This window comes from Fistularia commersonii, chromosome 24 (assembly GCF_037954325.1).
Source record: "Fistularia commersonii isolate RoL2024-O1a breed Wild chromosome 24, RoL_Fcom_v1.0, whole genome shotgun sequence".
Lineage (NCBI taxonomy): Eukaryota > Metazoa > Chordata > Actinopteri > Syngnathiformes > Fistulariidae > Fistularia > Fistularia commersonii.
The window spans coordinates 9,928,898-10,173,098 of NC_141307.1; the positions used below are offsets into that span (position 1 = coordinate 9,928,898).

Below are 244,201 nucleotides of genomic sequence, written 5' to 3' on the forward strand. Positions count from 1 at the left end.
CCAAATTTTCATTGGAAGTTGGGGTAGTTTCAGTATTGTTGCATAGTGTTACTTCTCAGTTGTCTATGTGTGATATCTCCACCCAAGGTTAGGATAATGCAGCCACCTGTTTCTCATTGATTATTTAGATTCTTAAGTAAAATGATAAAAAGGTCTCAGATCTTAAAATATGACATTTTCATGTTTCAGTGAGACCTAACAGTATTTCCAAGAGTCCTTAAACATTTTAAGCTGGCACAGAGAGCGTTAATGATCAACAACAAAGTTCTTAAAAATATTTCAAATTTTTATTGTGATGTTTAAATAGTGATGCCACACAAGTTGCAAAATTCTTTGACAGCAAAATTGCACAGAGTACCAAAGTGCTGTTGGTATTCAGAGTTCTGAGATGATTAGGAGTGAATGATTTTACTGCTGAGATATTCTCAGAATTAGACAGAGCCTTCTGTTCACCAAGACACAGTATTCACTACCGCTGATGCTTCATCATAAAATAGCACAATCAATATATAAAATATAAAGAAAATATAATAAAGTCACAATAAATAATAGTGTTTCTGGCCAAAAGTGAAAATAGCAGCTATTGCTGCAAACACCACTGCGACTAAAATAGAAATGAGAAACATGGGATGTAAGTAGTATGTTTCAATTCTTACTTCTGTCTTTGTGCAAATATGTGTGTCGCCAAGAGTGTTTTAATCAGTGTTTTTTTCAGCTCAGTGTGACTGAATGAAACAAGAATCAGCATGCAGTCACATTTAGGTTGTTGAGGTCACATGTTAAAGTTGTAGATCATATGGTTCCCAGTTACTTTCAGTAGAGTTAAATTATATTCATTGTAATTCTAGTTGACTTGTTATTATACTTGAAATCTTTGTAACACACAACTAATTTAGAGCATACTAAACCTACAATAACACGCTCAATTTTCAGTAGCCTAGAGCAAATCTACAGTAATTCTTCACATAAAACAATAAGAAAAAATGCCATTGATCAGTTCACAAAAATGAAAATGCAAATTATGACTTAAATGACAGCAAATAAAAACATTTCATTAAGCAAAACCAAGTTTTGCCAGACTACAAAAATAAACACACAACTGACTTAATGTCTTTAAATCCCAAGACAGTACAGATGAGGTCAGTTGACAGTGTTGTTGAAGGAAAATAAGAGCTCAAGTTGAACACTGGAGGGCAGACATACACATTTGTGAACTGAGCCTTGCAGAATGCCCTTTACTTTAAATGCAATGTTTTGTTACAAACACAGAGTTCTATTAGAGGAAAGGCAGATAGAGATAGGACGACAAGCACATGGTCATGCACACACGCATGTACACACCCACACACACACTCACTCACACACACACACAGACATGCAACTGCTGGTACACAAAACGGTCTCAATATGTAAAAGAAGACATTACTCCTTCTCTTACTTTCTCCACTTGACTTCCTTATGATTTAAGTCTGCCTAGCAGCGCCATGTGTCACAGAGAGGCATTCTGGGAACATGGATGTTCATCTCCACTGGTTGGTCAGGCGGATTGTCCCTCCTATAAGTGACCGTCTTCTCATTCGTTGTCGGGATGTATGACAGATCCTGATGAAATATACAATAAATCTCAGCCATACTAGTATGATTATAATAATAATAATGTAACAATATCACTGGTCACATACAGTATAATTTTTTTACTATTGGTCATAGTGCTTTGATCCATCCAGGTCATTTTTTCATGAGCTGCTAAATCATGGAGATATCAGTCATAGAAATTTCTGTCCTTCCGAGAATATAATGGGAGTGACTTTCAAGAATATAACGGGAGTGAGTGAAGTTTTTCCTGAGGATATTAAAAATCCAAAAATTAATTACCATTAATTACTATTTCTGTGAAACCCTTTTTTTGTTTGTTTTGGCACTGTGATCACTGCCATTCGGTTTGTTTTTTGTTTGTGTTTTGTTTTATTTCAAGGACTGAAAACTTATCTGCAAACCCAAGAAATGATAAAATATTGATATGCAAAATCATTACAAAATCCACCGATTTCTTAGGATTCCATACAAATCATGTGTCTATTTGTGCAAAATACACTTAACATGACGCCAGGATAGAAAATCTATAGATTTTTACGACGCTATGCTTAAAATGAAAGTTCTTACCCCCCCAAAAAAAGAAAAAAATGAGGTCACTACTTGTTATTAGAAATCATGTGACAGGGTCAAGAGGATTCCAGTTGTGCATCTTCCGCGATTTGTAACTCATACGAGTATACGTCTTCCACGGGTAGACCTGTTACAAATCTACATAATTAAATGGCAACTTTCAATGTAATCTTCGACGGGCCTGCTGTGTTCTTTTGGTGAAGAGCGCTCGGTAAGTTAATTAATCTCTGTTTCTCCAGTCGTACTGTCCCCCTTTATTAAAACCCTGCTGTGCTGATGACCACAGTGTGGCGGGGGAGCAGACCTTCCCAGTGCAGTGATAGTGCCCATCCTCAGTGGTTCCTTGCAACAGCCAGCTTCTCTTCTGAAGCAGCAGTCTGGACATAGCCACCACCACCAATCCACAAAGGACTGTAAGTGCACACACACTCAGGAAGGTGCCCACTAGTCTGCTGTTGCTGGCACACTCTGTGGATAGATACAGGCACAGACACCCCCCCCCCAACACACACACACACACTAGTTAGCGATCTGTGCATCTTTCGGGGAGCATGTGCAGATGACATTGCTCAAAACAAAGAAGACAAAGAGGGCTCATTTTGTAACAGGGTTACCATGGAGATCTGGCTCCGACTGCACTAGAGAAATAAGCGTCAGCAAGAATAGAAGGTCCCATTGGGCGGTTAGGGTGATGGGATAGTGGGCGATTAGGAGCATGCACAATGAACGTAACTGTTCCAAAAAATGGGGAAGGTGGAGTCGAACTGTAACACTTGGATCTGCAAAATTAGTCTATATAGCATGGGGAATGAATTTAATTGTGCATTTAGCTTTGCCTTTGTGTGTATTTTCTTGAAACTCAAGAAAAACAGCTGGGAATAGACAGGAATTGTAAAAATGTAAATATAGCAGGCCTGATGACTCAAATACACCAGGGTGCAGCCCTGCTATGGTAAAAGTTGACCAGTAGTAGTGTGCTGTGAGTGAGTGATTGTGTATGTGTGTGTGTGTGTGTGTGTGTGTGTAGTGGGAGTAAGGAAAAGCAGACTAACGTGTGTGTATTTTTATGATATACCTGGTCTTGTGCTTATGTGAAGCTGCCTCTGTCCAGCTTCTGAACTTGTTTGAAATCGATAACGACAGTTGTCATTACTGATATACATACAGTGGGACCCCAGCTCACCAATTTTACCTGTAGACAGAGAGAGAAAAAGCGAAAAAAGAGAAATAAAGAAGCAAATTTTTACAAGTAAAATATCAATTAAATGTTTCTTAAAGTGCCTAAAAGTTTTGTAACTTTAAAGTGATATTTGGTTCATTGTATGTTTCTGTATGTTGCCTCATGATTGGCCAGTCGGGGGTACTTCCTTTACATTACATTACATTACATTACATGGCAGACGCTTTTATCCAAAGGGACTTACAATAGAGGGCATAAGGACAGCAAATAACACTTGCAAATACAAGATGCACAGGAAATATACAGAACAGTAAGCTTGGGTTAGTGTTTTTTTTTTTTTTGTTTTCCTTCCTGCTTCTTGCCCAAAGGAAGCTGGGATTAGCTTCATACCAGCTGCTAGCCCGAATTCAGGATAGAGGGTACGGGATATGAATGAAGAACTCCAAGAAACCAATATAGCAGTAATGTATATGCAAACTTTGTCCTGCATGGACTCTAATTCAAAGTGTATATCATAGATGGGCCACATAGATGTTTTAACTTTGTAGGTTCTTCTCCCTTGTGGGGAGGATTGAAGAACTTGATGCCCATAACCATAAGATGGGACTAATGGGACCAGTGGTGGCTGAGTTGTTTGAAACCACATAATTGTCAATTGCTATTCAGTTCTATGAGGGCATTTCCTGCTGCAAAGATGGATGCGGCTAATGAATAAAAATGTCAAAAACCGAAAGAAATACTAGATGTTCTCCCCAGTAGATAAGCTAACCCAGCTTTACCTGATATATCATCCGTGTAGCCCACCAGTGAGGTACAAGTGCTGTTGCACACTCCAGTTTCTGTTTGTGTGAGACCATGAGACAGGTGGCAGTCCACACAATTCCTGAGGGACAATCATAGCACCAGTTTTAGTAGTAAAAATATTTTTAACTATAATGGGCGGCAGACTTAAGCGACACGTACCAGTATGACTGGCAGGTGCTCTGACACGCAGGACATCTTTCACATAATTTTCCATAGTATTGGGGGCTGTCACACACACACTCACCACACACACACCTCCCATGCCCGCTGCATAACAAGCCATTTGGTGACTGACAGGTTGCTGTGGAGACAGGACAACTACAGCTATCGCCGCTCCAGTTGTTATCACACACACACTCACCTGACACACACATTCCATGGCCTGAGAGAAACAGAGATAGGAGGAAAAATGTTAGCGATCATGATGTCTGGTGCAAATGCTTAGAAATCATTCTCATTATACCTCTTTAATGTATATTTCTTGCAAAAACTTCTTCTTACCTCCACACAACAGTCCATCATTGTAAGGACAGGAGTAGTCATCTATTTCACAGTATTTCCCATATATTGTCCCAAGCCTATTCTGCTCACATACACACTGACCACATTCACACACACCCCGACCGCTACAGTCTACATCTGAGGCATCAGATCTGCAATTCCAGTTGGTATCTCTGTTTGAGTCATTGAAAAATTCCTTCTCCGGACTCTGTTCCAAGCTCACAACATCTTCAGTCTCTGTGCATGGCGACTGGTTGCGCTTATGACAACGCCTTATCGTCCCACAGCCGCAGCAACACTTGGAATGAATCCGAACAGTGCTGGATTCGTTGTAACCCACAGGGCGTACAATCATTGTTGTCTCTTTATCTTCACACTCATCAGGACAAGAGTGCAGGCCGATGGTGATATTGAAATAGACCTGTTTGGAGAAAGAGCACCATACTCAGAAAATATTATAATTCTCACTCAATTGAATGTTTAACTGGGTCCCATGCGACTTTCCATTATTCCACCAACCTGCTGAAACTCCCTTTAACCCAACACTTAGTGTTTGCAGTCTGTGGATGTATCTTGAAAAAAATGCATCCTCCCGTTTCCCACTTTATTTTAACCCTGTTTTTCATCATCTGCTTTGTAAAAAAAATGTTTTAAATATATACATATATATATATATGTACCTCCAAGTCAATCACACTTCTGTGAAATCATAGTGTCCACTCAGGAAGCAACACAGATTCATTTTGACTTGTTTTAAGGACATTAAATCAAAGTTGGATCAGCCTGGAGTTTGTTTTTACACTTTAATTTTAAGTGTGATTCCTAATCCAGACCTCCATGGGTTAATACATTTGATTTCCATTGATCATTTTTGTGTGATTTTGTTGTCAGCACATTCAACTGTGTAAAGAACAAAGTATTTCATTAGAATATTTCATTCATTTAGATCTAGGATGTGTTTTTTTAAGTGTTCCCTTTATTTTTTGAGCAGTGTATATATATATATATATATGCACACACACACACACACACACACACACACACACACACACACACTCACGTATATGTATATGTATATGTATATGAGAGATGAGATGAGATGAGATAAGAACAACTTTATTTATCCCGTATGAAATTGTTGTGCCAGAGTTTCAGGCAAAAACATAACAGTAATAGATAATAGTAGGAAGGAGGGCGAATAAGAAATACAATAAAATATAATTTGTCAAGGTTAAGGCTATCAAGTGTTTTAAGGTCTTAAGTACAAAGATATGTATATGTATATGTATATGTATATGTATATGTATATGTATATGTGTATATTGCAGCATAAGGTCCCTGGTTTGATCCAGACAGAGCCTTTCTGTGTGGAGTTTCTCCCCATATCTGCATAAGTTTCCTCTGGGTTCTCCCGTCTCCTCCCGCATTCCAAAAACATGCAGTACATGAACTGAAGATCCTAAATTGCTCAGACGTGTGAATGAGAGACTGACTCTATACGTGGCCTTGTGAACCACTTGCAAACCATGAAAAGCCTACCTCCCCATTTCCCGACAGAAGAACAAGTGGTATAGATAATGAATGAATTGTTGAGGTGAACCCAAGACCCAAGTAAAAGTACAATTCGATTGATCAGTAGAGTCTTAGTTACTTGCTGCTAAATTCATATCCTATCATGGCACCTGGACGTATTTCTTCTTGAAAATGATTCACTTCGAATCTGTGAGGCAGTTCTACCAGCTGAGAGGAGTTTACAGTAAATGCTGAGGTTGCGGTTCAGCAGTTGCCTAAGTAAGTGAAAGGGTTCGTTATGTTGTCCTCAAGGACATGTAAGGCAAATGGCAAGTTCATTTGCCAAGATAACAGATGACCAGTTGACGACGAATACCTCACCCTCAAATATTCCAGGAGAAATTAATTTTGGTTGTCACATTGAAACAGATGTATTGGGGTCTGACGGGCTATTCTTTCATCCATTGTTATTGTCTACACAGAGGTTCGGGGGTGGTGGGTGCTTGAGCCATTCCCAGGAGACAGTGGGCGATAGCATGGATGCTCTCTGGACCGAATTCATGTTCACCACATTGCTGACATGAAGACATGGACAAGCTTTTTCTTAAATTCTCAGCCCTGGACAATTTTGAGTCTTCCATTAACCTACAGCTGATCTGTGGGAGGAATCATTCCAAGAGAACTCATGCAGGGAGCTCAGACAATTACAAAAAATATTTTATCAACGTGCTTCCCGTCCCAGTGCATATGCTCATCAGACCATCAACTTCTACACAGATTCATGGTATTTTGAGTATTTTTGATTAGAGAAGCCAGGCAACTTTGTGGGGGTAATCAAAAATAATGAAACATCTTAATCATCTGAATCTGAAATGACCTGGCCTATTAGTGGAGAAATGCCGCGGTGAGTTTTCCTCAGCATTGGTTTGAAAGCCATTTGTAGTCTGATGATGTTTCAAAAATCCTTTGCATTGGTTTTCATAGATTCGGAGTTCTGCAGCAATCTCCAAAAGAAGCTGTGACGATGAAATTACTAAATCCAATTGGAATTGAAATAAATGTCTATGCTGTTATTGCACAACTACTCAAATGCTGCTAAAGGTAAACTCCTTATATGACCTGCATTTACATTTAGCATTTAATCTGAAAGATAAGGCATGTTATTGTACGCATAGTTTATGTGAGAAAATGCTTACAGTCAAGTATTTCCTATTTTTATATCTTCATCTGGTAATGAGCTATTCATTAACTACATCTATGGATTAAAGGATTATCCCCTTGCAAGTATTTGCAGAGTATGTCATACAAATGACTAATAAAAGCCTTCTTTTCAGGTCAAAATGTTGTCAAGGACAAGGTTACGCTTTTCACCCAGAGGAGGTGTGTGCTTGAGCCATTCCAAGGAGACGTGGGTGATAGGATGGATGCTCTCTGGGCCGAATTCATGCACACAAAATGTTTTCAGGGAATATGCCTTTCACTGCTGAGGCGATGCGGGACAGGCAGTGAAATATTGAGTAGCGTGGCCCAGTTCCAAAACATTTCAACTTAAGTTTATAGTTTATTATTTTGTAAAAGCAAGGATTTAAGCTGAGGAACACAATGAAATCACATGCAAGTATTTCTGCTGATTACAGCCCGTAATCCGCTCAAGCCGGATTACGTACTAAATCTCTCCTATCACGACAAGATTTCGGTGGTGTTTGGGTTAGTGTGTTTGGTGGTATCGAAATGAAATGCAACCAACAAAATCTAACCACCTCCCAAGCAAAACTAGTCACATTGGAAAATATATTTTCACTCTCTGATTAGGACCACTGAATATTTGAAAATTGTGTTTACCGTTTGGCCAGGTTGTACTCCTGAGCAGCTCTGGCCTTGAGCTGTTGAACCTTCAGGACAGAGAGGAGACACAGATGACCAGTATCTGCTGACTGCTCTGTCGTCCACTGACACTGACAACGCCACTTCCGACAGCAACCTCTGTTTGTAGAGAGAGTAAAAATAAATACTCTACTAGGGAAGAGTACCGTATTTTCCGGACTATAAGCCGCTACTTTTTTCCCTCACGCTTTGAAAACCCGCAGCTTATACAAGCGATGCGGCTAATCTAATCAAACGGCCGTTAGGGGGTGCTGGTACAAAAACGAGACGGATGCAAGAGCTCAATGCAAAGAAGAAGAGGCGCGTTTTTTTGGCGCGCTTAACGCAGCACGACACGCAAAATATTTTTCAACAACTGTGTTATTGCAGCCACTCGGCGAGAAATCATTCACAAAAAATGGCCACGTGTGAGGAGCATCCTTTTCCTAGGTCTGCCAGCGGAAGATTTCAATGGTTTCAGTGTTTGATCCGCCATGTTGGAAACAATTAAGGTATGTAGATAAACATTTATAAAATCTTTCTGTGTAAATATCTCATTTCACATCGTCGATATCTGCAGGTTATAATGCGGTGCGGCTAAAATATGTAAAAATATTTTTTTCTTTTAAAATTTAGTGGGTAAGGCTCATATCCCAATGCGCCCTATAGTCCGGAAAATACGGCATATCATTGAACTATTGGAACGGTCACATACCATAAATTTCAAGGAATTGTGGGAAGGACATCTGACAATTTTTAAATTCTATTAAGTATAATTTTTCAAGAATTAATCACATTTTTACCCCAAACTGTAACCCCCAGAGAACCCCTTTTGTTGTATTACCTTCTAAAATCAAAGGAAATTGTGGGGGAAAAGAAAAATGAGGCCAACAAAAGCAACTTTGTATTTGATCCTGATTAGGAGACATGGTTTCCGGTGGGGATTTGATTGGTATTTCAATGCAAAGTTCGGTTCAGGCACCGCTACTTGTGGTGAATCTGTGGATTAAAATTTTCTTGTAGCAAACAATGCAGTACTGTGCTCAGGCAAGATTGAAGCCTAATCCGCAGCCAGCCAAGCAACCTCCCCCTCCAAAAAACAACAAAAAAAAAGACAAAGAGTAAAAATATATGCTCAGGGGGGGCCTCACCCTTCCTCAATGATGTGTTCTCAGTGGTCCTTCAGTCCATTACCATGCAAAAAAATCCTTTTCGAATAACAAATTCCTCATATTAATTTTGTGTGATTTTCATTTACTTTTAGCAACCGCTATAAATCTCTAGCACACACAAGAATTGAATGATTTTATCACCATTATATTCTGATATGTAGGCTGCGAAAAGGAATATTGTATTAATAAGTGCCAAAAAGTAACCATAATGAACTGGTCAACCGACATTAACCTTGTTTTTTCACAACTAAAGAGGGTGAATAATATACACTATAGAATGAGGGCAGATTAATCTAAAAATGATGCTAAAAATTAATTAATGCCAAAGTGGCAGGTTCGCAAACAGCCCACATTTCAAAGACCCTTGTTTTACATAAAATACCTTTGGTTTGTGGTTCATGGGGTTGTGCTGCATTATAAAAACAACACTGCCATACAACAGACGGGTGCTATTTGCGTCCAATTTATGATGTCTTTGCAAATACCTGAGTGTGTTTGTTCAACAAAAAACTGCTACTCCATATTTATAAGCAAAACAACCATTCAGATCATTGGGAATAGAACTACAGCCCTGAAAATGTTTTCAACAACCTAAGACAGAGGTGCAGAAGAGGTTCAGAACTCTGTACCTTGTATGCATCCACAACCAGCTCTATGAGGTTTTGGGCCTGGAAGAAGCCTATCTTCCCCAGGTAGGAGCCTGGTAGGAAGCTAACTAACTCCTAAAATAAAAAGGCACATGGGTCAACACATGCAACTTTGTTTTGTTAACTTTGTATTGGCGTAACAGAAATTCAATATGTGGCAATTCTTTTTAACATTGTACCCAACGGATAGGAGCGGCATACCTTACCTCATACCACTGATACTGTTGTTTCTCTACAGCAAAAATTGAGTAGATGTGGTTTTCCAGCAACTTGTCAGATAACTGGCCCACACTAGGATGGTCCTTAGAGAAAATAACAAATAAGCAATGTCAAAGTTCAGAATTTTACCAGACAATTGCGTGCTCAGTTATATCTGTGTCAGCCGGAATTAGCTGTTACCATCCTGGTGCTTCCTGTGTAGACGTTGTTCTCCAAATGGCAACGACCATCATGCGGCATGACAATTCCTGCAAGTCTGCTGTCCAGAGCAAGGTGGGACGGCTGATCGGTCATCAGGAGCAGAAGACGTTTAGCGTCCGGCCGCCAACCCACTGCTTTCTGAAAGACAGACAGAGTTCAATCTAGATGTCATCAGAGCACTGTTGTTTTAAATTAAATGCATTGATCTATTTTTTAACCTTATATGTCCTTTAAAAGTGTCTTTTGGCCGAGACTAGGATATTGCTGGGCCAAATAATATGTGTCAGATAAGGAAGGCACTAGTTTAATAATCAATTAAAATCAAAAAAGCCTATTTAAAGACTAGAGCAGGTCTTACATTTGATTAAATAACTCATTGTCTATACTACTTATTCTTCACGCAAGATCGCGGATATGTTGAAATCAATCCCAACTGACATTCTGCAAGAAGCCGATCACAAGCTCAGTTAGCTTTACTGTCAGACACACACTCGTACGCACACACACACAAACACAAACACACATGCATGCACAAATAAAGAAAGCTATTGATAATTCCTCCCTTTGTTGAATTTTTTTACAATTGCTGTGAGTAAATCAAGACATCAGACGCATGGTTACTTGATAAAGCAGCAGAAATTATTTACCTCATCACAAAGGCCCCCCACGATGTCTATAAATTTCTAGTGTGTGAAAAAAGGTCTATATTTGGATCTGTGTGTGCTTTTTACAGAAACCCAGTCAGCTTATGAGGAACTCTGGCATAATGGAGAGTCTATATAGAGCTGTGACCGCTTTAACGTTTCCCTGCAGTCGAGTTAATCAGGGACTCATGTGGGTCATGAATCACTACCATCCTGCATTCACAGTGTTAGAAAGTGTGACTATGTGTCTGTGTGTATGTGTTTGTCATAACACAGGAGTTGTGTCTTTGCAACCTTTGGAATTCCAGTGGTACTATCCAAACGTTTGTCAGAATTCCGCCATTGTCCCACCACAATAGCCTCTTTGATCGACGTCAGACTTTTCTGAAAAGGCAGATATTTGAAATGCAAAGTATATAGTAGAGCTTATAGCGCATACACACACCTGACAGACGGCAGCCTGTAGCATAGCATCAAGACCTCCCTCAGGGGTATCCATGTTGCCCGAAATACGCTGGTGTTTGATCACACGTGTGAACTCGCTTATATTCCCTGTCATACTAAGTACATGATGGAAGCCGTGGGCTGGCCGACAGTGGATCTCATAATCACTGGCGAAAGGCAGAATCCAACCAAAATTAGGACATGTTTTTCATTGATGCCGGTGGTATGTTACAGCATTTGGACAAAACTAACAAACAATGTTAGAAGCATGAATTACAGTGAGCACATAGTCATCATAAAATTGTTACCCCAAACAAAATCATTCTTTCAAAGTCATAAAATGACTGGGCATTATACTGTCTAACTATAGCCAAGAGGCTTCTGATCAAAAAACCATCAATTCTCCAGACAGGAATATTGCAAAATATCGATAGAATAGAATAGAATGCAATGCACCTTTAATAGTCCCACAATGGGGAAATTTCAATGTGCAATAAGTGCAAGAAAATATCATTCTCTAATTTTTCTACAGAAACATTTTGGTTTTTTGATGTAATTTAGGAACATTTTGGTGTATAATCTCTTCAGTGAGGAAAATAACCACATATTCTACTGGAGTTACAGATTGTGGAAAATTTGAATTTTCATAATATTTCTAGAGTGAGTTCAAGTCAGGATAACATTGTATACCTATAATTTAAACTTTTCAGAGAATTTTCAGTGAGAATTTTCCACTTGATCCACACAAAACTATAATTGCTCAAAATAAGTATTTCAAAATCAAATACCAAGATATGCATGTATATATTCCACCTAAACACATCAAGGCCGGAAATCTTTTTATCATTGTATTTTACAAAAATGTATTAAATCGGTTATGAAATAATAGAATAAAATAAGATGCATTGTTTCAAAATCCAGTTTGTAAAATAAAAGCACAAACATTCTGACAGAGGTCAAAGGGCAAATTGGCTTCCTCATTGGTTGGATTAGTTTAGAAATCAAACTGACTAGTTACTGTCTTACCTGCATGGGTTGTTGATTTTTGACGGATGGACATTAATGTAGGGTGAGACCGGTTTGTCGACAAATGAACCAAAACCGAGCCAAAGGTCTGAGGAATGCTCCGTCATTCGGAGTGACAGAGCTACACCTACTGTCTTCAGCTGAAGAGCAGACAGTTGTTTAACGCAGGATGGGAAACAGAAGAAGAACCATGTATCAAATATTTACCTTGAAATAATTCAAATTGGTCTTTAAAATTATTCAAATACATTGATCTCAGTGGTGGTGATAGCGCAATACAAATTCATGTAGGGGCACCTACATGATCAAGGTTCTCCTGCATGGATGCTGATACATCCACAAGGTAGTACAGATCCACAGGGTAACGATCCAGCTGCTTAACGGACATGATGAAACTGGTTTCTGAACCTAGTTACCCAGGTGATATAAAATTACTTACTTCCAACGATAACATTTTAAACAGTAAGCGTCTGTTTGAAGTATATGCATGCTCGAAGAGAGAGGCACACACACAACGTACCTGGTGTGAGGCTAACCCTGATGTCTGGAGGTGATACTTGTTGGTTACCAATGGTGTAGTTAACTTCCATATCGGTGTCTGAATGCTCCATGAACTCTGGCTCACAGCCTCTCCTGAGCAATCGTGCTGGCAGGTCGCAGCGGTAGCTTGGACCTCCTCCATCTAGATAGTCCTGGAGGGTATCCGCAAGGAGGGCAAATAGCTCATTTAGATACTACAGCAGCAGGGTTACGAAATATATATATGTTATATATACACTGCTCAAAAAAATAAAGGGAACACTTAAAAAAACACATCCTAGATCTAAATGAATGAAATATTCTTATGAAATACTTTGCTCTTTACACAGTTGAATGTGCTGACATGGAAGCTCAATGATGCTTCCTGAGTGGACACTATGATTTCACAGAAGTGTGACTGACTTGGAGTTACATTGTGTTGTTCAAGTGTTCCCTTTATTTTTTTGAGCAGTACATTTACCTCATATACAGCAGAAATAAAAGCAATGTGCAATATGGCAATGTGCAATGCAGTTGTGTCATTAATCAATAATGTGAGTTATTGTACAGGGTTATGGCATTTATTGGGAAGGATCCTTGTATGTGTGAGCTGGACAGCAGAGCTGTTACAGGCTGCTGGAGATGCTGCTCCACTGTCTGTCCATGATAGTAACACCTTACCACCTGTGCACTGTTATGCATATTTCTTAGCTCTGTTTGTTCCTGCAAAACATCCAACCACAATAACTGAACAGCTTCAAGAAACTGTAGACTCTTACAGACAGTCAGGTCAACTGTTTATGTCTTATGTGTCATTTTTGCACTTTGCAAATTTGTACCAAGGGCCAGGTTGGACCCTGTGGTCGGCTAGTTTTGGCTCCGTGGCCATGTGTTTGACATCTCTGTCGCAGAGCCTTCCAGCATGCCTCCCAATTCGGTTTCTAATCACACTGATCCGTCAACAAGTGTGTTTACAATTCTAAATTTGTTTACCACTGCGAATGGAATGGGTTGAGTGGTGTGTAAGTGATGTGGGGAAACACTTTGTCTCACCCCATACAAACACTCTCACACTCTCTCTTCTCACATACACACATACAGAGAGAGGGGGGGAGTGAGCAAGAGAGAGACAGAGTAGAAAAAGCATCCAAAATTAAAAATTTACAGCAGATATGTACATTAATTGTGTTTAACAGAATAGAACATACATTTTATTGTTACTGTACAGGCATACAATGAACTTTGAGTGCAACTGTGTTTGAAAATAAAAAAAGAACAAAGAGAGCCCGTCATCTATAACCCATAAGAATACTACACATTCTCAGTGTACTTCACACAACACTCATACTACATCTGTGCATATATGTATATTTGCACACACATACCCGCCAGACGAGACATAACTTAACAAATAAATATATTAAGTAAGAAAAATAGACTAATGCAGTATAATCATATAGTGAAGTAAGGCACAGTTTTATAAATACAGTGTCAATTATTGTACATGTTTGTATGAGTCATTGCACATATAGTTTCAGTCACTGCACATCTTTGTATGGCTTTATGCACATATAGTTCTGGTATTGCACATTTTGGTGTGAGTTATTGCACATATAGTTCTGGTATTGCCCATACTGGTATGGGTTATTGCATATGGTTTCAGTTTTTTTTCACCTGTATTAAGAGTTATTGTACATGTAGCTTCAGTTATGTTCACCTGAGTTATCTCACCTGCGTGTTTTATGTTCTCACAACCCAGGTGATAGCCAACAGAAGGAAATACAATAAAGCAATGTAAACTTTGATTTCAAAGGTTTTGTCCTGTAAAGAGAAGCACCTTTTTTATTCATTTTTTAAAGGATGCCACAGAATAAAAGCAGTCGGCTTAACAAACTCCTCTCTTGGATGCTTGTGTGTGTAGCTGAATGACCGAATGAAGAAGTTGAGCAGGCTATCATTAGTGCCTCACAAAGATCCAACCCCAACTCATGTTCCCTGTTAGAGTTTGGACAAACCATCGCTTTGTGAATTCTGCTGCAGAATGATAGGAAGGGCCAACATCCAAGGATAGGATTCATAGGCCAATGTTGCTTCAAGCACTCTGCCACCACAAGCCAGTTATAGCTGCAGTTGCTATTCCGACACCGAAAAGCATGAAAATGAAAAAGTCAGAGGAATTGCAGATACTCAAATTAACACAAATTAATGAACTATCAGCCAAGCCTCATTGATTGCCTGCAAGCAAATTTTGATCTCACATTTCATGACCTGTATATGTCAAGACACTTTCTATTCTTTTATACAGTGTTTTTCTAGGCCATTTCATGCAGCCTCAGGTACCGGTAATTTTTTGATTTTAAAGCAATTTCATGCTGTTTTATCAAAGTCAGTCATATTGGATAAACAGTTATATATACTGCTCAAAAAAATAAAGGGAACACTTGAACAACACAATGTAACTCCAAGTCAGTCACACTTGTGTGAAATCATAGTGTCCACTCAGGAAGCAACACAGATTCATTTTGACTTGTTTTAAGGACATTACATCAAAGTTGGATCAGCCTGGAGTTTGTTTTTACACTTTAATTTTGAGTCTGATTCCTAATCCAGACCTCCATGGTTTGATACAATTGATTTCCATTGATCATTTTGGTGTGATTTTGTTGTCAGCACATTCAACTGTGTAAAGAGCAAAGTATTTCATAAGAATATTTCATTCATTTAGATCTAGGATGTGTTTTTCAAGTGTTCCCTTTATTTTTTTTGAGCAGTGTATATATAGACATTTTTAGATAATACTTTCATATTTTTTTATACTTGCAGATTTTATTTTATTCTATTCTAAGCTTGTCGCTGTCTGTTTTTTGTATGCTATGCTGCTGCCCAAATATGTATAGACATTTTTAGATTTTATACTTTTTACTCTTGCAGATATAGTGACGTGTTAAAGACTTCAATCTGTCGGTGTGTGCTATTTAAGAACACCTTGTGTCTGTTATGTTGCACAAATATACACTTTTAAACATATTCCTACCTCCATGAAACACCAGGCGCACTGCGGTCCCCGTCGGAGACACTCTGTGCAAGAGGTGACACCAGGAGACCAACACTTGCTGTCAGCTGTCATCAAGAGAATCAGGAGAAACACCAAGAATGTGTGTTACCGGTCATTATGAGCTGTGCAGCAGAGCCTCTTTGGAATTTTGCAAAGCTTTCATGCACTTCTGTTTATTGAGGCACGAGGCCTATTTACTCATAGCAGCCTGGTCGCTATGCGCTGGCAAGTTGAAAAGAGAGGATACTCATATTGCGAGTCAGAGCAGGTGCCTGGGTTGTCCGAGCGGAGCAAATGTCAACCCCTCCGTGCACATTTCATCAAAAGTCATTTGCTTTTAAGATATATGGATCCAATGTACATGGAGAATAAGTCCTTTCCGGTTTCACCAGGAAATACAATATGATAGTAGATTATGGATTCCAAGGTGTTTAACGTGGCAGGATGATAGAAAACTATCTTCTTTATCAGTTTTGCTTGACTGAGGAGGTGAAAAAAATGCTCACAAGCCAATGTGATCCAGTTTACACCGCTGGCTGTGTTAATCATATCAATAAGCGGAATTATTTATAATATAGATTTATTCCAGCGGATGAGACTGCAACTCTGGATCTCACTAGCCTGATCACACACACTCCCATCATCATTTTTTTTTTTTTTTTTCTTTCTGATGGAACTATGTCAGACATAACCTTGTATACCTGCCGATGGCAAATAAATCCTCTAAAAACAATCCTGGTTGCGTTGGAAACTTGACCGCATCTGTAACGCAAATGGATGGACATCACGCAAGAAAAAAAAAAAGTGCTCATCCACTCACCAAGAGGAGAATCGTCAGAGAAAAGGGCTTCCATTGAGAAGCAAAGCTGGATGCACAGATGGACGATGCTGTAGTACGTCAAGGACCAAGAAGTCATATTATTATTTCCGGGAGGGAGAGCGTGGAGGAAGAGGAGCCGGCTGTCGTGCACAGGATCGCGGGGGGCGCAGCGGGGCGAGACCGGGCACCGCGCGTTTGAACAATAGTCGACTGTCCCAGACCGCGCCGCGGGGCATTGTTTTTCTTCCCGCAACCCTTCTAATTCCGTGGAGGTTATCACATTTACTGGTCAAATCAGCTTACATAATGCGGTTCCCCACCCCTCCACTACCAACTATCTTTTCTTCTTACCGAGCCGCGAACACGTACGGTGACGAAGCGTTGCGCACTGCCATGCTGACCGAAGGGCAAAAAAGAGTGATCGGGTGTTTTGGTTTTTTTTTATATCCGAAAAACTGACTGGAGGGGCCGATGCCATGGCAACGACGCGACGTCTTTGCGGTGTGTGTGTGTGTGTGCGTGTGTGTGCGGGAAAGAGAGAGAGAGAGAGAGAGAGAGAGAGAGGGAGGGAGGGAGAGAGAGAGAGAGAGCGAAAGTGGAAAAAGACATATGAGGACCCTGCCAGTTGAGGTGCTTGACATGAACTGTAGTCTTGCAGGGAGCTTTTTTTTTTTCTTCCAAATGTCACAAAAAAAAAAAAAAAAAAAAAAAGATTTTTTTTTTTTTGCTTGAGGGTCTGTGACAAAAAAAAAAAAAAAAAGATTTTTTTTTTTTTTTTTTTTTTTTTTTTTGCTTGAGGGTCTGTGACATTTGGAAGAAAAAAAAAAGCTCCCTGCAAGACTTGTTCATGTCAAGCAAAAAAAAAAAAAAAAAAAAAAACTTTTTGTTTTTTTTTTGCAATAGTGGAGTGTGGTCTGCAAAACTAGGGCGGCTCACGTTGTGTACAGATTACTGTGGAAATGGAAGGCAAAAAGACATAAAATTCACTGCGGTCCAAACCATCTTGTCGTCTTCAGTTCGGGCCTTGTGGATAAAACAATACAAGCTAAGCTTGGCGGTTATTGTTCGTGCGGCTCAACTCATACACACACACACACACACACTCACAAAAGTCCCTTATCTCCTTTGTTTGCCCCTATCTGTTGCTCAGAAGCCCGGAGCCAAGCCAGCTACGCTTCTTTTCACTCATTTGCATAATTTATAAGCAGGAATTTTGCACAGAGGAAGTCCCAACAATACCCACTCTGTGTCCAAAGCAGCTGCTCACAAATAAACTAAGTCCAGGTTCTGATTCCCTCCACCTTCAGAAATTGTTCTTTTGGCTGATATCTACTATCAGAGTTTGGGTGACAGGGAAAGCATGGCCAAAAGACAAAATATCAATAAAATAATAATCACTGTTTAAACGCTGCTTTAGCCTTGGAAAGGTAACTGTGGGACTCATTCTGACTTCCCCACCTTTTTTTTTTACCTCCAGATCTTCCTCCCCCCTTGTTTCTCTTACCCCACCCCAAACCCCTGGTGTGTTTGTGTTAGCGGTCGGCCAGGCTTTTCCTCACGGTAGTCTGGTCTAATCACACTCCACCGATGTCAAAAACATGAACTGCACTAGTTGTCATTGCATCTTGATCAAGATGGTCGATCCTCGCTAGAAGAACGTTCAGCCTTTCTTTTCAAAACTCTTTGCAAAGTTGATTATTCGTCATGAATTTCCTTTCTTTTTTTTGAACCGGTGTTTTCTTAACTTAAGAAAATGACATGGCAGGAGGTCAAAGTGGGGGGTGAGAGAGAGATAAGGACCAACTGGGTCGTTTCGTGGACAGATTTGAATCAACCATCTCCAGTGCCAACGTGAAAGTGGTAGAGGTAATGCATTTAGGGAACCTAAATAAGCATGAATATGCTTTACTGTGTGTCTCATACTAGATGCTGTCTTGAAAAACGCTAGGAGAATTGTTATCTCTTTAAAATTGTATTTTAAAACAGGAGTTCCACCGTTGATGACGTTTCAGGTTCCTCGTCTTGACTTGGCTTTCCACTACTGTTCACTTAACTAACCGCTAACTACGGTCTTCTTCTTCTTCTTCTTTCGGTTTTTCCCTTCAGGGGTCGCCACAGCGAATCAACTTTCTCCATCTAACCCTATTCTCTGTATCCTCCTTTTTCACACCAACTACCTTCATATCCTCTCTCACTACGTCCAAAAATCTTCTCTTTGGTCTTCCTCGAGACCTCTTGCCTGGCAGCTCCAATTCCACCATCTGTCTACCAGTACATACACTATCCCTCCTCTGTACTCTGACCTTCTCTCCAAAACATCGAACATGTGCTGTTCCTCTGATAGACTCATTCCTGATCCTATCCATCCTGGTCACTCCCAAAGAGAACCGCAACATCTTCATCTCTGCAACCTCTAGTTCTGCATTCTGTCTTTTCATCACCGGAATTGTTTCAAGTCCATACAGCATTGCTGGTCTCACCACTGTCTTGTACACCTTTCCTTTTATTCTGGCTTATAGTCTTCTATCACATAGTAGCCCTGACACTTTTCTCCACCCATTCCAACCTACTTGAACCCGTCTCTTCACCTCTTTTCTCACTCTCTGTTCCTCTTGACCGTTGACCCCAAGTACCCGAAATCTTCCAACTTCTTGATCTCCAATCCCTATAGCCTCACCGTTCCACTCGAGTTCCTCTCATTCACACACATATATTCTGTCTCGCTGCAACTAACTTTCATTCCTCTCCTTTCCAGAGCATACCTCCACCTCTCTAGATTTTCCTCTACCTGTTTTCTGGTCTCACGATAGATCACAATGTCATCTGCAAACATCATGGTCCATGTAGATTCCTGTCTAGCCTCATCTGTCAGCCTATCCATCACCATTGCTAACAAGAAGAGGCTCAGAGCTGATCCCTGATGGAGTCCCGACTCCACCTTGAACTTCTCTGTTACCCCTACAGCACACCGTACCACTGTCTCACAGCCAGCATACATGTCCTGCACCAGTCTAACATACTTCTCTGCCACCCCAGATTTCCTCATACAATACCAGAGCTCCTCTCTTGGCACCCTGTCATATGCTTTTTCAAGGTCTATAAAAACACAATGCAGCTCCCTCTGGCCTTCTCTGTACTTCTCTATCAGCATTCTCAAAGCAAATACTGCATCTGTAGTACTCTTTCTAGGCATGAAGCCACACTGCTGTTCACAAATGCTGACTTCTGCTCTCCACTACTCTTTCCCATTACTTCATTGTATGGCTCATCAACTTTATCCTGTCTGTTCTCTTCAGTCCTCTCAGAATCCCACTTCTTCTCTACTAACCGTTTTCTCTGTATACACTCCTGCACTTCCTCATTCCACCACCAAGTCTCCTTATCTACTTTCCTTCCAGATGACTCACCAAGTACTCTCCTACCTGTCTCCCTGATAACACTAGCTGTTGTTGTCCAATCGCTGGAAGCTCTCCATGACCACCTCATCCTAAGCTGTCTGGCCACACTCTCACCTACAGTTTTTTTGCAGTCACTGATCTCTTCCAGGTTACCTCGTCTATACAAGATATAGTCTACCTGCTTGCTCTTACCTCTGCTCTTGTAAGTTACCCTATGTTCTTGTCTTTTCTGGAAAAAAGTGTTCACTCCAGCCATTTCCATCCTTTTTGCAAAATCTACCACCATCTGTCCCTCTCCGTTCCTATCCTGGATACCAAATCTGCCCATCACTTCTTCATCCCCTCTATTGCCTTCACCAACATGTCCATTGAAGTCTGCACCAATTACCACTCTCTCATCTCTAAGGATATTCAGCATCACGTCATATCTAACTCATTTTAGATCTTCTCCTTCTCCTCAAACTCACATTCCACCTGTGGGGCATAGTCACTAACCACATTGAGCATCTCACCTTCAATTTCCAGTTTCAGACTCATAAGTCTATCTGACATCCTTTTAAACTCCAGAACGTTCCTAACAAACTCCTCCTTCAAGATAACTCCTACTCCATTTCTCTTCCTGTTAGTACCATGATAGAACAACTTAAAGCCTGCTCCTAAGCTTCTAGCCTTACTACCTTTCCACCTGGTCTCCAGGACACACAGTATATCTACTTTCCTTCTCTGCATCATGTCGACCAACTCTCTACCTTTTCCTGTCATTGTCCCAATATTCCAAGTCCCAGTCCCAGACTCTTGCCTTTCCTCTTCTCTCTCTGCTTACGAACACGCCTTCCTCCTCTCCTTCTTTGATCTACAGTAGCCCAGTTTCCATTCCCTTCAAGTCATCGGTACCAATGGCAGTCATTGTTTAACCCAGGCCTCGACCAATTTTTTGCATGCTTGGTTTTGGCAAAAGTTTAATGCCGGATGCCCATCCTGAACCCTCTGCATTTATCTGGGCTTGGGGCCGGCTCAGGGAGACACTGCTCCGCATCCCCCCGAGGCTGGCTCGGGGGTATACCAGTGCCAGTGCCGCCTTACCATATTTATAGATTTATAAATTTGTGCAAATAATTGGTAATAAAATTTTCAGTTTTGTTAGAATTTAAAGAGTTATCAACAAATGTGATTTTGGTCATAATAAATTATAATTGTAATGTGAATTTAGATCATTTAAATGCACTTAAATGTTTTCCTAAACTATTCTTTTGGGCGGGGGGGGGGGCTCCATTAGGGATTTGCACATTTTCTAAATGATGTTTTCTTGATGATGTTATTATGAACATCAGTGTAATAACTGATCATGATCAGGTTGATGATGTTTAATGAAAAAGAATATTTCAGATGAAAAAGATGAAGGAGAAAGGTGTAAAAAATATTGGATAGTGCTTCTCTTTTGGAAAAGTGTTATGGATGGTTTTCGTCATTACACACAGAACAAAACTGTGTATATTTTAGTTCATTCTGTCCTTTTATTTTTCACCTGACATCATAATTGCAAATTCTGAATGTGTGATAATTAGATTATATCTTTAGTATTGATTTCATTGTCATGTCTAAACACCGAAAATATTTACATTTAGAATCAAATGAGGGCATTATTTAATATATTATTGGTCTTCAGGTGGACAAACAGCAGCGTGTATTTACAGCAGCATCTGCTTCAAATATCTTTTTTAGATCATTATCGAAAAACATCAGCACTGTGAAAGTTTGGCAGGTAACAGTGAAAATTCTTCTTCAAGTTTAAGACAACAATGCACATAAACCCATTTGCAACAGTTAAGTTACACAACTTCTTTCCCCCTCAAATGTCAACATTCTGAGATTGTTAATTTAATAAAAAAAATTTTTAAATGTAAAATTAATCTATATTAGACATGCTAATTTACATTCAACAATTTTCATTTAGTAATTTTCCCTGGAACAGGAGAATTATCCGGAAATGTTTTAGTATTGAAATAATAGCTAGCATTTACGTGTGCTGAAATAAAAAATAAAAAATAAACATCTGGCTGGTTTTTCACACACACAACCAAGGAAAACCCATGGTTACTACCATACCATCACTGACATTTATGCTAACCTCTGGGAACCTTGTGGTTACATGGCATGCAGAAAACAGGCAGATATGTTTATTCTATTCAACCGCCAGCATGACTCTTGAGCCCACAGTGATCCATTTTTTGTTAACCTCAAATCTTCCATGTAAGTGACATCCTTACTGTCTGACAAATAGACCCTTGGATCTCGGCATGGACTTTTGTACGTCAAACATTGGGTGATTAAAAACAGCCATTGCGGTAATGTGAAATTTAAAAGAATGTCTGTCATTTTCATGTCAGTCATTATCAGGCACAGAAGTTTCCTCATGCGTCATGGAAATGGCTCGGTTGTAAGCATTGATTACCGTGGTTGGATAATCTCTACAAATGTAAAACGATCAAGATTCAAGTAGAGCTGCCGTACCTTAATTCTTCTTCTTTCGGCTTTTCCCTTCAAGGGTCGCCACAGCGAATTAACTTTCTCCATCTAACCCAATTCTCCATATCCTCCTTTCTCACACCACACCCTTCATATCTTCTCTCACTACGTCTATAAATCTTCTCTTTGGTCTTCCTCGAGACCTCTTGCCTGTTAGCTCCAATTCCAGCATCCGTCGACCAATATATTTTCTATCCCTTCTGTACATGACCGAACCATCTCAGTCTGGCTTCTCTGACCTTCTCTCCAAAACATCTAACATGTGTTGTTCCTCTGATAGACTCATTTCTGATCCTATCCATCCTGGTCACTCCAAAAGAGAACCTCAACATCTTCATCTCTGCAACCTCTTGTTCTGCCTGCTGTCTTTTGGTCATTGTAACGGTTTCTTATCCATATATCATCGCTGGTCTCACCACCGTCTTGTATACCTTTCCTATCCTATCAGACTTTTTAATTCCTCTTCCCTCAGCCGCAGGGAATCTTCAATCTTTGTAGTTACTGCTAACAGTTAGACAATTCGTATTTCATTATATTTCTTATTCTTCCTCCTTTCTACTATTATCTATTACTGTTATGTTTTTGTACTTGAAACTCTGGCACAACACTTTCCTTCGGGATTAATAAAGTTGTTCTCATCATCTCATCATCTCATTATTCTGGATGATAGTTTTCTATCACATAGTACCCCTGACACAGCTGCCATACCTTAATGATCCTTTGTAAGGAACTGCAATATGTCTTATGTTAACGCTCATATTATGTTAAGGGTCAATTTGACCCATTGGGTCAATGGGTCAAATGGGTCAAATTGACCCTTAACATAATAAGAGGGTTAAATGCATCATAAGATATATATTTTGCTACAGGAGAGAGTACAAAGGCAAGCATTCAATACAGATTCTGCATTTCTGAACACAGAATGTGAAAATGAAATCTGATCTCATGCAAAAAGATTTATAAAAAAAAAGTCATATTTCTGACAAAGAAGGAACAAAAGGTAAATAAATGCACATTTTGAAAAATATCTTTAACCTGAGAGACCGGTCCAGGGTTCAAAATTAACATTAAGTTTCTTATATATAACCAGGTCCTAGAGACATACTTGGACTTGCTCAATCTCTGTTTGGTATTAAGGTCTTCTACTGAAAATGTCAAACTTGTTTGACACTTTCATGAGTTCAGGAAAGTCACACATCTGAAAACAGGAAAAGTGGTGAGCTAAGGCTTGTGTTATAAGCAATCATTTTAGATTTTTTTAAAAATGTGTATTTTTCTCGGCCCTTGCCATTGTTGTCAGCCAAATATTGTGAAAGATTTAGAATTTCAATGCATTATCAGACAAACAAATGGATGGACTTGAATACACATCGGTCTCTTAAGAGAATTCAATTTACAGATTTTTGTAAGTCTCTCGTGACATTCAGCTCTTTACATTTTTTAAATAATTTTTATTCTTTCATTATTTGAAGCCACTCGAAGTTTGACATTCTCCTAAATAATCACATGTGAGCAAAATACTAAAGAGACACATTTTGTAAGATTGGGGACCCGTGCCTCCTCTGGCATTTTTTGAGAAATGTTCAATTTTGGAAAATGAAAGTCATTGTGGAGAGCCCCATCGAAGTAAGTAATTTGTTTCTTTCCCTTATCAAATCCTTTTCTACAAACCAGAGTCTTGGAGATTCCCTCGGCACACTGATATTCTGTCAAGGTCAACAGAGTTTGTGTGGCTCCATGCCAGACTCAGTCTGGGAACGAGGAGCGGCGGCCTGTAAAATCACAGTCCTGCAGCCGCAAGATGTATATTAAGGGGAATTACGCGTTTGTCATGCCATGCAACAGCAGTTTGGTATTGCAATGACACCATCCTGTGGTCTGTCATAGTGACTAAGCACTCCCCAATACACACATACACACACACAAAAATATTTTATCATCAGCTCTGGGTTATATTTCCGTGACACAACAGCCAAGGACATAAGCTCTGACTTCCAGGTAATCCAGGTCATTTTCACTTCTTTCTTCAGTTTTAGATCATTTAAATTGGAATTATTCTAATAGTAAAATCAGCAATGACAGTAATTATTTGGATTTCTTGTACATAATCAATGAGCAAAAGATTTAAATCTGATTTTTATGATTACAGAATAAAATATCTCTAAGGATGCAACTTGACCTACAGCAGAAAAAAAAATGGAAGTAAGATTTGATGATTTGAAAATCAATGAAAATCAATCTGTTGCATAGCATTTTTTTTCCAAAAAGAATGATATGGTGAACATCTATGTAGCCTGAAGATCTGACAACTGACTCATTACTGTAGACCAAGTTGCGTGAACAGCAATTACTTGCTGTTACCTATTTAAATTGAATTAATGAGTAGATTTAACAGTTTTCAAAACTGTTGCATAACCTGTTTGCCCTCCCAAACATGTTTACACACATTTCTGTCATTTTGTTTATGTCTATTCATCTTATTCTGAACATCATTCTGGGGCTGGAGCCAGTATTGTGGGTGAGAGTCTACACTCTGTCCTTCACCAGTTAAACATAGTGCTACAGAAATAGCTATGAACATTCAGCCTCTCGGTCAAACATCTGTGTAATTTAGAATCTTCAGTTTACCCACTGCATGATTTTGGATAGTGGTGGGAAAACGGCAAACCCGGAGAAAACCCATGTAGACATGGGGGGAATATGAAAGGCCTAGTTGCAATATAGCCAGGTATCTTCTTTTTGCACAGTGGCTGCTACTGCCTCAGTTTGCAGTAACCTGATCTGAACTCGATACTTCTATGCTGCTTTAAATCCCTGGCTCTCTTCACTCACCTGATGTCGATTACAAGGCAAGGCAAGATACCGGATCGGTGGGGTAGTTGGGATAGCGAGTGTCTCCCCAATTTGAAAGTTGATGGTTCCCTTTCCAGAGCCAGCCCCACCAAATGTGGTGGGGATACCAAGTCATCTTTACATACGCTTACAAAAGAAATAGAGTTGCTTTGTCGTCTACCATTGTCCTTGATTTATAAGATAAGATAAGATAAGAACAACTTTATTAATCCCGAAGGAAATTGTTGTGCCAGAGTTACAGAAAATATAACAGTGATAAATAATAAAAAGAAAAAAGGCAGAATTAGAAATAAAATAAACTATAAGCTATAAGGTGTCTCAGTGAAACTATAAAGTGTCTTAGTAAAACTATAAGTGTCTTCGTAACAAGTGAGGCAAGGAGTGCACAATAGTATGATAAAAGGAAAAATTGTAGTGTATCTGTTATGAAATGAAATATTGCACAGTTCTGAATATTGCACAGTGAAATGAAATATTGCACTTTTTTTTTTTTTTTTTTTTTTCAAGGTTAATGATAGGTTTTTATGGTTGCCGGCGGCTGAATGGAGAGGAATGGAGAGGAAAACAAGGAAAACAAAACACATTTATTTTTATAAGATAACATGTCACCAATGGCACATGTATGTTGGGGGTATATGTGCATTTTCCCTTCCAGCCCTTTGGTGCTAGATTGTTGGTTGTTCCTGGCATGTTCCTTGTCCCTGAATTCTATGTCTCACCTTTCCTCACTAGTTCCTTGGGCCAGAACTCAACGCCTCTCCTCTCCAGCTCCTAGTTCCTAAAACCCAGCACACAACTCCTTTTCTTTCCCTTGCCAAATTAACCCCTTAAGACGCCTTACCTTCTGAGTGTCCTTGCGTTTGGGTCAGGCACACTCTCAGTAATCATGACAATGTATGTCCTTACTACAAAATCAGAATCCTCCAAATTAGCGAATTAAAAAAAAAGGTCATTCTAAATACAGGAAGGGATCATGATATTCACCCCTCTTGCCATAATTTGCCGGTACTTTTAAATCAATGTGAGCTTTTTTGCCATCATCATGGGTGGGTGAATGTTGTCCCGATAAAGTCCCGATTTGCAGATGCTGTGCGCAGAAGCTCAGGGGCATAAGTCCCATAAACCAGGTAAAATAAATATTTATGAAGATATTTTGTAAATATTTATTTTTTATTGTTTACTGACACGGTGATTTTTTTCACGATTTATTTTTAAAATTCAGGTCAAGGCTCCGCTACACGCTCTGAAAGCGCAAAGCTCAAAATGAGTCCATTACATAAATAAGATTTAATTTGCTCCGTAATACTTTGTGAATTTCAGAAGCAACACACCACACACTTGTTTATACAAAGTGTAAAGGTAGTAAAAAGCAATATATACAGCGGTACCTTTTGCTGACCCCTGTCCTAGGTGGTTTTAGAGAGACTGGTTGCTTTTACACTGTAAAATTCTGTGGTTCATTGGGCCACATTTGAGTCCTAAAATCATATCTGTCTCAATTACACATGAATCTGACTTTGGAAATTAAGTTTATTGATCTGATTTACTGTATCTTAAAACTTCAATTTTCAAAAATGAAAATAACATCTAATAAACCATGTTGTAATTTTTCTTCAGATCATTCCACCATGGGAAAAATGTATTGTTATAGTAATGAAACTAGTTGCCATCTCTCTTTTTTACCTGCAACATGCAGGCAAAGCACAAAAATATAACCCCAACTATTGAAATGCACCTTTTAAAAATGTTGCTGTGTGGACGGGTGCTGATGGATATTATTTGAGAACATGTGGTTAAGAGATGCTTATGGAAAAATGTGCTTAGATCACACCATAAGGGCTTCTTGAGACTGATATTTATACCAATCAGGATTTTAGAGTAATGTTAACCCATTGTCTGAATAGCATAGGCTTGTATGTGGCTTATAACATGGCTAAAATGCAGCCTCAGGGCGGCATTGACCGGTGTCTCCCCAAGTTTTGCAAAAGTTTTGCCAAAACCAAACATGCAAATCACTCATAATAACCAGATCATACCGTATCGGTCGAGGCCCAGGTTTAAATCGACTGCCATAAGTAACGATGACCTGCAGGGAACCAATGGAAACTGGGCTACTGTAGGTCAAAGAAGGAGAGGAGGAAGGTGTGTTTGGACTCGGAGAGAGAAGAGGAAAGGAAAGATACCACCGTGCAACTGGGGTAACAAGTTCTGACCATTTTTTAATGTATTATTTGAAAAGCCTCAGGTGTAAAGCGAATGCCATCTAACTGGGTGAAAAGGCAATGAGGCTGAAAGACGATCAGGTCATTATAAATTTCAATGACAAAGGGAATACAATAAAATAATTTTTGATCATGGGTAGAAAATTCACTCACCAATTTTGCACGTGTTTCCTCATTCATTCATGGACTGTTTTTCATAGCAAACCAGGGATTCACTGGAGAAAACGAAACAATCCGTGAGGAAGGTGTTATCATTTGAAAAATGTTAATGACATTGATTATTTTTACAGTTTAGGATGATGAATTTGAAACCGAAAAATTATTCTGAAGTGTGGTTTTGTCTTTTAATACAGTGAATAAAAAGCCTAACAAGTCCAAATCCAATGCAGAAACGCTGCACATTGTTTGTTCATAACAAAAATATGTACATGTGGTATATTTATTTATTTCAGTTTAATTCGGGTGACTAGGTTTGACATCACTAGGGGGCCATCAATCACACACATCATCAAGAAAAAAAAAAGAGTAAAGGAAAGAGTCTGGGACTGAGAGTAGGGACTTGGAATATTGGGACTTTGACAAGAAAAGGTAGAGAGTTGGTCGACATGATGCAGAGAAGGAAGGTGGATATACTGTGTGTCCAGGAGACCAGGTGGAAAGGTTGTAAGGCTAGAAGCTTAGCAGCAGGCTTTAAGTTGTACTATTATGGTACTGACAAGAAGAGAAATGGAGTAGGAGTTATCTTGAAGGAGGAGTTTGTTGGGAACGTCCTGGAGGTGAAAAGAATGTCAGATAGAATTATGAGTCTGAAACTGGAAATTGAAGGTGTGATCCTCACTGTTATTAGTGGCTCTGCCGCACAGTTGAGATGTGAGTTTGAGGAGACATTTTGGAATAAGTTAGATGAAGTGATACAGAAAATCCCTAGAGATGAGAGAGTGATAATTGGTGCAGACTTCAATGGGCATGTTGGTGACGGCAATAGAGGGACTGAAGAAGTGATGGGCAGATTTGGTAACCAGGATAGGAACGCAGAGGGACAGATGGTGGTAGATTTTGCAAAAAGGATGGAAATGGCTGGAGTGAACACTGTTCTCCAGAGAAGACAAGAACATAGGGTAACTTATAAGAGTGGAGGTGGGAGCGTGCAGGTAGACTACATCTTGTATAGACGAGGTAACCTGGAAGAGATCAGTGACTGCAAGGTAGTTGTAGGTGAGAGAGTAGCCAGACAACATAGGATGGTGGGTTGTAGGGTGACTCAGGTGACAAGGAAGATGAAGAGGACAAAGGCAGAGCAGAGGACAAAGTGGTAGAAGCTGAAAAGGGAGGAGTGTTGCATGGTTTTCAGGGAGGAGATAAGAAAGGCTTTGAATGGTCAGGGAGAGCTTCTAGATAATTGGACAACAGCTAGTGTTATCAGGGAGACAGGTAGGAGAGTACTTGGTGTGTCATCTGGAAGGAAAGCAAATGAGAGACTTGCTGATGGGGTGAGGAAGTGCAGGAGTGTATACAGAGAAAGTGGATCGGCTCTGAGCCCCTTGTTGTTTGCAGTGATGGACAGGCTGACAGATGAGGTTCGACAGGAATCTCCATGGACCATGATGTTTGCGGATGACATTGTGATCTGTCGTGAGAGCAGGGAACAGGTTGAGGAAAATCTAGAGAGGTGAATGTATGCTCTGGAAAGGAGAGGAATGAAAGTTAGTTGCAGCAAGACAGAGTATATGTGTGTGAATGAGAGAAGCTCAGGTGAAACGGTGAGACTACAGGGAGTAGCGATCAAGAAGTTGAAGGATTTCAGGTACTTGGGGTCAACGGTTCAGAGAGTGTGGAAAAGAGGTGAAAAGATGGATTCAAGCAGGCTGGAACGGGTGGAGAAAAGTGTCAGCGGTACTATGTGATAGAGGACTATCGACCAGAATGAAAGGAAAAGTGTACAAGACAGTGGTAAGACCAGAGATGCTGTATGGCCTAGAAACTGTTACAATGATGAAAAGACAGGAGCTAGAGGTTGCAGAGATGAAGATGCTAAGGTTCTCTTTGTGAGTGACCAGAATGGATAGGATCAGGAATGAGTCTATCAGAGGAACAGCACATGTTAGAACTTTTTGGAGAGAAGGTCAGAGAAGCCAGACTGAGAAGGTTCGGTCATGTACGGAGGAGGGATAGAGAATATATCAGTAGACGGATGCTAGAATTGGAGCGGCCAGCCAGTAGGTCTCAAGAAAGACCAAAAAGAAGATTTATGGACGTAGTGAGAGAGGATATGAAGGTAGTTGGTGTGAGAGAGGAGGATTAAGGGAATAGGGTTAGATGGAGAAGAAGAAGATATGTGAAGATGGCTAAGATTAGCTTCAGAGGCCAATACTGGCCAATATGAGGTTATTAGAGGCATTATAGACCTACAAAGACCACAAATAGTTTTCCATAGGACATTACTAAGAAAGGATTCTTTTACTTTGTGACTGCTGCTTTGCTCCGAGGAGATGGTGTTTCTACTGAAACAGGCATTTTCTTTTCTTTTCTCCCTTTGACTCATAAGCACACACATGCAAAACACACATCTGCTTTGGTGGACTTTGGCTATAATTTGGGAGCCAGGGAGTTTCCTCCCTCAGAGACCTGATGTGTGTGTGTGTGTGTGTGTGTGTGTGTGTGTGTGTGTGTGTGTGTGTGTGTGTGTGTGTGTGCCTTTTGTTTGTAGTTTTTTTTACTGTACTTGTGGGTGTAAAATTCCGGGAAATTCTTGTTGTGTTCAACTTACCACTAGCTTGACATTGTTTAACCCACACAATGTGCCGAACTCAAGGCTCTTGTGGAGCTGCTCACCTGTGGCAACTTTCAACTACCCAAAAATGGCTAAACAAAAGGGTGCACTATGAAAATATGTGTAGTTCGGGATGTCAATGACAAATTTTACTGTCTTCTGTGCAAAGACGGTGTGGCTGTAATGAAAGATCAGTGATTAATTCAGACCTGTGAGCAACACAAAGCTGTAAACCAAGTTTTAATGCATTTTCACTTCTTAATGCAGCTTAATTTTTTGCATTTTTTCTTTTGCTGCTAAAGGACATTTGATTTGCTTTGAAGGAAATCATTTTTGGTCGGACGAGATTTACTTTATTGATCCCAGGAGGATGAAATTATTGGCCAGTAGTTGCATGACATTCAAAGAACAACCAGTGACAACCTTAAAATAAAATAAAATACAATAAAATCTGCAAGTACTAAAAGTATAAAAGTATTATCTAGAAATGTCTATACTTATTTATCTCATATACAGCAGGGAAAAAGCAATGTGAAAAAGTTGCAATGCGGCAATGTAAAAAGTGTGGTTAATGAAGTTATTGTTCAGTATTGTACCAGGTTATGGCATGTGGTGGGAAAAAATTTCCTGTATCTGTCAGTTGGACAGACACATAATCTGAACTTCACCAGATAAAAAGAAATTAGATATTGTCCTCAATGACACAAGACAACCAGGAGCAGATGAGGCTTAAATTTTGTAAAGTTTATTTCCAACTTGTCAGAAAGTTTTACAATATTAACAGACCAATTGGTCGAGAGCCAGATGAGTCAAAGGCATAAGTGATTTACAGGAGTGGTATGCAGAGAATGAAAAGAGTTGTTCTTCATACTCTATGAATTTGAGGATTGTATCATTGCATTTAGTGAGAGATACATAGTTGAGAGGGATCCAAGCTTAAAAAAAAACATGAGAGGAATGAGAGGAAAAAGTTGGAGGAAGTTACTTCAGATGCACGTATATGACATTATATTCATTTACCAACTGGAAAAAATGGAGATGAGCTAAGTTGAGAACACAAAGAAGATCAACTGTAGGAAGACTTGGGGATAAAGGCATTGGTAAAAACAATGCTAATCAGTTTCTTTTGTAAGAAAAAAAAAACAAGAGTGTAAATACATGTGTATAACACATGTATTTGCCACATGGCAGATACAACAAAGACAAACTAAAACCAGTTACAAACGTGACACTGATCACAACAGTATCTGTGATATTTTTGAGAAATGAGCTTAGATACGTTGCAATAGTTTCAGTTGAAGCCCTTGAAAAATAATTATGCACAGAAAATTAATCTCCAATATGTTGTTAAGATTCTGTTTTCCTATAGTTTGAGGAAAATAAGAGATTTTCACATATTGTTCAATCTATCAATGATCTATTTTGTAGATCTACAAAATCTTTAATGTGTAGATTTTGTAGAAATATTTACAGTATATTCATGACTTTTAATCATATTGCATTTTGTCTGTATATCCCAATATCACATCCCGTACTTGGTCACTGTGAATTTGTTCATCGTGTACACCAACACTGTGTAATGTATATAAGTTTACTTGTGTATACCTATCTGTTAAGTAGGTTCATGGTCTTATATATAATTGATCCTGAATATACTGAATATTCTGTACTGTAGATGCTGGTCCTACATCTGTAAAGGGATCTTGATTAGCGGCATCTGCTGCAGCTGGCGCCGATTACAATGGGGATCAGCTGTGAACCCTGACATACTCATCTGCCGTAATTTTAAATTTAAGTCTATAGTGTCCGCCAACATTGTACACTGTATATAAATGTACTTTTGTATACCCGTCTGTCAAGTAGGTTCATGTTTATACATAATTTATCCTCCACATACTTAGTAGACACTGGTCCTACAAGTGAAATAACAATAAAGTTGACTTTCATCTCATTTCATACTTGTCCACTTTTTAAATATGAGTAAATATTCAGTTATCTATTTTAATCCTTGTTGTTGACTTCATCCTTTCAATTGGAAAAGGAAATCATAAAGAGTTTCCCCACACGGAGAATAATAAAAGATAAATTATATCGCTGTGATAAACAAATTTCCCCACAGGGAATCAATAAAGTCTTATCTTATCTTATCTTATCTTATCTTATCTTATCTTATCTTATCTTATCTTATCTTATCTTATCTTATCTTATCTTATCTTTAAGTTTATAGTTTCCACCAACATTGTATGTTGGTAAATATGTACTGCACAGTATGTACTGTAGATATTATATGCTGCATGTGTACACATATTGACAATAAAGTTGAATTTAATCTCTTCTCGTATCATCTCATTTCATTCCCTCTCTTCTAGTCTTGCCCTTGCACTAAAGTTACCAATGAATTTCCTCTTTAAGAAGCATAAAAGTATCGATATCGATGGAAAACGACCTTAAAATAATGATATAGCATCAAAAAGTAAGATGTTGGTTCCGCCCAGCCCTGCTCCAGAACCCCAGCCCGTCCCCTCCTGTCAGAGCGTCTGTCGGGCGTCGGAGCGCACAGACCCGCCTGTCCCCTGTCGGGGTCGAAGACATGCCCGGAGCAGGATGTGCTCCAGCCGGAAGATTCTGTTAAGCCTGGTCCTGCTGTCCGTGGTGGAAGTGGGTTTGGGAATAGCGAGCATCGCGCTGGGAGTCGTGGGAATGAGCGCGGTGCGTGGAGAACACAAGCCGCGTCAGGGTGACGCTTCTCCGGTTTGGAGCGGACTCTGCGTACGTCCGGGGAACACCTCTCCCCATAATTCCCCCTCTGGGGTTACTTCCACAAGATAAGTTTTTCATGCACAGTTTAAAAGGTCTTGTGACTTATTTTATGAGAATTGTTTAGATAATTTTGAGCTTTTCTTTCTATAAGAGAATAATGTGCATTATTGTAAATTGTATGAAATGCGTTTTGGTCAACGAGAAGGGGCTTCGCTGGTGTAGATTATTGCAAAATGAAAAGCTTTATTTAAAGAATTTATTGAAATATGTAGTTTTTAATAAATGTGAAATTAGATAACAGTGTTGAATCAAAAATAAGTAAATTAAATAAACCGTCATAAACGGTTTATGCCACAGTTTATTCTACCGTGAGGTAATGCTACCTCAACAAAGCAGAAATTATAACATGTAAAGGGATGGGATTTGAAAAAGCGGATATTGGGCTTTTAAAAAAGGAGAGCTGTGTGAGACAAAGTGAAGCAAAGTAACAAGGGAGAAGCCTTTCACATTTCCATTGCAAAACAAACAAAAAAATAGCTGAATGCAAAGAAATTAGAAACCGATGTTCAAACTTACCGTTTACCTTTAAAAACTTCACAGAATGCAGACAAAATGTAAAAATAAAATTCACTTAAAGGGCAAATTGTACAAACATCGTCTAAACACAACTTTTGTTTTTCCTCTGCTAATTGGGATTCATGAAGCCTAAATAATCAATACTCAACAAAATCTTTAATGTGGAATACATTTTTTTTTTAAAAATCCTCACAAGGGGATAATATGTTATTTATAACTGTATAATACCTCCATTGTAATATGAACGTGTTTAATTTTGCTCCCATCACCCCTCCTTTCGTCTTCATTGCATCATACTGTCTGTTTGATGGTCAAGGTCGCATCCTTTGTTCCTCAGGTGGGAAATACTCATTGGAGCCTCACAAATTTACATGTATACTAAACTATCACTTTGAAAATCCATGAAAAAACAAGTTAGAATCATACAAATGTTGGCTTTTCAATGCAATGGTTTTAACATTGAGATTTTTTACACAGTGATTCGATATTGCTCCTATGATATATGTTGTAATTTGCTAATGGGGTAAAAATCACGGTTAAGTGTAATGAGGTGTAGGCTATGAAAACTTTAAATATTATGTTTTTATATCAAGACTCTACATTAGGATGGAGTATAGAGTGGAAGAATGACTCATAACATAAATGACTCATAAATGGATCTCCATATAAAGCAATCTGTTCTTGAAAGGTAATTAACCAACTTGGGTTGGAAACAATGTTCCCTCTAAGCTCTGCAAGTGCACAATTGCGCACTGCTCGCACACTCAGCGCACAAGAAAACCTATCCAGCGCAATTAGCGCACTGAAAATGAATTAGATATATAACATTTTTTTCTGTATCATTTCGCTGTGTAACTCTGTGCAGCCAATCACGGCTAACAGTTTTGCAGAGTTGAGTGTTGCTAATGCTAACATGCTAACCCCTTATCTAAAGTAGTAAGCGAGTTTTCTGGTGGAAAAATATGGACTAAATGGAAGCCATAATCCCAGGTGTGATACTGGTGTGTGGCCACAGTGTGCACATCTGATGTTGCTCACAGTGCTCCTCAGTGTGTTCAGGGAGGTTGTCTGTATGCACAGATATATGACAAATTAGAGGGAATATTGGTTGGACAGAGAAATTCTCAAGTTACCTTGTGCCAGAATCTAAGACTCCACATCTGTTTCAGCTGCACTTCTTTTCAGAGGCTCATTACTTAAACGATCAGTCTGGTCATACAAAGTAATAAGCCTGATTGATTGATAACGGTAACGCCTGAAAATTCATCCGTAATTGTAATATGTTACTTTATAATCTGCGTATTTCAGACGATTAATTAAGCTGGGTTTGATTGACGATGCTATTTACATTTTTATCTTATTATGATATTAATTTACTTTTGACATGACACATAAAACGTATGGCATGGGTAGCAACAATACAATTCTAATGGCATGGCCTCAATTTGCAAAAAAATGACCTAAAATATTCCCTGTTCTCTGAATCTCCATCCGTCACACCTACTCACTACATGTCTTCTTTTACCACAGCCACAAATCTCCTCTTTAGTCTTCCCCTTTTGCCCTATAAGAACATTCTCTCCTCTTCACTTGTCCAAACCTTCTCAATTGTGCCTCTTTGACATTGTCTCCAAGACCTCGGCCACCCTCCCTCCCCCCCCGAAATGCTTGTTTCCGATCCCGTCCATCTTCATCTCTCCCAAAACAAGCTTCAGCTTTGCCTCCTGTCTTTTCATCCTGCAGGCCGTGCAGGAAGGCTGGTCTTTTTTCCGCGGCCTTGTAAACGTCCCCCTTCACGCTTCCCGCCAATCATCTGTCACAGACAACTCCTGACAATCTTCTCCACCCATTTCACCCCTGTCTGCACTCGTTTCTTCACCTCTTTCTCACAGTAACTGATGCTGATCCTAAACTTTCAAACTCCTGCACCTTCCTCACCACCTCTCCCTGTATTCCTGTTGTTCCACCTGGTTCCTTTTCATTTTCACACCTGACGCTGATTCCTCGTCTCTCCAAAACATATTTCTACCTCTCTCGGCTCTCCTTCACGTGCTTCCTGGAGAACACATGGAAACTCCTGTCAAGCCAACCCTTTTCCTGCACACATCACCTCTGCCAAGCGACCCACATACAAATCTTGGATTTGACAGTTCCGTTTCCATTCTTCGTTCTCAAACTTTTAGCAAAGAGGGCTATATTTGGTGAGGTGAAAATGTGCGAGGGTCAACCATTCTGCTTGACATTCTTTGAACATTAAATGTAAATTAACTATTTCATGACTTTTTTTTTTTAATTGCAAAGGGCATATTTTGTTTTAACACAAATACGGGTCCTTCTCAAAAAATTAGTATATTGTGATAAAGTTCATTATTTCCATAATTTAATGATAAAAATTAAACTGTCATTTATTTTAGATTCAGTACACACAACTGAAGCAGTTCAAGCCTTTTATTGTTTTAATATTGATGATTTTGGCAAAAAAAGGAAAGAAAAAACAAAAATCCTATCTCAAAAAAATTAGCACAAGTCATCCGACCAATAAAAAAAAGAAAGTGTTTTTAATACCAAAAAGTCAACCTTCAAATAATTATGGTCAGTTATGCTCTCAATATTTGGTCGGAAATCCTTTTGCAGAAATGACTGCTTCAATGCGGCCTGAAATGGTTACGCTTTAGAATTGTTATTACATAATGAACCATGTTATTACATTTCCTAGAGAATAAAAAAGTTGCAAGTGCATTTTGTAATAACCTTCTCAAAATGTAATAACTTATTACATAATGTGGCAAAATTTATTACAAAATGCGTTGGGGCAGTTTATTACAAAATGCGGCAGTTTATTACAAAATGCGGCTTTATTACAAAATGAAATGAAAAAGTTATTACATTTTGGACGTTTATTACAAAATGCACCGTTATTACAAAATGCGGCTCAACAGGTGCCAGGTCGTGATGAAAAATGACATCTTCATCTCCATAAAGCTTTTCAGCAGATGGAAGCATGAAGTGCTCCAACATCTGATAACTATCTGCATTGACCCTGTCCTTGAGAAAACACAGTGGACCAACACCAGCAGCTGACATGGCACCCCAGAGCATCACTGGGTACATTTTGGCATTTCCATCTCACCAGTTCCTCAAGACTCTGGAACCTTGATTTCATCCGAGAAAAATACTTTGGATCGCTGAGCAAGAGTCCAGTGGTGCTTCTCTGTAGCCCAGGTCAGGCGCTACTGCCGCTGTTTCTGGATCAAAAGTGGCTTGACCCGGGGACTGCCGCACCTGTAGCCCATTTCCTGCTCACGCCTGTGCACGATGGCTTTGGATGTTTTTAGACTCAGTCCACTGCTTCCACAGCTCCCCCAAGGTCTGGAATCGGGCCTTCTCCACAATCTTCCTCAGGGTTCGGTCACCTCTTCTGGTTTCGCAGCGTTTTGTGCCACACTTTTTCCTTCCCATGGAGGTGCCTTGATACAGCGCTCTGGGAAAAAGCTTCTTCCATCAGAGATTTCTTTCTGTGTCTTACCCTCTTGCTTGAGGGTGTCAATGACGGCCTTCTGGACAGCAGTCAGGTCAGCGGTCTTACCCATGATTGCGCTTTTGAGTAATGAACCAGGCTAGGAGCTTTTAAAAGCCTCAGGAATCTTTTTCAGGTGTTTAGAGTTAATTTGTTGATTCAGATGATCAGGTTCACAGCTTGCTTAGAGTACCTTTTCATGTTATGCTAATTTTCGAGATGGGAATTTTGGGTTTTTATGAGCTGTATGCCAAGTCGTCAGTATTAAAACAATAAAAGACCTGAAATATTTCAGTTGGTGTGCAATGAATCTAAATTATATGAAAGTTTAATTTTTATCATGACATTATGGAAAATAATGAACTTTATCACAGTATGCTAATTTTTTGAGAAGGACCTGTATAAAGTTTTTACCAAATTCACTGACTTTCATATTTTAATACCACATGAAATGAGGAAAAGTCACTATGAATTATGGACTAACAAACTCACTAACTCACTATGAACTTCTAATTTCAAAACATGCTAACAGGAAAATAATACTAACAGTGATATTATTCAGAAGTACAAAACATTTAGGGCCATATGAATCCTTGTATTACGCGCTATCAAAAAGACGAAATGCATTGTTTTTCATGATTTCAATTTTAGACTCAGATCTAAAATACGAAATAGAAAAACAGGCTGTCGGACCAAATTAGATTTTATTATTGATTTTATGACAGAGGCTGTGGGCTGGTGTAAATCTGAAAACGGGCCACGTTTCGCCCGCAGGACGGACTTCGGACATGTCTGGTCCAACCTTTGCTTCCTCTGATTTTCTTCATTCATCATTTCTTCAAAGATCTTCATCGTACCTCATTTGCAAGCACATTTCCATCTCTATCTCTGCCCCACCAATCGGTGCAGGTCGCAGTTTCCTTCCAGTTTCTCATTCAACACTTTGACACCTTCCTCTCTATCTTACTAAGGAACTTTTTGCATTCTTTCCAACTTTCTTCAACTCTTTCTGTCCCACTACAGAAAAGCTCACCCAAAATTAAGAATCTGACATTGAGCAACCATGCCATGCCTTGTCAAATAAATGATTCATGGTGACTTTTAGAGAGTTAAGTCAGTTTTATTTGAAATTTGTCTTGGTCTCCATCATATTCATCCAGTGTAGTAGTCCCGCTATGCTACTGCTAGAACCTGGAGGCTATGCTAGTCATGCAAATGTTGTTGGTTGGGTAGCGGTACCTAATTTGCAGGAATTTGTCGTAAATGAATCAGCATGTTGACATGCCGTCTACAGCCCTCTCCATCTATGCCATTTTTGGGTCTTAACCCTTTGAAGCCATAATAGGTTTGACGAACAAATTGCATACTCTACTTATATTCTGTCGATCAAACACCCTCAGGCACTTAGATTTACTTGGCTGTTATCAACAAAACAATGCGGCGTAACTAGTGAGTTCACTTTGTATAGAAATCCTAGAAAACATAGTTTCCTACTAGAAACCTATCATGTCTATTTCTGGGGGGAAAGAGGTATAAAGTACAACATTTCATGTTGTCATATCCAATAACTTCTAATTGGCTCATGAACTAATAACTTCTGGCACAGATCTTTGACCCATGCATTGCTCTTTCTCTCTCTTTTTAGTTTCTGGTGTGTGGCATATGTGGAGTGTTGTGTGCTCGAAAGAAGACAGGTCTTATTGTAAGTACTTGTTTGTTTATTTCGTATAATGCCTTACAAATTAAAACCTGCATCAAATAGTTGTCAAAAATTACCCGGATGTGTGAATAAGACAGTGAATGGTTGTTTGCCTGTATGTGGGTGTATTGACTGGAAACAGGGTGAACCCTGTCTCTCGCCCAATGACAGCTGGGATAGGATCCAACATCCAGGATAAGCGGTAGATAATGAATTAGAATCTTTAAGGTTGTTCATCTCTTTCAGATTTTCTAAATGTTATTAAGCATATTCAGCAGTGGGGAAAAAAAGATAAAGGTTACACAAATATCTGTGAGGCAGGAGACCTTTTTAAAGATGCTGAAGAAGTTACATCCATGTCTTTATGTATCGATGATTCTGTCTCTATGTATGGAAAATACACATTTTTATTATTTTTTTATTTGATACTCTTGAATATGATATGTTTTAATCACCCAAGGATGGAAAAAATTATAACGATTCTTAGAGTAAGTACAGTCTGATAAATACAAGAATTAGATATTGACTCTGTATGTGACAACACGCACACCCGTAAAGAAACAATTATTTTCCCAGGACCTGAATGCAGTGTTTCTGTCAGAGAATTTCAGGAAACCCCATTCGACAAGCAGTCCCCTCTTCTTGTCTTTTACAAACACTCTTTCTGCCTTTTTAAATCAGAGATCACGTCACTGCTTCCCTCCTCTTTCCTGTTTCTTTCTGTCTTTGTCAGTTCACCTGTCTTTCTACTGTTCAGAGGCTTCTATTAATGGATCAGTGTCAGCACAATCGGCTGAAATAGAAACATGCCTCAACCTTGTCAATTTGTCTCCCCTTATCCATCCGCCTTTGTCTTCTTTTTGTCCTTCCTTTTCTTCATCGCCTCATCCGTGTCCAAGCCGTCATCATTTCAAACGTCCATTTTTACTCATCTTAGTACCAACGTCTCGTTCCCACCAAACCCACCCCTCACTGACTGCTTTGAGGGGAGATGATGCATCGGGTTAGTATGGTTTTGAACTCCTGCCAGCCTCTTTCCTGGGGTAGTGATTGTAATTGGAGATGTTTTTTTTTTTTTTTCCCCATGCAGTCACAAGCCACTAAAGATACCTTTATTGAGCATAATGAAAAATAAGCCAGCAGGGAGATTAAATCATTCCATTTGATTTTTTTTTTTAATGGTGAAGTTCAAGATCACCAATCATTTCAGGTTGGACGAAGTGATTTGTCTCATCGGGATCGGATGTCCTAGCTGCTGATCTGATTTCACTCATTTGAAATCAGCAGTTATAAAGTCTAATACAATATTATTGCTTCATACATTTACTCCTTGATGAAAGGATATCTAAATGCTATGCAATGTTTCTGGATGAGTCGATTTACAGCTCTGTAAACTGTATATAAACTACAACGAGTGTCTGAACATTTTTCCCACTTTTTGTCACAGATGATATTATTCTCTGCATGTTGTATTTGCGGCCTCATCGGTGGGATCCTCAACTTCCAGTTTGTTCGTGCACTAAGCAAACGACCAGACTCCACACACTCCAGTCATCTTGCTGCCATGACTCTGGCCTGTCTGGGTAATGAAATACTAATCCATCACAATTGAACACTGTAGTAAATGATCAGTCCATATGACATGTATGTCTTACTTTGACAAGATATTGTTTCTTCAATGGCTTCGATATGCTGTAGAAAATCAGGATTGCATCCTACTACAATGGGATTACAATAGGCCAGAAGTGAAATAATATTAATACCGAGGGATGCTGTGATAGGCATTATGATAAACATTAAAAGTGTCAAAAATCTAAATATTTACAATACAGTCTAATAAATAGCTTGAATACACACCAAAGCAATGTTTTTTCTACATTTTGTAATTGATTATGTAATATTGCTTTTGTTAACTTTTAAAAAGGTATATGTATTATCAGGAATATTTTATGATCACAATATGCAGAGCGGCTTTGGGATTAGCACTGTCAACTCATAGCAAGAAGATTCCTGCTTTGATTACAACTGAAGCCTTTCTATGTGGACTTTTGCATGGTCTCTCAATGTTTGCATAGGCTTTCTTGGGCTTACCAAAACCTAAAAACACATCAGTATGAATGTACTCAGGACACAGCAATGCAGATAGATAAACTCTTATAAACTCTTAAAATATTGGTAACCAAGCATCTGAGGAAGCACATTTTTTTCATTCAGATGACAAATGACAATGAGCCGAGCATCCTGAACCTATTGTATATTTTCAGACTGATAAGTATAAATGAGTTAACACATCCAAAAATATTTAGTATCTTTATGTACTAGCTGTAAACTACAATGCAGCCTCAGGGCAGCACAGTCCAGTGTCTCCCATAGCCGGTCTCAAGCCCGGATAAATCCCGAGGGTTGTGTCAGAAAGGGCAGCTGGCAGAAAATTTTATCAAAACAAAATATGCAAATCCTAACAATCCCATACCAAATCAGTCGAGGCGCGGGTCAACAATGACTGCCAATGGTACCAATGACCTATAGGGTCAGTTGTAATTGGGCTACCGTGGGTCAAAGAGGAGAGAAGGAAGGTGTGTTTGGAAGCAAAAAGAGAAGAGGAAAGGCAAGAGCCTGGGACTGAGAGTAGGGACTTTGAATATTGAGACGATGACAGAAAAAGCTAGAGAGTCTGTTGACATGATGTAGAGAAGGAAGGTGAATATACTGTGTTCAGGAGACCAGGTGGAAAGGTTGTAAGGCTAAGAACTTAATGAGGAAAATTAAAGAGGGAAGGGTAGAAGAGGTGACTATTGTAGACCACAAAGTAGCAGAGATTAGCTAAAATGAAGTGAGGAAGGCATTGAAGAGGATGACGAGTGGAAAGGCAATTTGTCTTGATGATATACCTGTGGAGGTCTCTAGGAGAGGCAGCGGTAGAATTTCTTGCTTGATTATTCAACAGGATCTGAGAGAGTGAGAAGATGCCTGAAGAATGGAGACGAAGTGTGATGGTGCCCATTTTTAAGAATAAGGAGGATGTGCAGAATTGTGGTAACTGCAGAGGGATTAAGTTGATGAGCCATACAATGAAGTGATGGGAAAGAGTAGAAGAAACTAGACTGAGAGCAGCATTTGTGAACAGCAGTGTGGCTTCATGCCTAGAAATAGTACTATAGATGCAGTATTTGCTTTGAGAATGCTAATAAAGAAGTATAGCGGGAGCTGTATTTCGCTTTTGTAGACCAAGAAAAAGCATATGACAGGGTGCCAAGAGAGGAGCTCTGGTATTGTATGACGAAGTCTTGATTGGCCGAGAAGTATGCTAAACTGGTGCAGGACATGTATGCTAGCTGTGAGACAGTGGTGCGGTGTGCTGTGGGTTTAACGGAGAAGTTCAAGATGGGGATGGGGCTTCATCAGGGATCAGCTCTGAGCCCCTTCTCTTGTGTAGTGGTGATGGACTGGCTGGGTTAGCGTTAGAGTTCAGAATGAGATTAGTAGAGAAGATCATCAGACCAGTTATTTTTCTCTTTACCGTAACCACATAGTTTGTGCTATTTTGTTTTTTTAAAGGTTAGTATTAGCATAACAGAAGTTCAAGGTGGAGGTGGGACTCCATCAGGGATCAGCTCTGAGCCCCTTCTTGTTTGCAGTGGTGATGGACAGGCTGACAGATGAGCTTAGACAGGAATCTCCATTGACCATAATGTCTGCCGATAAAGTTTTGATCTATAGTGATAGCAGAGAACAGGTTGAAGAAAATCAAGAGAGGTGGAGGTATGCTCTGGAAAGGAGAGGAATGAAAGTTAGTTGCAGCAAGACAGAATATATTTGAGTGAATGAGAGGAACCCAGGTGGAACGACGAGGCTACAGGGAGTGGTGATCAAGAAGTTGGAGGATTTCAAGTATTTAGGGTCAACAGTTCAGAGCAATGGAGAGTGTGGAAAGAGGTAAAGAAACGGGTCCGAGCAGGTTGGAATGGGTGGAGAAAAGTGTCAGGGGTACCTTGCGATACTATCAGCAAGAATGAAAGGAAAGGTGTACAAGACAGTGATGAGAGCAACAATGCTTTATGGCCTAGAAAAAGTAATAATGACTAAAAGACTGGAGGCAGAGCTGGAGGTCGCAGATATGAAGATGCTGAGGTTTTCTTGGGGAGTGACAAGGATGGACAGGATCAGGAATGAGTCTATCAGAGGAACAGCGCATGTCTTATCTTCCGGAGAGAAGGTCAGAGAAACAATACTGAGATGGTTCAGTCATGTACAGAGGAAGGATAGTGAATATACTGAATAGACTGATGCTGAAATTGGAGAATTGGAGCTAGAGGAAGACCAAAGAGAAGATTTATAGACGTAGTAAGAGAGGATATGAAGTCAGTGTGAGAGAGGAGGATACAGGGAATAGGGTCAAAAGGTGGATTCACTGTGGCGACTCCTGAAGGGAAACGCCGAAAGGAGAAGAAGAAAAATGTACTGGCTGAAAACAACAAATGATTTATTCTGCTTGGTTTCCAGGAATCTTTTCCTGTACCTTATCCACATGGCTGACCTGTCGTCTTGCTAATTCTGAGCAACAGAGGATGCTCCTTGAGCGGGAACACTCACTGCACCATTCACATGAGATGACCGAGAAGGTATAACCCAGCTGCAAAAACAGAACTTATTTGTCAACCTATCAGCGACACAAGTCATTGAAAGACCAAAAGAGGCTGAAAAGTTCAAACTAAGCTGTTTATTTGTATCCTCAACAGGAGACCCTGGATAACTCTAGTAATGGCGTCCCTCATATTTCTTACAATGGACTTACGGCTTAATTCCCATGATGGCACTCCTTGAGGTGATGTGAAATACTGCAACAGATACAGCTTGCCGTCAACAGCAGCAGACAGAAGAACATGCTACTGTATGTTTGCATGTATGTCTGTTTGCATTTTATTTTTTCCTTAATGCAGGGAGTGAAGTTGTTGTCGGAGCGAGACAAAAAGGGAAAGGGAGGAGTTATCAGTTTTGTATATTTATGCAAACATTGTTCATCATCCCTTTATTCACCCCAAAGCCAGTGTGTTTAGCTGGTGTTTCAAAGGGGCAAAAATCTCAGACATCATTTGACCTTAAAACTATGGTTTTAAAGAATGGGTATAATTGATCAAATATGATTCCTAAATGTGAGAAGTATAAAGATTCCTGCTACTTCATATGCTTTCATGAGCTAATGCTATTTTTGTGTCAATGCCATTATTCGTTTACTGGCTCTATCACATGCAATGCGGGAGAAACTGTAAATAGTATGTACTGACTGTGATACACTATGAACTGCATATTGGAAGCTGGAAACTGTACCGACAAACCTTTTTTCTAAATATGCTTGGGAAAAATGACTTAAATTAGAATATGTACACCGAATAATTATTAGTGTTCAATTGATTATTCCAGAGTGTTTATGAGATCTTTGTATTGTAGTTGGTTCCATGCTTGTTTATTTTGCAACAAATCCTAAGGAAAAACCTACATCAAAAAATATACTTCATAATACCAATAGCATCACTTAGAGTTGAAATGTAATTATATGATGCGTTGGAAAAATACCGGAGGGAAAGTTCAACACATATTTCTAATCTTCTCATTTGCAATGCATTTTTCTTTTTTTAGTTTGTGTCTAAATTATTCATTCCAGATCCCTTTCAAAGAGGCTGTTCATTCTATTCCTTTGGTACACTGATATCTAATTGTGTGGAGTTGCATGTTCTCCCCACATTTGCCTAGGTTTCCTCTAATTTATCAATTTTCCCCCAGAGTTCAACAATATGTAAGACTATAGATGGTTGTGTACTGCTTTATGTGGCCCTGTGATGTACTGGCAACCATTCGAGGGTGTACCCTAACCAATGATAGTTTACCTTGAATTTGGCATCACCCAGACCTTGCTTGTAGGCCAAGTGATATAGATAGCAAACAAAATGACTGCTCAACAGTGATGTGCAATCAGGGGAGGCAGGAGAGGCTGTGCCTCACTTGCTAATCTTGGAGAGAAAAAAATGTCAAATGAAGAAAAGGATTAAATCGTTATATTTATCAGTGATTTTGCACAATAAAGGTATTTTTCATTTAACATCACCAGTTTTAGATTGTTTTTTATTCAAAAGCTCTGGACTTTCACATTTACATTGGAACTGTTTCTAGGCCATAGAGCGTTGCTCATCTCACCACTGTCTTGTTCACCTTTCCTTTCATTCTGGCTAATAGTCTTCTATCACATAGTACCCCTTTCTCCAACCTCCATTCCTTTTTCCTCAACCCGTTCCCTGCTCTCACTACAGATCAGAGTGTCATCTGCAAACATCATGGTCCATGGAGATTCCCATCTAACTTCATCTGTCAGCTTGTCCATCACCACTGCAAACAAGAAGGGGCTCAGAGCTGATCCCTGATGGAGTCCCACCTCTACCTTGAACTTCTCTGTTACTCCTACAGCATACCTCACCACTATCTCACAGCTAGCATACATGTCCTGCACCAGTCTAACATACTTCTCTGCTGCTCCAGATTTCCTCATACAATACCAGAGCTCCTCTCTTGGCACCCTGTCATATGCTTCTTCTAGGTCTACAAAAACACAATGCAGCTCCCCCTGGCCTTCTCTGTACTTCTCTATCAGCATTCTCAAAGCAAATACGGCATCTGCAGTACTCTTTCTAGGCATGAAGTCATACTGTTGATCACAAATGCTGACTTCCACTCTCAGTCTAGTTTCCACTACTCTATCCCATATCTTCACTCTTTCTATCTTTCCATCACTCTTCTAGCAACTGTCAGTATGTTTCTCTCCTTATCTTGAATCGCCCGGACCTGTTGTACATTCATTCCATCATCATCTCTTTGTTTCGCCAAACTGTATAGATCATTCTCTCCCTCCTTACTGTCCAGCCGAGCATACAAGTCATTGTACACCCTTTGCTTTACCTATGCTACCTCTATCTTGACCTTAAGTTGTATCTCCCTGTACTCCTGTCTGTTCTCTTACTTCTTCTTTGCGAACCGCTTTCTCTAAATATACTCCTGCACTTCCCCCTTCTACCACCAAGTCTGCTTATCTACTTTCCTTCCAGATGACACACCAAGTACTTTCCTACCTGTCTCCCTGATAACACTAGCTGTTGTCCAATTATCTGGAAGCTCTCCCTGACCATCAAGAGCCTTTCTCAATTCCTCCCTGAAAACCATTCAACACTCCTCCCTATTCAGCTTCCACCGCTTTGTCATCTGCTCTGCCTTTGACCTCTTGATCTTCCTTGTCACCAGAGTCATCCTAAAAAACACCGTCCCATGATGTCTGGCTACACTCTCACCTACTATTACTCTGCAGTCACCAATCTCTTTTAGGTTACCTCGTCTATACAAGATGAAGTCTACCTGCATGCTCCTACCTCTGCTCTTATAAGTTACCCTATGTTCCTGTCTTTTCTGGAAAAAAAATTGAATGTAGCAATTTCCATCCTTTTTGCAAAATCTATCCACCATCTGTCCCTCTGTGTTCCTATTCTGTATACCAAATCTGCCCATCACTTCTTCATCCCCTCTATTGCCTGCACCAACATGCCCATTGAAGTCTGCACCAATTACCACTCTCTCATCTCTGGGAATATTCTGCACCACTTCACCGAGCTCTTTCCAGAACTTCACTTTCTCCCCTAACTCACATCCCACCTGCAGGGCATAGCCACTAATAACATCGAGCATCACAACTTCAATTTCCGGTTTCAGACTCATCAGTCTACCTGATATTCTTTTCACCTCCAGAACGTTCCTCACAAACTCCTCCTTCAAGATAACTCCTACTCCATTTCTCTTCTCGTCAATACCATCATAATATAACTTAAAGCCTGCTCCTAAGCTTCTAGCCTTACTACCTTTCCCCCTGGTCTCCTGGACACACAGTATATCCACCTTCCATCTCGGAATCTGTCGGCCAACTCCAGTTTCCATTGGTTCCCTATAGGTGATCTCCTTCAGCCCCTCCAAGTCTCTTCTTTTAGTCTTTATTACAGTCATGCTTGAAAAGCCCAGCTAACAAAAATATGTTGTGGTGAAATGGAGCTGAGCTGAAATAGCTCTATTTGCCAGAATGGGGAACTCCTTAACAACAGTTAGCCAAAAACTGTCCAAAGGTAGACCAGCAAGATTTTGTCTCAGTGTCTCAGTTCTTACTCGTCGTGGTGATTTTCTTCAACAACGGTGCCTGTTTCTCAGTCTGTTTACGCAGATGAACAAAATAATCTGTGTTCTTATCTTGAAGTGAAGGGTGTTTAGTTTGGAGATGGCGTTTAAGTTTGGTTGGAACCATGACACTGTTTAGACAGCTTTTCCCTTAACACCAGGCATAACGGAGTCGGCTCAGTAAGTTCACCAGTAAAAGTGAATCCATCACCTTCATTATATTGTCTTCAGCTCACCTTTTTGACTTTCTTCTGACCACTACTCACACACTACCCTCATCTTGGTCAGAATGTTCCTCTCGGATCAGGAGGTCCTGATTGAGTAGTTTTTTTTAAAATACTTATTCATCACGAATCACTGCTGTTGACTCACTCAATAAATACACGGGTTGATTCACCACCTGTTGCCATCTAGTGGAAGAGTATTTAATTGTTCTGCCTGTCGCTGCAGGCTCCACACATAGATGTACAAAAACACATTATTTGCGTTGAATAAATAATTTTTGAACCAATAAGGTGAAAGTGGGCATTTTTCTACCGTGGCACAGTGCTTGGGAAACGCCGCTTTAAGGTGTAGCGGTGTAGCCGGATGAGATCTCCAACATATACCTGAATTCCTGTACTTCATCATCTGCATACAAAACCTCATCACTACATTATAAAATATTGTAATGAAATTTAGTGTTCCTGGTATGTACAGAAACTATAGCGCTAGTTGGTTACAGTTATATTTGGCATCTCTTTGTTCTGTGTAAAATTAACGTCAGGTAAATTGTTTTAATCAGTGGACACTGAATTCTTTTTGGTTGAAGTTGCTCAGGTTGGGATCTATTTGTGGACTCATATTTGACTTATTTTTAATATGAAAGCTGCTTTTTACATGTGGAGCTGCAAAGGGTTAGTTGGACAGGATTGAGGAACAACACTGACGGCTAGAAGTTTTAAAAAGTGTTGTTTTTTTTTTTTTGCCAAATGATTCTTCAAGGGAAATTTCACATCATTTTTTTAGCTCACACTTATGTGATGGCTAGGTATGGACCCACTTGCAACACCAATGACTCTGCACCAACAAAGAAAGAGGTCAAAGACTTTACTGAGGCTCTGGCAGCAGGTGAACAGTTCGTAATAGTAGAATGCAGATGAAGCAGAGGAATCTGAGACAGGCAAGGTCAGTACCGGGAAGACAGGCAAGATAGCCTTACCTGTCTTCCTGGGGGGTTCCTGAAGTCTGGAGAGAGAGCGTGGAGACAGACGGGGTTGGTTCAGGGAAGTCAGGGATGGCAAATTGTCCAGTGAGATGGGAAATAAAAAAAAAACAAAAAAAAAACTATCTGCACTGATTGCCTGCCATCAAGGCAGACCAAATCAGCTGACACGGTGGAAGAAGCAATGAGAACTATGACAACGAATACCTCCACCCTGGGCTCGTCAACCAAGGATATGCAAACTCCACACAGAAAGTCCTCCTTGCCAGAATTGAACCGGAGTCCTCCGTGCTATGAGGCCAAAGTGCTAAGCACTGCATCATCGTGCCCCCCACAACATTTACCTGCCAAACTTTAATTAAATGCCACCCTACAAATAACTCAAGTGTAATTCATATGACATTTCAAATAGCTGATATCATGCAAAAAAATTGATTGTGCAAATGAACAATACTTAATTTGACATAAAAAAAATCAAGAGCAGCTATATTTAGAAATATGCCCTTTGTTATCAGTCCGTCTTTAGTTCCATAAACTATGGAACTAGGCCAAGGCTGCAAAGCTCTTTGTCAAGAGCATTAATTGATTATGTATCCTATTCTTACCCCACAAGTGCATTTAAGTCATCGAGGTGACCTAAGGTGTCAGTTTATGCAAGCAGTACACTCAGGATACACACACACACGCACACACACAACTGTATGTACTCGACAACTGTTGTAGGGAGGTATTAAGTAGAGAAGATGTTTCATAGCAGTATTTTCATGATATTTCACAGCTGTGTTTGACCCTGCAAACTCAGCTGCCTGATGTGTGTGTTCTCAGTCATCTGGGACTTAGTGTCTTTCCTCAAAGACAGGGAATTGCTGTACTCCATAACGTGTATTGCTCACTAAATGGTTGCCTAATTAGCAATGAATTTGGTAGCGAAAACAGTATTTTGGGGCGTATAAATGGCAATTATTGATATTAAAGCACCACACGGGGAATTCTGGTCGGTTCTATTGATGTTAAAAGAAGGCATGCTGATATCTCCACATTAAGCAGCGGTGAGGTTCAAGGCTGCTGAGGTACGTCTACCATGAAGCAGGAGATCTGCGAACCTCACTTAGTGGCTCTTCGCACCTGTTGTATAATCGCTCAGCGCAAGAAACTAGTAACACACATACAGTTGTTGACAAAAAAAAAAAACACTCAAGAGTCACATACAGAGAGATAGCAACACAGCCTGAGTGCAGAGCATGCCAGCAGTCAGCCGTCATTGTGCAATATACGTTGAGGCTCAACAGTCCGCAGCCTCTCCCCATGTCACTTTTCAGTATTTGAAAGGTAAATGTGAAAATGCAGCAATTTAGAATAAAAAAACAGTCTAAAGCTGGTGCGGTTAAAGAAAAATACATTTGTAGTGCAAATCACCGAGACAAAATCTTGCTGATCTACCTTTGGACAGTTTTTGGCTGACTGTTGTTAAGGAGTTCCCCGTTCTGGGTTAAGGTTAGAGAGCTCTGCTCTCTTTCTCCACAACCTACCTATGTGAGCTGGGCTTTTCAAGCATGACTATAATAAAGCTTTTAAAGAAGAGAGACTCAGAGCAGTTGGAGGAGATCTTCATGTGTGTCCTCCTCAGTTCCTGCAAGAATATCATCTCTGTGTTCAACCAAACACGGCCATGTTTCACACAGAGTAAGAAAATGAGGCTATAGCTTCATTCTATTTCATTAAGAATGTTTATTCAGTGGTGTGCCATGTCATTTTTCTAATGTAAAATATGTACCGTGGCTCAAAAAAGTTGGAAAACACCACCTTAAAGGCCAATGCATGGCAAAAACTGAAATTAAATAAAATACTTCTAGAACCAAAACAAATTAGTTTGACTAATTCCTGACAGTACAACCGTATGGAAGGCACCAAAATATTAAAAAAAAGTAACACCCGAAAAACCTATTAAGTCAATTATCTGCCATTTATCCTGCATTCGGGGTCGTGGTGATGACAGAGGGTATCCTGGCCGAAAGGCATGGTACACCCTGGATCGGTTGACAGTCGATTTCAGGACCACAAATAATAAGTCACAAATAATAAACACAACTGTTGGCATGACATTTAACATGTTGGTGTTTAAAATTATTGACACAAACCCAACATTTCCCCATGATCAAGCACTTGCCAAAAGGGGCCTGAGCTCAATGTGGGTGGTCGTCAGTCTGGACTGATAAATATAACCAGTCCATTTTTTTTTTGTCATTTTACTTTTTGTCTTTCCAAGAGTGGCAAATGAGGCACGGCCTTTCCTGCCTCCCCTGACTGCACGTCACGGGCCAAAACACGTGCCTCAACTCCCCACCACCAAAAACACACTGACCTGCCTCCAACCTGCACTGTGCATTTTCATAGACAAAGTTCTATCATGTATATACAGTGCTATCTGTTTCCCTTTCAAGTTTTGTTTAGTTAGTTATGGTTGTGTGTCTATTATGGAGTTGTGTCTGCCATGCCTTATTTATTCTGAGCTATCTGCCCTCTGAAGTTGAAAAACCACCAGACACATTTTTGTTAAATGTATGCATTGTTCCCTCTAAGCTGCGCAAGTGCACAATTGCGCACTGCTCGCACACCCTCAGCGCACAAGAAAACCTATCCAACGCAGTTAGCGCACTGCAAATTAATTCAATATATAACATTTTTTTCTGTATGATTTTGCTGTGTAACTCTGTGCAGCCTATTGCAGCATTGACAGTACTTGCGCACATGCTCTGCTCATACACGCTATATAACAATAATAACAGTTTTGCGGAGTTAAGTGACATTAATGCTAACATGCTAACCCCTTATCATGGGGAAACAAGCGGGCACTGACAAATGCGGTTCTTTCAACTTGGAATGACTTTTGGAGTATGTGCAAATTGAGGAACAAATGGTGAAATCGGGTGAGATTTTTTTCTGTTTCGAGTGAGAAAGGTCTGCTCTGCAAAACATGCAGCGAAGCTAAAATAGTAAGCGAGTTTTCCGATGGATAAATATGGACTAAATGGAAGCTGTGATCCCAGGTATGATACTGGTGTAGCCACAGCGTGCACATCTAATGTCGCTCACAGTAGTTCCCCGGTGTCTGTATGCACAGACAACCAATCCCCGTGTAGAGGGAACATTCTACGTATGCATGACGTAAGATAAGCTTGATTGATTCTTTCAGCTTACCCACAATTATTTTTTTATTTTTTATTTTTTATTGAACATAAACAGTATAAACAAATATACATATGTACAAATAAACATGGCAAGGTTGAATCGAATGTCAATGAAACAACCGGGGATGAGCGAGCCAAAGGACATGAGGACATTCGCTCTGTATGTAATCAGAAGTTAACAGTGTTAAAGGTTTGTGAGAAATGTTTAATGGTAGACAAAAAAAGAAATTAAAAGAAAATAATTGAATAAATAGATAGATGAATAAAATAAAATATTAATGAATAAATTAAAAAAAAAAACTTGCAAGGGGAATATAAGATATATTTAACTTGGTGGTCCAAGTGTGTCACGTTATTTTGCTAATCTTATTACCATGCATATTCATATTCCTATGTTTAAGTTTATTTGACATCAATGTCTATTGTGCATATCACAGTTAGCTAGAGTTATAGTGTGCTTATGGGATTCAGGCGTATCCTTTCGCTAAAAATATTGCGCTTTAACTCTACCTAGCAGTGGTCATCATCTGGGCCTCTGTAGGACACCCATGAACACCTGAGCTTTCAGATGTTAAACGGCAGGAGGCCACCAAAGTTCTAACTGCAGTCAGTCTCCCTATGACAAGTCACAATATTCTATACATACTGTAGCGAGCCATGAATGTTGGGGTTTATGTTGATGCTTGTTTTCTGTATGATTTTGGGGGTTACAGGGAATTTTGCGGGTGTGGTTTGACATGCAATGAATTCTGTTTTTTGTTTTTTTACCCGGAATTGAGCTGGAATAGTTGTGGCCAACAACAGCTAATGCTCATTAAACAGATGTTTTAACATCACACGGGTGTCTCCCTGACTTAAATGCTACAATACCATTGCTTGACTTTTATCTTATTGAGCTGCTAACGGTTATTCAATGGAAAAAAAAATGAGTTCTCCTCAGAGAGGAATGACAATTAAAAAAAAGTTCCCTAGGTTGGAGCGTCAATGTTTCTAAGCTGTCGTGAGACCTCCGCGCCAGCAGGGGGCGCTGTTTCACCCATTTTACATTGTCAGACGATGAATCCTTGTCAACTCTACTGAATTGCCTTTGCTCTTCCGGTCTTCCGACTAGCATGGCGAACCCGAAACAAACTGATGAAAGTCCAAACAAATCACTGGTTTCTGGTAAATACACCACCGTGGACAAACCGACGAAGCAGCCGTGCGCACCGGGCGGTGATGTGACCGTGAACCAGTGTTCGGTCCCATCTTTCGACGTCGCCGAGAAGCTCCTTTCCACGCCGGACTCGTGTCTCGTCAAAAACACGCACCGGAGACACATCGCCCTGCCGCCCGTCTACCTGAACAAGAAGAGGACGGGTTTGCGAGAGGAGCTGGAGGCGGAGCTGCTCATGTACTCCCAGAGGTAAATAAAGTAAAATAAAAACATGAAATACAGCAAATTCAATTTTGATTATATTGATAATTATTTTATATTAATGTGCGATAAGCGCATCAGCTAGAATGAACGGAGACGTTTAGATGACGGGTGGGACCTGCGATGCTATATGATTTGAGGACAGTTAAAAAGCATTAAAACATCATTTCATAGACTTTGAAAGAGAATATACGGCTTGATTAGCATTAGCAGTGGCGCCATGTCCATATTGTTCCTTATGGCTATTTACTGGGCCTCTTGAAACTTAATTTCACCCTGTCTCTGAGTGGAATGACAGTGAAAACCCTTGAATCCTGAAATTAAAAATGTTAATACACTGGATGGCAAAACACATTGTTATTCGCAACTTATTTTGATGAGGTTATATAACACTTTATAATTATGATCTGAATTGTGTGGTGATCGGTGATGACGGACAAGCGCAACCCTTGTGTGGAATTGGCTATTATTTATGCCCGGTGTTCTGACGGTGCACAAAATTACAACACCAGAGATGGAGCAAAAAGGAAATAAACTAAGAAATATGCATGTGAAAAATCCATGTGATGCTTCAGTTCCATATTTCCTGTTTTGGGGATTAGCAAAGTCAACCTATCTGCTTCCTGTTCACATTTGTTGTTGCACTCTTCTTCCCCTCTTCCACACTCTTCAACACTCCAGACTGTGGACCGCAGGTTCTCAATTATCTAAAATAATATAAATATCCATCTTCTTTTCCCTTCAGCTACTCCCCTCAGGGGTCTCCACAGCAAATCAACTACCTCCATCTAACCCTATTCTCTGTATCCTCTTCTCTCACACCAGCTAACTTCATCTCCTCTTTCACTCCATCCATGTCTTCTTTTTGGTCTTCAAGTGTGATGGGAAAGGAGACCAGCAATGTTCTGAGTCTTTGAGGAAAAAAACAGTAAGCAGAGGTCAAGATGGTCATGGAGTTTCTTTGGGAGTGCGGAGGGTGGATTAGGAATGAGTCCATTGTTTTGATGCATGTGGTTGGGGGGGTGAAGATTTGGGTAGAAGGATGCTGAGGTTGGGATCTCGAGACAGGAGGACCAGAGAGGAGATTAATGAAGGGGAAAAAAGAGGGCTTGTTGAAGGGAAAAAAGGGAAAAAATCTGAGAAGACATATCAATGAAAGATGCAGCCAGATTAACTCTTAAATTTGTTGTTAGAATGTTATTTGACAGGTGACAATAAAAGCCAAGAACCAGATGTAATGACTCTGCACCGATCCAGCTGGAATTTAACACACACACGAGGTTTTGAGCTTGCACAAATCAGGAGAAATTCATCAAAACTCTCCCATAATATTTGATCCCTTAATTCCTTAACATAAGTCAAACACCTTCATGCTCTTATTTTATCAACCAGTGTATGATTCTCTCCATTACTGCGTATGTCTTGAAACTTCCTAAAGCCTTGCCGCATTGGACATCCTCCAACACGTCCTTTTTCAAAGCTTCTACTCCTATTGAAACATCATAATACATTGTTGTCATACCTTTAGAATAGAACTGCTTCCTGTAGTGTCCATGGCAAGATGCCTACTTTTAAAAAAACGTACATGAAAACGCAGAAGCAGGAATGAGAACCACTATTTTGGTGAGTAAGGACAGCATTTCCCAATGTCAGGACATTCTGAATAGTCATTTTCCAAATGATCGGAGTGGTTTTTTTTATTGTTTTGTCCAAACTGAATATACTTAATTGACAATTACATAAAGAGCAAAGTAGCGTTCCCTTATATCGGAGACATTTCAACGTGAACCATATTCAGATTTCCCTCAAATTTATGGATCAATCAAGCACCCCCTATTTTATTGTATTCAGTGTGTCATTTTGATTTATTATGAACAGCTGATCATTGTTGATTTTTTTATATATACGTGCATCGTTTTATTTGTTTTTTGTCGATTAAAGGACAGATGACATGAGGCCACATCTCAATATATAATTTCCACCAAGCTAACTGTGCTCCTGTCTCTTTCAGCCTAAAGGGGGTACCTCTCGCTTACGACGATATCAAGATCGTGGCCAAGCACGGAGACATAATTGACGACAGTGGCTACATCCACATGGACGTAGAGGCCAACTTTATCGTGTTTCAGCCGCAAATCGGGCAAAAGCTATTGGTGAGATTGGACACACACACACACAATTAAATACAATTCATTTTGGAGAAAGACGGGTTTGACCAGATAGCCCGACATAGATAAGGTTTTTGGTAAATGTTGAAACTTGAAGAGAACTGTTTGTCCCTTAATATGGATACACGGGAGGGATTGTGAGTAGTCGCTACCTGGCAGGAGGCCTAGAGGAATACGAGAGCGGGGAATTATGGATGTGGTTCAAGAGGACATGAAGCTAGTTGGCGGGAGAGAAGAGGATACAGAGGAGAGGGTAGATAATGTGCTGCTGCAACCCCTGAAGAGCTGGAAGGGAGGAGGAAGATTTATCCCCCCAGTGAATCCCTCATAATGAATATGTTATAAGAACAGAAGAAGAAATGCCTTTTTGTCAGTTTCAGTTATGCATACAGCACAACATCAGCGAAACTTGACCAACGGATGAACCATGAACAGAATACAGCTAAGGGACATGCCAGGGGAGCAGTTGGGGGTTCATTGTCTTGCTCAACAACACTTCGATAGGCTAGCAGGAACCGGGAATCAAACCAGGACTGTTCAGTTCCAAGGACGACGGCTCTAACACCCCGAGACACACCGCCCCCAATAATATAAAATATAACCAATAGGAGGAAGGAGTTTTTCAAAGCAGAGAGAGGAGAGTAAAGGCAGGAGTCTGGAACTTAGAGTAGGGACTTTCAAAATCGGAACTATGACGGCAAAAGGTATAGAGTTAGTCAACATGATGGAGTGATGGAAGATGGATGTACTGTGTGTCCAGGGGACCAAGTGGAAAGGTAGTAAAGCTAGAAGTGAAGGAGCAGGCTTTAAGTTGTGCTATCATGGTACTGACAAGAAGAGAAATTGAGTACGAGTTATCTTGAAGGAGGAGTTTGTTAGTAATATTCTGGAGGTGGAAAGAATGTCGGACTTATGAGTCTGAAACTGGAAATTGAAGGTGTGATGCCCAATATTATTAGTGATAATGCCCTGCATGTGGGATGTGAGTTCGAGGAGAAGGAGAAGTTCTGGAATGAGTTTGACAAAGTGATACAGAATGTCCCCAGTGATGAGACACTGGTAATTGGTGCAGACTTCAATGGGCATGTTGGTGCAGGCAATAGAGGGGATGAAGAAGTGATGGGCAGATTTGGTATACAGAATAGGAACGCATAGGGACAGCTGGTGGATAGATTTTGCAAAAAGGATGGAAATTGCTGTCGTGAACCCTTTTTTCCAGAAAAGACAGGAACATAGGGTAACTTATAAGAGCGGAGGTAGGAGCACACAGGTAGACAACATCTTGTATAGACGAGGTAACCTGAAAGAGATCGGTGACTGCAAAGTAGTTGTGAGAGTGTCGCTAGACATCATAGGATGGTGGTTTGTAGGACAACACTGGTAACAAGGAAGTTCAAGAGGACAAAGGCAGAGCACAAAGAGGTGGATGCTGAAAAGGGAGGAGTTGAGTAAGGTTCTGGATGGTCAGGGAGAGCTTCCAGATGATTGGACAACAACAGCTAGTGTTATCAGGGAGTCAGGTAGGCGAGTACTTGGTGTATCATCTGGAAGGAAAGTAGATAAGGAAAGTTGGTGGTGGAACTAGAAAATGCAGGAGTAAATACAGAGAAAGTGGTTAGCAAAGCAGAAGTGGGACACTGAGAGGACTGAAGAGAACAGACAGGAGTTCAGGGAGATACAACATAAGGTAAAGACAGAGGTAGCAAAGGCAAAAGAAAGGTTGCGCAATGACTTGTATGCTCGGTTGGACACTAAGGAGGGAGAGAATGATATTTAAAGGTCGGCAAAAGTGAGAGAGAGAGATGGAAAGGATATGCAACAGGTCCGATTGATTAAGGATAGAGGGAGAAATGTATTGACAGATGCTAGAATAGTGATGGTATGATCGAGCTGATGAATGTGGAAAATGAAAGAGGAGGGCAAGGGTAGATGAAGTGACTATTGTAGACCACAAATTAGCAGAGATTAGTAAACGTGACGTGAGGAAGGCATTGAAGAGGAGTGGAAATGCAGTAGGTCCTGATGATACACCTGTGGAGGTGTGGAAGTGTCTGGGAGAGGCAGTGCTAGAGTATCTGACTAGATTATTCAACAGCATCTTAGAGAGTGAGAAGATGCCTGAAGAATGGAGACAAAGTGTGATGGTGTCCATTTTCAAGAATAAGGGGGATGTGCAGAATTGCGGCAACTATAGATGGATAAAGTTGATGAGCCATACAATGAAGTTATAGGAAAGAGTAGTAGAAACTAGACTGAGAGCAGAAGTCAGCATTTGTGAACAGCAGTATGGCTTCATGCCTAGAAAGAGTACTACAGATGCAGTATTTGCTTTGAGAATGCTAATGCTAATAGAGAAGTACAGAGAAGGCCAGAGGGAGCTACATTGTGTTTTTGTTGACCTAGAAAAATCATATGACAGGGTGCACAGAGAGGAGCTCTAGTATTGTATGAGGAAATCTGGAGTGGCAGAGAAGTATGTTAGACTGGTGCAGGACATGTATGCTAGTTGTGAGACAGTGGTGAGGTATGCTGTAGGGGTAACAGAGAAGTTCATGTAGGGAGTGGGACTCCATCAGCGATCAGCTCTGAGCCCCTTCTTGTTCGTAGTGGTGATGAACAGGCTGACAGATGAGGTTGGACAGGATTCTCCATGGACCATGATGTCTGTCAGGTGGAGGTATGCTCTGGAGAGGAGAGGAATGAAAGTTAGTCATAGCAAGACGGAATATATGTGTGTGAATGAGAAGAACTCGGGTGGAACGGTGAGGCTCCAGGAAGTGGAGATCAGGAAGTTGGAGGATGTCAGGTACTTGGGATCAACAGTCTCGAGCAGCGGAGAGTGGAAAAGAAGTAAAGAGACAGGTTCAGTCAGGTTCAAATGGGTGGAGAAAAGTGTCAGGGGTACTATGTGATAATCAGAATGAAAGGAAAGGTGTACAAGACAGTGGTGAGACCGGCGATTTTGTTTTAATCCCTTTTAATGTTATTTAAATTATAAACTGGCAAATTCTGTTTTTATGTACCGTATTTTCCGCACCATAAGGTGCACCGGATTATAAGGCGTACCTTCCATGAAGCGCCTATTTTCAAAAGAAGATCATATATGAGGCGCACCGCATTATAAGACGCGTTATGTATCCACTAAATGGAGCTGCGGAAAAGGGAATGTCAACAAAACAATCAGATATGTCAGTCAATTTTAGTAATAGATCACCTTTGTTGAAAACAATGTATTTCCAATGTCACAGTTTAAAGCATTTCATAAAACGAAAGCACCAAGAACGACCGCCTCTAAATTCATTGATGTTCATGTCGCTAGCTAGTGCTGTTACCTTAATTTGAATAGTAACTGTAGAGACGCTTCTACCTGCTGCTCTCTGTTCAACAACCCGCTGTTCAAGTTTGTTCTCCAACTATAACCATCTCGCTTTGTTCCTTCGGAAACTGTTTGGTCTTCTTTACTTGGCGCAGGTCATCTTGTCAGTTCTTCAGTTTAAACTCTGCATCGTAAGCGTGTCTCTTGAAAGGTGCCATTTTGGGGTCTTGATACACACACAAGTGGTGTGGGACTGGAATTCCCCTTTACGGTTTTTACCAATGCTACTTTGGCAATGCGCACACACACACACACACACACACAAATGGAAATGAAAATACACGCTTTGCACATTCATATATTCCAGCATGAACCGTGCGCTACTTCTTCTACGGGAGAAAATGGAGTCGGTGGCTGCTTCCCGTAGTTGTGAGACCTCTTATAGAGACCTCAATATTGATCCACATATAAGGCGCACCAGATTACAAGGCGCACTGTCGGTTTCTGAGAAGATTTAAGGCTTTTAGGTGCGCCTTATAGTCCAGAAAATACGGCAAATAAAAGAAATGATCAGTAAACTCACTCGTTTCAGCAAATTTGAGGTATTTGTTAGTTTTTTTTTGGAATGATAAAAGCTTTATTTTGATGACGTTTCGCCACGATAGAAACAGAGATGGTGCACATAGTGAGTTGTCAGGTCTGGGTGGAATCTTCGCCTTGGGTCACGCGGTCCTAATCCCACTGTTTTTGCATTTGCAGGGCAAGGTGAATAAATTGGGCTCGACTCACGTAGGCTGCCTTGTTCACGGCTGCTTCAATGCCAGCATCCCCAAGCCCAACCTGCTCCCGGCGGACATCTGGAGGGAAGCCGGGCCCGGCCTCAACACCGAGCTGGAGTTTGAGGTGACCGCGTTGGACACCGACACTGCAGGTGTCCTGCTGATCCGAGGGAGGTTGTACAGAACCAGGCAGGTGTGCCGTGGCGTGTGTGCGTTTTTGTGGGATGAAGCGGTCAACTGCATATTGTCAGTCGGTAATCACCCACTGTCTCGTTAACCCGTCCATCACACGTTTGGGGTTGAATTTGTTCTTGCTTTTATCTTGTTTTATGAAAAATATTGTTTTGTATTGTATTGACAGATGCAGACTATAGTGGACCATTATACACTGCTCAAAAAAATAAAGGGAACACTTAAAAAACACATCCTCGATCTAAATGAATGAAATATTCTTATGAAATACTTTGCTCTTTACACAGTTGAATGTGCTGACAACAAAATCACACCAAAATGATCAATGGAAATCAATTGTATCAACCCATGGAGGTCTGGATTAGGAATCACACTCCAAATTAAAGTGTAAAAACAAACTCCAGGCTGATCCAACTTTGATGTAATGTCCTTAAAACAAGTCAAAATGAATCTGTGTTGCTTCCTGAGTGGACACTATGATTTCACACAAGTGTGATTGACTTGGAGTTACATTGTGTTGTTCAAGTGTTCCCTTAATTTTTTTGAGCAGTATAGATACCTGTCATGTTTATAACACGCAACTTCATGTCTCGAATAAGTAGGCCTTTAAGTTGTGACTTGCATTCTGCATGAGTACAACTAGTAGACATTCTCCAATACAATCGGTGAAAATTCTATAAAACCATCTATACCATGTGTATAACTCAGGTTGACAAATGCAAACTATCTGCAACACAGCATATTGTATTCTAAAAGCTATCGCTTGGAGGGGAGCCACATTTAAATTTTTTTCAGAGGGCACATTCTTTGCTCAGATCGCGTGTCGTTTGAAGTGTGACCGAATACCGCTTCATACCCGCGCTCCCATTCTGTGTCTCAGGGTCCAGGAGTTGCTCGCTATGGCGGATAGCGCAGAGACCGGCAACTCAACAAACCAGCAAGAGCCACTGGGTGAAGAACAGACGCTAGAATCGTCACGTGACAACGTCAAGAAAGACAGAGTCAAAGAAAAAGAGACTTCCTGCCAACAGGAAGGGGTCAAAACAGGCGATATTGACCACAATGAAATAAGCATAACAAAGAAGAAGAAAAAGAGAAAGGAAAAAGTGCTAAAAGAAGTGCCTGAGGAGGTTGAGCTCTCTTCTCTAGAGACTCAAAATAGTGACTATAGCAGTAACTGTAGCGACCGGCACTGCAAGAAACGGAAACACGCCGCAGAGAGCAATGAAGCGCTGACACACAATGCCAATCCAGAATCACCCGTGTCCAAGAAGAAGAAGAAAAGGAATATTGTCTAAAAAAATTTAAATAAACATCCCGTCAGGAAGGCCAAGTTGATCCTGGAAGAACATTATGTCACGCCCTAGTGATTTAACACCGTTTGGTCCGAGGGGATCTGAGGCATTTGGGATGTAATTGCATTCTTTTGTCTAATGAGGGAGCAAAACAGCTTTCACACTGAAAACAGGCCATTGGAATGAGTTCAAATCCCCAGAACAATCTCATCTGATTTAAGAACCATATTAAAACCTTTAGGACCCATTGCAATATAAAAAAAAAAAAAAAGATTTCAATAAATTGTCTGTATCAAGGAATGAGAAAGCGAATGGTTGTACTTTTCCATTGTTTGCCCTGTGGTCGATTGGTGAGATTTCCAGGATGTACCCTGTCCCTGCACAAATGTCAGCAGGATAACCTCCCTCATATGAAGAATAAGCAATATAGAAAGTTAGTCTCATGTACTACATTGTAATTACACCAATATCTTTAATTATGAGACAAGAATGTACATTTTCAAATATAGAGTATCTTAGAAGGCGATTATTTACGTATTATAACCTTCATGGATCATTATTTTTTATGTGTTAACAGTTTGCATTGGAGGTGCTCCCTTTTACTAAGTATATTTCACATGCTAATAAATATTTTTGCATTTGATTTACCTTTTTTTTTTTTTCTTTTTGCAACATTCCTGTTTTTTTAATCAAACATATTCCTTGAAAGACAACATATAGAACATATATTCTCTTAACAACCAGCTTCTATCACCGGGCCAAACATTCCTATGTTTTCTCTACCCCCTCTTTGCCCCCCCATACACACACACACACACACACACACACACACACACACACATCCTGTCTTGCAATGGGGAGTCAAATTTGTTGTAAGGTGCTAAGTGTCTGAGAGCTTAAAGAGGACAGATAAGCTCTAGTTAATGTGATTTACTTCTCCCGCACTCAAACTCTTTTCTTTTAGCACAGCAAATTGTTTTGATCACTATAATACTAAATCTTTTTTTTATACAGATGCATTCATGTACTCAGACACACAGATATTTGTGGAGATGCATCAAATAGCTCTCAGTGAAGAGGGGGGGCGGGTTTAAATGATGAAAAAGACTTGCATGTTCATTCTTATTGCTAATTTTTGCATAAATGAATAGGATTTAAACTGGTTTAAGGTTAGAATTACATCTAACTGATAGTTTTTTGTAACTTTTAAACCAGTCAAGCGCAGTTAAAGTTAAGGCATACAATAAAAATGTACTTGGTAACCAATGCAATAAAATAGAAATAGATAAAACAATATAAAAGTAATTGAGAGCCATAAAGTGTACATCTTTTAAGTGAAACCTCTGGAGGCAGAAGAGGAATAAACATGGACGCAATCCACCTTCTTACCGCTAAGTCAGGGGTCGCAAGAGCAGCGGCCCAAGCAGAGAGACCCAGACTTCCAGCGTCTTCACATTCACCTGCAAACCAATCTATTGAGAGCTGCAAAAAAGTAACCACAGAATCCACAGGACCATTAAACCAGGTCCCCTTAATTTCCTTGCGTGTAGAAATTCTGTCCGTATAGGCGATGAACTGAATCAGTCCAACCCTTTTGCTGGAAACATCCGTTTGTACAAAGGCTGAAGGGCCCGTATGCCATCGCAGAGGAACTCCCCCCAACGTCCATGCGATGTTGCAGAGGCATGTCAACCATTTTCATTGAAATTTAAAAGTCCTGTATCAAAAAAACATCCAAAAATTTAACATCTTCACGCAAAAAAAGATGTAATTTTAAAATGGTGAGTTTTAAAACATTGAAATTCAGTATTGCTGAAAAAGTGACAGGTTTATGATCATCGACAATAACCCTGACTCATTCAGTATACTACAAATATCTTTAAATAAAAATATATTCAAAGCTTTTTTGCTTTAAACTGAAAAATTGGAATCTTTTAACTATACCTTTCAGACAAATGTGGTTGAGCCAAATGCACATTTTATTTTTAAAACAGTTGGGTTTTAAAATGTGGCATAAAATTTCATTGTCAAGCACTAGCGGTTTTTGAGTTTTATTTGTAAAAAGGGAAAACTGAAATATTTAATTGCTGATTTTAAAATTGTTACAAGACTTTAATAGCATATAAAGACCTAATTTATAATGGTTGTCTGATTTGAGTTAACTGGATTTTTTTTCTTCTTTTTTTTTATTTTTTGTTTTAGTAAAATATTGTTATTGTTATGTGCTTTTTTAAATCCAATACTTTTTTGGCACTACTACAACAATTCTATGTTGTAATTCTTTCACCATTAATTATTTTGTGATAATTTAATCATATATTTTACCTGAATCTTTTTACTGTTACACTTCTCATAATATCTGCATTTTTTTATTGTTGACAAGATTTACAGCAAGTAATATTTGAACTATTCAACAGTGTCCCTTGAGAAATTATAGCTGTTTTTGGAGATCTTATATAAATAACTTATGTCAAAAATACCCAGGGCTGTTTAGAATAAAGATCATCTAAACATTGGCACTGATAGTTTCACAGTTGCATATTAATGATATGAACACTTATGAGTTTGTATGATAAAATTAAAAAATAATAATTTTACCACCTTGCAATATCTTCCCCAGTCAACACTGGGAACTTTCAACCAATGTGAATTACTTCTTGCACACTCTGCATGACCTCTGATTGTGTAACCTGTACTGCTTTAAATTGACAAAAAAAAATGGTTAGCTCTTCCATGACCTAACCTTTTCCTGCATTGCTGATTTCAACACCAACTCACGTGCACCTACATCTCACCACCCCTGTCACACCCGTTAATTTATCCACAACCTCGTCCTGTTCTGTCCTTATGATTACACCCCTGTCTCTCCCATCCTCCTTTTCCCTTCCTCCTCCTCCCCCAACTATTTTTTCCTCTGATTTATCGGAGGCACTGTGCAGTTCACACACATTCCGCTTCAGACACCTGCCCCCCCCCCCCCACCCCACCCTTCCACCGCCTCTCATATCCAGGCGCTCTCGAAGACTCCAATATTTTCTTTACACCTCAGTCTACCTCTGCATATTCTATTGTGTATGAAAGTTGGCTATGTCTCTCTCCGCTATGCCAAAGATTTCATGATGGGCGGCTGATAAATAAGAGAGTGTGTAAATTCTACTTTCAGCTTCAGGGCGCCGAGTGAAGCAACCCGTGACAGATCATTAATAGCTTACCCACTTGCCACATGTCTAAATCCACAAATCCCGATCCTTGCACACACACCATTGGCTTTGCCCGATTAGCTATTTGACACTCAGCTCTGTTCCAAAAGGCCCAAATGGCAACAGGTCATAAAACTTAAACATTCCTCCAGGCAAGGCTGTCCAATTGTAGCCATTTATCCTCCTAATTGATCCAACCAGGACAGAACCATGGATATCATGCCCACCGATAATCAGGAACTCATTTTATGACATTTTCAATGCATTTTTGCGAGTGTTGTTTTCTATTTATTATGTGTTCAGCTCATAATAAAATCTGCCAGTAAGCACATTGTCAAGTACGGCAAGTTTACACAAACTAACTAAATCATTAAAACAATTCCCAAGGCATCTATGGTTATAAATTAGTACACATGCATGCTCACACATACGTGGGTATACATTATTCACCCCTTGTAAAACGTTGCTTTTGGTCACCAAGTTGGATTTCATAGGAATTTTTCTGACAAGACATTTTAAACAGCTAAGTTTTTTAGGGCTAATGCACTGATATGTTATCTACATACATATAATATACATATATATGACATATACATGTATACATGTATACAAAATATACACACACACACATCTATATATATATAGAGAGAGAGAGAGATGTAGATATGTGTAAATTGATCTAAAATATGATCATATAATACAGACATACTGTATGTTCAGAGATCATGGAAAGTTTTTTGAGTTTTAAATTCTGTATCTAGACTGTTTTAAAGTGAAAAAAATCATATTATAAAAAATTGGATTACCTACAACACTATCAAAATGTCTTTCATACATGTATTTGCTGTGACTCATATATGGTTAAGCAGTAGTAAACTCTCTGATGGGGCTCAATGGCTTCACCTGGTTTGGTATGGTAACATCTAGTAACTTGGTGTACTGGGACAATGTTGATAGTAAAGGGTTCCTCATAAAATAAGTCTGTGAATTTTTTACCATGCATGTGAAGATGGAGCTGTTGAGCACTCAGAATGCAAGTTTTTAGCCACTTTATCGACCACAAGAGAACCGTTTCGTTTAGGTAGAGGCTGATATATCGAAAATTATGCAACAGCACAGTTGAGATGATTAAAGAATTCTGCAGATAAGCGGAAACATATTTCAACATATTTCTGGGTGAACGTTCCTTTCTGTGAATTAAAGTTGCCCCTCAATTTCAGTCACTTTTATTGTCAGCAAGATAACAAGACCCTTCCCTACAAGACTTGGGATAGTAGTGGATACAGCTTTTTACATGGGTATACTTTTTGTGTTTTTGCATGTTTTGCGCTACATATTTAATATGTGTAACATTAAAATACCTGTTATTTGATCATGTAACTATGAGACAATTGTTAATACAAAACTGAAATTGTTAATATCTTGTTTATTTATTTGACTTTATCAAATGTGGAGCTTGAGGTATGTAAGTGACTAAGGGCTATACAAGAAAAAAGAAAAACTTCAGTGACCGCATGGTATAAAGATTTTTTATGCCTCTTTTATTTTTAATTTATTTATTTCAACTTCGGAGGAAACTGTTAAACTGAGTTGAGACTAGGATATACAGTGATGGTCAAGAGAGCAATTTCGTTTTAATGGTGGGATAGGGTTTAGGGTTAGACCTTACACATAAACATTATTATTTTAAAGATAGAATTTTCCAGCGACTGTTTTTCTCTCCATTTTTTGGACGGACTTAAATAGGTTGTCTATTCCACCTTTTTCCAATCAAAGCTAACGGTTTCAAACCTCTATTGTTTTTTTTTGTATTTGAAGGGAGGGGAGGGGGGGCTGCTTAAATCCCTCTTAAATAAAACAAAATAGCAAACTTCTAATGCAGCAATGTTTGTAACCATCCTCCAGCAAATAAACATTTTTCAGGCACCAAGGGAGGTTGGTGAGCACAGAAAATGTGCTGCCATAGGTGAGGTTGGGCGGTGCAATGCACCAATAAGATTTAAGTTTGCATGCAGTATATAGAGGGCAAGGATTAACGGGGGTCTTAGATCTGCAAGGAGGGGCTGTGACGATTAGGTGGCTGGGAAGCATATGTTTGAAGGAAGAGGGAGGCCCAGATGTGGTATTGGGTTTTATCCGACATTCACTAAAATGCATGCATATGTTCCCCCATGCACACACGCCTGAGCCCTGTGTTTCAGTGGCCACCCAGCTGTGTAAACATGCTGTGAATGGTGGTTTTCCAGAGACCTTAACCAATCAGAGGGCATGTGAGTTGGAAGGTGGGACCAGAGAACCAATGAGTCAGTTTCTGGGTGTGGAAGGTAAAGTAAAGAAAGACTGGAAAGAGATACATTCGGGGTGACATGATGCAGAACTTGGGCAGATCAGCAGTTAAATTCATCTCCCTCATTCACATTGTCTTTCCATGAGCCTGCCACGCTCTCAAATTTCCAATCTTGAAACCCTTTCTTTCTTTCTTTTTTGCCTTTGGAGCAACAAGTAGGATGCTGAAGTAAGATAGACTCTGGGCCAGAGAGAGTAATAAAGTCGGAAACAGTGGGAGGTGTCACATTTCAGATTTTCAGCGGTAGGGGGAGAGATTTGGCTTTCTCTTATACACTGATGAGTGAGCCAAAAAGGGGAGCAGGAAAAGAGATTGGGTGAAAGCTCTTCCTGCCCTGGAGCAGCACACTGGGCATGAACCATTCTCCATTGAAAGCCATTCAATGAAAGAGTCTCTGAAGAAATACATAAAGATTATGCAACGCTGTTGCTATAGATCCTAATTTTGTTCTTCCCTGTGCTCTTTACTACCAAACAGTATGATCATGATTATGTTATAAAGTAAAACCCGCTTAGGTAGCATTGTCGCCATTGTAGATGTAAAGAGTATTCTCTTATGTCATAAAATAACACAAAAGTGAAAGTACCATGAGCGCAAATGTAGAATTCTCTGTAGTTGATGTTTGTATCCAGCCTAGTTTAGCAAAGGGTTAGATCAGTTTCACATAAAAACACGTTAAAAGAATATTGCCTTAAAGCAGGTCCCAAGCAGCAGGTTGCGTCAGGAAGGACATCCGGCGTAAAACTTTTGCCAAAACCAAACATGCTAATTAACCATACTAACCAGATCATACCGGCTTGGTCGAGGACCTGGTTAACAACGACCGGCATTGGTACCAATGACCTACAGGGTACCAGTGGAAATTAGGCAACTGTAGGTCAAAGAAGGAGAGGAGGAAGGCGTGTTTGGAAGCAGAGAGAGAAGAGGAAAGGCAAGAGTCTAGGACTGAGAGTAGGGACTTTGAATATTGGGACTATGACAGGAAAAGGTAGAGTTGGTCGACATAATGCAGAGAAAGAAGGTGGATATACTGTGTGTTCAGGAGACCAGGTGGAAAGGTAGTAAGGCTAGAAGCTTAGGAGCAGGCTTTAAGTTGTACTATCATGGTATTGGCAAGAAGAGATTTTGAGTAGGAGTTATCTTGAAGGAGGAGTATGTTAGGAATGTTCTGGAGGTGAAAAGAATGTCAGATAGACTTGAGTCTGAAACTGGAAATTGAAGGTGTGATGCTCAATATTATAAGGGACTATGCCCCGCAGGTGGGATGTGAGTTTGAAGAGAAGGGGAAGTTCTGGAGTGATTTAGATGAAGTGATGCAGAATATCCCCAGAAATGAGAGAGGGGTAATTGGTGCAGACTTCAATGGACATGTTGGTAGACAGAGGGGAAGAAGAAGTGATTGGCAGATTTGGTATACAGGATAGGAATGCAGAGGGACAGATGGTGGCAGATTTTGCAAAAAGGATGGAAATGGCTGCATTCAATTTTTTTTCCAGAAAATACAGGAACATAGGGTAACTTATAAGAATGGAGGTAGGAGCACACAGGTAGACTACATCTTGCATTGGAAAGATAACCTGAAAGAGATCGGTGACTGCAAAGTAGTTGTAGGTGAGAGTGTAGCTAGACAGCATAGGATGATGGTTTGTAGGATGACTCTGGTGACAAGGAAGATCAGGAGGATAAAGGCAGAGCAGAGTACAAATTGTGGAAATTGAAAAGGGAGGAGTTTGGAAAGGCTCTGGGTGGTCAGGGAGAGCTTCCAGATGAATAGACAACTACAGCTAGTGTTATCAGGGAGACAGGTAGAAGAGTACTTGGTGTGTCATCTGTAAGGAAAGTAGATATGGAGACTTGGTGGTGGAATGAGGAAGTGCAGGAGTGTATACAGAGAAAGTAGTTAGCAAAGAAGAAGTGGGATACTGAGAGGACTGAGGAGAACAGATAGGAGTACAGGGAGATACAACATAATGTGAAGACAGAGGTAGTAAAGGCAAAACAAAGGGCGTACAATGACTTGTATACTCGGTTGAACAGTAAGGAGGGTGAGAATGATATGTATAGGGTTGGCAAAAGTGAGAGAGGGAGATGGAAAGGATGTACAACAGGTTCGGGTGATTACGGATAGAGAGGGAAATGTATTGAAAGATGCTAGAAGAGTGATGAGAGGATGAAAGAGTACTTTGAAGAGCTGATGAATGAGGAAAATGAGAGAGTCAAGGGTAGAAGAGGTGACTATTGTAGACCACAAAGTAGCACAAATCGGTAAAAGTGAAGTGAGGAAGGCATTGAAGAGGATTAAGAGTGGAAAAGCAGTTGGTCCTGATGATATACCCGTGGAGGTGTGGAAGTGTTTAGGAGAGGCAGCCATAGAGTTTCTGACTGGATTATTCAACAGGATTTTAGAGAGTGAGAAGATGCCTGAAGAATGGAGACGAAGTGTGAAGGTGTCCATTTTTAAGAATAATGAGTATGTGCAGAATTGCGGCAACGATAGAGGGATAAAGTTGATTAGCCATACAGTGAGGTTATGGGAGAGAGTAGTGGAAACCAGACTGAGAGCAGAAGTCAGCATTTGTGAACAGCAGTATGGCTTCATGCCTAGAAAGAGTACTAAAAGTGCAGTATTTGCTTTGAAAATGCTAATAGAGAAGTACAGAGAAGGCCAGAGGGAGCTGCATTGTGTTTTTGTAGACCTAGAAAAAGCATATGACAGGGTGCCAAGAGAGGAGCTCTGGTATTGTATGAGGAAGTCTGGAGTGGCAGAGAAGTATGTTAGACTGGCGCAGGACATGTATGCTAGATGTGAGACAGTGGTACAGTGTGCTGTAGGGGTAACAGAGAAGTTCAAGTTGGAGGTGGGACTCCATCAGGGATCAGCCCTGAGCCCCGGACAGGCTGACAAATGAGGTTAGACAGGAATCTCCATGGACCATGATGTTTCCGGATGACATTGTGATCTGTAGTGAGAGAAGGGAACAGGTTGAGGAAAATCGAGAGAGGTGGAGGTATGCTCTAGAAAAGAGAGGGATGAAAGTTTGTCACAGCAAGACAGAATATATGTGTGTGAATAAGAGGAACTCAGGTGGAATGGTGAGGCTACAGGGAGGAGAAATCAAAAAATTGGAAGGTTTCAGGTACTTGGGGTCAACAGTCCAGAGCAACAGAGTGTGGAAAGGAGGTGAAAAGACAGGTCCAAGCAGGTTGGAATGGGTGGAGAAAAGTGTCAAGGGTACTATGTGATAGAAGACTATAAGTTAGAATAAAAGGAAAGGTGTACAAGACAGTGGTGAGACCAGCAATGCTGTATGGCCTAGAAACAGTTACAATGACCAAAAGATAGGAGGCAGAACTAGAGGTTGCAGAGATAAAGGTGTTGAGTTTCTCTTTGGGAGTGACCAGGATGGATAGGATCGGAAATGAGTCCATCAGAGGAACAGCACATGTTAGATATTTTGGAGAGAAGGTCAGAGAAGCCAGACTGAGATGGTTGGGTCATGTACAGAGGAGGGATCGTGAATATATTGGTAGACGGATGCTGGAATTGGAGCTGCCGGGCAAGAGGTCTCGAGGAAGACCAAAGAGAAGATTTATGGACGTAGTGAGAGAGGATATGAAGGTAGTTGGTGTGAGAGAGGAGGATACAGAGAATAGAGTTAGATGGAGAAAGTTGACTCGCTGTGGCGACCCCTGACGGGAAAAGCCTAAAGAAGAAGAAAGAGAAGACTAAGGCTGTATTTCTTCCACCACCACCATCATTCATTTCAATAACCGTTATCATGCACATGGTGGCACAGTGGGGCTAGAGGCGATCCCAACTGTCATTAGTGGAGAGATACACCCTGGACTAGTCACTAGTCACTAGTCACTAGTCACTCACTTGCCACATATGGAGAAATACATCCATTCTCTCTCCTATTCACATTTCCGGCCAGTTATGAATTTTCAGATTGCATGAGAACCCAGAGAGACATGAGGAGAACATGCAAACAGATGAGACCCCGGTCAGAATCGAACCAGGAACCCTCTTTCTGCCAGACAGCAGTGCTGATAACTTTGCAAAAATTTAGTCAAAAGTTTCATACTGTGTAACCGACAACAATAGAGTGGAGTAGGATACAGCCCATTATAATTGTCTGTGTGAAGGTTTGCTGAGTGTGTTTCCTTCCAGACAAAATCTGTAGGTGTATGTTTGTGTGTGTGTGTGTGTGTGTGTGTGTGTGTGTGCGGGCGCGCGCACACACACACACTCCTCTTTGGGGGTTTTACTCCTTATTTAAGACCAATATTTACCCAGCAGCCCCAGGGTAAGATTACCTCATATTCTCCCACCCAGCTGTGCTTTCTCACAGTTTCCAGGACAACCAGTGGAATGTCCTATCATGTTTATCTGTCTACCAGGAAAGTCAGACTGAGAGTCAGAGAAAGAAGAAGTGGCAGGAGAGGAGGAAGATACCCTTAAGATGTTGTTTAGAAACAGGGTACAAACACATATTTTTAAAATAACTCACATGCACAAAAATGAAAAAATACAACAAAATCTGAAGTGACTGATGGTTTGGTATGTTCTTATAGCACAATGAACAAACTTCTTGAAATCCTATTAAAACTGCCAATATGCAAATGCAAAGCGTACCAGCCTTTTTTCCCTCATGACATGGTTGACAAGTTCCTCTCTAATTGTCACTTAATTTGTGTTTGACATCAGGATCAGGTGCAAAGCTATTCAGGCTGTTGGCAGAGGTGGACACCAAACCAAGCCTCCCCGTTGCAAACGAGTTCCGAGAACGTGAGATGTTACCTCTTTGGAATGGAAGGTGCCAGATCTGTTGCGGCGCTTGTTGTTATATCATTAAAAAAAGTTGGGGTTCTCCGCAATGCATGTGTTGGTAATCAAACTCAGCTTCTAGAGAGGCACCCTCTTCTTATCCTCAATCTCGTAGGGTAACATCTGTTGGGATACCCTAGAGCCCCTAGAGTGAATTTTGGTGTTTTCCTCTGTTTCCCAAAAGGGTTGACTCTTTGCGATAATGTTGGTAAGGTAGAGGATTTCTAACAGTTGCTTCAATGGTATGCCTTTGTTGAGTGTCCAGTCTTTTGGGAGTTGCTGGCAGATGTCCTGGATTGGGCACTACAACGTGACACCATGTTCAATACTAATAGACTTCAACACTCTCATGGGCAACAAAAAGACAAACTTGGACAGGGCTGACCAGGAGGAGAGACCTTTCCAGTCCGAGCCCAAATGATATTTGATGTTGAAGTAGAAATATTTGGTGCAGGACCCTTACAGCGGGTAAGCTGTGCTCACAATATCATTGGTGCTTTCCTTGCCGGCAACCTGGCGACCAATCGTCGGACACAGGGACTGTGACACCATTAAACAGAAGCAGGAGACTTTTCGGGCATGGCCGGCCCATGGTTCCCCAGGAACTGGAGGGCCAGGAGTGCTGGAGCTAAGCAAAACCCCAAGTGAAGGACTCTCAGTTGGCCTTAAGGACTTGCTAGAAAATGGCCAGACGACTCAACCCAAACAGGCTAAGCTGTTTACAGCATGGGGGAAACCGATTTACCTAAACTGGGGATAAATTGAGCAGTGGAGAAAGTACTTTGAGGAACTCCTGATCCCCGTTGACACGTAGGGTGCCTCCTGTTAAACTTCGACTGAGACTTAATCTATAGCATCGTTGGTTAGACGATGTTTCTACTCACAAGAGCAGAGATCCAATCATGTATCATAACTGATTATCAGTTGCATTTCACAGCCATGATACCACCAGTACCACTCGGGCTTATTTTGAAAACAGCATCCCATCAACTTCATCAGCTGGTTTTCAATAAATCCCTGGACCTCTGAAAATTTTGGAGACTCTTTGTGCACAGTTGACTTGTATATCAATTCTCCTCACTGCATTCATTGAAAAGTTTGTGTTTCGTTTTTCTGCCTGATTACTTAAGCACATTGTCTTATTCTTTTTTGTCTTATTTTCTGTTTTTTCATCAATGTCACCGTTTCTAAACGACACAGCATCGCTGGTCTCACCACTGTCTTGTACACCTTTCCTTTCGTTCTGGCTGATAGTCTTCTATCACATAGTACCCCTGACACTTTTCTCCTCCCATTCCAACCTGCTCAAACCCGTTTCTTTACCTCAAGCACATTGTGATGAATTAAAATAGACGTGTTACAAGGGTATATCGAGGGAGATTCAATTTGGTAACTTTGCGATGGAATCCCCGAATTGTTCACCTTGAGATCTTCTCCTAACAAGATGAATTCTGCAGTTTTTCTTCATTTCCTGTCAAAAAAAAAAATCGGAACGACGCCATATGACAAATCACTGTCTCTGAATGATTAAAATTGCATTCATATTAGTGACCCTCCCAGCAGCTTCTGCAATTTAAACAGCGTCCTGTCATGGGAACGCAGTTATTTACTTAAATTTGCAATTGAAAGCTTGTGGTGTGTATAGTGACTGTTAGACAATGTTCTATTTGGTCCTACCCTGGCATGTTTAACTGGTAAAAATTGTCATTATTTGGGTTCTAAAGCGGAGAGGAATGAGCAAATAAGTCTGACCCCTTTCTTTTCAGAGGGTCCCTTCTTTCTCCGGGGAGGAAAAACGCATCAGTTACCGAGGGCCCGTTTATTCTTCTCAGCATTACGGGCCACTTTGCGGTCAAGTACCGCAAAAATGGACTTAATTTAGAGTACTTGGACCCAGGCCAAATTAAATGTCACCTTGATGCGCTGCGTCGGGATGGATTTATGTGGAATAGATGCCCTCCCGCTTTAGTCGCATTGTCCGGTTTTTAGTGCGCCATTTTTTGGTCTTCCTCACTGACCAGTTTGGAGCGATGGATACGCAGGGCCAGATACTGGGCCCCGGGCTGTTGCAGCTTGTGAAAGACATCAACCTGGCGGAATTTCCGAGAAACGGTGTGTTGGGATCCAAACAGCAGGTGGATAGTTGGCCATCGGGTGACGGCGCGTCCTGGCGCGGCGGGTCGGACGCGGGGCCCGGAGCGCCGGCCGCGCAGCTGCGCTCCGAGCGCTTCGGGCCAGGCGCGCCGGACCACTGCAGCCGCGGGGCGCACAAGACTAAACGGAGGAGGACCATCACGCAAGTTCAACGAAAGGCGGCCAATGTTCGCGAAAGGAAACGGATGTTCAGCTTGAATGAGGCGTTCGATGAGCTGAGGAGGAAAGTGCCGACGTTCGCGTACGAGAAGAGATTGTCCCGCATCGAGACGCTCCGCCTGGCAATTGTTTATATTTCCTTCATGAAGGACCTGCTGGAGAATACCTGTGCCACATTTAAAACCAGACTGCTTTGAGGATAATTTATCCCTTTGTACAAAAATACTGAATGCCAGTTCCGAGAGAGATTTGAGAGAACGTTCATAACCTTTTAGAAAATTAAAATAAAATAAAATAGAATAAAAGTAGTAGTCACAATATTTGAAAGTCTTTAAGCTACTGGATATATTTATTATTACATTTCATAATGCGCCTGAATGTTAAGTTTTATTAGGGTCCAAATTAATTGGTTTGTGCTCGAATTTTATTTTATTTTTTTTTTGGGGGGGGGATATAGATTTTTTTTTCCACAAAAAATGGAGGCCTGTTTTTTTTTTTTTTTAATTTTTTTTTTTTATTTATAATACATGCGGAAAATTGTTCAACGCATTTCCCGCATCATGGATGAAGTGGGCATCCGCGTCTGGGGGTGGAGTAGTTTGGGGCACCGTGGCACATCGACGGGAATCTACCCATACGAGTGCTCCTACCACCTGAATTACAAATCTGACTCCTCATTTGTGCTGATGCTACCAAGCGAGTCACTGGATCTTTCTTTTCATCACCTCCAGTGTTTGCTTTGCGCTCCGGCCTATCACCTTGTCAGCGACCCCGCTGCGAGCGCGGATCCGTCAAGAGAGCACCCTGGGCCACACCGTCTTTAAACCTGAGCATGGAAGATCCCACATGGAAGCACGACTCATTTAGTTGCATACCTCAGAGCGAAAAAATAAACACACCGGTCTGGTTACCGCCGAGGCCTCCCGCTGTGGCGTCCTCCTGTTTTCAGCAGGTCTGTTTTTCAACGCCACAATTCCATCATCGGACGCAGTAGAAACGGGAGCGTGAGGGAGGAGGGGCGGACGACCCCAAAAAGAAATATACTTTAAAGTTGTGTCCTGCAAAAGTTTGCCTCTCAACTTAGTTTCAACTTAAGATGAGATAAGAAAACGGTAACTTGACGTGCAGGTGCGTTAGGATAAGAAAATACAACATACATGTCATTATATGAATTAAACGCCGAAAAACAACATGTGGAATAATCGAACCCATTTAATTACAATGCAATATGCAGGTAGCTTTCTTAAAAGTGTGTAAATGTCCAGAACACTGTCCCTGTTGTTATATAGGTAGTTGTCGCTTTCTCTTTCGGTATTATATTACATCTCTCCTCGCCCAATCACAGCACTCCCCAAAATTCGTCTGTCCGATATAAGAGCCGAGGTCGTCCCGCTCCGGCAGGGCCCTTCTCCTTTCTTGAACCACTATATTCAGGTCTCGATCCGAATCGCAAAGGCGCATTATTAAAGTTAATACTATAACCCAAAAATTGCGAGAGCGCGGGATCAGGTGCTGCGGGGATGGGTGGGGAAGGTTTGAAAAAAATGCGTGAAGAGAACTCCACGATGGACAGCGCGGGGAACAGCGAGGAGGAGACTGAGCGTCATTTGCCGCGGAGAGGCGCCAGGAAACGACGGGCGACGCGGATAATCGCCGACGGTTACGACGAGAGCTCTTCTGTCGGGGGGAAGAAGAAGACAAAGAAACGCACGAAAAGCTGCGAAAGTGCGGGAAGCGACGGCAGCGAGGCGAGCAGCAGCCCGGCGCAATCCGTGGACGAAGCGCAAACGCAACGCGCGATGGCCAACGTTCGCGAACGGCAACGGACGCAATCCCTCAACGAGGCTTTCACTTCCCTGCGTAAAATTATCCCCACCCTGCCTTCGGACAAGCTGAGTAAGATTCAGACGTTGAAGTTGGCGGCCCGTTATATCGACTTCCTGTGCCAAGTTCTGCAGAGCGACGAGCTGGACGCGCGGGGAAGCGGCTGCAGCTACGTGGCGCATGAACGCCTGAGCTACGCCTTCTCCGTGTGGAGGATGGGGGGCGCCTGGTCCGCGGCCGCCACATCTCACTAGCCTCGCTAGGTGAGGTCCTGGGGGTTCGCTCGGGTCGTGGGAAATGTCCTGCGTGGCCTGGATGAGTCTTTTCTCGCAGGCGTTTTCATTTGGGAGGCTTTAGCTGTGTGTGTGTGTGTGCGTAAAAAAAAGTCTGGAATAACTAACATTGAGCGAGTGGGAAAAAGTCTTGCGTGGCCTAGATGGATCTTTTCTAGTAGCCGTTTTCATTTGGGATGCTTTAGTTGTGTGTGTGCATGTGCGTGTGTGTGTGTGTGTGTGTGTGTGTGTGTGTGTGTAAAAAGTCAGGAATTACTAACACTGAGCGAGTGGGAAATGTCTTGCGTGGCCTGGATGAATCTTTTCTCGATAGCGTTTTCATTTGGGATGCTTTAGCTGTGTGCGTGCGTGTGTGTGTGTGTGTGTGTAAAAAAGTCAGGATTAACTAACACTGAGCGAGTGGGAAATGTCTTGCGTGGCCTGGATGAATCTTTTCTCGAAAGCGTTTTCATTTGGGATGCTTTAGCTGTGTGCGTGTGTGTGTGTGTGTGTGTGTGTGTGTGTGTGTGTGTGTGTGTGTGCGTGTGTGTGTGTGTGTGTGTGTGTGTGTGTGTGTGTGTGTGTGTGTGTGTGTGTACAAAAAAGTCAGGATTAACTAACACTTAGCGAGTGGGAAAAGTCTTGCGTGGCCTAAATGGATCTTTTCTCGCAGCCGTTTTCATTTGGGATGCTTTAGCTGTGTGTGTGTGTGTGTGCGTGTGTGTGTGTGTGTGTGTGTGTATAAAAAGTCAGGATTAACTACCATTGAGCGAGCTCAGGCACTTTATATAGTAAAAAGATAGAAATAAGATGAGATGCACTGCATTTAAGAAATAAAGATGAAAAGTGGTGTGACTGAACAGTATGAAATGCGTGTCTGTATTCACATACACACTCACTCAAACACACATATATATGTATTATACATACACACACACACACACACACACACCCTCGCACACTTCATACTGTGCACTGACACCACTTGTGTTTTTTCATCTTTATTCATTCATTGCAGTTCATATCATCTTATATTTTATTTCTTTACTTTATTGAGCAACTTAGCAAGTTAGTTTCTGATTTCTTTTTATTTTAAGTTACCCTACTATCTCTACCTATATATATGATCATTTAATTTATTGTTTTTGTCTGTCTCTGTAGTCACGAGGGCACGTGATGTTAGAGTTAGGAGGAAACGGATAAAACACGTTCGCTTTTCTTGCAACGTTGTTTCAAAGGAATAAAGAAACAGTATATAAATGTAAAAAAAAAAAAAAAAGTCCAGTGATACTTGTTAATCGAAACAACGTTTGTTTCACAGAGCATCCAGACTAAGGAACCGGTGGATCGATCTTGACTCTTCAGAGAGACTGAGACTTGAGACGTACAAGATTCAACTGGCCCTGCTGCTTAACTTCTTCTTATTTTTCTCCGAGGAGAGCAGGCTTTTCATATTTCCCTTTGCAGGGACTGTTATGTTTGCAAGGGAGCACTTATAAGACAGGACGGATATGAAGAAAGACCACTGCGACTATGAATGTTGTATAACCAAAACAAGCTCTGAGGACTGCTCTGCTTTGAAACACGAGAGAAAAATAACAATTGATTTTACATTCCACATGACAACGTTTCACAGCAAACAAAGTATTTCTATTTATTTTTTCTACTCATTAAATTCCCCTCATCAAATAAAAGCTATTTATTTTGGATATCACAGAATGCTGAATGGATTTGAGTCTGCACATTTTGAGTATTGTAAATATTTGGTAATAAAGAGTGAAAGTATCTTTTTTCAGAATGTTTTTGTTGTAGAGCTTCAGTTATTTTTTCCAAAATGTAAATTGGTAAAGTGTTTCGTTTCAAGAGTTCTAACTGGCTGGTATACTTATTCTGAGAGTCAGATTTTAAAAGGTGTCAGTATTTGAAAAAAAAAAACACATTTCTTTCTTTTTTTTTTTTTAACTCATATTGGCCCAATACCAGTTTATCTTCTTTTATTGTTGCTTTATCCCGTGTTTACCGAACCAAACGGGAGGGGAATCAAATGAAAACATCTCATACCTTTTCTGACCTGATGTCTTGAGATCGGGGATCGGGAAAGTCATAATTATTCTTTGAATAGGGCGAATGTAAATCTGAGCTAGGCATGCAAAATGCTCCCAAATGCATGCGACGCCACATTCCAGCGTGAGAAGGCCTCAGCGGGAAGCCTAATGCACATGCTATTGCAACAGCTTTTGCAAATATAGTAGGAGGAATGTGTCAGGATATAGACAAGAAATTGAGATGCATACAAATAGGATGATCTAATGTGGAACAAAACAATGCGAGTATGTATAATATCAAAATCTCATTTTTCTGGTTTATATGCAAATGTTCAGATCACATATCTTGTTGAGTTATAAGCCTGATCTTTTACTTGAGTATTTTCATTCTCTGTGACTTGAAATCCTCTCAGATGTTGAAGTTTATGATACCTTCAGCAAGCAGATGTTATTGGATGGCGACATAGGATTACACAATAACTCAAATAAAATTAGCTTGCTGTAACCTAAGTAAGGATCAGAAAAAAATGGAACAATATTGAACCACGAATATAATGGTAATGGAAACATTCTGCATCATTTGTAGATATAGTCTTTCCTAAATTACATTTTGCTTATAATACACTTGGAGTATAATCACATTTTTTTTACATAATAATATGTAATGTAGGATTTGTATTTTTTTGTATTTTTTTTTCCGTTGCAGCAGCGCAACAGAAAAAAAAATCACGCTATTTGTTTAGTTTGCCGCTTGATGTCGCCAGCTTAAAAATGGCAATAAATGTTAGAAAACTGCCACTAAATCTCACAAAAAAAAAAAAAAAAACATTGAAAAAGAACCACGGTGATATCACAGTATTTACGAACGGGGTTTCATGTTTGTGTAAAAGACAGGCTTGTTGAGGAATGGTTGCAGGACCAATGGGTGTGTTCTTGCATCATGAGCTTCATGTGGAAGGTAAACCCATCAGCTCTGACCTGAGGCCCTTGCCAGAAACTGGGGAAATGCAATTCCTAGCCTTAGATTACCACGGCTGTGTTGTCTTAAACTTTGGACTGTTGGTCTGAAATGAAGGAATGTTACCTTTGAGGCTTCCAGACAGAAAATAAGAAAATAGAAGAAAATAAAATATCTCATTCCCTAACAGAGGAAAATACATTCTACAGAGAGAGTACAGGAAGATTAGCGCTCCTGGATTTCAACTCCTGACCCTTTTGACATTTGAGGGGAACGAGAAGAGTGCTTGTTATCAGTTTGAAGGCATTTGGGTCTCGGGATTTGAGAACGCTATGATTTATAGACACTTTGATGGCTGAAACACACTCTTTCCTACTCATTAATCACAGGTCCAATCACCCTTTTAGAAAAGTTTAAAGACTGGCAGTCTTTAAACTGATCCTAATGTCAAAGTTGTAGTAGTTCTGCATGCTTTAACAATGTCGAGACCTATAAATCCTTCAAAAAATGGATTTTTTTTCTCCTTCCAGAGTTGCTTTTTGTTGAGTTGTTTATCTCTCACTGTTGCCGATGTTCTCTCTGTTTCTTTCACTTCCTCTTGTTTTATGTCTCCTTCACTAAACCCTTCTATCAGAAGCTTCCCATAAAAGGGTCAAGCCCTGTTTTGTATCAACACCACCAAACAGATAACACAAAAAACGCACACACAAACAGCCACACACACACACACACACACACACAGACACACACGCACTTGATTTGTAAGCCTGGTTTCCATTAGACCTAATTATCTGTGTCTCATCTTAACCCTAAGCCGTGTGTGTGTGTGTGTGTGTGTGTGTGTGTTCCTGATGAACATACATAGATATGGTAGATATTTGTTATTTAGATGTTTGTTGCTCACATATATTATCTCTCATATAAAGACACTTGAAGGGTGTTTTTTTTTTTTTTTTTGCTTCAGTATAAACCCTTGACTTTAAAACCGGGAGAACCTTACTGCTTTGTTGCTTTACTGACCAATTTGTAGTTAAAAATTGAGCACAAGGTATAATTTTATAGATTTAGAATGAAACATTCCACCATTCTAGCTTTCACTTTTACACTGGCATTAATTTGGTGAGGTGACTAAATATTACTGCTTCAGCTCAAGAATTATCTGTCCCACATTTTTTCCCCATTGCACAGGTAAAAATGTAGTAACACCTTTTCCTCTATGAATTTTCGTAATTGAGATGAATTTGTAAACTGATTCCTTGTGGGTTATTTACTTATTCAGCTGCATCTCTTAAACCAATACAGGGCAGATTCTAATCATAAAATGGTAATTTATTACTATGGAAAAAGAGGAAATACTGATTATCTTTGGATTTGGTAGAAAATGGGATCTGTCAATTTACATGCTGATTTTCAACTATGCTGAGAAATGTTTGGTTTGTGGCCGTAGTAATTCAATGTTTTTTAACTTAGAAGGTAAAAAGATGATCATGAAGAGTTCCATCCATCCACCTTCTACGCAGACTTGCGTCTCTCCGGACACTTTATGCAGTTCTTAGGGGGGAATTCTGAGGCCTTGGCGAGGCAGAAAGTCCCCTCCGTTTGGCCTTCTCCTAGCGGGAGAACACCCTGGGAGGCCATGCCACCTTTTTTTTCCTGACTGCGGAGCACGGCCTCCAATTTAGGCCAGAACTACAACATGCTAAAAGCAGACCACCAATTCTGATCCCATCAAACCAGATCCTTTCCACGCCTTGACTGCACCTTGAAATCCTATCCATAAAGGTTATAAACAGAATCGGACGCATGGGGGTTTCACAGTTGTGATGATGCTTTAGACTATTAATCACCTGGACATGTTTGACATGACTTTTCTCACAGGAAGACTGATCACATAAAGCACAGAAAAGTGATGCGGAAACAGGAACAGTGGTGTTGCTGCTACTGACAATCTTCCCTTTTCAAACGCGACAATGGTAGGATCAGAGAAAGGTGGAAGGAACTAAATAGTTTCAGACTTGTAGATGACCTGTACAATGTTGTCGGTGTTGCTTGTTGAGTGAATAAACAATTGCGCCCCCATACAGACTGGACATCTAATGCCGGAAAGAAGATGAGGGAAGGACACAGTACTATTAAAACAGATTTCCATCCTGAAGGCTGCACAAACCAACCCTTTTTCGATACAATATGCATGTCTGGTCAGCAATGTCTTATAAAACACATTAGATTTAAGATGAACAAGACAACGTCCGAATAAGTAAAGCGGGAAATGAACCAAAGAAATCTGTAAAAAGAGAAGTGAATGGATTTTTAGATGCATCCTCTCAGTACTCCTGCCTGGGGCTATTCATCTTGCAGATTAGGTTAAGCAAAAGCCTCTTATTACTCTCCACATTCCAGACAATATCATGTTGTCTCACTTTAATATTATAAACATAATGTTTTATCAGAGGCAGTTATGGCTCATTCATATGTATAGTATAGTTGCTCTCTCATAATTTAATTTACTGTGCTTTAGACAAAGTTCCCTTATTGGATTTAAGCTGTTTAAACATGGAATTCAGGCTCAAAAGGAGGAACTTTAGGCTGTACAATTATGGATGTAAAAGGTCTTTAGTCCATGTTTACCCATTTAATGGCCTCTTATTATATACCGATCTCTAAACTTTATTTATGGAAAAGCCCCTTGTTCAGAGATATTCCAGAGTTGTGTTTTCCAAAGAGAGGGGGAATTGTCTGATTTCACATAAATCCATTCATGATGACATTGGTATGGCCTGTAATGAGAAAATGTATGTTTCCTTGTGCCTTTATGTTTATAACAGAGAAGATTCTGCACACACACACACACACACACACACACACTGTGCTAAGAAATGACTAGTGGGGGAAAAATAGACCTTCACTGTGGTGAGGTCTTTCTCTTTTATTCCCCACCTTCTTTATTTCTCCGTTCATTATCATCATTACTTTGAACGTTCACCTTGTTGTCGAACAATTTAGGGTCTTCATCTAATGCATGGTTGTAGATTGTGGAAGAAAACGCATGTAGACACAGGGCCAAAAATACAGATTGTGTACAGAAAGGCATTGGAAACAGAACCAGGGACCTTCTTGCTATGAAGCGGAAAATCATTTGTCCACTTCCTCACCTCTAAACCAGCCGCCTCACATATGAATGCAAAAACATAACCTTCGTAATGTTTTTCTACCAATGCCATCTACTAAAAGTGTTCTGCCGGAGTGCATGAAGGTACTTTGAGAAATTAAGATAACTAGACTGAAAAAAAAAGAAATTTCCAAGACCTTAAGAAAATAAAGTCTAGTTGATGGAGTGATAAAATCCAGCCGTAACCAGTGGTGCTCTGAATCTGTGTGTGCATGAATGAGTGGTTAGTTTTAGTTTGGTATTAGAACATTATTTCAGACGGCTATCACTTTCCTTGTCTACTTTTTTATTCTAGTTGGTCATGTAAATTTTTAAGGTGAGCTATGCAGTGTCACATGAGCCACGGTTACACAGTAGGTGCCAACTTATCATCAAAAAAAGGGAATCCTCCTTCTACCCAAAAGATGAATTTCTGTTGTTTGACAGCAAAGTTGAAGTTCCCAATAAGACCTGATCCAAAGATTGGTATTTCACCCGCTGCCAAGGAATAATGCCAGTGTTTGCATTGAGTGTCTCTCAGGACTTTATTTTCATCCAGACGCTCGGTGAAAAGAGAGTGCATTTAATGCAAACAGTCTTCTAGACCTTGCTAGACGTTTCTCCTCTCATCCTAGAGGCTTCGTCCGTTCCAGACTTTTTCTTCAAGAGAAGAAAATCAAGTCCAGGTGCCATGAGAAGAGGATTTTGACAAGAACTAATGTTGAACATAATACTCCAATTTTATTGACCTAATTTTGTGTGAGAGCAGATTCAGGGTGTTGCTCCTAACCTGTGAAATAGTCGATGGTATTGCAACATCTTATTTTTCTGACTTCAGAAGCCATATATGCCTGGATTATATTGTCCTCCCAGGTCTCTAGCCTTTGTTTGGTGGGTCCCCATGTTACGAAAGACTGCTGCTGAAAGAGTCCCTATCTTTTTGTGCACAAACTCGGTGGAAAGGTGTGCCTCTTGACATCTGCAAGCCTGCTTTGTTGATGTCTTGAACGCAGATCTGAAAACCCTCTTGTTTGCTGTTGCTTATGGGTTATGATGTTCTGTTGAGTTTAAACTATGTTATGGTAACCCTACCTACCCCACACCCAAACCCTGTGCCCCTGCCCCATGGTGGGAGAGTTCCTGATCAATCCCAACAGAAGGCCTTTCTGTGTGGAGTTAGCATGTTTTCTTTCTCTGTGTAGGTATAATCCCACTGTCCAAAAACATACAGTAGGTTAATTAGAAACCTCTAACCCCACTGCGGCCCTGACTAAATGACAGGCTAAATAGACAATATTTTTATTATCATTTTCAATTGTGAATTATCAATGTATTATCTTTTTTTTTTAATATTATATAGTATTTGATTTTATTTTGTTCTAGTCTTACATCTTTTTTTCACAATACCCTGATTAAAATGCAAATAATCGTAATAATAACAACAATAATAATAATTTGCGTTATTATTGGTATACAATAATAAAAATGATAATTATAATAATCAGTCGTAGTAGTAGTAGCAGTATTTTTTACATTTAAAATCAGTACTAGGGCTTTATCAAACAAGATTACTCAGAATAGGCTTGACCACCAAGGACACCATTGAGAACACACATATTAACGGCACCGTTTATCTATCTATCCACTGCAAAAATCAGGCGACTGTCCGACATCCATTTAAATGTGTAGAAAAGCTATTGTTCTGTTATAATAGAGTGCATCCTAATAAGGTCGCATGTACTGTACTTACCATAACTACATATTGTTTTGGTCTGTTTAGGAGCATTTGTTTGGCTTGCATTTTCTTTTCAACCTTGCTTCAAATCCAAAACCCCCGAAATCAAAAGCTGAAGCACTATTTGAGTTCTCCCCCTGACGCACACTCACACACACTGAAATCTGAGCTACAGGAAATGGTTGTGTGCATCATCACTTTTAGAGCAGTCAGGCAATTTGCAAATTGATAAAGCTAACCTCTTTTTATTTTTTTAATAGTTTTTCTTTCCTTAGCACTCCATCTAATTGTCTTCCCCTGCATGTTTTGTTCTACTTTCAAGTCTGCCAAATAGGGGACGAGAGGCAAAGCGTCTTTAAGGGTCTAAACAAATACATTTGTTGGGTCAAAATTATAGAAGCACCATGACCTGGATAAGTGATAACCTTTACTGATACCTCTACTCTCTTCGCATCACATTTTTGTGGAATTTTCTACATAGACAAATGGAAATTTAACCTTTGTAGTTTGAAAAATAAGATGTAGATTTCTCTCATCGCTGTTTTATTTAATATAATAACTCAAATGTAAAAAAACGTATCAAAGTACTAAAATTCTGCTTGTTTTGTGAACAAACGACTGATAAAATAGCTAAACCACCAATTACGATTGTATAACCTCCTTATAGGGACCTCAACACCAACTTTCTGCAAGAAAAGAAGGTTTATTTAGGGGTACATTACAGAATTTTCTATGCAAATCTGCAGCTCTGATTCATTAATTAATAAGAAATGGATTAAGTAACCTTTAAAAGCACCGGTTTATTTTAATTGCACTTGATTAATATTTCATATTCATGTTATGTGGATTTTTTTGAGTTATCTTAATTTAGATGTTTCTACTTGTACATTGAGTTAACCATCTCACGTAAATGTGATATCTTGTTATCATTTCTAAAAACTTGCCATTTTTTAATGTTTAGTGCTTTACTGAGTTGAATGGAGACTGTATTTATATGAACATATAAGAGAAGAGTAAGTTTGAAAAAAAAAACTGCCTGGTAAACATTAACTATCAACCTTATATAGCGCGTGGGTGACAGTAGGTCATTTTGTGCTACAAGATACTATTGTGCTACAAGAATGTCCACAAACAAGTAGAATGACGCATTTCTTGTTCACCAGGAAGTGCTGGCTGCAGCGCTAACTAGACAAGTTACCATGCTGATTGTGCCAACGTGGTGAAAGCAGTTTGAAGTTGTGTTTGGATGGGTTGCAGCCAAAATCATTTACTCCGTAGACAAATAGTAAAGGGACACAATTGCAGATGCACTTAGCTATCATTGGTATATTCTGATGTTAACATCTTGCCCTACTCATACCACACTGCCTTGGGCAAGTTAGCCCAACAGCCCACCCTGGTGACCCTTGCCATTATGGTGATTAGACTTGGCAACCCCTCATCTGCAAACATTTAGTCAATGTCACCCCTAATCTCCAAGTGTCTCCCTGTCACCGCACTCTGCATCAACATCCTCAAGCATGCAACTGCGCATGCGCACAAGAAATTATGAAAAATTGTGTTATGGCCGACATGTAAAGAACAGGGTCTGAATATAAAATACAAACTGAAATATCATGCATGCTGTTGATTGGAAAAAAAACTAAAACAAACACGGGCCGTCATTAATAGAAATTCATATTGCTCTCAATGTGCTCCTACCATGCCTTTGAATCTGTATATGAATCTGTAATTATATTGAATATTGAATAAATGAATATATATGAATATTGAATAAAATATTGAATCTGTAATACAAACTGATTAAGTATTGATTATCAATTGTTTCAGAATCTGGATCAGAATCTGCTTTATTGGCCAAGTGTTTTAATGCATACACTCAGGTCTCTCTATATATGTATAATCTATCTATCTATCTATCTATCTATCTATCTATCTATCTATCTATCTATCTATCTATCTATCTATCTATCTATCTATCTATCTATCTATCTATCTATCTATCTATCTATCTATCTATCTATCTATCTATCTATCTATCTATCTATCTAAACTGCCGAGAGCAAATATGAACCCGAGATAAAATACTGTGTAAAATGTTGAATTATAACTTGAATATTCCCCTATATGTGAAGGAAGTAGAGGTAAAAATTGGCAAATTCTATATTATCCTCACAGGAAGAAGGCTGTGCCCTTTTGGCTTGGAGTCTCCCTTTCCCCTCAGGCATTCTCTACTGGTTCGACAGCTTCCTCTCAATACTTGCAGGAAGGATAATTAAAGATCTTTAGGGGTTAATGTGAGGTTAAAAGGTTTTATTGCTATATATTTGGGCCCTGTGATTGACTGGAGCCTATGTCAGCTACACCAGTTTGATGGACGAGCAGTATAGAATGAAGGAAAAAACAGAGTTCTCTTTAGATCAGGGGTCCCCAAACTTTTTCCAGCGAGGGCCAAATAACTTCCCTTCTCTGACAGGGGGCCGGGCCAGTTTGTAACAAAAAGTGTGACGATCGCAGAGGCGTCTAAACGTAAAAATTTATTGATTTCCAGAAAGCCACATTTAACCAAAAATTAACCCTTTCTGGGATTTTGACAGGAAAAAAAAATGACAGAAAATAAGTAATAACTTTAGTGAAATAAATAATAACCAAATTATCCTTTTCAAGTTTTTCACCAAAAAAAAAAGACCAGATAAGGCACAGAAGGGTGGAACAGAACGTTACGTTCTATGCATGTACAAGTCACGATTATAGGGCCAGAATGGAAAAAAAAATCATAATGCATCTTTGGCATTGTTCAGGGGCCGGGCAAAATATGAAGGCGGGCCGGATCTGGCCCCGGGGCCATAGTTTGGGGACCAGTTTGGGGACCCTGATCCTATCCACCCTCCTCCCAAAGAAAACTTCAACATCTTCATGTCTGCTACCTCCAGTTCAGCTTCCTGTCTTTCCCTCAATGCCACTGTCTCTTAACCAAATAGCATTAATTGTCTCGACACGTTTCCTTTCTTTCTTGCTTATACTCTTTTACTGTGTATCACACCTGATACTTTTCTGCAGCCATTTCATTCTGCTTGCACATGTTTCTTCACCTTCAGCACTCTCCATTGCTCTTAACTGTTAACCGTGGGTACATAAAATCCTTGACTTTCTGTACCTCTGTTCCCCTTTAGTCCCACAGTTCGAGTTGGATCCCACACATGTATTGTGTCTTGCTGTGGCTAACCTTCGTTCCTCTCCTTTCCAGGGCATACTTCCACCTTGCTAGATTTTCCTCCACCTGCTCCATGCTCACACAACAGATCACAATGTCATCTGCGAACATGATTGTTTTTCTCCGACCCCATCTGTCAGGCTAACCATTACCAAAGTCAACAAGAAGGGCCTCAGAGCTGATCCCTGTTGCAGCCCCACCTCCACCTTGAACTCCTGTCACACCTACCACACACCTCACCACTGTGTTACCACCCTCATTCATTTCCTAGAGACCTTTGACATTCTTCTCTTGGCCCTGGGTGTGCTATCTGCAGGTCCTTTCTCTGATGTACTGAGATGAATATTAATTTTGGCATTGATTTTAAGGCACAAGGAGGACACAGGCTTATGGGGTTGCATTGTAAGGGACAATTACAGCATTTCTGTCATTTGAATTAAACCTTTTTCATTCATATTTTGCCTTATAATCCATAATGAAACTGCGCTGTTTTGAAATTAAATTGAAATTCAAGGCATCTGTCTTTCTCCTTGAGATGTGCAGTATAGCAAAGATGTATACCGTCATGCTCTCTTTATCAAGAAGAAAGCATGACCATCAGGAACCACCAAGTTCTACTTGATGTACCGCTAAATAAATAAGCTAAATTTTTCTTCCACGTTAAATTATGACGACCATACTTTAGGTCTCTCACTGGCTTACAAAGTATGCTTGAGAATCTTCTTCTTCTCCTTTCGATTTTCCCTTCAAGGGTCACCACAGCGAATCAACTTTCAACCATCTAACCCTATTCTTGGTATCCTCCTCTCTTACACCAACTACCTTCATATCTTCTCTCGGCACATAAAAACAGAATTTGCCAGTTTACAATTTAAATAACATTAAAAGGGATTAAAACAAAATCGCTGGTCTCACCACTGTCTTGTACACCTTTCCTTTCATTCTGACTATCAGATAGTACCCCTGACACTTTTCTCCACCCATTCCTGACTGAACCTGTTACCTCTTTTCCACACTCTCAGTTGCTCTGGACTGTTGACCACAAGTACCTGAAATCCTCTGACTTCCTGATCACCACTCCTCGAAGCTTCACCGTTTCACTTGAGTTCCTCTCATTCACACACATATACTTTATCTTGCTGCGACTAATTTTCATTCCTCTCCTTTCAGGGGCATACCTCCACCTCTAGATTTTCCTCAACACATTCTCTGCTCTCATTATAGATCGCAATGTCATCTGCAAACATCTTGGTCCATGGAGATTCCTGTCTAACCTCATCTGTCAGCCTGTCCATCACCATTGCAAACAAGAAGGGGCTCAGAACTGATCCCTGATGGAGTCCCGACTCCAAATTGAACTTCTTTGCTACCCCTACAGCACACCACGCCACTGTCTCACAGCTAGCATACATGTCCTGCACCAGTCTAACATACTTCTCTGCCACTCCAGACTTCCTCATACAATACCAGAGCTCCTCTCTTGGTACCCTGTCACATGCTTTTTCTAGGTCTACAAAAACACAGTGCAGCTCCCTCTGGCCGTCTCTGTACTGCTCTATTAGCATTCTCAAAGCAAATACTGCATCTGTAGTACTCTTTCTAGGCATGAAGCCATACTGCTGTTCACAAATTGTAATGAGTTTTGGGGGGCTTTTCACAAGTTACTGGAAGTAACAATTCTCCTGTGCAAATACGTATTTTACCACCAGAGATCCCTGCCACTCCACCATAACTCTGAGAGGTCTCTAAGATCAATACTAATAGAGTATCTGGAATAAAACATGTATGCCTGCCATGGTGCAACAACAGCAAATAATCCCAAGTATGAGAAGTTGAGGAGAGTTGATCAATTGAAGAAATACAGTCTCTGTCATGGAAAATTAATCTGAAGTCAAGAATGATAACATATTTGTTATACATTTGTGCCGCTACTGGCATTCATATGACAGCTTGGAATCATACGCCACAATTACTCCAAGGATTCAAATTAACGGCCACTTGGGAACTATCGTCTGAAAAATCATATCTTTTATTACTGTTCGGTGCAAGAAAGAGCTAAACCACTTCATTCTTGATATTTGACCACTTTGCTTGTCTGAAAAATTTCCAGTGTATTCTCAGGTATACAGTAAACCCTCGCTATAATGCGATTCACCTTTTGCGGCTTCACTGTTTCGCTGATTTTTTTAGTGCACTTGTTTTAATGCTTATTTTTTACAGTATGTTGTGTTCTGCATCCTAATTGGCTAAAGAACGATAGACCAGTGTCAACAATCTCTGCGCCTTGTCTCTGCACAGCTTGTCAAATTTAAGTTTGCAAATTTTCTCCATGACAAAACCCACAATGTCAACGAAACGTTCTGCACCGGCAAAGGCACCTGACGACGCGCCCAAAAGGAAGAGGAAGATGTTAACCATTGCAGAAAAAATTAAACTTCTGGACATACTGAATGAAGGTGGAGGCTATGCGACTGTAGGGCATCATTATGGAAAAACTATGTTCTTCTCTTGGAAAAAGACTCCTGCACCACATCCTTCAGTAGAAGAAGACGGTACAGCAGAGCGGAGTCAGGAGGAAGAGGCAAATTGAGAGGAACTGTGAAATATGCGTGAGTCACAATGTGTCCAACCTTGTATTGACTATTAAAATTATTATTTTACTGTACAGTATTTCTAAAAACAATCATAGTTATTTAGGAAAAAAAACATTTATATTTTTATTTTTTTAAACGCTTGGGCCTGCAAACAGGTTTTGATCTTTGGTTTCATTCTATAGTACAGGCGGATTTCACCTATTGCAGGTTATTTTTAGTACGTAACCCCCGCAATAAACAAGGGTTTACTGTACTTTGTAAAGCAGCCTCAGGGCCGCACTGGCCGGTGTCTCCCTGAGCCAGCCTCTGGGGGCATTGGGCCAGTTTCTCCATGAGCCGGTCCCAAGCTCGGATAAATGCAGAGGTTTGCGTCAGGAAGGGTATCCAGCGTAAAACTTTTGCCAGAACTAAACATGCAAATCAACAATAATAACCAGATCATACCAGATCAGTCGAGATCTCCGTTAATAACACCCGCCATTGGTACCGATGACCTACAGGGAACCAATGAAAACTGGGCTATTGTAGGTCAAAGAAGGAGAGGAGGAAGGCATGTTTGGAAGCAGAGAGAGAAGAGGAAAGGCAAGAGTCTGGGACTGAGAGTAAGGACTTTGAATATTGGGACTATGACAGGAAAAGGTAGAGTTTGTCAACATGATGTAGAGAAGGAAAGTGGATATACTGTGTGTCCAGGAGACCAGGTGGAAAGGTAGTAAAGCTAGAAGCTTAGGAGCAGGCTTTAAGTTGTACTATCATGGTGCTGACAAGAATGGAAATGGAGTAGGAGATGTCTTGAAGAAGGAGTTTGTTAGGAATGTTCAGGAGGTAAAATGAATGTCAGATAGACTTCTAAATTTGAAATTGGAAATTGAAGGTGTGATGCTCAATGTTGTTAGTGGCTATGTCCTGCAGGTGGGATGTGAATTTGAGGAGAAGGAGAAGTTCTGTAATGAGCAAGATGAGTGATGCAGAATATCTCCAGAAATGAGAGAGTGGTAATTGGTGCAGACTTCAATGGACATGTTGATGAAGACAATAGAGGATGAAGAAGTGATGGGCAGATTTGGTATACAGGATAGGAATGCAGAGGGACAGATGGTGGTAGATTTTGCAAAAAGGATGGAAATGGCTACAGTGTACACTTTTATCCAGGAAAGACAGGTACATGAGGTCACTTATAAGAGCGGAGGTAGGGGCACGCAGGTAGACTACAGCTCGTAGAGACGAGGTAACCTGAAAGAGATTGGTGACTGCAAAGTAGTTGTAGGTGAGAGTGTAGCCAGACAACATAGGATTGGGGTTTGACTGTGGTGACAAGGAAGATCAAGAGGACCAAGGCAGAGCAGAGGACAAAGGCAGAGCAGAGGACAAAGTGGTGGAAGCTGAAAAGGCAGGAGTGTTGTATGGTTTTCAGGGAGGAGTTGAGAAAGGGACTGGGTGGTCAGGGAGAACTTCGAGATGATTGGACAACAACAGGTAGACATGTGATCAGTTATCAGGGAGACAGGTAGGAGAGTACTTGGTGTGTCATCTGGAAGGACAGTAGATAAGGAGACTTGATGGTAGAGTGAGGATGTGCAGGAGTGTATACAGAGAAAGCGGTAAGCAAAGAAGAAGCTGGACACTAAGAGGACTGAAGAGACCAGACAGGAGTACAGGGAGATACAACGTGAGGTAAAGACAGAGGTAGCAAAGGCAAAACAAAAGGCGTACAATGACCTGTATGTTCGGTTGGACACTAAGGAGCGAGAGAATGATCTATACAGGTTGGCGAAACAGAGATAACGATGGAAGCGTTGGAGCGAGAAGATGCCTGATGAATGGAGACTAAGTGTGATGGTGCCCATTTTTAAGAATAAGGGGGATGTGCAGAAATGTGGCAACTATAGAGGGAAAAAGTTGATGAGCCATACAATGAAGTTATGGGAAAGAGTAGTAGAAACTAGACTGAGAGCAGAAGTCAGCATTTGTGAACAGCAGTATGGCTTCATGCCTAGAAAGAGTACTACAGATGCAGTATTTGCTTTGAGAATGCTGATAGAGAAGTACAGAGACGGCCAGAGGGAGCTGCATTGTGTTTTTGTAGACCTAGAAAAGGCATATGACAGGGTGCCAAGAGAGGAGCTCTGGTATTGTATGAGGAAGTCTGGAATGGCAGAGAAGTATGTTAAACTGCTGCAGGACATGTATGCTAGATGTGAGACAGTGGTGTGGTGTGCTGTAGGAGTAACAGAGAAGTTCAACTTGGAGGTGGGACTCCATCAGTTATCAGCTCTGAGCCCCTTCTTGTTTGCAATGGTGATGGACAGGCTGACAGATGAGGTTAGACAAGAATCTGCATGGCCAAGATGTCGGAGATGACATTGTGATCTGTAGTGACAGCAGAAAACACGTTGAGGAAAATCTAGAGAGGTGGAGGTGTGCCCCTGAAAGGAGAGGAATGAAAGTTAGTCGCAGCAAGATAGAGTATAAGTGTGTGAATGAGAGGAACTCAGGTGGAACAGTGAGGCTCCAGGGAGTGGAGATCAGGAAGTTGGAGGATTTCAGGTACTTCTGGTCAACAGTCCAGAGCAACTGAGAGTATGGAAAAGAGGTGAAGAGACGGGTTCAAGCAGGCTGGAATGGTCGGAGAAAAGTGTCAAGGGTACTATGTGATAGAAAACTATCAGCCAGAATGAAAGGACAGGTGTACAAGACAGTGGTGAGACCAGCGATGCCGTATGGCCTCGAAACAGTTACAATGACAAAAAGACAGGAGGCAGAGCTAGAGATCGCAGAGATGAAGATGCTAAGGTTCTCTTTGGGAGTGACCGGGATGGATAGGATCAGGAATGAGTCTATCAGAGGAACAGCACATGTAAGATGATTCGGAGAGAAGGTCTGAGAAACCAGACTGAGATGGTTCGGACATGTACAGAGGAGGCATAGTGAATATATTGGTAGACGGATGTTGGAATTGGAGCTGCCAGGCAGGAAGTTTTTAAGGAAGATTTAAGGAAGTTTTGATAAGATTTATGGATGTAGTGAGAGAAGATATGAAGGTAGTTAGTGTAAGAGAGGAGGATACCGAGAATACGGTTAGATGGAGAAAGTTGATCGCTGTGGCGACCCTTAAAGGGAAAAGCCGAAAGGAGAAGAAGGCTCAAATGTAATGTCATCAGGCCATTTAATTCGAGAACATTTAAGAGTACATACTGTATACGACAGGGGTCTCAAACACGAGGCCCCAACCTTCATCTGAAAGTTCAACGTTAGTAAGAGTTTGATGCTGCATGTGTAAACACTACCTCCGTGCTAAATGGTTAGGTCTGTCTCATTCCGTGGGCCGCATGCTTCGGAGCACCCGAACTGTACCGGCAACGTGACCGTGCCCACGGTGCCCAGCACCAGCCTGAATACACGTGTAAACCACGGACGTAAACAACCCGCCGTTGCTGCTGAATACACATTTAAACAGATAAACAACACGCCGGTGTGGCTGAGACCGGAGCCCGGTGCTCAAAAGCACCAGACCTGACGTTACACACGCACAAGAACGGGGAAAATTAGGGCTAGGACGCTAACACGGAGCTAACACTATTACATACACACACACGCGAGTTGTATGTGTGTGTGTATGTAAAACCGGGTTAGCGTTAGCTCCATGCAAGCCACGAGCCGAACTTTTCAAACTTTATTAAACTTTTTATTTATTTAATTTGAATGTTAAACAGGTACCACAAACACTTGGTGTTTCCATGGTTTCTGACCTTCAACCAATCACTAACTGTGCCGTGCTTGACGTCATATGATGGCGCAGGCGCAGAACCCTGAGCTGATCCTGTACCAGCGGAAATGACGTTCTCCGTGCGTCAGCTAAACACTGAAACTGAAACTTCACAGCGACAGTGACATCTAGTGGATTTATTTGTATTACACAGCCCCAAACATGTCTCTCAAAGCCTGCAGTGAAGAGAAAGGTTGGTGATGAGCACAGACAATTTCTGGAAAAATGGGAAATTCAATATTTCTTTGTGGAGCACAGGGGCATCCTGACGTGTCTTATTTGCACAGAGAAAGTTGCGATGCAGAGGGATATAATTTGAAACATCATTGCACAACTAGACATGCTGAGGACTATGCAAATTGAGAGAGCCAACCGAGTTGCCGATCTTAAAACATGTCTACTGAAGCAACAAGATTTCTTTAAGAAAGCAACCAAAAAGAATAACACAGCAGTCAAAGCTAACTGTGTTTAGTGAGATGATTGCTTAATTCTTGATTTGTTTATTTATTTTTTCACCTCATTTTGTGTAGAAAAATAAAAATGAAGGTACTTGAGAACAGTGGAATGTTTTATCAGAGCTTTTCATGTGGAAAACTTGATGCAGCCCAGCCTCACCCAGACCCTAGCTCCAGCGGCCCCCAAGGTAAATTGAGTTTGAGACCCCTGGTATATAACAAGCCCCACATTGTGCTTCGAGCCCAGTTAGCTGTGGTTGTGATCCATTTACCTGTGGATGTGGCCCAGTTAGCTGGGGCTGTAGCCCAGCCAACTGACGTTGTAGTCCGGTTAGCTGTGGTCGCAGTCCTGTTTGCTGTAATTAAACCACTTACAGTTGACAGTGTTCTGTTGCCTGATGAACAGTTGTCTCGTGTAATGACAGGTTCAAGCAGCATACAAGGGCCATCTTTGTTTTTAGTTTTAAGTTCCCTAGCCATGAGCAGATATGGCAGATACATGGAGCATATCTTTATATTGCAGTGACAGAGCTGGGAACCTCTGCGTATTCTTCTACAGGACGCTTTCTTCCGACCTTCATACAAAAGAGGTCACCAGAGTCACCTTTTTCCATCTCAGACACATCACAAAGATCATAGACACCTTGTCAATAAAGGACAGAGATTCTTATCCATGCATTTGTGATATCGAGATTGAATTATTGGAATGCCCCTCTATTCAGTTTGCAAAAGAAGCCTTGGAAATTTATGCAGAAGCAGCAACGAGTTTTCTAAGCAGAGCAAGTAAATTTGAACATAGTACTCCGGTGCCAACCTCACTCAACCCGGTTTGGGTGAGAACAGACTTTTTGGTGTGTTTTTGATCATCTATTAAATAGTCAATAGCATTGCTATACAATTTTTCTGACTTGTTGAAGTCACCTTTGCCTGGACAAGCACTGCTTTTCCAAAAATTCTAGCCTTTAATTCAGCGGTCCCCAACCCCCTGTCCCTGGAGCAGTACTGGTCTGCGGATCATTTGGTAATCTTTTCTTGGTAGAAATCATAGTTTTTTCATTGGACCCTCCGGATCTTATTTTGAAAAATGACTTTTCCTGCCTTCGCCTTGCTGCTACACTTAATATTGTAATTGCCTAATATAAAGTGTAATTGTTATATTCAGATTGAATACCAGGAACTGACAAAAGTTTTTATTATTTGCGCCCCTGTGCCTGTAACCGGTCCACAGAAACATTTTCATGCATATAACTGGTCCCCAGTACAAAAAAGGTTAGGGACCACTGCTTTAGAAAGTCCTCAAGGTCCAAAAAGGACTGTTGGCAATTGTGCCTTTTCTTTTTGTGTACAAACTCTGTGGAACAGTCTGCCTCTTAATATCAATAGGCCTGCCCTTTTGTTGTCTTGAAAGCATAGCTGAAGACCTAGTTGTTTACTGCTGCAATGAGTCATGAGTTATGTTGTAGCGGTTTGTTAATGAGCTTATATTGTGTCATGGTAACCCCTACCCAGTCAATGGCAGCACCTAATGCAGTGGTCAGTGTTTCTGCCTCACAGCAAGGAGATTCCTGGATTGATCCCCACTGGGGGGCCTTTCTGTATAGTTGCATGCTCTCATGTCTGTATGGCTTTGTGCAGTACATTGAAGAGGCACCTCTTGCCCCACCATGTCCCTGATTTCACACCTGGTAGAACTGACAATAAATGATTTTTTTGTGTCCTGCAATATTGTGTCCTATGTTTTTTTTGTTTGTACAATATTTAAAACTTGTTGTTACTATTATTATCCCTCATTCATTCATTTACTATCTGCCGCTTATCCTGCTCAGGGCTGCGGCGGTTCTGGAGCCTATCCGAGCTGTGATTGGACGAGAGTTGATTGCAGGGCCCCATACAGACATAAACAACCATCCACCCTCTCATGCATACATGTGGGTCACTTAGCGTCTCCAATGCACCTGATGCATCCACAGAGGCACTGTACTGGTATTATCATTATTATTATTATTATTGTTGTTATCATCATCATAATGAACAGTATTAACATTATTATGTAATTTAAGAATATCTGACAATGTGACCTATGACTCCACATTTTATACAAATAGGCTAATCATTTGTTGTGAATTGTTGTTGTTGAGGGCTAACTTGTGGGTTTGTCAGCATAGCAAGTATTTTGTATAATTCTGATTGCTGATTTTCCTGACAAGCAACAGCTCTTAGCACACCTCACAATGCTGCACATTGGTTACAGTTTCTTTTAACAGCAACCAACAGCACTTGGTCTCTGAAACTCCTGACTGAATATAGCTGCTCTTCACACCCCTTGGTCATGGTATCTTATATTTGCCACTATGCGTGTTCACACTTGTACCAAAAACATCCTTAGTTCATCTTTGACAATCATCTGCAGTTCATGCATGACAGCGCCATCCCTTGACCCTAAGAGATGTGGCCTCTGAGAAGATCATCCTCTTTATGGATCTCATTTCGGACTGCTTCTCAGCAGAGCTTAAGTTATGGGACAGTGCATGACAATTTTGTCTTCCCCATAATGTTTATTGATGTAGAAGTCCTGCAGTAGTTCAGTGGTCTTACCTTTTTCCCTAAAAGAGTAAATTCCAGGGCCCCACAGAGTGTCATCTATTGTATTGTCCAATGCTTTTTCTTATGCTGGCCCACATAACAGAGTGTGTTGTCACACTGCTCTTCTGTTTCCTGCTGTCTGGATCTTAAAATCATCTCCACTTCTACGGAAAACTAACAACAGGCCCAAGAAATACAACAATCCTAAAAAAAAAAGACACCTCCCTGAATTTGTATATCTTACAAACTTCATCATGTTGGAGCACTGGCATCTTGCAAATTCTGAATTCTTGGAGCACTGCTCTATCTAGTTTCTGTGTTGTTCACAGAAAACAGGAAGTAGAACAGTCTTGGCTTTTGTTGAAATAACAAAGATGAGACCAAACACTGGTAAACAGTGGCAAATATGTAAATAACTTAAGGAACCACATCACTCTAAGGATGAAAAATTGATTCTGAATGCCATCTGGAAAATACACAAATAAATAAATAGCACCTCCAATGCACAGCACAAAGGATGCTGGTTCAGTTCCCACAATGAGGAGTTTTCATGTTCTCCCTGTGTCTACATGTTTTTTTTTTTCCCCACAATCCCTATATGCCCATTTAGTTGCCACATTTAAAATGAGAGATGATGAGATGAGAGATGAGAACAACTTTATTAATCCCAAAGGAAATTGTTGTGCCCGAATTTCCAATAAAAACATAACAGTAATAGACAATAGTGGAAAGGAGGAAGAATAAGAAATATAATGAAATATAAATTGTCTTAGCTGTTAGCAGTAACTACAAAGATTGAAGATTCCCTGCGGCTGAGGGAAGAGGAATTAAAAAGTCTGATAGCCTCAGGTAGGAAAGACCTCCTGTGGCGTTCAGTGGAGCTCTTTGGTGGTATCAGTCTACGACTGAAAGAGCTCCGACAGGACATCAACGTGGCATGCAGGGGGTGATGGACGTTGTCCATGATGCTGAGGAGCTTCCTCATCATCCTCCTCTCTGAAACCTGCACAACAGACTCCAGCTCCACTCCCAGGGCGGATCCAGCTCTCCTGATGAGCTTATTGAGTCTGTTGGTGTCAGCTGTCTTGAGCCTGCTGCCCCAGCACACAACAGCGTAGACGATGGCACTGGACACCACCGAGTGGTAAAACATCTGCAACATGATCCTGCAGACGTTGAAAGATCTGAGCCTCCTGAGGAAGAACAGACGGCTCTGACCCTTCTTGATTATGGCATTAGTGTTAAAAGTCCAGTCCAGTAAAATAATATCTATTGAACCAGTAAATTGCTAACGAAATCTGTATTCGAAGAAATTATGTAGTGGTATAGTTAGAACGAGAATCAGGAAGCAGCAAATGAGTACATTACGTGAGTAAGTAGTCCTCAAGGTCATCACAGTTAGTTCAGTGATATTCGAGCAGCATTGTTGCTCAGTTTATCTCAGCCTCATGGAAGCAAGCCTGTTGCTACTGGCCTTATGATACTGTGTGGCCACCTACTGGAAAAGTGGGGGTAAAACAATAAATGCAATCGTTTGGCAGACGCTTTTATACAAAGCAATTTACAGCAGAGATTCTGGGGATTTAATCCAGGACCTCACACATGTGAAGCATGCATTCTACCACTGAGCTACATGTTCACAATCCATGAACAGGTTGACATGGCAGCTGTATTCCTGCCCCTATGTTTGAAGATATTGCCAAGTGTTGGTGAACTATTGCCAAGAATCTTCTGTGGCAATCGAACATACACTGCCGTGCCTATATTTCTGCACTAAAGGTACAGTGAGTGGTGCAGGAGGTGATAATGGTCTTCACCGGATGTTGTAGAAATCCTGCACACTTTTTTATCCTCCCAAATTGCAGATGTTAGAATATCGCAAAAATTTGCTGTGGTATGTGACTCTGTAAGTTGGCAGTGTGCAAAACAAGGGACTCCTAACATTTACATTGACTTATTATCAGAATTATTTGATTATTATTCAGAATGCTGCTTGTGCTACGCCGTGCCCTTCACTACGTCTAAAGGATTAACAACTATCTCTACTGCTAATATCGCTAATAATTGGGGCTGCTGTGGCTTGGTTGGCAGAACAGGCCTCCAACGATCAAATGGTTAGCAGTTTGATTCCCAGCTCTGCCTGTCCACATGCCAAAGTGTGCTTGGGTGAGACGCTGAGCCCCAAGTTGCTGTGGAACTACATGGCTGGTGCCTTGCACGGCAGTTCTGCTGTTATTGGTGTGTGAGTGCATGTGAATGGATGAATGTAATGTGTCCCACATTGCATATATCTTATAAAAATTGATATAGGGCTCAATATCAAATTGGAAGATTATATCAATACATTACATCCAAAAAGTTGTTGATTTAACAGATAAGGCTATCTTGCCATCAGACAAAAACGAACAATCTCACTTGACCACACTGATAAAGTCCTCCCCTACTTGAGAGAAAAGGACATATGAAGTGTTTTAGTAAGACCTTGGACTGTTTAAGCTGAGTTAGTTTAACTTTTAAAGTATATAGATAAACTATTTTAATCTATCATAATGTTTATATTCTATTATATCTTGATACTTCATTCATTCATTGTTACGCTGCGTTGTGGATTACAAGGTGACTCCGTCTTTCGAGTCTCAACCTGCATATGAAAAATAAAACCTGAAACAATACAAACATAATTTTAATTTGGTTGTGGTCCTGAAAAAAAAAATGTTTCAAGAGGGAAACATTACCAGACAATCAATTAAAAATAGTGTTGGATTACACTTATAACATAGAGACTGGGTAACTGTATACAAGAAGTAATGACTTCAGCTAGCCTATTCTGGGAAAGAATAATACGTTTTAGCTGAGTAACAATTATTTTCTTTCTTTTTTAACAGCCTGACAAATAACACACCTAAATAAATCCCACTGTGGCATTCCTGAATATAAAACATACCTGGAAAGTACAATAGTAACGTCCGCTCAAATTTAATCATCACTGCGTTTGCGTGAGTCACGGCTGGGTTCTACGTCACCACTTCCAGCCAATGGGCTGGCGACGTCAACACACGGGCAGCCAGGACGTAAAAAGCTTACAAACATGGCGACGTTCGAAAGAGTGTACAAAGATTGGACTTACGGCCGCTTTTAGCAGATAAGAAAACAGTCACATCCTCGTGTTATAATGTGGTGGGTTTAGCCGGAGCCGCCACATTCAATAATGTTTGCAGAGGTAAGTTAGTACGTAACATTGACCAGTCTATAGCTACTCTAGTTTGTTTTCCCTTCGATGGCTGTTTAGAAGGCTCGTTTGTAGCTAGTGCCCAGCCGCTCGCCTCGCAGGTAAACATACAGCCTGACGGGTAGAGGACGGAAATTGTTTTCGGACTCAGCATTTCCAGACAGGCTTTCTGCTATAAGTGGCACTCAGCCCTGGATTACTCTGGTAACACTACGTTAATACGATGAGCTTTGGATATTCTTGCTGTCGACACCGTCCTGAAATGAGACCGACAAAGTCGTTAGAATGTGTACAGAGTTCGAATATGTATCAACATCTTGCCAAAACAAATGTGTACATTTCAACAAATCCAACTGAGATAGGTGTTAGCTGTTTCAATTGTCAAAGGGACAATTGAAGTCAAAGTCAAACGGGAAGGAAAGGTAGCCTCTTAGTATCAGGGTTTGGTTGTTTACTGCGTGCCTTCTGGTAGGAGAGAATGACAGCTAATTGTTTGAATCATATGACTGTTCAAGTATTTCCGTCCCTCTTCACTCTTTGCTGATATGCGAGACATTTATGCATAGCTGTTCGGTGCAGATGTTTCCTGTCAGTCACTGAGACATGGTTCCCTCTCCTGACATATATGGCCTAATACAGACTTGTATTACCTGAAGATCCTTTTCTGTGTTAATAGCAGTCACACTTTCTAAATGTGAAAACTTCAGTCTGACATCAGAATCTGGTGTTCGGATTCGATTATTCCATAGCCCTGTTTCAATTGTCCTTAAATCCACTCACTCAGTTCGTACCCATCTCCTCATTGGATGCATGTGCTGTGTTTAAGTAAAGAAACGGAGAGCTCTCTCCTTTTAATTGACTAGGACCCTGAACATTACCAAAAAAAAGTGACCGCATCACTTTTCGTTCATACCTCTTCGTGGTTCACAGTTAAATTCAATATATGATTCGGTGCTAATGTTAAAGAAGGAAAAACAAACAGAGTAAATTATCAGTGGTCAGAATTGAATGTCTTCTGTAAGATGCAGAGAGGGGCGTTTGGCTCGGGAACACCTTGCCTCCACATTCTGCTTTACCTCTCCCTTATTCAAAACTGAATTAGCTTTTCCCTTTACATGAATTTTCCTTCTTTTTTTTTTTTCTATATGAGTCAGTCAGCATCATAGTTCTGAATGAAAATATGATGCATCCAGGTGTTGCTGCACTTGTTTTGCCCATTGAGCCCTTGTAGCTTTTACTGGCTGTATGTTAGGAAAAAAAAAAAGATCGAATCTTTTAAGACACCCTTTTTCTCACTGGCTTCAGCATGACCTTGTCATTATCTGAACATGAGATCTAATCGCTTAGATTCCTTTGGGACACCATACAGAAGTGTGAATGAAAATGTAACCTGGGCCACATGAATTACCAGCAAGTGAAGCAGAGAAAAAGCAATTTTCTACCCCAGCGGCAATGTTGACAACTTGGGAAATCCTGGTTCAATTATTGCACTGCTATTTCGGAGTTATACATCAACTGACCACGACATTTTTGCATTGTCCTGGTGACAGATAGACTGACTGACAGGAAGGTGGACAAAAGAAAAGAAAAAGAATGAAAGAAAGAAAGAAAAGAAAGAGGGGAAAACCTTACCTCTTTGGTTGAGATTGACTCAAGTGATCTTCCTGCATCTTGGCACCCAGACAAGCAGTTTAAATACAGGTTTAGCCCTTGCAATAAGGATTCTGTTCAGACAGGAATTGTTGGTTTTTGTGTAATGTACCTCCACATGAACACACATTGATGTAATAGTCACTCGTAGAAAAAAAACTCTAGTCAGAAGGGATTAAAAGGCTGTGATTCAGTGCCTATTAACAAGATTCAGGCATTTGGTATTTCTAGGCTATTTTCCTTTTGCTATTGGATGTCAAAACCTTTATCAGTATCTGAAAATTCGGATATCGCAGGAAGCTAGCTCAGTGCATTTCAAACCTGGTCAAAGCTCATTATAGGGCCTTAATCAAAGCTTGATGGACAGCTCTAGTGTTAGTCATCTAATTCACACATGCCTTCAAGAGAACAAGAGAATTCATTTGCTGTCAAACAACATGACGCCTCAAGAGTAAATCTCAATTTAAAAGATAAATCTCATGGTCAAATTCATTTGCCGGGTGGTACTAATACTGAGCGTTATTGATATGTGGTGCCAGGATGCATCTTCAGGTGTCATTGTATTCATTATATTACAGACACACAGATAGAAATCAAATGTCCAGTAATTTGGATATTATTTCTCACTATTCTTACCCTCCAGTTTGGGTTCATTAAAATGTCTTACAAGAAATACAACTCACAGTGCACACAGAAATATCTCAGTTGTTTTCAAGAAGTGCTGTAAAATCTTGCAAATCAGGTATGCATGTCATAGTCAAGGACATCATAGAGCACATTCCTTCGTAAAACTGCTTCACATGGTGGCAGTGTTTTTTAAGTGGAACTTGCTGCAGATCTGAAGATCTTTGTATGATATGAAATATCTCCACAGCTGCTGAAGTGTGTGTGTGTGTGTGTGTGTGTGTGTGTGTGTGTGCGTGCGTGTGCGTGTGCGTGGGCATGCGTGCACTCTAACCCTGACAACATAGCTTAATAGTGACATGGCAATTATAATCAGCTTGATAAGAGTACTTTCTGAAATCTTCCTCACTTTATATTTGGGACCATTTAATTGGTCTTTTTTTATATGATATCTGTGGCAAAACTTTGCTGATGCCTCGTCGAGAGATGCCTGCCTAGTGTAAACTTTGCACGTGCCCCTGGGAAAAAGAAAACCATACATTTAAAACAGACTGGAATTGTTCAGTTTGGAAAGCATATAAAATTTTGAGTCCTGGTAAAACCATAAAGTTAGCCTGTCAAAATATCATGATCAAAATCTTACATATATTCTTTTTGCATGTCTTTGCTACTATATCGGGTAGCTCTCTGTCCTTCTCGCTGTCTCTTGTTATCATCCTATCACATATATATTAGGAAACTATTTCATATGGTTTAATTGCCTTTTACATGAATTCATTGGGTTAATAACGTACCAATGGAAAAGGTATGCGTCTTCACACAAATGTACTCTTACTGAAGCACCATGAGATGTCAGTGTGTAGAAAACTTGTTTGACAGTCGTCGTTCTTGAGATGGAATATGAAGGTAAAACAGGCCACAGTGGATGCTTTGTTTGCATTTTGTTCTGAACTTAAGCTAATTCACATTTGATCTGAAATGATACATTAGTCACAACCAGTTTTGCAATTTCTTCAAGGATCAAAAAGGATCATAACTTATGGTAAAAGTTCACAAGCCATTTGTAATGCTGTTTGATGATTTTGCTTTTCTGCATAATATCTCTGGCAATGTGACCATAAATCCTGCTTATTATATCATAGCTCCACCCAAGACCCATCACTATTTTGCCTTCCAGAAGTATTTTTTATTGAGGAATGCCACAGTGGAAATTGTACAGTTGTGTTATTTGTCAGCTGGTTAGAAAAGAAAGAGCATGGAGATTTAATATTTAAGTGAAAAAATTCTACCACGTTTTGTTATCTAAATCACTTTGGCACGGAATCAATTCCTTGGTTGTAATTAAAATGCCCATGACAACTGCAGGTGACTAATTTGAGGTAGTGCACCAGTTCACTATGTGAAATTCTTTGTTTCGAAACTCATCATTCCTGTTTGATTACAAGTTATTTTTCAAAAAGCAAACCAATCTTTCCGTAGCCCTAACCTTGGTTTTTATTTGAGCCTTTATTTTTGGTACCCCTGATTCTGAAAGGATGCTGATGATCCTGATCAAGGAACTGTAAGGCGGGAATCACACACAAGACTTTTAAAGGATACATTTGGTAGCTTTTGAATGATTTTTGTATTCCAGACCATTTTGCCTTGGGAATATTAACATTTTAAAGCTCTTAAGGTTTAGATAGAGTTGTTAACCGTGAAGGTAGGGTAAGCAGTTACCATGTCAGGTGGATGTCTGAACATCTTTTTTTCATGGATCACTGAGACTTAAAATAATTGTTAAAATAAATGTAAAAGGGTAATCAGAACCAAATGAAATGGTTTGCTGTGCTGCCTTTATATAGACACTATATTCTAGGAATGAGCTGTCAAAGGCAAGGTACAAAATAAGGATTCAATGGTCTCATTTTATCACCATCAATACAAAATATGTTAAAGGGAAAATATCTGCTTGATTACATCTACTGATCTAACTTAAGAGAATGAAATATGCCAGCGGCTGTTGAAAATGTGTAAAGGGAAATGACTTTCCCATTAGATTCGGATGAAGTTTTAGGAGTAATCAGGTCATTGATCAGGCGCACTTAAAAATGTATTGAAAAATTATGCAATACCTCGAAGTACCATTTATAATTCCATCTCCAATCCTGATGCTCACGTTGCACGGCTTGTCTCATTAGTGACACAGAACTTGCATCATGTATTCTAAATGTAATTTGACAAGAGTGTGTTTTCCATTTTTTTGCATCTGACCTGTTCTGCTGCCATGCCCTGACTTGCATTCCCAAGTCTTTAGACTATTTATAGAATCTGTTCACTGTGAACAGTAACTTAAAGTTTGTGCCATTTCCTCTGAAGTTAGAAATTTTGAATGTAGAAGCCTTAATGTTTTTATTAACCTAATTCAACTTAACCCTCTTATTATGTTAAGGGTCAATTTGACCCATTTCACCCATTGACCCAATGGGTCAAATTGACCCTTAACATAATAAGAGGGTTAATATGAGTCAAAAGTAACGCTTTTGATAGAATTGCACTACACCATGATTACACATTTATTGACAATCAGAACTCCTGGAAGATATTGTATTGAGGCACAATGGTCTCCCAGCACCCTCAGTACTAATAATTAGTTCGATCTTGTTTCATTTATTTGAAAGACAAAAGTACAAATTAGGTTTTTCCATCTAACATCTTACAATTCACCTTAAGATAGTTAGTTTAGCCTTTAAGAAAGGATAAAAAAGCCCTTTAGTGTCACATTCAGCACTAGATCAGCAAAATTTGACCTCTGCTTTGAACCCATCATGGATGAGCAGCACCAGAGGAGCAGTCAGAGGTTCACTGTCTTGCTTAACAACACTTCGACAGGCCAGGTGGTGTGCAGGAATCAAACCGGGAATGTTCGGTTCGAAGGATGGCCAGCTGAAATTGAGGACTCATCCTCTTCTAATGCTCCACTGGCTGTCTTTGCAGTTGCAATTCTCTCAAAACCTCACAACAAAAATGGATTTTAAAAAAGAAAAAGGGAGATAACCCAGTTACTTAGACACTGATCAGATCGAGCTCACTTGTCAAAATTGGCCCCGTAGGGTTATTTTGCTTTCTGCGTACTGTTTTGGTCAAGATTGCCCATTCATTAAAATCAGTTATATTTGCAGGTGAAATGATAATAATAATATAAGCTAAGCTAAAATAAATGAAATCTTGCTTATATGTGTATTTCAGGCCAGTCTGTCCATCTGGGGATGGGGGGGTCTTGGAGTCGTGTTGTTCCTTGTCACCTTTGGACCCTTTGCCATATTCTACCTGGCCTTTTATGTTTTCTGCTTTATCGGAGGGTAAGTATAAACCTTGTTCCATGCTACAGGAGGCTGGTTTTTCACAGTTTATGTATGAATTGTTTCGGAGCTTCATGCAGAAGGTTTTAGCGGTCACTTTGCTTTTCCAGGGGCTTTGCAGTCACTCTGCTTTATGGAAAGATCAACTCCGAAAAATACCTGGAGAAGTGCGAGCACTCGTTTTTGCCATCAACACAAATTGGTATACTAAAGGTAAAAATCACTTACATTTAGAACTCCTTTGCACAAACAAACGACATCACAATCTCATTGTAGAAATTACACCCCTCATTTTTGAGTATAAAACATTCTCCCATTTCAGATGTTAGAAGAGATGAAGCTGGAGAGCAAGCCCATAAAGATTGACAGAAGATTGACTGGCTCCAGTTTCATTGACGAACCACTGCAACAGGTGTGTGTCTGTTTGTGTCATGCACTATTACCTCAGATGCACTTTGGAGAACAGTAACACTTTTGAAACCTTTTAAATCTAAATAGAAAAAAAGGATAGGATTTTAAACAATATCAGAATGAAACAGTCATGGTCAGTTGTCAAATCTTACCATCGCATCTGGACTTAGTTACTCTCCTTGAATTTGTTTAACCTCTTATCCAAGAGGGCTCTTCTGTTTTGGTGACCAATGGTAGCACAGTTTCATCTATATTTCATTGGATTATTTGCCAAGGACAAGTCTAGATGCAACAGGTCTTGTATTTTGTTGTTTTGTGTTACATCATTTCAGATTCACCAAATTGTTCTGTCTTTATACTATATTTACCAGAAGTGATGAAAGCATTCTCAATTTTGCAATGCCAATTTATTCTTGTTGAGGCTAACTGGAAAGCTGTGTGTGTGTATGTGTTTTTAAGTTTATATCAAAATAGTCAAAGAAATGTAAACAAAAAAATTGGACAGCAATTTCAATGACAGTATTTTCTTTACTATTAGCTGACATACGGTACCACAAATGCTACCCTGAAAATAACTATAGGGTATGATTGACCAGGATTAACACTTATAAATATTAATCCTTTTGACTTCTTTGATACTTGCTATTTGTATTCACTGTCTGACCCTATGACATGATTCAGACATGTTCCAGTTCTCTGGTTTAAATGAATTAAATGAATTTTTTTCCTGGTCAGTGATACTGGTAAGTATATTCTATATGATAAACTGGTAAGTATATTCTTCCTCCATTTGACATTTAGGGTACAATGTCAAGAAATCCAAACTAATAAAGTTTTGAGGATTACCAGAGAGTTATTCATTGATCTATCTATTTACCATTCTACCGCTTATCCTGTTCTCAGGATTGCGGTGGGGCTGGAGCCAGTCCCAGTTGATTATAGGGGATTTATGTCAGTATCTGAATCAGTATTCTTGAGGTGTCTTTTTTTATATCCTCCCTTTTGTCATCCCATGGAGGAAAACAAGTTTTCCACAGTAAAGGAGCATGTATTGCCAAATTAGATACAGGCGCAGGTGCGGTTCGACAGCACCACCAGCGTGACTCTGATTCCCTCTTTTATTATATGTACACTTTTATTCAGAAGCATTTACAGTGTGACATTGTAAGTGATACAAAGCAAAGCCCAGACTTGCTTACCTGACTGCCTGTTTAAAAAAATCGCATTGTCTTTTTTTGAATTTTATATTTCTACAGATGCACTTTGGAGTTTTGAAACGTTTTGATGAATGGAAAAATAAGCTGTCTTGGTCATTTTCACACTCATACCTGTCAGATATAAAGACTATAAAGCACAAACAATGAGTGGACAGTAACATAGTTGACATGATCCAATCAAATAACATTGAATTTTGATCCCCTTGAACGAAGCTTAAATGACTTCAGTAACAAGGCATCATTGCACATATATGCCTGTTATCTGTTCCTCATGTGTTTGAATTGGACATTGACATCAACACACTCACCCCTTTTAGACAATGATGTTGTCCATTGTCACTTTATATCATATAGTACATTCTCCAAAGATAACTGAAGATTATTATTTTCATAAACCTACTGTACTTGTTTGGCTATATTTTTTTTTTTTTTGTGACCAAAAAAAAAAAAAACCCTGTCCTGGTCTCCCTCTATTCTTCTCTGTCTCTTTCTTTTTAGGTTATTCAGTTTGCTCTAAGAGACTACATCCAATATTGGTATTACACTCTGAGCGAGGATGAATCTTTCTTACTTGAAGTCAGACAGATGTTACAGAATGCCCTTGTCCACTTCTCTACACGGTACATGAATGCATATTACTTTGAATTTTGTCACAGAAATAATGTATTTACATTGAATACCGTTACTTTAAGACTTACTGTTGCGTTTCTATGTGGTAAGGTCCAAAGAGGTGGACTGGCAGCCTTACTTCACCACTCGCCTGGTGGATGACTTTGCCACCCATTTGCGTGTTTTCCGTAAAGCCCAGGATCGCCTGCCCGACAGAGAGGACAAGCAGAGTAAAGACTAACCCACTCTTATACACTTACTTTTATTGTTTGAGCTCTTTGGATGTGGAAGTGTAACACATTGAGTTTGTACCCTTGGTAACTAATTTTGACTGACCATGACCCTGAAAACATTTTTTTTTTTATGGCAAGCAAATGTATCAAGCCAGGCAGGAAATACACAGAGTCTGTCATTTGTCAAATAAAACACATTTTAGAACAATATATTATTATCCCTCCAGGTTATATTTGTGTTTTGTCAAAGCAGCGAGCATACACTTTAAAGGGGCTAGGATAAAGAAACAAAGAAATTCAAATACAGTGTGGTGGATGAACAATAAAATGAGGCGATCAAAGGTCTGACAGTAATTGCAAACATTGTATAAACAGGAGATATTACAGAGGAGCTGGTGGACTCGTTCTTTGAGGCTGAAGTGGAAATGGAAAGAATCATCTGTAGAGATGTAGTGTGCATTTCACCAAAAGATGAGGAAGGTAAACACACTTCTGCAAAACAGAAATTCACTTTATAACAGCCACCCCACGAATGTTCTTCATTATTTAATACGTAAATGGAAAAACTAATATACATTGTGCTTTTTGTGTACCAGGTTTCCTTCGTGACTTATGTGAATTGCTTCTATATCTGCTACTACCTCCTGGAGATTTCCACAACAAGAACATGAGATACTTTTTAAGGGTCAGTAAACATTTCTCTGTTTTTTGTTTTTTTTTTCCAAATCACACAAATCACAAATCCATCAGAAGATACGTTGGCCTAAATTAGTTCCCATAACAAAGGATGCCTCTTTGTCTACAAGTCAGTGAATACAATCATTTTTAAATACAGTGGACCCTCGCTACTTCGCAGTTCGGCTTTCACGCCCTCGTTACTGCGCGGATTCAAATTTTTTTTGATGAAATAGCCATATTCAAGCCTAAGAAGAAAGGAAAAAAAAACAATAAAAAATACAGTGAACTTAAACTAAAATTCATTTTAAAAAATAAATAAAAAACCAGATCTCCTTTGCTAAACAGAGTTACCCAGCATCGCAAACTGTCACTCCAAACATTACACCCACATCAGATCTCATCTGGAATAACATTGACTGAGTCGAGCCGTACTTTGCATGCTATAGGCTGATCGGGTGTGTTGTTCCATCGCGTAAGCATGTATATTGTCCACTTTGTGCTATTTAGTTTGTGAAAGTGTCTTTAATTATTTGTGATACCCCACGCTCTACGATGCCTCCTAAACGCCCAGCATCTACCCAAAAGTCTGGTATAGACCCCTAGCATAGCTGACTATTGCTGAAAGGATATAACTTCATTCCATAAACAATTTCTGTTTACTTTACATTTCATGATTTTTAATTCAATGATTATTGTATGTTACAATAATCCAAAAGTGTTTAGTGTACTCTATAGGAGTGTGGGAAGAGTAATACCGTCGATGGTGGGTTGACAACAATTTGCGGGAGGTTCAATAAAGGTTGAGTGAGGTTGGTCGAGGGTTAATATATCATTAAATACCATAAAAATGATCATGTCTCTACTTCGCGGAAATTCGCTTTTCGTGGGGGGGTCTTGGAAACAACCCCCGAAAAGTGAGGATACACTGTAGTTGCTTTCAATGTGTGAATTTTCATTGATGAGGAGCTGTGATATGTGCTTTAGGAGGTGCTGGCACGTGGAGTGCTGCTTCCATTGATCAACCAGCTGAGTGACCCAGACTACATCAACCAGTTTGTCATCTGGATGGTGAGATTTACATTAACACTCCTCTCCCTTTTTTTTTAAGCCCCCTTGTCTTTCAGCTATTAGTTCAGCGAGCTTTCTATGTGAAAAATGAATCGTTCTTTAAGCATTGTTTCCCATTTATATGTTAGAAATTGTTTTTAAAAATGCAATCGTAGGAAAGAAAATAGAAACCGTTCTTGCTGTTTGTGCTTGTAGATCCGGGACTCCAGCTGTAATTATGAAGCCTTTATGAACATCCTCAAGTTGACAGACAAACCTGCCGAGCTTGAGGCTGTAAAGGACAAGGTACTAGAAGAGCTGCAGTACCTCCGTTCCCTGGACACGGCTGGAGATGGTGGGAACTCGTCAATATTATCAGATTCATACATTTTACCATATAGCTCACCTTTCTCTATGATGCATAAAAGTTTGCTTTCCTCCACTCTATATATTTTCCAGACATTAATGTGATCAAGAACCAGATTAACAGTCTCTTATTTGTGAGGAAGGTGTGTGAAACCAGGATTCAGAGATTACACTCCGGAAAGGTACGGTTTGTCAGAAAATAAGCATTTATTTTGCAATCACTAGCTTTCCCCCCAAAGATCTTTCTTCTTAGTTTGTTGAAACACTGTAAAAGTAGCATGAGTTTAATTGCTGAATGCTGTATAAGGGTTTATTTTACGTGTTTTATTGCTACTCTACCACATTTCAGTTTGCCTGTATTTGTGTTTTATAGGAGGTAGATTCCTTGAAGTTAGCAGTCAACCTTGGTAAACTATGTCTTATTCCACTGGATCACATCCTTGTCCACAACATAGCTCTGCACTTCTTTATGGGTAATGAATTATTGTACACAAAGATGATTATAACCTCTCCCGTATTGTCAAGTGCTGTCTTGTGAGCACAGTATGGGACAACATGCTTTTGTTTGTCTATTATTGATTCAGATTTCATGCAAGCAGCAGGGGCCCAGGCAGAACTTTTCTTCTGGCTCACTGTGGAAGGCTACAGGGTCACGGCGCAGCAACAGTTGGAAGCCATGAAGTGCTGGCAAAAAGATGGCAAGAAGCAGCCTAACGCTACCAAGGGTCTGCTAAAGGCTGCTGCGCTTGGAGTCTATGAACAGTACCTCTCCGATAGGGTAGGTTAGAATGCAACAAGGCGTCAGTTTTCTTACTGATTTAAAGAGATTGAAAAATTCGACTGAGTCAATACAAACTGGATATTGCACGCATTCCATAAAACCGTCTATGTGAAAATGGAGCTGATGAGCAAATGTCTTACCATTTATGCCAAGAAGAAAAGGTGCTCACTTTCAATAACATTCTGATATTTACATTTTTTTTTTTAAATTTACTGTCATTAGAGCATATTCCAAGCTGTATGTGAAAACACCTCATCAATAAGACAAAACGTCTCCCATCGAAGAACTTAAAGGAGATTGTTTTCTAAAAAAATAAGGTTCACTCTGTCGAGTGAAGTGTCCTTTCTCACATCTTTATTGTAGTGACATTATAAATTATGTTCTAATGTACTTGCTCAATAACACAAATTGCTTTGGCATACCTGCTGTCTGCTGCCAACAGGCTTCTCCGAGGGTGCAGGTGGATGAAACATCATTGACGCTACTGGGGGAGAAGCTACAGAAAGATGACCCGACACCAGAAATATTTGATGAAATTCAGAGAAAGGTGCTAATTGTTTTGCTGGAAAAAAAATGCTCATACATGGGAATATATTAAACTTTTTAATCTAACAATTTTGAGTCATGTCAGTGTGTTGCTTGGCATCCTTTCCCTGTTCAATTTTTCTCCTTTATTTATTCATTTTTATTCTTCCAGGTGTATGACATGATGCTACGTGATGAACGCTACTACCCCTCCTTTAAGCAGAGTCCTCTCTATGTGCGCATGCTTGCAGAGTTAGACATGCTCAAAGAGCCCAGCTACAGGGGATCTGATGACGGTGATGGAGAATCCTTCAATGGCTCCCCCACAGGAAGCATAAACCTGGTGAGGCTTCTTTTCCTGTAGCCAAAGCAGAACTACATTGTGCCGATACACCAGTGGCAAGAGTTGACTAATTGTGTTTTTCTTGAAATTTCAGTCTCTTGATGACTTGTCAAACTCCTGTCATGATGAATCTATGTACATAAATGCCTTCATCTCTGACACAGGTAAACAAAGCACACTTGAAATCTATAGTGCTTTTCGAGTATCATTTGCATCAAATTTTGATGCAGAAAGCTATGTATATTCTTTCAAATCTCTCCTGTTGTTTTCTTTTGTCCTTTTAAAAAAAAAAAAACATGCCTATTGTACAAGTTTTGGTGGTAATTTAATCCACCTTTGGGGTATGTGTAGTATGGATACACTGAAAAGCTTGATTCCCCTGTCATTGGCAGACTCCAGGTGTCTGGCCATCTGCCAATGGTGCTTAGTTGGCAAATGTTTAAACCATTTTAAGCCATTGCCTTTTGGGCACACCACCTGCAAGGAGAGATGTTAGGGTCTGGGTGTCGTGTATTTTAGGTGGTAAACAAAGATGTCTGCCAGCCTTCGGCGTGGTAAACAGGTGTCTGGAACATGGAACGACCCAGAGCTGTTTCCGTAGGTGGAGCAGTACCAGCTAGAAATGGTTGGTGTCTCCATTATGAATCGCATTGAATCTGTAACCAAACTCCTGGAGGCGGGTTGGACTCTGTCCTTTTCTGGGTTTGCTCAGGGTTTACCACATCAGGAACCTGTGGGATTTGCCCTACTCCCGCAACTTAGTTGAAACCTAAGTTGGCCACCTCTGTCTATGGCCACCACAAGCCAGTTCCACATAAGCAGCTGGGCTGGGAATGATGAGAAGCTACTATTCCGCAAGAAATTAATGAATCTTATTTTGTCCTCATACTCAGCCATATTGTTCTGATTTACTTTGATTCTTTCACTCCTACTATGTATCTGTGTGCCCTCTCCTCCTCCCTCAGTTACCCTTCCTCTCATTTTGTCTTCTTCCTCATTTCATTTCTCCACAATCTCTGCACTGTGATTTATTTGTCTTCCTCTTCTTTCATATTTTCACTTTCCACTTAATTTTTCCTCCCTTCTGCTTTCTCATCTGCTTTCGTCAAATTCCCATTCTCCATTCCCCTATGAGATGTGTTATGACTCTGGTCTCCATGGCTTCTTGTGTGCTGTAGGGGTTTGCAACGACCATGGTAAGACCTACGCGCTCTACGCCATCACTGTGTTTAGGCGCAACCCTGATGGGAGTGAGGATTGTTGGAAAACATACCGGCGCTACTCCGATTTCCATGACTTCCATATGAGGATTACTGAACAGGTAATACGTAATGTCGATGTTCCCCACAGTTCTGTCTTATTTAATCCATACATTTTCATCCCAGAGGGGAGTCAACAAACAATGCATGCCTAAGCAGTTACTGCACTCCTCTCCATCTGTTTTTTTTTTTTGTGTTTGTTCTACTTTAGTTTGAGAACTTGACGTCGATCCTTAGGCTGCCGGGGAAAAAAACCTTCAACAATATGGACAGAGATTTCTTAGAAAAGAGAAAAAAAGACCTTAATGCTTATCTCCAGGTACCATTTTTTTGTGTTTGTATTGATTATTTACAGCAAAGTGACTTGAAATGGTGAGCAGCATTTGGTTAATAGGCGTCTTTGTGTTTCAGTTGTTGCTGAACCCAGAAATGGTGAAGGCCTGCCCAATGTTAATTCCTTACATCTATGATTTCCTGGAGAATAAACCTTACAGTAAAGGCAAAGGAGAGTTTGCGCGCAAGGTATACCTTGTTTTACCAAAGTTTTTATTCAAGATCTAGAGTAATGTGCTCATTTAATTTCAAAGTTCTGCTGAATATAACACTCGCACTGGACTACATTTACCTTATATGGCCATTGTGAAAGAATTTTGTCATTAATGAATCCTGACGTGATATTCATGGGCTATATTACACACACATATATATATATATATATATATATCAGCTCCAGAATATTGTAGTATTTATATTTTTCTAAATACAAAGCCCATCTTGCAAGATTTTAATTTTTTAAACTTATTACGTCATACAGGTTACCGCATATTTATCATGTTAAAGTAAAGAGGTCGGCCAGCTTATACTTTTACTATATAGAAGTGAAAATACATTGTAGAATCTGTCATTCCTGTTTCCTTCATACATCAGATAGACACATTTGTTAACCCTCTCCGGAGCTCCATGAGGAACGTGTCAAATGCCGTGAAGGCCCTTCCTGACAGTCTTGCTGAGGGCATGAATAAAGTGTCTGACAACATGGGCCGTATGTCTGAGAGACTGGGCCAGGACATCAAACAGTCTATATTCAAGGTACGAATGGATTAATATTATAAAATCAAATAGTCTAGAATTTCATTTTGTTTTTATTTAATGGCTGACCCGATATCCGATTAGTTTAATTGTTGATTTTTTTAATGCACACTTTACCGTGGTCATGTTAAATGCACACCTTTTAACAAATTAGCAGGATGTCTATGGAGGTTCTCAGTCACCCAGGTCTTGTTTAATTCTTGTCAAAATCGTCCCCTGGCAACTGGGCTTAATTTTTAAAATCAGCTGCCTTTTTACAAGTGGCGTATAATTCATTTTGTTTTAAGTTTATAGTCAACGTGTTTGCCCAGCACCCTGACTGCCCCCTGTTCTCTCTCTAGGTGCCTCCACTCCTCCCCAAGACTGATATCGACCCTGAACACTGTAGAGTTTCTGCCCAGCTTGATGACAATGTGAGTGGATTCACTGTCCGTTCAGGCCTTTTATTTCCCTACGATTTATTTTTTAAATGCGTTGTTTTTTTATATTCAGGTCGACGATAACATCCCACTGCGTGTAATGCTGCTGCTCATGGATGAGGTGTTCGACCTTAAGGAGAAAAATCAGTGGCTGCGCCGGAACATCAAGAACTTGCTGCAGCAGCTCATCAGAGCCACATATGGAGACACTATTAACAGGTTAGTCTCACATTAAACCCGCAAAGCAGTGTAACAGCCTCCAAATCTAAGACAATTCTGTTGGCTCGGAATTAAATGTTTTCACATTAACACCAAATACGAAACATTCTTAATATCCAGAATATCAAGTAAAAATTGACACGCTTGTTGTGAGACTGAACACAAACTCATAAGTGTCTGGTCAAGGAGACCGTTTGACTTCCACTGTCAACACACACTGAAAAACGGCATTTCATTTCCTTCAACCACATGCTTTTCTTTGCTTCCATAGGAAAATTGTGGACCATGTGGACTACTTGACCTCACCTGAACAGGTAGCAGAATATGTGAAGAAGTTTAGGTAAACCGTCTGCTTTTCACTCGAATTTTTCTGACCTGTGAGATGGCCACGGCTTAATCTTCACTTGTTCTCTTGGTGAACAGAGATTCTTATTGGCCCCATGGTATTTTGGCTGAGATACCACCACGCAGGGACAAGAGCATTCGCATGAGGACACGAGTTGCTGCCAAGACTAGCCTTTTGGGCATCATGCCAGGTATTCAAACTCGTAAAGTACAATTCAAAAACATATTCTTACATTAAAATTTGTGCATATATTATGTACTGTAATGTTCTTATATTGAAATTTGGATGTCAATAACAGAGACTTGTGGAATGGAAATACCTACTCTAATCCGCCCGGTTACTGCACACTGATAGTCATGATATCTTTACTTTTGCAGATGAACTGAAGCACATCATTGGAGCGGACACCACGCGAAAGGGCATACTGCGGGTCTTTGACATGTTTCAGTACCAGCCAATGAACCGCCGGCTTGTTTACGTTTTCCTAGAGGGTTTTTTGGAGACCATGTTCCCTCAGTACAAATTCCCCGAGCTCTTTGTGAAGCTGCACTCTCGCTCTCACCGCATACACCGATACAACCAGAAACTCAAACCTTCTTCCATCAAGAGGTGACAAGAGAGGCAATGGTATCTGGGACAAGAAGAAACACACACACACACACACACACACACACACATAAAGACTTGAGATTAAAATGTGAGAGTGGGAAGGCTCGAGAAGAACTATAAGATGTGTTGTATTTCTGCTCATGTGCTATCCTTGCACACATCTGTCATGAAAAACACTACAGTAATCCAGCTGATTATTTCTGTCAAGCCAGAAGTGAAGGTTGATATACACACATTCTACACACTCAGACACACACATGCACATGCCTGCACGCACGCACGAAACACAAATTCTGTAATTTGCACCGAGACTGAACTGGACAGTCTTTCTTTTCATACGCATTAACCCTCGTCCCGCTCTTATTGGATTTTCTATGTTTGGCTCTCAGTAGGCGACTTTGATGCTGCTTCCCGGTGGTCCAGAGAGCTGATCATGAATACTGTACTGTTTTAAATTTTGCAGGAAAATATAGCAAAGGTTCACTCCTTGCCTTACCTTCCCGCTTCTGTCGCTCAGCCAGTGCAGTCTGCCATATTAGTGGGCTGTCTCTTCATGCTGTAAAAATTCTATCTGCAAAAGCTGCACACCTGTAAACACAAAAATAGCATTTCCTTTGTTTGCATTAAGACCAAATATGTCAACTGCACTGGCTAAAGGGACGCTGTTTTTAAAATGTGACCGAACAAATATGAGTTTGATAGGATGATATTTCTTTTCCCAGTCCATAACTTCTATTTATTTCATTTCTTTCCAAAGTCTTATAACATTCATATCATGCACCATCTTTAAAAGTAGGCCACCTCCTCTTTAAGCTACTGTTATAAACTTGTGACAACCACAGGTCCTACTTTCATGCAAGCCTTTGTGTGTGTCGGTGTGAGTTCTGGGGGGTGCGTGCGTGAGTGTGCATATGTGGTCGGGCTCGTGAAAGTGTGGATGCGTTATAGTGCAGAATGGCTGAGCGCACTATCATGTATGCGTAAAAGAATGTATTTTATGGTCCTGTTTGAACTTGTCTTCAGCAGACTTCTGTGTGATTGGAAGAGTATGCAGAGTAAAACAAACTATGCCAGTGTGTATGTATGTGATTGAGCCAGCCTTAAAACTATAGTGTATGTACTGACGGAGATGCACACTAGAAATAACTATCCTTTTTGTGACTCAAAATGACAAGGACATCAATATAGAGGTATGGACATGTATCCCTAATCACTTTTATCTGAAGAAAAGGTCTTAAATTTTGTGCAATATTATTTTCTCTAATGCATGTGCATTTTAAATCATAAACTGAAATACATATTGTTTTAATAATGTAAAACACAAAAACTTTCCCCCCCCTCTTACACTTACTCCTTAACATTCCGTTGTTGGAAAAGTACTGTTTATTTTACAGACTTGTTTTATAAGTCTGAGGGGTTTTTTTTTTGTTGTTTTTTTTTTTTCCTCTTCCTCACCAGTGGCTGATGGTCCACAAATCCTTTACCCACTCGGGTCTCAGCAACAGTAGGGCAATTCAATGAATAGCTCATTAGGCTATAGCATCTTTTTAACTCATAAGTGGTGTTGTATGTGTCCCAGCTTGTTCCGGTAGTGGTTAAGACCTTTTTTCACTATGAAATGACAGCTGGAGTCCCCCTCAACCTATCCGTCCAAAAGGCTCATAGGCAAGCTGCATCCTGTGACCAGTGGTATCCACTCTTATTGAGCACTTAACCGGCTAAAGTGGAGATGGAGTCACTCAGCAACTCGTGTTGCACTCTAGTAGAAAATATGGAATGGATCTTCTTGAATAAGAAGGCATATTATTTGTTTGCAGTGTCACCTGAAACTTTCTGCACACCTCAATATACAGGAAGACTTTTTTTTTAAAAGTATGAGTCTATGATCATGAAAATTGTGCATATCTGTGTACAGTATGTTTTCGTAGTGTGCCTAAATGTACTGTCAACTCTATTTTCATATTTTTCGTTAACATAAAAAAAAATCTGAATGACATGATCATTTTATGTGACTGAAATGAATTGAGGGTGTTTTTTTCTGCATCGTACTTATCGAATCTTCCTTGGGAGTAACTGCTCAGATCAGTATAACACTAATAAAAGATTAGACTAACTGACTCAAAGCATGTGTTTTGCATATCCTCTGGATGGGAAATCTAACTTCTTTCTTGATTTAAACATGACTCATGTGTCTAACATATCCAGTATTTACAGGAAGATCAGATCCATCCAGGGCAGCAGATGTTTCCTATCTTGTTTTTATTTTTCAATTTTTTTTAATCGCAGTTAGACATTGCACTTGCCTTGATGAAAACTCTTAAGACCATGGTCACACATCATCAAAATGACAAAATTACTAGTTTACCAGAAACTATAACATTTACATGTGGTTGATTTGTTTTTGTTTTTTTTTAATCATGAGGTTTGCTATGTGAGCCTTACTGCTTTTAAGAGCCCTATATAATCAGTCATTTGGGACAGACACAAAAATGCTTGAGGAAAATTAATTTCCGAGCTGATTTTAGCAGAGCAATGTCAACAATATAAGGATTTTAATATTTATGGAAAAATGAGGCTGTGTACTTGTAACAACTTTAACTTTCCTGCCAATCTTTTAAACAGAGCAGATAAATACATAGAAAATATGTTAACTAACTACTTTTTTGAGGCTTTTGTGTAGAATGAAAGTGCATTGCTTTTGTCAAATACTGATAGCAAGAAAGGAACACCTGTATACAATTATGCACATTTTAATCACAAAGAAATCCCAGACATTAGCAATGTTTTATTGGAGCTTAGTAATCCACTTCCAACAAATGTCCAACTTTATACCACCTAATTCACTGCCTTCTCAGTGTCTTGTCAAGAGACACTAAGGTGTCCAGAAATGAATTGATTCAATTAGTCACTCTTGACATTTCTGTTACTTTACATCTTTTTCTGTGCTTTTCCCACGGGGTCAACGAGGATAACAATTCCCCAAGCGGCCAAACCTGTAAGACGAAACAAGAGCACAAAGTTCATATTGACAGTCATAGGCATCCGATATTTGAACTCACCCATAAAACATAATTTCATAGTTTTTGTGCGAGATCTGTCAAATCATCAAATTTATACTGAGCCCGCCCGTCAAATAAGTAGCGTCAGCGCACACAAAAGAAAATTAGCACAGAATTATCTGACATACAAAAAAAACAATTTTAGATAATGCAATCCTTGGGACTTTCTGGTGGCATTAGAGATCTTATTTGGGGTTTGTCCACAGGGCCAGTGGCACTTCCGCAGCAGACAGGAAGAGGCTGGACAGACTGAATAAGAACGACAGCCTTGTCCAGGGGTGCTCCTATGAGTCAGTGGGGGTGGTGGGAGAGGATATCATCTTTAATGGACATCTGTCATTCCTCCTTTCAGCTCTTAAGACTCTACAACCAGCACTGCTCTCTGTAGACAACATGATACTTGGTAGTATGAAGTCATCTCAAGTATGTGCAACATCTTTTGTGTAATAATTGTTTACAATGTAAATATTAAGCCCATATTCCCTGTAAACTCAATATTTTTGCATACTCACAGTTGTAAACAAGTACATTCAGAGATGGAAGGTTTTTCTGCATACTTAAATAGTCACAAAAAATATTATCTGGCACATATATGGTTGTAAAAATGACATACATAGATGGGAAAATGTTTGTGCCTTTTCTTTAGTTTTATCTTAACTGTCGTTCCTGCTGTTTACACTGATACTCCCCATTGTGGGACAAATAAACAAATAAAGGGATCTCCTATCTTCGACCCATATATATGTGTGTGTGTGTATATATATATATATATATATACACACACACATACACACAGTATCCAGCCACCCATTCATCCATCGCTCTTATACCAATTATCCGGGATGGGATGGTGAGGGCAGCAACTGAAGCAGAGGCCCAGATCTTCCTTTCCACGGCCACTTAGTCCAGCTCCTCCTGAGGCGTTCCCAGGCTGGCCGAGAGACAGAGTCTCTCCAGTGTGTCCTGAGTCTTTCCCCATGGCCTCTTTCTGGTTGGAAGTGCCTGGAACATCTCACCAGACTTTCTCAGAAAGACTCCTTCTTCAGCTTGAAGGCATCCCTCACCGCTGGGATCCACCAAAAGGATCGGAGGTTACTGCCTTGACAGCCTTGAACATGGCCCACTTGAACTCAGTGTCTTTCCAACAGGGGATTCTGACAGACGTTCCCAACAGACCTTCACAGTGCATTTGGATCTGACAAGTCTGACCAGCTTCCTCCCCCACCAGAGTCAGCTCACCACCAGGTGGTGATCGGTTGACAGCCCCACCTCTCTCTTACCCCAAATGTCCAGAAAATGTGGTCTCAAGCTGGATGATATGACCACAAAGTCAGTCGTTCAACTGAAGCCCAAGGCATGCATCTCAGCCATTTGGCTATGATCAAGTGTGGTATCTGCTCATAGGCACACACACAAAAATCAGAACCCGTCCACCAACCCAAAGGCGGAGGGAAGCTATCCTCTTGTCCACCGGGCTGAACCCCAACACGCAGGCGCCAAGTAGGGGGACAATCAATATGCCTACACCGGCCCGGCACCGCTCAGCGGGAGAACCTCCAGACTGAAGAAGTCACAGGATCCTTCCCCACCAGAGGTAACATTCCGTGTTCCCAGAGCCACCTTCTGCAGTCGTGGACTGGACCGCCAAGGTCCCCCACTACTCAGCCCCCATCGCACCCGATCCCCATGGCCCCTCCTAAGGGTTAGCGCAAGGGAAAGGGAACTCACATTGTCTTTTCAGGCTGAGCCTGGCCGGGCCCCATGGGTGCAGACCTGGCCACCAGGCGCTCGCCATCGGGCCCCGTGCTCGAGCCTGGGTACAGGAAGGGGCCGCTTCCGGGCAAGGGAAAACCAGGTCCATTTGTCTTTTTCGTCAAATGGGGGTCTTCTATATATATATATATATATATATATATATATATATATATATATATATATATATATATGTATACACACATATACGCATACATATACATACATGCATACATATACATACAGTATATATAAAGTCAGATCAGTGTTGCCTAAACTCATGTCTATATGCTGAGAATATCAACATGTTTTAATAATTATACGTATAATATAAAGCTGCAGCTGGAGGGCCGATATACAAAACCTTAAACAAAGGGAGTATTTAAACTCACTTGCGGCGAAGGTTATCTGAGCGACTGTCCCCATGGAGGTCGGTCCGCCCAGGCGCATCACTTTCCGGGCAGCATTTAGCACGTACGCGCCGGACAGAATGAGACCACCGCCGGAGATTAGGCGACAACTCCAGCAGTCCTTGAAGAGTTTGCTGGAGCTGGATTCTGGAAGTGCTTCTTTCTGTGTAGTGGACATCTTACTGCAGCTTGGTTGCGGATACCAAAAACAAAGAATTATTAAATACAGACAGACAAGCACAGAAAAGATATATAGTTCAATTGACTGAGTCCATTTATGAAAAAATGCGTGTTCTCAGTTCATATCTGCCATGACAGAAAGTCACAGTTCGCTGATAAAGTGCTTCCGGGTTCTATGCAATTTACGTTTGAGTATTTTCAAAATAAAAGGTTGCCTCAAGGTTGTCTCAAAAGGACGCAGTTAAATTCACTTTATTTCTCCCTTCTCCACACACGTCTGTATGCGCAGTATGCAAGTCAATTTTCGGATGCGAATTGACCACTTATCACCACTAAGATACGCCAAAGCGCCATTCTCATGCATCACATCAGTATGTTTAAGATAAACTGAGATCTAAATAAAATCCAGCACAGCCCCATAGCGCATTCGTCACTCCTCCAAGTGTAAACACAACCACGTGCCTTGGCGAATTTCCGTTTCCGGGATCTCGAACTCTCGTGTCCTCGAGGTCGGGCGGGTGTGTATCCAGTTGTATTGAAGGGAAGCCTACTGCGCATGTACCGTTTAAGACGAGCGTGCGCAGTAGGGATGGGAATTCCGGCTCTTTTTAGAGAACCGGCTCTTTTTAGAGAATCGGCTCTTTCGGCTCACTAAACGACTCTTCAGATTTTTTTGTTGCTTTAATCGATATATTACCAATAATAATGTAACATTATGCACAAAATTAATTAAAAATTAATGCAAAATGTATTATACTACTATAACATAATAGCCATTATTTTTTTAACTCTACAGTGAACTTTTAACTAATTTAAACTTTTAATTTAACTTTTTTACACTAAGCAACTTTAAAGTCAGGCAACACAGAATCCCTGAAAAACACACGACAAAACAAAAGGTAAATTAAAAATATTTACTTTTCATTGCAACATCAAATAAACTATGAAGTACAAGCATAAACTTTTAGCTTTTTTTATGCGCAACAAATTTAAAGTGAAACACAGGATCCCTGAAAAACACACAAAATATAAATCAAAATATTTACAGATCTACAAAAATAGATGATAAAATACAAAACTATTTTATCTTTTATACACTCAACAAATGTAAAGTCAAACAACAACACAGAATCCCTGAAAAATAAATGCAAGACAACAAAATATAAATTAAAAATATTAACTCTTCAGTGCTATAAATAAACTACAAAATACATTTACAAAATACATTGAACCATTTACAATTCAACTTTTAACCAATTTAGACTGAAAAAACACAGAACCCCTGAAAAACACGCAAAAAATATAAATTAAAATGTGTAAAACAAAAGAAAAAGATCAGCAGTCTCTACTGAAGATTGACATTTAGACTGACGGCCCACAAAGAGACGACGCCACGCATATTGACCAATCACGTTCAAGAGAAAAAAAAGCGAGAGAGAGAAAAAAAGCTGGCTCCTGATTGGTTAGGAGTCGTCTCCCGTAATTCACTTCTATTTTTTGTATTGAACACAAATACTATAAACAAATATACATATGTACAAATAAACATAGCAAGGTAGAATCGAATGTCAATGAAACAACCGGGGATGAGGAAGTATAGAACATGAGGACATTCGTTCTGCATGAAATCAGAAGTCAACATTGTTAAAGGTTAGTGAGAAATGTTTAATACTAGACGAAAACGATAGTAATAGATAGATAGATAGATAGATAGATAGATAGATAGATAGATAGATAGATAGATAGATAGATAGATAGATAAAATAAAATAAAAACCTGCAAAGGGAATATAACATGTATTAACTTTGTGGTTGACAAGGAATCTCAGACATCAAACTGTGTATTTTTTGGTTTTGGGATTTTTACATAAGTTGTAAGGATTTTTTAGATAATTCAAAATCGTTTATAAAGAATGTAAAATTGGGGGAACACTTTTGCATTCTGTTTTTGTGATCCCATAGTTCTCTTCAGAGAGCCGGCTCATGGAGCCGTTACGTTAGCGAACGACACATCGCTACTTAAGTGAAGTTTGGCTTCCGACCGGACAAGGCAGAAGGACACTGGCTCGTTAGTTTGCCGTACATAAACAACCAGGAGAACGTTTTTAAGCGGATAATCCTTCTTTTAATTATTTAATGTGTAATTCCTCTCTAGCTCTTCTCCACGTGAAACAACATAAGAGCGTAATATAGCTATTAATATATCGTCAATGTATACGGCGTGTAGCATCGTGCTACACCTGTGTGGAAAGAAAGTAATCACCCAGAGGTACCCGAGCTTCAAAGATAACAAACTTCTCCGCCTGGAAATCATTTATCATCCCGCTATTCAACCCTAACACAAGGACTTCTGACCTCTGAGGCTCTTCGTAGTTTTCGTTGAAAGCTGAACGCACTTGAATAGAAGACATGTTCATTTGTGTTGCCGCTTTTGCTAGCTTAATTGTACTGTGTCAAACAGAGACGACGTCAGGTTCGTCGTACATCGCCGCAGTCTACGAGCATCACCCGTTCCTGAACCCGGAGCCTCATGTTCCTACAACCCGGACCGCCGCTCTTCGTCACATGCAAAAAAACCTCGACGTGTATGAAGAGCAAGCCGCCCGAGCAGCGAGACAGGTACGAGCTACTTGTGAGAGCTTATTTTTTTATTAATTTTATTTTAAACCTACAACATTCAACTTACGCAGCAAAAAGCTGGATTCCCCAATGACTGGCATTTTTGCAGTAGTTACTGAGATTCCTGACCGTTTCCCCGCAACACATGTCCGAAGGGTTAAAAGAGTCAGCCGCAGTTACTGGAGCTGGAACTCAAATAAAATCAAATTATTTAAATCTTCAAAAATGTCAAACGCAGTTCGTGAGAGAGGGTTACCGGGCTTATTCTTTTTAATGGGAACGTTAAAATGACTTTTAATAGTAAAAGAAAAAAACTTTCACAACCCATTTTTTTTTATTTTAATTTAATTAATTTATTTTTTTAAAGGTTTGTGAGAAATGTTTAATGCTAGACAAAAAAGAAAGTAAAAGAAAATAATTAAATAAATAGATAGATAAATAAATAAATAAAAAACTTGCAAGGGGTATATAACATATATTTAACTTGGTGGTTCACAAGAAATCTCCGACATCAAACTGTATTTTTTGGTGTTTTGGATTTTTCCATAGGTTTTAAGGACTTTTTATGTAAGGAACGTAAAATTGGGGGAACACTTTTGCATTCTGTTTTCGTGAATGAAGAACTTGGCCAGGCCTAAAATAACATTGACACATAGTTAATTTCTTTTGTTGCTTAAAAGTAAACCAAATGTAATGTCATCTCTTGAGAGGGAAACTGGTGACGATTGAAAATTGTCTTTTACCCATTTTTTAGTTTTTGCCCAAAAGCCCTGTATTTTTTGCATGAGAAAAATATATGGTCAGTGGTTTTAATGTTGTCTTCACAAAAGATACAAATATTATCGTCAACATTAAAGCGTACCCTCAATAATTCCTTAGATGGGTAGATGTCATTCATAATTTTGAAGTGGGTCTCTTTTGCCTTGGGGGGTATGGGTAGAGTCAGATACATAGTCCGCAGCCTGGCAATCGATTCCTTATCAAATTTATTTAAAATATTATATTTGTTTTGACGTCCAGGAAATACGTTTTCTGTAAAACATTTCTTAATAAAGGAGTTGCTGCATTTTCTATCCAGAATTGAGATTCCCTGGAGTGAAAGTGGGATAACTGTGGTTGTATGGTTTGGTATGCACTATATTTTTGGTCAGGAATACAAATTGTCGAGGTAGTGCGTTACGTAACTTTATGAACTTGAATATGGGAGGGTTAAAGCTGTGTTTTGCACAGAATTGTTCATAGTCTAAAAGACCGCCATTGTCAATTATTGACCATATACCTTTCTCAAACCATTCCTTGTAAAATAGGGATTTGTTGCGACGCAGTACATAACTATCGTTCCATATTATTGTACCATGTGGTGAGAAATTGTGTACATATATCATTTTCCGGTACAGTAATATTTTTTTATGGAACTCTGAAAATTTGACAGGAATCTTGTTGATATCAAAGTCAGAGATAAGCAGAAGACTTAGGCCAATGACTTTGTTGAATAAGTAGTTTGGAATACAAATACCAGAAAGAATGATGATGCTTGATCCAGGTTTTCAACCAGTTCACATTCAATGTCCGATTGAGGCAGTCCAAATCAATCACTTTCAGCCCTCCTTCACGTGTTTCTTTCACCATATGTGATTTTTTTTTTATTTTTTATTTTTTTTTAGATAATGCGGTCTGTTCCTCCAGATAAAGTTGAAATTTATTTGGTTAATAGATTTTATGAGTTGATTTGGAGCAGCATTGGAATACATTGGGTATATACATCTATATAAACATTCCTTTCACAACCCATTTTGTGTAAGATCCTTTAATTTCCACAAATGTAAGGGTTAAAATTAGCCCCCCCCCCACCTCTCTCTATGCCATTTGATCCCTTGATTTAAGTCTCACTTGCAACTTGGTATAAATTGCACAATATAATCAGTTATTGATACTTAAATCTTGACTTGTCCCTTAGGAGTCATAAGTCCTAGTGAGTTAAGCAAGCCAATAGTTAATATTTTGGCTGCTGCAAAGAAGATCTTGAGTGCTTGCTTATTTTGTCTGTTGAAACAAAATGTAAACAAGGACTTAGCTAGGGATCACTGCAGCTGAAGCCTCCAATGGCTGACTCATTGGCAGCAATTCCTGTTTATTCCAGACTATTTCCTCCCACACACCTATGAAGGTTAAAAATTGTCAGTTTCTGGTGCTGGTCAAGGAACCCAAGATCTGGGGGGGGGGAATCACATTATTGTCAAAAATAGCAAACATCCTTGGAGAGCATGTTCCTAGGCTTGTTCTGTGTGAATGATAACTTAAAAACATTTTTTCTATTAAGATCTTTTAACACTAGAACACTAGACTAACCAACATTAGAAGTGTTAACACTCCCTATCCAGATATTCAGGGGTTAAGATTTTGCTCTCTAGGACTTGAATTTCTTCCCTTGAAGATGTTTCACTCCTCATTCGAGATGCTTATTCAGTTCTAATGACCTGCAGGGAGTTTCCGAATATAAGTGCCTTATTATGTGAATGTAAGAGTTGAAACTAGGTCTAAGGGGGTTGTTATGCTAATGCCAGCCAAAGGATTGAAACCTGTTGGATCACATGAACCGAGGCTCATCTGGAAGTTACCAGGGGCTGGTTCTGGTGGGGGGTCTTTCCTGGTTGTTTGGAGGGTGCAGATGGGTCTGGTCCGTGTGTGCAAATTTGACTTGATATTGATCCCAGTACGGAATTATTCGTTAATGAAAGGTTGTGTCTGAGACCCCCCTCCTCTGTTCAGAGCTGTTTTTTTCTGTTTTGACAAAGATGGCGTCTTTGACCCCTGTCTCGAACCATCTGTCTTCTCTGGCCAGAATACAGAAAACAGCAATGTCCGTATTCTGGCCAGAGAAGACAGATGGTAGATATGGTTACGAAAGAAGAGTCAGGAGCCGCCCAAATCCCTGGCAGTTGCATTCGGAAACTCCCCACAGGTCATTAGAGCTAAAGAAGCCTCGTGGAAGAGAGGTGAAATGTCTTCAAGTGAAGACATTCAAATCCAGTTGCTTCGACAAGAATTCACCATGACCTGGATGATTGAGAACCTCCACAGACATCCTGCTGATTTGTTAAAAGGTGTACATTTAACATTCTCTAAGTAAAGTGTATATTAAATATATGAAAAATTAAACCAACCGACCTTTAAATAAAAACAAAACAAAATTCTTTTTCAGATCACATTCTCCTTTGAGTGAATTAAGCAAGGCAACGGTTAATGTTCGGGCTGTTGCAATGAATATCTTAAGTCTAGTGCTTGCTTGCTTCAGGTGGATTGTTTAATAGAACTTTGTGTCTCAGAAAATATTTTACAAAATGTTAAGACATTTTCTTTTCAATCATTCTCCCGAATTCATATACGGTTAAAAATAAGAATTTGTTTTAGATTGCAAAAACATGTCTTGTAAAACATGAAGACAAATATACTGTGAAGTTACTGACACTATAAGCAGCAGTGGACTGAGGGGCACCTTTCTAAAGTCAGAGATGGACGCGCACGTTCAGCAGCTGGAGGTGAGCAGCGAGGCCAGGCCCTGTCATGGGAGACCACCAGCTGACTTTAAGTTTCCTCACAGTTAGTCGTGTGCGCATTGACGTCTTACAGATTTGCTATGGAGGGTAGAGAGCGAATCTAAGGGGTGTTTTGTTATAGGACGTCTTTAGGCCAAAAATCAGTGATCAACTTTGCAGTCCTATGTTAACTGTGGACTGATGTCGTGAACACTCAGGTGAACAGAAAGGCAGATGTGACAACTGATCTCATACCTTTATTTTGGGGGTGTCTGTGATACAGCCTTGATCTGATGAAAGGAACGGTGAGAGGGGCTGCACTGATTGCAGGCTCAAAAATCCAGCTGTGGGAAGTTTGGAGAGTCCACAGATAGGGACATTCAAGTAGGTTGCAATACTTCTGGCATGCCTTCATCCCGATACCAAATGAAGAGGTCATTGTTAATATACCTTACACAGATGCAACTGTATGTGGGGAGTTGCAGACCAGTGTTGTTCCCATTTCGAAAAGAAAGAAAGAAAGAAAGAAAGAAAGAAAGAAAGAAAGAAAGAAAGAAAGAAAGAAAGAAAGAAAGAAAGAAAGAAAGAAAAGCCTTTATTGAGTCTGATGCATTGAGCATCACACCTTCAATTTCCAGTTTCAGACTCATTATAAGTCTATCTGACATTCTTTTCACCTCTAGAACATTCCTAACAAACTCCTCCTTCAAGATAACTTGTGCTCCATTTCTCTTCTTGTCAGTACCATGATAGTACAACTTAAAGCCTCCTAAGCTTCTAGCCTTACTACCTTTCCACCTGGTCTCCTGGACACACAGTATATCCACCTTCCTTCTCTGCATCATGTCGACCAACTCTCTACCTTTTCCTGTCATAGTCCCGATATTCAAAGTCCCTACTCTCAGTCCCAGACACTTTCCTCTTCTCTCTCTGCTTCAGAACATGCCTTCCTCCTCTCCTTCTTTGACCTACAGTAGCCCAGTTTTCACTGGTACCCTGGAGGTCATCGGTACCAACAGTGGCTGTTGTTAACCTGATCCTCAACCGATCCGTTGTGATCTGGTTATTATGGTTGATTTGCTTGTTTGGTTTTGGCAAAAGTTTTACGCCGGATGCCCTTCCTGACACAACGCTCTGCATTTATCTTGGGTTGGGACCGGCTCAGGGAGACACTGCTCCGTGCCCCCCTGAGGCTGGCGCAGGCTGGCCAGTACCGCCCTGCGGCTGCATTTCGTAGGCAAACGCCTATTGGATCTTAAGTCCAACGTCTTAACCACTTGGCCATCCTGGTGACGGCTGACTGCAGTTTTACGGATCAATTGCATTGGATCTATGAGCATTTCTCAGTCTCCTAGGGAGAGCTATGGCCAGGGCACTGAGAAGGAAACTAACCAATTGTTGAAGGTTCGATGTGGTAGGAAAAGCAAAAATTCCATCCAAGTCATACTGGTCAGTGGACCAGTTCTTCAATCTCATTTTGACCTTGAAGAGGCTTGTGAGAGAACCTTATGTCTAAATGTGCTTCTGTGATCCTGATAAAAGAACACTGTATTGGTCAGTAGTGGTTTAATAAAGAGCTGAGCTGGAAAGCAAAGCTTGGACCATGATAGCCTTTTTATGTTTCAGTTCTCGCCAAGGGTTTTAAGCTTGGATTATGACTAAAAAAATCATTGGCCTTAGTGGAAGAACAAGGGCCATCCAGAGAGAGCTAGGAATAGAGCTGCTACTGTGTTAATATGAGTCAGTTGAGGTGGCTTGCAACTTCTTTTGAGACATATTCTGTGCTGTCCACTTACTGTGGCAAAGTTAGAATGAGGGATGCTCGAGCGATCGCATTTTTCTAATGCACTGTGTGTCAGAGCAATGCTATATCATTCCTCTGTGTGTGGGCCAATTATGGCAGTATCGACAAGAAAGTTTACTCTGGTTGAGGTTTCCTTTGGGGTTCCCCAATAGGAGCCAAAGTTGATTTTCTGTCTGAACAGCAAATAAAAGTTCTCCAATCACAGTAATATGTAAAATCTTGTTCATAAACAAAGGTGATGATTTGCTACTTTGTTCTTTTAAACAAAGTATCTTAGATTAACTGTAATACAAATTGGTGTGTTCATGTGACATCTTCCTTGTCTCTTTTTACAGGGCGCACAGATCCTGGTATTTCCAGAAGATGGCCTTCAGGGTTTTAACTATAGCCGTTCATCCATTTCCAGCTACTTAGAGCGTATCCCAGACCCTCAGGAGGAGAGCTGGAATCCCTGCACTGAGCCGGGGAGATACAAAAACACGGAGGTAGCTAGACATTCTAAACCTTGTTGATTTAAATGTAATGGACCAGACACTCTAACATCACATAACTGCAGTGCTGAGAAGCCATCAGACTGCTGTACCCTTGAAGTCCAACCTCATAGAAACCACACTCACCACAGTTGTTTTGTCTCGTAGGTCCTCCAGAGGTTGAGCTGTATGGCTCGTCGCTACTCCCTTTACCTGGTGGCCAACATGCCCGACCTGCAGTCTTGCCCCATGAAGACGGAATCCTCCCCTGTCTGTCCCTTTGACGGACATTGGCAGTTCAATACAAATGTTGTTTTCAGGTGGGATACTCAAGTGTGCTTCAAAAACCGTGTAAAAACAAAAGAACAAACAGGATCAGATACACCTCCTGATTTTAATGTACAGGTGAAAACTGAGGAATTTTTGAGGTGTTTTTGGCCAGAAAGTCTTTAGTATATGTATTAAATAGCATAAAGAATTTTGTAATTTTAAGGGTCTTCCCCCTCGATTTTCTTTTTACACTTACATATCTCAGGAATTGCTCACGCATTTTTCCATGATTTCTATCGGGAAAAAATAACAAAAACAAACCCTTTTGTGAAATATTGCTTAAAAGGATCCAGATAAATGGCATATAAGCAAATATGTCCTTTAAATCTGAAATTAGTCAGCAAATGTGTAAAAAAAAAAATACAAGAATTGAAATGAAAATTAGTTTGAAATTATTAAAAAATTAAAAGGGAAGAACATGTAAGAGACAAGAAAACACTTAAAAGAAAGTCATGAAAATTAACCAAATATTAGGATATTCTTTCCCTTTTGGCTGTTCCCTTAAGAGGTCGCCACTGCAAATCATCTGCCTCTGTCTAACCTGTAAGTAGATGGTTACAGAAAGGACAGGGAATTCAGACTAAGTACAAACAAAAGCTGTCTTTGGTAAAACAATTTTTTATTGTCAACATTATCCATTCATTTATATCCCTAAAATACTATACGGCTTGATTTTGGACAATGATTTCAATTTGATCGATTTCTATATTTCAAAGCCAAGTAGTTAAGTGTTAATTTGAAGAGTACAGCATGGAATTGGTAGCTGTTACTTTTATGGAGGAAAATTGCCGATAATATTAGACGGCAGTGACGCACTCATAGAATTCAGTACATCATTTTGGATTTCTAATGTGCATTATTTTTGAATAATAATGTTTTGACTGTCTAATTGTCCACTTATGTCCATACAGCTCAGATGGCCTGCTGGTGGCACGCTACCATAAACAAAACCTTTACTTTGAGAGTGCTTTTGACACTCCACCGCAGCCCGAGCTAATAACATTTGAAACACCTTTCGCCGGAACGTTCGGTCTGATCATCTGCTTCGACATCCTATTCCATGACCCCACAGTTTCCTTAGTGAAGAGGGTAGGAAAAAATATCGGCTGGCTCGAATTCTAGTCTTTTTGTCCTCATTTTCCCTTTCCTTTAGGGTGTCCGACAACTGATCTTTCCCACAGCGTGGATGAACCAGCTCCCTCTGCTCAACTTGATCCAGTTCCAGCAGGCATTCAGTCTCGGCGCCAATGTCACACTACTGTCAGCTAACATTCGGAATGACCATCTCATCATGACAGGAAGTGGAATCTTCACCCCTTTCAGTGCAACATTCCACAGTGCAAAGAAGGGAGACCCAGAGGAAGGCAGACTCCTGGTGGCAGAGGTGCCTGTACTAGAACCACAGTGGACAGGATGGAGCGAGGCCCCAAAAGATGGGGGAGTTGAGGGAGAGTCCATCGTGATTACGGCTACAGACAATGGATACTGCTTTACAGATGACTGTCCTCCCACACCCTTTGGTGTCTTTACCTCATCAATGATGTATGACCCATTTAAATTTATTCTCCTTAACAACACAGAAGGAGATTTGAATGTGTGCGATGGCACTTTTTGCTGTCGGCTGAAGTTCCAGCTCTTTTCACTAAACAGCAGTAAGGAGTTGTATGCACTGGGAGCCTTTGCGGGAACGCACACAGTCAACGGACAGTACGCTTTGCAGGTGGGACATGAGAAATACAGTATTCATGATCGAGACTTGTATCAGGATCCCACATCGCATTCATAATTTTTGTATGTGCGTAGGTTTGTGCAGTTGTCCGCTGTGCTGGCCTGGACAGCAGCTCCTGCGGAAAGGAAGTAGAAGAGGCAAATACTAAAATAGACTTTCAACTGGAGGGAGTTTTTGGGACCAAATATGTGTACCCATCAATTCTGGCAAGCCAGTTGACCCTGGAGCAGCCGAATTCTCTGGAGAAAACAGCCAAGGGAAGGGTGACCATGAAACATTCAAACATGACAGGTGGCCTAGTCACTGCTTGTCTGTTTGGTCGCATGTATCAGCTGGACAACTAGAGCTGGGGAATGTACCTCAACATAATTAATATTGCACAAAAATGACTTATTTCATGGGTTTTTGAATCGCTTAACTGTGAAACGTGAACAACTGTCTGGTAAACGCTTCATAGCTCTTTTTAATGTTTTCCGACTATTCGGTAAAATATATTCTGCCCATGTCATTAAATCTTAAATCTGCCTTCAAAATTACTTGTAAATGCCATGATTAATTTGGCAGTTTCATGTTTCAAATTACCAAAACCACCTAAAACCTGGCAAGATTGCCCCAAAAGCCAGAAGAATTCACATAATGATTAACAGAAAGTTAAAAAAAAAAGCTCTGAAATTGGTCAAAAAATTACTTGAAAATATAGACTTGTTTTTTGTGTCGCATCTTGAGTGTGAATTACGTTATATAAGATCAGATATTGAGATACTATTAATACATGAGAGAGGAGGCAATCACATTCCAAAAACAATATTAAATACCACCTTTTCTCCAGGTATCTACCCAAAACTATGTTAAGAAGACTCAAATTGTTCATAGGTGTGACAGAGTGAAGGCTTGTATGTTTACACTTGGCACTGTTACTGTTTGTCATCAAGTGCAGGGTAAGCAGTATAGGCAGTGAATGAATGAAAAATAACATTTGACTCAAACTGGCTGAAAAAAATTAGTTATCAAAAGCATCAGGAATGTATTAAAAAAAAAGTTTATTCATTCTTCAAAAGAATTTTAACAACCATTGCACAGAGTAGTCTTCATTACCTCCCTGAAAGTTGCTTATTTCTCCAACAACACAACAGTGGGCAAAATGCAGAGAAAATAGCAGCTCTACTGAATCATTCAGTCAAGTTTTTTTTTATAATATCCTACTGCCATAATCAGTTTGAAAAATTAAAAAAATTGCCAATCACCTGGCCCCCCGAACTATCTTTTTTTATCCCCGGACAACATTTGAGGAAAAGTAACAAAGAAGCCCAGAATAAATACTGACATACCATATTAAAAAAGGAAGATAATGTTTGCTTTATATTTAAAATGCAGCTGTCTTGTTATTGACCATACAGTGATGGATTGCCATAAAAAATAATCTAAACACACGAACTGTAGAAGCCTCTTACATGATAGGTAAAACGTCTTTGAAAAGAAACACAAAGTCCAGTTACCAATGACAATGATTTACACTGGGTCTATTTTCTCGCTCCCACACACTCCTTTCTTCCCTTGTCAGGGATGGAATCCAATCGTCCAACGGAAGCGGAGCAGTCCTCAGTATGTTTCCGAGTCTGAGTCATCAGCGGAGACGTAGGGTAGAGGTTGCTCTGACATGGAAGAGGAGGCATGGTCAAGTCTTGGATTTTGCAAGTTATCAAAGACCAGGCCGCTGGAGATGTATTTGTCAGTGAGGTGAGGGTTGATGACAGTTTTAGTGAGCGACAATGCAGGCAAAACTGCTATGGTGACCATGGGTGGAGTGGGCATCATGGAGTTGAGGATGAGGGCCAAGCAGTCGGCGACATCACGACTGGGTGTACATGCAAGAGCAGGGGTGTACCCTACAGGGAGAGGAGTAAAAGGAAATAATGAGTGTGTGTGTGTGTGTGTGTGGCTTGAGTCCGAGAGTGACGGTCTGCAGCTGAGATGTGTGCTAACCATTCTCATCTACTGCTAGCATGCTAGCTCCCTTCCCCAGGAGTTCCTGTACAACCACTGTCAGACCCCTACTGGCAGCGACGTGCAGAGGCCTGCAGGAAAGCAGAAGGGGTATACTTAAGAGAAGGAAAGGATGTTATTGCAGATCTGTACGACAAACAGGTGAGAATTCCTGCAAATAGACGTACGTCTGCAGAGAGGCATTGGTGCAGTTGATGAGGTTCCTGTCACTGATCCTCTCCAGTATCAACAAAGCACTCATCTCATGACCCTGATGAAATCCGAGGGCAACAATTTAGTTCAACTGGAGTTAATCATGGTCATTGGGTGTGCCTGCATTGCCATCACAGACCATAACATACCACTTCCAGTGCGATGAGAATGCACCGAAACGTCACAAAATTTCAAACACATTTGAAAATACCCATGCAAACATTTTGGGGAAACAAAATCTTGAGGAAAGACTCAAAGTAAGCTTTAGGCTGCTCTAGCCAAATGTGTTATCGATCGGTATTTCTGAGCACGTTTGAATATCTCTCGACACAAACCAATCGCCAAAAAGGTGTTTCTTCAGTGTGTAAATGTTACCTTGCCACAAGCCAGATGTAAGGCTGTGTTCCTGTCAGTATCCTGCAGGTATAAATCTGCTTTGGCACCGCTCACTAGCGCCTCTGCGGCAGACAATTGCAATCGGTTACAGATCAGTTTTCAAACTCTTGATAAATCTGTGTGTCTGTCACAGTACTGACCCACGGCATTGGTCTGTCCATTGAGAGCAGCCATCATCAGTGGTGTCCGTCGTGTGCATGTGTCTGCAATATTAACCTCGGCTCCATGTCTCAGCAACAAAGACAAGCACTCAACGTGATCTGAAAAAGCTGCGGCGTGCAGAGGTGTCCTGCATCAACATGAGAAGGTTGACAATGTAATAACCGAGCTTCTGCTCAACTTATGAACGTCGTGTCTTGTTTGCGGTTCTCACCTGCCTTTAGAGTCCACGCTGTTGACAATATTCGTGCCTAAGGAGTCAATTAATATTTCGGCCACACCTCCATTATCATTGATACTGAAACAGAACGTTCAGCGTCCATATTTTCAGACTAGCTTTGCACCGAATTAAACAATGTGTAAAGGTAAAACATGATCTTACACAGCACAGTGTAGCGGGTTGAATAAGTTCCCCTTATTTATCAGGAAAACCTCCTGGTCCAACAACATATCCACACATGCATCATATCCTTTATATAGAGAGGAAAAGATGGTTAAAGCTGATCAGTGTTATATCAGTGTATTTATTGGTGCATGTTGCGTTGAAGTACCATTGTAACTGGCCCAGTGCAATGGCGTGTAGCCCCTGTTGTCGACAAAGTGCGAGTGAGTGTGCGAGGTGCTGCTGGCCTCCAGCAGGGCGCCAAGGACACCCACATGACCACAAGCAGATGCCACGTGAAGGGGGGAGCGGCCCTGCCTGTCCTTTATGTACACACTTGCTCCATGCTGGAGAAGAGCCTCCACACAGTCATCCTGGCCTGTTGCTGCCTGCGGAAAAAAAACATTGTAATCGCAAAACGAGAACGTCGTGCAGAAACACCCAAAAAAAAGCGTGTGAACTATCTAACCCCACGGTGCAAGGCTGTCCTGCCCCAGCCATCTACAGCGTCAACACTGGCTCCTTGACTGAGAAGGATGTACACACATTCGGTGTGTCCATTCAATACGGCCAGCATCAAAGGTGTCCTTTACATGACAAAAATATTAAATACATTAGTGGCGATTCAAAACAAATCAAATGACATAAACCGCCGGATGCTCACTCACTGTTTCTTGATGTCTTGAACGTCTACATTGATGTGTTGGTTGTTGCTAAAGAGCAAACGCAGGCATGTTGGTTGGCCTTTCATCGCTGTGGTGAGGACACAAACACACACACACACACACACACACTGACATTAAGGCATAATCTATACAGAAAACCATAAAACACCCCTCTTTAAAGTGACATGAGATTTTTAGCTACAGTCATTGTACTTTTTTATGGCTACATTGTAGCCACGATAGAGTGGAGCAATCGATAAGCTTGGACTGTATTGATCTCTCATGGATATTCTGCAGAAATATACAGGAGTGCAGTCCTGTGAGAATTAAACATAATATGAGATTGAGCACCTGGCAAGATTTTTTTTATGTGGTTCTAATACTTATTATGGCAAAAACTACTTTTCTGTACTTGCAAAAAATACCTGAAGATACCTGTGAATTTTTTTTTCCACTTTGATAAAACTTGAAGGAGAATGACAAAATAAATAATTCAATTACTATTTTTTGTAATAAATAACTACAATTTTCTTTCAAGCATTTACAACTTACGGCTAGGGGAAATTGTAGCAAATCGCAAGTCACTAATGCCGGGGTTTATGTTGTTTATTTTCTGTGTGATTTTGGGGTTGCTGGGAAATTTGTGGCTGCGGTTTTGGGTGCAGGGACTTCTGTTTTTTTTTTTTTTTACCTGGGATTGAGCGGGAACAGTAGTTGTATGGCAGGCTTGTGTTGCGTGGCTGTGGTCAAGAACAGCTATTTCTTATGAAACGGACGTTTTACCATCAACCAGGTGTTTTCTCTCACTAAAACGCTACAATATTAAAAAGGAATGAGAGCAATGCAGCTGTTGGAAAAGCACTTTTGGGCGGATCATTTGATTGTGTTGCACAAATCATTTTGCAGGATCCTGCGACCACAGGAAACGAGACGCTGGATTAGATACACGCTGAAGTCCTGGGTTTGACATAAGTCAGGGGTCGGCAACCCGCGGCTCTTTCATCTTTACACTGCGGCTCTGAGTGGCTTGGGAAAATAAATTATAAATATTTCATCGAAGTATATTTCATTTGTGTTAATTCCTTTTTTTAACCTTTAGTTCTAAGTTGGAAGATTATTGTGATCTTGAAATATTAAATAAAATTATATTTATTATTTTTCGCCGCTCAAAATAACGTCACACTCGCGGAAGCCGGTATACCCGCCAGCCAGTAAAGTCCCGATTTGCAGATGCTGTGCGCAGAAGTTCAGGAGCAGAAGTCCCATAAACCAGGTAAAATAAATATTTATGAAGATATTTTGCAAATATTTATTTTTTATTGTTTACTGACAGTGATTTTTTCCAGATTTATTTTTGAAATTCAGGTCAAGGCTCCGCCACACGCTCTGAAAGCCCAAAGCTCAAAATTAGTTCATTACATTAATAAAATTTACTTTTCTCTGTAATACTTTGTGAATTTCAGAAGCAACACACAACACACTTGTTGTACAAAGTGTAAAGGTACTAAAAAGCAATATACCGCGGTACCTTTATTTTAGACGTCGAAAAGAAATCGCGGCTCCCTGTGTTTTCTTTTCCGAGAAAACCGGGTCTAAATGGCTCTTTGGGTGTTACGGGTTGCCGACCCCTGATATAGGTGCTTTAAATACGTGAGTTTTGAAGCATTTCATAATACCAGCAATATGAATGGCCGTCTTTTTGTCCATGTCGTCGCAGATTATCAGTGAAGCACCGTGGTGCAGCAGCAGGGAGACACACTCTTGATGACCCCTGGAGCAGGCCAAGATGAGGGGGGTTCGGCCATCTGGGGTTTGAACATCTACATCGAGCAGCAACGTCAAGAGGACCTCTAATGCGCCATGGTGTCCATAGTAAGCCTGTACTGATTAATAACACATACTGTAACAGGTTTTTGGGTAAAAATGTGCCCGGAAAATGATTAACCTAATGCAACAGCGACTGACCGCCAGGTGAAGTGGACTGATTGGTGCGTGGCTGTCATAGTCACTCACGATATCCGTGTCTGATGTTTCCATTAACTGAAAAAAAAACAGAAGAAAGCTTCACAATACTGACCTCAGGTCCAAGTATAGCATAGTGATCGCTGCCATGACAAGTGAGCAAGATCGCATTTAAGTGACACCACAAGCGCACTGAAAAATAGCGTCATGTTAGCAATTAACAAAATGGATGCGGCTTCTTGTTTGACGGGGTTTATAATCATCTGTTCAATTTTTTTGTGTCCAGCAAATGGAGCTAATTCCACGCTGAAAAAAAGTCTGAGGTCTCACTCGGTTGCATGCCTAAAATTAAAATGCATTAGTGTTGACTTAAATGTGCTTACCACATCAAGAGGAGATTGACTTGCCATCTAAAAGGAATTAAAATGGGCCATTAAGGATGTGGTCATTTTTTTTTTTTTTTTTTTTTAATTTCACTATACAAAACGCATTGATTAGAAAAAAAAAAATGCAGCTTCACAAACCAATTCCAGACAGAGTGTGCGTCCATAGGCGGAGGCATAGTGCACCGGGCTGTAACCTTGTTTGTCCCTTGTACCGAGTGCAGCCTTTTTGCGGAGGAGGTACTCCAGACAGCTGCGGAATCAACGAATATTGCTTTTTAAATATTTTTATCTTGCACGCAAATCCCGAGACAACATATGCAAAACAAGAATGACCTACTCTCCATCCTTGTCAGTTGCAGCGGCATAGTGCAACGCACCGCATCCTCTCTGATCCAGCTCATTAATGCACGACCCGGAGCCCACCAAGGCAAACACACACTCGTAGTTAGAGTTTGCTGACGCATAATGTAGGGGAGTCCTGTGAAAGAGGTGCCTACATTTACATTTTTCACTGAAGACACTGTTCCTTGTGACTGACTGGCGGTATAACTTTGGTGGCTATTGCTTTGCTTACCTTCCAAAGTTGTCTTTTTTGTTAAAGTCTGCACCTAAGTTTAACAGCAGGTTCAGACATTCATGGTTCCTGCAAGGAGACAAACAAGGACTGTCCAATTCCCTTAAATCTATCATGTGTGCAAGGAAAGTAGTCAAATACTTCAAATAAAGTTAAACAATTCACAATCAATGTGGAGAAAGGTTAAAACAATAAAATTGCATGCATTAATGACACACCCTCCAGCTGCAGCAGCATGTAGACAGGTCCTTCCAAAGTCATCGGGAGTGTCTATGTCAAGTCCTGAGCAAATATGCAAATAGAATTAACTTAATTTTAGCCATCTTATTCCTGCAACAAAACAGCTTGCAGTCTTAATGCACCTGAAGACATTAACTTCTTGCAGCAATCTGAGAAGCCGCTGAGAGCTGCTAGGTGCAGGGGTAACATCCCATGAATGCCTCTCCTGGAGGGGAGGGGGTGGTGATAAAAGGTAGAAACGGTCATGACAAATGAGGTTCATTTGAGGAATAATTAAGAAATAAGTGTAGTCAAAGGTTAACAAAGCATAGAAACAATGGAAATGGAATGGTAAAATAAATATTGTAACTGACTTGGCATTGCTGGATTGGTGTATGACCAATGTTGTGATGATGAGTTCATGGCCATAGTGGGCAGCAATGTGAAGTGCAGTATTTCCGTTCTTGTCCTCGTATTCGGTGTCAGCTCCTGCATGCATAAATACAAATATTATATACACTTTAAGGCAACGAATGTACACCCAGAGTGTATGCAAAATTTGAAATATTGTGCCATTTTAATACCCTTTTGAATAAGAGCCTGGCAGCTGGAGAACCTGCCATGCATAGCTGCCATGTGGAGAGGAGTCTTGCGGTCTTTACTCTGAACAAACAGAGGGGCAGAGGTTTGGAAACAGTCATGATCGGGGACTTTCCAAATGAAGTTTAAAACGATTGAAAGCTAAGAAACAGAGGAAACTAGCTAAAGCTCAAAAGTTGATATGCACAACCCATAAATACGTTCCTTGACAACAATGCAGGGCGAGAGAGACATTTGCCTTTCTGTTAATTCCGAATGGCTGTGCTTCTCGAGGTCAGGGTACCACAAATGAATTACCATTATTGCCATCAATGCATTAGTAATATAATGTAATTTCAGTAATGAGAAGACAAAACATGAGAGGACATTCTAGCTCTTGGACACATGCTGAGCCAGGTACATAAGGCCCTCTTATTTCTTCTTCCTCTCCTTTTCCCTTCAGGGATCACCACAGCGAATCAATTTTCTCCATCCAACCCTATTCTATGTATCCTTCCCTCTCACACTACCTACCTTCATATCTTCTCTCATGACGTCCATAAATCTTCTCTCTGGTCTTCCTTGAGACCTTCTGGCTGGCAGCTCCAATTCCAGCATCCGTCTACCAATACATTCACTATCCCTCCTCTGTACATGACCGAACCATCTCAGTCTGGCTTCTCTGACCTTCTCTCCAAAACATCTAACATGCGTTGATCCTCTGATAGACTCATTCCTGATCCTATCTATCCTGGTCCCTCCCAAAGAGAACCTCAACATCTTCATCTCTGCAACCTCTAGTTCTGCCTGCTGTCTTTTGGTCACTGTAACTGTAGTCTAGTCTAGGCCATACAGCATCGCCAGTCTCACCACTGTCTTGTACACCTTTCTTTTCTTTCTGGCCAATAGTCTTCTATCACATAGTACCCCTGACAATTTTCTCCACCCATCCCAACCTGCTTGAGACCATTTCTTCACCTCTTTTCCACACTCTCCGTTGCTTGAGACTGTTGATCCCAAGTACCTGAAATCCTCCAACTTCCTGATATCCACTCCCTGGAGCACCACCCGAGTTCTTCTCATGCACACACATATACTCTGTCTTGCTACAACTAACTTTCATTCCTGTTTTCTGCAAACATCATGGTCCATGGAGAATCCTGTCCAACCTCATCTGTCAGCCTGTTCATCACCACTATGAACAAGATGAGGCTGATGAGAGCTGATCCCTGATGGAGTCCCACCTCCACCTTGAACTTCTCTGTTCCCCCTACAGCACACCGTGCCAGTGTCTCACAGCTAGCATACATGTCCTGCACCAGTCTTGGGTACTTCTCTGCCATTCCAGACTTCCTCATACAATACCAGAGCTCCTCTCTTGGCACCCTGTCATATGCTTTTTCTATGTCTACAAATATAAAATGCAGCTCCCTCTGGCCTTCTCTGTACTTCTCTATTAGTATTCTCAAAGCAAATACTGCATCTGCAGTACTCTTTCTAGGAATGAAGCCATACTGCTGTTCACAAATGCTGACTTCTGCTCACAGTCTAGTTTCCACTACTCTTTCCCATAACTTCATTGTATGGCTTATCAACTTTATCCCTCTATAGTTTCCGCAATTCTGCATTTCCCCCTTGTTCTTAAAAATAGGCACCATCACACTTTGTCTCCATTCTTCAGGCATCTTCTCACTCTCTAAGATCCTGTTGAATAATAGAGTCAGAAACTCTACCGCTGCCTCTCTTTGAGGCAACTCTATCGCTGCCTCTATCTGTGCTACTTTGTGGTCTACAATAGTCTCCTCATCTACCCTTGCCTCTTTCATTTTCCACATTCATCAGCTCTTCAAAGTACTCTTTCCGTCTTCCCGCCACTCTTTTAGCATCTGTCAATACACTTCCCTCTCCACCCTTAATCACCCGGACCTGTTGTACATCCTGTCCATCTTTATCTCTCTGTTCCACCAACCTGTATAGTTCATTCTCACCCTCTTTACTGTCCAACCGAGCATACAAGTCATCGTACGCCTTTTGTTTTGCCTTTGCTATCTCTATCTTTACCTTACGTTGTATCTCCCTGTACTCCTGTCTGTTCTCTTCAGTCCTCTCAGGGTCCCTCTTTGTCTTTGCTAACTGCTTTTTCTGTATATACTCCTGCACTTCCTCATTCCACTACCAAGTCTCCTTATCTACTTTCCTTCGAGATGACACACCAAGTACTCTCCTACCTGTCTCCCTGATAACGCTACCTGTTGTTGTCCAATCATCTGGAAGCTTTCCCTGACCACTCAGAGCCATTCTCAACTCCTCCCTGAAAACCATACAACACTCCTCTCTTTTCAGCTTCCACCACTTTGCCCCTTTGTCATAGTCTCAATATTCAAAGTCCCTACTCTCAGTCCCAGACTCTTGCCTTTCCTCTTCTCTCCCTGCTTCCGAACACGCCTTCCCCCTCTCCATCTTTGACCTAAAGTAGCCCTGTTTCCATTGGTTCCCTGTAGGTCATCGGTACCAATGGCAGTCGTTAACCCGGGCCTCAACCAATCCAGTATTATCTGGTTATTTTGGTTGATTCACATGTTTGGTTTTGGTAAAAGGTTTACGCAGGATGCCCTTCCTGATGCAACCCCATTTATGCGGGCTTGGGACCGGCTCAGGGAGACACCAGCCAGTACTGCCCTGAAGCTGCATTATAGGCCTTCTCTTATTATGGAAAAATATTTTAAGCATGAATGTAGATTTATTATTACAAATACCATCATTACCATACATTTACATGTATGCATGTGTTTCTATAAAATGGCACACCTGAAGGTTGATGTGAGCTCCACTGGCCAGGAGCAGCTCTTGGCACAGAAACCCATGATGAGAGGAAGAGGCAAAGTGGAGCGCAGAAAAACCAGTGTTGTTCACCTTGATAAAGATTACGGTTGACAAGATCAAACACATATTTGCACTGCTAAGCGACAGAAGACAAAAAAAGAGACAGAAATAGGTCAAATGAAAAAAAAAATGGTGCGAGAAGGAATAGCCTCTCTAAATAGTGTATAAAAAGAGAGCTCATACACGTGATGGTCATTATCACAAACACCTGTTGTTGTTCGATCACTTGTTAACACAAATATCTAATCATGTAGATCAACCAAGATGACCTGAAAAGGGAAAACTTTGGGATTCCAGTTACTTTGAACAGGACATGGCTGTCAGTTCCAGATGGGATCATTTTGAGCATTTCAGAAACATATGTGGATTTTAAGGCAAAAATCATCTCTTTGGGTTTAGCGAGATCATATAAAGTGAACGCCTTGTTCGTAACAGAGGCCAGAGAATGGCTACATTCATTAATATAGAAAGGAAGTTGGTGAATTGGTGGCTTGCTGATATCACTGTCAGGAAACTAAGGTAATGATGCATGCAAACTGTTATTGTATCTGATGAGTTGGATAGAAGGGTCAAAATTTGGCATAAATACCAAGAAACTATGGATCCATCATGCCTTGGGTGATTGTAATACTTTCTTGGCTAACTTTTTTACCCCTTAGCACCGATTAAGCACTGTTCATACGCCACAGTCTACCAGTGGCTTGTTACTAACCAAATCCATCACTTAATGACCACTTATCTTCTGATGTTTTTGAGCGAAAAAGCTCAAAACATTGAAAATACCAAAGTCACTGCGGTTAGGTATCTTCCCCAGTTACCCGTTACATGTTATGTCCTTGTTCTGTTATCTATTTTTATCCTTGTTTGTGTCTTCTTCATTCTTTTAATTGTCTCTATATATTTATATTCATATTTATTGTTATTTTTGCACTTCAGTGACAAACGAATTTCCCCTAAGGTGATCAATTAAGTATTATCTTATCTTATCTTATCTTAATTAAGATGACTAACCAAAGGATGTTTTCAGCATGATGATGTGGATGGAGATGATGAATCTACTGTATTCTATGAAGAATTGAGGCAGTTCTGAAGTGCATGGCAAAGAGATAAAGCAAATGCAGATAATAATCTTACATATCAGTGGCTCAATTTTATAACTTCTCAGCTGAATTCAAGCCAATTTTGCTACTCTCAACGCAAACTTCAAGCTATTCACAATGCTGAAACAATCTTGACGCAAACTTTGAGAAAACCATAAGTCCAATTTTACCATGCAATAGTAGCAGTGGCGTGCAGGAGGCACAGACTTCCTTTGGAACCATATTTACAATTTAAAGAACTCCAAAGACTTTCTTGTTCCCGAGAGTCTCATCTAATTTTTTGGGATAAAACTGAAAACAATTTGTGGTCTATTTCTTTATTTCTGTATGAATTCCAGGCGCATATACTTCTGTTACTTTGTTGTAAAAGTCCTCCTTGTTTCATGTATCTTATTTATTTTATCCTACATTATAGAAGGAGGACAGCAGTATCTATTATTTGTCAACTCACATACTCACATCAGGTGAGGTACAATATTGTCTGCCTCACCTCATGACTTTTCTCTACGGTATATTTTCCAATCAGCGAGAATAATTGTATCAAACACTAAAGACATTACACAGTTTAGTAAAGATTGTGCTGTAGCTAATAATATGAGATGAGATGAGAACAACTTTTTTTATCCCGGAGGAAATTGTTGTGCCAGAGTTTCAAGCAAAAACATAACAGTAATAGATAATAATAGGAAGGAGGGAGAATAAGAAATACAATGAAATATAAATTGTCAAGGTTAAGGCTATCAAGTGTTTTAAGGTCTTAAGTACAAAGATTTGAAGATTCCCTATATAATAATATATATGTATATTTGTAGTTACAGTTAACAGTTAAGACAATTCATATTTCATTGTATTTCTTATTCTTCCTCCTTTCTACTATTATCTATTACTGTTATGTTTTTTACTTGAAACTCTGGCACAACAATTTCCTTCGGGATAAATAAAGTTGTTCTCATCTCTCATCATCTCATATCATATATATATATATATATATATATGTATTATAATATCTATCTATCTATATAATATATATATATAATATAAAATAATATAAAAAGTATATTATATATACTATATAAATAATAACATATATATATATAATAAATATATATATGACAAATATTGTAATAGATATAATAAATCTTTTTATTCTATTGGCAACATACTGAGAAACAGGAACAATCACGCACCATGCAGCCCACTTTGTGAGCTCAGCTGCCGTACCTTGGCTTACATTTGATCAGGAAATGCGCAAATTTAGCGATTTGTACTTGAGAACATTTTTAAAAAGATTGGAATCATACAGAAAATACAATTGTGAATCAGATCAGCATATTTATCTTACATTATCATTGTTTTGTTTTTTTTCTTGACCCCACATCAGTGCATAACAGAGCTACACTCACCTGGTTGACAACGGCTCCTGCCTTGAGGAGGTGACGAACCACTCCATGCTGCCCATTGTAACATGCCAAGTGCAGTGGAGTGTTGCCGTAAGCATTCACCTCATTAACCTGAGAAGGCGAAGCCAAAATCTGAGATCAGAAGACACAGGACTATCAATTTAAATTTCATATAATTCATCTATTCACAGTGTTGCGAAGTCACAGCGAATCAATCAAACATGGCAATGTTAACACATGGATATTTTTTTTTTTTTTGGTACTGACGTGGGCCCCCAAGCCAAGCAGGTAGAGAACGGTGCTACTCATGCCGTTGGAGGCAGCAGCATGAAGTGGAGTATAGGCCTTCTTGTCTTTACAATCAATTGCTGCTCCACTGGCGGCCAATAACTTAACAACTTCGAGGTTGCCTGAAACAGAAGAGGAAACAGAAGGACTTGTGCATTTTCCCCAGCAAATGGGGAAGAGACACGTGCACAAGTACTCCTACCTATGTAGGCTGACCAGTGGATGGCTCTCCGATCCTTCTTGTCGAATGCATTTACGTTAACGCCACTAGACAACAGCAACCGCACCATCTGGAGCGGCAAAGAAAACTCAAAATGGCTTAAAAAATCTAAGTTCATGTATTCACATAGACTATTCTCACATTAGGGTTGCATGTAAAAGAGTCATGATTTGCTAAGTCACTTTTTTTTATCGAGACGACATATCATTTTCTGATAATTAACGGAAATCATATCATTTTAAAATATTTCGAAACCTTCAGAAAGTATTGATTTTTGTCTCAATTTCAATACGTGGCTACACCTTCTCTTCTTTACGGTAATAATTTGTAAGGATTTATTTTTCTATGTCAAGATATTTGTGTTCATTTTTAAAGAAGGCTAACAGCTACATCACTCATGGCCACTTCAAATGACTTAATTTCAATCATGAATTTCAGTTCCAAAAATCACAATATTTGAAATGTAAAAAATCCTTGATATAATACCAGACAATATTTGACATAAATCAGGTTATGCGGTTAAAAGAACACCAACCTCTACATGTCCACTGAATGCAGCATGGTGCAACACAGTGCGTCCTGCCTGGTCGGACACATTGAGGTTGCTCAGCAGCGGAATCAGCGCCTCAGCGCAGCGCACAGCATTGTTGCTTGCAGCTACATGGAGCGGAGTCTGCCACTGTTTATCCCGGGCATTAACATCTGCACTGTGCCTCAGCAGCAGCGCCAGGGCATCCTGGACAGACACCGAGTTTTTAGTCAGATCGGACGCGGTTTTGAATCCGAATTCGCCTCCTCCTTTCTGATGGAACATCTATGAATTTGTGAGTGGGCGGTTTTAAACATTTTTAGCATTTATAGGTGGCTTCCGTACACTCTAAACCAGTGGTTCTTAACCCGGGTTCGATCGAACCCCAGGGGTTCGGCGGAGGTCAAGACACACATTGATGATGACATCACTGGCTGCAGGTGATCACGCTACATAGCTCGGCCTATCCGTGCTGCAGGGATTTTGGCGCGATCGGTTGTAGTAACTTGTGACTTTCGTGATGGTACGTCATGTGATTTCTTTCTTAATATTTCAATCCTTTCATACTGATTATGTCGGGCAAAAAAAGAAAGCGGTCGGAAGAATACGTACAATACGGATTCACATGTATAACGGAACGTGATTGGAATCGATGTCCTAACTGCATGATTTGCAAAGACAAGATGAGCAATTCTAGTCCGGCACCGGCAAAACTAAGGGAAGGCTTCCTTCAGCTGCGTGGAGATGGGAACTACAAGAACATAGCGCTTGCTGAATTCAAGGTGAAGGGAGCCAGATTCCATGAAAAGGCTACTCTGCCTGTTCTTTGTACCCATCAACGAAACGATCCTCGATCCAATAAAGAAGGGAATGCGCATGTAAAACAGGTGGGGTTCAGTACCTCCAACAAGGTTAAGAACCACTGCTCTAAACACTGGTGTTCAAGCAAGAAGATGTCTTGGTTTAGGCATGTGCTTGAGGTGGAACAGGAAATATAGATCATAAACAAACAGTACTATGGTTTTGGTACATCCTTTTGCCTTCTTTAGGCTAGAAAATGCCAAGTGAATCAGAAGGCAAAGTCAAAGATATTCTTTTCTACATAACCTACAAAATTGCAGCATATCCCTGACAAATAATCTTGTATCTCCTACTATTGAATCCAAATAAATAGTTTCCTCAAGTGACCATACATTTTTTTTTTCTTCCAAAAAATTGCCTCTAGCCAGTCGTGTCTGTGCAAATGTTTACCTCGTGACAAGAGGCAGCGGCTCGGTGAAGAGGGGTCAACCACTTGTTGTCTTTGGCATTGACTCTGGCTCCTCACATGGGAAAAGAACAAGAGGCAGAAGATATAAACACTTTAATGAACAACACTAATGGGAAATAAGGCCATAATCTATAATCTTGTGAAGTGTCGCCCATGCCACGCCAAGCCCCACGGACTAGCCTTAAGCGGCTCTTAGATCCCTCTGATGTGGCTCCCAGTGGCTTTTGAAAATAATTAATGTGTTTAATTAAAATGTATTTCAATTTTTTTTACTCCTTTTAATCTTGAAGATTATGGCAATCTTGCAACATCTAAAATAAAATGTGTTAAAATATTTTTGTCGCTCTTAATAAGCGACTGCACGCACCAGTAAAAGGATGACAGTGGTTTGCTGCAGGTGGATAATTTATCTTCTGCTTTTTTTCATAATCACAATTAAATTTCCCCAAATTGGGATCAATAGAGTTTTATCTTATCTGACAAGAAGGACTCACATAGATTGAGTATTTTGCTTAAAAGTAACCTTCAATCCAAGGCCTTTTTTTCGGAGTTCAAAATGTTTTGTTGCATGCAGAAATGTAAATTTTTTATTTTTTTTTCTGCAGTTGTTCAGAAAATTAATTTGAAAAATGCAAAACATATTTTATTTATTCACCCATCTTCTGCCACCTGCTCTGCACTCATGGTCACAGGGGATGCTGGCACAGTGCACGCTGATCAATAACAGGACCACACATAGAGAAATACAACCGTTCACTTCCTCTTCCCATGTATCAACAACGTAAAAGTCTTCAGGAACCTCCTTGTGACAGGCCTGGAGCACCGACCATCACCCCATAATCAGTAAAGAATTATTATTATTTTTATTTCTTGTATTGAATTAACATATTTTGTACATAATTCAAAATTATCATCAATAAAAGATGTAGTTTATATGAAACCCCAGCAACAGCTGGGGTTGGCTCCAGCCCCCGACCCTGACTGCAAGATAAGTGGTATAGATAATGAATGAATGAGATTATATCTATGTTTATCAAGATATTTAAATGTGTGGACGTATCCACTTCGACACAGTGGACCAGCCATATTCTCTGATTTAATTCACCAGTATGTTTTGAGCCTTCATTCATTGCAAGACAAAGAATACTAGAGTATCAAGACTGTGCTTATATACATGTTCCAAAAGTAAGATAAAACACAACTTTTAAGCTTTTTCACTGCTTATATTTCAAAAACAGTATCCACTCATCGTCATCTCAGACTGACAAGATGTTCCTGCCTGCTGAGATCCCCATTAACGCAAGGGGATTTGATTGCAACCATAAAAACATATCTTTAACCTAAAAAAAACAAAAAAACAAACTGTGCAATATTTCATTTCACTGTGCAATTTTCAGAAACTGTGCAATATTTCATCTCATAACAGCTACACGACTATTTTCCCTTCTATCATACTATTGTGCACTCCTTACCTCACTTGTTACTAAGACACTTATAGTTTTATCACTGTTTACTAAGACACTTTATAGTTTCACTGAGACACTTTATAGTTTATAGTTTATTTTTATTTCTAATTCTGCCTTTTCTTTTATTATTTATTACTGTTATATTTTCTGTAACTCTGGCACAGCAATTTCCTTCGGGATTAATAAAGTTGTTCTTATTCTTATTCTTATTATTGCGTATTCTTTAAATATGTCTGGATTCTAAAATGGATTCGGCGTGACTGAAAAACCCCTAAATCGATAAAAGCCGACTGTGGTGATGTTCATGAGCGGGGCCTTTAAAATACCTCGTGATTTTTTTGGTAACTAAGCTAAAAAAAGTGACAGAGAAATTGCAGAACCACACCTTATTTTCACACAAAGTGGAAGTGAGAGTGCGAATGCTATTAAAATGTGATAAAAATGACAAGCAGATGGGATGGAAAATTGCAATGATGCCTGTGTTTTGTTGATATGGACTAGGTATTATTTGCCCTGGTCAAACACCTAATGTCTTCCCCCGGGTCCCTGTATTTTGTTATACACTGCTCAAAAAAATAAAGGGAACACTTAAAAAACACATCCTAGATCTAAATGAATGAAATATTCTTATGAAATACTTTGCTCTTTACACAGTTGAATGTGCTGACAATTCATGGAAATAAAGTAATTTACTTGGTTTTACAAACTGGTTAAGTCTAGCAGCTGTCATGGATTGATATGCATCAACAATAAAGCAATAAGATAAACAAAATGTAAATGTTCAAAGTTTTCACTTAAGGATCAATGTTCATACAGATGCAATTAATGGAGACGGACTGAAGGTTTTACCTGAGAGGATGAGGAGTTCGATGATCTCGGCATCTCCGAGGTAGGCAGCAGCATGCAGTGGTGTCTGCTTCTCTTTGTCCTGCCACACAATTAAATACAAGTGATACGTTTTCACAAAAGTAATCGTGAACTGTGATTTATTTTTCTATTGCAAACATGTGCGCAGAATCAAACACAAACGTATTCCACAGCAAAATATATGAAATTACTGTTTCTGCAAACCACAGAACCCCTGGAATTATATAAAACTAAGCATCCTTCTACCAAAATATTCTCTATCCCTCCTCCTAACCACACCTATCTATTTCTATCCTTGTTTTTGTCGTCTTCATTTTTTTAATTGTCTCTATATATTTATATTCATATTTATTGTTATTTTTGCACTTCAATGACAAACGAATTTCCCCTAAGGCGATCAATAAAGTATTATCTTATCTTATCTTAATGAAGATGACTAACCAAAGGATGTTTTCAGCATGATGATGTGGATGTAGATAATGAATCTACTGTATTCTATGAAGAATTGAGGCAGTTCTGAAGTGCATGGCAAAGAAATCAAGCAAATGCAGATAATAATCTTACATATCAGTGGCTCAATTTTATAACTTTGCTGAATTCAAGCCAATTTTGCTACTCTCAACGCAAACTTCAAGCTATTCACAATGCTGAAACAATCTTGACGCAAACTTTAAGAAAACCATAAGTCCAATTTTACCATGCAATAGTAGCAGTGGCGTGCAGGAGGCACAGACTTCCTTTGGAACCATATTTACAATTTAAAGAACTCCAAAGACTTTCTTGTTCCCGAGAGTCTCATCTAATTTTTTGGTATAAAACTGAAAACAATTTGTGGTCTATTTCTTTATTTCTGTATGAATTCCAGGCGCATATTCTTCTTCACAAAACGCTATGTTACTTTGTTGTAAAAGTCCATATTGTCTGCCTCACCTCATGACTTTTCTCTACGGTATATTTTCCGATCAGCGAGAATAATTGTATCAAACACTAAAGACATTACACAGTTTAGTAAAGATTGTGCTGTAGTCTCATCTACATCTCATCTCAATAATATGAGATGAGATGAGAACAACTTTATTTATACCGAAGGAAATTGTTGTGCCAGAGTTTCAAGCAAAAACATAACAGTAATAGATAATAGTAGGAAGGAGGGAGAATAACAAATATAAATTGTCAAGGTTAAGGCTATCAAGCGTTTTAAGGTCTTAAGTACAAAGATTTGAAGATTCCTTATATGATAATATATATATAATATATATATATATATATAATAATATATATAATAAATATATACAATATAAATATTATATTATATATATATAATAATATAATAAATATATAATAAATATTATAAATATTATAATAGATATAATAAATCTTTCTATTCTATTGGCAACATACTGAGAAACAGGAACAATCACGCACCATGCAGCCCACTTTGTGAGCTCAGTTGCCGTACCTTGGCTTACATTTGATCAGGAAATGCGCAAACTTAGCGATTTGTACTTGAGAACATTTTTAAAAAGATTGGAATCATACAGAAAATACAATTATGAATCAGATCAGCATATTTATCTTACATTATCATTGTTTTTTTTTTTTCTTGACCCCACATCAGTGCATAGTAGAGCTACACTCACCTGGTTGAAAACGGCTCCTGCCTTGAGGAGGTATATTTTCCGATCAGCGTATCAAACACTATAGACATTACACAGTTTAGTAAAGATTGTGCTGTATATAATAATATAATAAATCTTTATATTCTATTGGCAACATACTGAGAAACAGAAACAATCATGAACCATGCTGCCCACTTTGTGAGGGACTGCATGTGTCAAGGTGAGCTCACACAGCGTCACCGGTCTCACCACTGTCTTGTACACTTTTCCTTTTATTTTGGCTGATTCTCTTCTATCACTCATTACCCCGGACATTTTTCCCTAAATGATGACCCTAAATCATGGGTCAACAACCTGTATCACTCAAAGAGTCATTTGGACCTGTTTCCCCACAGTAGAGAAAACACTGAGAGCTACACAATCATTTAGAAATTTAAAGTGAATTAACACAGTATATAACATCATTTTTGTTCGCCTGTATGGTATGTACAGTATAAGCAAAATATGTTTTTGCATTTTTTGAATTAATGAACAGCTGCAGAGCAAAACATTTTTAATTCCGAAAAAAAAAACGTTGGCTTGAAGATTACTTTTAAGCCAAATACTCGATGTCTATTTGAGTCCTTCTTGTATTTATGAAGAAAAAAAAAATTAAATTATCCACCGTCAGCAAACCAAAAAATGCTGTCCTCTCTCTGTGTACTGTCATCCTTTTACTGCCGCGTGCAGTCGCTTATTAAAAGCGACAAAAAATATTTTAACACATTTTATTTAGACGTAACAAGATTGCCATGATCTTCAAATTGAAAATGACATTTTAAAAATTTACAAACTAAAGTAAAATAAATTTTAATTAAATGTTTGCTAATATTTTCTCCATCCTGAGGCAAATCACAGATTTGCAACACACAGCTGTAAAAAAGATGACACTGGAAACAGACTGATAAAAAATCTCCAACATCTTACTGCATACATTAGAGCAGTGGTCCTCGGACTGCTACCGGTCCGCAGATCATTTGGTACCGGCCCACAAAGAAAATTTTTCTTGGTACAAATATATACACTGCTCAAAAAAATAAAGGGAACACATAAAAAACACATCCTAGATCAAAATGAATGAAATATTCTTATGAAATACTTTGCTCTTTACACAGTTGAATGTGCTGACAACAAAATCACACCAAAATGATCAATGGAAATCAATTGTATCAACCCATGGAGGTCTGGATTAGGAATCACACTCCAAATTAAAGTGTAAAAACAAACTCCAGGCTGATCCAACTTTGATGTAATGTCCTTAAAACAAGTCAAAATGAATCTGTGTTGCTTCCTGAGTGGACACTATGATTTCACACAAGTGTGATTGACTTGGAGTTACATTGTGTTGTTCAAGTGTTCTCTTTATTTTTTTGAGCAGTAGTTTTTACATTAGGCCTTCCGAATATTACTATGAAAAACGACTGTTTCTAACTTCACCTTACAGCCGCTCTTAATATTGCAATTGTCTGATATACAGTGATCCCTCGCTGTAACGCGGTTTACTTTTCACGGTTTTGCTACTTCCTGGATTTGCATGGTGCATTGTGTTCTGCATTCTGATTGGCTAAAAAGTCACTTCGCGTCTTCTCTACCTGTGCGTCAATAACGTTGCCGTTTAATATGTACACTTACGTAAATTTAACAGCTTGCTAAATTTACATTACGTACGCGCAAATTCTCTTGCAATTTTGAGTTTCTCTAAAACCCATAATGTTGACAAAACGCTCTGGACCGACAAAAGGCAGCGGAAGATGCTATCTATCGCATCTAAAGTTAAACTTCTGGACATGCTAAGGGAAGCTAAAAGCTATGCGGCTGTAGGTCGGCATTACGGAATGAATGAATCTTCCTTTCGTTCCATAAAGAAGGAAGACAAAAACATAAGGACGACAGCAGCGATGTATAATAGAGTATTTAATTGTATAATAATTGTAAAAAAAAAATTAAGGTTTCTACTTCACGGATTTTGCCTATTACGGGTTCTTTTTGGAACCCCACGAAAAACAAGGGTATACTGTAAATTGTAATCATAGTGTTCAGATTGAATATTGTGAAGTGACAAAAGTTTTGAGCATTTGAACCCCCACGCCTTTAACTGGTCCACAGAAACATTTTCACGCATAAAACTGAAATCAAACCAGGAATGTTCGGTCCGCTCTCACCCCCCCCCCCCCCCCCGAGCCCGACGTGCTGCCAGAAAACTACCCAATAAACCACAGATTACAGAAAAAAATACACAGATATCATCAAAATATAGACATGTTATTTCTATAACTGGACTCTGTGTTGTGTCATTATGTACTTCAGGTGGGTGGAAGAAAAATTTGGATTTAATTCAAGGCCCCATCTTCCTAGATAGCAGGGAACATGACACTCAATGTACCTTCACCCCACCCTACTAATACTGCTGCTGCTGCTGCCTGCAGTCAAACCCCACCTCTTTCAATGCAGCAGAGAGTAATCTTAGAGTAGGAGCTATTAAAAAAAATGTCACGTGACTGCATTAAGGGATAGCAGTATACTGTTGCTGACACTAGGAAAAGTCAATGTGATGACCCTGGCGTTATAGACAACTAGAGATGATACCACAATATTAAAAAATGCGTCATTAGAGAATAAAAACAGGGAGAGAAAAGCGAGAGACAAGAGAAAAAAAAGAGAGGGATCTTGTTTCATATATTGGCTGACATGGGACATGTTTCAGCATCAGTCTTTACAGTTATGCTGTTAAGATTTCATTCAATAGACCCAAGGTGTCAAACCCGCAAATATGTTTAATTTCTGAACGAAATGATAAGACCTTATGCTCCCGGCAGAGAGCTGCGTTCCTCTAATACAAACCTACTAGCAGTACCTTTTGCTCGCTCTAAGCGATCTCAGGCAAAACTGTTCTCAGTTCTACTACCTCAGCGGTGGAACAAACTTCCAGAAGCAACAAGACTAGCATCATCTATCTCAAGAAACAGGTAAAAACTGTTCTCTTTCAGGACTTTTTACTGCGCTGATGCCCCAGATCAGGTTAGGCAGCAAGTTAGGCTATGCAGTGTGTGTGTGTGTGTATGTCTTTGTCAAAAAAAAACAAAAAAAAAAACTAACCCAAGCTTACTGTTCTGTATATTTCCCGTGCATCGTGTATTTTCAAGTGCATTTGCAGTCCCTATGTCCTCTATTGTAAGTCGCTTTGGATAAAAGCGTCCGCCGAATGCGATGAAATGTAATGTAATGTAATCAGACCCACTTGATAAATTTGCAAAGCGTAAAAAAATGAGCTGCAATTTTTCGAATAGAAGAATAGAATATTCCTTGAATCATCCCGCAGTGGGGAAATTTCAACCACTCATAGCGGAAAGTGGACAGCGCAAGAAAAGTTATCAAAAATATAGCACTAAAAATAAGAAATAGCATTAACAATATATATAAACAAGTAGTGTGTTTAACAAGTTGCACCTAAATAATATGTTGACAATATATAAACAGTATGAATGGTATAAATGTGCAAAAGTGGCAACAAGCAGCAAACAACAGCCATACTTGCAGATGTAACACCTTTGGTGTCTGAGTAAGTTGAATGTGTGGGAGAGTGAATGAACGGACGCGTGAGTGGATGATTAAAGAAAAATGTTGTTGTTATGCTAAGATTTTACCCGTCTGGCACACTTGAGAAAATAGATTTTCCTTTCTGTGGGTCCTGAGCTAAAATGAGTTTGACACCCCTGCAAAAAAAAACACAATTGCATTGTAGTGACTCCCTCTTGCTTTACTTGTATCAAGATCCGAACACAGATCGGGCTCCGTGGTATTTGTTTACGAAGCTCCGCTTACGAGGAACCATCTCCTAATCTCAGTTTAGGCGACAGACGCCCTCTCTTTTTTTAAGGATACGCTTGGAAACCTTCTCTTTTGAGAAAGTTGAGGGGTTAGGCCAGGGGTGTCCAAACTTTTTGCAAGGTGAGGTGAAAATGTGGAGGGCCGACCATTCAGCCTGACATTCTTTGAACCATTAAATTCCATTAAATGCAAATGAACAACTACATGACCCTTTTTTTTTATTGCAAATGGCATACCTGTCATATCACAGAACATAAATTGAACGTTTTTACCAAAATCACTCTGCCTTTCATATTTGAATACCACATCAAATGAGGAAAAAGTCAGTCTGGGGAAAAAAAAAACTTTCAGAATGATTAAAAATATCTATTCTTTTGAAACGTTACATATTATTCACTATTAAATGCTCACTATGAACTTCTAAATTCAAAACATGTGAACAAGAAAATAAAACTTACATCGATATTATTCAGAAGTACAAAACATTGAGGCCATATGAATCCTTGTATTACTTGATGTCAAAAAGGAGAAATGCAGTGTTTTTCAATATTTCAATTTTAGACTCAGATCAAAAATCCGAAAGAGAAAAACGGACTGAAGTAGGTTTTAATATTTAATTTGTCAGCTTTACAGTCGTCATGTTTGAGATGGGCAGGAAAGGATCCCACGATGCCCTTTGAGTTTCCCGCAACGAGAGTGCAGCCACAGGTCTACCGCCAACTTCTGGTGAAATATAAAATAGCTTTTTGTACACTGTTTTGTTCTTTGGTCAGCAGTGCTGGCGATCGCATATTATTGATTTTATGACAAAGCCTGCGGGCCGGTGAAAATTTTGAACACGGGCCGGATTTGGCCCGCCGGCCGGACGTTGGCCATGCCTGGGTTCGGCTGCTCTACTGTCCCATCATCAGCACTTGATAGTAAACTTAATCTCTGCAGATGTACTGCAGCATCTCACCGGGTGTCCATCATTATTAATCATTTTATGAATATAAAACCTTTAATTGTATCATTTAAACTATTACCACGTAACAGTCATCACCACTAGTATCAGACGTGATAGGTGATTCGTCCTTGTCCCTCCCAGCCATCATACCCAGGTTTCTGCTCGGGAAAATAGTGCTTGGTCATGGGGTGATGCTGGATTTCTTGACATAATTAAAAACAGTGCATGGTATACCTGCTCATACAAATGTAAAAGAGGCATCAAAAAATTGTAATTAAATGTAATAAAAATAATAAAATCCGGCTTGAGTTGACGGACACGCAGGGAAATGCGGACAAAGATGAAAAAGAGAAACCAAGCTTGAAAAATGCCTTACCTGAACGTTAACATTCTCTTTCTTGAATAGCAGAGATCGGACTTCATCAGGGTCCACGTTAAAGATTGCTCTCAACAGGGAAGGCTGAAAAGAAAGAAAATGTCCCCCAGTACTGACGGCATATTTACATTTATACTTACATTTATATTCATATTTATTGTTATTGCTGCCCTGCTGTGACAAACAACATTAGCGAGTTGGAGCTTGCTAGCCTAGACGGGTACATTTATAATAGTGTCGGACTAAATATCTGCAAATCTGTAAACTTTCCAGTTTAATGATATGTCATAGTATCTAATGCAAACTATGGGATTTAGAATGGTAACAATAGCTGGCAATGTTTTGTGTTACATAAGTTGTGTAGGTAAGTCAGAGTTGATACTTTTGGTCTTAATTATGATACCTGATTTTTTTTAAGGTTGATCTAATCTTTATTTGTAACTGAAATGTCTCATCTGTGCCGTCTTTAGAAAAATAAATTGGCATATTACATGCCACTGCAGGACATATTTTTTGGTAAAATTGCCTCTACTGTGAAAATAAAATGAAAGATAAGTAAATCAAGTAACTTATTAACATATATGAACGTACATGATCATTTAGACACACATTTTGCAAAATGCAGAATTATGACAATAATGATGTATTATATATGTATAAGACGCGTCAGACAAATCATTGATTTTATTTACTCCTGCATATTCATTTCCAGTTCCAGTGTGTTATTACTGTGTTACTACAAGAGTTAAAGGACTTAAGTGCAAGTCACCCCACGACGAAGCAAGTCATTTCTCGCAGCCAGTCATAGATGGTTGTACATTCCTGATTTGTTTATGAGGAGAGCAGCTGCAACATACACATCTAAGCATTTGCGACATTTCCAGTTCCAGTGTGTTATTACACTGTGTTATTACTGTGTTATTACACGAGTTAAAGGACTTAAGTGCAAGTCACCCCACGAAGAAGCAAGTCATTTCTAGCAGCCAGTCATAAATGGTTGTACATTCCTGATTTGTTTATGAGGAGAGCAGCTGCAGCATACACATGTTAGCATTAGCGACATGTTCAAGCTGTGCTCTGACGCCGCACAGCACAACTTAAACAAATAATATCGTAAATTGCAAAGGAAACGATTACCGTTACTTATAAAACGAGGATAGCGGTATCTCTAGTCACATTTTTGTTTTTCATGCATTCATATAGCAGGCATAAAAAGTGATAATGATATCCCATTGGTGGATTTTCAGGGGGTGTTAGACAATCAAATTAAATGTTAAAATTGCTTTAAGAGACTGAGAAAGTCCAGGTTTCACAGAATTTAGCTACTGCTCTGCACGACCTGACAGATGAACAGAGTAAAGACGGATTGATGGATAGATGGATGGGGCGTTAAGCCATCCATGTACTATTTTACAATGACTTGTGGAACAAACAGTCAATTCCAGAGATATTTATCCGAATCAGATTCGCTTTAAATGTACCACGCACATAAAAATTTGTCATGGTACAAGATAAATAATACACATGCATTGACAAAAACACAAAAGAGTACATTTTGCATGATACCAGTAGACATTTAGTTTGCCTCTTTGCAGTCCAAAATACAATTATGAGCAAATATATGAATTCAGCGTGTCTGTACATTGTGTCACAAAGGCTCCACACAGCAAAAGACAGTAAAGGTAACGGAAATATAAATTACTCAAACTTTACCCTGGACCTGCACCCGACTGCAAGTGTTTCCTGAAACAAGACTCGTGTTGCTTACCCTAAAAATAAAAAAAGGGTGCACGTTTCACTTGCCCTCTCATGCCTGAGCACCGGGTCGGTCCGAGAATGTGGTTAAGGTGAAACCCTGTCATCGGAACTGACTCACGTGCACTCTCAATACGCTTTCCCCATTCTTGGAAATGAAAAGATGCATCCCAAATAACTGTGTCTTACAGTTATAGGTACTCTGCATTGACCCTGGCTTTGCTGATCACTTACAGAAACTTCTCTTCATGTCATATGGATAAGGTTGTAATGCTGGTTGCTATATTTAGTACTTGTGTGTGTTGACATGACTTTTTTTTGTTATGCAACCGGCAGTGGATCTCTTTGGATGAAAATCCAAATAATTGCAATCACACACACACATGTAAGTGTATTACATTTTTTTTTCATTTAATTAAAAAAAAAAAAAAAAAAACCACTAAAAGTACAAATACTGAGAATTGTAATTAAATTAATAAGGACTTAAGAGGAGGGGCTCATCTCACCTTGTCCTCCTGGGCAGCAGCTGATCGTGGAGCAGGGTTGTACTTGTCTTGTGACGATTTAGGCCAAGGAGATGGAGCTGAAGAGGAGTGTTCTTCCTCTTCCACCTCCTCCAGGACCACGATGCACACACGGCTGGCCCGCTCCGACCGCATGAGGAAGCCGATTTTATCCCCGCAACCATTGTTCACCCCGCAAACAAACGACGCACATCTCGATCACGCCTGAAATCCGGCTCTTGTCCTCGATCTGCTCGGGTTGCTTCGCCGGCAGCAGCTTGCATAAGCAGGGGGATTCCTCTGCACAATGCGGGCTCGACTATCCCGTCAACGTGCGGGACATCGACCGACAAGCGCGCAAAGACCCATCGGTACCGCAATGTGCGGGCAAGCACGCATCAATCGATTCATGCGGACTGCTGACCGCAGCTTTTATAAGAAGAGGGTGGAGAGAGAGAGAGAGAGAGAGAGAGGGCTGGGGAGGCGATTAACTCTGGCACTAAAATGTGCAAGGATCTTTGAATAAGAATTTACATTCAGAATTGCTTTAATCACCAAGTAATTTAAACAAATGCGAAATGCTTTGGTGATCCTGATTTATACACATAAATACTACATGTGATCGTATACAGTATACCCTTGTTTTTCGCGGGGGTTACGTTCCAATAAGAACCCGTGATAGGCAAAATCCGTGAAGTAGAAACCTTTTTTTTTTTTTTTTTTTACAATTATTATACAATTAAATACTCTATTATACATTGCTGCTGTTTTTTTTCTTCCTTCTTTATGGAACCAACGGAAGATTCATTCATTCCGTAATGCCGACCTACAGCCGCATAGCTTTTAGCTTCCCTTAGCATGTCCAGAAGTTTAACTTTAACTGCGATAGATAGCATCTTCCGCTGCCTTTTGGGCCCTTTTATCGGTCCAGAGCGTTTTGTCAACATTACGGGTTTTAGAGAAACTCGAAATCGCAAGAGAATTTGCACGTACGTAACGTAAATTTGGCAAATTGTTTTACGTACGTTTACATATTAAACGGCAACGTTATTGACGCACAGGTAGAGAAGAAGCGGAGTGACTTTTTTAGCCAATCAGAATGCAGAACACAACGCACCATGCAAATCCAGGAAGTAGCGAAACCGTGAAAAGTAAACCGCGTTATAGCGAGGGATCACTGTACATGTTCTTGTAAATATGCATGTATATACTGAGGAGGACATCCATTTCGGACTTTTGGACTTTTAGTGAGAGAAGGGCTGCCACTTGGACCTGAGTAAAGCTACCCTGAGTTTTAGTGATGGACATGTGGTAAATATAGGGCCTCTTGAACAGTGTTTCCCAATCTGTATGAATCACAGCATATACTATACATTAGACAAATCACATGACACGTCACTAATTAAATATGTCAAAAACATTTTTCAACGAATTAGAATGGAACCATAGTCTCAATTTACTTAGTGTGAAATCCAATATATCTAATATCTGTAGATTCATCAAGTTGCAATGCAAATTTCCCACTGATGTGCAACTTTTCCAGAGCACTTTTTTCAATGTCTGAAGACATGTCATCAAAACGTCTGAAAATGGTTTTATTTGAGAGACATTTGGCTATTTCTTTATCAACGCCAGAGCCGAGCGTTTCTTCTACAATGATTTTGCCGGCAGGTAGTATTAATGTTTTGCTACGGTGTGTGGCTGTTCGGATTAGAGACGAGTTCAGCAACTTTATAGCAGCTTTCACTGCTTTCTCACTCGTCTTGGTAGTTTTCAGATACGCAGATACAAGTACTTTATATTTCAAAAATGTATCACACAAAGCGTCACTAATCACTCTGATACACAGATGCACAGGTTAATTCACTACCCGTTGCCATCGAATGCGCACGCTGCCCACATAGACATAGGAAGACACATTATTTGCGTAGGATACATAATTTTCAGACCAATCAGGTGAAAGCGGGCATTTTTCCACGGCACACCTGATGTGTCGCGGCACAGTGGTTGGGAAACACTGCTCTACATGGAGGAGAGCTATCAGGTTGGGTGGGAAGCTACAAGAGATGCAATCCTCCCTGATGTTCAGCGATGGCCGGAGTAGCCAGCTGTTCCTGCAGGACAAAAGAGACAAAAGAGGAATTATAATGGGCTGGGAGGAAAAAAAACAAAGACGTATGGCAAAGAACCTACCTTGTGCAACTCTCAGTCGATAGAGACACTGCTGCACCGATGCTACAGCGTCCATGCCGCCTCCTTTTGGGCCGACGGGAAGCAGCAGAGCAGACACGAGCCAAAATGTAGTGTGCAGGCATCGTTGAACCGTCTGAAAACATCCCCAGTGGTTATGGTGCCAAAGAAGGGTCGCGTCTGCGTCGATTACTGGCGGCTCAATGAGGTCACCAAAAAAAGACTCTTATCCTTTCTCACAAGTTGACGAGTGCCTGGATCTGGTGGCGGGGTCCTCCTGGTTCTCCTCCCTTGACCTAAGGAGTGGATACTGGCAGGTTCCACTCTCTGCCGAGGCCCGGCCCAAGACAGCATCCTGCACAGGAAAAGGACCGTGGCAATTTAAAGTTCTCTGCTTCTGACTCTACGATACTCCAGCCACCTTCGAGTCCCTTATGGAAAGGCTGTCAGCAGGTGTGCCAGGACATGTGCCTCGCCCATTGAAGCTCATTCGACACAGCTATGGCTGCACAGCGCCAGCTGCTGCAACGGATCCAGCTGCCAGACCTGAAGCTGCATCCAGATAAGTGCAAGTTGCTGTGCCAGGACGTAACCCTCCTGGGTCATCGGGTTTGGGGTGAGGGAATGCAGACCAGGACTGGCTTTTTTAGGACTGGCCTCCCATCACAGAAAGTTTGTGCAGGGGGTTTGGACAAAAGGACTGTGGGCTGAGTTCACACATCTGCGGCTGATGGAGGGGGTTCTCCAGAGAGCCTAAGGCAGGCAGGGGTCGGCATCATCTTTACACTGCGGCTCCAGGTGGCTTGGGAAAATAAATTATAAATATTTAATTGAAGTGTATTTCATTTGTGTTAATTCCTTTTTTTAACTTTTAGTTCTAAGTTGGAAGATTATTGTGATCTTGAAATATTAACTAAGATTATATTTATTATTTTTCGCCGCTCAAAATAGCGTCACACTCGCGGAAGCCGGAAGACCCGCCAGCCGCTAAAGGTAAAGTCCCGATTTGCAGATGCTGTGCGCAGAAGTCCCATAAACTAGATAAAATAAATATTTATGAAGATATTTTGCAAATATGTATTTTTTATTGTTTAACTAACACAGTGATTTTTTTCCCGATTTATTATTAAAATTCAGGTCAAGGCTCCGCTACACGCTCTGAAAGCCCAAAGCTCAAAATGAGTTCATTACATAAATAAAATTTAATTTTCTCCGTAATACTTTGTGAATTTCAGAAGCAACACACTACGCACTTGTTTATACAAAGTGTAAAGGTAATAAAAAGCTATATATACAGTGGTACCTTTATTTTAGATGTCAAAAAGTAATTGCGGCTCTCAGTGTTTTCTTTTCTGAGGAAACCAAATGGTTCTTTGGGTGTTACGGGTTGCCGACCCCTGGCCTGAGGGAATGGAGGGGTCAGGCCACTCGGGCCTTCTACTGGGGCCGGATGAGGGCAGATGTGGAGGACTTTTGTCGGTGCTGCGACATCTGCACTGCTCGCAAGGGCTCACCTACAACCGTTTCCAGAGGGAGAGCAGATGCAGTGGGTGGGGGTAGATGTCATCAGGCCATTTCCATGCACAGAGAGAGGCAATCGATACTCACTGCAGTGGGCTATTTCACTAAATGGCCCGAGGTCTATGCACTGCCTGATCAGGAAGCAGAGACAACAGTAGTTGCACTGCTTGGAGGGGGATGTTTAGGTGTCCCAGAATCCATCCATAGTGACCAGGGCAGAAATTTTGAGTTCAAAGTGTTTGCAACAATGTGCTCTCAATTGGGCATCACAAAGACCTGCACAACCCCACTCCACCCCCAGAGTGACAGATTAGGTTCAATCGTACTCTGGGGGAGCAGTTATCCATACTGGTGTCCAACCACCAGCTAGACTGGGATCTGCACTTACTCCTTGTTTTGATGGCATGCCGCACAGCGATCCAGGAGTCCTCTGCATGTATGCATGTTCTTCTCATGTTGGGCACCAGCGGAGTTGGCCTTTGGAAGGCCTCTGGATGCACCAGCCATCCCTGCTGGTCCAGCCTACGCCAAGCAGCCGCAGGATCGCTTGGATTCAGCGCACGCTTATGCCTCGAAGCGAATGCAGGTTGCAAAGTAGTGCAAAGTAGTGCAAAGTAGTGTAATAAAGGGGTCGGGACAGTGTCATTGGGGGGACCATTGGTGGACCAGGGCCTTATTGATGAGGCAGGGGAAGAAACTGGACCGCAGCCTCACGCTAGAGGGGAGTGGTTTGAAAAGTCTATGTCCTGGATGAGAGGGGTCTGAACGCCTGCGGGTCCCGAAGATGACAAGCGCCGCAGAGCAATCAGAGAAAAAGAGTTGGCGGGAAAAAAAAAAGGATTATTTGATATTCAGAAAGGAGCAAGAGACACCGGTTGCGGAATGTTAAGACTCTCCGATCCCGTCTGGGACCTTAACAATGAGATCATCCACCGATCTATGGATATCGTGTCACACCAACCTTGGAAGCTGATGGACTGACATTGCATTTGTATAATAAATATGACAAGATGAAATTCATTCCCTCAAAATGAAAAATATTTGCACAATTATTATGTACAAAAAAAATTGCAGCGTCATTACAGAGTATCGTGTGTCCAATTTTGAGGGGAAAGGATGAATTCAATCCATTCTGGAATAAGGTTGTAAGATAAATTGTGGGAAAAGTGAAGCGCTTAAGAATTCTTTGCGCAGCATACCAGTGGCGTAGCTTCAAAAATCTCCTCATTATAAAAATTGGAACGAAGGTACTCCAAATTATGTAATTGACGGGGGAAACTAACAAGCCCCGGACTGTTTGTCTATCTTTCATGGCCCAGTCGCGCTCATTTTCATTTCATTTGCTCTGAAAGGATCTGAAAGGGCAATCTTGCCAACCCCCTCCACTTCCCAGCTCAGGGGAAATGAAAAAAACTCAGTATAGGAACCACATTCAACAGCGATCGGATCTATCGGTTTAAAACGGCCTGCTGATTTTCAGCTCCTTCTTAACAGACATGCATTGCAAGGCACCACCATGAAAACCCCCCCCCCAAAAAAAAAATGTAATAAAGGTCGCAAAATCTCACTTGTTTTTTTTTTTGTCTGCTGAAATATCACCTAATTATCACATGTGGGCTCACTGACTTGCTGGTTGGTGCAAAGTGCAATGTATCGGCAGGCTGGAATTCAACTCTTTCTTCAGACGGGGGCTTAAAGAGGGCAGGATTGCTTCCTCCATAGCGACACATTGTCCTGTCCAGGACGAATCCAGGCACGTGCAAAAACAGACGTTTTATTCCTGGCTCCATTCCGGCCCTCAGTTGCGTGACTATTTTTGCACTGCGTTTTGGCAGCGAGTACCAAAAGAGAACAATGGATAATGATGTAATTCATTTGCAATTTGGGGAAGGGGGGGGGGGGGGGGTATAGATTACCATGTCTCCTCTCTGTCACCAAAGCATAACAAAAGGCCTTTTTTAGTTTTAATTTCTTTTACATGTAATTCATCCACCAATCACAGTATGTGTTAACTTCATGTACAATAATGTTGAGAAATTGTAAGAGGTTCCAAATCAGAAGAATGGCATTTTTTTTTTTTTTTAATTTAATTTTTTTAAATAATCAAATTCCATACACTCTCATCCATACAATCATGGGGAAATATACTTCTGAAGTACGAAATCTATCCCCAGGCTTTTACAGAGCCCTGAACTTACTGTCCTTCAGGATTGCAGTTATTTAATACATTTTATGAGTACTGTCAACGTCAAAGATCGCATTCCACATTTGTGAGCAAGTGTCAACAAGTTAACTTAATTCTTACATTTTTTCTTTATAGCCAGAAGTCCAGTGTAAAAGTCAGTTTTTAGTCATAAACTACCCTTTTTTTTTTACCACTTTTGTACACTTCAGTTTCCACAGTCTAACTGTGGTTGTGTTCATCCACGGCGAATTACTGTGCAACCTCTTGGGTCGCAGCAGGCCCTGCCGGAAGAACAGACTGAAGACACAACGAAATGTAAAAGGATTAATGTTTTCTCGACTTCAACGGCAAGTTGCTTCCTAAAGCATACGTACAGTACATAAGCTTACCAGCGGGTAAAGGTCGTGGTTGTATCCGAGTCATCTGTAACATCCGGGCGGTTCACAAACCTGTTGGGACAGGTGATCTTGCAGGCTCAAAAGCCTCTAGTTGGAACTTCATTGTAGAACCCCACATCTGGACCCATGCATGGACTTCAGTGATATAAGCAAGACCCAAATTGCCCCGGTACTAATACAATGGAATATGTGACAATTTATAAGCTAGACGTAAATGTTTTGGGGACCCTTGCTTTTAGATATTTCAACGTATTAAGGTACACCTTGCTAGTAATAAATCAGACATTCATAAACTCCCACATGACAAATGCGTCCCTCCTTGTCTGACCGTTCCAGATTCTCCTTTTTTTGGTCGCCTCAATAAAGTCTATGGAGTATGAAATAGGTCAGTGTGACACTAAAATCTCTCCGGCTTGGACTATATAAAAATCAGCTCAGGTGGCGTTTGCTCTGTCTTTAAGAGGACTTCCATGCGTACACAATGATGCAAACCACTGTTTTTTAAACAGTTTAATATAAAAAGGAAGGTGAGGGAACAAGCATATGAAGTGGGTCGCAATAGATGGACCAGTCAGTTTTGCCAGAGTTCAGCATATAGTATACTCACACCAAAAATCAAGGCTGTACATTAGTAATGATAATGGCTAAAACATGACTTTATTCATGATATCCCATCAGTTGTACATTTACACAACTATGTAACAATTAATTTAACAGACCAGCTCCATAAATGTTTATTGTGTACCTCATCTTCTTATAACTATCACAAGTCCAACTTCAATATGAGGCTGGTGAGACATCAGGTCCTCAACTCAACATGCATCACAGAGGCCCTTTCCTCTATCTATCCATGAAAAAACCAGGTATTTGGTAGGAGGATAATCGTAGAAGAGCCTTGAGGATGGACAGCGGGTGCCGGTCACAGTGAGAGCTCTGAAAAATCATGATGCAAAAACGTCACTCGAGTCCTTTTGTTTGAATGTGACTCAAGCGACATATGTCAGCGAATAGCATGATCATTGGGAGAGAACAAACAAATAAAAAAAAAAAAAAATTAAAAAGATGCTGCGGAGGTGATGGATGACTCGTTTTCCCCTTCGAACCCCGGCATGGCGAGTCTGAAGGTCTCCTCAGTTTAGTGTAGTGACATAGTCAGGATTGGGAAGGGTTTCGGTGGTCAGAAGGCAAAAACGACACCACTATTAAACTGCCGGGTGCAAAAAAAAAAGAAGTGGAGCCACCGTTGTTAGCTGAGCTCTGATTCCAGCTGAGACGACGACTTCTTCTTCTTTTTTCTGCCATGTTTCTTGTGCTTCTTTTTCCTCTTTTTCTTCGATTTATCCTGTGACAACAATGGCGACAATGTTTATGTAGCACCTTCAGTTTCTCTGGAATTACGTGTGTTGATACTGCACCCACGGCCATTCGGCGGTTCTTTTATTCTCCGGGAAACAATTACTACCTGTATGCTTAAATCGGTGTTGGAGATTAAACAAATTATTACGTTAAATTTTGCTCTGTGCTGAGGATTGACACAAAATGCTTACTGTAAACTTTTCCTTTTCCTCTTCCTCGCTATTTCTCTTTTTTTTCTTGGCCTCAGCCTGAAACGAAAGGTGAAAAATAAAAAAATATATATGAATTACATTAAATCAATTAAATAAAAAAGAAATAATAAACGTCTTTGCACTTCTATTGCAAATATCTAATTTGGGTATGAGGAGTTGCCTCATTATATTATTAAAAACAACAACAATAATGATAATAATACATATTATTTTAGGTGCCTTATTAAACACACAAGAACACTGCACAGAAACATATAAAATATAGAACCAAAGAAACAATTGAAATAAGATTATAAGATCACAGATTATAATTGAGTTTATAATATTCAATTGCAGCAGCACTTTATTTGACAGGCCACTTATAACCTTTGACATTCATGCCATGATTTGTATCGACCTCAACACACCGATGCATTTCTGGGTTAATATCAGTCCCTGGAGTTCCTTTAAAAAAAAGACGTGTGGTGCATTTGCACAACAACGTTAAGACAAAAACCCAGACGTAAATGGTGAGTGCAAGAAAATAAATCACAACGGCTACCACTGAGGACCGGCTGCATTTTCCCAAAAAGTGACTCACAAATAATTTTGTACTCTTATCTCTTTATAACTATATTTCAGTATGTGTTCATTTATTTAGAGTGCAGTGAATTCCTGTGTGTACTGCGAACCTTGAAGGGTTTTGGGAAAATAAGGAGAAAGCGGTTTTCTCTTTTGAAACGTTTGTCAGAGGGTCGTTTCGCCAACGTCACGTCACTTGAGGCTCGACCATCCTGTGGCAAATGACCAGACGGATGGGAGCCAAGCTGTCACTGTGACTTACCATACTGTAGACTAGGGACCTTCCTACAAATTAAATTGATAATAATCTAACAAAACATAGTTCACTGAAGTGATTCTAAATATCTTTATTATCGACTGATGATACTACACTGCATTCTAAGGCTCTTGAAATTGATAAATGCATAAGATGCGGCATCAAGCTGAGACTCCGATATACTGATATTGGCCGATGACTCCACGGAACAAAAAAATAATATAGCACTTCATGCACTTAATAACTCAGTTCAAGAATAATCGGGGTTGTTCTTTTTCTTCTCTAAATGTAACCAAATTTAAGCGATAAGGCTTTTCATGTATTGATTCGTGCAAATTTTGCTAACTGTTGCAGCCATGTCTCAGCACTTACCAGTTCCTCTCCTACTGAGTCAGCAGAGGACTCTGAAGACCAGTCTTTTGGATTTCTTTCCGCCTTCCTTTTTCTCCTACGGATCTTTTCGTCCTAAGGGTAAAATGATTTGCGGCACATTTATCGATGCGTTCCAGCCACTCAACAAAAAAAACAAAACAAAAAAAAAACATTTGTCTTGATTTACACATCATATCTAGAACACCTGCGAAGGACCCCTTTCAGCTGATGAGAAAAATACTTTGATTACCTTTTCTTGATCACCTTCTTCCTTGATTCTTTTCTTTTTCTTTTTTTGGAAAAAAAAAAAAAAAAGAAAATCACATTGAATGGAGGAAAAAAAAAAAAAAAAAAAACTCCAAAGTTTCTTTTGTTTCGAATAAAATCTCAGAAAGAAAAGACAGAAAGAACCTTTTTGTCAGCGTCTGATTCTGCCTCCGAGCTGTCTGACGCTCGACGGACCGATGACCTCTTTCTTTTCCGTTTTTTCTTCACACTCTTCTTCTCATTCTGCAGACACGGAAATGTGAATAGTGTCAAAATTGCATGCGCGGGATCGATCAAAACGTTTTTTTTTTTTTTTTTCCCCATCTAAATGACCACGGCACCATTTGGGTGCCTGTAGATTAAAACAGGTTGTATGTTCCCAGGACTTTGGAGTTAGATCCCCCCCCTTTGATATTCAATTCGTCCACCGAACATGATCGCTTAGGAAAAACTTTGAACTGACCTCGTCTTCAGATTCTCGGGAGGGGCTGCTGGAGGAATCAGAACTCGATGAGGAGGAAGATGAAGAATGCTTGACCAAAACACAATGAAAGCAGGGTTCATTAGACTTGAGGTAATTAGCATGCTTGGAAGTCAGACGCTCTGTGAGAGATTTGGTGGGAGAGGAGCAAGAACGACAAACGGTACTGTACGCAACATTTTTTGTCAAATCACTGGAGGTCTCTCCTCACCCTGTTGGATTTCTTCTTCTCTCTCCTTCTTTTCTGAAAGGTGAAAAATAAGGGATTCTAAGAAAAAAAAAAAAAAAAAAGACCTGAAATATGATGAAAAAGTTGACACGAACCGGATGTCAGGGTCTACCGTACCTCTTTTCTCTCTTTCCTCTCGTCCTTTTCTTTATCCTTGTCCACTGCCTTTTTCTCTCTCTCTTTGTCCTTGTCGCTTCCGCCCAGGAGCTTTTCTCGGTTCTTTGCCAGCTCTTTCTTCCATCTCTGATCATGACAGTGAGTATTTGTACGAGAACGACAAGTGCAGTTTCCCTTCAAACTTTCAACGTGTTAGATTCATATTATCTTGAAAGTTGAAAAGCTTTGACAGTAGCAGCAGACAGACATTGATCTGAACATTACAAACACACCTCATTCATTTTGTCCTCAAAGTCAGCCAGGGCTCGAGATCCCTTCTTTTTTTTCTCCAACTGCTCCTTTAACTCTTCCCTGTAAAAGATGAGAGTTTTTAATTTTCAAGCCAAACAATGGGAAACCAGATCTAATCAGTCAGCGGCATTACAATAGAAGAGAATAGAACTTCATTGATCCCGAAGGAATTTCTTTTGCTTTGACTTTTGAAGAATTATTCCTAACATTCCACTGGCACTGAGGAGTCCACAAACTTACAGATAAAAAGCTTTGAATAATAATAATAATAAATAATAATACATAGGTTTTCCACAGCGCTTTTCATGATACTCAAAGACACTTTACAAGTGAGAGACACTCACAATAGCATCCTGTTTCAGACTTTTGTATATGTTCATCTTACGGCACATTCAATTGGCGGATAGGTAGGGCCATAAGTAATAAATGTAAATCAAAAATGTAAAAAAAAAAAAAAAGGCACTTAAATTACATCATCTTGAAGGCTCAATCAACGTTTGGATGGTCTATTTGCAATATGCACCCACCATGTCGGTCGAGGTCTGCTTAGATAATCCTGGATGGTTGGCCCCGAGTTCTGTACTGGTCCCCTGGCACGTGCAGCAGCAATGGGGTTAATGTAAGCCTAAATTAACAAAAAGGACGTCGTAAACATGATTGTGAGGGAAAAAATTGATCAAGCTTCCACTACTTCAATGAACCAAACCGTTAGTAGCAAAGCAGCTATTTAAAAAAAAACAAAACAACACAGTCATGTAGTGTCTCGATACAGCAACATTTTCACTTGTCAGTGCTGACATTTTTTGGATGTAACTTTAGTCCCCTTGGGATGTTGTTCAGTGGATCAGCGCTGCATGAACATTGGCTTTGCCTATGTCTATTTGTAATATTTCCTATCATTCTACTCTTAGTACAAAGATACTGGAAAAATGAATCAAATTACAGAAACAATTATCTAATATGAGAAGAAGTTGCAGGTCTTGTATTTACTAGAAGACGTCTGAAGGGCTGCCATATTGCTATTTTGGCCCAGAATTATACGGAGATTGAAACCACCGATGTGGCCCGGCAAAGTAAATCATTTTGCCAAATATCCTCTTAGCAGGAAGTTTCCTATAGTCACTTGCTTCGGGAAGCCTCTTGCTCTACCACTTGCACAACTAATGTGTATCCCTTGTGCAAGCCAGACCTTCCATTTAGCCACTTAAGGGGGGTCACAAGCCAGCATACATCGAGTGCCAGTCCCACGGCCGGATAAATAACCAGGGTTGTGTCACGAGGGGTATCAGACGTAAAACTTATCCTGGATTCACGGTGGGAGGGGTGCTGGAGCCTATCCCAGCAGTGACTGGACGAGAGGCGGGTTACAACCTGGATTGGGCGGCTGTTGATCACAGGGTGTCACAGAGGAAAATGACCGTTCGCTTTCATTCACACGTCTGAGCAATTTAGGGTCTCCAACTACACTGCTCAAAAAAGATAAAGGGAACATTTAAAAAACACATCCTAGATCTAAATGAATGAAATATTCTTATGAAATACTTTGCTCTTTACACAGTTGAATGTGCTGACAACAAAATCACACCAAAATGATCAATGGACATCAATTGTATCAACCCATGGAGGTCTGGATTAGGAATCACACTCCAAATTAAAGTGTAAAAACAAACTCCAGGCTGATCCAACTTTGATGTAATGTCCTTAAAACAAGTCAAAATGAATCTGTGTTGCTTCCTGAGTGGACACTATGATTTCACACAAGTGTGATTAACTTGGAGTTACATTGTGTTGTTCAAGTCTTCCCTTTATTTTTTTGAGCAGTATATATTCCATGTTGTGGAGAAAATACAGACGTATTTAGCGATGATCTGTCTTGCCAATGTTTACCTGGAAAAATTCTTATCATGAAACTTTTCGACTCGGATTAGAATTGTCGGTCTTTTTGTGAATTTTATACTTTTGAAAATCTCTTCACATGTTTCTCGCAGTAAAACCCAGGACTCTTATGGCCACACAGTCCCGTTTGGAAAATTTTTCCATGGATGAAAAATGTATTGCAAGCATTAAAAACAGAGGCAACGTTGGTATTTTGAATTTTATATCGTGAACACGGGACTAAATTATTAAGAAAATGCAAAATAAAATATTGCACTATTTATCTATTCATTGTAAAGCCTGGGGTTTATCTATATTTAGCTAACGTTTGCAGTGGGTAACTGCACTTTACGCTATTAAAACAAAGACATTTGCACAAAATAGCGCTTGATCATGCTTCCAGCATGAATTTTTTTTGTAGCTCCTGGTTTTCTACCGGAGTGTATGATTATCTAAAGTGTTTTGACAATGTACCGCGCCGATGTGAAAATGTGGAGATCATGGGAAACATTTAATGCTGTTCAGTTAACGCTGATGCGCCAGTGGTTAACATTTTCAAATAGTTATAATTTCTCTGATGATGAAAATAATGCCTTAAGACAGTCAAGAGTCTGTCTGAGAATAGATAAAATACACCTATCAGTCAGCAGAGCCAGTCACTTTCCTTGATGATGCTTTGTTTTTCACTTACAACAGATAAGACCATACACACTACAGATTTTAAATGAACAAATACAACTTTATCCCCCTTTGCCTTTAGAATTTATACTTATTGTTGAAGGAGTAAGACCACATATCGTGTGTGAAAGTGTCTTCAAACGTTGTATCAGCCAATTCCTTATAGGGTGAACGGGAAACGCTATTTTAGGTAGGTATCACGCCTTCAAAATAAAAAGCCCGAAGAGAACAGTGTAATTTTAAATGTTTTTTTTTTACGATTGACATTAACAGATTGTTACGGCAAAAATACGTCCTCGGTTGTTTGAAGGGCAAAATAGTGGATTTCATGTAGTACAGTCCGATCGGTCGCGAAACAACGTAATGGACTCCAGCAGATGACTAATTATAGAAATGACACGAATGTTGTCTACAAGACAAATCCGTGACAAAAACAAGTTCACTTTTGCAGTGATAAAATTAATATTTAAGACTTTGTGATGGCGACATGAGGACCGCAGCCTGGAAAACGTTGAGGAAAACATGACACAGCGACGTTAAACACCCGTAGTTCTTTTGATGCTAATTTTCACGGGCTACGTTTTAAGGCGTTCAATGCATACGCGTGTTTTATTAGATTCACTTTAGTTGCATTGCATGTGATATTTTTATTGCCAGTTATTTTGTCTAACTTTTAGTAGTTTTGCTTTTCCTTTGCAGATGCTGAACGCACAAAACTCTAGTTAGCGTCTGCTGTTGTCGCAGCTCCACCACCGCTGGTAGAACTTACAGCTTCCATGTTTGCTGTGTAATCACCCACGCTGTGAATGGTAATACCAGATATTTAACATTCAGAATTATATTTTTACTCTTAACTATCTTCATGAGTCGCTTAACCGTTTAAATCCAGAGTCAACCTAGCATCAGCTAGCCTAGCAACGGCTAACGCAGCTAGCGCAAGGCTCAATGTGTCGAGCCCAGCTGGTCGTCGCCCTATGTGTGATAGTTACACAAAACACCCTATATATCTTTATATATGCATATATATATGTATGAAATAACTCACCACTCTATTGTCCCTCTTGCCCATTTGCAATTACTACTGAGCAAAGCTTTAAACAAAAAGTGTGTTATCTTGCTAACATAGATCTGTAACTACATCGGACTTGTAAACGTCACAGCAATGAAAGCTTGTTGGTTTGTTTTAATTCCGACAGACTTGATTTCCCTGCTGGGCAGCACCGCCTCCAAGCGGCCGCCTGGATTTATCCTCCAGATTGATGGGCGCTCCCAAAATAGGAGTGATAATATGATAAAAATAATATTATGGTAATAATAATAATGATGCATTTTATTTGAAGGTACCTTTCTCGACTCAAAGGTGGCTAGATTTTGTTTTGTGCTGCAGGATCACTGGATCTTCAATGTGATTATTTTGATTTATCGTAATGTTTTTTTTCATTTTACTTATTTTATTCAATGAAATCAAATTACATGATGCAACAGGTGTTTCTTGGTATAGTTACAAATTAAACTACCGTAATTTCCGGACTATTGAGCCGCTTCTTCGTCTTCTTTGGGCTTTTCCCTTCAGGGGTCGCCACAGCGAGTCAACTTTCTCCATCTAACCCTATTCTCTGTATCCTCCTTTCTCACACCAACTACCTTCATGTCCTCTCTCACTACGTCCATAAATCTTCTCTTTGGTCTTCCTCGAGACCTCTTGCCCGGCAGCTCCAATTCAAGAATCCGTCTACCAATATATTCACTATCCCTCCTCTGTACATGACCGAACCATCTCAGTCTGGCTTCTCTGACCTTCTCTCCAAAACATCTTACATGTGCAGTTCCTCTGATAGACTCATTCCTGATCCTATCCATCCCGGTCACTCCCAAAGAGAACCTCAACATCTTCATCTCTGCGACCTCTAGTTCTGCCTCCTGTCTTTTGGTCATTGTAACAGTTTCTAGTCCATACATCATCACTGGTCTCACCACTGTCTTGTACACCTTTCCTTTTATTCTGGCTGAAAGTCTTCTATCACATAGTAGGCCTGACACTTTTCTCCACCCATTCCAACCTGCTTGGACCCGTCTCTTCACCTCTTTTCCACACTCTCCTACGCTCTGGACTGTTGACCCTAAGTACCTGAAATCCTCCAGCTTCTTGATCTCCACTCCCTGTAGCCTCACCGTTCCACCCGAGTTCTTCTCTTTCACACACATATATTCTGTCTTGCTGCGACTAACTTTCATTCCTCTCCTTTCCAGAGCATACCTCCACCTCTCTAGATTTTCCTCTACCTGTTTTCTGCTCTCACTACAGATCACAATGTCATCCGCAAACATCTTGGTCCATGGGGATTCCTGTCTAACCTCATCTGTCAGCCTGTCCATCACCATTGCGAACAAGAAGGGGCTCAGAGCTGATCCCTGATGGAGTCCCACCTCCACCTTGAACTTCTTTCCGGACTACTGAGCGCACCTCAATATAAGCCGCGACGGCTAGCCGATCGCTATCTTTGGCTTCCTCCTACGTACTAAAACCGTCAAAGTCGTCTTCTGCGGTGTCGGAGTTGAACGGACTCATAATTTCCTGGTCATTTCATCGGTCTGATGTGACGCGAATGTTTTCGCAGCATCAAGCACGCCCCCAAAACAGTCCATATATTAGCCGCGTCATTGTTTTAGTGAAAAAAGTCGCGATTTATGGTCCGGAAATGACGGTAAAAGGGGACTGTGATAGCACAAAATGTTTAAAAACCAAAACACCTTTTCCTCTTAAGTGAACATCAAAATTCCTCAACAATTGAATTTTTGATTGGAAATCATGTCATAACTATTAGCAATATATCTGACCTCTTTTCATAAAGCTAGATGACACAGATTCCAAAAATCTTATCGTTAACATAAAAGCCGTATCAAATTTGTTGTTCTCGGTGACCTGTAAACTGCCCCCCGAAACATTTTCAAACACATCAACAGAGACATAGAATGACAAAATAGGCGTACGGTTGAGGCCAACAACTGGATTTTCATCTAGTGCTAAGTTATTCCTGAGTTATAAAACATGTTACAACATTCATAAAAAGCTGCTTTTTATTTAACTGGTGCAACAAAATAATAATCCACCAATGTCTGCATCCATACACGAGTATAATTCCATAATTGTTTTGTCCTTGGTCTCCATTTGATATGCTAACTACAAATGTGACATAAGAACATATGTAATTTGTTTTACAGGACAACCAAGCTCAGTTGAAAACAGTTTCCAAACAGGGAAGATAGACTGAAATGTTCTATAAACTGGTTAAGAAAAGCATACAGTGATTGTATCAAGTTTAATAGACTAAAGCAGTCATTATCATTATTGTAAACCTGTATACCTAAAAGATGTTTGATTTTAATTGCATTGTATGCACCATTGACATCAGGTATAAGTAATTATCCATAGAAAATTCACACAGTGCTCAGTCAAGCTGAAAATAATTTGTGGATCTACATTGTGTTCACCATTTCGCAAGTAAAAGTTGCTTTTAATGGCAGAACAGATCATACAGGCAGTTATCTCCAGGCAGTCATAACTACAGTAACATATATGATAAATAGGAATGACAGTAGACTATGATCATGGAACAGCTTGAAAAGAAACCTGAAAAAGTTGTGTTGTGATCAGTTAGTAGCCCGAGGATGTGCAAACTTTGTCTGAAAAAAGGTTTGGACGTCCATACCTAGAACCTGAGAAAGTCAGAGTATTGTGTGTGCACGTGTGTGTCTGTGTGCTAGCAGCACTACCTGTTAAGAAAAAGTAAACCAGTGTTAAGTATGTTACTGTTCTGACACAACTACTACATACAAAAATACAACTCTGCATAACTTGCTTCTTCTCCTAGCTGGTGAAATCTTAAACAGAACGAGATTTTAAAATAGCGCAAAAGCTGTACACAAGATATCTGTGCATTTCATTTTGAAAACCACTGGAAATTAAAATTCAGCAAGCACCCATAGAACCCACCAAATTTTTTTTTTTTTTTTTTTTTTTGAATAGACATGATACTCTTGCCACACGATATTCCACCGACCCTTACTACACTACCGCTATTTTTTTGTTTGTTTCTTTTCGCTTTACAACATATCTAAGGGCTGATGATGCACTTACCAGACGTTTTCTATTGTTACTGCTTTTACTTGGTACTACATACTGTACAATACCAATGGCTATCCTTTATACATTCCTTACATGTCACTCTATCCTTACACAGGTTCTCTAATCGACTAACTTGTGTACGAATATCTTCTGCCCTGGCCTCTTAAAAATCAAGTTAAAACTTGGTACATACATGTGTCAGGCTTGTCAATAAAATAAAAATTAAATACAGAGTATCTGCAACACAATTACATGCCAGATTTATGAACGTTGAAGAGTGCCGGTGGGATGTAGTCCACCTCTTGCAAGCCTGTGCATTACTGAACATGTCACACGGATTGTAAATAATTGCATTCTGTAACGATAATAGCTCTTAATGTCTGAGTAAATGATGTGTCAAACACCAAGGCGGCAGGAAGTTTTTCATACGTCATTTTTTTTTTAGCACTGGCACAAGGCCATTAGGCTGCGTGCCTTGACGTTTGCCTGATCCCAAAGTGCTTTGAGTCACAAAAGCTGCTGGAATCCCGCTACTGGGATGCAATTATGCAGGACATCCTGAGGATGGCAGTAGAAACTGGAGTGATAATGACATTGAGACGCTGATTGATGCAAAATAATGTTTCAATAAGTCGGTGTATACATAAACATCCATCTGTGGCAGTGTGCATACAAGATGCTGTGTTTGTATCTGAGACGGCAAAATCTCATGTGAGGTCCACGCTGGAATCTTGTCGGGCTTAAATGCTGTTTACAGAGTGGCCTCGAATTCGTGGGTCTCTACGGTCCATCCGTCGGCCGCTCCTGGATGCAAGTCTCTTTGCATTTTTTAACATAGTCAATCAACAACTATCAAAAAAAACTGTAAGCAGCAATTATAATCCATCAGTTCATGGAAGGTGGCTAGCCGTTGTGCATTTTCAGGGTAGAAAAGTGTGAATGTCTGCATTCCTGGCACCCTTCTTACCCTCTCTTTCAGAGTACTTTCCTCGAGCGTTGTACATGGACTATAAAAAGTATACGCATCCTCTTCAATTTTTTCATACTAAATTGTTATATACAGCATTAAATCACAATGGATGAAGCTTTTGGAATGATCAGAGACAGTGAAAACTGGTTATCAGCAAACAAACAAACAAACAAACACTTTTGACATTCGTATTCATCCCAATGATTTTGCCATGCATCGATGCCGCAAAATCAAAGTGCTACCGGTGTTTCGGTGATCATAAATCAAATTGCAGAGCCAGTGTGTGTGTGTAAGATTCAGGCACGTCCGCTGGCTAGTTTTTAATCATTTGTTAATTCATAAACAAACACATATTTAACCAAAACACTTACTGCAAGATCTGTGGACACCGTGACAGCTACGTGGTTCCCTAATGTTTAGAGTGGCTAAAATGAACTTTACAGGCCAGTTAACTGAATGTCTGATGGTGGGAGCATCCTTAAATGGAGATACCTCTCTGCATAAAGCTGATAAAGGCTTGTGAGCCCCTGGTGTTAAAAAAAAAGACCATAATACCAGTAATCTTGGTGGTAATGCAGGGGCAGTCTGCAAGAACCACGGATGACTCTGTGAACTGGACTGACAAAAACGAAAAAAAGGGGAAAGATGAGAGTCCAGGTCTTTTTCATTCAAAAATTTGACTTGTGCAAAATGACTACGAATATATACAAGTTTAATTGTTGACGCCTGACCTCGACACACTGTCACAAAGTTCACTTAATGGGATGGATACGTCTGTCAGAGGTGTTCGATTGTTTCCACTGCGTTCATTAATTGACGACAGGTTGAAAAAGCTTGATGCACTTTGACTTAATGGTACAACTGGGAATCAAGGTGAGCGAACACAAAAGCAAGGATGGGTTTATACTTTTTATAGGCAGTATCCTGTATGACTGAGGGTGAAGAAAGAATGTCAGGCAGTCCTTTCCTCAATAGCGGACTTGTTACTGGAGATAGGCTGTGTTGCGTACACGCTTCTACTGTGGATGTCAACACTTTGAAAATAAGGATGGCTCAGAGCTGCGAATGCAGATATCCTCCTGGAGGGGTTGAAGGCAAGGAATTGCTATGTTGGAACACGAGACACAAAAAAAACAAGGAAATGCGTAAGTTAATGGAAGCCAAAAAGATTATGGGTGTGGACATGTTTTAACCAAGGCAAAGGCTACTCACCAATAACAGGGCCTGCCCTTGCTCATCCATGTCTGGGACCAAAGCCTGTATGGGTTTAGGGGGCCGTGGGCTGAAGGCACTCTGTGGGAGGGCCACCTCCTGGGGCCAGTCTTCTACTGAAGGTACCCCGACAACACTGTCGAAAAAGGCCGCCGGCTGTGGTTACAACTATAAAATGTCGCTTAATATCACAGTTTCTTTTCCATCATTTGACCTCGATACAAATCTGCGTCCATTTTGCAAGCTCGCATCGCAAAGATCCCAAATTTAGTTAAGAAAATACGACACGACATGATTTCTGAAGTAGTGGCAGCAAACAAAGTATGTGATACTCACTCGAAAATTTTTCCCAGCTGATCAACATCAGAGTTCCCCCGAAACAAGGGTCTGGGGAAAAGAAAAAAAAAAAAAAAAAGCTGCGAGTCAGTACCGTAATTCCAAGACTGCACCACACAAATGCACAATTGTGCCGTAAAATGGAGTGAAGAGAACACAGAACTCTAAATGATAAGTTTCAGGATTTATCAACAGATGGATTTTTGACTGATGTGAATATCCAAAGAGGCCGCGAGAAAGACAGTGAAGTTTCATCTCATGTTTTCAAGATTGGGAAGCTGTGCTGTTGGTACCACTGATGAGGGGCGGAAAGGAAGAGGAAGGAGAGTGGCAGCAGAGCTTCCGGTGGTTCCTGTGGCTTTGGGCAGTCTGTGGACGGCTGTGGGCGGCCCGGCCATGCCTACCCTGGCATCCGCACAAATTCCAAGAGTCATCACCAGCACAAGACTGCCGGCTGCACCGCCGGACAGAAAAAAGCCTATTTATCCCTGTCCTGTGTATCTATTTGTACATTTGTGGGCGCATATGCTTACACACTGTGCTTGTGTCCGAAAACGGGCGGGCGGTATGCATATTACAGGTGAGTCAATGTTAAACAATGTGGTATTTGACCATTGTACTAAAGTTTGAAGGAAAAGCACATGTTTCGAAGGTGCAACTGCATTGAAGTGAGGCCGCGGACCGATACCGGTCTGTGGATCGATCGGTACAAGAAATAATCAATTATATCTGCGGATTTTTTTAACTGAGTCTGAACAATCTTTATTTTAAAAAAATCTTTTATTTAAAAAAAAAAAAAATGACTGGGAATCTCTGGGCCAAAAATGTAACCCACAAGCTAGAAAACTGGGTAAAAAAACAGACGTCAGACGGAAAGTTTCTATTCGAAGGGGAAAAGGTGGATCCACAGTGGTTTATTATTATAGTCGCTATATAAACAATCTACGTACACCGCACATCCCCCCACCTGGTCCGCAGTAAAATTGTCACACATCGATAAAAAGGTTGGGGACCACTGCTTTGAATCATCCAATCACAAGTAGACAATTCTGTGTATTCAGATTTAGAATGAGCACTCTAGATGTAGTTTGGGATGTTTTACGGACTATCCCTGCGTCATGGTGCGATCCCGAACAAACCATATAGCCCGGAATTCTCAATCTGAATGAAAGATTATCACACCTGTCAATAGTGATCTGGCGTTTGAACCGACAGCCTTCTGTTTGTTTGCTGTATGGCTGAGATGTCTCCAGCAGATGTCAATATAACGCATGATGCTTTGACAACTTTAAGGTGCAAGCGAACTTATTCCAAATCAGGCCATTGAAGAAATGCTGTGGCTCCACCGTAAAATGAAGTTAGCAATGAGAAAATGGGACCCAAGCACTAGCCGTATTTCTTTTTTGAGAGACAGCTCAGTATCAACCAATGCACCCCAACAAGCATATTTGCCACTGGAGGATCATCATTTTCACTCCTTACAATTCAATTATCACTGACAGCCCTTTACCCCCTTCTGCTTCGCTATTCATCTTTGCTTTGAATGCACCAACCTTTCGGAAGCAAACCAGTGTGTCACGGTTACGATATCATTTAGATCGGACAAAACCAGTCGCAAGAGAAGATAAATTCACCTACACCAGCGACATTATGCCAAAACAAGTAGGCTGATAATTCTAAGAGGTCCATTTTTAAACCCGGTGTGGCTTTGGTGGTTTGTTTTTACCCACAGAGCTGGTCGCTGGCATGCACATTCGGTCAACAGTCCAGTGCAAATTTGCACACACTCAGGGTGGTAAAAAAAAAAAAAAAAAGTACTAAAAGTACAAAGGGCTACAAATGCCTATGTACACAATGGGATTGTTTTCCATTGCATGTGCACATACATGATTAGAAGTGAAAGGACTGAGACTGGTTTGGGAGAGTCAGCTGAGTCACGCTTCCTTTGGTGCCAACTCTGCTCTGTCCCACATTCCACTGCGACAACCTCTGGAATGTGTGTTTGTGTGAGGATCAAACTGGGAGGGATACGAAGAGAAAGTCAGAGTGTATTGCTGAATGTAGCTTCTTTATGAGTCTTAAGTTTTTTTGATTTGTTTACATTTTTTGGAGGGGAGGGGTGGACTTCTTTGACATTGCCCCCTATTGTCCATATTGCCCAACATGGTCACCCATTCGATTGGACGGACGTCTAAAAGCAGGTGCTTTCTCTTCCCCATTTGTTAGATCCATGACTCACCCTGACACTATCCCTGCCATGCAAATGCAGACTTGTATGATATTCACAAGCATTCCTTTGACAGCAATTGTTATTATAAAGGGCTCTTTTACAGTACCATGTTTGATTGTGAAAGAATGCATTCAGGAGAACACCTTCAAAGTTTCACTGGTCTTAAAAATGTTTTGAGGGAAATATTTGCATGCAACATGATGTGACAGGTCACGTTTAACTGCTGAGGCAGGGCAAATATCTTACATAGTCCAAAAAACTGCTGGGACTAGATGTCATTTGGTACACAACACTGTCGGGGTTAGGTCGATGGAGACGATTTCCCACGACACGTCTGAAAATCAGCATGTATATACACATATGGTTTGGACAAATGAATTATGAACGGAGGCGGCAAAGAAAGCCAACATAAACAGAATAGATTGGTTTCAGTGTCGAGATGAACACAGGAAGCCGAAGTCCATTCGGTCTTTGATAAAAAAAAAAAAAAAAAAAAAAAGTTTCAATCAGGGCCCAAATTAAAAAAAAAAAAAAAAATAGATTAACAGAAAAGAAAAAATGTGGCGAACACCACGCCCAGCTACATGGATTTCTAGTTTCTATGTGGATTCTGAATCTTACAAGAACTCAAGCTGATGGCTCTGGCTCTTACTTTGACTGATTTAAAAAGTATATATATACACCGGTATATTTGTATTAGGATATTAGGGGGCAGGAGGACAGGAAATGTAGCTAAACAAAGTAACAATAATTATAATGATAAAAATTAAAAAAAAAAAAAACAAAAAAAAAACAACTCAAGACTGTGAATCTCTTCCTGTCTGACCTGGAGTTTTTAGCCACTTTGGTTTCACGAAACACAAAAAAGGTAAAAGGTTGCGTCAGCTCGTAATAAATCTGCTAGTATTGATGGATGGCAAGCTGACCAACTGGGAATTATTTGGACTTCCAGCCACCAGGCGGGCTTTAAAAGACTGAGTAATAAGCAGGTGAATCAAAGAGCATTTGTTACTCCTAACAACCAGATAGCTGCAATTCAACACGGCTAACATGACCAAAATTGTAGAGACCCACAGACATAATGTCTGTAATCAACTTGAAAAATGCACCCAGTATAGTACCACTTTATAGTTTGGTGGTTTCCATCAAATTGCTTTATGTGCATTTTCAATTTGCCCGTTATGCTGAAAATTGGAAAGAAATCCAAAACTAACCCATCTATGAAATTAAAAATCCATTTGATCGGTGCAGTGGAGATAGATTCAGCTAATGGAAGGAATGGTATTAATTTCACTACTCAAATTCAGATGTGGACTGATGAAGAAAATGTCGTGTGAATTAAAAAGCGCTTTATAGCATGGGAATGGAATGGTGATCATATATTTACATTTTTCTTGTGAGCCTATTTTCCCACATCGGTAATGGTAACTGACCGGAGGATAAGTTCCACTTCCTGTTTATTCATATTAACATCTTTTGCTTTAGTGCAGGGAATAGAAGCATACAAGCTGAATAGAGGATTAAAAAAAAAATAAGTAAAAAGGCACTTTAAAAGGCTTCAAATATCACAAAGTAAATGGGCCTCATCAGCTGATCTGCTAATATTATGTACAAACTATTCTAAAGATTATTATCTGGAAATCAGCTCCATTGTATCCAAGCCGTCGACAATATGTTTAAGTGTTTTCTCAAATTTCCTTTTTTTCTATTGCTGCTCTTAATCACACACTTTTAGCGCTTTCCCCCCAAAGGACCTTTAATCTCAAACAGGTGGCCTTTTAAAAAAGTCATTTCAACTGTGTGTGTGTTTGTGTGTGTGTGTGTGTGTTTTCTCATCTTGCCCATCACAGTGCTGTCACTCAGCCTGCAGATATAGGTGGGACAGGTGCCAGATTGTGAAAAGACACACACAATTGCTTCTTAAAGCTCATGTGTGAGAGAAGACATGGGGCTTAAACTGACAAAGCTTGCACAGTACATGCACACACACTGGCAGCCACCACATAATGTAGAAATCCCACCTTTTGAATGGAAAAGCTTCATTTTAGTAAACAAAGAAAAGCAAACCATTACAGCCCAGCGGGTTGAAACTGCTAACAATACACCTTTGCATTGTACTTCCCCTTATGTTGCTGATGAACTTTTATCATACGCTGAATTTTCGCAGCTTTTGTCTTAGCATTCCCAGAAAAATTACAGTAACTGCCAGTGAAATTAAAGAACAACTTTTTTTTTTTTAAAAGATATTGCTTTGCAAATAGAATTGTGTAGATGTTAACCGGAGGGACAAAGTCTTTTACCAATAACGGATGAAACTACTCACAACTTCTGCTCCAAAAGAGGGATTAAACACTATCATATTAAGTGTATCAGGCAGAATTTACAGACAAATATGAAATTTAGTAGACGTCTAGCCGCTTGACATCATATTTACAGTGCATATCACCTGCATTTTAACTACCGGTATATGAAAGTACACCTTGGTTTTTTTTTTTAAATATGCAAAACCTCCTCCTCCCTGCCAGCCTATCTCCGTATCCTCCTCTCTCAGATCATCTAACTTCATATCCTATCTCAGTACGACCATAAATCATCCTATGTTTGTACATGGCACTTGGTCTAATTTTGTGTAAAAACACCATTTTGCTTTATCTCTCCATTAGCTTGGGGGTCTCTGACAGGAAATACGTTTAAGACTCTTACTCTTATGTGACTTAAACCCTTTTTGACCCCAAATCAATAAGGGGTTTCCAATGCAATAAGTGATGTTATAGGAGATGCTGAAATGTTAAGAAGGGGATATTAATGAGAAAAAAAAAAAAAGGTCTGGATTTGCGCATGACAATTACAAATACAAAACAGCATTTGTAAAATGAGAGTTTTTTTTTCCCCGAATCAGTGGTCATATTTTAATAGCAGGATGCAAGTCTTCTTGTTTCTCTCTCTGCAATGGTGGGAAAAAAATATTATTGCATGTTTTGCATGCAATGTGTGCAAATTAAAAGGAGTTTGCTGATTAAATTCAACAATAATCTGGAATAACCCTTCTTTGTTCATGAGTTACAAATCTCTCATGGGGAAAGCATTATCATAGACATTGTGGGGCTATGAAGCAATGATCTTATTCCCATCCCATATTTGACTGAAACTGAGAATGAACTGGCCAAATTATTCATATACTAATATCTCATTACGTTAACAATAGTATACCTGACCCCTTCTGAAATGTATTCACTGTACGTCTCTCAAATTGTTTTTTTATTATCACTTCCGCACAATTTTTCTCAAGTTTATACATGCAGACGGATTTGCCGTTGTGCGCGTGTGTGTGTGTGTGAGTGTGTGTGTGGCGGGAGGACCGTTAGAGAAGGAAACATAAATTATAGGCAGGGCCGCTCCTCGTGGCAAAAGACTCTCCTTATCTGCTCTATAGCATACCAGCGTAGCCTAGCGAGACCCCGTCCCTTGCTGATTGTTTAATAATCTTATACACATATGGTGGTGTGGAAGCATAATAAAAAAAAAAATCAAAAAACATTGACGTTCAATTAAATTAATTTATGTCGCTATGATGTTCTGTCTTCCAAAAGTAGGTTTTCTGAGCCTGTCTAGGAAAGGGTTAATTGGCCCAGGCTGTTCAGTGTGTCTGTTGGTTTGACCACAAACTGTCAAATACCTATACTAAGAAGAGAATCTTGACTTGCACGCTGCAACCACAGCAAGCAGCCCTGTCATTACTGTAATGGTTTGATAAGCCAACTGAAATGTGATAGCTCCCAACGCTTCTGACAGGTGTCATTTGAAAGTTAACCCCCTGCCAACAACTGATTCCTTAAAGATGGCAGGGAATGAAACGTAAAAAAAAAATAAAAGAAAACAATGACTTACAACGACGACTGCCTTGTAAACGCAAAAGCGGTAGAATCACAAATCCTGGATTTCTTGTTTCATTGAAATCCTTTGTTCATGCAAAGAAACGGTGTCTCCAAAAACATTTAATTTTTCAAATATAGCGGCATAGTTGTAATGCCATGTGTGCAGCCTTACCAAGACGTCAAGGACGGAATGAGCAAATTTCCTTTTAACGCCTACAGTAATAGCTTCAATAGCAGCATAATGGAGATTACAATAGCTTAAATCCATCATGATCAAATTACCCTCTGTTTCTGATCTTAGTTAACTGCTAAAATGTAAAAAAAATATCTGTTACAAACCAGCACCTGGCTTTGCAAAGACTGCAACGTCCAGTACTGCAGAATGATGGGGGATTTTTAGAAAAAAGTCTGACTTTCAGTCTGTTTCAAATCGATTCTCTGTTGCATTTTTGACTGATTTGTTGGGCTATTGCAAGGTGGACAAAATGGCAAGGGGTACATTAAACAGTTGGTGAATAATATAAAGGTTTTTGTCACGGCAAATGTAAAAGGCAGATTTTTGGACTGTATTTTCAATATATATATATATATATATATTCAGGTCATTAAGTACTGTATTTGACCCCCCTTTGTTTTTGCAAGTTCTCCCACTTCAAAATCATGGAAGGGCCAAAAATATTTATTGTTGGTGCATTTCCAGTGTGAGAGACAGAATCAAGGTGGAAAAAAAAAAAAAATCAGAATTCACATTGTATGATTTTATTTGTAAATTATAGGGTCAAATAAGTATTTGATCCCTTGCTTATCAGAAACATTTTTGACCCTCAAAAAGCTGTTCCTCTGCTTTTAAAGAGTCCAACTGCACTCTGCTCATCATTCTAATTGAGTAGCGCCTATTTGAGGTTGTTAGCTTTTTGAAAGACACCCCGAAATCTGTCAAAAACGTGGCAGCCAACACGAGTAAAACCAAAGATCTGTCAAAAGACACAAGAGACAAATTGTTGACCATGGCAGCTTAGTGAAAAAAAAAAAACAACTGTTGGAGCCATTGTCAGAAAACGAAAGAGGATAATGACCGTCAGTGTCCTTCGGACTGGGGCCCCAAAGAAGACCTCTCCTCGTGGGGTATCAATGATGCTAAGAAAGGTGAAGAATCAGCCCAGAACTAAACGGAAGGAGCTGGTCAATGACCCGAAGACAGACCAATATAGAACTTTTTGGTCTCACCTCCATTCGCTGTGTTTGGAGGAAGAAGAAGGATGAGGATCATCCCTATAATAACATACAGTGAAGCATGAGGATGCTCTGGGGGTGTCTTTCAGCAGAGGGGGCCAATGTGACTGCACTGTATCAAGAAGAGGATGAATGGGGTCATGTATTGTGAGATATCGGGCAAAAACCTCCTTCTCTCAGTCAGAGCATTGAAGATGGGTCGTGGTCGGGTCTTCCAACATGACCATGACCCGAAGCACAAGGCCAGGAAAACCAAGAAGTGGCTCCGTAAGAAGCATATCAAGGTTCTGAAGGTGAAACTCTGGGTTGCTCAGCAACAGCCGCGAAACCTGGGAGATCTAGAGAAGACCTGTATTTAGGAATGGGCCAAAATCCCTGCTGCAGTGCGTGCAAACCTGGGGAAGATCTACAGGAACCGTTTGACATCTGTAATTGGTAACGAAGGCTTCTGTACCAAATGTTAAAATAGTTTGACTCGAGGGATCAAATACTTTATTTGACCCTTTAATTCACAAATAAATTGTCAAAAAAAAAATCATACAATGTGATTTCTGATTTTTTTGTTTAATTCTGTCTCTCACAGCGGAAATGCACCAACGATGAACATTTTAGACCCGTCCATCATTTCTAAGTAAGAGAACTTGCAAAATCACAGGGCGATCAAATACTTATTGACTTGACTGCACACACACATATATATACACACATGTCTATATTATATTTAATATCTACATGTCTATATAATATAACACTTCATAGTTTATTTGTATTTCTTATTCTCCCCCTTTTTTTTACTGTACTATACAATTTTCTACTACCATTTATTATAGTTATGTTTTTCTTGTAGCTCTGGCACAGCAATTCGGAATAGATTAAGTTGTTCTTATTCTTCTTCTTATATTAATTTTGAAATAAAAATTAATCCCTGTAAAAAAAAAAAAAGTCCCTCATTTTGCAGTCAGCAGTTGGGAAAGTGTGTTTAAAATGTGCGGGGAAGCCTGGTATGGTAAGCCTCGAGCCATGTGAACATTCCAGACACGTGGTTCAAACATAGCAAAACTGATAGGCCGCTTCACGACTAATTATGAAACTTTTATTTTAAAGTCTATTTTAGAGTCTTTAAAGAAATAATGTGAAACACAGTGGGGAAAAAAAATGCAAAATATGTATATGTAGATAGTAGTCAAGTCAAAAAGTGAAACATCGTAAAGTTCTAGTTTTTGCATGCATAAGCTTTCTGTCCGGTAAAAGGCGGTCACTGCTACTGTCTGCTAACTCACAGAACATTGTTCAGTCTCTGATAAAACATGGCCTGGACCTGCTCTACGTGTAGATAATGATTACATCATGAGCAGACATCTTAAAATATCTATCTATGGGGAAAAAAAGTGCCATCTCGTCAACTCAATTCATTGGGAATGTTGTGATGCTACTACCTGGTCAAGAAAATGCTGACGGTCTACAAAGGTGCACATGATGTTTCGCAAGTGGGGTTCAAGTTGCATTTGTAATCTCTTTTCGTGAGGGTTGTGTGATTAAATGTCTCTGTAGTAAACGCTCATCCTTCTGCGCTATTTTTAATCAGAAAATCCATGTGTAATTGCATTGAGAAAATACAACATTAATTCAAAGACTAAGTTCCGTGACAGATCTTACCTTCTCCTGAACATCTCCGCAAAGATGCACCCGACACTCCAAAGATCCACGGGTGTCGCATAACTGGACTGGAGCAGCACCTCTGGAGCTCGATACCATAATGTCACAACCTAGGTCACAAACACAAATAATTCTTTATCTTTATTCAAATATGATAAAAATCGTGAATTTTCAACCCCATTCGCATCCGTGTTTTCGACATGGACACTACTGAATTTTCCAGTGATCAGCAGTTTACCAACGCTGATGTTATCTAAGTGTTATGAAAATTGAAATAAAAATGGCAATAAAATAATCACCAAACGCTAAAAATAATTAGCGTCATGCATTTTTGAAAAGTGTTAGACATTTCGATCCATTTCAAATCGATCCTCCATGTGTTTTTGATTGATTTGTTGGGCAACCGCTGGGCAGACCTAATGGTAAGAGGTACATTAGACAGTTGACGAATATTGTTAAGGTTTTTGTTGCGCTAACTCTAAAAGGCGGACTTAGGTTTATATTTTCTGTTAATTTTCGTATATGGTGTGTGTCTATATACATTATATGCAAATATAATATGAATTTTGAATCAAAATGTATCCCTGTAAACGAAAAGCTTGCTTTAAAAGTGTGAGGGTGCTTTTCCCGATTCATGTTTTGGGCAAAGTAAACCCAATTGCTTGTGAACCTTACAGACATATGGTTTAAAACTGATAGGCCACATCAAGACTAACTGTACTTTTTTTTTTAAAATCTATAAAGACAATCAAAGGACGTGAAGTACAATGGATAACTGCAAAATATATACATGTAGAAAGTCAAGGTTCTAGTTTTTGCTCCATCATGCACGTCAGCACTCAGAAGCATCCAGGAGTTCGGTGTCCTGCTCAGCAACACTTCCACAGGCCAGGTGGAGTTTGGGAATCAAACTTAAGACTTGAGCCACACCTGAGCCACACCACCCTCAAGGCACCTTTCGCATTCATCAACAGTATAAATGTAGCGCCAAACCAGGCAGTTTCCAAATTCGTCCCTATGACGTATGTGTGTGTGTGTGTGTGTGTGTAGGGCCTGCAGGAAAGCAAAAGCATTGTTAACAGCTACAGTTGGGAAAACCTCCAGATGAAACTCAGTGACCCCTAGTAAGCGTGGAATGGTTCCAGGTGCTTTCCTAAACTCCAGATTTTCCAGCTGTAGTTCCAACCGCTGAAGAACGGCGGTGTTTGCACTGCAAGCAAATGTTTGTAAGCAAAAAGGAATAGTGTGTGTCACCTATAAATGCCAAAATTTAAGATTACACAATTGTTAATTGCATGCTGTCCAAGTATAACAGATATACTCTGAGTCAGCAGTCAAATAACTTCAAGGAGAGGATTGATACTGTTAGTGTGACTTGGGTTTTACTGTGCCAGTGATTGTAATCCTTCCTGAAGGGTAGACATATGTGATTTCCCTTCCTGCAACTCAGGAAGCAACTAATTTCCAAAAAGAAACACAAGATTTGGGGGTGTCGGTTGTTGGTCCGACACTATTTGGAAGACCAATGAGTGCGACTCATGTATTCAGGAAATCCAAAAAGTACGTCCCTGAGGATACCCATACCTGGATCAATGATTGTGTGAGTTATTCGGTCTTTAAACATCGCAAATTTTGAGCAATTTTTGCAAAGACTTTGAAAAGACTCATGCAAAAATATCATCTCCCATTGAAAAACTATTTTTTGGAGTTTTAAGTCTCAGCCTAGTCTGAGACTAAAGATTGTGTATCTCACATCTCAAGACTGAAAACACTCTTGGGAAACTACAACTGGATTCTTTCGGAATTTTTTTCCCACCATGCAATGTTTTCAGCAGGCATTCTCCTCTCCAAAATTTGCGTCAACAACGCAAATTTTGAGCAATTTTTGCAAAGACTTTGAAAAGACTCATGCAAAAATATCATCTCCCATTGAAAAACTATTTTTTGGAGTTTTAAGTCTCAGCCTAGTCTGAGACTAAAGATTGTGTATCTCACATCTCAAGACCGAAAACACTCTTGGGAAACTAAAACTGGATTCTTTCGGAAATTTTTTCCCACCATGCAATGTTTTCAGCAGGTATTCTCCTCTCCAAAATTTGCGTCAACAACGCAAATTTTGAGCAATTTTTGCAAAGACTTTGAAAAGACTCATGCAAAAATATCATCTCCCATTGAAAAACTATTTTTTGGAGTTTTAAGTCTCAGCCTAGTCTGAGACTAAAGATTGTGTATCTCACATCTCAAGACCGAAAACACTCTTGGGAAACTACAACTGGATTCTTTCGGAAATTTTTTCCCACCATGCAATGTTTTCAACAGGTATTCTCCTCAAATTTTGAGCAATTTTTGCAAAGACTTTGAAAAGACTCATGCAAAAATATCATCTCCCATTGAAAAACTGTTTTTTGGACTTTAAAGTCTCAGCATAGTCTCTGCCTAATCTGAGACTAAAGATTGTGTATCTCACATCACAAGACTGAAAACACTCGTGGGAAACGAGTTGTTGATACGGTCTTTAAGGTGACCAGCACAAAGATTGGATGATGTCAAACACGTTTGATATTGTCATCAGTCCTAAGAACAGGCAAAGACTGAGCTACGACTGCAGTGACGCTCAAGACTATCAGCTTCAACTCAACGAACTAAGATGATGGTTCTCTGCTGCAACTCTTAAGATTCCCTTCTGACTTGCAGTTTTAAGTCTGACGCCAAAAATCGCAAGATGTAAGCACAGCATAAGTGATGCCACTGACTCCTATTGAATAATCAAAGTAGGTCTGCTTGGTTTCAAAATGAAAGCACAGACATCTCATGTAGAAGAAAAAGTAAATAAAAAAAATAGTAGTGACGACCCTGATGGTAATGATGCTTCAAAACTTTGAAAAAAGAAACATGATTGTGGTGTTTAGATAAACACCTGTTTTTACTCCTGTCTGAAAAACTTCCTTCCTGCCTTACTTTTGGTCCATTTATGTACAACTATGTTGTGTTGAGTCTTCTTTGCTTTTTGAAGATTAAGTGAGCTTGAGGTTCTGTTGGTTTTTAAAATACTTTGCGTTTCTTCTTTTCTTTTATTTTTTTTAATTTATTTTTAAAGGCTCATCTATCAGCCAAAAACCATTGTACCTGTACAACCAATGAATTTACCTACTTTTTTGAAGCAATCCACCAAAAACAGTCTCAAAATGATGACATATGAACAAATCTAAACTGTGCAGACACGTCACATGTGATTCAGAAGCCATTCGGGTCATTTGCAGTCGAGTCCCAGAGACATGAATATCTATAAATTGCATATTCACTGCATTACTTTCTGGCTAAACTAGAGTATCAACTCCGTCACCATTATTTTAGTGTAAAGCAAGTGTATTTCCCACCACCTTCTGCAATATGACTCCCATCCGAATTAGATTCTTTTGTAACTATAGCATGAAACAGGGGGGGTTGGGGTGGAGTTCTGAATGATAATCTTTTTTTTTTTTTTTTACAAACCAAACATAAGTGCAAACTTGGATTCATTATTTGTACCATATTCAGTTACATTTCCTGCTGTGAACTGAACGTCACGATTAACAGAGCCCGGGGCAGCCTTTTTGCAGATGTACAATACTTTCTCATCTCCTGCTTCCTGCTTCAGTGGAAATAGGGAGGAAGTTGGGGCAAGCTGGATTCAGACCGGTAGCCTCATGACCAAAAATGAAACTGACACTTATGAATGAATAGGCTGCTGGAGTCATTTAAGTACAGTGAACTCCGAGGGTAAACTTCATCAGCAGTTTAAGAGCTGCTCACATGTGTAAGGAAACATCAAGCTGGATATCCATTCAATCATTTAAGGGTAATTCTTTTCTGTTCAAAAAAATCCAAGTTCAATGAAGTCTTCTTTTCCTTCGGCCACTTCCTTTGGGGGTCGCTGCGGCCAGACAACCTCCTCCATCTAACCCTAACTTAGTATAGATAAGTGCACTGTTAAAACATTAATCTATAGCTGATGTATATATGGTGTGACAGAAACACTGAATAATTGAAGCATTAAATCTAAATGCACGAATGGACAAATGCCCCCAGTTTAAAGGCTTCCTTTAAGTTCTGCAGCTGCAGGTTTTTAAAATGCATGTGGCTTCAGTGTATTCGGATTATTGGAAGTTTACGGCTCTGCATAGTAAAGCGATGAGGTTTGTCTAAACACCTATGATGAATACAGGGCATTCTAGGAAGAACCACAGACCTAGAACTCAGAGTATATCCGGTGCAATGCAGAAATTCAAGAACCTGGCCGCAACTATAGACACTGATGGTTGAATCCCTGCAGACGTGCACTCACAAACACACGGAAGTTTGATGGGCTACAGACGCCGACATTTTGCATGACACAGATACCATTTCGGCAGTAAATCCAATGGTTGTCATTCTATTTCTGCATTGCCCAATAAGAATACCAAAATTTTTAAATTACTATTATTGTAAAAAATCTAATCAAATGACTGGAAATGTGTTATACACCCAGAAATGGGTAGTTGGACTATGGTAGAAGTAGATCATTTCAATTCAACAATTATTACTGTGACATTTACTTCAAGCACACACACACATACACAATGTAAAATACACCAATGGCAATAGATTTACTAAATGTTTTTTTTTCCCAAATGGCAATTTAAGAATAAACTCAGTCATGGCCTGAATGTGCAACTTTACCACATTCTCCAAGATGATCACAGCATATGGATAACTATTCTATCCAATTACAAATTTTTGACTCTTTCCTGCATTCCCTTCCTGTGCTTATCACTTTTGCACTTAGCAACTGGTGGAAAGAGAAATAAAATGAATCATCATCATGTCTTCGATCGACCACTTGTTTGCAATCTACCTCTTTGCAGTTTGACACCCCCCTTCCCCCTCCTACATGGCAACAACCGAAGTCAGAGAAGGTCAGATGAAGCCCAGGGAGGAAAAAGTTTGATTGAAAGAAAAGCGTGTGTGTGAGGCTGACTACAGATTAAAGCACAACATTCTAGGAATTCCTTTCTGCTGAGCGCATCCTCTCCCTCACCACCACCACCACCACCAAAACTGTCCTCCTCGAGTCACACTGAAACTCTCCCCTAACTGCTTTTACTTCGAGGAGGAAATGGCTTCTCCTGCCTCGGGGACCCGCAGACCCCCCCCCCCAGGCTAGACCTCCCTCAGCGGCTCAAATTAGAAAACACCTACATTGCGGCCACCAGCGCATTTTGCAGCAAGGCAAGCGTGTTGTTTTATTTATTTTTTTAAACGCTAAAATTTTTGTTGATCAAAAAATATGGGAGTAAGAAAATAGCAAGACAAGCTATGAAAAATACATCACTTCCACCTAAAGCCCAATGCATTGATTGTGATCTATCGGTCAATTGCAAAGGTAGCTTTGGTGGATCGCGGTTTTGGTTTATTGACTTTATTGACAAACAGGGCAGCCAATCAGACCTTTTATTTCCGCACAAGTTTCGGGAAAACTGACAAGCCGCAGAGCGGCCTAGTAAGCCTTTAATTTGTTAATTCTAAACTTAGCTGGACCGAGAAAGAAACGGAAAAACTTCCACTTCCATATGAGATGAGAACAACTTTATTAATCCCGTAGGAAACTGTTGTGCCAGAATTTCAAGTAAAAAAACATAACAGTAATAGATGATAGTAGAAAGGAGGAAGAGTAAGAAATATAATGAAATATGAATTGTCTTAACTGTTAGCAGTAACTACAAAGATTGAAGATTCCCTGCGGCTGAGGGAAGAAAATTGTTAATATGCTATAATATGCTAATATGCTCTGCTAATATGCTAAGGGGAGGCCGACTTTTTTGTCATATTCCAAGTTTTCCGACACTCCAGCCATTGCTATGCGAAGAAGGGGATTGTGAAGTGGCATTTTTGGACACGACATGTGAATAGATAAAGTGTGATCAAGTCCCATTTTGTTTCAGAATCACAGACATATGGTGTAGGTTTAGCTACATTTGGTCCTTCTGATCTTTTCGGCGTTTTTCGGCAGCCGCAAAATGCTTTACGGCCGCAGCTTTCAGCGTCGGTGGTGCCAAACTAGTCTTTCTTTCCGAGCCCGCTGCAGAGACCAAGACCAATGAAGAATACGCCATATATTTATTAATAATTATATTTTTTTGCATTTTTATTGTCCGCAGACTTGTAGGTAGCTTGCAAGCTAAAAAAGTCTGGGTACCAATTTCTTAAATTTATGCAGACACTGAATCTTCCCTCAACCTCATCTTGATGCTCAACTATCAGGAGTCCATATGAGCGTAGAGGAGACGGTAGTGCTGTTATTTCTTCTCCCAAATATCCGATAGTCTAACTACATTATCCAATCCATCTCACACTGTCATTAAACCGCTGGCTAGTCGCCAACCGGTCTGCATTCGTTTTCCCTTCTTGTGTTTATAAAAGACCATGTCCTTCCCCACATCTAATCCATCAATACGTGTGAAATGAGGTATAATTAATAGCAATATTGCCCCAAAAACTTTCAAATGAAGCAATTGTTAGGTGGCACATTCTTTACCCTAATCCTCATCACCATGGCATGTGCCCCCTTTTCTTTTCGATTCAAGTGTGGACTTCCATGGAAGACATTCACAGTGACCTGATGCCAGGACACGAGGGCTTAAAAGCGTGCGACATAGGGAGGCGCCGGGGCTGATGAAGCTTGGCCGTGATCCCATGTTTGCGTTCTCTCAGCGAGGAAGCCCAGGATGAAAGAGCACCGGTGACATATATTATCTATAAACTCTTAAAAACTGGAGGCTGAATATCTTGAAATTAAATCCTAAGAGAACGATTACAAGTTTTAACTCGTGCAGGACAAAAAAAAAAAAAAAAAAAAAAAGCTAGAATTCGACTGCATTCCTGAAAGCAATTCGCCACAAATTAGAAGACCCCCCACCCTTTGTGAGTCTCAAAGGAAAGAAGATAAAGTCTTCAAAGCGTGCATGCAGGCCACATGAGGGAGAAGGTGTCCAGATGCTATAATATAAATGAGCATAGCGACATAGTTTAAGTGTGCAGTGTAAATGATGCAGGTTGTGTTGTCAGAGTCCCCATTTGATACTCCAGCAGTCAGTCATGCTGTAAACACAATAATTTCACTCCCTCCCATTTTCCTTTCTCTTTTTCTGTTGGAATTTTTTTTTTTTTTTTTTTTAACAGTGGCTTTAATGGGGCCACATAAGTCTGAGAGGGGAATAAAGAGAAAGGATTAAAGTAGGGAATAGTCAGAGAAGGCAGAATTTGACACAGGACAAGAGCGACGTGACGCTGCAAGGCTGGAAAACGGACACGCACAAGTTGCATACTAACCGTATATAACGAAACAGAAATGGGACTAAAACTGTTCCAAGTATGCACAGCATACAGGAATGCAGCATGGGGCCCACGGTGAGTGAAACAAAGACAGCACAGTCAGTGGCTCTCTCTCCCCAGTGCTACCACATCCGCACATCATTAGCTGGAAAATTCCTGATATATGCTGTAATTTCTCCCCCCCCCCCCCCCCGCTCCTCTTCCTCTCGCCTTTTGCTGGTACAGCCACTGCCTTTTTTTTTTTTTTTTTTTTTTAAAAATGCCCAGACGGCGTTTTGCATGCACACGTGCGCTACATCCACCGGTCAAACCCCCCCCACCCCCCCAGTCTGGAGCTCTGCCAGAGATGAACAATTTGCACTTTAACACTTGGGACTGTTCACCAAAATGCCACTGCAGCACACACAAATTAAGATCTAAAGTATGCATATGAGAACATAAAAACACACACATACACAATTAATTAATTATAAAATAGATAATTTATCCTTTATCAATCCCCGTGGGGGGAAATTCATTCTCTGCAATTAACCCATCATGGATGAACCATGAGCAGTGAGCATGCCGGCCACCAGCGCCAGGGGAGCAGTTAGTGCTTCGACATACTGGGAATTGCGGGGAATCGAACCAGGAATGTTTGGTTCCAAAGACGATTTTACATATATATATATATATATATGTATATATATATATATGAACACACACACACGTAGTGAGCTGTGTAGGCTTACTTAAGTGAAATTAGCGGCAGCCAACTGTAGTCAAAGCACAGCGCATGGCTTTTCCTTTTTCTTTTCCCCCATGTGGAGGCATTTAAAGATATCTAAACATTCCCAGAGTTTGCTGCACGTGCTGTTCTGTGTGCAGAGCATGATCCCCCCCCCCCCCCCCCCCGTCCACATTAGAAAACCACGTCTGGCAACAGGGCATATTTACAGACATAACTGTACAGTTCATTATTGACATCACCAAGCATTTTAAACTTCAGTCTCTGTTCCTGGGTGCTGTTGTATGTTATAGATAAAATCAAGCTGGGAAGAATCAAGATAAATTCTTCATTTTCAATTCCACAATCATCATCACTATGCAATGTTGGGCAATTTTTATTCGAAAATCAATAATATGCTCTTTTCGCCAAACCCACACTTGGACTTTAACTTGCAGCTAACTAAGAGTTCTCAAAGTGAATGATGACTGAAAAAGTAGTCATATAAAAATGACTGAGGGCTGGAGAGAGCTTTTATTATGAGAACCACTCTTTCATTTTGACTGTGAGCAAGGACCCTGGTATCAGTTTGTTTAACCTCGCCCGGTGTATGATCATCTGAAGTGAGGTTGGGTTCTGCTGGGAAAACCCCTTGCCATTTGCATAATTATTCTCATACTGTCATCCATAGAGTATTTTACAGTAAACATGTAGCAAACACGATCTGGGGGTAAACTGCGCTATCTTGAAAGATTTCAAGAGAAAAAAAAAAGAACAACCATTGCCTGTTGTGTCACTCGGTGATAGACTTACTTCAGACTCGTGAGCAAAACCTTTTTTTTTTTTCCCCCTGCAGACCTCATCACGTCATCTCCTGCATAATATGGCAAGCTGGTTTGATCAAACACATGAACCTGAGTGTTAGGGGCTATTATGGGAATGTGGTGGGATTCCTGTGAGTTTTTAAAACCCAATTTGACAGGGAAACTACATGCACATGACATGAGTGTGGAGACTAATAGGTTTCATGGGACAACCAGCCAGCCTAAATTACTATGGTTACCAAAGTAATGGAAATGAAGAGGCCACTAACAGACAGGTTACTCGAGGTTATCGTCCCGAATTTTCACAAAGCTGCAGAGCCAAGAGGTCCGCGAATTGCGATGAGGGAATTACATTGCCTCGTATGGCTAAAATAGATTGTTTGATAGAAAACCGGACTCATCGGTGCAAGATGGCGGTTTACCACCATTCCAAGCAGGCAAAACTCATGAACATGAACCAAAATCACACACTGATTGATTTATAAGTTCAAAACCAATTAACCCAATGGTGCAATCACCATTAATATGATGACATTAAATGGGTTGCTAACCTGGAGCTTCTAAAGTTTTTAATTTTTTTCACACAAAGTCTATTGTTTTTTTATTCCAATGTGGTCAAATTACAGTTCTACGCTACTGTAATTTCCAGGCTAGAAGCCGCAACTTTTTTTTTTACACGCTTTGAACACTGCAGCTTCGACAATGATGAAGCTTATGGACTTTTTGAAGCTAATAAGATTCATACCGCCGAAACATTTAGCATCGTCACATTGGCCCAATGAAATGACATTGAAATTCTGAGGCTGTTCAATTCTGACACTGAGGAAGAATACTGATGGTTTTAATGCGCAGGAGGAAGACAAAAGTTGTGATCAGTTGGAGTAGGACAAAGTGGGGATAGAAAAATAAGAATAAGAACAACTTTATTTATCCCGAAGGAAATCGCTGTGCCAGAGTTTCAAGTAAAACATAACAATAATAACTAATAGTAGGAAATTGTAAAAAACAGGATGGATGGATGGACTTTTCCTTGTGTTATTCATTATTAATCTTTTACATCAGCCGTGTTACAGGCACTATTCGGAAAAGGCATTTCCTGTACGTATTTGTTGATTTTACCAGTATGTATTTAATTGAAAGTTTTAAAAAAATGCATCTGTCTAATTATCTCATGTTACAACATCGACAAGGGCAGCCTATATATCTATGTATATATGTAACTGGTGCGGTTTTTATTCAGGTGTGCTCAATATGACATAAATCACGATATATTTTACAGAAAACAACTGAAAAAGCGAGTGCAAATTTTGGTTTGAGTGATCAGTGGTGAGGCAAGATAATATTTAGATCAGATATAGATTTCTTGCAATCCTTAATCGCCCTTGGTTGAAACTAAGAAACTTGTTTTAATCAAAAACACAATTTTGGAGGATCCAACTTTTTCAAGGTCTTTCGGATCAACCACATCTGATTTTCACACCTGCCCATCATTCAGGGTAGTTGCGTACCATCATAAATGCAAGGGACTCAAGTGTCCCTTCCGTCATCTAGATCAGGGGCCTCCAACCCCCAGTCTTCGGACCAGTACCGGATTATTTGGTACCGGCCCGAAAAGAAAATCTTTCCTGGTACAAATTGTATTTTTTTTTTTTTCATCAGACCTTCTGGACCTTACTTGGAAAAAGGACTGTTTCTGTTTCGCGCCATTTCACACATCAGCTACCACAAGCTAGCCCTTGACAAAAGAGCCAGAAACAAAAGTCGCTTTTTTGAGAAGACACAAGCAAACGATGAGACCGCAGATTTGCGATAGCTGCATTTAAAAGATAATATCAAGGGTTCATCACAAAAAGTTATACAAAAGCTCTGCGCCCAAAATGCATTATTTGCGACGAAACCCCAAAACCGCTTTGCCACATTCAGACAGAACACCGGGCGCTAAAAGACAAAATTATTGTTATTTGCTAATATAAACGGCAATCATTGCATTCAGATTAAATACTGTGAACTATCAAGTTTTTATTATTTGAAACATTTTCATGCATGAAACTGGTCCCTGGTACAAAAAAGCTAAACCCATGCATGGCGTCTCCTGCTCATACTCTCTTCCTGAGTGACATGCAGCACAATAAGTAGTTGCACGTACGCGCACGCCAATTTGTCATAATCTATTAAAATCCAGGCGACTGCACCAGCCCCCAAAAGACACCATACTTTGCACCATGCTGCTAGCTCAAAAAAAAAAAAAAATAAACTAGGTACTTTTTCCATGCAACTTGCTAACATCACTCACATTGTCATTTTAGACATGCTTAATGAGTCATTTTGAAAGTGAGAGAAGTTCTCCGAAGCCCATCTGTCTACCAGTAACAGGAGCACTGGGTGACTAAATAAGTAACTGCTGATCCGTTGGGCAAAGGGGAAGATCCTTTCAACAGTATTTATTTTTGTGTATATGAGCACATACCATGCAGTTTATATCTACTTTTATTAGCTAGTGGAACCCATTAATGGATGGATATTGAATATTTTTGTTTAGTGTGTGTGTGTGTGTGTGTGTGTGTGACAGGGAATCACAACAAGAGGACTTTTCATTTCTAATTTCAGATTTAGTGCTAAAGCATGCACATTATTTTTTTTTTTTTTTTGCATTACCAAGGAAAAGAGCGGTGATGTTTATTTGATGTGTCTGTGGGTGTGACTGTGTAAACACATTAATGGACTTGACTTCCTTCACCCAGGTCTCAGGGTGAATTTTTTGATAATGTTAGCAATGTCATATCAGAATTGTCTTTGCAAGTCATAAAAATTTAAATTAACTGATAACCATGGTGGGGAAGTGGTTAGCACTTCTGCTTCATAACAAGGTGGTTCCTAGTTTGAGTCCCACTAGGGCCTTGCTGTGTTGAGTATATATTCCCCAGTTTCCTCATAGCAGTCCAAAAATATGCAGTCGGTTAACTGAAGACTTTAAAAACGGCAAGATGTGTGAATAAGAGAGTGAACAGTTGAATGGATCAATATGAGGTCCTGCAATCAACAGGCAAACCAATCAAAAACACATTACCTAACAAAAAAAATGAACAGTTGGTTGTGAGTTGGGTGTGGAAAATGGCTGGTATAGCAGCATTTATGTATTTTGCATACATAAAATAAATTACATCTAGTAAAGTTTAGCTATTCAGTGTAAAACAAAAGGAGCGAGCAGCCAGGGTGGGCCATTATGAGCAAGGAACATCCAAAACTGTATTCATAAGCGGGGATGTTGTTGAACCTTTGCACTGCATACACAAATAGCCTGACAGATATGGATAATTTGTGTGATAACTGAATTTAGTTAGCTGGATTACGTCCCTTTGAGATTAATTTTATAAAGTAATGTTTACACACTGAATTATGTCTCCATAGCCCGATGCCCCTTGAGTGCAAAATAAAGAAAGCATTAAAAAAAAACTGAAGATAATCCAAGAATGTAAAACAATAAAGTTTAGCTCTTTGCGAGCCCTTCGACATTCCATTTCATTGTCTTCCCAAAACCTCCCTCAGTGGGTTTATCTGATCGTCGGAGACATAAAACTGGACGTAAAAGTGCCGAAAAAAGGTACTCTCATCTGTTCCATCAGTGTCTGAGGGTTTCCCGAGACAGAAAAGACCCCTTGCCTCTTGCTTTGCACAAGAAAATCTCATAATTTCCGACTTTGGCGCGTGCTGATGAGCAAACGTCTCATTGGATACATACATACATACATGTACAGTGGGAAGAACAAGTATTTGATACACTGATGATTTTTCTGCTTTTCCCTCTTACAAAGCATATAGAGGTCTGTAATTTTTATCTTCAACTGTGAGTGACAGAATCTAAAACAAAACATCCAGAAAAAAAAAAAAATTGCATTTTATTTCATGACACAAGTATTTGCTACATCAGAAAAACAGAACTTCAGATTTATAAAAATAATAAAAGACACCTGCCCATAAATTCAATCAAATTCTAACCTCTCCATAATGGCCAAGACCAGAGAGAGACATCAGGGATAAAATTTTAGACCTGCACAATGCTGGGATCGGCTACAAGACAATCGGCAAGCAGCTTGGTGAGAAAGCAAAAACTGTTGGCACAGTTATTAGAAAATGGAAGAAGTTCAAGATGACGCTAACTCTCCATTGGGCTGGGACTCCATGCAAGATCTCACATGAGGAAGGTGAGGGATCAGCCCAGAACTACACGACTGGACCTGGTCAATGACCTGAAGAGCGTTGGGACCACGGTCTCAAAGAAAACACACTACACCTGTAGCCCACGCAAGGTGCCCCTGTTCAGGCTAGCACATGTCCAGGCCCATCTGAAGTTTGCCAATGACCATCTGGATTATCCAGAGGAGGAATGGAGGAGGGTCATGTGGTCTGATGAGACAAAAATTGAGCTTTTTGGTCTAAACTCCACTCGCTGTGTTTGGAGGAAGAAGGATGAGTCCAACCACAAGAACACCATCCGAAGGGTTAAGCATGGAGGTGGAAACATCATTCTTTGGGGATGCTTTTCTGCAAAGGGGACAGGATGACTGCACCGTATTGAGGGGAAGATGGATGAGGCCGTGTATCGCAAGACCTTGGCCAACAACCTCCTTCTGTCAGTAAGATTCTTGAAGATGGGTCGTGGCTGGGTCTTCTTGCATGACATGACCTGAAACACACAGCTAGGGCAACTCCGGAGTGGCTCCGTAAGAAGCATCTTAAGGTCCTGGGGTGGCCTAGCAAGTTTCCAGACCTGAACCCCGATAGAAAATCATTGGGGGGAACTGATAGTCCATATTGCCCAGCGACTGAAACCTGAAGGATCTGGAGAAGATCTGTATGGAGGAGTTGGCTAACATCCCTGCTTCAGTAAGTGCCAACCTGGTCGACTACAGGAAACGTCTAATCTCTGTAAGTGCCAACAAAGCTTTCTGTACCAAATATTGAGTTCGGTTTTTTCTGATGTATCAAATACTTATATAGTGCAATGAAAAGCAAATAACTTAAAAATTGTAAAATGTGTTTTTCTGGATTTTTGTTTTAGATTCTAGAGTCCCTATGATGAAAAAAATTACAGACCTCTCCATGCTTTGCATGTGGGAATAACTGGAAAATCAGCAGTGTATCAAATACTTGCTCTCCCCACTGTATGTATGCACGGACACACACACACACACACACACACACACACACACACACACACACACTAACCCACTAACCCGATGACCGCCATTGGTACCGATAACCTACAGGGAACCAATGGAAACTGGGCGACTGTAGGTCAAAGAAGGACAGGAAGCGTGTTTGGAAGCAGCGAGAAAAGGGGAAAGGCAAAAGTCTGGAACTAAAGTAGGGATTTAGAATATTGGGACTATGACAGGAAAAGGTAGAGAGTTGGCCAAAATGATGTAGAGAAGGAAAGTGGATATACTGTGTGTCCAGGAGACCAGGTGGAAAGGTAGTAAGGCTAGAAGCTTAGCAGCAGGCTTTAAGTTGTACTATCATGGTACTGACAAGAAGAGAAATGGAGTAGGAGTTATCTTGAAGGAGGAGTTTGTTAGGAATGTTCTGGGAATGAAAAGAGTGTCAGATAGACTTATGAGTCTAAAACTGGAAATTGAAGGTGTGATGCTCGATGTTGTTTGTGACTATGCCCTGCAATGAGGACAATTTGGACAGTAAGGAGGGAGAGAATGACCTGTAGGGGTCGGCGAAAAAGAGAGATAAAGATGGAAAGGATGTGCAACAGGTCCGGGTGATTAAGGATAGCGAGGGAAATGAATTGGTAGATGCTAGAAGAGTAATGGGAAGATGGAAAGAGTACTTAGAGCTGATGAATGTGGAATATGAAAGAGAGAGAAGGGTAGAAGAGGGGACTATAGTCGACCATAAAGTAGCAGAGATTAGTAAAAGTGAAGTGCGGAGGGCATTAAAGAGGATGAAGAGTGGAAAAGCAGCTGGTCCCGATGATATTCCTGTGGAGGTGTGGAAGCGTCTAGGAGAGGCAGTGCTAGAGTTTCTGACTAGTTTATTCAACAGGATCTTAGAGCGGCATGATCCCTTAAGAATGCAGATGAAGAGTGATGGTGACTATTTTCAAGAATAAGGGGGATGTGCATTATTATGGCAACTATAGAGGGATACAGTTGATGAGCCATACAAAGAGGGCATGGGAAAGAATAGTGGAAACTTGACTGAGAGTAGAAGTCAGCATTTGTGAACAGCAGTATGACTTCATGCCTTGAAGGAGTACTACAAATGCAGTATTTGCTTTGAGAATGCTAATAGAGAATTACAGAGAAGGCCAGAGGGAGCTGCATTGTGTTTTTGTAGACCTAGAAAAAGCATATGACAGGGTGCCAAGAGAGGAGCTCTGGTATTGTATGAGGACATCTGGAATGGCAGAGAAGTATTTAGACTGGTGCAGGACATGTATGCTAGCTGTGTGACAGTGGTGCTGTGTGCTTCAGCTGTAACAGGGAAGCTCAAGGTGGAGGTCAGCTATGAGCCCCTTCTTGTTTACAGTGGTGATGGACAGGCTGACAGTTGAGGTTTGACAGAAATCTCCATGGACAATGATGTTTGCAGATGACAATGTGATTTTTAGTGAGAGGAGAAAATAAGCTGAGAAAAATCCAGAGGTGGAGGTTGCCTTGGAAAGGAGAGGAATAAAGATTAGTTGCAGCAAGACAGATCTGTGTGTGAATGAGAGGAACTCAGGTGGAATGGTGCGGCTACAGGGAATGGATATCAAGAAGTTGGAGGGTTTCAGGTACTTGGGGTCAAAAGTCGAGAGCAACAAAGAGCGTGGAAAAGGTGAAGAGACGGGTTCAAGCAGGTTGGAATGGGTGGGAAAAGTGTCAGGGGTACTATGTGATAGAAGACTATCAGCCAGAATGAAAGGAAAGGTGTACAAGACTGTGGTGAGACCTGTGATGCCATATGGCATCGAAACAGTTCAAAAAGACAAAAAGACAGAGCCCAATAGGTCTCTGAGGTAGAGGTGGAGGTCGCAGAGATGAAAATGCTAAAGTTCTCTTTGGGATTCCCCAGGATGGATAGGATCAGGAATGAGAATCAGAGGGACGGCTCATGTTAGATGTTTTCAAGAGAAGGTCAGAGAAGCCAGACTGAGATGGTTGGGTCATGGACAGAGGAGGGATAGTGAATATATTGGTAGACGGATGCTGGAATTGGAGCTGCCAGGCAGGAGGTCTCATGGAAGACCAAGGAGAAGATTTGTGGAAATAGTGAGAGGATCTGAAGGTAGTTGGTGTGGGAGAGGATACAGAGAAGAGGGTTATATGGAGAAGGTTGATTTGCTGTGGCGACCCCGAAAGGTAAAAGCTGAAAGGAGAAGAATAATGTGTGTGTGTAGGTAGGTAGGTAAATCGAGTTAAGAGTCCCCTGATTGATCGATCAATTAGGGGACTTTTAACTGAAGCATACGTCTCTTCGTGATTGCTGGATATTTTGTTCATATTCGCTCAATTTTACATTTGCTGAATACAATGCTCGAGTGTGTACCCAACATTGCAGCAATGTTGAACAGGAAAAGCACAGGAGTACCCAAGGAACTGTCCTGTCTCCATTCCTCTTCACCTCAGTCTTCCGGTCCAACTTCGGTACAACTTCCGGTTCCTGCCACCTCCTGGAGTTCTCCAATGACTCTTCCATCATTGGATGCATCAACGATGACAACAAGGAGTGCAGAGGTCTGATCGCAACCAGAACCACCTCCTACTCAACATCTCCAAGACACAAGACCAAGGAGGTGGTTGTGGACTTCCGGAAGAATCAGAGGAGACGGGTACCAATCACCATCCAGGGTGACAGTCCACTCCTACATGTACCCCGGGGGCCACATCAACAATAAACTGGACTGGTCACACAACACTGATGCACCTTACAGGAAGGGTCAGAGCTGGATGTTTTTCCTAAGGAGACTGAGGGTGTTTGGCGTCTGTAGCTCCTCAACAACTTCTACCAGTCTATGGTAACCAGCTCACTCTTCTTCGCTATAGTGTGCTGGTGGGTCGGTGCCAGGAGCAACAGGCTCAACAAGATAGTGACGAAAGCCCGCTCAGTAACGGGACTGAATCTGGACCATCTTCTGGAGGGTGAGGGACAAACTGGGAGCTATCCTGGACAATCTTTCCCACCCCCTGCATGAGGAGCTGATGGCCAGCTTGTTCAGCAATCGGTTCATCCCACCCTGGTGCAGAACTGGACACTTCAGACGCTCCTTTGCGCCCACGGCCATCAGACTGTATAACGGCAGTCTGGACGGCACACAACTGACTGACTGGCCGCTACCACAACCTCACTACCTCAGCCATCCACATGTCATGCCCTGACTCGGCTGTCTTTCTTTATCCCTGTTGGTCCCAGCTTATGGGGATCAATAAAGTTTATCTTATCTTAAATGACCATAATATAATGCCCTGATGCTGTTAAGAATTGCAAACTCAAATTTCAATGGAGTCGGGATGGTGTGTAAAATGTAAATGAAACCAAAGTAATACGATTTACGATTCCCTTCCAACTTATATTCAATTGAGTACACTAAAGAGACGAGGTATTTATTGTTAAACTCATTTTTTTCCCCCGACTACAACAATCCCCCCCCCCCCCCAAAAAAAAGAACCTGGTGCGCAGTTTCATCCAGAACAGGTTAGTGTCATGACTTGGTATGGGCTTGTTTGTTTTTGGAAGTCATGGATGTTGTGTTTTCAAGGCTAAATAAAAGTGGAAAAGGACCATTCAAATTGTTATCGCCCCATCTGCAATTCTATGGGGTGGGGGTTTGGCCTACTTGTACATCTTTGACGGCGCCATTAGTGCTGAAAGGTACATATGGATTTTGCAGCAACAACATACGCTTGAACAATTTGTGTCCTCTGTTCCCTGACATGTTGCAGACATCCAATGACTAAAAAAAAAAAAAAAAAAAATCAATTGGTTTGAACATATCCATAACTTTAATATTTTGTTTCATATTACGTATGGTAAAATATATTAGTATCTTTGCAGTGTGTTCAATTGATAATAGGTACAAAAAGATTTGCAAATATTGTATTCTGTTTTTTTTTACATGACGTCTCAGCTTCGTTGGAAATGGAGACTTGTGAATCCAGCAGCTGAAGGTGGAACATTTCCAAGGTCCGTGCCAAAGCCGATCAGTTTCGGCAAACATTTTGTACAAAACATATTGTATCAAATGTCATCGCATTTTTCCTTTTTGAATATATAAAATGTGACTTTGTCACCAGATGAAATTCTAGCAATATACATTTATAAAACCCAGTTATTTTACTTTCCCACTTACCTCCTTGGATGCACTACTTTGTGCAATCCTTTTACTATCATACTTTATGTTATTTTATTGCATGAAATTCTAATGGATAAATCCCATAAATGCAAATAGTGTTGGAAGTGTAAAATTTGTTGTTTGTTTGTCCAACTTGCCTTTAAGGGCTAGGTGAAAAAAATTCAGGGTATTGGGAAAGTACTGTTATAATCAATATACTTCAAGTCTGCATAGAATTGGTGAGATTAACTGCATTCATTGCAATTTTCAATATTCCAAAAAACCGTCAAAAAAAAAAAAAAAATCCCCAAACATGTTGGATATATTGGAGATGCGTTAATATTGCTCTCAGTCCATTTTGCCAGACATGCCTTTCCCTTTTGGTCAATCCGCATTAGAGCTGTAACTTGAAATGAAAGATTAAGTATTTTAAACCTAGTTTTCGTAGGGAACTTAACGCTGGGCTGTAAACGTGCAGTTTCATTGTTAACATCCACAAGGGAGCACTGTAAATGGAAGTTGGTTTTTATTTGCTAGAACCCGTCACCCCTTTACCTACTGCGGCGGCAACGGAGAAAAAACTTCCGCTTATGCAGCTGCGCTACATGCAGCTCGGGCGTAATTTCAAAATTGCCCTATTCGACGTTAGATGACCTAGTTTATGCCATAAAATGAGAAACTTAAAAGACTCGAAATTGGATTTTTTTTGTCAGGCCAAACACAAACAAGAAAACAGAAAACCCTTTGTTTTGCTGGACGTTCCTCACGTATTCAATTACTACCATATTCAGGATATTAATGTTTTTTTGGGATTGTCCACTATTTATAGTACGATCGGAACAACTCACCACAGAGGTGAGTGCCATCTGGAAGCTGTAGATGCGAGCTAAACCAAAGTCAGCCAGCTTGATCTGTCCTCCACTGGTGACCAGGATGTTCTGGGGCTTCAGGTCGCGGTGAACCACCCGGTGTGAATGAAGGAAGTCCAGCCCTTGGAGTAGCTGGTACATCATATCCTGTGAGACATCCAAATGGAATGAACAAGGGCAGAGGAGAAGCGTTCTATCTTAGAAAATGCACTCCTGGATAAATCCAAAAATCGATTTGAGTTGGCAAATTTGCAAAAAAGGGCAAAATATTTCAAACATGCAACGACAGATGTGAACGACAAGAATCTGCAAGAATCTTATTCCAGGGTTTTTGCAGCTATCAGCTAATCTAATTCAATTCTTTTAATGCCACTTTAAACACATGTAATGCCCATGTTCAACTGCAAATATGTTTATTTAAAATAATGTCAGCCATTTTGGTCTGGAATAGTGACCATCTGAATGACAATGGAATTTAACTTTTTTGTATGATTATAATGCAATTATAATGACTATAATGGATTTCATTATAAATTATTATTCATTATCTATTTGGCTTCCTTCTTGCTCCACCTCCGGTACGTGTCAGAACACGGGCCGTAAGCAATAGCCATTAAACTGTTCGATTGTCACGCAATTTCCAAGTTATTAAATGTTTGTATAGCCTATTCAAAATAATATGCGAATAATATTTTCCCCCGTCAAATGCTTGAACTTTTAAATTCCGCTAGACATTGAATTTAAGTCTTTTCGATGCTCTTTAAGCCCTTCATTTTTGCTAAATTTAAGGGCTTTATATGCTATTGAATGACCTGCAGAAACACTGTATTCTCACTGAAATGCGCACACACACAACATGCAGAGGCAGAAGGAGCCCTTGATCTACGAACACACAAAATAAACTGGCAGCCTTTCTCATTTAATGCCCAGAAACAGCCCTGCATCCATGAAAAATGTGCTGGACCTGCCAGCATAACTCCCTTCAACTGATAAAATAAAAAAAATAAAAAAAATGGAGAATTAAGGAGTGTTGTTATTATGGGTTATTCCATCTGAAGTCATCAAGGATTACATGGTGAAAATCAAAGTCTAACGCTGAAAAAAAATGGTTGCGACTTTTTTTTTTTTTTTTTATTCTAGTGTTCTGTTTGCCCCCCCGACCACCTCTTGAAAAACACACTCTCTCCTGTAAACATACACACAAGCCCATTACACCCCCCCATAAACTCACTGCCAAGACCTCACAAGTGATATGGACCTGAGCCTGCAGCTCTATTCACTGGCTGACCAGCTGGTGAGGGAGTTAAAAGGAGTCCTGCACACTCGAGCAGATAAATTCAGCGCGCTAGATGCTGCGCCGGCAGTAGAGGGGACGCGCTGCCCCCGAGGAGAGCTGTGGAGACGAGTAGTTGCGCGAGTGTTTTTATGTGGACTTCATGTAATTTATGTGCGTATGTTTACCTTCGCGCGTGAAAACCCCTGTACGAGAGTATACAAACATGTTACGTTGCAGCGGCACAAGAGTGTGTGTGTGTGTGTGTGTGTATGTGCCCTCTGACCAAGGGCAGGAATTATGCATAAACAGACTTTCCTTTCTGTGTCTCCATCCAGCCATGACTGAATGAGAAGGGCAACTGACAGCCAGGGCCATAGGACAGGGTAGACAATTGGTTACTTTTTGCATGTGTGTGTGTGTGTGTGTGTGTGTGTTAGCGCATCTGTGACTGACAGAGGTTGATATTGTAGTACCCCCCCCCCCCCCCCCCCAACCTCAATCAGTATCTCCCCTATCTTAGAAAAGCATTTTAGAAGGCTTCCTTTCAGCAGGTATTGCTAAAAAGCACGAATTTTCTCGAGAGGGACGCTTTTGGACAAATTGAAACATTCAAAAAAAAAATGTCTTCGCAAAAAAGCATAACTTGCAATACACTTGCATTGAAATAATCCAATACTTTAGATGAGAGATGAGAACAACTTTGTTAGTCCCGAAGGAAATTGTTGTGCAAGAGTTTCAAGTAAAAAAACATAACAGTAATAGATGATAGTAGAAAGGAGGAAGAATAAGAAATATAATGAAATATGAATTGTCTTAACTGTTAGCAGTAACTACAAAGATTGAAGATTCCCTGCGGCTGAGGGAAGAGGAATTAAAAAAAAAAAAAAACATCCGATTTTTTACATCCGATTTATGTTCCTATTTTAAGAGGCCTTGTGTCACAGAGCGCAGTATCAGCGTTTTTTTCTAGTCGCATAAAGCTGAATCTAATGGCGAGAGTTACCCGACACACTATTATCTTAAACTGGTTTAACTCAAAACCGCCAAACTGGCTTGGCAAGGAGGAAACTAAATCACAAAAAAAAAAAAAAAAAAAAAAAAAAGGCAACAGATCTAGCCCCACAAAAAAAAATGCAAGATGACCAGGAAAAAAAAAAAGTAGTCGGTCCTTCTGCCCGAGGCAGTCACAACACGGCTTCCTGAGCGAGCCTCCTTTTCTAATGCAAATGTACCAGAGGCAGCCATATTGTTTATTGTAGCCGGGCACAATATGGAACATCTGCCAGTTAGCGTTAGTGTAATTCCCTCCCTATGCTTCATTAACCACCCCTCCTTTATTGGTCTAGAGAATGAAGCCGTGGTAGCTTGGGACTATGGTGGCTGCGGAGGAGGAGGAGGAGGGTGGGTGAGACCCAAGCGCCGACCCCAGCCGAGGAGCACCGCGGCTGGGGTAGCTCGGCTGCTTGATGTCCTTCCAGCTCATTTGATCCCTGGAGGAGAGGCTTTTTTTTTTTTTTTTTTTTTGTCAATGACCGTGCGCTTGGTCTTGAGTCTGAGCGAGCAGGGTGGGTGGCGAGGTGGGTGTGTGTATATGTGTGTGTGTGTGTGGAGGGGGTGGGGGGGCGCACCATAAGGGCGGAGTGTCTGGGTGAATTCCCGATTGAGGTGTTTTTGGTTTTAATAAATACAGGTGATCTGTTGCGGCCCAACAAGATCGATCAAATTTACTGAAATAAAACCGGCGAAAGACCGTAACTATTGTGATCAACAAAAAAAGGGAAATATCCCTCACTTTGTCCCACATATATTTTTACATATATGTGTGTTGTTTTTTAAACAACATTGTCACTTTTTATGTTTTATTTTTGTGTATATGTATGACTGCACTGTCTCCTAAAGAGTTTAATAAGGTACCTGAAATAAAATGTATTATTATTAACTACTGCAGCAGTGTGTGTGTGTGTATATATCACACACACTCACACAAACTCAAACATATACATGCAGACATGTATCCAGATTCTCTTTACACCCTCGAACTGAATACTGCACACTTTCTGGGATATTACTTGACTACATTTGCACTTCTCACTTTGCGTTATTGTATTGTGTGTCAGGTTGTGTGGCAGTTGTTATCCTTCAGGTCAGTACAAGGTGCGACTAGAAAAAACAAAAATCCTTCTATGTGGAAACTTGACTAAGAAGCAGGATACTAATTCCAGAAAAAACTCATCAGATATCAGGATTTGATCAATATTTCTTAAAGCAGCCTATATACTGGCACACACACACAAAGCAGCACAGGTATTTTTAGGTTATAAATGAAAAAAAATGTTAAAATTCTTCTTTTTCCGAACCTCAGGGGCGAGCACTTAAGGACCGTCAGTCGGCATTTTCTTGAAATGATGCAAATTGTGTTACATGGGTCTGATTTTTATTTTTTTCCAACCTCAAAACTCTGAACCACAAATGCAAATACTTTGCAAAAAGTTGTAGTACTTTTAGTAGTAATATTTACTACTACCAAACATAATCTCCAGTTATAGAGTACGATATATCGGAATAGATAGTTGAAATATTTTGATCTCGGGTTTGATTGGTCTACTCCCCTTTCCATTAATTAGATTTATCTATGTATGGTCGTATGGGCTGCGTCTCACTAATATTACAGTTCAGGTTTTTTTTTTATTAATCGCAAACGAGGCCAATATTGAATTCCTATATAAATTTAAATTTCGAATACTTTATCAATCCACCTCTGCATTTTTAGCACGTCACAGGTGACCCTAACCTCATTTCGGTTCTCACACCACCAATTAATATACTAACATGCATCGACAAGCCTTAAAAAAACCATACAATCCACTAATATACAAAGTATGACAAATATTACCCACGAGATCTATTCATATGTATGATTTTAGAGTTCAAAAATTCTACCGTCTCCATCCACACTGGGACAATTGTCTGGCATAAAAAGATGCCTTCATTTTGCTCTTAGCAATTTCTAAATAAGAGAAAAATAACATTTTTCCACAGCAATTATTCCAGAAATAGCAGACTAGGACTGGTCTTAAAATGGCAAAAGAGTAATAATAACAATAATTAGAAAAGGAAAGCTTAAAAATCAGAATGAAATTCTCTGCAAAGTACAAACAAACCCCCCTTATTATGAAACGATTTTTTTTTTAATTTTTGACATTTCTGAAAACTTTGATGGACAACCATTTTTCTTGCATTGGTCGGCCTCGCCTCCAAAAGGACGATGTTTACGGGTCAGTTTGAAATCAAGTTACCTTAATGGTTTCAGGTGGCACGCCGGGGTCGGGGGCCTTCTCTAGATAGGTCGTCAGGTCCTGATCCACGTGCTCGAAGACCAGGGTGAGTTTGGTCTCGCGGTCGGTGCGAGAGACCGTGCACACGTCGAACAACCTGGAAATACAGGAGGCGGGTACGAATCAATACGACGGATTTCGCTGCTTGGCATAACTTCCCATAAAAGATGGAGTCGCTTCGTAAAGGTGGGCATTCTAACCTTGTTACGTGCTACATTATTAAAACAAATGACTGGGTTCATTCACTTTATTCCTTCACAATAAAACACTGAAGTGAGGAATAAATTGGAAACACCTAAGATCCATAACATACATTTGAAGCCTTAAAAAAAAAAACGGTAAAAATTAAGGAAACTGTGTACAATATTGAATATACAGTTGGCCACATAAGAATGAGCTTACAGGAAATTACTGATGTCAAATGTGTTCATTTCCTCTTTGACGCCAGAAAACACATGAGAATTAGTAAAAAAACCTCCCGATCAATCCAAAGGCGACCAGAAGGCATCAGCACTAATACAACGCCTAATATCTTCTGGGAAGTTTGGCAAAGCCTTTCGGCGGGTTCTTCATCCGAAGATGTGGCTACATTGGTGGCCATGTTGGTTATTCATTGAACAATTGCAGATATGAGGTTTTCTTACGTTTTTTTGACCCATATTTAGGGCATTCTATGGTAATTATTGCACTTTGATTCGGGAACTTTGTGAATCCAGCAAGTAAACTCAATGAAATGCAGGAAGTCCCTTAACGTTATTTTATAAACCACTCGCAAACATTTGTTTCGGACTTTTTTTCTTCTGCAGACACAAAATGCAAAGACCAACAAGTCCACCATCGGCCAAAACCGGCTTTCAAAAAATGTGTTGTTGGAGCTCAGAACAGACGATCGGGCCTTTCAAAGACACAACCGGGTTTGCAAAGCCACCCTTTCCATCCAATCTTGAGACGCATTTGGCTAAAATGTGCAGCCGTGTGATCGACAGGATCGGGAAAACCACTCTGAGCAGATACCTGGTGGTGTTTGCCCTCATGCAAGAAAAACAAACCATTGTGATCCCATTAAAGACTCGCTGAACATTATCTAGTCTTATACACTTTTGCTCAGTGTACTTCTTTAAGCGTCTGAAATGTCTAAAAGGAGACAAAAACCAAGCTAACACCGTGCAAAGTACCATCATATAAACACAATACTGGACTATTGACCTCAGTGGGGAAGGTTTGGAACGAAATTGAAAGAAAACGGCCGGTGGTCTGCGGGGGGAAATAGCTTTCGAGGTGAAATGAAAGTCATTGCTTGGGATTAACTGAGCTTTAGGTGTAAAAAAAAAAACAATTCAATCATTTAAGTGGAGAAATTTCAGGAACAAATACTTGTGATGGTTTCGTCAGACGAGGAAAAAAAGAAGGTAATTGATGGTGGCTTTGGGGTGATCGATAAGATCTTATCTGATAGCATATATTCGCATCAAACATCTGTTTCGAATCCCGTTTTTTAATCTAATAACCTATAGTCGTTTGGGTTTGTTCGTATTTTTCGGTTTTACTTGTGATCAAATTGAGATTCAAAAGATTTCGCTTCAGGCCAGCCCTTTTTTTTTTCTTTCCAAAATCGCATCAGCAGAGTCGGGCACAATAACACGGGGCTTTATCTTTCCAGAGGGCGGAAAATGATCTCGATCAATGATAACCTATAGTCGTTTGGGTTTATTCGCATTTTTCGGTTTTACTTGTGATCAAATTGAGATTCAATAGATTTCGCTGCAGGCCAGCCCCTTTTTTTTTTCCAAAAAATCGCATCGGTCCGGCACAATAATACATGGCTTTATCTCTCCAGAGGGCGGTAAATGATCTCGATCAATGATAACCTATAGTCGTTTGGGTTTATTCGCATTTTTCGGTTTTACTTGTGATCAAATTGAGATTCAATAGATTTCGCTGCAGGCCAGCCCCTTTTTTTTTCCCAAAATCAGCAGAGTCGGGCACAATAATACATGGCTTTATCTCTCCAGAGGGCGGTAAATGATCTCGATCAATGAACCGAAAGCTGAAATGGGAGACCAAGATCCAGATTCTGTAAATGGAAAAGACGCGATCCGATTTTCGGTCAGACTCGCATGCGGGTTTTCTTGCATTTCCGACAATCGGAGGCTATCCAACGTTCAAACGGGGTTCCCCAAATAGTGTTCCCCGGGGCGGATGAGTGACAGGAACCTGCTGCCCACCTTCCACAACATACCTGACAACATTAGGATGCTCGAAAGCCTCCAGCTGCCTCAGTACCGCCACCTCCCGGATGGTTGAGAGAGGCATCCCTTCTTCCTCCGTCTGGACTCGAACTCTTTTTAGGGCCACAAAGCGACCCCCATTCTTTAAGTCTCTGGCTTTATATACTTTCCCATACGCTCCTTCTCCGATCTCGGCCACTGGCTCGTATTGAGTACCGATGCTGTCCTTGTCCATTTTTGCTGACTTTTTTTTTTTTTTTTTTTTTTTTTTTTCTCCTCCTCTCGTCTCCGGTTGAGAAAATATTGCGGGGAATCCCGGAGATGGTGACGCCGAGCCAGGGTTTCTCACAAAGCCATATTCATAGCCAAAGAAAAGTCGGCACATCCAAATGCCTGGATGACAGGAGACACAGAGATGGGAGAAGACAAGCGGTTTTGTAACATTTTTTTTTTTTTTTTTTTTAAACGGGGTCAAACTGCGATCCGTGCAGGAAAGTCCGAATGGTTTAATTCCGATTTGCGATCGATTCCCCCGGTTTCCACTCCTCCGCCTCGTTGTCGAAACGCTAAACGACACGGAAACGATCCGCTTTTCGATGCATTTTAACAACAACAACAAAAAAAATTATAATAATACGAAAAAAAAAAAAAAAAAGTGGCGCAGCTGGGGGTGGGAGTTTCGCAGCAGACGTGGAAAAAAAAGGGAAATCGCACGTTTAAAAAAAAAAAAAAAAAGATCACGGTGAAAAAAAAATATATATACACGATCGTGGACGAGGACGTCTCCTTTCCACCCACCCACCCACCCGGTAAATAAAGCAGGAACGTGGAACTCGTCCCACACCCACACCCACCCGTTTCTGTGAACTTTCTGTTTGGGACGACACAAGCTCGGCGAGCACGTGGCTTGTCTACCGCTCGCATTGTCTGAAAACTTCCTCCAGCGCCAGTCCCTTTAAAAAAATAAAAAAAGCTAAAAAAAAAAAAAAAATTTAAAAGAGAATCAAACAAACGACGAGTAGTTAAAAAAAAAAAAACTTTTCTCTCTCGGTGATTTTTTTTTTTTTTTTTTTTTTTTTTTTTGGCGAGCGTGTTTGTAAACTAGCACACGACAAACAAAAACAATCGAAGCGCACCGAAAACTCGGAAAATACGCTGTTCTTTCAAGCTACCACGACAAAAAAAAAAACCATTTTTTTTTTAAATCTTTTATCCTTCACCCCCCCCCCTTTTTTTTTTTTTTTTTTTTAATGTTTACCTTCGATTTTAGGCTTTCTCGCAACGTCGGCATGTCCGCGTAAAGCGTCGGAAGGCACCGGAGTCTCCAAACGGGCGACGGACGCATCGCGGTCCACACGGTCCTCCGTAAATGCGGCGGGGTGGCGGGGGGCCACACAGGACGCGTCGTGCTCTAACCCCCCATCCCTCAAGGACTGGCGCACCGGCGAGGGCTTGGGACGCACGGAGGAGGAGGAGGAAGAGGAGGAGGAGGAGGAGGAGGGGGTTGTTAAAAAAAATTGCGTTTGCGTGGGATGCACGGGGACAAAGGAACACCCCCCCCCCCTCCTAAACGCTCTTCTTTATATTTTTGGCTCTTTTCTTCTCTTTTTTTTTTTTTGCACACACACCCCCAAACACACACACACACATATATATATATAAATATATATATTTATATATGCCTCCCCCCACTCCAATGCAACTTACAGCCTCCCTCAAGCCGGCGTGAGCCCCGTCTCTCCCCGGCTTTCCCACGCCGGCTGAATGTGGTCTGACCCCCTTCAGAGAGGTTTGACACGGAGCGAGAACATTTCCGCATTCCTCTCCGGCTACAAAGGGCCCGCCGCCTCGTTTTCGCTCTCTCTCCGGCCCCGGCGGGAGCTTTAACCATTCAGAGTACTCTCCGCGGGGTTTTTTGTGATCCCCATCCCCTGTGTCTGCAACCGGGAACTGGAGGAAGACCTTTCAGTTCATGCGTAACCCAGATGGGTCTGCGGGGGGTTCAGGTTCAAGCCCCCCCTCCCCCCCCCCCCCCGCACCCCTCCGGGGCCCCGATTTTTGCGGGAGGAAAAAAAAGGGGGGAGCTCTTCTGCGCCGGTGGTCTTTTTTTTTTTTTTTTTTTTTTCCCCCGCAGGCTTGTTGTCAAAACAATCACAAAAGGTGGGCACTTTTTTTTATTAATTGCTTTGTTTCTATTTACTTATTAAAATTAAACCTTCTCTGAGATGTTATAGTTATCATCATACACTGCTCAAAAAAAATAAAGGGAACGCTTAAAAAACACATCCTCGATCTAAATGAATGAAATAGTCTTATGAAATACTTTGCTCTTTACACAGTTGAATGTGCTGACAACAAAATCACACAAAAATGATCAATGGAAATCAATTGTATCAACCCATGGAGGTCTGGATTAGGAATCACACTCAAAATTAAAGTGTAAAAACAAACTCCAGGCTGATCCAACTTTGATGTTTTGTCCTTAAAACAAGTCAAAATGAATCTGTGTTGCTTCCTGAGTGGACACTATGATTTCACACAAGTGTGATTGACTTGGAGTTACATTGTGTTGTTCAAGTGTTCCCTTTATTTTTTTGAGCAGTATATTTAGTTTTACATTGCTGACGTGAACAAACGACGCCGACTGTAATTTTTTTTGTCATCCGATAAAATGGAAATTAAAATAAATTAAAAATTTTAACTAATATAATTTTTTTGAGAAACTGACAGTGCTGCTACAACTGTTCACAGTCCCCAAGTGAGTCAGGTCATGAGCTATTTATGAGTCATTTCCATAACGGATACATATGTATGTTTGTATGCATGTATGTGTGTGTGTGTGTGTGTGTGTGTGTGTGTGTGTGTATACATATAATCACACACATTTATATTCCAATTAATACCCCCTGTAAAGTTATCTGTTGCTATTACTGTCTCCGGACAGAGACCTTGTATTCTCACATCCCATTATATCTCCCAAGTTAAGGCAGAAGTACTAAACCCAATATTTATACATATAATATATATTTAATCGTAATCAGTAGAACAGGTGACAAAACTCTTCTTCTTTCGGCTTTTCCCTTCAGGGGTCGCCACAGCGAATCAACCTTTTCCATCGAAACCTATTCTCGGTATCCTCCTCTCTCACAACAACTACCTTCAAATCATCTCTAACCACGTCCATAAATCTTCTCTTTGGTCTTCCTCTGGCTCCGATTCTCCCATTCCGGCATCCGTCTACTACCATATTCACTATCCTTCCTCTGTACATGACCCAGCCACTCCAGTTGTTCCTGCGATAGACTCATTCCTGATCCTATCCATCCTGGTCACTCCCAAAGAGAACCTTAGCATCTTCATCTCTGCGACCTCTAGTTCTGCCTGCTGTCTTTTTATCATTGTAACTGTTTATCGTCCATACAGCACGCCTGGTCTCACCACTGTCTTGTACAGCTTTCCTTTCATCCTGGCTGATAGTCTTCTATCGCATGGAAATTCCTGTCTAACCTCATCCGTCATCATGTTGCCATTCCGATCAACCGGTGGATTTCATTTGGAAGTTGCTTGTTGTTATAATGTCAAGTTGATGGATCTGATGATCAATATTGATCACATCTACTGGAAAATGATATGTACGTACATGTATATACATATACATAAAAACACATGAATTATATATGTATGTACATACATAAGATAAGATAAGATAAGATAAGATAAGATAAGAACAACTTTATTAATCCTGAAGGAAATTGTTGTGCCAGAGTTACAGAAAATATAACAGTAATAAAGAATAAAAAGAAAAAGGCAGAATTAGAAATAAAAATAAACTATAAACTATAAAGTGTCTCAGTGAAACTATAAAGTGTCTTAGTAAACAAGTGATAAAAACTATAAGTGTCTTAGTAACAAGTGAGGTAAGGAGTGCACAATAGTATGATAAAAGGAAAAATTGTAGTGTAGCTGTTATGAAATGAAATATTGCACAGTTCGGAATATTGCACAAAAATATACATATGTGTGTATATAAACATATCAGAATAACTGAGATGGTTCGGTCATGTACAGAGGAGGGATTGTGAGTATATTAGTAGACGATGCCGGAACCGGAGCTGCCGGGCAAGAGGTCTCGAGGAAGACCAAAGAGAAGATTTATGGACGTAGTGGGAGAAGATATGAAGGTAGATGGTGTGAGAGAGGAGGATACAGAGAATAGGGTTAGATGGAGAAGGTTGATTTGCTGCGGCGACCCCTGAAGAGAAAAGCCGAAAGGAAAAGAAGAAGATTGGAATAGCAGCTAGACCTTTTTTTTTCAGACTATCGCCTAAAGGGCACCCGACTTTCCCGCCATTAGATACTAGTCAGCCATAAATTAAAAGTAATCACCCATGTGGTCAGCACCATTCAAAATCTGAATCTGAAATGGTCTTGCTCGCAGTACAAAAAAAAAAAAAAAAAAGAAGATGCTAAAAAGTCAAATATATTGAAGGAATGCTGCTCAGTGGCAATGCACCTTTGAATTTTACGATGAAACGTAACTTTGACGGCGTGATTTTTACTGCTTTGCCGTTGGAATACTCTCAGCCGCGAGCGATGCCGACGTCCGGCTTTTTCAGCGCACTTTTCTGCGATAAGGTGTCACTTCGAGCGCTCAAAAACTAAAGAAAGAATCTGAAATATTTTGATGGTGAAGGCGGAGCCACTTGCTTCATATTTGAAATATTTCATAATTTAAGATCGGAATAGGAAATTCTGCAGTTAATATTCTCCATACAGTCACACCTGGAGGAATCCGATTGGATGAGCGAAACCAGATTCATTTTCGAGCTTGCTGAGGATTTGAAAGCATCACTTAGTCCGGGATCCAAAGCCACCAATCGGAGCTTTAATATTTCATCGACGGGTCGATTCTAAAAACCCGGAGGACAATCGAAGCCTGTTGTGCATCTCAGACATGATTTCCTCTTTTCGTTTGCCGTTTTTGCATTAGACTCAAGCCCGGAGTGTGTGTGATGCACGCAGAGCCCCTTCTCTCTTCTTTTTTATCCTCCTCCCCGGCACAGGCCCCCAGACACAAGCCTCTTTCTGTTGGGGCATCGCCATGGCAACTGGGCCACTAACTTGAGGAGGCAACATAAAAAACCTGCTCTTTTAGAGGACACAGGAACACCTGCTGCCCGCACCGATGGGGTGGGCCGGGGCTGGATACAAAAGCAACATGTAGACACACACTTACATACAAATTCATTCGGCCACAATCGGAGACACAGTTTGTCACACACCTGCATCCACGGCGACATGAACAGAGGATTAGTGTAACACTCAAAGGAGACTCCTAGCTAACGTCTGATCCTGTTAGGTACCGACGTTTTTCCAGCAGCGGCGCACATCGATAGCTCTCAGAATACACATTTACATAAATATCTGGCTTAAAAACAAACGCTCACACATTTTCACTTCTTTATCATAAGTCTTATATTATTTCATATCTGTGTAGTTTATCCGTGCAACGTCGGCTGTCCAGATAGGAAAAAAAATCACGATACCTACTTGTTATAACGGGAATCAAAATGAGAATGAGAATCAGAATACTTATCGATCCCCAAGGGGTAAAGTTGATTTTTGTTGCAAGCAGCTCCTTATCACAGAGTCAAGTGGAGAATAATCAAAATAGAACTCTATATAACATAAAAAAATAAATACAGAATAACTCTTCTAGCATCAGCCAATTCATTTCCCTCTCTATCCTTAATCACCCGGACCTGTTGTACATCCTTTCCATCTTTATCTCTCCCTTTCACCAACCCCTACAGGTCACTCTCTCTCTCTCCATACTGTCCAACCAAGCATACAAGTCATGGTACACCCTTTGTTTTGCCTTTCATACCTCTATCTTTACTTTGCGCTGTATTTCCCTCTACTCCTGTCTGTTCTCGTCAGTCCTCTCGGTGTCCCACTTCTCTGTATACACTCCTGCACTTCCTCATTCCACTACCAAGACTCCTTATCTACTTTCCTTTCAGATGACACACCAAGTACTCTCCTACCTGTCTCTCGGATAATACTAGCTGTAGATGTCCAATCATCTGGAAGCTCTCCCTGACCACCCAGAGCTTTCCTCAACTCCTTCCTGAAAAGTGTACAAATCTCCTCCCTTTTCAGCCTCCACCATTTTGTCCTCTGCTCTGCCTTTGTCCTCTTGATCTTCCTTGTCACCAAAGTCATCCTACAAACGTCACCATCCTGTGCTATCTGGGCTACGCACTCGCTGACAACTACTTTGCATTCACTGATCTCTTTCACTAGTCCATACAAGATGTAGTCTACCTGCGTTCTCCTTTTTGCAAAATCTACCACCATCTGTCCCTCTGCGTTCCTATCCTGGATACCAAATCTGGCCATCACTTCTTCATCCCCTCTGTCTACCAACATGCCCATTGAAGTCTGCACAAATTACCCCTCTCTCATTTCTGGGGATATTCTGCATCACTTCATCTAAATTCTCTCCAGAACTTCTCCTTCTCCTCAAACTCACATCCCACCTGCGGGGCATAGTCACTAACAACACTGAGCATCACACTTTCAATTTCCAGTTTCAGAGTCATGAGTCTATCTGACACTCTTTTCATTCCCAGAACATTCCTAGCAAAATCCTCCTCCAAGATAACTCCTACTCCATTTCTCTTCTTGTCAGTACCATGATAGTACAACTTAAAGCCTGCTCCTAAGCTTCTAGACTTACTAGCTTTCCACCTGGTCTCCTGGACACACAGTATATCCACTTTCCTTCTCTGCATCATGTCGACCAACTCTCTACCTTTTCCTGTCATAGTCCCAATATTCAAAGTCCCTACTCTAAGTCCCAAACTTTTGTCTTTCCTCTTTGCTCGCTGCTTCCAAACATGCTTTCTTCTTCTCCTTCTTTAACCTACAGTAGCCCAGTTTCTATCGGTTCCCTGTAGGTTATCGGTACCAATGGTGGTTGTTGTTAACCCGGGCCATAATAACCAGATCCGGTTTGATCTGGTTAGTATGATTGATTGACATGTTTGGTTTTGGCGCAAGTTTTACGCCGGATGCCCTTCCTGACGCAACCCTCTGCATTTATCTGCGCTTGGGACCGACTCAGGCCCGTGCCACCCTGAGGCTGCATTAAATAAAAATAAAATTATAGATATGTAAATATATGGGCCGCACGGTAGCACAGTGGTTAGCGCTTTGGCCTCCACAGCACAAAGGACCCTGGTTAAATTCTGTCGAGGGGACTTTTCTGTGTGGAGTTTTGCATTTTCCTCCCCGCGTTTATGTAAAAATATATTTTTACATAAAAATATATGTAATGTGTATTTATGAGCACATGTATAGGACTAGATATAGGAAACCGCCTGGATGATAAAGTGTATCCATATAGAGTAAATTAGATCTAGCTGTTGGTCCTGAAATGCCTTCAAGAACTTGAAGTAATGAAAAAACAATGGGAAATCTTTAACGAAAAAAAATGTAATTGCTTTTAGTTTGTGATGTAAATACGGTCAGTGACATTTTCAAGTCTGTGCTGGTTTTGTCCATATGAGACGGCTGGGATGGGCTCCAGCATCCGACTGCAGCATTAGCGACATAGATATGAACGATGAATTTTACAATGACTCCATCTGACAAAGCGATTTAATCGACCAATTATTGATTCTAATCAACTGAAATTCAAAATCACGCATTTCAGCAAGCGCAAAACGTTCAATATCATGAATTTTACGATGAATACGGCTACGGAAAAGCACGTGATTTTGCACCCGGTCTCCCGTCTTAAGACGAGGAAGTGCGAAAACATGTCACGGCGGTTTAAAGATCCCACCGCTCTTTTAATGGCTTCAATCAACAAGAGTCGGTTTGGGGTCAGTTGGCAAGCCACCGCGGCCGGCGTCCTCCTGTTGCAGGCAGAATATTCTAGAGGGACTGACAAGTGAACCTCTGGTGCTTGGCTGCTGTTCATTAAGAGTATTAATGATTAACTGAAAGTGCTATTGTCCCCCCGGGTCCAGCTGTCCCTCCTCTGTCGTTGATCCACTCCGAGGCCTCCGGGCCACTAAACTGGCTCCATTCATGTGCTTAAGTGACAGCTGTTGCTCACATTCCATAGAAAATTAACTATGAATGCTGGAAAGGCATGTCGGGGAGGAAATAAATAATATCTGACACATTTCTATTGTTGTTCCGCGGATTGGTGGTTAAAGAGCGGATTAGAAGGATTATATCAAGCTTCCTCATCTGCGATTTTGAAGAAGCGGAAGAGAAGGAAGGCTGGTTTACGCTTTGTCTATCAAGGTGTTTACAACTAATATATTTACCTGTAAAATTAAATAAATGCACCCCATCAAAGTATGCATTTGTATTAATCATGTCTATGTTCTGTGAAATCATTAAAAAAATATATCATAATGGACAAAACAGCATAGGATTGCTGTCAGAACAAAACACATTGCTGATTATTACAAGGTTATAAGGATCTGATATCATTCGAAAATGTGATGAATTGTTTTATTGTGGGATTAAAAAAAAAAAAAAATCGGACAAAGACTCTCTGTTTTTTTTTTTCTCACCCTATTTTAAAATTGAAACGGGGAAACATGGAGCTTTAAGAATCTGCAGTACCACAGCTGTATAAATTCAAACAACGCAGCCCTTGTGTTTAAGACAAGTGATAACGTCATTTGGTGGACCACAACAAACGGTCAAACTGAAAATCCTTTATTATCATCATTATTATTATTATTATTATTATTGAGAAGAAAAAGAAAAATAAACATCCCCAAGCATGTGGCCCACTTTGCTAATAATTGGAAGACATATGCTCAAACATACATTAACATCAGAATTGCTAGGAAAAAAAAGACATTTGTGAGTTTTGGTAAGTACTAAAGGTGTGTGTGTGTGTGGGCATGAGTGTGTGAGTCACTTTATCATTCATAACCCAGTATCTAATTACGCCTCTTTATTTGTCACCAGTTCATTTGAAACGGGCTAAAGGCAAAACCGTGCAAAGACTTGAATTACTATGTTTGACTCTTGCCAGAACAGTATCTGGACTGCAGGATCTGACATTTGCTTATTTCCTGTCACTGACTGCCGGTCATGTGGCAAACGCGTGGGAGGAGCGCAAGATAGTTGAATGTGTTAAAAGGGACAGATACAAACTTTCACAGGTAGATGGTTGTTGTGCTGTCCTGAGGGAAACTTTGCACACGTGTTTTTTTCTTTTTTTTTTGTTTTGTTTTTAAGGACTCCTATTTGTAATAAGTTCAAGAGCAAAAACACAGAGGCGGAAACAAACGCTGACGTTATTCTGACTACATTTTTTCAAATGCAGTCAATGTAGTCAATATATGTATAAAAATATATGTATAAAAAAAATAATAAAATCAAAGAATGTTAGTATTCATTAGTTACATACTATTGTATATATATATATACACTGCTCAAAAAAATAAAAGGGAACACTTAAAAAACACATCCTAGATCTAAATGAATGAAATATTCTTATGAAATACTTTGCTCTTTACACAGTTGAATGTGCTGACAACAAAATCACACCAAAATGATCAATGGAAATCAATTGTATCAACCCATGGAGGTCTGGATTAGGAATCACACTCCAAATTAAAGTGTAAAAACAAACTCCAGGCTGATCCAACTTTGATGTTTTGTCCTTAAAACAAGTCAAAATGAATCTGTGTTGCTTCCTGAGTGGACACTATGATTTCACACAAGTGTGATTGACTTGGAGTTACATTGTGTTGTTCAAGTGTTCCCTTTATTTTTTTGAGCAGTATATATATGTGTGTGTGTGTGTGTGTGTGTGTGTGTGTGTGTGTGTGTGTGCGTGCGCACATATATGTACATGTATATGTACATGTATATGTATATGTATATGTATATGTATATGTATATGTATATGTATATGTATATGTATTTATAATAATCAATAAATATTTAAGAATTAAGTAAATCAGTATTTAATTCTAAAATAGAATTTATATACATATGGTTGCTAATAATGCAGCCACAGGGCGGCAACGGGCCAGTGTCTCCCTGAGCTTAAGGTGGAAACTTGAAGGATTCACACGGAGTCAGGGTCTGGGACCTGCTTCATGGAGAACACAGCTGCATTTTATTTTTTCTTACCGCATAATGGGTTTAAAGAGAACTTCATATGTTTGCCCATATCAAAGCAGACCAATGGAAACCTATGTGGCTCCACTGAAAAGTTTGCTCCAGAAACGCGCACGTGCACTCTTGTGCCAGTGAGTGAGGCGAGGCCTTGATGTGGGCTGCTATGAGTGCCTGCAGCTGTAGGCCAAGGCTACCAGAGTTGAGGAGGAACAGGAGAGGAGAACCATTTTAAAAGGAGAAGAAGTTTGCGTCGATGGGCGGGGGATCGGACACGGTTGTATTATTATGATATTCTGCAATGGTCACGCGTGCGCGCGTGCGCACATGTTTGTGTGTTTCGCTCAGGTATTGTGTTCCTGGATGCATTCAGATCAGGATGAACCCTGATGTCCTGCACCTTGGTGGACCATCCTCGCAATTTAGGTTAAATCTATCATTCTATGTATTCTTTTATCTATAGATAGAAGAATAATAAGTTATATTGTGCCCAGACAATGGAATAAATTGATATTCTTTAATGTACAGGCATATATCAATATATGTATAAAAAAATTATAAAATCAAAAAACGTTAGTATTTATTAGTTACATACGATTGTATATATATATATATATGTGTGTGTGTGCGCGTATATATGTATATGTATATATATGTATATGTATATGTATTTATAATCTTCTTCTTTTGGCTTTTCCCGTCAGGGGTCGCCACAGCGAGTCAACTGTATATGTATTTATAATAATCAATAAATATTTAAGTATTAAGTATATCAGTATTTAATCCTAAAATAAAATTTATTTACATATAGTTGCTAATAATGCAGCAACGGGCCAGTGTCTCCCTGAGTCGGTGACAAGCCTGGATAAATGCAGAGGGTTGCGTCAGGAAGGGCATCCGGCGTAAAACTTGCGCCAAAACCAAACATACGAATCAATCGTAAAAACCAGATTAAACCAAATCGGTCGAGGCCCGGATTAACAACAGCCGCCATTGGTACCGATGACCGACAGGGAACCAATGGAAACTGGGCTACTGTAGGTCAAAGAAGGGGAGGAGGAAGGCGTGTTTGGAAGCAGAGAGAGAAGAGGAAAGGCAAGAGTCTGGGACTGACAGTAGGGACTTTGAATATCGGGACTATGACAGGAAAAGGTAGAGAGTTGGTCGACATGAAGCAGAGAAGGAAAGTAGATATACTGTGTGTCCAGGAGACCAGGTGGAAAGGTAGTAAGTCTAGAAGCTTAGGAGCAGGCTTTAAGTTGTACTACCATGGTACTGACAAGAAGAGAAATGGAGTAGGAGTTATCTTGGAGGAGGATTTTGCTAGGAATGTTCTGGGAATGAAAAGAGTGTCAGATAGACTCATGAGTCTGAAATTGGAAATTGAAGGTGTGATGCTCAATATTGTTAGTGGCTAGGTGGGATGTGAGTTTGAGAAGGAGGAGTTCTGGAATGAGCTAGATGAGGTGATGCAGAATATCTCCAGAGATGAGAGAGTGGTAATTGGTGCAGACTTCCATGGGCATGTTGGTGAAGGCAATAGAGGGGATGAAGAAGTGATTGGCAGATTTGGTATCCAGGATAGGAACGCAGAGGGACAGATGGTGGTAGATTTTTGCAAAAAGGATGGAAATGACTGTATTGAACACTTTTTTTTCCAGAAAAGACAGGAACATGGGGTAACTTATAAGAGGGCAGGTAGGAGCACGCAGGTAGACTACATCTTGTATGGACGAGGTAACCGGAAAGAGATAAGTGACTGCAAGGTAGTTGTCGGTGAGAGTGTAGCCAGATAACATGAGCCATACGGTGAAGTTATGGGAGAGAGTAGTGGAAACTAGACGGAGAGCAGAAGTCAGCATTTATGAGGACAAAGGAAGAGCAGAGGACAAAGTGGTGGAAGCTGAAAAGGGAGGAATGTTGTATGGTTTTCAGGGAGGAGTTGAGAAAGGGTCTGGGTGGTCTGGGAGGGCTTCCAGATGATTGGACAACTACAGCTAGTGTTATCAGGTAGACAGGTAGAAGAGTACTAGGTGTGTCATTTGGAAGGAAAGTGGATAAGGAGACTTTGTGGTGGAATGAGGAAGTGCAGGAGTATATCAAGAGGAAGCGGTTAGCAAAGAAGAATGGGACACTGAGAGGACTGAAGAGAACAGACAGGAGTACAGGGAGATACAACGTTAGGTAAGGATAGAGGTTGCAACATAATCACAAAACAAAAGGCATACAATGACCTGTATGTTCGGTTGGACAGTAAGGAGGGACAGAATGATCTATACAGGTTGGCGAAACAGAGAGATAATGATGGACAGGATGTACAACAGGTCCAGGTGATTAAGGATAGAGAGGGAAATGTATTACAAATGTATACAGATGCTAGAAGAGTGATGAGAAGATGGAAAGAGTACTTTGAGGAGCTGATGAATGTGGAAAATAAAAGAGAAGCAAGGGCAGAAGATGTGACTATCATAGACCACAAAGTAGCACAGATTAGTGAAAGGGAAGTGAGGAAGGCATTGAAAAGGAGTGGAAAGGCAGTTGGTCCTGATGATAAACCCGTGGAGGTGTGGAAGTGTCTAGGAGAGGCAGCAGTAGAGTTTCTGACTTGAGTATTCAACAGGATCGTTGAGAGTGAGAAGATTCCTGAGGAATGGAGACAAAGTGTGATGGTTCCCATTTTTAAGAATAAGGGGCAACTATGGGGCAAGTATAGAGGGATCAAATTGATGAGCCATACGGTGAAGTAATGGGAAAGAGTAGTGGGAACTAGACTGAGAGCAGAAGTCAGCATTTGTGAGCAGTAGTATGGCTTCATGCCTAGAAGGAGTACTATAGATGCAGTATTTGCTTTGAGAATGCTGATAGAGAAGTACATAGAAGGCCAGAGGGAACTGCATTGTGTTTTTGTAGACCTAGAAAAAGCATATGACAGGGTGCCAAGAGAGGAGCTCTGGTATTGTATGAGGAAATCTGGAGTGGCAGAGAAGTATGTTAAACTGGTGCAGGACATGTATGCCAGCAGTGGTGCGGTGTGCTGTAGGGGTAACAGAGAAGTTCAAGGTGGAGGGGACACTCCATCAGGGATCAGCTCTGAGCCCCTTCTTGTTCGCAATGGTGATGGACAGGCTGACAGATGAGGTTAGACAGGAATCCCCATGGACCATGATGTTTGCAGATGACATTGTGATCTGTCGTGAGAGGAGAGAATAAGCTGAGGAAAATCTAGAGAGGTGGAGGTTGCCTTGGAAAGGAGAGGAATAAAGATTAGTTGCAGCAAGACAGATACGTGAGTGAATGAGAGGAACCCGTGGAACGGTGAGGCTACAGGGAATGGATATCAAAAAGTGGGAGGATTTCAGGTACTTGGGGTCAAATGTTGGTGAAAAGTGGCCGGAGAAAAGTGTCAGGGGTACCATGCGGTAGAAGACTATCAACCTGAATGAAAGGAAAGGTGTACAAGAAAGTGGTGAGACCAGCGATGCTGTATGGTATAGAAACAGTTACAAGGACAAAAAGGCAGGAGGCAGAGCTAGAGGTCGCAGAGATGAAGATGCTAAGGTTCTCTTTGGGAGTGGCCAAGATGGACAGGATCAGGAATGAATCTTTTAGAGGAACAGCACATGTTAGATGTTTTGGAGAGAAGGTCAGAGAAGCCAGACTGAGGTGGGATAGTGAATATATCTGTAGATGGATGCTAGAATTGGAGCTGCCAGGCAGGAGATCTAGAAGATGACCAAAGAGAAGATTTATGAACATAGTGAGAGAGGACATGAAGGTAGGTAGTGAGAGAGAGGATACAGTAGTGTCGGGTTAGATGGAGAAGGTGGATTTGCTGTAGCAAACCCCTGAAAAGAAAAGCCGACGATATATAATTATAGTTGTTGCACAAAATAATTTTGAATTGGCCAAATATGGGATGCGAAATGCAAGGATTTAAATTCATATGACAGATGTACACCGACTTTTTCATACAGCATGCCATATATATGAACGTAAGTCAAAGTCAGCTTTACTGTCACATTCTCCACATGATCTAGACATACAGAGGACAGGAAATTAACACAATAATAATAATTCATTGCACATTAAAAGTGAAGTGCACAATAAACATTAAACATTAAACTTTAAACTATTAACTATAAAGTGCATCTAGATACAATCCACTGGTACTGAGGGGAAAGGATGATAAAGATTTAAGAGCATAAAAACTGAAATGTATAAATATATGGACCGGTAAATCTGAGAGTTGCAGCAGAGGTTTCTGTACAGTCAAAAGGTCATATAAAGTCAAAATGGCTAAACTGCCGTCCGTTACCTAACTTTTTTTGTATTTCTCAATCTCCACTTAAGATGGTGGGGTTCCTCCTTTTGAAAGGTGATGATAACGTCTGTCTACATCTATAATTAAGAGGCATTCTAACTGAAGAACTGTGACCGTTATTCAAGTCAGACATGGGGGGTAGCAAGTTTGCGAGTTTATCCGAGGACAATTCTGCACAAAGACAGGAGGAACTGGGAATCAAACCACCGACCTTCTATCTCCTGTACATGCCAGAGTTCTTTTTGTATACTTTGAATAACTAACATGATTACACCACTGCAAACGTTTTGAATTTATGTAGACGCTAACCCAGATAGGAATGTTGGGGATTGACTGAATTTTGGCTCTCAAAAACTAAAGCCTGCAGCTGCTGATCTGATCTGCAGGGTGGAATTTTCTTATGATTGGTGCACTAACGCCATCCAAAGGCAGAGTTAAACCTTGCAAGATTTGTAGAGAAAGCGCAGCATTCTGCGAAAAATCCAAATATATATATATGTATATATATATACACACAGATATATATATCTTTTTCTCCTTTTGGCTTTCCTTTCAGGGGTCGCCACAGTGAATCAATCTTCTCCATCTAACCCTATTATCTATTTTGTCTGTATCCTCCCCTATCACACCAACTAACTTCATATCCTCTCTCACGATGCCCATTAACCTTCTCTTTGGTGTTCTCTAGAAGACCAGCTCCAATTTTAGCATCCGTCTACCAACATAATCACTATCCCTCCTCTGTACATGTTTACACTAAGTACTTGAAATCCTCCACCTTCTTTATCTCCACTGCCTGTTGCCTCACCGTTCCACTTGGGTCCCTCTCATTCACACAACTGTCTTGCTGCAACTAACCTTCATTCCTCTCCTTTCCAGAGCATACCTCCAACTCTCTTGAATTTCGGCCACCTCTCTCTCCAGATCACAATGTCATCTGCAGATATCATGGTCCATGGTAATTTCCTGTCAAACCTCATCTGACAGCATGTCCATCACAAATACAAACAAGACGGGTCTTGGAGAAGATCCCTGATGTAGTCCTACATTCACCTTGAACTCCTCTGTCACACCTGTGGCACACCTCATCACTGTCTTACAGCTCTCATACATGTCCTGCACCACATGACATGCTGCTCTGCCACTCCAGACTTCCTCATTCAGCACCATAGTTCCTCCCTCTGCACCCTGTCGTTTGCGTTTCCTAGGTCTATCGAGGCACAATGTAGTTCCCTCTGACTTTCTCTGTACTTCTTTGTCAGCATTCGGAAAGCAAATACTGTTTCTGAAGCACTCTTTCTAGGCATGAAACTTTACTGCTGGTCACAAATGCACTTCTGTTCTCAGTCCTGTTTCCACTACTGTATCCTATAACTTCACGGTATGGCTCATCGGCTTTTTTTATAATTAACACATTTCTGGATTGTACATTGTACCTTATCATAATTCTGTACCTTGTTCCTAAAAATCGGTACCAGGACAGTTCTCCTCCCTAGTATCTCGGGTACCTTTGGGTAACCCTCCAAGATCCTGTCGACCAAAATTTTAGTTCTAACTCTCCTAGACACTTCCATACCTCCACAGGTATCATCAGGACTAACTGCCTTTCCACTCTCTATCCCACAGAACAGCTTTAGCAATTGACTCCTCAACCGTACTTAACTTTATTGTTGATTGTCCCATTAGATGTCTGGCAAATTGTGTAAAATATCAATTACTGTTTGTCAAAAGTCAATACATTGTTCTTAAGAGGAATGTAAGGAACTGTTGTCATAGAAAGGTAAAGACAAACACAGTTTTGCAAAAACAGTAGGTTCATAGGAGACCCTAAATTGCCCCGACATGTGAATGGGAGTGGGTAGTTGTATGTCTCTGCATGTGAGCTTATGATCGATGAGTGACTGATCCAATATAAATTTGTCTAATGACAGCTGGGATCAGCTCCAGCTGCAAGATAAACAATAAAGATAACGAATGAATGAATGAATGATACTTCTTTAATGAAATTTCAGGTGAACATAGTCAAATATTTGCGTCCAACAACAAATATGGAAACAGCCTTCTCGGACCAGCGCATAAGACAGTTTTTACAGTAAAGCCCAAACAAACTGAAAGACAAACACAATATTGACCTGAGGGGATTTCTAGCCTCGCCATATGTAACTAAGATAAAAGCAACTCATCATTCTACCTTTGAATATATCGCCATTTACCAAATCTCCCGTTGGACTGACAAACAATTATGAAAATGTCAGCGCACCTCCAGGCAAATGATCCACGGGCTGTCGTCAGAGCAACAGTTGCCGGTGAGTTTTTTGAGTTTTGTCGAGCTAAAAAAAAATAAAAATCACAATTCAGAAATACAGTAATAACTGATTACCAGCCATTAAAAACTCAGAAAGTGAACAAAGTTCAGCAACACAGAACAGACCGTATGCCTTCTCTCTTCCATCGCAGCCAACATGGATACAGACAGATGGTGCAACAGTTGTCTTAATTATGTGACTCAGTTGCCCTTTGGTGGTCAGCGCTCGGTACCTACTGGCCAGTGGAAGTGTCATCGAGCAAGGTGCTGAATGGTTCTAATGCTCATGGTTCGACCATGGGTAAAAAAATGTATTCATAAAATGTTCAATTTCCCCAATTTTTTGTGCACATGAACACACTTGAGTGCTGCATTTCAGCCAGATGGACCTCTACTTCCTTGTGTCACATGGGAGGTGCCCATGCTCTTATTTCCCTGGCAAATACTGTCACCGCAGCCCGTCATATTTCTCTGGCTCCTCCTTTTCTTCCGCTCCATCCTCCATCTGTCACACACCCTTTACTTCCCGCTTGTCTGTCAGAAGTCTCACACCACCCGGGTAGATTTCGATGCCATGGCGGCCACTGGAGGAATGACGCTTTATGTCTCTGCACTGGTGATTCTCACAGGTGAGTTCCAGGCTAGATTTGTCTGCTTTAATCACGCAGAATTTGCCATGTTTCAGGGGTTTTTTTTGTGTGTGTGCCGTCAGTCAGGAGACTGATATTTGATGGGGGAAGTTACCTTTGGTGTGCGGAAAAAAAAAAAAAAAAAAAATCTCCAAGCTTTTGTTCTTAAAATGATTAGATCAGGAATATCTAACTAGAATAAAGGCCCATTAAGTTGAACACAATTTTCTGCAACTTTATTTGACCAATGTTATTGATTTGAAAACAGATTAACTGATAATAAAAACTATCCATACTTTTCTGCACATAGTGTACTTCAAAACCAGTCTATCAATGTCAATACTAACAATGCAAATTCCACAATTCGATGATCCATGGAGACTTTGGAAGCAAGGAATTACTGCAAGGATTAGATTTTCACAAAAGCTAAAACATTACATTACATTACATTACATTAAATTGCATTTGGCAGACGCTTTTATCCAAAGCGACTTACAATAGAGGACATAGGGAATGCAAATACACGATGCACAGGAAATATACAGAACAGTAAGCTTGGGTTAGTGAGGTTTTTTATGTTAAAGACATACACAAACGTACACATACACACACACACTAAATCAAAACTTCTAGATGTTTTTGGCTCTCCGTCAGCATTTTCTTTTGGTAGGTCCTTCTGGTTGTCAAACATTCCTTTTTTTTTGTTTGTTTTTTTAATGACGCTGACTGTAAGTAAAGAAATAAGGAAGAAATCATTGGAAACAAGAAGTGACCTGCTGTCCGTGTCCAGATGACTTGCGATATGAGACATTACTGGGTACTTCACATCAATCCATCTAACTGTGGAAAAAGTTAGATGGACGTTTGGTTCGTCGACCCTTCTCGAGGACGGTGGTGAGACTTATTTCGGACATGCACCGGTTGGCTTTATTTAGCATCCAAACAACTTGAACATCTGTGTGGGCGATAAAAGGCAGCTGCTTGTGCCTCTCTGCATGTATTTGTTTTGAACATGCGTGTGTGTTTATTAACTGAAACCACCACTGTGTGTATTTGTGTTTCTACTTGACTGCTATCCTTGAGGCTTTAAGTAATGCCCCTGCTAATGTGCCATTTTAACCATAACAATCGATGTCTTGTTTGGGGGCAACAATGATGGAGCGGGCTAGAAAAGAACTTTCGCGTTTTGCCTATTCAGCTGCTGCTGGCACGTATAAACAGAGGCATGCGCCTGCCATAGACAGCACACACACACACACACACACACACACATGAAGAACTCAGCCTGCAGGCATGTAAGGGTAGAGCGTGTCACAAGGGTGGTGGCAATGTATACAATATTTAGAACATAACACCAAACAAACAGAGTCTGTTGGGATGAGCAACACGGACGGAGGCATGACATATCAGGTAAACAATTGTGAGGAGAAAGAAGATTAGACAATACATGCAAGGTTGCGTTGTGATTGTAAAAAGAAAAAATAAAGTGGTAATAATGTGTATAATTAGGTAATTTTAATTCGTGTTACAGTTCAGCTTATTTAACATAAAATGTGGTGCTATTATGAAAAATGTATTTAGTCCTCTGCTTATAAATGCTTTGGGATGATACTTTCAAATTCATGTTTAAAAAGTTGTGAAAGGCTACATTTCCCTCCCCAAAAATGTGACCGTTTAATGTGCAAGACTTAATATCCAATTCTAGCCTGAGTTATACGATACTACGCAATCTTCCAAAAAGCTGACATTTCTCAGATCGAGTTGCATTTTAGTCGTTCTCGTGGCACAATTTGCTAATTTCAATCATCAGCATTTGCATTTCTTTTTCTTTTCTCACAGGTATTGGAATGTATTTCTGCCTGTTAATTTGACAATAATAATAATGTTCTTCTTATTATTAATATTATAATATGACAGAAACCACTTGAATAATAATGATAATAATATCAGCAATGTTATCATTATTATCATTATTCAAGTAATTTCTGTCACACTATCACTGATTTCTTATTTACTATATCAAGTATTCTTAAACTGTGTATTAATCAACTATTAATTTATTACTTGTTCCCATCTGTTACAAAATTAATTTTGCATCTGTTACAAAATATATCATTGGAAATAGAAATGACTTGATATTTTGATATTTTGAATTTCATATAATACTCCATGAATGTTAATTACTTGCTCCTAACTTGCTGGTCCCTTGCACTTTATATGGACAAGCTGTCTTATAGTGCAGCGATTCATAATTGTATTAAATATGGACATTTTCTTTTTATTTGAATGGTAACACTTGCTAAATGCAGGGTGTAAAATCAGGAACATGATCAGAATGAGGCATATCAAAGAAGTACTGTATGAGAAAAGGGATTTTTTGAAAATGTATGTTTTGGTGAGATGAAAGCTCTAATGAATTATTGCTAATGAACTAAGCTCTAATGAACTATTGCTGATCCTTGAATATTTGTTCACTGATTATCTATACAGCGTATGGATAATGCGAGCATCACTGTCTAAAAATGGCTATAAACACATCGCTAAAAAATGACAATGTTTAATTGAGTAGCATACTTAGGACTAACTCAGGTGAAATGGCTTTTGCTATAGTTGGGCTGTTGTTTTGTTATTATCTTTTCAATATAAGGCATAAATGTTATTTGTTTTGTCACCTGTTTGTGATAGAAGACTATTGGCCAGAATGAAAGAAAAGGTTTTCAAGACAGTGGTGAGACCAGCGATGCTGAATGGCCTAGAAACCGTTACAATGACGAAAAGACAGGAGGCAGAACGAGACATTGCAGATATGAAGATGTTGAGTAACGGCACATGTTAGATGTTTTGAGAGAGGAGGATACAGAGAATAGGGTTAGATGGAGAAAGTTGATTAGCTTCTAAAGAGTTTTGTCACCTGTTCCACTGATTACGATTAGATATATATATATATATAATACATATACATATTAGGTTTAGTACTTCCAACTGCCTTAAGTTGGGAGATATAATGGGATGTGGGAATACAAGGTCTTTGTCCGGAGACAGTTATAGCAACAGATAACTTTACCGGGGTATTAATTAGAATATTCAACGTCCAGCTAATTTCTTGTTTTACTGTTTGGGTTCGGTATAGACACTGTGTTTATGTTGCCAAGAACTGGACTGCAGACTTCTTGCTCGGCCTCTTACTGCATGCAGACAAATATGACTGACCTTTTATCAGCCGTAGATCCAAGTGAATGGAACCTAAAAAAAGAGCCACAGCCACCAGGCTCATGACAATTCATTTTTCTCCCACTGATCGCTGTATATTTTCTCTTTTTTAATCTCTGTTAACCCAATCTAGACCATGTTTACATGCCTAGATACATCGAGTTGCTGCCATGTGATTAGCTATTTTTAGCTAATAAGCAGCCTAACAGGTTCATAAAGTAAGCGGTGAGTGTATTTGTCTCAATAGTATTTGTGTTGACTGGTTATAAGTGTTTAACAAAAACGATCCAAATCTCTTTCCACACAGAAGTCAGCTCGAAGTTCATCTCCGTCCCTTCCTTGGTCCACCATGGTGTCCAGGGAAAGCCTTTGGTTCTCGCCGTGGACACTCATTTCCTGATGGACGAGGCCGAGATCCAGGGAACATGGTCCCACACAACCTCCAGCGGCATCAGGACCACATTGGTGACTTTTACCAAAGAGTCTTCCATCATTGACATGATGTACCGCGACCATCTCTTTTTCAGAGAACCTAGTTTTTCTTTGCTGATTTTGGAATTAACTCAGCACGATGAAGGGGATTATCAATTAAATGTCAACATCGCGGTTCACAACAGAACAGGGCATATTGACAAGGAAGAGTTGACAGTACATGTAACTGTGGATGGTGAGTGTTCATTCAGACTGCTAATTTAAAAGGTTTTAAAGGGACCCCCGGTTTCCAGGACGTTATTGTCCTATTTGATCAGTATTTAAAGCATCTACATAAAAACAATGATAGTATCACTCAACATATATTAGTTTGTATGAAATTGTCACAACGATTTTCAGTCGTACGTCGCCATTGTTGTTTACGTTGCAACGCTATCTGGGTCATGGGGTTGACCTGGGCTCGGTTCCGTTCATTTTATCAGATGGTGCAAAAACATGTTATCTGGGCGACCCTTACAATTGGATAATGCTGAGGAAAGAAGTCAAAATTGGCTTTAAAATGACGATGAACAAAAACAGGGAGAGGCAAGAGTCGGAAAAAGGTACTGTTGTGCGTGCGGCAACTGAGTTGCTATGCTAACAGAGACAGAGCATCTGTTAAAAGAAGCTCCACTCTTTGTTATTGGCTGTTCGCCGTAGACCTTCGGACTGCTGAGTTGACTGACCGGGTGACTCATTGTCAGCTTCCTCTGTGATCGTGCCCTGTCTTTGGTCATCAGATGCTACTTCTGCAGTAATGGGTTGTTGACATCCTTGCAGAAAATCCAGCATCTCCTGTCTGTGGTGTTTCTTCGAGCGGGCTTCACTCGTTTCCCATGGATCTTTTGAATGCATGTGAAAGAAAACCATAGGCACCATCTGGCTTTGGTGTCTGATTAAAACTAGCAGCAACCGTGAGATCTTAGCTTAGCTAGGCTAAATGCATCCGGACGAGAACACGGCTAGGGATCCTTCGGAAATTGTATAACTCCACAAGCAATTTCCAACTCCTTTCTTCTCTTATTGTCTCTTGGAAAGCTGTGGAGACTAGCATCGGTCCCGCTGGTTCCCTCGAACTGGAAATTGCACCCAAAAGCAGCAAAACGTGGCATTATTACCTTATATACTGTGCCGAGTGAAAGTTAGCAACAGCTGAAAGCTAATACGAGCAACCAGAATACATCATCAACCCAACATGCTGGTAAAACATTGTCAGGTGCCCCTGGGTTAAAATATGTGTTACAAATTGCAATTTTTAAAGAAATAACAATTCTTCTTGCATTTTTAAAGACAGAATCTTGGATGAGAAAACAGTAAAGCATATTTATGCCTATTAGTCTTCTCAGACAGGGGTTCCCTTTAAGGCAAACTGTCCTGTGAATTTTGATAACACTAAAGAAATCAGTTTATCCATGTGTCATTTTTTTTCAGTACCTGTCTCAACGCCAGTTCTTGAAAAGAACCCATCATCCGCGGTTGTTGAGGACAAGGGAAATGTCACATTGACTTGCTCTGTTGAAAGAGGAACCAGAGTTACGTTTCAGTGGCTGAAGAACGACATCCCACTGGATCACAGGGACAGATATCACTTCTCCAAAGACAAGTCAATATTATTTATAAGTCCTGTGAGAAAAGATGACAAAGGGACATATTGCTGCGTTGCTAGCAACTCAGTCAGCCAGGACCAACACAGCAATGCCTTGGAACTCAATGTCTACTGTAAGTAGAAATTTCTAGCTGTGTCTTCTACGTATCATCCATCTATTATCTTCTCACACTTATTTTCACTGTAAAAATATAATGTCAATTTGTCCACAAGGACGCAATCTTAAAGTGTTGAGGTTGCAAAATAAGGCTGGAAAGAAACAAAAACAAGTTATACAGAACCCAGCAGTTTCTTGAATTTAAAATGGAACCATAATATTTTGCTCGGTTTTCTTTTTACTTATAAAGGCACAAAGTCAATAATGAAGAAGGGCACCTTCTTGTTTCTCCACTACATGAGCGTAGCTCAATTTTGAAACCAGGATTGGAGCCATAAGGAACTCCGGTTGGATCTCATCCAACCCCAGTGTGCTTTTTAACCACTCCAGGGATGAACACCGCTATTTCTATTAATTTATCCCCGAAATAAGTTAGACCCTGTAATGCTTTGCTGTTGTCGATAAATGTAAAAAGATAGTATCATTATTAACAATATCTGCCATCTCCAATGTTCATATTGACCTTTCATAAATGGATCCGTTTACTCTCCACAGCTCAATTATTGGTGTGGTTTCAATTGTGGATTCGATTGTTTTATATCAATTTCTGCAAGGAATGTGTTATTTTCACACCTGTACCATAGAATCTCAGGTTTAAAAATATTTGACCTCTACAGACCCACACAGATTTGGTTTTATTGGCGTTTGGGGACGATTCTGAAATAGAGCAAACCCTCCTGTAGTACCAGTTTTACAGAAACCTACTAACGGTAATTCTTTTTCCTGACCCCTGCTGGCTCGGACAGATGGCCCCTATAACCTGGAGGTGAACTCAGTCCAGGGTCTTCGGACGGGCGAGGTGTTCACCATCAACCCGGGGGAGCTGGTCTTTTTCGAATGCCAGGCGGATTCCAACCCACCGAACAACTACGTCTGGATTTCCAAGAGCCACAACAAGTCACAGGTCATCACCGAGGGTCCGACGTTGGAGGTGCGATCCTACAGACTAGCCCAGGCTGAGGAGTACTCCTGCCGTGCCTTCAACAACGAGACGCAGAAACAGGATGAAACCCAGTTTACTCTGGTGGTAGCCAGCTTAGGAACAGGTGGGTGGAGAATAAAACAGGATATTTGTAAATAAAGCATTTTGTGGATGTCATTTGACATGCAGGAAATATTATCTCATGCAAATATCAAGAGCCTCAAGAGTCAAAATTTGTGTGTGCTGGTCTATACAGTCAGATACATTAGTAAGATAGTTACTTACACGCCACATTTTGGAATTTGGAAGCTTTTGCAATGCTCCGTTTGGAGTAAGATTCTGGCATACATGCATATGCATACAGTAGCAAAGGTGGGAAATTTCCTTTAGGAAATAACATGTACAAGGGTTCTGTGGAGCTTGTATTTTATCTCCGTTGCTAGGTTTCCTTGCCTGGACTCTGGGCGAGTAAACAGAGTATAATAGCTGCCGACTTTGTTGACAAAGTTTTATAGCATGTGAATTTCTGTTAGCTGACTGGGGCATGAATATGTTGTCTTGGAGAGAGGGTTGCCGTCGGCTGCTTCTGCCAATAGTTAACATCTGTTTATTCAGGCAGGGCCATGATAGCATTCAATTTAATCTGACACGAAAAAGATTTCGAATTTACCGTGTCTTTTTCCTGTTTGTGTTTGTTTCCAGGCAAAGAGGAGCACAACCAGCAGGGCAGCTCCGTGTCCCCGCCGGCGGTCATCGCTGTGTGCTCTTTGTTCTTCATCAGCTGTTTGCTGCTTGTCGTCTTCGGGAGACTCTGTAACCCCAAAAGAGGTCAGATGGCCTTTCCTCCGCTGCTGTATCAAAAAGATTTATAGTAGCAACACTGAGAGATGGTTGATAAACCGCTGTTATTTCTGTACTCAGGCTTATCAGTAAGATGATCAGAATTTAAATGCATTTCTACATAAGATATGAATAATATTTTTACTCATTTGCATGGTAATTTTTAGTCAGGCTGAAAGTATTTGCAAAAGAAAAAACAACCGCATCTTTAAATAATTTCTCACTTCTCTTTTCCCCTAACTCGACTTCCTCGTGTCTATTTTTCATCAACAGTGCTCATCAGCATTTACAGCAGGTAAGCTTTTAAATCAGGAGTGTCCAAACTTTTATTTCACTGAGGGACACATACAGAAAAAATATATGAGGGGCTGGGCCACTTACATGAGATAAGGTACATAGTCTCACCTTGATAAGATAAGATAAAATAAGATAAGAACAACGTTATTAATCCCGAAGGAAATTGTTGTGCCAGAGTTACAGAAAATATAACAGTAATAAATAATAAAAAGAAAAAGGCAGAATTAGAAATAAAATAAACTATAAACTATAAAGTGTCTCAGTGAAACTATAAAGTGTCTTAGTAAACAAGTGATAAAACTATAAGTGTCTTAGTAACAAGTGAGGTAAGGAGTGCACAATAGTATGATAAAAGGAAAAATTGTAGTGTAGCTGTTATGAAATGAAATATTGCACTATTCTGAATATTGCACAATATATATGAATATTGCATTAAAGTGAGAGAAAAAAAGGATTTTAAATGGATAAATTGATTTTTAGTGATTTATTTAGAAAAGATGTTGGGAGCTCATTCTCAGAACAGCGGAGTCAGATTTCTTTAGAGACAATACAGTGCAGTGTCAATACAGAGAGAAAATGATAAAGGGGAAAATGCATTTAAGGCTTGTTATTTAAGTTACTAGGCTGGGTGTTTATATGGGTCGAGGCGCTAATCATCCAGTTGATTCGTGTAGCATTACTGTTTTTATGTTTGTTCGGTTTGTTTTTATTAATGTTTTTATATGGCCGATTTCTGAATCCACTTTTGGCTGACAAAAATCCCTACAAACGTCAGTTGATCACAGAGCAGCCAAAAGTGCCTCACACTGAGGAAAGTTGACATCAGCTGATTTTGGTTTATGCACAGCGATATGAACTTGTGTGTGCACAACAAACGCACATGTAAGAAAGTGGTGTGCAAATCCGACCAGTGACAGAACTGATTTTTCGCATTTTTGATATCGGGTGATGTAACGCACAACTGTGTTTCTGGACAGCTGACATTGTGTAAGTCCTGCACTTTTTCCGGGTACTTTATTTTGTCATTAATGAGGAACTTTTTTATAAAGTCTCCATCTGAGAAAGGCTTGCGCTGTCGTACGATGACTTGTGTGACCTCATAGGTGGCTATTGTAGCGTTTTTCCGACATGTGCAACACAGAAAAGTTATGTCACTGACTTGCGCAGAACCAGCGTAGGACGCCTCGATCCGATGTTTGGTTTCTTTGTGTCGTTATACATTATACTCTTTCTCTTCTGTTCTGCCATGTGTGAAGACCTGTGTAAATTTGTTTTGTGATTTTCTTTTTTTTGTCAGAGTAGCTGCCTTGCTCAACAGTAGCTTCCCCTGGTGTTAAAATTAAGAACCAGGCCATATTCTGTTCCATTTATAAAATTTCCTGCAGGCCAGCCGGCCATAGTTTGGACACCCCTGCTTTAAATTAAAGCAGTGAAAAAAAAACACAGTGACTTAAATCAATATATTAGTGTATTTAAACAGTCTTTTTGCATCTTCACAGTGGACTATCCGAGCAGAATAGAGCTCACCAATCAGGTAAAATCTTTCTTCATATTTCAGGTATTAGCTAGTTAATAATTTTTTAAAGATCATAAGTACAGATCATTACCTTGAGAATGCCGTGAGAGTAAAAAATTTGCTCTTGCGGTAATCGAAGCCTTTATTTTGATCTTATTTTTTTAAAGGTCACGAGGATGCAACGGAAGACTTCGGAATCTACGAATTTATCCCTGTGCCAGGGAGAATAGAGTCTGTTCAGGTGTTTTATTCCCCTGTATAAAAAAAAGATTCATTTTTTTTTTTTTTTTTTTGCAAGCTGTTTGATATCAATTTTCCCATATCGCCGTCTCCCAGGCACCCTGTAGGTCACTGGCTCGTCTTGAGTCAGCTCCAGACACGCAAACCACCATCTACGATGTGATCCAACATGTTCCGGAACCCCAACACACAGCGCGCTGAGAAACGTCTCAACAGGAGGCTGAGACGGGAGGAACTGAGGACTATAACTTTATTTTTGTACTTTCCCCTGTTTAAGCAGTGCTGCTCAAGCAGTGGATCACTCGCACCTTGCATAAAGTAGGAAAGACATTCATATGTGTGCATTTCCTTTTCGTGCACTGTTTTTGAATGAAAAGGTGATGTTTGCGGTGATATTGATATTTAATTGTTTATCTGTATTTAAAGTAAATGATTTTTATTTAAATTTTAAGATAATATGAGGCCAAGAAAGGATCCACGATTTGGGTCTTTTTCCTTTAACAAGTTGTGTGTTTTGCTTTCAAATACCGGTAGGTATAATTATTGTACAATGCACAATGCATGAATTCTACAAAATATTATTTATACACAAATTTAATTTGTTTTTTTTTAGGAAATGCTTAGCCCTGTTTCCTCAAATGAAGCATATTTCTGCTCTGCCATAAATGGAAGTTATTATCGAATGACTGTTCATAATTCATATATTTGTTGTATACTTTCTAACAGTTTTGCAAATAATCATGCAAATAATCATGCAACATACTGCAGTGGATAAATAATGATAACCGTAATAATGTTTCTCTGCTGATAGTAGAAATACAGGCGAAAATGAATACTTTGACTCCCACGCTGCAACATCCAGCTATGATATCAGATGTTCATTAGTGTAGCATTACTGTTTTTATGTTTGTTCGGTTTGTTTTTATTAATGTTTTTATATGGACGGTTTCTGAGTCCACTTTTTGTGCCTGCTGATCGTCTTTTATTGCCACATAGCCGGACATAGTGTGCATGTTTGGCTGCGTGTTAAGGACTCAGGGAGTTCTTGCCGGTACTGTCAGCTATGGATGGGAGCCAATGCTAACATCAGCTACCGCTAGCATCAAGGCTTCCAAGAAGAATGGATTTTATAAAAACTTTTTGGACTATTTATATTCCACATCGGCCCTCTCAGTAGTCCAGCTCTTGAACTCTGATCCCCCTTGAGCCGGGATTTTAACAGTATTACATAACTGAGCTGCTCAACTTGCACTAATAAGGTCTAATAATGCTAATGTCTGTGGTGTTTGAGTGTGTGTGTGTGCATGGATGTGTGTGTTTGTATAGATATATTTATGTTAAGTGTATAATTTTCTATTTTTATTGTGCTATTCTCATTTCTTTTAATTGCTCCTTTGGAATAAATAAAGTGAGTGTATTGAATTGAATTGAAAGTGCATTGAAACGAACTGAATCAAATAGAATCAAATCAAATTAAATTGAATGAAAGTGTACATTATTTGAATTGAAATGAACTGAATCAAATCAAATTGAATTGAGTAGAATCAAATCAAATTGAGTAGAATTAAATCTTATTGAATTGAATTCAGTGCATGAAATTTTGTCGAATTGAGATTATTTAATTTGATTTAATTGAATTGAATTGGACCGGGCGGCACGGTGGTGCAGGGATTAGCGTTTTAGCCTCACAGCACGAAGGACCCTGCTTCAATGACGACAAGGGGACCTTTCTGTATGGATTGAATTGAACTGAACTGGACTAAACTAAACTATACTGAACTGAATCTAATCGAATTGAGTCAAATAAAAAAAAAATCAAATTGAACTGAACTTGATTGTGACTGACTGGTCTCAGGTGTACACTGGGATAGGCTCCTGTGACCCTGTGAGTGTAGGGTTAGTGGTAGATAATGGATAAAATAATGAAATGGAGTTTATTGAATTGATTTATTGATCCCTTTGTATGTCGAAAACCACATTGTTGTTTAGCTTTGTTTGTGTCTGTGTGTCAGACAAATAAAGTTAGTGAGAGAGATGAGGGGAAACAAATAACTAATGCTCTCAATCCATGAACAGTGAAGTCAATTCAATCCAGCACAATATGCTGGATTTTTAAACTCGAATATTGAACTCATTTGACTTAATCTTTATTGATAGAGATGTTTTTTTTTTTTTTGCTAACCGCTGAGACACAATCCTCTCGGCATATCAAGAAGTTTCTAAAATTCCCAAGTAAAAGTGTGTTTCGTCTTTGAGGTCGCATCTTGGTGTAAGGGCCGCCACCTGTTCCATTTCAGTGTATATTTTAAGGGAGGCTCCGCACAATATGTGAATGTTGAACAAACAAATGTGAATTTGCTCGAGGTGAGCAGCTTCACCCTCATTTGACTAGAAAAATAGCCCGAGGCATCATTAAACAGGAACAAGCTCGCAGTGCCTGTCCGTTTGCTGTATTTTACCCAGTTTAAAAATAAACAAAAAAAACATGCTACTCAAAATAACCTCTAATTAAAATGTTGTCTCAGTGCATCTGGACAACCTTGATTCAAATCAAAAATAATTTAACATTTGAAACAAAATATGGTTTGAATAAAGTAATATTAGAATTGAACAGGATCTGGTAGGGATAAGAGCAACTTCACATAAATCGATGCATCTTGAGGAATGGCATTGAGAACAAGGGTCTGGAGAATTGATACATGATGGAATCAGACGGACCGAATTGAACAAACCATACATTTAAGTTGCAAAAAAATCAGGTAAACATAGGAATCTAGCATTGTCCATAAAACCAACCATAATCAAAGAATATAAATACTAATTTTGAAAGGTTTAGCTGTAACACTGGGCAGATATCAACATTTGGGGCCTGCAACCAGAGATCATTCGCATAATAAACAAAAGGGTCTGCATGTATTTGGGACGGGCTTGTTGGGGCAGTTGTGTGCTTCACGGGTGTGTGATGGTGTGCGGCAGCACACATGCTGAGGATTCCCATGCAGAACACGGCTGGTGCTCAGGGAAAACTCAGGGAAAGCTTTGGTTTTCCTGGTTACCGGGTCATTTGCCGTCACCATTCGCTCCTTCCGGACACCCTCTGGTTTCCACGCAACGTTTGACCTCATCTTGTCTGTTGGTCCTCCACGCCATCACTTGCTCTTGTTCCACTTGTTCCCATGTCATAGCTCACCCCTGGTTGCTGTTTCCTGACGCACCTCTACCTTTACATGATGTTTTCGGCTCAGTCTTCCCTTTGGTCTGTCTCTGAGCTGCATCCCTCATCCTCCTCTTGCCTTGCTACCTGGACCCAGCCTGGCCTCCCTCGTCAGTGTAGGCCAGCGCTTCTCGCCTGGCTGTCCATCCACGTCCGAGCTTCGTCCATCAGTGTAGGCCATTGCCATCGCAAAAGCTGCAGCCTCTGCCCTGCTTACCAGTGGCCGGAGTGTTCCGGACACCTCAGCCCAGTGGCTTGCCTGCGGCCGGATCTCGACGGATGCCGTAGTTCTCCCGTTGCCGACCTCGCAACCCCTTTGTCAGTAACTGTGCTTTGCAACCGGACTCAGGGTAAATCTGCCTTTGTTGTCTTGTGTCTGCATGTGGGTCTGTCAACAAACTCAGAACAGCATTAAACTTTTCGACCATGATATAATTCTAATGTGCAATGAGCCATCTGCCATTTATTGCTCATTTACTTATTTTTATGCCAGTAGATAACTTGCTTTTGAGCTGACTTCAATACTACTACTTCTACTACTAATAATAATAATAATAATTGCCATTATTGTTGTTGTTATCATTATTATTATAAAAAACATGTGCTGGGTTTGTGAGTTAGCGGCTAGCCTTGTAGCACTTGCTGCTCATTTTTCAGATGACAAGTTGCTACCGTAGTTAGCATGATAAATGTCGTATTCCTTCTTTATGCCAGCGCTTTCCTGACCAATATAAAACGCGGCCTGTGATTCAGTTAGAAAAATTTCGCTAAACACTTGAAAACTAGACACATGCTGCAGACTTTTTAGTTTTTTCCTTTTCATGTTGTAGCGTTTTAGTCAGGGAAACACCCGGGTGACTGCCAACAAACTCATAACAGCATTAAACTTTTCGACCTTGATAGAATTCTAATGTGCAATGATCCATCTGCCATTTATTGCTCATTTACTTATTTTTATGCCAATACATAACTTGCTTTTGTGCTGACGTCAATAACAATGATAATAATAATAACAATAATAATAATAATAATAATAATAATAATAATAATAATAATAATAATAATAATAGAATAATTGTTACTATTATTATTATTATTATAAAAACATGTGCTGGGTTTGTGAGTTAGCGGCTAGCCTTGTAGCACTTGCTGCTCATTTTTCAGATGACAAGTTGCTAGCGTAGTTAGCATGATAAATGTCGTATTCATTCTTTATGCCAGCGCTTTCCTGACCAATATAATACGCGGCCTGTGATTCAGTTAGAAAAAATTACGCTAAACACTTGAAAACTAGACACATGCTGCAGAGTTTTTAGTTTTTTCCTTTTCATGTTGTAGCGTTTTAGTCAGGGAAACACCCGGGTGACGGTAAAAAGTCAGTTTAATGCGCAATAGCTATTGCTAATGCTCACACAAGCCTGCAATTCGACTAACTGTTCCCGCTCAATTCCAGGTAAAAAACAAACAAACAAAACAATACATTGTACCCTCAACCACACCCTCATCATTCCCAGCAACCCCAAAATCACACAGAAAACAGGCATCAACAGAAACCCCAACATTCGTGACTCGCTACGATATTTTTTGGGAGAAGAGGGTCTCGACATTGGCAAAGCACTGTAGTTGTGGTGCGTCATCTAGTGGAATCAAGTAGGTGTTGCAGGAAAAAGATGAAATGAATCCCATATATGAAAGTATTGTACTGAGTGTAGCCTGTGAGAATACTTTGGCCACCTTTGTATTAAACTATAGAATTTTGTTAGTGTAGGCATTTTGTGGCATCTCCATTTCATAAGAATAAACCATTGCACCTAAAATTAAAGCAACTAAGGGCCATCCTTTTCAAGTGTTTTTGAAACTGATTTTTATCAACATGTTAAGATGTCTGACAAACATTCAAATAAAGGACAGAAAAATGCTAGAAAATTATCATTATATTTATTTATTTGTTTAAAATCTATTTTATATAGCATATTTTGATGAATAAAGAAATAATAAGAAAATAATGCTATGCTACAAAAAGGCATGATATAAGTAGAATGAATATTTATGTCCTACCAAAACAAGTAGCCATGACAGACCCGCCACCAGTCAGGATGACCTCCTCACTGCTGTAATATTATTCTGCCATAATATTATTGT

At 40.2% G+C, this 244,201-nt stretch overlaps 11 protein-coding genes across 22 annotated transcripts; 6 read left to right on the top strand and 5 right to left on the bottom strand.

The window, feature by feature from the left end:
- Positions 1 to 271: 271 nt before the first annotated feature.
- itgb8 (integrin, beta 8) lies at positions 272 to 17,268 on the bottom strand. Its single transcript, XM_086171610.1, has 16 exons — positions 16,774 to 17,268; positions 15,933 to 16,018; positions 12,900 to 13,071; positions 12,681 to 12,787; positions 12,380 to 12,519; positions 11,355 to 11,520; positions 10,245 to 10,403; positions 10,052 to 10,147; positions 9,828 to 9,920; positions 8,006 to 8,146; positions 4,652 to 5,072; positions 4,310 to 4,532; positions 4,126 to 4,229; positions 3,242 to 3,358; positions 2,471 to 2,634; positions 272 to 1,602 (listed from the first exon to the last, which is right to left on the bottom strand). Exons 1-16 carry the CDS (start codon positions 16,868 to 16,870, stop codon positions 1,474 to 1,476), a joined length of 2,415 nt encoding a protein of 804 aa, XP_086027736.1. The 5' UTR covers positions 16,871 to 17,268; the 3' UTR covers positions 272 to 1,473.
- Positions 17,269 to 33,146: 15,878 nt separating this feature from the next.
- On the top strand, positions 33,147 to 45,167 carry tmem196 (transmembrane protein 196). 2 transcript variants are annotated; one of them, XM_086171470.1, is made up of 5 exons: positions 33,147 to 33,311; positions 39,041 to 39,097; positions 40,542 to 40,677; positions 43,598 to 43,716; positions 43,834 to 45,167. In XM_086171470.1, exons 1-5 carry the CDS (start codon positions 33,147 to 33,149, stop codon positions 43,894 to 43,896), a joined length of 540 nt encoding a protein of 179 aa, XP_086027596.1. In that variant the 3' UTR covers positions 43,897 to 45,167. The 2 variants fall into 2 exon arrangements, with proteins under 2 accessions (XP_086027596.1, XP_086027597.1); XM_086171471.1 differs by lacking the exon at positions 39,041 to 39,097 and having other exon boundaries at positions 40,602 to 40,677.
- Positions 45,168 to 52,778: 7,611 nt separating this feature from the next.
- polr1f (RNA polymerase I subunit F) lies at positions 52,779 to 60,893 on the top strand. 2 transcript variants are annotated; one of them, XM_086171378.1, is made up of 4 exons: positions 52,779 to 53,093; positions 55,117 to 55,258; positions 59,349 to 59,561; positions 60,441 to 60,893. In XM_086171378.1, the coding sequence occupies exons 1-4, from the start codon at positions 52,801 to 52,803 to the stop codon at positions 60,468 to 60,470; spliced, it is 678 nt and encodes a 225-aa protein (XP_086027504.1). In that variant the 5' UTR covers positions 52,779 to 52,800; the 3' UTR covers positions 60,471 to 60,893. The 2 variants fall into 2 exon arrangements, with proteins under 2 accessions (XP_086027504.1, XP_086027503.1); XM_086171377.1 differs by having other exon boundaries at positions 59,349 to 59,557.
- Positions 60,894 to 74,957: 14,064 nt separating this feature from the next.
- On the top strand, positions 74,958 to 77,422 carry twist1a (twist family bHLH transcription factor 1a). The gene is made up of 2 exons (XM_086171398.1): positions 74,958 to 75,630; positions 76,961 to 77,422. The coding sequence occupies exon 1, from the start codon at positions 75,064 to 75,066 to the stop codon at positions 75,619 to 75,621; it is 558 nt and encodes a 185-aa protein (XP_086027524.1). The 5' UTR covers positions 74,958 to 75,063; the 3' UTR covers positions 75,622 to 75,630; positions 76,961 to 77,422.
- Positions 77,423 to 98,727: 21,305 nt separating this feature from the next.
- snx13 (sorting nexin 13) lies at positions 98,728 to 118,864 on the top strand. 2 transcript variants are annotated; one of them, XM_086171407.1, is made up of 26 exons: positions 98,728 to 99,357; positions 104,869 to 104,981; positions 105,092 to 105,194; positions 105,304 to 105,393; positions 107,108 to 107,229; positions 107,330 to 107,448; positions 107,827 to 107,931; positions 108,048 to 108,136; positions 109,114 to 109,197; positions 109,393 to 109,531; positions 109,636 to 109,724; positions 109,916 to 110,015; positions 110,127 to 110,320; positions 110,766 to 110,870; positions 111,021 to 111,191; positions 111,286 to 111,355; positions 112,370 to 112,512; positions 112,662 to 112,769; positions 112,862 to 112,972; positions 113,378 to 113,539; positions 113,881 to 113,952; positions 114,032 to 114,177; positions 114,449 to 114,517; positions 114,601 to 114,713; positions 114,901 to 115,150; positions 118,398 to 118,864. In XM_086171407.1, exons 1-25 carry the CDS (start codon positions 99,346 to 99,348, stop codon positions 115,134 to 115,136), a joined length of 2,865 nt encoding a protein of 954 aa, XP_086027533.1. In that variant the 5' UTR covers positions 98,728 to 99,345; the 3' UTR covers positions 115,137 to 115,150; positions 118,398 to 118,864. The 2 variants fall into 2 exon arrangements, with proteins under 2 accessions (XP_086027533.1, XP_086027532.1); XM_086171406.1 differs by lacking the exon at positions 118,398 to 118,864 and having other exon boundaries at positions 114,901 to 117,784.
- On the bottom strand, positions 117,902 to 120,541 carry LOC147220463 (distal membrane-arm assembly complex protein 1-like). Its single transcript, XM_086171415.1, has 2 exons — positions 120,336 to 120,541; positions 117,902 to 118,125 (listed from the first exon to the last, which is right to left on the bottom strand). Exons 1-2 carry the CDS (start codon positions 120,529 to 120,531, stop codon positions 118,061 to 118,063), a joined length of 261 nt encoding a protein of 86 aa, XP_086027541.1. The 5' UTR covers positions 120,532 to 120,541; the 3' UTR covers positions 117,902 to 118,060.
- A 1,488-nt stretch (positions 120,542 to 122,029) lies between these two features.
- Positions 122,030 to 132,056, top strand: btd (biotinidase). Of its 3 annotated transcripts, none has more exons than XM_086171413.1 (7): positions 122,030 to 122,183; positions 122,994 to 123,151; positions 128,827 to 128,976; positions 129,130 to 129,281; positions 130,203 to 130,380; positions 130,445 to 131,011; positions 131,095 to 132,056. In XM_086171413.1, exons 1-7 carry the CDS (start codon positions 122,156 to 122,158, stop codon positions 131,362 to 131,364), a joined length of 1,503 nt encoding a protein of 500 aa, XP_086027539.1. In that variant the 5' UTR covers positions 122,030 to 122,155; the 3' UTR covers positions 131,365 to 132,056. The 3 variants fall into 3 exon arrangements, with proteins under 3 accessions (XP_086027539.1, XP_086027538.1, XP_086027540.1); XM_086171414.1 differs by lacking the exon at positions 122,030 to 122,183 and adding an exon at positions 122,556 to 122,801; XM_086171412.1 differs by lacking the exon at positions 122,030 to 122,183 and having other exon boundaries at positions 122,555 to 123,151.
- Positions 132,046 to 158,031, bottom strand: ankrd28a (ankyrin repeat domain 28a). 6 transcript variants are annotated; one of them, XM_086171403.1, is made up of 29 exons: positions 157,631 to 158,031; positions 155,370 to 155,453; positions 148,544 to 148,622; positions 146,210 to 146,280; positions 144,965 to 145,165; positions 144,412 to 144,499; positions 144,189 to 144,331; positions 143,925 to 144,053; positions 141,347 to 141,451; positions 138,544 to 138,622; positions 138,334 to 138,448; positions 138,103 to 138,185; positions 137,959 to 138,022; positions 137,741 to 137,809; positions 137,504 to 137,659; positions 137,305 to 137,416; positions 137,164 to 137,190; positions 136,784 to 136,858; positions 136,495 to 136,696; positions 134,822 to 134,906; positions 134,623 to 134,740; positions 134,323 to 134,542; positions 134,154 to 134,241; positions 133,986 to 134,003; positions 133,753 to 133,901; positions 133,592 to 133,674; positions 133,192 to 133,274; positions 133,004 to 133,095; positions 132,046 to 132,906 (listed from the first exon to the last, which is right to left on the bottom strand). In XM_086171403.1, the coding sequence occupies exons 1-29, from the start codon at positions 157,781 to 157,783 to the stop codon at positions 132,620 to 132,622; spliced, it is 3,258 nt and encodes a 1,085-aa protein (XP_086027529.1). In that variant the 5' UTR covers positions 157,784 to 158,031; the 3' UTR covers positions 132,046 to 132,619. The 6 variants fall into 6 exon arrangements, 5 of the variants coding, with proteins under 5 accessions (XP_086027529.1, XP_086027526.1, XP_086027528.1 ...); XM_086171400.1 differs by having other exon boundaries at positions 133,986 to 134,069; XM_086171402.1 differs by having other exon boundaries at positions 133,986 to 134,069; positions 137,504 to 137,644; positions 143,925 to 144,032; positions 157,631 to 158,030.
- Positions 158,032 to 164,416: 6,385 nt separating this feature from the next.
- fam133b (family with sequence similarity 133 member B) lies at positions 164,417 to 171,786 on the bottom strand. Of its 2 annotated transcripts, none has more exons than XM_086171568.1 (11): positions 171,662 to 171,786; positions 168,591 to 168,688; positions 168,045 to 168,123; positions 167,773 to 167,898; positions 167,638 to 167,670; positions 167,409 to 167,477; positions 167,090 to 167,188; positions 166,929 to 166,967; positions 166,679 to 166,771; positions 165,469 to 165,525; positions 164,417 to 165,263 (listed from the first exon to the last, which is right to left on the bottom strand). In XM_086171568.1, the coding sequence occupies exons 1-11, from the start codon at positions 171,683 to 171,685 to the stop codon at positions 165,168 to 165,170; spliced, it is 813 nt and encodes a 270-aa protein (XP_086027694.1). In that variant the 5' UTR covers positions 171,686 to 171,786; the 3' UTR covers positions 164,417 to 165,167. The 2 variants fall into 2 exon arrangements, with proteins under 2 accessions (XP_086027694.1, XP_086027693.1); XM_086171567.1 differs by having other exon boundaries at positions 167,638 to 167,694.
- A 3,562-nt stretch (positions 171,787 to 175,348) lies between these two features.
- Positions 175,349 to 213,942, bottom strand: cdk6 (cyclin dependent kinase 6). Its single transcript, XM_086171416.1, has 9 exons — positions 213,875 to 213,942; positions 213,426 to 213,618; positions 212,179 to 212,560; positions 209,901 to 210,036; positions 205,308 to 205,475; positions 186,255 to 186,364; positions 177,261 to 177,311; positions 176,925 to 177,060; positions 175,349 to 176,817 (listed from the first exon to the last, which is right to left on the bottom strand). Exons 3-9 carry the CDS (start codon positions 212,550 to 212,552, stop codon positions 176,665 to 176,667), a joined length of 1,128 nt encoding a protein of 375 aa, XP_086027542.1. The 5' UTR covers positions 212,553 to 212,560; positions 213,426 to 213,618; positions 213,875 to 213,942; the 3' UTR covers positions 175,349 to 176,664.
- Positions 213,943 to 229,501: 15,559 nt separating this feature from the next.
- hepacam2 (HEPACAM family member 2) lies at positions 229,502 to 240,554 on the top strand. Its single transcript, XM_086171462.1, has 9 exons — positions 229,502 to 229,586; positions 233,104 to 233,463; positions 234,699 to 234,986; positions 235,777 to 236,076; positions 236,655 to 236,780; positions 237,066 to 237,087; positions 238,589 to 238,623; positions 238,773 to 238,846; positions 238,942 to 240,554. The coding sequence occupies exons 1-9, from the start codon at positions 229,532 to 229,534 to the stop codon at positions 239,044 to 239,046; spliced, it is 1,365 nt and encodes a 454-aa protein (XP_086027588.1). The 5' UTR covers positions 229,502 to 229,531; the 3' UTR covers positions 239,047 to 240,554.
- Positions 240,555 to 244,201: the final 3,647 nt, after the last annotated feature.

What these genes read in the sequence shown, in the direction of transcription:
- tmem196 (XM_086171470.1), top strand. Translation starts at nt 33,147, where the DNA reads ATGTGCTCCAGCCGGAAGATTCTGTTAAGCCTGGTCCTGCTGTCCGTG. An exon ending in CGGTTTGGAGCGGACTCTGC is followed by an intron (nt 33,312 to 39,040) that starts GTACGTCCGGGG and finishes CTCTCTTTTTAG; the next exon opens with TTTCTGGTGTGTGGCATATG. An exon ending in GAAAGAAGACAGGTCTTATT is followed by an intron (nt 39,098 to 40,541) that starts GTAAGTACTTGT and finishes TTTTTGTCACAG; the next exon opens with ATGATATTATTCTCTGCATG.
- ankrd28a (XM_086171400.1), bottom strand. Translation starts at nt 157,783, where the DNA reads ATGCGGTCGGAGCGGGCCAGCCGTGTGTGCATCGTGGTCCTGGAGGAG. An exon ending in CCACTGGTCAGCCTACATAG is followed by an intron (nt 144,332 to 144,411) that starts GTAGGAGTACTT and finishes CTTCTGTTTCAG; the next exon opens with GCAACCTCGAAGTTGTTAAG. An exon ending in AACCCGCTACACTGTGCTGT is followed by an intron (nt 134,070 to 134,153) that starts GTAAGATCATGT and finishes GTTCTGTTTCAG; the next exon opens with TATCAATGATAATGGAGGTG.
- twist1a (XM_086171398.1), top strand. Translation starts at nt 75,064, where the DNA reads ATGGGTGGGGAAGGTTTGAAAAAAATGCGTGAAGAGAACTCCACGATG.
- polr1f (XM_086171377.1), top strand. Translation starts at nt 52,801, where the DNA reads ATGGCGAACCCGAAACAAACTGATGAAAGTCCAAACAAATCACTGGTT. An exon ending in AAATCGGGCAAAAGCTATTG is followed by an intron (nt 55,259 to 59,348) that starts GTGAGATTGGAC and finishes TTGCATTTGCAG; the next exon opens with GGCAAGGTGAATAAATTGGG. An exon ending in GGGAGGTTGTACAGAACCAG is followed by an intron (nt 59,558 to 60,440) that starts GCAGGTGTGCCG and finishes TCTGTGTCTCAG; the next exon opens with GGTCCAGGAGTTGCTCGCTA.
- itgb8 (XM_086171610.1), bottom strand. Translation starts at nt 16,870, where the DNA reads ATGACTTCTTGGTCCTTGACGTACTACAGCATCGTCCATCTGTGCATC. An exon ending in CAGGGTTAGCCTCACACCAG is followed by an intron (nt 12,788 to 12,899) that starts GTACGTTGTGTG and finishes CTGGGTAACTAG; the next exon opens with GTTCAGAAACCAGTTTCATC. An exon ending in TGGTTGTGGATGCATACAAG is followed by an intron (nt 8,147 to 9,827) that starts GTACAGAGTTCT and finishes CTCTACAAACAG; the next exon opens with AGGTTGCTGTCGGAAGTGGC.
- fam133b (XM_086171567.1), bottom strand. Translation starts at nt 171,685, where the DNA reads ATGGGCAAGAGGGACAATAGAGTG. An exon ending in AATCAGACGCTGACAAAAAG is followed by an intron (nt 166,968 to 167,089) that starts GTTCTTTCTGTC and finishes TTCCAAAAAAAG; the next exon opens with AAAAAGAAAAGAATCAAGGA. An exon ending in AAGAAGGTGATCAAGAAAAG is followed by an intron (nt 166,772 to 166,928) that starts GTAATCAAAGTA and finishes TTTTACCCTTAG; the next exon opens with GACGAAAAGATCCGTAGGAG.
- LOC147220463 (XM_086171415.1), bottom strand. Translation starts at nt 120,531, where the DNA reads ATGTCCACTACACAGAAAGAAGCACTTCCAGAATCCAGCTCCAGCAAA. An exon ending in TCAGATAACCTTCGCCGCAA is followed by an intron (nt 118,126 to 120,335) that starts GTGAGTTTAAAT and finishes TTCGTCTTACAG; the next exon opens with GTTTGGCCGCTTGGGGAATT.
- snx13 (XM_086171407.1), top strand. An exon ending in AGAGATTACACTCCGGAAAG is followed by an intron (nt 109,725 to 109,915) that starts GTACGGTTTGTC and finishes TGTGTTTTATAG; the next exon opens with GAGGTAGATTCCTTGAAGTT. An exon ending in TATGGAGACACTATTAACAG is followed by an intron (nt 114,178 to 114,448) that starts GTTAGTCTCACA and finishes TTGCTTCCATAG; the next exon opens with GAAAATTGTGGACCATGTGG.
- hepacam2 (XM_086171462.1), top strand. Translation starts at nt 229,532, where the DNA reads ATGGCGGCCACTGGAGGAATGACGCTTTATGTCTCTGCACTGGTGATT. An exon ending in ACTCTGTAACCCCAAAAGAG is followed by an intron (nt 236,781 to 237,065) that starts GTCAGATGGCCT and finishes TTTCATCAACAG; the next exon opens with TGCTCATCAGCATTTACAGC. An exon ending in CTCATCAGCATTTACAGCAG is followed by an intron (nt 237,088 to 238,588) that starts GTAAGCTTTTAA and finishes GCATCTTCACAG; the next exon opens with TGGACTATCCGAGCAGAATA.
- cdk6 (XM_086171416.1), bottom strand. Translation starts at nt 212,552, where the DNA reads ATGTGCCGACTTTTCTTTGGCTATGAATATGGCTTTGTGAGAAACCCT. An exon ending in TGCCACCTGAAACCATTAAG is followed by an intron (nt 205,476 to 209,900) that starts GTAACTTGATTT and finishes GATGTCTCACAG; the next exon opens with GATATGATGTACCAGCTACT. An exon ending in CAGCTGGGAAAAATTTTCGA is followed by an intron (nt 177,061 to 177,260) that starts GTGAGTATCACA and finishes CTTTTTCGACAG; the next exon opens with TGTTGTCGGGGTACCTTCAG.
- btd (XM_086171412.1), top strand. Translation starts at nt 122,942, where the DNA reads ATGTTCATTTGTGTTGCCGCTTTTGCTAGCTTAATTGTACTGTGTCAA. An exon ending in GGAGATACAAAAACACGGAG is followed by an intron (nt 128,977 to 129,129) that starts GTAGCTAGACAT and finishes TTTGTCTCGTAG; the next exon opens with GTCCTCCAGAGGTTGAGCTG. An exon ending in ACGGACAGTACGCTTTGCAG is followed by an intron (nt 131,012 to 131,094) that starts GTGGGACATGAG and finishes GTATGTGCGTAG; the next exon opens with GTTTGTGCAGTTGTCCGCTG.